Source organism: Callorhinchus milii, unplaced genomic scaffold (genome assembly GCF_018977255.1).
Source record: "Callorhinchus milii isolate IMCB2004 unplaced genomic scaffold, IMCB_Cmil_1.0 Scaffold26, whole genome shotgun sequence".
Taxonomy (NCBI): domain Eukaryota; kingdom Metazoa; phylum Chordata; class Chondrichthyes; order Chimaeriformes; family Callorhinchidae; genus Callorhinchus; species Callorhinchus milii.
The window spans coordinates 3924420-4196176 of record NW_024704767.1 but is presented as its reverse complement, the minus strand read 5'-3'; the positions used below and the strand labels follow the sequence as shown (position 1 = coordinate 4196176).

At 39.0% G+C, this 271757-nt stretch overlaps 5 protein-coding genes across 7 annotated transcripts; 3 read left to right on the top strand and 2 right to left on the bottom strand.

Annotated features, from left to right (window-relative positions):
- Positions 1 to 12881: 12881 nt before the first annotated feature.
- Positions 12882 to 32269, top strand: zgc:162879 (ras and EF-hand domain-containing protein). Its single transcript, XM_007906903.2, has 17 exons — positions 12882 to 13241; positions 18696 to 18845; positions 22384 to 22474; positions 23179 to 23274; positions 23702 to 23779; positions 24149 to 24264; positions 25050 to 25118; positions 25651 to 25732; positions 26283 to 26359; positions 26871 to 27081; positions 27935 to 28030; positions 28671 to 28815; positions 29490 to 29571; positions 30516 to 30630; positions 30975 to 31094; positions 31250 to 31326; positions 31783 to 32269. The coding sequence occupies exons 1-17, from the start codon at positions 12907 to 12909 to the stop codon at positions 31883 to 31885; spliced, it is 2043 nt and encodes a 680-aa protein (XP_007905094.1). The 5' UTR covers positions 12882 to 12906; the 3' UTR covers positions 31886 to 32269.
- Positions 32270 to 34429: 2160 nt separating this feature from the next.
- Positions 34430 to 38513, bottom strand: serf2a (small EDRK-rich factor 2a). Its single transcript, XM_007906930.2, has 3 exons — positions 38338 to 38513; positions 35848 to 35953; positions 34430 to 34996 (listed from the first exon to the last, which is right to left on the bottom strand). Exons 1-3 carry the CDS (start codon positions 38342 to 38344, stop codon positions 34900 to 34902), a joined length of 210 nt encoding a protein of 69 aa, XP_007905121.1. The 5' UTR covers positions 38345 to 38513; the 3' UTR covers positions 34430 to 34899.
- Positions 38514 to 42409: 3896 nt separating this feature from the next.
- On the bottom strand, positions 42410 to 75382 carry fkbp16 (FKBP prolyl isomerase 16). Its single transcript, XM_007909789.2, has 8 exons — positions 75166 to 75382; positions 74016 to 74185; positions 69330 to 69418; positions 51002 to 51219; positions 47814 to 47986; positions 45893 to 45970; positions 43008 to 43145; positions 42410 to 42822 (listed from the first exon to the last, which is right to left on the bottom strand). The coding sequence occupies exons 1-8, from the start codon at positions 75380 to 75382 to the stop codon at positions 42736 to 42738; spliced, it is 1170 nt and encodes a 389-aa protein (XP_007907980.1). The 3' UTR covers positions 42410 to 42735.
- Positions 75383 to 91940: 16558 nt separating this feature from the next.
- On the top strand, positions 91941 to 117102 carry LOC103187401 (RNA polymerase II elongation factor ELL). Its single transcript, XM_042344026.1, has 14 exons — positions 91941 to 92075; positions 96604 to 96651; positions 100106 to 100233; positions 100496 to 100502; positions 100679 to 100832; positions 101551 to 101816; positions 103489 to 103613; positions 105099 to 105231; positions 108855 to 108969; positions 109758 to 110276; positions 111971 to 112034; positions 115270 to 115441; positions 115700 to 115744; positions 116114 to 117102. The coding sequence occupies exons 1-14, from the start codon at positions 91941 to 91943 to the stop codon at positions 116219 to 116221; spliced, it is 2019 nt and encodes a 672-aa protein (XP_042199960.1). The 3' UTR covers positions 116222 to 117102.
- A 12978-nt stretch (positions 117103 to 130080) lies between these two features.
- LOC103187388 (multiple C2 and transmembrane domain-containing protein 2) lies at positions 130081 to 248960 on the top strand. Of its 3 annotated transcripts, XM_042344076.1 has the most exons (24): positions 130081 to 130363; positions 133414 to 133415; positions 139277 to 139737; positions 146243 to 146305; positions 146700 to 146820; positions 167590 to 167732; positions 169439 to 169515; positions 170655 to 170766; positions 172725 to 172763; positions 179638 to 179793; positions 181693 to 181823; positions 185317 to 185503; positions 187379 to 187472; positions 190629 to 190731; positions 191358 to 191460; positions 192076 to 192177; positions 193879 to 193953; positions 194650 to 194769; positions 220414 to 220533; positions 222691 to 222738; positions 234390 to 234499; positions 241368 to 241477; positions 243185 to 243282; positions 245283 to 248960. In XM_042344076.1, the coding sequence occupies exons 3-24, from the start codon at positions 139300 to 139302 to the stop codon at positions 245349 to 245351; spliced, it is 2619 nt and encodes an 872-aa protein (XP_042200010.1). In that variant the 5' UTR covers positions 130081 to 130363; positions 133414 to 133415; positions 139277 to 139299; the 3' UTR covers positions 245352 to 248960. The 3 variants fall into 3 exon arrangements, with proteins under 3 accessions (XP_042200010.1, XP_007905040.1, XP_007905054.1); XM_007906849.2 differs by lacking the exons at positions 130081 to 130363; positions 133414 to 133415 and adding an exon at positions 130608 to 130671; XM_007906863.2 differs by lacking the exons at positions 130081 to 130363; positions 133414 to 133415; positions 139277 to 139737 and adding an exon at positions 145542 to 145639.
- The last annotated feature ends 22797 nt before the right edge of the window (positions 248961 to 271757 follow it).

Sequence of the window (271757 nt, the reverse complement as noted above, 5' to 3'; positions counted from 1 at the left end):
GATACACATCGGTTCATTTTGCCAGAAAGATAAGAATGAATGAAGATAAATACATTTAAGAATCTAACCCCTGTTTTCTATATCAATTCTACAAGTCTACTTTAAATGCCAACATTAAGCAAGCACCTCATGTCTTGGCTGCGATATACAGCTCCAGTCAGCGGGTGTGATTTTTGTACCACAATGACACCAAATCCACAGTAATTACAATACTGCTGATCCTGCAGGAATACAGAAGCTGGTGCCAGCAACACCAAGAAAGGGCACAGCCTGCTTGATTCAACATGACATTTTAACCTTTTTTAAAAAAAAGCATTTCAAAGACAGAAATGACAGTTGATTCATGATGATTGATTTTGAGATGCAGCTTCAGTCTTTAAAGCATATATTTGTAAAGACGACACAACCAGCAAACGGTGCCCTGTTTTCCCTCCATTGAAAATGGTTCTAATATATGTGATCTTTGTAATAAGTTTCACATTTGTATTTGACAGGTGTCAGGCCTTTACAAAGACGATGCTTATCATTACATTGCAAACACAAACGAAGTGTGCCAGCAATGACAACTTTGATGTCTGTGGTGAGTTAATACTGGCTCGTGATCTGGAAACTGAGCACCCGCCAATGGCCTCCATATCATCTCATGTTGCTGGTTTCTGGGGATAAGAAAGCCATCTCTTTGGGCAAGTCTCATCACTTGGGAAGGCAGTAAGGACTCATTCACCTCACATTAAAAGAGGGCAATCCCGTTATAAGTGCATCACAGCTAAACATTGACTGACCAGCAGAATATGTACAAACCTGACAATCACACTCTTTTGAGGAGGAGACGTGAACAGGGATCAGAAATGGGAATATTGTCCGATTGTGTTTTCCTCCTCCCTAGCTCAGTGGTACTAAGATAGATTGTAACACTTCCTACCGCTACATTGACTGAGATCATCTCAGAAAGAACCTGGGATTTTCCAAACCTCTATGGTTCAGATTCACCCTGGGAAGTTCTTAATTGGATTCTCAGGGAAACTCTACTTAAGTGAAATTTAAGGTGGGAAGGGGCAGGAGAAAAAGCAAAGTTAGGCAGTGGCAGTCAGAATAATAATCCTTGCATTTGATATAGCACCTTATCACATCTTCGAGACATCCCAAAGTGCTTCACAGAATATACTGTAAAGTGAATCAACCATATATCTTGTGCAACTGATGAAGAAATCTATTGAATCTGTCTACTGCCTGGCTTGGCAAATTAATCAAAAATGGCAAACACCCATGGGTGTTGTGCTCATCTTTGACAGACGGACACCACCACCCCTTCAGGCAATAGGAGGAGATGAAAGCAGTTTAGCTATTATTGCCCAAACACACTATAATAAGATTCCTCCAGTGCTCACAGGCAAGAGAGAACCGTTCCAAAATGTAATTTTGTTGACTACCCTGAGTGTAGCTGATTGTTTAAGTCGTCTAAGGCATTGTTTGAACATTTATGGCTAAAAAGTGCAACTTTTAAGAACCAATTCAATGTGACATTTACTGAAATGAAATTGATATGACTTGCTTCACCACTAAGGAGTGATAAATCTTATAATTGCATTTGTTAAGGAAGCCTCATTAGCCACACGGGTGCAAATTACATAAATAACATTTATATTGAGGTACTGCTTTCTGAAGCTTCATGTTCAATTGCTGTTGAAACCAAGCTTTTTACAGCATATCACAGAATTTACTGCAAAGTGAAGTTACTGTGTATGTAGCAGCCAACTTATGCACATGAATGTCTCAAAAACAGCCATGAAGTGTGAGAACAATTTTATTTGGGCGATTGTTGCCTGGGAGAAACTCCCTTTTCTTTTCGAAGAGTGCCATGGGATCTTTAACATCTTTAACTTCTTTTCTATTCTAATTATCACATGAAAGAAGTTTCAGCAGAAAGAACACAGTGAATTTTAATCCCATGGATCAACAGCACTTTGCATCAACTATTGAATCAACATGATGAGTAGCACATCCAATCGGTTACAAAATACACCCTTCTTGAATCAGTTTCTAAGCACTCATTTTTGGCCAGATTTTCCTGCATAAAGCACCATCTAAACTGTTTATTCATATTGCGAAACTTTGCCCTGTGCAAAGTCTTTTGCAATCAATTCTACAGTTAGTGTGTAAGTGACTACTGGAAATCTAACTCTTCAACTACAGCAGCCAGGGAAGAAAGACCACCGTCTTATGATGGAGACGTGTTAGAATTCTCTAAACCGATTCAGAATGCACATTGAGAGAAGAAAGATCGAAGGTTGCTCTTTGATGAATGCGTGATTTTATAAGCTAGTAAGAGCAACTCTTTAAAAGGGTAAGTCAATGGCAAGCTGTTCAATCAGGCTTACAGAAACGACTGATAGAAATCCAAAGGTCACGCAGGAATTAGTCCAAATTAATTCCACGTGATTTGAATTATTCAACAGAGTGACAACGACAATATACATGTCCATATGTTAAAATTTGTTACAATATTTCTACTGCAGTGTCACATTGTGCCATTCTATTTTGACAAAGTGAGTTACAGAATTGATAGAATTCAGTCCCAATGTTATAATTATTAAGGAAACCGCAAGGAATACCTTCCGACTCACAAGAAAGTTCCTTTGATGCAATCGGCTTGTGATGGTTATGTAATTTTGGATAGAATCAAGAACCCCCAAAGGAATCCTTATTAAAGATATTCAGTTAGAAATTGCTGTGTATTTGACACCAATGTACCCATCTGATGAGGTATTGACTGACTCTCTATGCAGACTTGCTTAAAAACTGAACAAGTGTGACCTTAGTAAAAAAAAANTCCTAAAGGTGGACACACATTTAAATAAATTAAAGCAAAGCATAACTGAATAAAATTTAAACGTATTCAAACAATTAAAGAATTTGGTTATCAATCACCAGTTCTGGTTGGAAGCAGAATATTCAAATACCTTGTTCATCTGTTCGATCACATCTTATGTTCATTGCTACCTCTCCTATATCAGGCAGTTTGTGGAGGTAATTTGCTTAACAAAACGCAGCCTATCTCACTCGAGGTTCCAGCAGGAAGCTCTGTTTGTTAGGCCTGGAAAGCTGAAATCAGCTTTGTTGTCAGTGTGCTGTGCCAAATTCTATTGCAAATCAAGCTATTATTTCTTCTTGTGCAACCTACCCAAACCTCGGTCTCAATCCTTTGCCAAATATGTGTAATCCAAATGTGGGCTTTAACATGTCATTACTAGCATCTTATCCCAGTCAGAGAAAAACATTGGGTCCTATCCAAATACACCAAAGTAGAGTTTGCTGTTCTAAGGTTATTATCTTTAGTCAGGCATACCTGCTTCCACATAAACACTTGCTGCAATTCAATCAATTGACCAAGGTGATACCATAACAATTCAGATGAAAGTTCAGTTTGCAAACACTATTTTCAGCTTCTCAGCTGCAAGATGCACAATTTAATTCTTACATCAATATCTGGCGAGCTAAAAATGAGGCACAATTGGCTGTCTGTTACCACCTTAATGCCGGCAAAATTCTGCCGTTTCAGAATGGTCCTGCAGAATCTCTACAGGACCTGTATGCCATCTGGTGTCTGCATATGAATATTACAAAAGAACAATAATGGCTTCCACATCAGATTCTCAGTACACATGGGCAACCAACACAAATAGGAGGGAAGATTATGATCATGTTGAATCTGTTACGAAATGTAATGAAATTCTTCACACTTTTGCCAATAAAGTACATTGTCACTACACTTTACAATAAATCCTGTGAAGTATTTTACGACAAAAGGAGAATACCTGGGCTCAATTCCTGGACGGGTCAGGGCAAAACCTAGTAGTAAATAGGAACCTGGTTGTTAGTCAATTAATGGATCAATCGCTTTTTGGGGGTAATAAACCCTCAAACAACAACATAAAAAAAATTATAATTTGGTCGCTCGATCCACGAATGTTTGTGGGACACTGCTGTGTGCAATTGGCTGCCATGTTTCACCCACAAAATACAGTCACCACCACAACTTGCCTTTATATAGTGCCCTTCATGCGGAGTAGCCTCACTATACTTTACAGTTTATTCTGTGAAGAGCTTTGAGATGTTAGGGCTTTGACTTTCAGGATTACACATGAACCAAGTGGGAAGAAACCCTGATCCCAGTGACTGATCTGCTCCTCCGAGAGCTGCCGATAAACTAGGCTAGGCTGGTCTGTTCTTAGCTGTATCCTGGATTACTGCGGATCCACTTAATTTAGGCACTGGCCCGCCAACACAGCAACAGAGAGTTGACTCGATTGTGATATTCTTTCTGGCTCCAGGAATCCTTAAAGGCTTTGTCAGGAGTGTTTTATGGCAAGTGAGGATTAAACAAATTCCATGTCAGGACAGAAAAGCCATCATTTACACAAAGGTGTAAATCGTCTTTCGAAAATGACATTCATATCAAAAGATTTAACTACTATTATAGTCATGCACCTTTTTGGATGCAATATGAAATTTGTGCATTATTCCCACAGAATCTTATTGCAAAGTGGTCAGATTGTAAAGTTCTGTCCCACAATATTAATGTATTTCTTTCTATCTGGACTAACAAGAGCTGCAAGTAATCGAACTGGTAAAACTTCTGGGGCACAAAAGACTGTCACAGGATAGAATTTGAGCATCTGACTCAATTTATAATATAATAATAAATATACTTGGTACAGCACCTTTCACAATGGGAGGACGTCTCAAAGCGTTTCACAGGAATTACTATCAGATGTAATGGCTGTGTTTTGTGTAGGTGAATGCAGCAGCTTATTTCTATACAGAAACATCCCACAATCAGTGATAAGTGAATGACCATTAAAAAGGAGTGAGCTCTACTCAATTCATAGACTTGTATGTTTCATGTGGGTAGGATATTGTAAAGTGGTAATGACTGTGTCATGGTTAAGTGAACGTGGCAGTCACACAGTCATAGGACTGCGGTTTGGACCTATAAAGCTTGACTTAGCATGGTTTAATCCAGGGTTTTGGCAAATTAATGAAATGAGGCGGTTCCCAATAGGGTTCATGGAAACAATCCCAATCTAGGAGACTGCTGTATTGGTGCACCACATCACCTGTCTTACACCAAATGCTGCCAAAACCCTTCTCTGCGCCTTGTTCCCTATACAAATGGAAGTGGTGATATTGGAAGGAGGTGGAGTCCTGTAGCTCAGTGGTTAGAGCACTCGCCTCGCATGCAAGAGACCTGGGTTCTATTCCCGACAGGAAGAAATGTTAGGCAAGTTTCCTTACTCCATATCCCTCTGTAAGTAGGAACCCGGTTGTTAGTCGATTGGTGGATCGCTTTTCTGGGGGTAATAATTCCTTCAAAAATAATAATAATAAATTGGTCACTTCGATCCTCGACTGTTTGTGGGACATGTATAGTCAATTCACCTTACAGTATGTAATGTACAGTACAGTAATGTATAGTCAATTCACTTTACAGTATATTCTGTGAAGCGCTTTGAGACGTCTCGAAGACGTAATAAGGTGCTATATCAAATGAAAGGATTATTATTAATACCTGCTGAATCACATCAGCCAGAAGGAAAAAATAAAATCATATAAATAATATACTATATTATGGGGATATATTATTTGAGCAGTAAAAGGATTACAAGCCAAGTGTATGTCTCTTTGTGTCTGAATGTGTGTGTGTATCTCTCTCTCTCTCTGAGAATGTGTGTCTCTGTGTGTGCATCTCTCTGGGTCTCTGTCTCTGTGTGTGTGTGTAGTGCTGGGCCCTGAGAGACAGGCGGTGCTGAGCTCCTGTAGCACTGCAGTTAGGCCACTGGTCCTGAGTGTCTATTTCTTGGCAGATTTCTGCGTTGGTGACTCCTCTCCACATGGGCGATCCAGTTTTTGTTGAAGAAGAAATTAATAAAAATATTTTACAACAATTTGACATGTGCTATTTGTTTCCTCGGGTTTAGTTTTTATCAATAAAGTTAAAAAAAATGTAGGTTGGCAGTAAAATGTACCTCAATAGCATCAATCCAAACTCTGCAATTTTCCGCACTATTTCGCACTATATTCCGAAATATTTCCGCACTTGTCCATTGGCCCAGATCATAAATGTATTAACTCAAGCCACACCTCTGGGTGGCAGTTGCAATGTCTACTTGCTGCCAGAAGAGGTCAGAAAACAGTTTAGGAGGAAAAGACAAAGAAAGATACAGAAGCACTTTACTGAGCATTTAATAATAATAATCCTTGCTCTTTACGAACTGTGACTGTGTACTTGCACGCAAATGCAGCAGCCAATTTATGGAATATAAACAGTAATGGTAACAGTAATAAAACAATAATTTGTGGAGTCCTGTAGCTCAGTGGTTAGAGCACTCGCCTTGCAAGTGAGAGACCTGAGTTCAATTCCAGACAGGGCGAAACCTTGGGCAACTTTCCTTACTCCACACAGAGCCTAACAATAATCCCTCCAAAACAAAACAATAATAAATTGGTCATTTTCAATCTACGACTGTTTGTGGGACATTGCAGTGCGCAATTGGCTGCCGCGTTCGCCCACAAATATACAGTCAATTCACTTTACAGTGTGTTCTGTGAAGCGCTTTGGGACGTCCTCCCGACGTTGAAAAGCGCTATATCAAATGCAAGGATTATTATTATATTATTATTATAATGGACTAGTTGGGTAGAATAGCTCGTTTCTGTGCTGTAATGTTCTATGTATTTCTATATAAATCTTTTGGACTGAACTTTTTTTTAATCCAACTTGAAGAAGGCATTAATGTCACCAATTTCATGCTCCCCCTCTGTATTGAATTCCTGAAAACTAGCCAATCAGAAAATTCTACAGCTTCAATTTAAAAATCTCCCCTTTAAAAAAGCTTTTTTAAATAATTAAATTCAGGTCTTGTTGTTAACCACTAGAGGGCCCACTTATGATAAACGTTGAGCTACAATGCTGTGAACTTGGACATCAGTCAATGTCTTTTGTGGCTTTGAAATGCTTACAGTTCCAAATCACATACCCCGTATAAACCAATGTTGTCAGTACTTAACACCGATGATTAGAAATGTTTGCATCCGAAAACATAATTAATCTTATCGCACGGCTCTTGACAACAAACTGGAGCCACTGCATGCGATTCTCCAAATATTCTATCACCTTTCAGCTTAGAACAGAACGTGGATACAGAAAGTTACTTTTGCTGAACTGCAGAGGGGTTTAAGCAACATTTTCAAACATATGCGGAGTCTTAGAAAAGAGCAGAAAGTACAGTGCAGTTTGTCCTAGTTCTGCAAGTTTCTATTCGTTTCATCACTTTTTTTTGAGTAGCGGAGAGGGATATTATTTATAATAAGTAAATATTTCCAAGTGCCTCTATTACTATTAAGTTTGTTAGATATAATGCCAGCAGAAATGGATAGATCACCAAAAGTAGCATGCTGTGCACAATCACTCCACTTTATAGTATATTTTGTGAAAGCGCCTTAAGACGTCTCAATGTGATAAAGCCCTATGTCAAATGCAAGGATTATTAATATTAATGCCAATACCAATTCAGAACAATTGCACTGTTTAAGGCATACGAGGCATTTTATTTTATTCTTAACCATTTATTTTTTTAAAAAAGTATCCAGTCTTCTATTTTCCAGTCACATTCTTAAACTTTCTGCATTGGGTCTGCATCAGAAAGCGACACATACTGTTCAATGTTTGTCAAACACCATCTATGTGACTCATTCTAAAAATAGCAATGCAAGGTGGTGCCCAGAACAACTATTCAAACCTCCATTGTATAAAAATAATAAGATTTGTATATGAAATAGCAACTCCCAGAAATGGCAAGAATCGTATCAGTTTCTTGGTGTGTAAACTCTGATAAATCAGTATTGATGAGCTTTTGTACATAGCTATTAAAAATATTATACGGAGCAACCAATACGAGCTGGGCCAATAGAAAAGTGCGGCCGCAATTTTTCCACGGAATCCGCTATAAAAATTTGATATTTCCTAGCAGCTATTCTGCAAGATTGTTCTTAAAAAGTGACTCTGAGCCCCAACCTTTGGATTAAGACTAGTTTGGTGTGAAATTACAATGGTTTACTGCTTTTGGAATGAGGAATAAGACAGAGAAATGAGGAACTAATGCCTTTATGCGCGACTTAGTTGCTATCAAAGCAGTTCCGTTTATGACGGGCAACTAAAGTGACAGGTTGGGGCCAGAGAAAGAGAGGTGGGACATGCAAGTGCAGTGATTATTAAATTGTTGATATGCTGACACTCGTAATCTATAAAGGAAAGTAAATTCCAAAAGTTTTTTTTAATACTGTATCAGTATTTGGTAACTTAGTAACATATTATCATGCTACAAGAGGGTGATCTACTGGGAGACTGCATTCTGTGCATTCATAACATACTTACAGCATAATTTAATTGGTTTCTTTGGAATAAGGAATAAATTTGCATGATTTTTACTGAAACTTTTTGACAAATCCGGTCATCACTACTTCCTCTATTTAGTGTCATCATCAAGTGTGTTTGCCATCAAATACAGTAATGTTTTATGCAATGAATTAATAGTTGACCCTTGTCTTCAAATCCCTCCACTCCTCTGCACCCCCCTACCTCTCTCCTCAAAACAGTGCCTGTTGCCTTCGTACCACCGGGTCTGGTCTCCTCCTTGTTCCCCAAGTCCTCCGCTCCACCCTCGGCAGCTGTGCCTTCAGCCACTATGCCCCGAGGCTCTGGAACTCCCTTCCTCATTCCCTTCGCCTCGCTCCCTTTCTTCCTACTTTCAGGTCTCTGCTGAAGACTTTTTTTTTCGACTGCGTCTTTGGTCACCTTCCTCCCCCTCCCCCTGGCTCAGCCCCAGGATCCGTTACTGTGATGCGCTCTGAGACGCCGTCCGGCGTGGAGGGCGCTATATAAATCCAAGTTGTTGTTGTTGTTATAATAATAATCCTTGCATTTGATATAGCGCTTTTCATGTCTTCTAGACATCCCAAAGTGTTTCACAGAATAGACTGTAAAGTGAATTGACTGTATATTTCTGTGGGTGAAACAAGGCAGCCAATTGCGCACAGCAATGTCCCACAAACAATATTGTTGAACACAATATACAACATTAGAAGATTGAGACGTCTGATAAAGGTGTTTAAGAATATGAAAGGAAACAATGAGGTATATCTTCACTCCATGGCTGTTTGTGGGACATTGCTATGTGCAAACTGGCTAGCATGTTTTGCCCACAAAATACAGTCAATCCATTTTACACTATAGCCTGTGAAACACTTTGAGAGGTGTCGATGATGTGATAATGTGGAACTCACTGACAAAAATTGTGGTTCAAGCAAATAGCATCAATGTATTTAAGAGATAACTTGATGCATACATGAGAAATAAGGGAACAGACATGGAGTACAAACACCAGCACAAGGATATTTCGGCTGAATGGCCTGTTTCCATGCTATATTGCTCTATGTAACTCTATTCAACATGCATTTCTTCTGCTCTCAGCTATCTGTGCAATTTTCATTTCTGTTGCCAATATGTTTGTGCTTCAGTCTGACATTATAAACCAGTTACACTGGAATTTAAAGCAGACACACCTCAACAGCATCTTACTATGTACATACTTAACCATGACTACCACAGGGAGAGGCTACTTACAAGAACAGGAATTCTTAGTTACACCCTATTGATGTGACACGTTCAATGTTAGATTTCCCAAAGAAAGACATGTATGTCTTATCTCATCACAGAGTGTAGATGGGTCATTATTCTTTCATCTCGGTTGTGAGTTCAAGCCCCACTTCAGAACTTTGAACTCGCAGTCCAGGAACTCGCACTCCATTGTCAGAGATGCCATCCTATGGATGAGACATCAAACCAAGATCCCATCTGGTTGTTCAGGTGAACATTAAAGATCCCATAACACTACTTAAAAAGGGAAGCAAGTTCCTTCTGGCCAACAATTCCCAAGATAAAAATTGGTCATTCTCTTCATGGCTGTTCATGGGATATTGATGTGTGCAAATTAGAGCCATAGTGAGTGTCCAGGGTTCAGAGGCAGTGCAGGGCAATGAGGCTGATCTTGAGTGTTAGGTGACACAACAATTGCTGAATGTATTAGGCAAGTCCACATAAAGTGCAATGGTATTATACCACCATTAGAGGGACCCAGGTTAGGCATCACACTGCATGAAACGTAACCATGACTAAGAGTGCCTCAGATTAGCTTCAATTTAATGGTGCAATGTACTGAATAATGCAATGAGTCAATGCCCACTCACCCTGTTCTGTAATGAGGGACAGCAGAGCTGTGCATGCACGTAAATTGTGTACAGCTACTGGAGTGCCTGTGAAACAAAGTTAGCTGGCTATCCTGTCTGTTTTTGCTTTAATTAAAAAGAAGCATTGAAGCAGTCCACTGATTCCCTTTCAACATCAAAGAGTAGCGTTTCACATTTCGGCTTAGTATTGGTTTCGGCCGTATGATGGAAAGCTGACTTGGCAATGGGTACCAGTGTGTTCTCTCGAAGTGGTCTCACGTTGTGAGAAAATACATCGAATTCAGTGAAATTATGCAACACTTTTATTACTGATGAACCACACAAAAACAACTTTGCAGGCTGTTCAATGTAATCCCCCATATTAAGTTGCTGCTTGATTGGTGGCAGTGAGACTGAAAATAATAATAATAATAATTCTTGCATTTGATCTACAACAACAACTTGCATTTATATAGCACCCTTCAAGCAGGGTAGTGACCCGAAACACTCAACAGTCTGACCCACCACATGGAGCGCCTTATCACATCGTTGAGAGATCTCAAAGTTAAAATATTTTCCTGAGACCTTGCATAAAGCACTTCAACCGAAACCATGGAAACTCACAGCAAGAAGATATGAAAAGACCTCCCTGGATTATAGATTCTGGTTTCAAAATTTACCTGGAGTGAAGCTTCAGTTGAATCCTCGAGAGTAAAACTACTGTTAGTCATTCCTAAAGCGACCACCAAGATGATGAGAAAAGTATGACTCCAACTTTAGACAGAAATAGCGTCATAAATCATTGCACTATTTGATTTCCAGGAATATAGTATGCACACCCAATCCTAAAAGACTATTACCTGGTATTCTACTTGACAAGAGGATTGTGATCTCTGAAGAGCCTCATACCTCGCACTTTTGTTGACATTCATTTATGCAAATTTGATGCATAGTTTCTTTGGCAGTGACTACCTATAACTTCTTATCATTTTTTTAAGTTGCATTTCTCTCTCCTCCCCCCNACTCCCACTTCAACTCATTCAACTCACAACTGACAGGGCAATGGAATCTATGAGTCCAATCGGTTCTACAGTGCAAGAAAAAATACTAAATTCAGTGAAATTAAGCAACAGTTTTACTACAAATGCACCACAAGCAGCTCCGCTCGGCGCAAGTTCATATCTTTAGGTGCGGAGAATATGAGAGAGGGAAAACTTGGCCAAAAGGTTGAAATATCATGACTTGCCTCTTTGTGCTTTTAGATCATTTGGCCACCCCCCTCAGCTTCCACTCCCAGCTCAGGTACCCAGCATTGCTTTGAGGCATCCGCCCAATACAAAAGGTGCTATATAAATTTATATTTTAGATTATTGGACGGCAAAAAACAAATAGGAATTTTAAACCTTCCCCCTCCCCCAACGTAAACAGAGTTGAATTATGTCTCTCCCACTGCCTAATAAAGAATGAATTTCCCTTTCAGTTTTGTAGCACAAATTAGTGCAGAATCAGCTGTTAAAATTGCTCCCCCCCACCCCACCTCACCTCCATCCTCTTCCCCAACTATTTAAAAAAAATATTACAGTGTTCTAAAAGTTAACTCTGTACATTTTTTAAAAATATTTTTTTAAACTGCAACAGGGAACGAACATGGCAACAAGTTGTGAATCCCTGTTTTGGGTTGTTTGAAGTCCTGTAGTCTGGAGTCCTGTAGCTCAGTGGTTAAAGCATTCGCTTTACAAGCGAGAGACCTGAGTTCAATTCCCGGCAGGTCAGGGCGAAACCTTGGGCAAGTTTCCTTACTCCACACAGAGCCTAATAATAATCCCTCCAAAACCAAAACCAATAATAAATTGGTCATTTTCAATCTACGACTGTTTGTGGGACATTGCTGTGCGCAATTGGCTGCCGCGTTCGCCCACAAATATACAGTCAATTCACGTTACAGTGTGTTCTGTGAAAAACGCTATATCAAATGCAAGGATTATTATTATTATTATTATTATTAAGTGTTTGAAATGAGACGCACCAGATTTAATTTTGCAACTGCAGGTGAATCAGTCACTCCTCCCAGTGAGACCAGGATATTACTGACTGCTTCTGCTCATCCTGTCTAAAAAAAAAGGATTGACGTCAATAAATCTCTCTCTCTCACACACACACACACACACACACACCAGAAACTCACTTGGGGGAAGTTTTAAAAGGCTCATCCCTAAGTTTCACTCCACTCAACTGTGCAAAGTTACCTGTGTACCTGTTGGGGGAGAACACACACACACACATACACACACCTGCACACACAGCCCTACACACAGCACAGCACAGCACAGCAAACACCTTCCAGCTTTGATCACCTTTGGCTTTGAGCGAAAGGTGCATTTTAAAGGAGGTGTCGGGTGGAAGAAGAAGAAGAAGAAGAAGAAGAAGAAGAAAAAAAGAAAAAAAGGCTATTTTTTTTGGTTTGCTTTTCATTGGGTTGTGGTTTTGCTTCTGTGTTCTTGAATCCGATCAGATTTCTTCTGATATAGATACACACACACACACACTTAGGGTTAATATATATATATATATATATGTGTGTGGTTTTTTTTTGGTGGTGGGTGGGGGGTTAAGTGAAGAGAGATGGAGAGAGGACAAGCCACAGCTCGGCCGGATTTGAGAAGGCTCTTCTCGGCTTGTGATGTGAACCGGTCGGGGCTGATCGAGTTGGAGGACTTCACCAGTCTGTGTCGGGACCTGAACGTCGGTCAGTCCCAGATCCACCCACTGTTCCAGAGGTTGGACGTGGACCGCGACGGCTCCATCAACTTCAGCGACTTCGCCGCCGGCTTCGAGGAGTTCTCGGAGATCTACGACCTCTCCTCTCTGGCAGCCGCGGAGGGTTCGCAGTTTGCGCCGCCGTTCGCTTGCGATGAGTTGGAGGAGCGGTTCGGGAAGGAGGTGCGGTACCTGCGCAGGTACTCTGACTGCCGCCGGGCTTTCATTTCGGATTAACCTCGTTTCTCAGTCGGTTTTCTTTAGGTTACTGTTAAAGCAGAGGTCAGATGACAGTCCACCCCCCCCCCCCCCAACCCCCTAACCCCCCCCCCACCCCGGGGGCAATGGTTCAGAACATGTAAGAGGAAGGGAAGAGCATCTCTGGGGTGTGTGTGTTTGTGTGTATAGATATATATATATGTATATATAAAGCAGTTACAAGTATAATAATAATCCTTGCGTTTGATTTATAGCACCTTATCACTTCTTCGAAACCTCTCGCACCGCTTCAAGGAATGTACTGTAAAGTGAATTTTGTGGGAGCGAAACATATTCTGTGAGGCGGCTCGATGACGTGATGTGGCGCTCTGTCAAATGCAAGGATTATTAGAAGTGCGGCGCGCTTTTTGCAGTGAGAGTCGAGAGCAGCCGATGCCTCGAGACGTCCTCCCGATGTGAACGGCACTGTGCAAATGTGATTTGTTGACGTCGTTGACACCCGGGCAAGACTTCACTGGTCGACATTCTGCGTAAAACTCTTGTTCTTTTGAAGCAAATTCCATACTGGATTTTTCTTCTTTTATTTTGGCAGCACACGTGATCCAAATGTTTTGCAATCTGCCCTGTGCATGTGTAGCAGTGACAACTGGCAATTTCTAAATCAAGTTAAAAGCGTCACAAACGAAACTGAAGGGAATTAGTTCAGCAGAAACTCTGGAGAGTGAGGATTAGCTTGCATGGTTGAGGAAATTCAAATAGTGAAGTTGTTATGGCTTATTCTCATACAAATGACAGAGTCATACATACCTGGGTTGGGTACTAAGGCAAAAATGACAGGACCTAGGTTATTAGGCTACTGTACACGTGTAACTTGTTTTCTCCGCCTGGGCAGTTCAAAGCAGGTCAACCCATGATGTAATCAATCATAATAATAATCCTTGCATTGATATAACTCTTTATTACATCCTCATCTCAAAGCACTTCACAGAATATAATGTAAAGTGAATTGACTGTATATTTTGTGGACAAAAATCATACATCTTTACTCAGTTAAAAATTAGTCGAGTTTGCTTATTGTTATACTCTATGGGGCCGGATAAAATTATAACATTTTACATACTTCAACAATTAGAGAACTTCCTTTATTACCATTTGTAAACACTTCCACACTGTTCCGAAGGCCTTTACAATTTCAAGGAAAAGTGCCTTGGGCTATCCTCCCGACGTGAAAGGCACTATACAATGTAATGTGTTGTTGTTCGGTAACAGCCTCTTCTCAAAGACCATCTGCCTTCCATTAACCTGCCCCGCTCTCCCATTTGACCATCTGTCTGTCTCTTCGTTCTAGATTTCAGGTGCCACAGCGACAGCTATAACACGACACAAACTTATGCAGTTTGAAGTTTCTGACAAGATCCGGTCTCACAATGTTGAGAGCTCTGATTTCAAGTCAGATACACGTGTTGTAAAGTGGAGATAATGATGAAGCAAAGCCTGCTGAACCAAGAATCCTGTATACAATTCTGGGTCTCTGTTATATAAAGGGCATTGCCCAGGATGTGGAGGAAATAAGTGAGTAGAGTAAGAAACCTGATTCCCAGAATAAGGGGTGAGCAATGACAACATGAAAAAGGCATACGCAATCTCCAAAAAAACATATCAAAAATAATCAAAGAATCATAGCATATTACAGCCAGAAGGAAGCCATTCAGCCCATTCTGCCTTTGCCAGCTCTTTGGAAGAGCTATCTATTCAGTCCCACTCCCTCGCTTTCTAATCGCTCTTGAATTTTTCATGGCTCGTATCAGATATCTCAATCAGTGTATGGTATTGCTATGTTCTACCACCAGCTTTTACTTAATTTTTTATATAACCTCTTATCCCGCATGCTCTGAGCTCACTATTGATTGGGTTGACAGAACCTCAGACTCATTTCCTTTAGAGAGCTGAAGCCAAAAGTGCATAACATAACCTGTTTGTAAGGAAAAAAATTATCGAGTAAGTGAACTTGAAATGTAATTTGAAATGCTTTGGGCATTTTGAGTTACTCTCTTACTGACTCCTAAATCCTGTCTCTTTTTGATTGTCACTAACATTGACACCTTGAAATGTTATAGCTTCAGTTTCTTGCTCTGAACAAGTCTGATGACTTGGTGAGATTTAAAGATGAAGTATTTATTGTCCATTGACAAATGACTCAAATTCCTGTATTTCCCCCTGGGGCATTCTTGCTATTACTTTCCATAATGAAATCTAACATACAATGGAACCAAATTTTTATCAAAAATGTAGGTGTGTGTTAAATGGCAGTGATGTGTAAGGGAGTTGTCACATGACAAATTGTGAATGTTTTGGCACTATTCTCAGTACTCTTGCTCCTCACCGAAGTAACAAAAGACAGAATAAAGGCCAATTTAGTGTTTCTAAGGCTTCATTAAATGCAAAAAAATTGCTATCTCTGCAATGTGGAGTCCTGTAGCTCAGTGGTTAGAGCACTCGCTTTGCAAGTGAGAGACCCAAGTTCAATTCTAGGCAGGGCGAAACCTTGGGCAAGTTTCCTTACTCCACACAGAACCTAATAATAATCCCTCCAGAAACCAAAAACAATAATAAATTGGTCATTTTCAATCCACGACTGTTTGTGGGACATTGCTGTGCGCAGTTGGCTGCCGCGTTCGCCCACAAATGTACAGTCAATTCACTTTACAGTGTGTTCTGTGAAGCACTTTGGGACGTCCTCCCGCCGTGAAAAGCGCTATATCAAATGCAAGGATTATTATTATCTTACTAACCCATATGCACTTAGATCAAGGGTGATATTGTTATTCTATCTTTTTGTACCAAGGGCACCCTTTTGTACTAAGCCAGCGCCCTTTCCGTGGGGTAGAGTCCCAGAATGCTTGACAGTGGCAGAGTCTGATACTGAGCCAGGAGGAGAGGTGGGGGGGGGAGACCCTAAGCACAATCAAAAAGGAAGTTCTTTAGGCAGGATTTTAAAGTGGGGAGGGAGTGGTCAAGGCAGAGGGAGTTCCAGAGCATAGTGGCTGAAGGCACGGCTAGTCACGGTGGAGCAGATTGATCAAAGGAACAGAATACAGAAATGTACTGCTGTACCAATTGTTGTATTTGTGTTTCACTCGGTAACTTGTATTTTGTCTTATTCCAAGTCAAAATCAAGTGTGTTATTTTGCATTATTTTCACTTAAACGAGTACTAACAGGAAATTGTGGATGTCAATTTCCTAAGATAGGTGTGGTTACATGAGACTTTCATCACAGTACCTTCAATTGAAATGTAAATACTGCAATCCAGTTTGTTTTCTTATCCCTAACAAAAGAACTCCACATAATTGTTACTACATGCACAAGAACTATTTAAAAATGCTTGATGTAATTTATCATTGCTATACAACAAATAAATACCCCTATGAGTAAACTATCTTTCGCAATACCATTGCTTCGGTCATAAAACAATTGCGCAAGATAAAAAGCACCAGATATTCAGTAATACATTGACTATGTTATTCAACGAATGTTTTGATCATACGGATTTGAGCAGAATGCAGTGGGATCCAATAACATTTAAAATGGGTATCATCAGATGCATCAAAAATATCCCACATTTTTTTCCCCCTGATTTTCACATGCAAATTAACTGAGTGTTGGAATTCACCTGAGTGCAAATGGTTTCATGCACATCCCCAATGATGTCATTATCTAGATACTCTTCCAAAATTTATTTCAACAAAAGACTAGCGCGTTTCTTTTGCTGAGGCTTTAGCTTCAATCAATCTACAAAAACATGTGAACCTCCTTGTGTTATTGTAACTGATTGAATTAGTTTCAGTTCAGCCTTAGTTTCACCCACAAAATATACAGTTAATTCACTTTATACTATATTCAGTAAAAAAGCACTTTGAGACATCTTAGAGTCATGATAAGGTGCTATATCAAATGCAACAATTATTATTATTAGTGCAATAAATTTGACACAACAACAAAAGCTTAAATTTGTGCAGAACTTTTCATTTCAGGAGGACATCCCAAGATGCCCAAGACACAAAATGAGCAAAGGAAACGAAATGAATTACTGAACACCAACACAATTAAAGTGCTGAGAGTGGATACTTAGCATTAACCTCAAATTAAATAACATCTAAATTAATACAGATCAAATTCATTTTCTAAAGGGAAAAAGTATGAACCATTCAGTAATAAACTTATATAACATCCCACATACAATCATTTTTAAAAAGCTTTAGCATCCCATAGTCAATCTCCCCAGAAAGAGATGATGACCTAAACATCTTAACTAGTTATATGGATTTTTAAAAAAAAATTATAGTACATTTGATATATTGTCACCCCTCACCGCTCCCTTCCAATCTTCTCACCTTGTGTGCTGAAGGAACTGCCTGCCATTCGTGAAATGACCATTCAGCCTGTGTGAGCCTGGACACCGGTATAACATTGGCTCCTACAAAGGACCCAATTGTGTCTGATTAGGTGCAGCTGAGGGTAAAGCTCTGTGGTTGGGAATAGAGAGCTTAAAGCCAGGACTGTGAGTGCACAAACGAGATGCTGGTCCTAACTACTTGACCTGTCCTAAATGAGCAATGCTATATCAGAGAGAAAGAGAGAAAAGCCAATTGGAACAGGTGTTAGCTCTGATACTAAAGCAAATCCATTTGAATGCAATTGTTGATCACTCACTGCAGCCACAAAAATCTAGAAGACTTAGGCATTTTTTTAATATTATTTTTTTGTTTAAAAAAAAGCTGAATTTAGGAGAGATGATTTTTACCAAATGGAGCCCAGCCAGACATTGAGTTAGGAAATTAAATCGTTGGATTTGGACACAGAGAACATAATAGCACCAGCAGAAGAGAGTTCCTCGTCCATTTGTACTGTTGTGCCTTTGCAAAAGTGTCCCTGCCATTCGGGGGAAGCTCGGGTTAGTCGTTGTAAAGGCGAATACGAGAATTATTATAAAGAGTTGGTTCAATCCAGGAACTCATCTGCTCGATTGCAACATGTAAAAACCAGCCTCTGGCTCTTGGGATTGGTGGAGTAAGGTATTAGTTATTCATTGAGGCAGAGCCTCTGTCAGTCTGGTCTCAGGGAGTGAGTATAAGAACCTGGTGTACGTCTCACTTTGTAAAACTCTCCAGGTTAGAGATGAGTAATTCTGGAACTTTATTCTAATATATAAGAGGTGGGTTTTAAATGTGGATCTCATATATAAATCCAGAACATTATGGTCAATCAACCCACTTTGCCAAACTTGGTCTTTTAAATGATGTAGCTGAAATGTGCCAAGTTAATCAACCAGTGAGCTTCTGAAATGGTTAGAAACTGGAAATAAGGGTATTTGGAGTTCATTGTTAAAGGGAATAGCTTAGCTTGAACTTTTTTTGTCTTTTTTTTTAAAAACAGCCGGGAGAAGCTAGCTGATTTCTACCAACAAATTCGTCTGCATACTGATCGTGGTATGGTTCAAGAGTGTGATCAATTGGTCATCGCTTTGATAAAAGACAATAAGATCCAGATCACAGAGTCGGAGAAGTTGGAATTGATGCTGAAAAGGTGAGTGGTGGATCATCTTTCCATGTGGTCTTAATAATCCTTGCATTTGGTATATTATCAAAGCGTTGAAACATCTTGAGCGCTTTGCAGAATTTTACTTTGAAGTGTAGTAACTATTTGTAGGCAAACTTAACAGCAAATTTGTGCACAGCAATGTTTGGTATCTTTCTCAAAAAGCTTATACATTTAATTTATTAGAGATTGAGTATACTGCCTAAGAAAACAGTTCTGAATATAGTGTTGCACTGTTTTCTTCACATTGTTGTTTTTGATACTTTTTTGAGAGGCAGAAACCAATTTGGTCATTATTGCATCAAGACAATTTAGTGGGTGTGTGTTGTGGTTGATGCATGTTTTGACACTGTCAACATTGAACATCATATTTGTCTTCAAAGGCTTCTTGTTGTTGTCCTGTTTAATTGCCCCAGTTGGATTACTTCACAAATAGCAGGGGGGAGGAGGCTTTTATAGTAGGGTTTGTAGTAGTCCTTGTCTGTAATAAATTATTGCTGAACGCAATAGTTCTTTCACCCCTGTCTCTGCTAATGATTCTGTATTGCTCAAATCAACCCGAAGCTTCTAGCAGTCAGTAACTCTTGGGTAAATTTAAAATGTAATATTGGTTTTCAGTCTGGTAACTATGCTGTAACAGCGCTTAAAAGTTATTTGTATGTAGTTCGGCTGTAAGAAAATTGCAGCCCAGAAACTGCAACTTTTCCTTTGGATGAGATGTTAAACCGAGGTCCTGTCTGCCTGTTTAGGTGGACGTGAAAGACAAGGGAGTTTCTCCTGGTGTCCTGGCCAACAATCCTTCAAATAAAAATTAGTCACTCACTTCTCGGTTGTTTGTGGGACATTGCTGTTCACAAAACTGGCTAATGCATTTTGTGCACAAAATATACAGTCAATCCATTTTACAGTATGTCCTGTGAAGAGCTTTGAGATATCTCGATGAAGCAATAAGTTGCAATACGAAATGTATTTATTTTAATTCATGAATATGTGCTCCCATTGAACCATCAACCCATTCAGTGCTCTCAATTGGACCATCGTGGTGGATAGCTCAATGTAGTCATTAAGAGATGTGGATTCCGAGCTGGAATTTTCTTACTCATTGTCAAAATGTTCTCTTATATAAAAATGCATTACGTTAAAACAGTAAAGTTCTAAGCTTATTTTATCTTCGCTTGTACTTCACCCTGGATCTCCTAGATCATTTTGTACATCAGAAAGATGGCATCCACTTTGGCTTTTAGTTGAAAACCGGCTCTATAGGTTATAAAACACTGAAGATTCATATGGTTGTTTTGTGGATATACCAGGTCCTTCCTTTATGATGTTTATAAATCAAACATTGCTGCTTCCTGAATAAGTTACATTAATTGTGGCATTAGTGTAGCCTGATCATGCCAAGATGGTTAGTAGTACTTTGTAATAACTAAACATCTAACTAAGCACATGATTGAAAGCTACATACAGTATAGCTTGAGATAATCAAATCCACTTGGAGGATTGTTTCTAATCCTGCTGGGGACCATTGGGGTATGACCTGTGCAATCAAATAACATAGCAGTATCTCTCAGGATATTGGTCAGAGTGAAATGTTAAGAGTTTGGTCTTTTAGAAGGCAACAATGAGGAATAATTAGTTGCACATTTTATCTAGTCTTTTGGAGGGAGCTAATTAGATCAATGGCTTTTATCAATGACACTCCCTAACTTCTATTTTATTGAGTCCTTGAGGGTTAAATCAAAATGCATTCCATTGTGACATTTCAAGACAGAGTAACTTGCAATGGCTTGAGAAGGATAAAACGTAATAAATGGTCGTTTTTGTCACAACGGTTTGTGGTGAAATTATATGGAAATTCCTTGAAGCAGAAGGAGCCTCTAGAGATACAACAACAAGATTACATTTGTATAGTGCCTTTCACGTCGGGAGGACATTCCAAGGCACTAAACAGTGTACAGCATTTCAGACCCGAGCTGAGGTCAGGGAGGAGAAGGGAGGGATGGGGGTGACCAATGGCATGGTTGAAGAGGAGGGTTTTGAGGTGGGACTTGAAGGAGGCTAAGGAGGGGGTAAGGCAGAGTGATTGGGAGATAGAATTCCAGAGGTTGGGGGCAGAGTAGCTGAAGGCTCTCCTGCCAATAGTAGGGTGGGTGGGTTGGGGAACATGGAGCAGGCCGGAGTCGACTGAGCGGAGAGAGCGGATGGGTTGGTAGGGGGTTAGGTGGTCGCAGAGATAGGATGGGGCGAAGCTGTGGAGGGCTTTGTATGTGAGGACCAGGATCTTGAACTGGATCCTCTGAAGGATAGGGAGCCAATGGAGTCGGGCGAGAATGGGAGAGATGAGGTCACAGAACTTGGTGCGGGAGAGGTCACGGGCTGCAGAGTTCTGGATTATCTGCAACCTGTGGAGGGAGGAGTTGGGAAGGCCGACAAGCAGGGCATTTGCATAGTTGAGCCTGGAGGTAATGAAGGCATGAACAAATGTTTCCTGAGGGGTGAGGTAGTGGGGGAGTCGTGCGATGTTACAGAGGTGAGGGAAGGTAGAGCAGGCCGTGGCTTGGATGTGGGAAAGAAGACAGTTGAGGGTCGAACAAGACGCGCTAGGTTCCTGACTGGCTTGGTGAGTTGAAGTGTGCCACCATGGTGGTTGATGCTGCCAGAGTCTGATAATACACAATGCCTGAGTGTTCCACAATTTCCCTTGTAAATGTCAGCGGATGAGCATAGTTTCATGTAGCAAACCATCATAGTTGCCAAAATTGAGTTATTAGAATAAACTGGAATGGTTAATTGCGCACACCTGGCCACTTCATGCTGGGATTGTCCTATAAATGTACAAAATCCATCACAGTACAGACTAATGCAAAACAATTGTGATTTATTTTTGGAGTATCTTATCTTGAACTCGGGACTTGAAAGAAATTGTGTGTTCAGCTCAACAGCCAATTATTCTGCTGGTGAATCTGAGCAATAATTGATTAACTTAATGACAAAAAATGACTCATCTTTACAGAGCATTTATTTAAAGCCTCAAGAATGGAACTGCAAGAATTCACAGACTTGTTATTGTGCTTTCTTCTACAGCAGTGGTGCAGAGAAGTGAGCTTGCTATTAAATTCAAGCGTTGGCCTCCAATGGTATCTTATGAGAGTTTCTGTGCAATCCTGTCATTCTCTTGATCTTTTAACCCTTGGGTAGCTACTGCAATCATGCTACACCATGGGAGGAATATCACTAGCTCTCTGATAAGATTGATAGCCTTAAGCGTGGTCTGGCCACCCTGAAACTTTTCATAGTTTTTAAAGCCTAATTTGGCTTGTATTTGGCAATGACATCAGAGTTGTCTGGCAGCCATTCATGGTGACGATTATGAGAGTCGGTCTTAAAACTGAATGAACACCATTCAGTGCTGCACATAGTAATGCTAATAGTGTAATATAACTATTTAAAATCCTATTTTCCTTGCAGTTTGAATGGCACCTTTGAGCTTCCAGTGTAAAACTATTGACTTCTGATATTGTTGTAGAACGGTGGAAAAGGCCACGGCACAGTTGGTTGAAATGGATGAAGACATGCAATATCAGGCAACCAGACTGGAGGAGAAAATCCGAGCAGAGGTGCGAGTCTAGTAATCCCAGACTTTTGGAATCCTTGTAAATGTATGCATTGTACTAGCTCCCCAAAAAGGCAGTTGGGATTTGTAAATGTGATTACTAAGCAATGATTAATCATTTACTGTTCCTGCATTCTTTTGAAATCTGGAACTAAACTATGCAGGAATGTTATCAGTTTCTGTGTCCTTATGGATGCAGTTTTCCTTTTATAAGCATTGGGATTTAGGGGAACTGATGCAACAAAATATGCTGCAAGTTTACAGGGTGTTATGTTGAAGGTGTTCAATCTCTTAACATTTCTAAACTGAGTTTTGAACCTCGACAGTGAGTGTTATTTCACTCTCAGCTTATGACTTTACCAATGGAGGCATTGCAGGAGTTTGATTCATTTAGGGGTAGACGTAATGCAATCAGAGGCTGAGGTTAAAGTATAACTACTGAACATTTCTGAGGATTTTTGTATTTCATCTGTTATTGAGCAAAAGGACAATTTCTCTTTGTAGGAACATTATATTTGGAGAAGTAAGGTGCAGTGAGATGTATTCTTCAATGAAGTGTGTGAGAGAATATAAGTTGAGGGGTATATTTGCGCACTTGTCAGCAGTGGTTCAGTGTGCTGAGAAACTGTTGCGTCCTTTAGAAATGAGGATTTGCTCCTTCGCCATTTGACAAATCATTACTTGCTACTCGGGTTTGGACTGTTTCAGGAGCAGTCAAAACTGGAGGCAAAAGTGGTAGAGGTGCAGAAACAACATGAAGCTGAAGTGACTGATCTGCAGGCCGTCATTGACCGGATGAAAAAGGTATCTTTTTGGAATGGGTTTCTGATACGTTTGTAGTTTAGACAGAATATTGTTACAAACAGCAAAAATAAATTGAAAGGTGTAATGTATACCTGATAAAATACTAACCTGGGGTGAATCCCTTGTGCAGTTTTAATAGCCGAAAAAGAAACCTGATTGACTGGGTATGTTTCTTTTTTCAAGGAAAAAAACGAAACTGCGAGTTTAAGTTATTCTTCCCTGACTACTTGTAATTTTTTTTTGCTTATGATTTAATTTTGTACTCATTAACAGAACTTGTTTCCTATATTAAATGTAAATACTCAATCCAATAATAAATTAATTGTTCGAGATGTAATATTTAGAGCTAGCTCTGAAATGAGCTAGCCCTGTAACCTGTCTCAGAGCATTGGCGACTTTCCACAGCTAGTCTCTTCTGTTTCTCCAGTTTGAAGACGAGTTCTGGCAATCGAATTCCAGAGGTGACATTACTGTACTGAAGCAACAACTGGATGAATTGAATCAGGTGCGTATCTTTGCCTCAAGGTATCCGCGACTAATAAATGAATGGAATCTTTAAGGATTACCAAGGCCTCTTACAATTCTGTAACTACCCCTTCAGTTGTTAGTATTGGTGCCTGGTCTCTCGCAGGTCCATTGCGTTGCACTCACTCTGCCCACAGTGACGTCAGGAAAAACTGCGCAACAAAAAGCCCCGAGCTAGAAACGTCATTGTTTAGCGGGTTTATATTAGAGAGCGCTGTTTATAGCGGATTCTGAAAACTTTTCTATTAGCCCAGGTGATAAGTGATAAAATGCAATTTAGTGCTGGTATTTTTTAGCTTATTTTTTCCACTTGTCTTTCTTTATGTAACTGAGTGTTTGCTTCTTGCAGGAAAATTCGCATTTAAGAAGCTCCCTTCTTGAGAACCGAACCAATTACTCCATCCTTCAAGTTGAATTGGACAAAGTTAAAAATGATCTTGCAGCTCACCACCTTGATGAGCAACGGTAAATGAGCATTCGTCATTGTAACAAATCGATCGAGTACCGTTTATAATTGAACTGAACAAGATCATAGGGAAAAATACAGTACATTGGATTGATGTAATTGCTCTGCGTAGTGCAGTACAGTATGGAAACGGGTCATTTGGCTCAACTCACTTGTACTAGTGCATCAACTGTATTTAAACCAACAACTAATAATAATAATAATCCTTGCCTTTAATATCACGTCTTTGAGATGTCTCAAAGTGCTTCACAGAATATACTGTAAAGTGAATTGACTGTATAATAGAGATGATCAGCAAGGAAACCCATCCCCTTAAGCCTCAGTTGCTGTTGTCTCACGAGCTAGTACACCTTCCTTGAGACCCTTGTTGCCCTGCCCTGGCATTTTAGACCTGAAGTGAACCTCATTTCATCAACTTTGGCGGGTGGGGTGTGGGGAAAGGAAGATCTCGGTATACCACAGAACGTTTTGGTCTGGTGTTCAGTCTGTCCTTCATATATACATTTCAAGCTTTTATGTAACTCTAAAAATATTGAATGGAAACCTGATTGAAAATGCGCACAATTGTAAGGCATTGTATTTAAATAAGCTTCCTAAAAAATTTAGAGAAGTTTAGTTTATTTAGTACTTTTCCATATGCATTTTATCGTATAATGTGTTAAACGTTTGTAGAGAAAATCTAAGTTCATTCTAATTTGCACCATATTACCAGGTTCAACTATTGCAATGTAAAGGCTGATACTGAGTAAAGTTAACTTTAGTTATATTTTTCTCCTTAAAACAGAACAAAGGAAGTGATGGAGAAACTAACTGAAGAGAACCAGGCATTTTCAAGTCAATTACAGATGCTTCAGTAGGTGCATTTTATATTATATATGAATCAAATTAATTTGCCAGAATTCACCCTAAGGTTATGAGCTACCACTTTTAAGATTACATTTTATATATTTATGTATGCATCCACTGGCCTTATCCTACTACCAGTTGTTGCCAGCATAAAGATACAACTATTTATATAGTGCCCTTCACGCGAGGTAGCATAATGGAGCTCAACAAATCTTATTAGATTTTTTTCAAATCTTATACCTCACTCTGGAGGTGCTGACACAAAACTAGTTCATTAAATATTGTTGGGGGTGAGCCGATAAGCTTCAAGACCTTGACTTTGCATATGGAAAAAAAATCCTGGTGTAATCTCAACACTTCCTAAAATTTAATCTTTACACAGCAACAAAATTACATTTGTAAAGCGCCTTTCACATTGGGAGGACATCCTGACGTGAAAGGCTCTTTACAAATGTGATTTTGTTGTCGTTAGACATTTTTTGCTCATGTGCTGTTAAATAACCTTGCTTTTGTTATCTTCCTGATTTGCTTCCCTTTAGAGAAGCCAATTCAATTCTTTACGATAGCAATGATGGGTTGAGAACTGCGTTGGAGTCTAATCCTGGTCTAAAGAAAAAGAAGGTTGGTACAATTGGATGTCTTTGGGTAGGGGAGACCTTATTAAAGTAATTTACTTCTAAAGATCCTTTTTTAGTTTCTGAATCTGGTTGGTAGTTTGTGTAAATGGCAATTTTAAAACTTTCTAAGCAAGTTCTGTATTTTGTTTTAATACCAGTTGACGACAAAATCAGGTAATCAATTGGAACATTCGTAAAACTATTAATCCTGAAGTAGTGTATTGCAGCTGTCTCATTTATTTGAGGGTGCAGGAAGACATACAGACACAACCCCCAAAGAATAGGAATAAAGAGTAAAAACCTGTGTGAGGCACCTCCTGGTGGACTGTGATATACAAGACAGCGGGTTGCTGACCCATCTTATCTACTTTTTCTCTTTACTGTTCATTTTGGTCTCAGCACAACACAATCACTTCTGGAGAGACCAAAATATTAGGAGAAAAGCAAAATGTAAAAAAAAATAAAAAAAAATTGCAGTGATAATTTCTGGAACATGTTTGAACATCTTGAAACATTGGGTTCTATTGAAGGATTTTTACTTTTTTCTCCTGCAGCATTCCCCAGATGAACCCTTGGTGACAAGGGTGAAGTTGCAACAGGAAAATGGAACGCCAGTCATCAGCTACAGCAGGTATTCCAGTGTGAGCTGTCAGTTCAAGCCTTGTCCAAAATAAGATTTCAGCACTTCAGCCTCTGATCTTGCTTTTAGCACTTTTTTCTGGAGCACTGGGGTATGAGGTATAACTGGAGCCGAGGAATACAAGATGTTGTTCATTCTGAGTGCGTTGAAATGTTGGTGTTTGGATTATGAACTTATACACACAAGCAACCAACCTCCAGTTCAGGTTGGTTACGTATAGGATATGTCCCTCTGCTCTGCCCCCAAAATATGCTTCATCTGTAACTCTTCCATTTCCCCTACAAGTCGACCTTGGTATCTACGGTTTTGTGCTAATATGGGAAGATTTGAGTCATGCCCTTGTAACCAGTCGGAATTTGTAAGCAAAGTGATCTTGTGCAGCTTTGAGGACTTTTCCATTCCTTCGGTCTGAATTAAATTTTAATTCAAGATCAGGAAGTCTGAGGACAGCACATGTATGGCATGAACTGTACTGCTCATCTCAAGTGTCCTTGCTTTTTAGCTACAATGGTGATCAAGAGTCTATGGAGGATGATGAGGAAAAATACAAATTGAGAGACAGAATTTCTGACGTGGAAATCTGGGCCAATTGTCTGGACAGACATGGGTCAAAGTTGGATTCGTATTCAGATGCTGATTATGACAGTGACTGCAGTGATGGGTCTCAGCAGACAATGCAATACAGCTATTCGTGTGTACTATCAGACAGTGAGGTGAGAAATTGCTTAAAAACAACTGACTTTTGCTTAAGTGGAGAATAATGGAAATCAATTTCATTTTAGTAATCGCATCAAGGGCTCATTCGATGATCGCAGGGTATTTGTTTTGCTGGTGAAGTGTGGAGATGAGCAAAATCAGTACGTTTCTTGAAAATGATGAGTTATTTCAAACTAGTTAGCTTACTAGTTAGTTACAAAAATGGCTTTTGTAAGGCAATGCCTCATTTTTCAAAGGGATTTCATCCTTTCAGCACCCTCTACCAATTTTGATTTGAGTTCATTGTGAAATGAGCTAACGTGTGAGACAGTAGAGGAACTGCATTGATGTGGATCACAGAAAAAAGCCATTTTTTTAAAATTGGTCCAGTGCAAGTGTAGACCCTTTGAAAGATTTTGTGGCCTTTTGCATTTGTGGCAAGAGCAGCACAAATGCCTTAACAGAAATATGTACAGATTTCCTAAGCTAGTATCTTAACGGTTTGATACATTAGTTGTTCTGGCTGCATTTGCTAACTGTAGTAACACACACTTTAACTCGGGATCCAAACCAAATGTTCTTGCCTCACAATTCCCATAGGTTTTTGACAATCTTGTGAATTTCTTTAATGTTTGGGCTCACGAATGAGTTCAATGAACAGCTGGCTCCTGTGGAATTGAACCCCAGCATGAGTCAGTGGTACCCACACAATTTAATAATTCTTTCATTGATATGGCATCTTTTCATGTTGTCAATGTCTCGAAGCACTCAAAAGGTATCAACTGCTTTAAGTGGGGAGTAAACCTGGTTTTGGGAAGGAAAATTGAAAACTATAACGGCAGCAGTGTAATACCATGTCTGTATTGTCAGAGATCTGAAACTGATACAGATAGACTGTCTCGCCCGATCAGCCGCTGCAGCTCTACAGCATCTTCCAGAAGACGCCTCCCAGCATTCTCACCACAGGTAATTGAAGGACGCCATCCAATTCATTCTTGAGTACTCACTGACAGGCTATTTGACTTGATTCACAAGAGAATTGGAAGGCACAGTTCTAAAACTTCAAAAGATTTGTGCATGACTAGACTTTTTGTTTAAGAAATGCCCAACCAGATTGGTTGATGCTGTTTAGTTTTCTGATTTATCTGCTTGAGAATATTGGGGGATATGGGAACACTGTGGACAAAAGAACAAAATGACAGTTATGTTGCCAGAGCAGGGAGGAGGGCAAATGACTAAAAAGGCCGATAGATGAACATTCTAATTTGCGTGGTTACTTCAAGGAGCATCTATATACTTTTTTCCCCGTGAGATAGGGGAACGAAGCCCAATTAGTGGTGGATTTTGGCTGTGTACGTAGATGGTTCCTTCCAAGTATGTAGTGTCTGCATATTTATTGAATCTGGGTAAAAGTTGGGGTTTAAAACCCAATTCATTATTGAGCAACTACAAAGCAGTATTGCACCTCAGTGGCAGTCAAGTTGAGGCAACTTGAAATGTAGCTCTACTAAAAAAAAAATTCTGTTCTAATATGTGGGTTACCTTGAACGTTACAATGGTGTATTTTAATTTTTTATTGTGTATTAATGCGTCTCTCCATATTTAGAAAAGGGGAGGTATGGCAGATCATATCCAAACAGATGGTCCACTCTATAGGCTTGTCCTTGCAGGAGATGCTGGTTCAGGGAAGTCTAGCTTTCTACAACGTCTCTGTATGAATGAGTTCAAAGGAGATATTCCTACAACATTGGGTAAGCATTTCCAATTGCACTTTGTCCTTTATTTTCAAAGTGATGTGCATGAGTAGTACGATTGACACATATTTGAATGGTGTGCCCTCCCCTTAACAATTTTACCCATTCTTTTTATTTCCTGGCATCTCACAGCTGAAGCTACAGGAAATGGAGCAATTGGTTCTTAAATTGGAAAATTATTTTCTCCAATGTAGTTTTCACTACTATGCTTTGAAAGAAAGCAGTATAGTAGAATTCTGCTCCACCTTCTATGGTGTGAAATTGACAGTCAAACTAAATTGAAATATTTGAAACTAGACTTGTATAAAACTGATTGTGCCCACATGAATAAATTGAAAACAATGGGTCTTGGAAAATATTATCTACAAGAATTACAGGCCCTATTCCATATAAGCAAACTATGAATAATTGGATATCATGCTAATAATAATCCTTGTGTTTAATATATTGCCTTATCACATCTTTGTGATGTCTAAAAGTGCTATACAGTCAATTCATTTACAGTGTATTCTGTGAAGCGCTTTGAGGCGCCTTGAAGACTTGATAAGGTGCTGTATCAAATGCAAGTATTATTAATTGAAATGGTTAAGTGTTACAGTGATGGGTAGAAGTAGCACAAAGGCATCCTTTCTGTGTTAAAGTTTAACCATTATACAATCTCTCTGGTCTAGGAGTGGATTTTCAAGTCAAAAAACTGTTAGTTGATGGTGAAGTTACCACATTACAGATATGGGACACAGCTGGTCAGGAGAGGTAAGGGTGACTGTTTATGTCCATTTTTGTAAGCACATCCAACCTGTCAAAATGTAGTGTGTGTATATCAAACATTACTTTTTATGTCAATGATTCAAAAGATTTTAATTTTATTTACTAATTTGTGTGAAATTAATGTGCTTCATGGAACAAAGTATAAAATATTCTCAAAGGAATCACAGTAGTTTACGAAAACAGTATACTTGTGGATGTAAAGTTGAAGGCAGTCGAATTTAGGATTTTTTTCGAACACTTATTTTTCTCCTAAACCCTCTGCCCACTGCACAGCTGTAATTATAGATTGCCACTTCCAGTTTAATGCTGCTGTAATGTAATAGAAATCCATTTCTAAAGTAAATCTGTTTTCAGCATTAAATGTACTTTCATTCTCCTAGGTTTTATCCCATGAACAAATTGCACATTAAAATACTCTAAATGGGAAAATTACCATTGAATAATTCCTTAGTTCTGTGTACATAAGAATTGGTGCTTCATTTGGTTTGGTATGGAGTTGAATCCTAATTCTACTTGTGTATTCAAGTATTGCAGTGGAGTCCTGTAGCTCAGTGGTTAGAGCACTCGCCTTGCAAGCGAGAGACCTGGGTTCGATTCCTGGCAAAGCAAAACCTTGGGCAAGTTTCCTTCCTCTGCATGCCTGATGATAATCCCTCAAGGAAATAAATAAAACAATAATTTAATCACTCAATCCACAACCGTTTGTGGAACACTGCAGTGCACAATTGGCTGTTGCGTTTCACCCACATATATACAATTCACTTTACAGTTTTTCTGTGAAGCACTTAAAGACATCTAGAAGACTTGAAAAGCGCTATATCAAATGCAAGGATTATTATTGCATTGTGGGAAGTAGAGTAAGATTGGGATGTCAGGATGAATGCATTTCATATAGACTATTCAGGTTAAATTCAACTTCTTTTCCCCAGGTTTCGCAGCATTGCTAAATCTTATTTCCGAAAAGCTAATGGTGTATTATTACTATATGACGTGACTTCACAGAATAGTTTCCTGAATGTCCGGGAGTGGATTGACGAAGTTAAGGTAAGTTCATCTTGTAACCTAAAAAATTCTCGGCATTGTCAAATGGTTCATGCTTCAAAACAAATACAAACAACTTAAGCTAATTTTTTGACCAACTGCAATGTTTTTAAAATTTTCAATACGCACTTGCCCTTCTATTTTTTTTAAACGTTGGAAGACAAAACAAAATGTGTGCATTAGTATTAAAAATGCCCAAATTGGTCCAAACGTGATCTTTAGTTTCTGGGCATGTTGCTTGATTTTAAGTTTTTACTACGAATAGTTGATAGTCTGTGGTACTAAAATGTGTAAGAATTCCTTATTGATTTCTAATCATTTACTTGAAACTTATGATACATTTTCAGAATGCTACTGATACACCGGTACCAATCATTTTAATTGGGAATAAAACAGACTTGAGAAATGAAATGCCTAAAACAAAGTCCGATAGTGTATTCCCAGCTCATGGAGAAAAGCTCGCTATGGTAAGATTTGTTTTTTTTCTCCAAGGAAACGTTATATTGTAGAGGTCCTATTTAAATTGGTGATATTTTCACAATAGCACTTAAATAAGTGTGTATATATAATATATGGAATCTATAACTTACAAGCCAAATCGACCAATTTCATTTTTCTCTAGGCCTACAATGCATTGTTTTGTGAAACAAGTGCTAAAGATGGGACCAATGTTGTGGAGGCTGTTCTGCATTTGGCCAGGTAAACACTATTAACTATCGCCCATGAGTTTGTTGGGAAAAAGTACTTGACCATTCAAGATAATTATGCAAGTTCTTAGCTAACTATTAATGTTGTTAGGTATTACAATTGCCATGCTCCTTCTCCAAACTTGGCTATATCCAAATGCACTTATCTGGATGCAAATACATTGCATTTCAAATTATATAATGGTTATATTTGAATGGAATCTGAATCTATTTGGAGGCGAGATGTTTTCTAAGATGTAAATCCAGGTCTTAATACCCAAGTGGAATTAACTTATTCTCATTTCAACAGAAATAAAGCTTGGATACCTATAGTTTTAAGTTTCAAAATCTGTTCTGCTTACCATTGCTAGTATTCAATAAAGGCAGAACAATTTTTCAATGCAATTCATTCCAATGAAGAAGTGATAATTTCTAAGCCCTATTTATGCAGCGTTTTTTTTTCTTACAGAGAAGCTAAAAAGAATGCAAAAGATAGAAATGATGCTGAATCTACAACCAAGCTACCACTGAACAAACCTGCAATAGCCTTGAACAATTGTTGCAAAACATAGAACGCTAATGGACTGAGTTCCATTCAAAACAACTTTTCACAAGATTTGTGATTTTTGAAATTAATCACAAATGCCTTTTTTTTTTACAAACTATTGCTCATGTGAGAGCAGCACTTGCATCACTATTTTTATTGCTGATATGTTTGGCAGATGAAACTTTATTTATCTGAGGTACTTTGCTTTAAATGTTTATGTGTATATATTTGAAATAAAACACTGATTTATTTACTTTGTCACTTTATTAAAGGGAACACCTTTCTTTCTTTAAGAAAAACTATGTAAACTAAAACACTATTAAAATGAAGGATTTTCAAGAATTCATGTATCTAACAGTAAGAGGTATTGTAGATTTAATTTGGAATTTAAATAAAGGTTGTGATAAACTATTGGAAGTTGAAATGCTCTTAAAGCATCAGTTAGTATATATCTAAATGCATATTAAAATCACTAATTTCTTGTAAAATGGTTAAAGAATGATTTATTCTTTTGGTTTGCTGATCATCCTGTAGTTTCTAAACAATGCAACTACATTAGAGCAACATAGTTTGGGTACTATACCTTCAAGAAGCAGCTTGGCTCAGCAACACTCTTCTGAGTTGGACGGTGGAGCGGTGAAGTGCTGCATTAAAACATGATCATAGTGCAGTCTGAAATTCCACTACAATATGGAGTTTCATGGTTGTGGCAACAGTGCAATCCAGATTGATACAAACTGATTTGGAAAGTAAAGATTTAAAATATAATCCCTTGTGGGATGTTCTCCTGCAGTTCTGGCCAATAATACTTCCACATAAAACGGTCTTACGTGGGACGTTGCTGTGTACAAATCAGAACTCGCATCTGTCTCTATTAATATAGACACTTAAATATGCAAGATTTGTTAGAAAAAAAGGACATTTGTTATTGGGATGATACTGGGAAATGTGCTCAGGGGAAAAAGGGGGTAGATTAGGAGAGATGGATGAATTTTATTTAGTTATTCAATACTTTACTTTCCTCAGGTGGTAGTAGAATATGGAACATTTTTTCACAACTTTCCTGATAAATGAACGTGTTCTTAAGAGTAGAAAACAGCCTTGCATGTATATAGTATCTACATATAATTCTGCAGAAATGGCTTTCATAGAATATTACAGCACAGAAGGAAGCCATTTGGCCCATTGTGCCTGTGTCAGTCAGCTCTTTGGAAGAGCTACTGACTTAGTCCCACTCCCCTGCTCTTTTCCTCATACCTTTTCCATACTTTACCTTGTATAAATTCTACAAGCCCTAATAGACTTTTAAATAGACAAAAGCATGTTAAAACAGTTATCAGATGTTATTTTGCTGCAACTGATTTTATAGGGCCTACATTTTTATGAATGAAATAATTGCTGGAAAAAGTGTTCAGTATGAATTTGTGGGGAAGGTATCCTTGTGGAAATTCTTATAGGATTCCTTGTAGCACACTTACAATGATTTTCACTCCTATAATGGACTTTCTTGCCACATACATATTGGTTCCCAGTTCCCTTTACTGGACTGGTTGAGGCAGTACATATAATAATCCTTGTATTTGATATATATTATATCTTTAAGATGTCTCAAAGCACTTTACAGAATACACTGTGAATTGACTGAATATTTTGTGGGAGAAACACAGCAGCCAATTGTACAAAGCAGTGTCCCATAAACAGTTGTGGACTGAGTGACCAAATTATTATTTTTAGGCATGACATGTATAACACATTATCTTTAAGACTTTCTCTTCCCAGGACAAAATAAATAGATTGCTTCCTTTTACTTTTCCATTGACAAAAGCCCTGAAATCACTTCTTATTCATTTCACTTTATTAATGCCATGGGATGTGAACGTGACGGAAAGTTTCAAAGCATTTAAAATAGAAATCAAAAATATTGCTAGTTGCAGAAAGAGCAATTGAGGATAGTTTAGGAATAAGAGAATGACAGATTGTGAATAGCAGGCTATCTGCCTGGAGGATATTATGGCCCAGCTAATCCCATCCTTAACTAACAGTCTAATGGATCTGACCAAGAGAACCCTGTGTAATCTTCCCTCCTTAAGGAAGGTGTTTTTTCAAAATTATGAACTGAATCTCTCCTTCAGATGTACGATGAGGCATTGTGAATCCAAGTTACCCTCGAACAAATTCCAAATTGTTACAACAAAGCAGGACAATTGGTATAAATAAACCTACACTAGTTATATGCAATTACCTAAATATGCAAGGGAATGAAGAATACACATATGTACATCAACATTGGTTTCAAAAGACTAATAGCCAATAGGGGCAAATCATAGTGTTATTAAACATCTACTGAAGATAACCTCCTCCACATCAAAGCTTCTTATTCAGTGAGCTGTGTGTATGATGCAAAAAATTGCAACATGCCTTCCCTCCCAATTTCTTTTTTTAAAAAGCCATCATCAATTGGTAGATCTGATTTTTGTTAGAACCTGAACAATGTATATGCATTCATGTCATGCTCAACTCGCCAAACTGGCCTTTGGATACACTAAAACACAAACAAGTGCATAAGAGAAACATTTTAAACTGGTCTATTTATAATTCCAATCACTCTTTACAAGCATCTTAACAAAAAAAGTGACAAATCTATATAGGCATTCACAGAAACACCTACATCAACCAAAAGGCTGTCTTTATTAAATAGAATTGAAAGGATTAGCTTTGATACAAAAATACAAGGCTGGGTCACGTAAAATCCAAAAGAAGCATTTTTGCTTACAATACTTCCAGTGACTTATGCTCATGCAGGAAGTGTACCTTTACAGCAAGATTTAATACTGCATCAGTAAACATTCTGCAAGGCATTGGTTGAGCCTACACACTGTATAATCCCACAGGAAAGATACAAGAATGCAATTTTCTGAAGTATTGAAACCATAGGTTTGAATACGTTCAATAGTTGCAGACAGAAAGCTGAAGTTCGTTACAAGTACTCGTCTTCGTAAAACCTGGGGAGACAGCCAGGTACAAGTAAAGTCTCCAGGGTTACTTTGAAGCCCCCTGACCCCCTTCACCACCTTTTGGAGCAGATTGGCCTTCCTTAGCCGCCGCTTGCTGCTTTTGTTGCATTATTTCAGCATCCCTGCAAAAATACAAACTTCCCATAAGCTTCCCATCACAACTTATTTTTACCGACATTTTATTCATTTTATTCACAACAATCATACAGATAACTTTTTTTTGTAAGAAAGCAAATACTATTTTAAAATGGTGCAAGCAATGTGAAATTGTCCTCAAAGCAGAAAGCTATAAACATACAAAATCATTTTCATGCACAGAGCCTTTGGAATTGACACATTCCTCAGCTCAGTCTCCGGAAAGGTGAGTGGAATTAATTTTATATTAATTTGTATTGAACAAACATTTCAAAGGCTACTGTTAAAAACAATTCAATCCCTGTAACTAAGATAACTGATTATTCATGAATGATTAAGTAGGGGTTAATTGATGAGTAAATTTGGGATTCATTTGGCAGATTTTGTGCCACAGAATTAACAAAGTGAAGCTTTGATCATCTACAATTTTAATAATCCAAGGGGGTTCCCAGCATTTGGCAAACAATTAAGGTTCACGGTGCACAAATTAAATCAAACAGAATATGATATCACATTAGCTTCCTTAACTTAATGATATAAAAACAGTATCTGCTACAAGGACACCAGTGAAACACTCAATTAACTATTTCTACTGCTATAAAATTCCATTTGTTCACAAGGCCAACACTAGTACTTCAGTTGCTCATTTCTGTCAGGCTCTCAAGAAATGCTACAGGCAGAACAATTCTAGGGTTGTAGGTAAAGATGATGAGCACAAAGTGGTACCTCAGGAGAAGTTACATGAGTTCAGCTGCAAACAATTTATTCTTGACTAGTTGCTTTACTTACATGGTTTACCGATTCAGCAGATGCTGTACATACAATTTATGCAGTTTACCTCTGCTTTCTGGCTGCAGCAGACAGACCATCAGTTCTTCTCCCTTTAGTCTGGTCAGTGCTTTTTTTTGCATTTTTCTGACGAGCAAGTTCTCGCTGATTGCCACCTAAAAAAAAGTGACGGTCAGTTTGATAGTTATAAGCAGAGACAAGATGATTCAAAACCAGGCAATTCTATTTTAAAGAAATAAATCCCAAACTGACCATAACGGTTTTACTATGACTCATTCAACACAATCCCTCTGCTAAAAGCACTTCATTTAATAAAAGTTGTTTCCACCGATTCAGTCATATAAACAAGCAAACTGTCCGCTTGTAGTGGACAATCTGGTTTGGAGGCAGGTGTCCTGTTCATTGTAACAATAGTAATCTTTGCATTTGATATAACACCTTATCACGTCTTTGAGACGTTTTCAAAAGTGCTTCACAGAATCTACTGTATATTTTGTGGGTGAAACAGTATCTGGGCACCTGCTTGATTGAGTCAAAACACTGGGAAGAAAACCAAAAATGTGACTTTTGGCACTGACTTATCCAATGTATTTAGCGAGAGGCACAAAATCTGGCCAGGCACAAATGCACTTTTTAAAAAATAATTGCCTTCCTTGTGAAATGAAATTTATACACAATTCCATATCCTGCTACTCAGCAACCAAATGCTGTATGTACCTTAGTTTTATTTCAGTTATCCTGAAATGCAACTTGGGATATGCCTGGCTACTATTTTTATTTTGCACTTGCACAGCTATATATATAGCGCTTTAGATAATCCACAGTGCTTTTAAGCGTAGTAGATTCACGTGGAATACTGAAGCTGTATAATGACTGCCCGCAGTAGTACCACGTGCAGGTTCTCCGCAGAATCTCAATGAAGCACTATCTACCTACCCTGTGTGTAAACAAAATCAAGTGTCAAAGACGGTGGTGGTGGTGGTGTGGTGGGTGGGGGGGGGGGGGAGCCATGAGGTCGTATAAACTTTGCTGGACACCCCAAATACCCTAAGTCTGCTTTGCTGTCATTTGCCAGTAACCTACTAACCAAGGCAAATTCAAACAAAAAAAACCTTTTTTAAAAAAAATCCAAACTGACTTTTTAAATTAAGAAAAACTTTATTGCTGGAACTAAACAGATTTTTTTTTAACGAGTGTGTGTGTGTGTGGGGGGGGGGAAGGGGTGTTCAATCTGAGCTGTGGACGACAGACAATAAATCCATAACCTTAGGTTGAGCCTAATAATAATCCCTCCAAAACCAAAAACAATAATAAATTGGTCATTTTCAATCCATGACTGTTTGTGGGACATTGCTGTGCGCAATTGGCTGCCGCGTTCGCCCACAAATATACAGTCAATTCACTTTACAGTGTGTTCTGTGAAGCGCTTTGGGACGTCCTCCCGACGTGAAAAGCGCTATATCAAATGCAAGGATTATTATTATTATTATTATTATTATTGTTGGTTGCTGTGACGTGTGATGTTGATATTGCACAAGAATGCGGAGGGCGACAGGGACGTTAAAACAAAAGCTGCTGGAGATCAAACCCACCCACAAAAATATACATCATATAATAATTGCATCTAAAAAAAAATCACAGCCTACGCGTCCGGCCCCACTTTCTTCTCCTTTTCCTCCTCGAAAAAAATAAAACGTTTTAATTTTCGTTCACTTGGTATATATTTTTTAAAAAAGTCTTAAAATGCCTTTATATATAAATATATATGTGTGTGTATTTAGTAAAAATTACAATTGTACATACAATGTACATAATTACAAATATGTAAAACAAAATCATGTATAAAATCTACGTAAAACTCCTTATATAAAAGATTTTATTCCCTCCCTCTCTCCCCCACCCCCCACCGATTTGTTTTTTTTTTAAAAATAAACCCCACAAACACACAAAAAATCTGCTTTTTTTTTAAAAATAAAAAGCTCTAAAAAAAAAGCTCTAAATGACAAAGAGGAAAGAAACCGTTCACACACACACACAAAAAAAAAGAGGAGAGAAAAAAAATGACGGGTCCAACGTTTTGGGGATTTTTTTTTTTGCGCGTCGTCGTCGTCGTCGTAATAAAATAAAAAAATAAAAACAACAATAACCATATATATATATAAATAAAAATAAAAAAAACATTATTTTTAAACCCACTCCCCCCCCCCCCAAAAAAAAAATCATGTGTCAGAAAAAATCTTCGGTGACCCGAGTGAGGACCCGAGGCGCCACGTCGGCCTGGAACGGACAGAGAGAGACCCAGACACAGACCCAGACACACACCCACCCACACACCCACCCACACAGAGACACAGACCACCCCCTCCTGCACCCACGCCACAGCCGGAGGGGGGGGGGGGGGGAGGGGCGAGCGAGGCCCTCGGGGAGGCCCGAAGCCATGGCCGCCGCCGCCGCCGCCGCCATCTCTCCCCTCCCCTCCCGTTAGCCAGTGACGACTCCCCCTTCCCCCTCAGTCACAACACAGCGGCCTCCAACTCACGAGTCATCCTCCAGACGTCGCCGCCGTCGCCGCCGCCGCCACCAAGTCGTTAAAACACCGTCCACTCGGCTCCGGCAAACCGCCCCTCGCAGCGACCGACCGACCGATCAACTCACTGACTGACCGACCCACCGACCTACCTCAGCGCAACCTAACTTCCCTCCTCTCCCCCCCCCCCGCCCCTAACCACTAACCTCCAACTCTCATTGGTCCAGCCTCCGGCGCCGGCCTCGCTGTAGGGCCGCGGCGGGTGTCAGTCAAATGACGTCACAATTCCCACCGCCGCCGCTGCCGCCGCCCCTTCCTTCATCCACCTATCACGTTAGGTTGATCGGAAGGCAGTGAGGTGGGGTTGGGGTTGGGTTGGGTTGGGGGGTCTTGTTTGGTAGCCTTTCTGTATTTATGTTGATATGTTTTTTTTCCCCCCCATAAAATATACGGTCAAAATCACTTTACGGTGCATTCTGCGAAGTGCTTTGAGACATCTCGACAATGTGATATCAAATGTATGATTATTATTGTTGTTGTTGTTGTTGTTGTTATTGTTTACTCTCCCTTTGAAGGGATTCAGTCAGGAACACTTTTGGCCTCGAAAAGAGAAGCAACAATTATTATAGGGCCCTCGGTTAACCCTGCGAGATAAACCGTAAACGGGTTTGGATGGTCCAAGCTGGACAATCAGCAGGAAAGCTTGCCGGACAGTGCCCACCATGACAAGCCCCTCTATGCTGTTTTAAGCCGTCTGAGGCGCAAACCTGCGTGGAGGGCGCTAAACAAGTCCCAAGTTGTTTTAGCTGGTTAGACCCCAGCACATACTTTGGGGACCCCAAGCTTTGGCTCTTGCCAACCCGCACTTTATACTTCCTGGAATTAGACAAGCAGGATGTGTCCCTCCGGGGAGAGAGGACACATTCCGTCCCAACACGTTACCCTGGAATTTCCATGTATAGGCGGGATGCATGGAATTCTATTTGGTTTGGTTACTCAAACGTGGTGATGGGTTTCCGCACTGTGTCAGACCAAAAAAAAAAGCAAGATAACGTCTCCGAGTGCTCTGCAAAGATTGATTTTACAGCACTTCATCCAGAACCTGAACCGGTGGGATGTTTGAAGGATGATATTTCCATTGAACAGGAATATCACTGGAATAAAATACTTGGATGTTTGTACCCACGTTTATGATGGTTGTAAACTAAAATAGGTGTAGCCAACTTGCCTTTCTCCATCGGAATTGTTATTTCCTTTGTGACCATAATGATGAGGTGATGATAAGAGTGCATTGGCGTGGGTATACCTTTATCACCTCAAGGCTGGACTATGGGAACTCTCTCCTCGCCGGCCTTCCCGGCACCTCCCTCCACAAGCTGCAGGTCATTCAGAACTCTGCAGCTCGTGTACTGTCCCGCACCAGGCTTCACGACCACATCACTCCCACCCTCGCTCGCCTCCACTGGCTTCCCATCCCCCAGAGGATCGAATTCAAGATCCTCATCCTCACCTCCAAGGCCATTCACGGCCTCGCTCCCTCCTACCTCTCCGACCTACTAACCCCTACTTACCTGCCCGTACCCTCCGTTCCTCTGGCTCCGGTCTGCTCCACATCCCCCGCCCCAACCGCCCTACCATCGGTGGCCGGGCCTTCAGCCTCTCAGCCCCGAGGCTCTGGAACTCCATCCCCCAGTGCCTTCGCCGCTTCCTCCCTTTCCTCCTTCAAGGCCGGTCTCAAGACCTTTCTCTTTGACCGTGCCTTCAGCTCCCCTCTCGACTCTCTACCCCCTCGTCGCTCCCTCCCTTCCCTCCCCTCACCCTGACCATTTCCCCCCTCCTCTCTCCCTCCCTTCCCTCCCCTCACCCTGACCATTTCCCCCCTCCTCTCTCCCTCCCTTCCCTCCCCTCACCCTGACCATTTCCCCCTTGCTCGGGTCCTGACCCAACTGTACAGCGCCTTGGGACATCCTCCCGACCTGAAAGGCGCTCTATAAATGAAATCTTCTTGTTGTTGTTGTAAGGATACTTTCCAGTCGCTCCTAATTTATTGTTGAAGAAAAGCATTAAATGGACATATTTGTTTGCCCGCATAGGAAAAGTTGTTCACTAACATTTATTCATTAAAGCGTTATATCAAGTGCAAGGATGATCAATGAGGAACTTTTTTTTATTATATTGGGTTTAGGTTAACAATTCCAACCGTATCATTTTTATCCTAAATTCTACGAGGAGACACCTACGAGGCTAAGTTGACGGGTTGCCTACTCCCGAATCACCAATAGCCCGTTAGTATTCATGGAGAGAGCAAACGGCTAATTCTCTAAGCGCCGTCTCCTTTTACGTGCGGCAATCCTTCCCGTTCACTTTCACCGCAGTCATCAACACAGTGTTCGGACCAACTGTTGACAATAAAGATTATGTTCCAACAGGCAAGCAACCGCCTGCCGCTTCGGTGAGCACTCGCAGTTCCAAGATTGGAACCATTAGCCGCACCGCCCACCGAGCGCTCGCTTTGCAAGTGAGAGACCCGAGTTCAATTCCCGGCAGGTCAGGGCGAAACCTCGGGCAAGTTTCCTTACTCCACACACCCAATAATAATCCCTCCGAAACCCAAACCGATAATAAATCGGTCATTTTCAATCTACGACTGTTTGTGGGACACTGCTGTGCGCAATTGGCTGCCGCGTTCGTCCACAAATATACAGTCAATTCACTTTGCAGTGTGTTCTGTGAAGCGCTTTGGGACGTCCTCCCGACGTGAAAAGCGCTATATCAAATGCAAGGATTATTATTATTATTATTATTAGCTGTGCTCTTTACTTAAACCAATATCTTACAATTTCCTATCCAACCCTGGTATCAGGTGTTACCGGTGTGCGGAGCTGGGGCTAAATTTTTAAAAAAAGGAGAAAGTGCACTACCAACAGCTAAAACAATAGGTGGATAATCATTCGGGGAGGACCGGTTCGCGAGGGTCCGGGGCTGCACGATTCTGATCGATGCTCGTGTGGTTCCTGGCCCGCGGGCCTCATCCGGGTTTTTTTTTTAAACCCGACGTCACTATGGGCGGGGCGGGGCGGCTCGCGGCGCAGCGCGACGGACCTGCGAGAGACCAGGCCAGGCCGGATAAGGTGGTGACGCGGACCTGGGAGGAACGACGCCCGCCCGACGCCCCGCCCCCCCCCCACCCCACCCCTCCGCCGGCAAAGCGAAAAGCGGACCGGGTAGAAGCAACCGCTGGCCTTTCGAAACGCCGTAGTTTACCGCACGTCACTGTGGGCGGAGCGGCTCCGAGCGCGCATGCGCGCTGCAGGTGGGGATTGGGTTTGGACCCGAGTGTCTCCTCTGTGTGTGTGTGTGGGGGGGGTCTGTGTGTGTGTGGGGGGGGTCTGTGTGTGTGGGGGGGGTCTGTGTGTGGGGGTGTGTGTGTGAGTGAGTCTGTGTGTGTGTAGGGGGGGGTCTGTGTGTGTGTGTGTGAGTGAGTCTGTGTGTGTGGGGGGTCTGTGTGTGTGTGGGGGGGGTCTGTGTGGTGAGTGAGTCTGTGTGTCTGTGTGGGGGGGGGATCTGTGTGTGTGTGTGAGAGGGGGTCTGTGTGTGTGTGTGTGGGGGGGGGGTCTGTGTGTGTGTGGGGGGGGGGGGGGTCTGTGTGTGTGTGTGTGTGTGGGGGGGGGTCTGTGTGTGTGTGTGTGTGGGGGGGGGGGGTCTGTGTGTGTGTGTGGGGGGGGGGGTCTGTGTGTGTGTGTGGGGGGGGGTTCTGTGTGTGTGTGGGGGGGGGGGGTCTGTGTGTGTGTGTGTGTGTGGGGGGGGGTCTGTGTGTGTGTGTGTGGGGGGGGGGGGGGGGGGGGGGGGGGGGGGGGGGTCTGTGTGTGTGTGGGGGGGGGGGTCTGTGTGTGTGTGTGTGGGGGGGGTCTGTGTGTGTGTGTGTGGGGGGGGGGTCTGTGTGTGTGTGTGTGGGGGGGTCTGTGTGTGTGGGGGGGGGTCTGTGTGTGTGTGTGTATGTGAGTGAGTCTGTGTGTGTGTGTGTGGGGGGGGTCTGTGTGTGTGTGGGGGGGGTCTGTGTGTGTGTGTGTGTGAGTGAGTCTGTGTGTGTGTGTGTGTGAGGGGGTCTGTGTGCGGAGTACTTCAAAGTAATTTTGTATAAAAAACAGTCAGGATTGGCCTCTGTGAAATAAAGGAACTGCTCAAAAGCTTCTAATAAATCCCTAATGGAGTCGCTTCTCATTGAGGCTTTAACTTTGTATGTTAAACTTTGATATTTTAAAGTGTGATGTTTCTGAGCCTCTAACTGTAGGACCTTTGCATATCATTTCAACAGTCAAGAGAATATGCACATTAATACTTCCATGACAATACTTTCCAGAATTGGGTACGTTGCTACATTATTGTCTGTGGACCTCGAGGAAACTGAAATTAGTTTCGTGCTGCCATAACAACGGTAGTCACCACACTGCCAACAGCCACCACCGCAGCTCCAAAAAGCCATTTCCATGGAATATCCTGAAAAGACAACATATATGAACATTTTTAACAAATATACCCAATGTTAGATTCCTTTTGGTACTATATAATAATAATAATCCTTGCATTTGACATACGACTTCGAGGTGTCTCGAAGCGCTTCACAGAATCTACTGTAAAGGGAATTGACTTATGTTTTGTACAGAATACAACGACATTCATACCCATCCTGATTTCCGTGGAGAGGAAAGAAATGGTACAAGGTTCTTCCTAAGTGCCTGCCACACTTTGCGTTTGGGTTTAGAGATGTCTAGTTGCCCGGTCTGCTTCCTGACTAGATTGGAGAGTTCCACATGAATGGCCTGGAAATCAGCAAGAAAGCAGACTCCATCAGTAAGGTTTCAAAAATATTTCAGCCACACAACAGCTCGCATTGTAATTGCTCAAACAAAATGACCACTTCTTCAAGATAATTAGAAAAACAGATGCAAAGTAATAATGTTCCTGATATTTCTTGTACTTTGTCTTCTGTTGCTGTTATTTTGCTCTCCTGTTCGTAGAGGCTATTGTGCCACAGTTCATTTCGATCATTTTGCCTTTACTCTTTGTTTCCAAAAAAAAATCTCAAAAGTGAAGCCCCACCATAAAACCAGAGACATTTGCAACACAGAAGAAGACTGTTTGACCCATCAAGTCTGTGTTGGGTCTTTGAATACCATCCTTGGCTTTTTAATAATAATAATAATCCTTGCATTGGATACAGAGCCTTATTGCATCTTTATACATGTCCTTGTGTATAAACTATACTGTAACCTCTACTATTGTACTCTCCTATCACAGAATCTGCCTGTTAAACTCTAGCTCAAAACAAAAGACCTCTCTAACTTGTTGGATAATCATGATTCTCACGGTATTAAACTGCTGCTCCTCAGATTACACCTGACAAAATCTGATTTGCCTTTTTACAGCCTGCTGCATAATAATAATAATCCTTGCATTTGAAATAGCGCTTTTCACGACTTCTAGACGTCTCAAAGCGCTTCACAGAATACACTGTAGAGTGAATTGACTGTACATTTGTGGGTGAAATGCAGCAGCTAATTGCGCACAGCAGTGGATTGAGTGACCAAATGATTAGTTTTTTTTAAGGATTATTATCCCCGCATGACTATTCCATTTAATAATAGCCCTACGGAATGCAGGAAAGACATGCATCATCTTCCTCCCACAGGCCAGACACACGCCCCAACCCATTTGAGCGATGGTGCCACCAATCGGAATTGCAGAGCTTCTGCAGTAATTGCTTAGCTCTCTGCCAAACAGCAGCTCTGCTTCAAACATACTCTGGCAGTGGGGGGGGGGGGGGGGACCTTTAAACTCTGTGGTTACATGTGTAAGGTGAAATGCAAAAACGTCCAGCAGAGGGCAGCCCTGAACCAATAATTGTGGGGTTGGGTGTGTTGTATGATAATTGACCTTGAGTAGCATATAAGAAGGAAAACACTTAACACTCACTAAAATATTTCTTCTAGATTCTAGTAGATCCAAGGTGAATACCTAGACGATGGGCATTTTTGTAAAATATTAAATACCCTCCGGCCGTTGTTTTTTTTTTGTCTCCTGCAGACACCAGCACATCACATATTGAAGGAGAATGAAAGGCAATCTGCTCACAGGCTGCTGCCAATATTGCTGGATGGCTGCCCACTAAAATCTCCACGTCAAAACGGTATAGAATAAGCTCCATTTCAAATCAATGTCGTGTCAACTTAGTTTTTCATCTGTTTCAGTGCAATCCAAGGCCAAGTGACATGGACAGGCTTCATTGAACGTACAGAACTTGGGAAAGATACCTATTGAAGTGCTAATAGTTATGACAAAAAGACATTTACAATTCTGAATGAAACTAAAGGTTAACTAACAAGGAAGGGCAGTATTAGATTAGTAAATTATTAATCTTATTCCAGCCAAGCTTGTGAATCAAGAGAATGATGATACCTGTCAATAACAGGCTGTTGAATACAGAAATATTAAAGAACTCTTGTGGGTATTTTAAATGGTAGTTTACGATATACATTATTTATTTAGCACAATAGATCATAAAGCATTGAATGTGTAGACAGCTCATACGATGACTGGTGGTATATGCTAATTATAATAAATGAATCTGTCAGGAAGGAGACTGTTAAGTCTAAAGTGTAGAAAAGTTTGTAAAACATCAAAGTAAGCATCCAGCATCAAAAAGAATCAATTTGGGTGAGTGTTATCGTGTTTTGGTATATATATATATAACTCCTTCCTGAGTTCAATCTCTGAGGAGCACATCCTGATCACTCCTCACAGGCTCAGTCTCTTATCACCCGAGAGCCAAACTTCTGCTGGAGCGCAAGCAGTCAGTGATCTATGTGTCAGATGTAAACTCCACACAAAGCTATTAGAGGGTGAAAAGCTGAAGGGAAAAGCAAAGTGCTTTTAAACATATGTTTTTAGAAGGACTTTACATTCTGATGATTGCAAACTGGTTAAAATGACAACATGAACATGACAACATGCTGTTTGGATCATGTAGAAATTACCAGGCTTGGGAGGTCTGTAATGTCCTATGTTTATAAGAGGAGAAGATCGAACTCCCCACAATTGTAATGCAGTAAAACAGAGTTTAGAGTTAGAACTTTATGTAAAAAATGTTTTGATTCAACTAATGTCTGTGGTTTGAGGAATTTCTGCTTTTGAAACATATATTTGCAGAAGCTATATGAGCGAGAATGGGGTCACAAGTACGCTCAACCAGCTCATGATTCATTCTGCAATGTTTTTTTTGTTTCACCTGTGAAGAGCAACCAACCATAATAGTCAAATCGCTTCAATATTTATTCAAGATTTCATAGATTCGGTTCAGTGCAGAACAATGAACCATCAGCAATCAGACTAAAAGGAGCCCTGATGTTATTAAAACCTGTTTGTACAAATACATCCTTTCAATACCTGCTCAGTTTTTGTTTGTATTGGAACTGTACCCTGAAATATAATGTGAGTCAGTCTCCTTGAAGCCACACATTGCATTTCCTATACACACAGGTAAAAGTAAAATTGAAGCTATTTTTATTACCTTCATGCTTGGCTCGATCTTCAATGCTTTTTTGAGTGTTTCCATAGCTTCTTCGTAGTTTTCTTTTTCTGATAGCAACTGCAGCAGGATTGAAAACAGAATGAATAACTCTGTAACATATGGGGAGGCCAAAAAAAACAATATTTTCCCTTTTTTGGAAGCGACTGGGAGTATTTGAAGCCACACTTATGCACGACACATGGCTAATTAGAAATTGAGTGAGCTGGGGGCTTTTCCAGCTAGCTTCAGTTTTTACTTGTATCCAGGTGAATGTTTCAGTATCCAGGAGCCAGGTCAAAATGTGAAGGGATTTGCCGAAGCCATTTCCAATTTTATACTGTTATAATACTATAATAATAAACCTTGCATTTGATACAATGCCTTTTACGTCAGGAGCACATTGCAAAACACTTCACAGAATATAATGTGAAGAGTATTTTGTAAGCGAACTAGGCGATCAATTTGTGACAGATGTGATCCGTAAACAACCAATGAAATAAAGGACCAATTTTATGATCGGCTATGGCTTAGAAAGGTGGTTTTGCTACAGGAGACTTCAAGTCACAGTTAGCACCTCACGAAGATACGTATATTCTTGGACGAGTTCACTTTCAAACACTGGCTTCAGGAAGCACTGAAATTGGGTTCTTTCACATCATGAGGACATCGGGTACAAATTATTGCAATTATATTTTCCAACAAGGATGATATCATATCATTTGTTTATCAGTGCTCCAAAGCCCTTTCCAACAGGAGAGGTTAGCCATACTCTTTTTTTTAATCTTAAATAGTTGTAAACGCACATCTGTAAATTATTAAAGGGCCATAAACGGAGTGAGCTTGGAACCATAAGGGCATCTGTTTCTGATTAGCAACAAAGAAAAGTAACTCATCAAAAAACGGGATCAATTTGTCAAATAGTAGCATAAGTCGGAGATAAGGAACCAAAATTAAAGGATAACCAGTTTCATGAACTGTACTTTGCCTCACAAACGTACGCCCTCTTTTACCCCAGTATCCCACCACTGATACGGTCCACATCACTGACAGTCCAGTGCCTTGGGACATCCTCCCGACCTAAATGTCATTTTGTATTGTATTTTAAACTGGTACTGAGATGCTGTTCACAGGCAGCAAATCTAAATGGCAACTGGTGCCCCAGGCAAGAGCCAGTCAGAACAGCTAATATGCAGGCTAATGTGCACTTTAGAGCACAGACCATGACCATCTGTCCTGTCTAATTATTGTGTTGACTCAGCAGTGTCGTGCAGCTTTTGGGAGAATGTATGTTTGAGATGTCAATCAGGATCTAATACCCTTTCATGTTCTTTTGGAGAGAGTTGCCTGGTTTGGAATAAATGTTCAATATTCAGGTGCGCCTTAGTATCTGGTTATTCATTCTGGGAAACGTAATATTTTACAATCTCAGAAACCCTGCAACAAGGTTTTTTTTATTAACTTGCTTTGTGTAAATGTTACCTTATCAGCCCAAACCTTAAGAGAATGATGCTTCAAGAATGTAAATTATGTAACAGGTTGGGAGAAAACAAAGTAAACAAAAAAAGTGTTTTTCAGAGGAAGACAGCCCTTCAGACCGTTTCACCTCGTGTTGCAAGAACAAAAGCTATCCAACCTTCCCATTACAGCACCAAGCTGTTTCCAGAAAAGGGTCCATTTTCCTGATCAATCTGGTAATGATTTGCAGATTTTGCTTATCCTGTGTACGACAAATACTTTGGGTAGGCCGACAAGCTGGGAGTTAGCGGGGTCGAGTCTAGATGTAATAAACGAACTCAAGCATAGCATTTAATGTTGCAACTTTTTAATTAGCATATTAATAACTTAAAGATAAGCACGCTTTCGGAAACATATTTCTTTTAGAGGTTATTGAGACAATTAATCAGGTTATTGATCGCCTCACCTTTCCCTTCCTGAATAAAGCTTTCACATTGTTTGGGTCCAGTGACAGCACAGCGTTACATGAAGTAATGACTTCTTCGTGCATCTCCAACTTCAGCTGCACAGCTGCCAAGTTGTTAAGACATTTCAGTCCATCTTCCCGCAGCTCCTCTGCTTCTTCAGCAGTGGGATTAACTGTAATTTGAAGCCAGCACAGACGTCAGCAAAGAAGCATGCCATTGGACATTTTTTTGCAAAACAACAACTTTCATTTATACAGGTTAACATCCTAGAGCCCTTGACAGTGGTGGAGCATGATCCCAAAGGTGCTGTAAAAGTATCAAAATAGTGAAGCACTGACACTGCCTTAAGATAAGCACTTCCGTACATAATTTTTGTCGTTAGATTCAAATCAAGAGAAAACAAAACTACTAGGGTTTTGACTCTGAAATGGCACATTTAACATTTTGCTCTAACAGATCGATGAATTGATGAATGAATTCACAGTCCAGTGCCAGATATTGGTCTTAGCTCATTTGCATTTACTGCAAATATTAAACAAACGTCCACAATCAGTCCGGAATAAGGCAGACTCCAGAAGAACAGTATAGATGACAGATACAGTACAAATACCTTGTGGAGCTTTTTGGGCTGATTTTGGCCATTGCAGCTGCAAACCCTGATGCTGTAGCTAAACCTGCTTAACTGTAACAATTCCTGAGTACTTGTGTGGTGTGTTCATGTTTGGTCCATAAAAAAATCATTAATAAATAATCCAAGGTTTGATTTTAGTTTACATTTCCAGTGCCAGTGTCATGTTTAATAATCTTGAGATCAATATCAAACATGTTGCACTGTTGCAAAATTATTGGAGCTGACTTGGAGCCAGACTTCTAGCATAATATTCTCTATGCATTTTGCAAAATGGTTTCGTCACTCCTCTTGTGACCAGCAGTTTGGTTTGTTTTCCAAAATGTTCTGCTTTATTTCAGATTTCCAGTAGTGTAAAATTTGCCATTCACTTGTAAGCCAGAAAACAGAGTGCAGGATCTAAGCAACGCATTGTTACCAAGCAAGTGGGCTGCTTTAACACACAATTACATGTCATATCACATCTGTCACTGGCAATGTTGCAACTATTTTACCTTAGGAATTATTGGCCAGGACACTGGGAGAAACTCCAATCTGTTTTTTAATAATGCCATGGGATCCTTTAATGGAACCTTGATTTAACATCTCATCCAAAGGACAGCACCTCCTTGAACCTACATTATTTTTGGATTCTAGCATTAAAAAACCCATGTGAAAATTCTAATTTACAATGTATCACAACTGTAAGTGATTATCTGAACCTGATGAGTTTAGAGTAAAGATCAGTGAAAATGTAGGGTGCAGAGAAGAGAACACTGTAGGTTGCTGTATTTTCCCACATACTTGGATTGTTTTGTAAATTTGTCTTACTTATATGAAGTGCATATCATTTGAAATATCTGTGTAGTCGAGGAATGGTTGTTAGGGACGATGCTGAAACCACATTGAAAGATCACAAAGTTGTTCAGTTTCGATTTTTTGGACGGAAAGGGAAAATACTGAGCATTGAGGAGCAGGACAAAATGGCCCTCTGTACATGTGTGCCTGGTATTCAATACACGTTTGCAAAGTAACATTTGTTTTGCTCATTTGTTGGTGGTGGTTTTCTGACCACAGTTTCCTGTCTATGACTGCAGCTGTGCCACCTGAGATAGGTGTTCTGTTTAAGAACACAGGCTGATTGCTCTTTGATAATGTTCAATTGCTGGAGGTCTGCAGTATGAGCTCACTTTCCCTGGTGGACGAGTAAGGGGAAAAGCATAGATTTTTCCTGATTAAGTTGGCAGAGTGATTTCTCCAGTGGTTCTCAACACTCTGGGCCTAATGATATCTGATCCTCGCCAGTATAAAGACTGATGTATGTTTATGTTTTCCCACAGTATAGGGAGAAGTGAACGACTGAAAAAGCCTCATACACCAAGATGGGGAATGGATCCAATTCGACAGAGCAGATGAATGTCTGAATTTTGTGGATTCCGTGACTGAAATTGAAACATTTAAAGAAAAGCAAACATTCAGCCTTAATTGAGAGCACCACTTAGCCAATTAGTGACGCATTGTGCGTAAATACAAACCTTTTTCTTTATATACTTCGAGAAAAGGATGGTGGACTTTTTAAACTTCAATAAAAGGTGAGAGCTGTGAAAGAGATTTGTGAAATTTAAGCTTTTCAGCCTATAAAGAAGGTGCAGGAATTAAGGGTGAACTTCATTGAGGCAAATAACAAACTTCTTGATACAGACTATTACTTCAAAGTAAATTAAAAAAAGTAAAAGCAGGGAATAGGAAGTGGAATTTGTGTGAAAGAAATTTCAACCCTAATGTCAGGAAAAAAGTGATAAGCAAGGTAGAGAAAAACATTTCGGGTTTATTCAAATACAGTTGGCACAATTGTGGTTAACATATTTTAGCAACAATATTTGCGAAAATCCCTTACGCAGCCCTTTGCATGTTAAGACTTGTCTGAATCTGCTGGGATTCAAAATTAATGCAAATTGTCACCAAACTGAACTCACTCATGAAAAGGTAAATTTTACTATAAAATGTGAAGCATGCAGCAACTATGTCACTATTTTGTAGGTAAACACAGCAGCCAATTTGCACATAGCAATGTCTCCCAAACAGCCATGAACTGAACGGCCAATTTTATTTGGGGGATTGTTGGCCAGGACACCGGGAAAAACTCTTTTCTTTTTAAATCGTGCCATGGGTTTTGAACCTGCACCTGAACAGACAGAAGATACCTTGGTTTAACATTTCATCCAATGTACATCTAACAATGCAACATCCCCAGCACTGCATTCGAGTGTCAGCATAGGCTAAAGGGCATCCTGCTGATACATTAATTCTCACAAGAGAGATACGGTTAAAGAAGGTCCTTTGGCCCAATTGATCTCTAAACTTTTTAGCGTACAGTGGCCGAGGAGCTATCAACAACATAAAGGGCATCCTGTTAGCTGAAGGATAATATGAGAATGGCAGCAGAAAGACGGTAGATGTGAGGATTATGAAGAAAGAATGATAAAATGAGATAGCACGATCATATGTGATAATTGCAGCCACAACAGTTAGTGAGAGGTCTGGTGAAATGTGAAGTTTCACCACCGGTTTATGCCTTACTTTCTGAGGAAATATTGAGGAGCTCCAGTGCCTGGTTGTATAATCTGACAGCATTGTGATAATCTTCTCTTTGGAAGTAATAATTTCCACGTTCCCGTTTCTGCTTGCATCTTCGAATGCGGTCGGGAGCTGAGAGTGTCGTAAGGTCAGGAGCATTTCTGACTTTCAGAAGCTGCACTTCATATACGACTGTGGCATCTGCCCGGATATCAGGAGCCCTAAAAGAGAAAAAATACCAATCCATTTATCAGTCCTGTTTCATGTGATTAGGTCCAACATTATTTGTTAACCTTATCAAATTTGTAGAGTTTGTACAGCCTGCAGATAATTAGACCTGAAACAAAAAAGCTAATGGAAGAGTTAGTCATTTCTCTGGAATACACACTGCATGAACCTTGGCATTTTCTGTTTTCAGATAATGCTTGTTCTGTAACAGCTATTAGCTATAAAAAGGTAATTATCTACTCGAAAAATATTTGTCTCTCTCATCATCTCTGCTTCTTTTGATCTGCTTGCTGTTACTTCTCACTATTTTCTGAGTATATCTACTTTCTTCCCAAATTCTCCATTGATTCTCCTGCTTTGTATTCCTTCGTAACCACTGATTCAAATTATGCTCACTCTATATTTCTTTCCCGCTATGCTTCCTTCCATACTGGATGAATGCATCACCATTATAGTGAACCATACACTATCCCCATTTCTGAAAAAATCAATTAAAATCCCAAACTACGCAGAAATACGCTATTGAATTGTTTTCTGATCTTTCACCATGTTTTGATTTGGATGCTCTATTTAACCTCACTGGAAATACTATGAGCCGAAAAGATTAACTGATAAAACATATTCAAGTTAAAGAAAAAAATCCCTTCACACATTGTTGCCCTCGGAATCTCAGTTTTCTTCTCTAGAAATGCTTCATAAGGATGTAAAGTGTAAATTGCAGGGGTTACAATAGTCTGGTGATCTATCTATTGCTGTCCATTCGCAATTACAATTATTGGAATTCCGTCTCCTCTGTACAATGACCTATTTTAGTAGTGTGTTAAAGGCGGATAAAGCAGCCTTTGTGACAATGCCTGGGTCACAAAATGTTCGGTGCAAATTAACAGTCTTATGTCTGATGCAGTTACTTAACTGCTTCATCAATTATTTTCCGTATTGAAAGGGTATGTTTTGCATTTATAGTTCATTGTTGAATAATAATCAGTCATTTGTCATTTTATCTGCTTCACAGCCCTATAAAGCATAGAATATAATTCATATGATTTTCCTAGGAAAGATTGCCAAAAAGTCTGGAAAAAAGCCGAAAATATTATTCTGAGAACACTGTTCTATTCATTGGACAAAGCACATTTTTCTTCCAATATTCTTCTCTGCTTTCCCAAAGTCACTGGCTCTTGCTCAATGGACACCAGCCATCCTCCATTTTGTCTGTGATCATTTATTATTAATTGAGCTTAGATTTGGGACACTGCTGTGCGCAATTGGCTGCCACGTTTCACCCACAAAACATACAGTCAATTCACTTTACAGTATTTTCCGTGAAGCGCTTTGAGACGTCTCGAAGATGTGAAAAGTTGCTATATCAAATGCAAAGATTATTATTATAGTGAGTATTGACATTCAATTTGATCATGTAGAGCATCATGGTCAAGCCCAGTGCTGACCTCACACAACAGGATTGGAGAAAAGTAAGTAGCAGAATTTTAGCTTTTCCCCTGCTTTCTTAGCCCAGCGATAATGAGGCATGTTGTATTGCCTCACTTGAAATCAACTCAACATAGGCCAAGGAATGAATTCAGGGTGTTCTTTGTCTTCATGGCTACATTGGCCACCATATGGTGCATTTATTTACTGTGAAATACTTGCTGCCACCATCCACTTTATCACACAATAGATGTATTTTTATTTTGCTGTAATGATGCCATGATTATTCAACATCATTTTGTATTGGGGACATGGAGTGCTGCAACAACTGCACTATTCATTATAACAGCTGCTATTAGCATCGAGACTGGCTAGTATCAGAGTAGAATTACCTTATAAATCGGTAGTGTTATGCATTAGTACAAAGGGTGTAAAATGAAGGTTAATTTCAGTGCAAGGTTCAGCTGATGGTTATACTGTAACCCATTCAAGCTTCACTCTAAAGGTTTACATTTATGTTTTGCATTATCCATTTGCCATTGCAACTTGCATTACATTGGCTGCCACGTTTTGCCCATAAAAATACAGTTAATTCACTTTACAGTATATTCTGGTAGCGCTTTGAGACATCTCAAAGCTGTAATGAGGCACTATATCAAATGCAAGGATTATTAGTATTATCCACCTATAATGTGTATTAAAAGGATTTTCACATGAAACTGAGTAAAGTTTGGAACTATTTATAATTGCGCAATCGTAAAGGAACACTTGGCCAGAATTTGCTGCAGTGGGTTAGAGAGAGTTGATAAATCAGAGGTGTCAATGTAGCTCATTCGGTAGTACTCTCAACCTCTGAGTCAGAAGGGCATGGGTCCAAACCTCATACCGGAGACTTTGAGCTGACACTCCAGGGGAGCATTGCATTGCTGGTTTTATAATACATAAAGCGTTATTTCCCAGTAATCCACAACAGATTAAATGTGGGTAATAGCAGTGACTATATCACAGACTTAATCTTTCATTGTTTGTGCTGTTCAGTGACGAATGAATAGTTGGCCATCTTACCTGCTGCAAAATTCTTTCAAATTTCTCAAAACAGATCAAATTTCATTTCTGTTTCCAAAGCGCTTTGTGAGATGTCTTCCCGATATAAAGGGCACTTTATCAAATGAAAAGAGTAATACACCTTCATAGCATGAAAAGTAATAGTGGATGTGAATGAATAGAATAGTGATATCTCAGGATACAAGTAACAATAAACCTTTTGAGGATTTTCATATGAATCCCATTTCCCTGCTGGTCGTTTAGATTAGGAAGATCGGAGACCTTGATAATTTCCTTACACAAAATTGGAAATTTTGAGTTGACCAAACATCTTTGGTCTCTTTGATGGTAATTCACTGCTGGAAAAAGCAGCCTTGGCTTTGCTATCAGTAACCATTACAGCCACATTAAATTCACTCAACAATCAGAAAGTATCCTCACTTAGCAGAGCAAAAATCAAGCCACCAATATTAAGCATAATCTTTTATGCTGAGTAAATGCCCAGTCGTACCATTCATGCAATCTGATGGAAGTTGATCCAAAGCAGCCACAAATTGACAGAGAACAAAACCATGAAAGCTCGCTCACTGTCTGTATCTGTTTTAGATTCTGTTTCAACTTCTGCTTCCTGTTCGATGAATGTTTAATTTGCCGAGTCTCTCAGCAAATGCAAGAGTAATAATGTAATTGTGACCGGGGGCAATCACCGTACTGCCTCTCGTCAGATGCTATCCAATCTAATATAAGTCACAATTCATCATTCTGCGTCTTTTGGAAAATGAGAAGCACTATCCTAGAGTGATCATCTGATGGTCCTCCACTGCATCTCCAAACCAAATAAACCAGTTTTAATGCTAGAAGTGCTAAAATCGCAAGTTCCTTGTTTGCTTTGCCTACAACAGTACACAGTCACTAACTACTGTGAATCCCTTGAAACACTTTTAGACATTTAGACGGCATTTTTCACAGTATCAAATGCATGGATTGCAAAGATTGCAAAGGTAAAATAGCTTATCAACTTGTAGCATTTTATGAAACATTCATATAAACATGCATGTGCTTGTTTCAAAAAGCACTACAAAATAACAAAGAGTTAATGGATAACATTTTGCACCTGTTCAGGACTTCATAATTTGAACTCATGCTAAATAAAGAACATTACAAATGGTTTAGCAGGGCAGTCTTAATGTTCTGGTTGCACAACGGTGATTCATAATAGAAATGTCAGAGTTCTGCAGAATCCACAGTTGTTGTTTGTAGTTATAGCAACAAGGATGCTACATGATGTAGAACTTGTACGCACTGAGATTCTTTTGACCTTCACCCTATTATTAATCTTTTGATAATACTCGAACCTGGAATTCCTTGTAATCCATATTGACCTAGTTTCCCTATACCATCCATTCCAGGCTTCCCTGAGGACTAGGTGGTCATTGAGGACAAGGTTTGTTAGTAGGTCCTCTTTCAGCCTTTTCACTAGGAACTCCAGAATATGCTGTATTTCATCCCGATCAAGGAGTTTATAAGTGCACATCTGTTTGTCCCATAATCAATACTGTTCAAGACACTTGAATAAAATACACACAAAGGAAGTTGGAAGGGTCAATCAGACAAACCAATGCTCCTGTCTGAAATTGTTATTATGCTTTACATTGCATTGATAAACATTCACTTCCTTTTGGGACCAAGAATAAAGCCACTGGAACTACAATATAACTCTGTTATAACACCTTGGTAAAATAGACTCAACTGCTTATGCTATAATATAGTTACATGCATGGAGGGATTGGTTTGCTGGATTAGACTGCAGACTGAGTCTTCTTTTCCCATCCTCCAATAAACATTGTAGGGTTTTCATCACAGAGAGGTAGAAAAGCCCATCAAAAACTATTTAACCTTTTTCAGAAGAAGCTTGTAATCCCCTATAAAATGCTGGTTCTTTTGCTCAGATATTTCGCCTGTGGAACGCAACCCCGTTAGGATTGAATAATGTAGACTGTGGTATGGACTGCTGGAGTTCTGTTTGATTCTCTGAGGGGGTTAGGAGGAGATTTTATTTGGAAGCATTTACCAGTGCTTCTACAGCTCCCTCAAGAGTTAAGTGGGATAGAGCCAGCCCTTATACATCTCCCTCAAGAGATAAGTTGAATAGAGCCTGATTTCTGTCTGGTTTGAATGGAAGCCATACATTCAATTGGCCAGGCAGCCTATTCTCATAGCACATTTTCCTATGAATAGAATTCTCAGAAAGTGGGAAATGAACTTTCCTATTTAGATCTTAAACAAGAATTGATTTAGTTTTAAGTGTGAAAGTAATGGAGCTATAGAGTATCTGGAACATGAGATTACGTTTGGGGAATATAAAGTTGTGCTATCTTCATTACAATCTTATGATCCAACAGGCTTCTTTGGACTACAGTCACAACACAGTCGAGCACTGGGCTACACTGGACCCTATTTACAAACCTTTGTGTACATTTCAGATATCTTTGTTTTTTTGTTCCCATACAAAAATATATCTGCTATATTTTTAGATTTATTTCTAGTTATGCAATGGCATCATTCTGTCAGCTCGTGAAGATAATAAAAATCCACTTAAATTGGGACTTTTTTCATGTAAAAAAGACGACAGCACCCAGGGAGGGATAAGTTTTACAAGCCATGTGTATGATAGGGTAGAGTTTAGTTGCACACAATCGTAAATCAAGCAATAATTCTATAAAATTCTTCTGCCCCACCAATTACCATTATTTCAATCTGGCCTCCATCCCTCTGTAGACAACAATCACTTTCTGTCTACTCCTCATGCCTTAGCAGTAATTAAATCATTTAGATCCCATAAAGATTCTGGAAGCTTTAGATTTATTTTCAGTACTCTTATTCATTTATAAAGTAAGGAATGGACTTGCTGGAGTTTATAATTATCCTTTTATGTAAACTGAACACACAATGTAAAAGCCTGAGACTTGTCATAAGCATAAAATTTGACCGAAAGCAGAATATGATGAGAAATCCAATATATCACATCAGATCATCTTGATTCCCCGCTCAGAACAAGCCAAGAGAGCTCTGTAACCTTAGGCATTGGGTAAGGTTGGAAGATTGATTTAAACCTGCCAAGACATTCTATTAACATTGCCTATTACAGACATGCAGTGTTTTCTGCTCAAAAGATTTTAAACATAATGGGTGAAAGGTCTAAGTGTGTGTGATTAATTTAGAAGACCCATTATTTGGTAAATGTTTGGTATAATTCAATCTTTCCACTGTTGCATTGTACAGGGCAACCAGATATTAGCTATTCACTGGCAAAACCTGTCATTAGCTGAAGCACTTTAGACAAACAATACAACATTATTAGGTCTTAACTTGTATGAAACAAGCCTAAGGTAATAAAGATCAATGCTGGGTTCATCGTTATATGCCGTATTTCGAAACAGCATGACTTTTGGCATTGATGGAATAATCTTTCTTAAACTCATGACAGTGTTTTTCACTTCTTAATTCTTTAAACCATACAATCTGGGAATGATTTGTATGAATGTCTGCACCAGGAAAATTAACCAAGGAATGAAGTACTTGCTTCGCAATATAAGCCGTTATTGTTCTTGTTGAAAGCCACAGTTCCAAAGACTAGGAAAAGCTTGATGAATACTGTCTTAGCCGGAACTAGGCCATTGATTGTTAGGTTTTAGTTTATTTATTATTATTATTGTTCAATTATTTCGGTCAATAATTCTGTCCTTTCCAAGCTGAAGGTCCTTGTTTTGTTATCAAATACCCAGCCTACCTATGAGAGCTACTTCACTCGCTGCTCCCTCTACTCAGCAAACAACAAGAACAACTTTCATGTGTATAGCACCCCTCATGCAAGGTAGGGTCCCAGAGCGGTACCTCTGATAATTCAGCTCTCCCACAGCAATAGACTAGAGTGTCAGCCTTGAAGACTATGAGTTTGAAGTGCCGATGTAGGGATCGAATTTACAACCTTTTGTCTCAGAGGCGAGAATGCTACCATCTGAACTAGGCAGACACCTGAACTGGTTTGCGGAATAACTCAACGTTTTACCCACAAATATACAGTCAATTCACTTTACAGTATATTCTGTGAAGTGCTTTGAGATGTCTAGAAGACTTGATAAGGTACTATATCAAATGCAAGAATTATTATTGTTATATCAATATTAACTCAAGTTTTAAAGTGTCACTAACTGTATTCACAGCACGAGGCTCATTGTAATCACTGGAATACATTCTGTGTGATTTCTCTGTTTTTTTACACTGTTTGAAAAGCTCCGGAAAAGTCAACGTTACTCAAGTAAATCAAACTAAAAAGCTAATTCAACAGAGCAAGTACATTTCTGGTGGAATGGAGGGAAGTCATCTGGCATGGAAGCCTCCTCTACCTGATGGTTTTTTAATAGTCTACAGGTCTATTTTAGGCAACGGTACTCCTTTGAAAGGCGAGTTGCATGTTCTAATCACGCATATGGAAAGAAGTCAGGTGCTGAATACAAACCACATTACTTAAGGGAACCAAGCAAAACGATAAAGCCACCTACATTAATGATGAAGTAGAAACATTTGCGAACTGATGATTGCTCCAGAGACATTATGTGGTGAGCAGGGTGTGTACAAAGCAGCTCAGGTGGTACATCAGCTACACCCAATACTGGGACTGCTGCCTAACAAGGTTTGCCTGAGGCTAATGGATAACAGACAGGGTGGTGCAAGCAGCAATAGTATTTTGTTGATCGCATCTTCTCATGTGCAATTTGCAGCAGATTTATGGAAATAAAACAGAATCATTAGTTCAAATCACATTAACCTTCACAAAGGAATCATAAATGTAAGCCATGATTTGTATCCCTCAACTATGCCAACCTGTTGATCAATGTTGTTAATTGTAGCAATTGGTAAGGTGAAATTAAAAACATTGAATATGAATGTTTGTGAGAAATGGAGCACATTTCTCACTAATTATATTTGCGTTAGAAGATAATTGAATCATGCCAAGATTTAATACATTTTTAAGATGCTCCCATTATTTGGTCTCTTTACAGTGCTATAATCTTCGAAAAATCTTTGGAAACTAAAGTTGTGCCAGAAAACCAAGGGATGGCAAATGTTACAGCCTTGGATTTTTTTAAAAAAGGCAAGAGATTAGTTTTATTTTGATCGTGGGTCAACTTCTAGAAACTATAACCAGGGATAAAGTTTGCAAACCCTTTGAAAGGCAGTGGGGCTGTGGAGCAGGCAGCACAGCACACACTGTTGTAAGTGCAAACACATGTACAAAGCTTTATCAGTCCTCATGAGATCGCATTTTTCTCTTGCACTACAGATGCATAGTGCCATTATAGTACTGGCATGACCAATGTCAAGCAATTGATCTCAAAGTGAAAAGTAATTGTTTTTTATGTAAACACATTGTTATGTAGTTGAATTCATGTGGTTGAATTTCCAATTAGCTACAATCAAAATCTGTAAACTGATACACCAGAACATTACATAAGCACCAAAATTGCTGGATATGTTTGTGAAGTGCTAATATCAGCTTACAATGGATGTGCAATGTTTGCCAAAGTTTTCAGAGAAGAACAAAATAGGCTGCTACAAGTTTCATCCTGTTGTTGAAAGCTGTTAGTCATACGTATAACCTTGGAGTAGGTCAAACAGCAAAGATTCAGTAGTGATGACTTCAGCTCTCCCATGCAACACTATGCTGTCCAATTGTGGTGACAACAACAACAACAAGATTTGTATGGATGACATTCTCACAGAACGATACCTAAAAAAATCTCAAGGCCAGCACAAGCTGTGTTCCAAGCATTCGTGCAGAAATACATATTTTCACTAATTGGGTTCTGACCAATAAAGATTGCTTTGATGACTGTATTTATTGTTGAAATGAAGAGAAATCATTCACAAAAACGAGAACTAATAGATACTTATACGAATGACAGATACAAAGTTCACCAAAGCATCCTGTTATGTCCAATCTGTCTATTGTTCTTTGCAGGGACCTGATCTCTCAGATTATATCCATCAACAACAATAATGCTGTAGCAATTTTTTTAAGCAGCGTCCATGCAAAAGATTTAAATGTACCTAACAGTTCTGGTGTACCATTTCCAAAGGGCTGTGGTGACTTCCAGCAAAGTCCTGAACAATAATCCAGATGTTAAACCAATTGTGCCTGAAGCTAGATGTAAATTTAAATACTATACAGTACTTGCTCTGGAATGATCTAACTTCATTGAGTAAGCTTCAGCTATTACAGCTCATGATTCTGATTTCAATATGATTCCTTATTCAAATTGTCATTTGCCCATAAGTAGTTAGAAATGATAGCCCACCTCCTCCCCCCACCTCCAAAAAATGTACTTCCAAGAATGATTTTACATAACCTTTCATTCCGAGTTCAGAGGAAAATTTCAGGAATGCATCATGTTGATGGGCTACATAAAAAATCATTGCAAAAAGATTGAGGAACACCATTAAATGTAAACTAATAAATCTGAATTTACAACTATAACATTGCCAGAGCCTCAAAACCCCTTGAAGAATTTGGTCTCAGTTCAACATTCAGTAGAATATTTGACTGCATGTTTTATGAAACCACAGTAATGTATGATGCTGGCAAATGTATTTTGAGATTGTACTATTTTTATCTAATCTTTTGAGATAAGACCAAATGCGAGTTTGTTAATCCAGTAGCAAAGACAGATACGCAAAAGCCTTTTCTTAATAAATCGCGTGAACTATTCCCCCTTTCACAGATCCTTTTTTTTGTCTTTGCTAAGGACTGCTGTAAGAACTAATAAGCTTATAAAATCATACCATTGGTATCTCTCATGTTGCAGTAGAGAAGTATCAGTCAGAAGGTCCACTGTCTATCTTGGCCAGAGAACCATCCTGGACTATTGCCAGACACCCCACCTTCCTAACATTGATCGATATTTTATTCAATTTAAATACAATGTTTCTCTTTACTGACTATATCTTTGGTCTGTTGCTATCGTTGTTTGTATATTTGGCTTAAAATCTACCTAAATACTGAGTAGATAAGTGTTGCGAGTGAAACACACATAGACACACATTTTTACAAATGATACAAACATTGATAACAACAGAACCAACTGTATATGTGTTTTAGTTCATTGAATCCAGAAAGAATTAATCCAAATTCATGTATCAGAGTTGACGAGCTAGATTGGAAGTAAATCAATACTTTCTGTTCATGACCTGCTCATACAGCTAGCATTAATATTTGGACAGCATCAGTGCATGTAAGTCCATGATCAATTCGTGCCTTGTAGATAGTTTACCTTCTATAATTGTTGAACAGGATCATAAGACTGGTGGCTGCCAATGTTTTAATCTATTCATCCTGTTTATTTGTTGCAGGGTTGAATCAATGAAAAATCTAACTCCTGTTATGCGGGTCCTCAATCCTTGACTTTCACCAACTTGTGCCTAATACTCTCCACAATTAGGTAAGCAGAGTGCATTCCTCCAAGGAGAGAGTGTGCGTTCCACTCCAGACACAGGGAAATTTGGATATGTAGGCAGAGTGTCAGTGAATCATCAAAAAATGGGCATCTGTGTAGTTTGGGAATCCATCCATCATGGTTAGCAGTAAAGGGTCTCCAAGAGATTTCATGCTGGACATGCATGCATCTTGCAGTTTTCATCCTATTGCAACAATCGGAGTTTTATTAGAGATGTCCTTATTTTCTCTCCAGCATCTACTGCAACTGGTGTTGCCATATTCTCAGTAGAATTTTGCTGTGTGGACAATCAGTGATATGTTTGAGTAGTCATATGGGAAAAGGCACAGTGTACCTGGGTATTGGTCTCCTCCACATTACCCAGGCCACCTTTTAAAAGAGGAGAGGGACCAGGCTTACAGCTGCCGAAACCCACTCCCTACATTTGTCTACAATCTTAAGCCCAGTTTCCAGTGGATCTTAAAACCACTGTTCATAGGATGTGAAAGTGACAGCTGGTTTACATCAGTAAACAGCACGTAGTATAGCATTCACCCAGTTAAAATGGAATTCAATTATTTTATTACATCAGCAATCATCTCAAAATGAAATAAATATGCAACAAAAACCCTTGCAGCTGCATAACACAAGGCTAATTACATCTTTAAAACAAGCTCTGTCCTTAGATGAATGAGGAAAGCACCAGCAAAGTTCACTTATGTGCTTTCAGAGTGAATGGTTTACGACTAGCGTAAATCTCACAGTAGGACAAAGAATTTGCCTCCTTTTAAAAATTCTAAACATTGAAGTAAAATAGCATTATGCAATACAGCGTTACTTATCTGTGTGCCAGAGACTTGAATTATCAATTGCTTAACTATCTTTTTCAACATGGTAAATTGTGATCTCTCAGAATCTCTACATATTAAGATATGAAAAGATAATTATTTTCATATTCCAGTTTACATGGAACATTACATTGAACCTTACAACATATAAATAGGCCAGTTATCCATATAAAATCCAGGATAAAACATTAGCAGTCCATGCTGGTGTTGAATCCCTTCTGCTTTACCCCTTTCTTCTTTTCTTCCTCATGTATGCATCAAGTTTCCGCTTGAATGCTTGGATGCTTTCTGCTTCACCCGCAGCTTCTGTCAATGAGCTCCACATTCTCATTAGCCCTTTGCATAAAGAATTTCCTTCTAAACGTCCCTTTAGATCTGCTATTGACTGCTATCTTATATTTATTTCCCCTTGTCTTGGACTCACCAACAAGTTGAAACAGTCTATTTAATAATACTGTACACTAATCCTTGCATTTGATATAGAGCCTTATCACGTCATTTATACGTCTCAAAATGCTTTACAGAATATATTGAAGGTTGGATTGACTGTGTATTTTGTGGACAATTAACATCCAGCACAATTTTAAACATTTAGTCAGGTCCTTTAATATTGGGTATCCACTCCTCTGCACCAGCATATTTTTATACCGTTGTGAAAATTTGAGTGACCTTTAATTGTGTTCTGCTACCACCTGAGAAGAGATGAGTTTTGCATCAAGTGCACCAGCATTTTCCCCACTTTCTTATGGGAATATACAGTATATAAAAAATAAACTGCTGATGGCCATAGGCCCTATTGGAAATCAATTGTTCCTAGCTGCACTAGTTCTGACATATGTGTGCAAATCTGAGCACACTGAATGACATTCATGCCTGATGAATCAGTGACTCCTATGCTCCCATTTAAATTTACCCCTTTGGAATTTGTGTCAGTTTTAGACAGAGCCCATATCACATTGCCTCGGGACTTTTTCCAGTAACAACAACAATAACAAAAACAAGATTCCATTTATAGAGCGCCTTTCACGTCGGGAGGATGTCCCAAGGCGCTGGACAGTTGGGTCAGGACCCGAGCAGTGGGGAAATGGTCAGGGTGAGGGGAGGGAAGGGAGGGAGCGACGAGGGGGTAGAGAGTCGAGAGGGGAGCTGAAGGCACGGTCAAAGAGAAAGGTCTTGAGACCGGCCTTGAAGGAGGAAAGGAGGAGGCAACGCGAAGGCACTGGGGGATTGAGTTCCAGAGCCTAGGGGCTGAGAGGCTGAAGGCCCGGCCACCGATGTTAGGGCGGTTGGAGTGGGGGATGTGGAGCAGACCGGAGCCAGAGGAACGGAGGGTACCGGCAGGTAGGTAGGGGGTTAGTAGGTCGGAGAGGTAGGAGGGAGAAAGGCCTTGAATGGCCTTGTAGGTGAGGATGAGGATCTTGAATTCGAGGTGAAGTGTAGATTCACTTTTGGGTGAAGTGTAGATTTTGTTTTCAATTTTCAGAATTTAAAGAAAGCACTCTGCTGACATAATTTGCAGACATTTTCAAAGTTGCACAGCCCACCAGGCTCTCAATTGCAAAGTCAATTAAATTGGTAGAATTGAGGGAAATTTGTGCACTTAAATCATTACTCCCAAAATAATAATAATCCTTGCATTTGATACAATGCCTTTCATAACAGGAGGACAACTCACAGGAGATGCTTCACAGGATTTACTTTAGGATTTACAGGATTTTATTTTATTCATTAAGTGAATGTCGCAGCCAATTTCTACACAGCAGTATTTCACAATCAGTCTTGAAGTGAATGACCAGTTTTATCTGGGGGATTATTGTCCAGGATACAGGGAGAAAATACCTTCTCTTTCGAATAGTGCCATGGGATCTTTAACGTCCACCTGATCAAAAATGCTACCAACTGAGCCGGATTGACACTTAAAAGGGTATATGATCCACCTTTCTGTATACTGGAAAACGGTAAGAAAATGGCACCACCAGAAATGAAAATTAGGATGAAAATCTCTTGTGATTTGGAATGATTCCTGAATATGTGCCTTGCAATTTGTATAAGAAAAATTACTTCAACTTAAAGCACTTTCTTTACATTCTGCAGGGTTTATGGCCGCTTCTAGTTTGTTCATGCCATATGTTGTTTTCTCATAAACTGATCTTTGCCACAGTTCGTGTTTTTTGGAAAATGAATCACAGAGTGGGAATTGTGGATAAGCAATAACAGATTTTATCCATAACCACAAAGACAGAGAAATAAGTATTTTAAAGCATCAGATGAAAATGTGCATGAATTTTGCAAAAATGGCTACTTGCAAATAAACAGATTAGAAATTGCAAAATAAACTGTAGTTGGAATTGTCAATTCCAATCACAAGGAACAAACACTTGGGAGAGAAATTCCGCCTGGGTCAAGATTTACTCTACTTACGTAGAATTTTCAAGTGTCCAGAATTTGCCACATTCTTAAATACAGCTTTAAGAACAAACTACAACTTCAACGGTAAGACTCAATCCAACAATTTTCTAAATTCTGGACTAACTAAAAAGGCAGATAAACAGACTAAATTTAGACCCAAGTGGAATTTCTTCCCCGCTCTGCATGATCAAGAATAGCTTTTTAGAGAAATTAGTTAAAATTCAGTTTAAATAATGTACACCATGAAATCTTACTTCCCAGTAAAAGTTTGCAAAGATGAAAATGACCTGCAGCGATAGATGTTCTGATCAATTTTTTTCTGTTTTTTTAAGCCGACCGAGTCAAATAAACATATAGCGAGATTTACTTTTTAATTTCTGTGACATGAATCAACTTTCGACATTAACTGATGTAACCTCACCAAGCTACTAGCTCTCTTCAGCTTGGCTCAGTTAATCAAACAACAAGAACCAACTTGGTTATGATCAAGAAGGCCCTTCCAGAATGAGCCACATTTCTAAAAACAGTGACCGCATTTATCGGTAATTACGTGAGATATTTGAGACTGTTCCTGCGATTAAGTGCAATGCATATGCAAGCTATATCTTCTTTCTATTTTGTTGGGGGGGGGGTTTCAGCCATTCCCAATCTTGTTGTGATATGTAATTCATTAATTAATTCACATTCTCCAGCAAGTATAGTTGGGAGCAGGAACTCTTGAGTGATGTTTTCCACCACTCAGCCAATTTGGTGGTGAGACCCCAAAAATTCAAATTTTACAGTCTCTTATCACGTGGCAACACCTCAAAACATTTCAGAGGCTATTAACCTCAAGTGGCTGTTTTGGTAGGCAAATATGGTGGTCAGCAAAGCCAACAAACAGCAATGAAGTGTATTAATCTGAAGGACTGTTGGCCAGGACACTGGACCCATTGTGGCACCTCCACTGTCGTTGCTGCTGAAATCCATTAATTCAACCCAGACCAGGGATCAAACCTGAACCTTCTAGGTCTGTAGTGGCTCCATGCCACACAACAGGATGTCTGTCTTTATCAACTGAACCATAGGGGAATTCACCCCCCTTTTAAATGTTCTACCAACATGAAAAGTATTTTTTATAAAAACACGACATAATAGCTGGTATATATTTAATGTGGCAGCCAGGAGACGAATACCTGCAGCATTCTATGTCAATGCGCTGCATTATAAATTAAATATGTGCAGAACTTTCATTCGTACAATCCCAGTGAAACAATATTTATCCCAGTAAAAGCACAAAGCTCTTTCAGAGTGTTTATTATGTATGAGAAGAATGATCAAACCCTCATCTAGCCATCTGCTCTTCATCAAAAAATATGTTGTTTTTGGCACTAAGTGTTATTCCCTTTCATCTAGTGCAAAAAAGGCAGTTCAGTGCTCATCCACAGGTCACATTTGACTGATTTAACAAATCTGCTCAAATTTGATTTTATTTACTTCATTTCAGGCAAATAAAAACAAGAGGTGTCTGACTTTCTAGATTAACATTTAGGAGGTAGAGCCATTTAAAATGAAGATACGATCCTTTTTTCTTTTTCAGATTTAAGGGTTGATGACAACAAATCTCTTCCATGTCCTTGGCTGGGAGACGACAGGTAGCATTTCATTTTAATAACTACTGCACTGATAAACTCAGGAGTTTTGATTCCTTATATGCAGGGGGTAGATATTAAGTCATCTGTTAACACTGATTTTGTGACACTATTTTTGTTAAGATTACTTGGGGTGATTCAGTTTCAGAATACTCACAATAACATTCAAAGACTCTCATCATAAAAAAATAGGTTTAAATCATGTTTTTTATTTCACTGTTTTTGCTTTAGTTTTGATGGATTACCAATAAGTAGGGATCATAAAACATTCAATGTCACTCAGTTAAAATTGCTAGGAGGAGTTTGACTGCATGTTCCCAATATTTGTTTTCCCAAACAAATGTCATGTCGACTTATGGATTTCCACTCATCAGAATATCAGAATCGCTCCAGTAAAATTCTATTGTTCTTCTCTCCGTCTTGTTATTAACCAGGTGTTAACTTCTCTACCAAGGAGAAAATTCTCACCATCCACAGAATCAATTTAAACACGGGGCAGGATTGATGGCCAGGTGAAAACTTGATGTATGAAAGTCGAAGAATGCACTAAGTCAACAGTAAATGTTCCCATGAACAAAACACAAAATACTGCAGATGCTGGAAATCTGAAACAAAAACAGAGCTGAGAAAGCTCAGCAGGTCAGGCAGCATCTATGGAGAAAGGAAAGTGAGTCAACGTTTCAGGTCCACCACCCTTCGTCAGAACGGACAAAGGGTTCTGACGAACAAAGGGTTCTGACGAAGGGTCATGGACCCAAAATGTTGATTCACTTTCCTTTCTCCATAGATGCTGCTTGACGTGCTGAATTTTCCCAGCTCTCTCTGTTTTTGTTTCAGTAAATGTTCCCTTTTGAATAGATTGAATAAAGCACTTAACAAAAGTATCACTCAATCCTGTGTAGTAAATATGTCTGCATACGGTTGGCTTATAGTCGAATTGGAGTCAGATGGAACTCACTGAAGATTGTCAGATGTGAATTTTGACAATATGATATTTCATAACATCAAATTTGTTCTGAACTTTAGCATTTTTTGCCACCTACAAGTTATTGTAAGGAAAAAACATAACTGGGGTACATACTTTTAAGAGCTGTATAGCTTTAAACAGTGTTTTAAACCAGATTAATTATTGGTTGTGAAGCCTTTAATAAAGGGCATTGGAACATATCAAGGCTGCTTCAGTGTACCTTTCTAGTAGGTTTACTTTCCCAAGAATTCACACAACATGGTATGTGATTTTCTGAGTGAAGTAATTCTTTGAAACATTTTGCTGTAGTTTTGATCCCCGTTATGACAGTGTAACATTTTATCCCTTGCAATACCAAGGTATCAAGTTAGACACACGCACATATACAAATATGATAAGTAATTCTGTATAACCAGAACATAAAATAGATAAATAATGAAAGGTAAATAGCTTACAGGGGCTAATTTTAGATGAGGAATTTTACTGGAATGTCTTGACTGTACAAACACATAATCTCTGCAAGAAGAAGAAAAATATTGTGACTGGCAATACCGATAATCTCTGACATTTGTGAGCGAAACATGTGAAGCATTTTGTATTGTTGAATGTCCCTCTACCATGCTGCCATCTGCCACATAGTCATGCCTCTTCTATTATTTTAATAGGAAACTGGTTGCTCCACATATCACATCAATATTAGAGATAGAATGCAGGTAAGTCCCTAGATATTAGTTAAAATGTATAGAACTGCCATGACCAATGTAATGTTTCCTGAAGCTGGTCAAATATGATAATTCTTAATTATTACACTTTAGTTATTAGCTAGATGTAAAGTCGTATCCCTGTTATCCTGGTTTATATTCCCGTCCTAATCCAAATTCAAATTAACTGGCTGCTCATTTTATTGTTGCTTAAGGGATGTTGCTGGTGCAGACTAGCTTCCTTGTTGGTCTATTTAACAACCTTCACTTCATTTCTAATCCATTATATTTCATGCAGCATGTTCATATACTTTATGTCCTGGTACAATTTAAACTTACCTTTGGAAAGAATATGCATTAATTGCTAAATCTGTCTATCCTGTTGACTTTATTATTTAGTTAAATATATATTTTTTTACAACTGAGCACCATTTTTTAAATTAAAAGATGGAACTTAACCACACTTCGTCCAACATGAAGTAATAATCGGTAAGTAATGGACATTTAAAAATAAGTCAACAGGGCGAAACTTAGTGCATTTATTTCAAAACATCTGAACTGGCCAATGAGAATATTGACACTGGCAAAATCCAGTGTATATATTTGAACAGAATATTTTAAGGAAGGAAAAAATCTGTTTTGAAATTTAGACTGCAAACTCCTTCGCCTTCCAATCAATACAAATTCCCATCTGGGTGATATTCTGGGAACGAAAATCACATGAAAGTGATAAAGACCTGCACACTCATTATCCGAAGCTCCCAATGCATGTCACCAATCTTTTCATTTTCTCACATTGAAAAGATAATTCAAACATCTCCCTGCAGCAGTTAACAGAGTAGAAGTGCTGAGTCTTTTGGTGAAGACATTTAATATGTTTGAGAATTGCTGTCACCATAATACCAGTCTGTTATCATTGCATGAGGCAACAAATTCCAAATGCCTACTCAAAACCGCAATAAAACAAAATGATTTCAAGGAAGAAACCAGAGATGATAAACTGAAAATTGGTTATTATATAGAAGATGCAAATCAAACTTCTTTCTGTAGAACAACATATTTAATATATTTGACTAATAATTTGGTCCAAATTGCAACAATTTCTAGTGGGTTTTCCTAATAATGACCCAGAGACTGACACAGAATATTTTGGCAACCAGATGCATGTCATCCTAACTTGTGCGACATTTACTGCTCTGAATGCTGATCTGCTCTGACATTTACTGTGTTGGAGATCAAATTACCACCGTCTTCTGGAAAGGAATAATCTGTGTGTTGTTTGGAACACATCTCAAGATTTACCTCTTTGACCATGCTTACAGTCATCTTTTCCCTTCCCACCCACTTCAGCTCCCACCCCCAGCTTGAGAGCTCAGCTAACTGTCAAGCGCTTTGAGATTTCCTCCCAACATGAAAGCCTCTCTATAAATGTAAATCGTAATGGAAAGAACTGATGATTATTATTTTCATGTTCACCCCATTTCTCCACCATCTGTTCTGGGATCTTTTGATATCCCAACATCTTGAAGTACTGTAGTACTTTTACACTACTGTTAGAATACTGGTATAAAAAATATGACCTTACCTCCCAAGATGACCATATGCATATTTTCCATCAGAGATCACAAGAGCGATTTCATTCAATTCCATTGAATACGCACAGAGTTCAAGAGCCTACATGAAACAAAAACACATCCAAGCATTCATTTGCGGAAATTTATACATTTTCAAGGTGTATCATATGGGACAGCTGTATGTATTTTTGTGCAAAAGTATGGATAGAATTACATTAAGCTCATTTGTATGTGTACTTCTGTAGCCCCAGTGCTGCTTAATTTACAGGGCTCTGACACCATTAACACTTAAGAACAACAACAGATGGCATTTGGATAGAACCCTTCTGTTGAACTATATCTTAGAGTGCTTTGTACTGGTGGGGGTTGGACGTTGAGCAAGGGAAAGAGAGAAATGACCCTAGGTGAGGGAGAGGAGGTAGGTTTTAAGGTTGGAACTTGAAGACAGATAGAGAGTGAGTGAGGTGGAGGGATAGAGCCAGGTAGTTCCAGAGATTAGGGGCATAGTGACTGAACATATTAACACATTAGAACCAAACCTTATTATGATCAACTCAGGTTACCAAACTGAATGTGAGATAATTCCAAGATATTTGTTGATTTGCAAATGAAACAAAGCTCAACATATTTACCAGCATTGAAAAATAAAGATTCTTGTTCAGGTAAATTTAAAATAATTTGTATATCATGACACATTTTTATTTCAATTGAGCTGAAAGGAACATGATTTCCAGCAGGTAAAACTAGGAGGTGTGTAAAACCTTCAGTTGCAGTGAAGAGCTTAAACAAGTCTGACGTTGGTGACTAATCCTGTGAAATGACCTTTCATGAAATTGAAATTTTTCAACTGTGGGAATGATTCATTTCAGTTGAGACTAACAGTGAGACCTGAGTGAATTTTTGCTGTTTAATCTAGTAGTTACAGAGTGCTTAAAAAATAGTCTCCTATCCAACCTCTTAGCCAAGATGTGATATGAATCATGCAGGAGAATATAACAGAAGGAAACTAAAATAAATTGGGTTAAATAAAACAGTAAAACATGTTGCACTCCCTGATGGTTCAGAGGATAAATGAATCATCTCATATAGTTCTGAGTCATATGGACCATGACATTTTTAAAAAAAAATAATCTGGACATCCCACACCAAGGCAAAAGGCTACCATAGCATATTGCACCGAGAACTGAATCACAGTTAATTAAACATCTGAGACCAATAATTCTTCCTCGGTCTTTAATTTGTCTTTTTTTTCTTAACATTTCAGAATGTGCAGATTTTGGCAGACTCTTCAATTCAGTCTTGAATTTGGGAAACGTTTTTCTGTAGCTCTTTAAAGAACCAGTGAAAACGTCAAAAAACTGGCTTCAAAAGTAAGGCTGAATTTAAGAATCTTCCAAAACTTGCACATTCCGAAACACTGAGGAAATAGGCTTAAGTCTAGAACCAGGTGTAAAATCTGGCCCCTGTTCATGTGGATGGAAAATTAGTCAATTTCTCTGCCCCCACCCTGAATTAGCTGTACACAAGATGACCACAGATAAACAGTGCTGATGGACATTGTAACCAAAAGGCTAGGAGCAGCCCTTTCAAGTGATAAAATAGGAGCAGCTGTTTCCTGCACTGCACACATATGTATAAATAAAGCATAGACCTTCTCATACCATAAAACAGCCAGGCAGCAGAGATATTTTAGATACCATTTCATTCCCTTTCATAAGTATGTCTTAAAGAAATCTTGCTTATAATGACCATGTTTTCCTTAAAACGTTCAAGAGAAGTTCCAGCTACAATTACCTGAGTGGGGTATTGAGGAGTTTATTTTCTAAAACTAGCTCGTCACAGATGTAATATGAGAAGTGAAGCTGCAGGTCAAATCCATGTGTGAATAATTTTTGGATTGGCTGCAGCAACACTGATCTTATCCTCGATTAGAGTGTACTTAATCATCTAATCCTTCTCCTATTGCATCTCCTCAAATATGAACCATTTGTTTGTTCAACTAAGTGCTCAAGCAGGGAAAATGTGAAATTCCTTTTATAATATCTAGTTTCATATCACGCAGTTGAACGTTGCTTTATTTTAAAATGGTTTCAAGTGCACTGGGGCTTTCATTACTGTAATAAAAAAAACACGAAGTCCACCAACAATTGTGATCACAATACTTACTGACTTTGTCCAGATTATTGATCACAACATAATGTAATGTGTAGAAGTGGGAGAGTCTGTAGACCTTCTACCACGTTACCATGTTGGTTTCCATTCACTTATGAAAGTACTAGAAGCACTGGTAGTAGCACTAGAGAGAGATCTCATTGAAGATAAACTATAATTGTTTTTCTTCTAAATGACATAAAATTACTGGAAGTATTCTGTGTTTCATTTATGGTATAAACAGAACAGGTTCTTGTGGAAATAAAGTAGTTGTGCTCTTCAAGACATACTTTTATTTAGTGAATGACTGATTTTAGCTGCAGATTGTTAGACTGGACACTGCGGTGAAAAAACCCTTCATACAGGTTGGAGTGACACTTGTCTTATATTTATCAATATAACGATTGCTCTGCATTTCCACTGAATTGATGGGACTGGCAGTTTAAATTATGTTTTTGAATTCCATTGCCTCTTATTTAAATAATTATTTTCACAGAGCAGAGCACATGATTGTACTTTATTCTCTCCACCCAAAATTCTCTTATCCCCAAATCTTCTGGTCAGAAAGAGATGTAAACGTCACAAAATGATCCCTTGTGTGTGATATATTGGCCCCAAATGTGTTTTCAAAACTTTTCTGGGAGGAATTAATCCTTGAAAAAAATACAAGTTCATAAAACATCCCACTTTTACTCAGAACAATATGAGTAAATTGAGAGCTGCTCAGCTGAGCTAACCAAATGTGTGTTCCTTTGGATTTCTGTCCTCTATTTCTAGTCATCTCTGTTTACAGGCGACCATTCATTCAAAAATAGATTGCTGTAAACTCAGCCGTCTCTCTATCAGATAACACACATAAACAGCTGGAAAGAATGGTTAGAATACATTTTCATTTAATTACTTTCAAAGGATTTGGCCAAAGGCTATTATTGCCATTGCTCTTGGCTTTTGTTTCAAGGACTCTGAATAACTTCCCGCAGTCTAAACAGCAAGAGAACAAAGAAGCAGTGGGCCTGTTTGGCTGATATCAAATCAAAGCACTTCTTAAATGTAGTCTCAACAAAATGAGATGAAAGGATGAACCTGGTAGTCAGGAATGTGATCAATGTTCTCGCAGTAATCTGTTTTGGGTATAATGTATTGGTACTGTATCTAAATTAGCTTATAATAAGACAGGGGTGGAGCCAAATTAATAATCTCTGATCAGAGGGAGGGTTAATGATGCTGAACTGTTTGATAGTTTATTATTAGTATGATCCAACAGCTTTGATGTACTATCTCTTCTTACTATTGTAGCAGGGTGATTCCTTTTAGAATTAACAAAGATTAGGTTGAGTTCTTTCGACCTAAGTAGCTTTCCCATTTCTTAAGACATATTATCAATTCAAGTGTTTTGTCAGGCATCACTGTAGATTTTTTTCCAATACCAAATCCATCAACAATCTCATTTACTTAAGCAAACCAATGCTATTATCTACGTTAGTCAAACCACAGTGTTTGCTAGTCTGCTTCTTGTTGTGTGCTTCTTTGGCAAAGTCATTCCAAATTGAGAACAAAAGTAGCCATTCAAAAATACTTAGTTCCGCTGACAGTTGAGACTTTTAAAATTAGGTCTAGCATTATATTCATAACAAAAAGATCCATCATAAAATCCAAAGCAAAGTTCCATGAGAGAAACACAATGGCTGGAAAGATAGTGTGAAATTGGGGTGTAATATGCGTTGATTTCAAATAGGATTCCTCAATAAGGAAGTGATATTTCCTTTTCACCAGAACACTTCATTTTGACCCTTATGAGCTGTGCTCCAAAAATACATATTATCAGACCAGAAGTCCCACGAGTCGATATTGAATGTAATTTGTTCTACTGGGGGATGACTTATTTCCAGGTACCCATTGTGAAGCGATTCCTGGTGATAGTGAAAGAGTAGCTGAGAACTGCTAGGAGTATTCAGCAGCTTCTGTAGTTTATTAATAGAATTGGAGACAGTTTTTTGCAAGATGGCAAAGTGAACTTTACGAATGAATAAAGAACAAAATCAATGATAATGGGGGTACTTTTTAAAAAAAAATCATACATGTGAAATGGGGAGGGGTGACAGAGGATTGTTATTCAGCTGGAAATAAAGTCTTTGATATTGAAATAAACCTTGCATTTGATAAAAGTCTTTATCGCGTCATGAAGACATCTCAAAGCACTTCACAGGATTTCACTGTGAAGTGTAGTGACGTGTATTTGCTAGCTACACTGCAGCCAATTTGCAGACAGCAGTGTCCCACAAACAGCCACAAAATGAGTGATTTTTTTTAATTTAGGGGGTTAATTGGCAAGGACACTAAGAGAAACTCCTTTCTCTTTTTGAGGTGTGCCTAGGGATCTATAACAATAGCACTATGTTGAATTGTCAGCCTAGACTGTGCATTCAAAGTCCTAATGTGGGGCTTGAACCCATGACTTTCTGACTCAGAGGAGTGAGTGCTGCCAAATAAGTTCAGGCTGACATCTGGACAGCAGAAAGGCACAGTTTAACAAAAATAGAACCAACCTGAATGACGTCCCCATCTCCAATAACAAACGTAAGCTTTGGATCCCTGTCTACTATGGTTCCGTCCTCCAGCAATCCTTGCAGCTTCATTGTGACCTCTTGACCCATGAAAGGTCTGGAAGCATCTCCGAAGCCTTCCCTCAGTATTTTTTTCTGAATCAACATATCCTCTGAAGATTGGATGATTAAAACAAAATTAAACCATCATTTCCATTCCAAGATAAAAACAGTACAAACAACTTGCATTTATGTAATGACCTTGAAATAGGATAACTTGTTGGAGCGTTGAAATCAACAGTCCCCTGCCTGATTCAGTGATGAACCTCAGCATTTAACCTTGCCTCTGCCAGTAACTCACACATAATAATAATAATCCTTGCATTTGATATAGCGCCTGGTCACGCATTCGAGACATCTCAATGCGCTTGTTAAACATCTCGTGTTCATTCACTAGTAATGTTTCCAATAACTTTTCCTGTAGCGCAGTGGTAGATCCCCATAACTGGCAATCAGAGAAGGAAGAAATATGATAAACCTGATAGTAGCCCTTTTGTCATGTCAGTGGGGGGTATGATGGATATTATTACAACTGATTACACTCTTTCCAAGTATCAACCAATTTATGACAAAGTTAAAGGGTTCTGCTTCTGAAAGGCACAATAAATGAATGGTGCATTCGAATGAATCCAATCAGAACGATCATTTAGAAAGTATTCTTTATGTTGGAAATATCTTTATTAATTTCATTGTTTGCTACCCAGTGCTATAAGTTGTGAGGAAATCTTCAGCTAATAGTTTGCTAAACAGAGTAAAATTGTTAAACCCAATGTATTGTCACTCTTTGAATTCTGCTGAAATTGCGTTTGTTGCACAAAAATATATTTTCAAAGATAGAAATAGGAGCTAAAGGTATGAGACTTTTATCATTTCTACTTTACATTGCTTATTTACAACAGATGATTCTGCATGTTTGGCTTCATGTGAGGTTTCTGAATATCGCTATTTCTGTATTTTAATAATTAAAACCACTGAATAATAGATTTCATGTATGCTTAAGTGTACTTGGGGACAGTTTAATGCTGATGCAGTGTGTTATGCAGCAACTAAAGGTAGTTAAAATGGCTTGAGAGATCAAAGGGTCAGTACTTACCTGTGATGTCAATCCAGGTTTCAGAGGCACAGATATTCTTAAAGTTGCTGACACAGCACTCTCCAATGCTGTCAATTTCAAAAAATGGAACCTGTGAGGCATCTGCATTCGAAGTTGTTATTGTCTCTGGAGGAAGCTGGAACCTTACAGTCTTATTGGAACTGGGAGCTTTTTCCATTTTTGTTCGTTCTGCCTCCTCAGTAATGACAGATGCCATAGCTCACTCTTTTGTGGTTTTAAAAACTGCCCTGCCGATGTCTTCAGACAGATCGTCAACTCTATCCACTTGAAGCTTTAAATGTTGTTTATCTGTTTCTGCAACCAAGGCCTCACCATCTGGACAAGCCTTGGGATGTGTACAGCACTGAATCCTTTCTATATCTACCCAATTAACTGAGCGTTTTTATCCTCTTCCGGTTCTGCCAATGTCTCACCATCTGCACTGACCGATGGCTGGATTCAGTGCAAAGATATTTCTGTATCCGTACGATTTACTGATTCTCCTTTACTTTCTGCAAGTCATTCCCCGATTTGTTGAATCTCTGGAAGAATACTTAGCTGAATCAACTTTTACAGACTGTCAGAGTCCAATGTTTATAAAGTGAAGCCACAAAATAATGAAGAATACTTTTCAATGAACGAGTTCAACGGAAAGACAGTCGAGAATTGCTGAAGTATTCAGTAAAAGAGAAAATCCTGAACATGCTGCGGACGATAGAAATAGAACTGAAATGGTGTTACAGACACCAGATAACGTCAGTAAGAAGTCTGCAAGATAAGCTCCGTAGATTAGAAGCATAAAATCCTATCTAGAAAGTGCCAGTCAAAACCAATTCATTGTCGAGCATTTAAATGACTTCATTCATTTTTAAAAAAACATTTTAAAAAATTCCAAAACAAACAGTAGCAACGGTTCACCAAGTTGACCCTAACTCTCTTGTGTAGTCTTAGAAATGATTGCCTTCATTTCTAGAACTGCACAAATAACCCTGACTTTCCTGTTCCTGTGGCCTCAATCATGTGATGTATCATAAGTATACCCTCTGTGAGGCTGATCTATATTTACCCCAAGCCAGATTACAAATATTACCTGAATATTTGACCAAGTCTCAGGAGTAAATATGGAAGGCATATAAATAGATGGGAAGCACTTTCATATGTTATGCAATGTTTCAGTTCAGTTATCGTCAGTTTACTATTTGTTGCAAGTGGTGGATTAGCATCACTGTTCTCCTTATGTAACTACATCATGTCCATAATTCTTGAAATTGACAATATTTTTTTCAGGTACGAGAGTTAATGTTGTGATTTTTAAAGTATGCAAAAACTACTGTGGATTACCAAATTTATAGCATGGATGTTGAGAATGTAGCATATGTAGCATTAAATATTTTAAAAGGTTATTTTCAATATTTAAACAATGGCAGAAGTAGCAGAAGCTTTTACTTTTTAAATACATAATATGCGAGGCAGATGTCTTGGTAAAACATTTGGAGCAATACACATCATAAATTTAGAAAGATTAGACTACAGACATAACTTAGGTCATTACATAGAATCAATTAACCCAATTCTTCCCCAGTAAGACATATATAGACATATATTAACCTCTCAATTTAATTGTACAGCCACTGCTGTATGCAAAATTTCTGTCAGGTTTTGCATAGATTTTGTGCAAACATCTATATTTCCATATTTATGAAGCACTAAAGTTATTGGACTTGTTAAAGTCTTGTAAAAGGCCATTGAATAAGAATTTATGCCTCATTAATACTGAATATTGTATATAGATCAAACTGAGTATTTGTTGAGAGCAAAGGCAATACGTTGACATTTAGAGGTGAGCAGTGAAGAGGAAAGGACAGCCTGGAAATCCAGTTTAAACAGCTAATAAAAAGATCACTCTGTTTTGCTTCAGTACAAGCTAGATAGCATTGACTGTCGCATACCATAATACTTCCCTCCTTCTCTGCATGTTTGGAGCTCTCCTCCACCACCAAAACTCTCAGCAAAGACTTGCAGGCTCTCATCCGAAAATCATCCAATACAATTGGATTTTGTTGGACCTAAAATTTCACGCTTCACATCTGGATGAATGGACTTTCTACTTTTATTAATAGAAATGGATTGTTGATAATTTACATGATGAAATATTCTTCATTGAAGGTCCTCCCCCCCCCCCCCCCCCCACCCTTTATTGGTTGCAACATCAACTCTAACAAAATTACAATTCCCACACTCCAATGACATGTTGGGCATCATTGCAATTTTACGATCAATAGTAACTAAGATACTATACATGTTGCTGGGGTATTTTGTTCTGGGTTAAAACCTCTTGGTCAAATCTATGACATCCAACTTTTACAGCTCTTGTAAAAGAGGAAACACATTGCTGTGGAATCAAACGTTCTAGCACTATTTACAAATGTAGAACAATAATATTGCTTAAATCTGGAATGCTATTCATTTATACAACTCACTGAGTCTGGTAACATTTTCTTAAAAGTCTTAAACCTTCAAGACAAATAATAAAAATGGCTTACTTCCTCTCGTTCCAGTAATTTGTGTATTAATAGAAATGTATTTTAACCTCAGAAAGAAAATCCAATTAACCTTATGTGATGTTATCTCACCAAAGCCTCAATGCAATTTAAACAACATATGCACTTCACGCTTTTTAACTTCATATACCCTACCTTATTGATTTTTAAATACATTCCAAATTAATTCAGCCATTCCTTAATTCCGTTCTTTCAAAATAAATCTGGCATGTATTATTTTCACTCTTTCCAGTGTTTGTTTGGCATTATTTTGCTTACCTTAAAAGTCTTGCATGTCACTTCCTCTCCTATTTTTATGACTATTTGTTCTGGTTAAATAAAATCTATTGGTAAAAGATGAACTGGCTTTGTGCTGTGAATTCTCAAGCATGAAGATATGCAGCATTAATGAAACGTTATGAATTTACCAGTGACAGGAGAATCACCCCTAAGATAGTTCTGGAATAGAGCTTTCTGCTGCCATGGTTAAATATACTCCATTCCATGTTTTGTGGCAGATCATCAACTGCATGATTATTAAACTTAAAAAAAGTCACAGTGTGAGCAGGAACATGTGGTTGAGAAAGGTAGTGTAAAACTCACTGTACTTTTTAAAGTCAGTTGTTAATTGATATTCGCCGTATATATCTGAATCATTTGGTGGAAGTCAATCAGTATGAGACTGTTCTATCATTCTTATTTGTACACCCACGATATGGCTCGCTTTCCCTCAAAGTGTACTAGGTGGCCTCTGTGTTCAATCCTCACTAATGAGTGCAGGTCCCTATAACTAGGTGTAACCTGACTAATGAATTCTTCCACGACAATAGGTACTACCAATTGCTATTTAAATTAAAGCAAATTGGGAAGCTTCAATCAACCAGAGGTTTATTTTACATCTCGGTGACCTAGGTTGATCCTGTTTGTGTATTCCCTCCTTTGATTTTATACAGAAAGCTCGAATTAAAGCACGGTTAAGTTAGCTCAACAGAATTTTATTGCAGCTTCAATAAAATCCACAACACTCTGCATTAAATCTTAAACAGTATGATAAATATCAACAAATACAACTATAAAATAACAAACATTGATCACACTTAAACTACGCACACTAGCAGCCACTTGTAATGAAGTTATCAACACTGCTCATCAATAGTCAGAGCACGTACATTTGTTGTCATCAGGTAGAAAAATAGCAACCACAAGCACATGGCACTCGTTCTTTTATGGGCATTGAACCCCTCCCCGAATTAGGGTACCCAATGGCAATTGTATAGCACCAATTATTTCATGTAATTGGTGCCTTTTTTATGGTCCAATCAGATCTTCCCCTCAGCTGCCCATTTGGGGACAAGTATACTTCCAATCGTTCATTTGCATATTGGAAAAGTAAGTTACCCGCCAAATTGTTGCAATCGGTGCTAGAGTCAGATTTGATAGCTCCATAAGTGTCAAAAACGTTAAATACATTTTAAAAAATGTACTTAAAGAGTTACTCAATATATTTAAACAAGAGACAAGCATAGAAAACAACAGGGGTGACCATGACAAATAAAACAGGTTTTTCTCTGAAGAACAATAAATTCTCAACTTTCATGAGCTGTAAGTATAACTGGAGTGAGCCTGCAACCCTGACTTCAGTTCCCAGCACTCTTGTCTCTGAGTCAGAAGGTTGTGAACTCAAACAAACCCCATGTTGAATCTCACAAGGTCCTGTCGGTACCTGCTCAGGTGGATGTTACGCATCTCAAGGTACAACTCAAAAAAGAGAAGGGTGTTTCTGTTGGTGTCCTGGACAACAATGCTCCAGATAAAAATGGTCATTCCCTCCATGGTTGTTTGTGGGACATTGCATTTGCCTACAAAATATGCAGTTGTTGCACTTCAAAGCAAAATCTTGTAAAGTTCTTTGATATCCTCCTGATGTGAAAAAATATATCAAATGCAAAGGTTATTATTTTTTTTAACCCTTGTGTGAAATGAGTTCCAAGCAATAAATTATTTTTGCTTCTGTGATTTGTGCTTATTGCACGCAAGCCAGGCTCCTGATTTTCCGAGAGGGCCTCCTGAACGCGTTCACGGGGGTTTTCTAAATCCTGTGACAATTCACAGTGAGGTCTTGTGTGTACTTAAGCCTCTTCGGGATGTGGTCTTGGCACTCAGGTTCGTTACTTGTCATCAGAATGGTTCGCTTTTGTTCGTGGAATCTGAACGTGAAGAATTGACCAGTTTAGTGCAATGTTAGGGCAAGGGGAGGAAGAGAGCCAAAGTTTGGAGCAGAGAAACTCCAAAACAACCACACGTGGAAAGAATTCGCCAGGCAGGAAGGATGATGGGTGAAGCTTCTACTGGTATTCTGTGAAGGCTTTTAGGATTGACAGAAATTTGAGGTGCATACACAGCAGCCCTGTTCTTGTAAAGAGTTGTCTAGAGGACTAGTGACTCTTTTGCTGAAGTCCATTCATCCTTGAGCAGGTCTTCAGATATCAGCAATCCTCGACCACTTAATTAACGTTTGTATCTTTAAAGCTATTGAGGAGAAGCCTGATCCCTGATTTTCCCATTTTCTCTCCTGGCTTCTGTGTTCTATTCAGTAAGATTCTGCAATTGGGAGCAATTGTCAGGGCTGTCCCAGAAAATCAGCTTCCAAGGTACACGCTAAACTGTGTAAACTTTGGACTCAAGTGAGTCCAAGAACAAAAGATACATTTTCTCAGCAGCTTACAAAAATAGGGCTATAATGTTCCATCAATGTCTAGAAATAGGCTTTGGAGAGCAGTACAGTTAATATCAGGGGCAAGTTGGGACAAGCTTTAAGGAGGAATCTTTCACCAGCTTTTTTAGTCACATTTGATGCTTATATACCTACAAACCCAAAGAGCTTAAAATTTGTAACCGAAGAGAACTTGCAACCCTGGCATGAAATCAGATCCAGAAAAAGGACACCTTGGTAATAGCACGTCGTCTTTCAATTAAGACCAACTGTTATCAATGAGGCAAATGAAGGTCAATTCAGCGATACTGGCATTTAGAAATAATCAGTGTGCTGTAGAAAGACTTTGGACCTGTATTGTAAACTCATTTCTTCATCTATTGATATATGTCACAATAAGTGAAACTTAATGTAGATAAAGGTCATGTTGTGTTCGTATGAATTTGCAATGCTACCTTCTTTGAAATTCTTAAATGTTAACTAACAATGCATATCAAGGCTGTGCACAAAAGGTGAACTGTTTAGATTTATGGCGGATAGTGGACACCACAGGAGTCCACCTTCGACAGTGAGTGTGCTTGACCACAAGGCACAAGAGTCATGAAGTGTAAATGTTATACCACAGCAGGATGAACGTGATGTTATATTCGTACAATGGATATTTGGAGAAAACGTGTAAAATCAAGACGTTAAATTGAGGACCTGCCTTCCTTATCTTTATGTGCGGTCATAAGAGTAATACTGTACTGCAGTCACAGTTATCCAGTCAAAAGTCAGAATGTTTTGATGTTGTCTGGGTAATTACAGGGGCTGTTGGGGCAGGTGCCTTAAGCAGCAGGAACGTTAGTTCAACTTTTTGACGCTTCTTGTTGCTGGCCGTCAATTTTAACAATTGTGAAGCCTCAGGAATACGAGGTCTGACCCACGAGATTATGAGTTGTAGGTTTCAGTGAAGGAGGTGAGAAGGTATCTTTATCATCTGTTTTTATGAGCTCAAAGGTATTTTTATGTATACCCATACACTTTTGTTGCAAGTCCTTTATTTTAAGATGTCAGTACTTGTTTGTTCAGTTTATCTGAGACATAATGAGAGAGCAGAAGTGATATCCAAGACCTCAGAGCAATGCATGATCTAGTAAGATGTAGCATCGTATTGCTCCTCAGGCCATTCCATTCTATAACTTCTTTTAAAACAAATGATATAAACTGTATAATGCCACATACAGTTTAAATAGAAGGTACTGTTAATAGCATCAGGTAATACAGACCGTAGTACTAACAATAGTAACATTGACACAGTGCTGAGTAAACAAGAATCATAAGGTTAAAACAAGTATGTGATTTTGTGCAGTTCTAAAACTATGATTTAAAATATTCAACACTTGACATCAATTTCTGCATACAGTGTGACTGAACGTGTCATAGGGAGCAAGGCAGAGAGCTAGCGACCGGAGTTCTGTAATGACTGAACAGTGGGATTATAGTCAAATTTCATATAAAATGCTATGCCCCGTTACTTGAAGGTCAATACTGGCTATTCATTCTTCCTCAGACATCAATTTATATCCACTCCAATGTGTATCAATGTGCCAACAAATGAAAACCTGATATTCTCTAGAGGGCCACTTACTCAAAGTGTGATTAGAAAGCTGCTTGATCTAATCTTAGTTAGTTGATAACTTGTTATCCCAGCATCTGAAGTCAATGAAATGGTACCAATTCCCCATTCAATTGAAAATGCTATATAACGAAACATGCTAAACTCTATTGTTTTAAAGCATTAATTTTTTTATTGGATTTACAAAAATGAATTACATGGACAATAATAATAATAATCCTTGCATTTGATATAGAGCCTTATGACATTGTTGACACGTTTCAAAGCTCTTGCAGAATATATTTTGAAGTGAAGTGGAGTGACTGTGGGCGAAACACGGAAGCCAGTTTCGCACAGCAGTGACCCACAAACAGTCGTGGATTGAGTGAACCCATTTTTTGAGGGATTTTACTCCTACTTTTATACTTATTATATTCGCTACTTTTTAGTATTATTAAAATACTGTAATAATCCAATTCAAAGAACAATCTAAACCACAAGAGCAGAGCTTGCACAGTTGATAGTTCTAATCCAATCTTTGTGACTGTATGATATTATTGCTTTAAATTCACAGGGAGTTAACCAGTTTTATTTATAGTACAATATATTGATATTACATTTTCATAGCTACGTGAATTTTTCCATTGCGATTAAATATGTGCAATGGGAGATAGCTGTACTTCCAGTGCTTCTATTGGCACTCATGTATGTGTCAGACAAACTCCACAGTTTTACAATGCTTTTTTTAACAATTAATTTTCCTGTAGATCGATAGCCTGTACATATTGTTATTAATTATAATAGATTAACAAGCTGCTGAGTAATTGCCACATACAATTTAGACGGCAGGTATGGTTAATAGCATCGGGTAATACAGACCATAGTACTAACAATAGTAACATTGACACAGCGCTGGGAATAACTGCATGCGGGCATCAATGAGGTAAACAAGTTCCATCTGCCCTCTTGAGAGCTTGATCTCCAGGCACACAACCAGAGTTCACTGACAATTGAGAAGAATACTCGAAAGGGCACTCTTGAAAAATGAAGACCAAATAATAAGGGAATTCTGCAAGTTGAAACGTAATGCACTCGCAAGAAGCTACAGCTGGAATTATCTTTTCGATAGTATGGATATGGGTTAAAGAGTATGCTTCCTTTGGCATAAATCCTGCTTTCACCATAATTGTCTGCACTTTCAACACTGAATTAAACCCAGCCATGATGTATCAGTGCACAGTTACTAAAACACCAATTAAATATCTAATTAAGGGGCAAACCTGACTAATTAAGACAAGCTGCCATTTCTGCGTATTGTTTTGAAGTGCTAAACATATGTGTTATAAAGAACTTTTGAAATAGGATTAACATCTTTTGTACTTATTAATCAGCTGCACAATACGCATTATCTTTTACATATATTTTGATGCAAATGAAGCTGCTGTAATTGTTGCAGCACAGGGGTGAAAGGCTTGTATGCCTCCCACAGAGGCAAAGGGCCGAACAAAAGAGCTACTTTGCAGTGTAGCAAAGTCTTTTCAATCTTAATTTAATTACATTTCAACCAATTATCATCCTCAAAATGGACAGAATCCAGGGGAAATTAGGCATAATGTTTTTTTTAAAAAAGAAAGAAAAAGAAACTAATTAGTTACATTAATTAGAAGACAGAAAGAACTTGCATTTTATACCACTTTTTCTTATTAAAATGTCTCAAAGTATTTTCCAAGTAATTAGTACTCAATGTAGTGACTGTTTTTGCAGCAACAAGTGACCACCACCAACAATTAGGTGAATGACTGATTAATATGGAGGATTGCTGACCAGCACATGAGGAGAAATCCCCTTCTGTCTTGAATAGTGTCACTTTTCACATCCATGTGAAAACAAGAGAAAAGGAAAACAGGGTGAGCAAAAATAAAGGACTTTTTAAAAACTTTTTTTTGCAACTAGAATACTGAAACTTTTCCTGACATTTAAGTAGGTTATAGCTTTGATATTAGTGTTTGTTTGAGCATTACATGCTTGAGTTGAAAGCATAACAAAATGGCCAGCTCAGGGAATTTGGAAATTCTCAGGACCTGTGACAGTCTAAGGATTAATTATGTTGATTGTGACTCTAATTCTAGTCAGACATTGTCCATAAATGTCTCATTAAATGACATTTATTCTACATAAGACAAACGTATTTTATCTGGTGTTATTTTTATGATATAAAAGCTGAACCTTATGTTTTCCCTGTTCAATTTATGGACATGCTTTTCTTAGGTTTTTCTGGCGCTGGATGAAGCATGCAACCATCTTAATTATATTTTTGCTGTGAATTTCAACTGCTGAATTAAAAGTATGGAGTCCCAGAGCAATATTCCAAATTTCTCTAGAGTCTGATATGGGTTCCTGTAGTCAAATGCATCAATTTTTAAACATTCTGCTCACCTCAGAAAATTAATTCCGGTCCCCAAGTAAATTTCATTTTACTTGGGCTCTCAATACATTAATAATGCAAAATCACCTTTAAAACCAGCAGTGCATATTTTCCCCTTCTGTTTAATATGCCACATTTTTCCCATAACTATGAATACTTTATTTGCAGTGGAAATCATTTTATATGAATTGTCCAAACTAGTATTTTTTTATATATGAGAAAGTTTATTTCAGAAATAACACTTATCATTTCAATGCAAATATTTTGGGCAAGATATTCTAAAGCATCCATAATTAGTAGTGTTATGGAGTGGTGGAGGGAAAGGCTGTTAATGGTTTACGGAAATAGGATGGGGAAGATGATTTAGGAGAATGTTGATCATGGTAATTCTGATCTTTGAATTGTTGATAGTCTTCATCGGCCTGAAATTGCAACTAGTCTTAGTTTTAAAATTTGAGATTTTATGGAATTGTGGAAAATTATTAGGAGTACTTGACACAAATGAAGGAGACAATTTTATATAAATACAGAAAATAATAATCCTTGCAACTCTGATCTACCGTTTGATAATATATTTCTACGGAATATTTTAGTGGTTTCCAACTATACCTTTGTTGTTTTAGATTTCAATCTTTCAAGACTCAATGCAAGATGTCAAGAGCAAGAGAATTACAAGGTTCCTTGATTATTATCGTGATCAAAAATTCATCAGTACTTCAACTGAGGGAACATACAACAGGCTGCTTTGATTTATGTGAGATGCATAAACCTGAAAAAACAACATCAATTTGTATCCATAATTCAATGTCAGTCAGAAGCGTAGTTTCCCAGCTGTCTTTGTATAAACAGATCCTTATTCAGTTTAATGCCAATTCAGCAAATAATTCTCTACGCCATCGGGAAAAATTGCTGTCCAGTTTAAAAAAGACTCAGCCTTAGTAACCAAAGCTATATAAGTTCTTTAACAGTATTCACTAAAAGGAGCATTTAGCCCTTAGGGTTGATCGCCAACAAAAACAAGCAGAATAAATTTGCTAACAAACTTGCTTGTGGTTAGACACCAAGTGCCAGCTGAACCTGCTTCAGAATAAAATAAGTTAGGGAAAACGATGGTGCAAAGAAAAAAAGATGTCTTGCATGAATAATAGCAAAACTTAAAGAAACCACTTTTCTGAGAATGGAATTAACATTCTGAGAGAGTGGTGGATACAAATGACATTTTGAAATGAGTTTTCCTTGTTTTGCAAGTACATGAGCAGAAAAAATAAAGCTTCCCTTCAGTGTGCACCGAAAACTCCTGCATGTATGAATGAGGATATTGTGTACTTATGAAAACATGTCTCCATCCCAAGGTGCAGCTGTGCAGGGAGTTTTGTGCAAACATTTTCTTTAAGTAAACTATCTTACTAAATATACAATGTTACAGAAAAATAAAAATAGATCAAATATTTAATAAGTAGAATGTAAGAAGAGTATGAATCATGATATTTGCAGCACGAATATTGTACACAAATATTGCTTCAAAGGAAATGTGTCTTGCTCAGGACAACATTGCAGATGCTGCTAGTACCAGAGGCAATGTATTCTCAGGTCTAGTGTTAGTGTCCAGTGTGAAGGATTAACTTTGATTCTTCAAACATGTGTTCACAGATGCTGTTATCTGACCTAGCAATTTCCAAAATATTACCACTAAAATCTAACTTGCCTTTCCTTTGAAATGACACTTTCTGTTTCCAAACCAGGGTGGTGGAGTTTATATTATCTGTGGGTGGATAGAATGAAATACATCTGGAACCAAATTGGTAATGGCCTTGGCTCAGACATGAAGTATGCAAGCACTTCAAAGTCAACAACATTTGCTCTTTGGCTCTAAACAATTTTTTGTCTCTGTGCTATTTTTCGCTACCCCATTTGAAGAAAAGAATTTCAATGATGTTCAATGAATGTTACTTGTATTGCAGATCAGTTTTGGCCCATGGTTTGACACAGAGGAAAGAAAAGATTTTTGGAGAGAACAGCACTAGCACATCTTTAAGTCTAAATTCAAACATAAAATGAACTTAAGTCTAGGAAGTTCTAGTTAACAACAATTTTTAAAAATAACACAAATGGATGGAAAGAGGAAATTAACTGGCAACTTTTTGCAAAAGGGAAAGAGGGAGAATAGTTAAAAAATGATGATAATAACTAGCATTTATGAAGCACCTATGATGTTGAAAAAAATATTGGTTGAAGTGCTTTACAAAATATAATTTCATTATAAAATATATTATAAGATACAGTACAAAGGTTCATCTGATATTCACTTGTTCTGAGGTTATGCACCTGTTGTTGCATTCATTTCATGCACTTAAAATATTTAAATCAACAAGGGACTGCCAATGTCTTGCTAATTGATCCCTAGTGATAACTTATCTTAAGTATAGCATTCTGCAGTATTTTAAGAAAATCTCATGATTACTAAATGGGAGTTGAGGGCAATGCCATTCAAACTACGCAAAGAAATAGATGAGTTGAGTGAGCAGATAATGAGAATGTTTTAATTAAAATAAATAATGGAAGAATGTTCTCACAAGGTGGTGTCATTGTTTTCTAGTCCACTGTTCAATATAAAACATAAAATAATTTAAAAATACACATATATTAAAAGCCAGAAGCGAGGAGTACATTTAATAAAATTACAGCAACTGGATTTCAGTGCCCAGTTGATTTAATATCACAACTGAAAAGAAACCAGAATGAATCATTAAATAGCAACAACACTCAATAGAGTGCCATGAATTCTGAACTGGGATCAAATTGCATTATGGATTCAAATTTGTCACCCTCTTGTCACAGGGTGACCACCATTGTCACCGGTTAATCTACCGTGGCACAGATTTCTTTACTTGATGCTCCAATTCACACTGCTCAGCTAAGTCACCTTGATTAATCTATGACTTGCATTAAGCAGCTGTTGCATGCAAAAATATATTATTTTGTGTATATAAAATTTCCATCTTCTCACTAGTTATACAGTCAAATGCATAATTCTAACACATTGCATGGTGGTAGTGCTTAATGATCAATTGTTATATATTTAGTTCAAATAGATGAAAACAAGATGAAGTGTGCTTCATTGACATCCTCGCCCTCTCCGAAACCTGGGTCACCCCAGGCGACACCACCTTGGTGTTTAGTTGAGGTGTGGCCTCAACTACAACTAACGGTCCATTGGCAGATTTGACTTCACCATATCAAGACCTACCGCTGCGCTCTTGCCTTCGCCAAATCCTCCTTCTACTCCAAGGTTATCTTGGAGGCAAAGGACAACCCCAGGCTTCTCTTTTCCACCACAAACCGTCTCCTCTGTCCACCTTCCCACGCCTCGCCCATCCTCTCCTCAAACTCCAAGTGGACTTCCTCAAATCCAAAATCGAGCGGATATGTTCAGCCACCTCTGCCCCGTCCAACACCACCCCCACATCACCTCTCCCTCATGATCCACTCCCCACCCATCCCCTCTACAGTCCTTCGACCCTATCTCTCCCTCCTCCCTCACTGCCATCGTTCGCAAACTCAAACCCACCACCTAGTCCCTCGATCCCATCCCCGCCTTCTGTCGACCACTCCATCCTCATACACCGCCTCTCCTCTTTACTTAATATTCACAGACCTGCCCTTGCCTGGTTCGATTCCTATCTCTCTCACCGTCTCCACTTTGTTGCCTCTAACGGTTTCTCCTCCAGCCCCCCGTACTGTCACGTCTGGTGTCCCCCAGGCCTCTGTCCTTGGCCCTCTCCCTTTTAATATCTACATGCTCCCCCTTGATGTCATCATCCGCCCATATGGGGTCAACTTCCAGATGTATGCGGATGACACCCAACTCTGCCTCCACCTATAACTCCAGGACCATTGATGTCCACAGACTGCCTGTCAGCCATCAAGTCCTGGATGAGGGCAAATTTCCTACAGTTGTATGTGAACAAGACTGAGGCCCTCCTGATTGGCTCGCGCCAGCGCCTCAGCACCTCAGGCTCTGGCAGCATCAACCTCCATGGTTGCACACTATAACTCAACAAGCCAGTCAGGATCCTAGGTGTCCTGTTCAACCTTCAACTGTCTTTTCTTCCCCACATCCAAGCTACGACCCGCTCTGCCTTTCCTCACCTCCGTAATATTGCCCCTAACTCACCCCTCAGGCCGCTGAAGCTCTTGTTCATGCCTTCATCACCTCCAGGCTCGACTATGCTAACGCCCTGCTTGTCGGCCTTTCCAACTCCTCCCTCCACAGGCTGCAGATAATCCAGAATTCCTCAGTCCGTGTCCTCTCCCGCACCAAACTCCGTGACCCCATCCCTCCATTCTCGCCCGACTCCATTGGCTTCCTATCCTTCAGAGGATCCAGTTCAAGATCCTGGTCTTCACCTACAAAACCCTCCAAGGCCTTGTCTCACCCTAACTCTGCGACTGCCTAACTCCCTACCAACCCGTCTGCTCCCTTCGCTCAGTCATCCCTGGCCTGCTCCATGACCCTCCCCACCTGCCCCACCATTGGTGGTGGAGCCTTCAGCCACTCTGCCCCCAACCTCTGGAATTCCATCCCCGAATCACTCCTCACCCCCTCCTTAGTCTCCTTCAAGCCCCGCCTCAAAACCCTCCTCTTCAACTATGCCACCGGTCACCCCCATTCCCCTCCCCTCCCTTCTTCCCGCCCCCCCCCCACCCCGACCCCAGCTCGGGGCTGAAATGCTGTACACTGTCCAGTGCCTTGGTACGTCCTCCTGATGTGAAAGGCACTATACAAATGTAATCTTGTTGCTTCATTGTACAAAACAAGGCCACATGAAATTAGTCAAGCTTTTTGGAACCTCACAAGAAATTTCACAGCAAGCTGAGGAAGGTTGATTGAGGTCACTGATGTCCTCATTCTAAGCTCATTGAAAGATGAATTACCAGTGTATTAGTACCAGTGAAAAAATGGGAGTTGAACCAGTCCTGCCAATTCCATCTCACTGTTTACAAGACCGAGACAGCAATCGCAAAGCTATATCAGTGAACTTTCATGGTACTGGAGAAAAGCTAGGGACCAATCCACCAAGAAGGAAACTGAGAAATCAGTTACAACAATTGAGATTGCTCCTTTCCTTTATGACACATTCAATCAACCCTCTCAGAATGAATCATCACTGGATTGGAGTTCTTCGAGAGATTAAAGGCTTGATTATTCATTCAGTTTCACCAGGACGTCCTCAAACTTCCTTCCCGGATGTTGATTATGCTTTTAAAGAAATCGTGTATATCTTAAAATTGCCCTTCATAACCCTGTGAACATGTTGTTTTTCTTGTCCTGCTGGATTGGCGTATTCTCTCTGTTTCAGTTAGCATCATCTGTACATCTCTATAAGTATCCCTCTGAGACATTTTATTCTAAGATGAAAAGCCATATCTTAACCAGTCACTCCTCACAGTTCTTTCCAATAACAATTTCTCTTTTAGAAACATAGGAACAGGAGTAAGCCATTCGTCCCATCGAGCCTGTCTCACCAATTTCAAGATTGTGGATGACCTGCAACTCAACTCCACCACCTCGCCCTATGAATCCCTTTGCTCATTAACCCGAATCAGAGTTTATCTGTCTGGAATGTAGTCTGACTTGACATTCTTGTGTTCAAAATGAACCACCTTGCAATTTTCCCCCATTAAACTCCAATTTCGATAGTTCCACCCATTTTCTTAATTTGTCTATATCCCTCTGCAAATTTCCACTGCCAACCTCACAATTTACCACACCTCCCAATTTAGTATCATCTGCTAGAATAGTCAAGAATAGTTTCAAGAATAAACAATTGAATTGCATCTGGAAATATAATACATTATAACAGATATGCACAAACCTTATTTAAAGGCAAACAAATAAAATAATGTAATAATAATGGAAAATTAAAACAAAATACTTTACAACAAGGAAAATGTTCAAAAAAAGTGATTATTGAAAAATTGAACATGCAGAAACAAAACAAATAATTCCACGATTGCACTGTTGGAAAATGCCAAAGACTGGACTGATTACATAGTAAGTGACTCTTCACTTAATTGGTTCCTTAATAATGTTACAAGATGTAGATGAATTTAATTTATGTAAAATTGATTTTTTTAAAAGATAACTTACATTTAACTATCCTTGTTCCTTATATGTTAATACATGTCTGGAGTCATTTTAGATATCTAATTACTCTGCACATGAGCCGGGCATAAATTGTAACCTTTAACACATTGTAAAAAAAAACTCTGCTCTCAACATTTATGAATTCATTAGACAGTTCTAGTATCTCAGTATTGAAAATCTGTGTCTGGCTTCACTGTTTCAATTAGGGTTTAGTGTTATGAGCACACAATGTTATTAATTATAACCAATGTGTGATGTCCAGCACCGGTTCAATATTAATTAGTAGATGTATTATTTGACTCAAGCAATTAAATTGGCATCAGCAGTCATTAATTCCATATAGGTGACTCTATTGTTAAAAAAACTATTTTCAGTGTAGCTGGATGAAATGAGAAATCTATTTAAAATAGATTTATTTACTTTGTTAAACCTAATGTATATTGAAGTGCATACATTTCCAGTCTTGGAGTTGAATTGTTTCTTACTCAACGCAATCAGCATTTCATACATTCTGCTACAGATGTGCACGTTATTCAGAATTTATTTTTTGTAGTGCAGTGATTGCCATCACATATTTTATTGATGTCTCCTGTTTGCTTTAGTTATTTTCTCTGGTTCTTTCAGCTCTCCCCTGCATCCCACAGCAGTCATTGTCTAGTCGATGAGGTCGATAGAGAATTCAATGTAAAGTTTCTGCAAATAACTGATAGGAGTTGACTGCGGATGATTTATCACCTGATTTACTGGGTCAAATTCTCCTGGGTGCATAGTGAATTGCACGGGATGAGTGCTTCACATGGGTGGTGCCATTCTCCTGGATTTAAAAAAAAATATGTGATCACTCAATCCACGACCGGTTTTGGGGCCACCGCTGGGCGCAATTGGCTGCCGCATTTCCCCCGCAAAGCACACAGCTAATTCACTGTACGACACGTGTAGGTATATTCCGTGAAGCGCTGTCCGACGCCTCGAAGACGAGATAAGGCGCCACATGCAACACCAGATTACGTCTTGGCGTAGACGCCTGTCACGTCGGGGAGGACGTCCCGCTGGCTGGACCCCGGCCGGTCGGTGGGGGGGGAATTGGGGTGGAATCAGGGAGGGGGGTGGGGGGGGTTTGGGTCGAAGGCGACGGTCGGAGAGGAGAAGTGTCTCGAAGGGGGCGAAGGGATTGTAAGGACATATCAAATGCAAGGATTATTATTATTATTATTGTTGTTGTTGTTGTATTGGTGTGGGAGAGAGGGTGAGTGGGGGGAGGGAGGGGCGAGGGGCGGGGCCAGTGACGCGGTCAGTGAGTGACGCGCGCGGGGATGACAGCCGCGCTCTGACGTCTCGGCGGCTCAGACAAGATGGCGGCGCTGGGCGAGGAGCGACGCTTTGGGCTCAACTGCGGGGCGTCCGCCGCCGGTCACCGGCTCTCCCGGTACCACGTCAAGCTGACGGAGACGGCGCTCAGAGCGCTCGAGGCCTATCAGAAGCTGACGGTAGGGTCGTGCGGCTCCCCGGTCTCTTTATCTCGTCTCTTGTCTTTGAGAGGGAGGGAGCGAGGAGACCCCGCGGGTGGGGGGGAGCGAGGAGACCCCGCGGGTGGGGGGAGGGAGTGAGGAGACCCCGCGGGTGGGGGGGAGGGAGTGAGGAGACCCCGCGGGTGGGGGGAGGGAGTGAGGAGACCCCGCGGGTGGGGGGGAGTGAGGAGACCCCGCGGGTGGGGGGGGGGAAGGAGTGAGGAGACCCCGCGGGTGGGGGGGGGAAGGAGTGAGGAGACCCCGCGGGTGGGGGGGGGGAAGGAGTGAGGAGACCCCGCGGGTGGGGGGGGAAGGAGTGAGGAGACCCCGCGGGTGGGGGGGGAGGGAGTGAGGAGACCCCGCGGGGGGGGGGGGGGGAAGTGAGGAGACCCCGCGGGTGGGAGGTGGGGGGGAGGGAGTGAGGAGACCCCGCGGGGGGTGGGTGGGAGTGAGGCGACCCCGCGGGGGTGGGAGGAGACCCCTCGGGGGGTGGGTGGGAGTGAGGAGACCCCGCGGGTGGGGGGGAGGGAGTGAGGAGATCCCTCGGGTGGGGGAGGGAGTGGGGAGACCCCGCGGGGTGGTGGGGGGTTGGATTGAGGAGACACTCGGTTGCCAGAGCTCGGACTTCGTAACGGAAACTTCGGGAGGTGAGTGAAGGAGGGAGGGAGGGAGGGGGGGGGGGGGGGGTGAGGAAGGGAGGGTGTTACAGAGGGTCCGGGGGCTCTCGCCTCAGCCTTTACCGGTTGTTTTGAATTTTACACCAACTTTCTCTCCCCGCTGGAGCCCGGGCGGGGGGGAGAGGAGTGTGTCCGACATTGTGATCTGTCGGGTCGGTGTCGGCTATGTTTGTTTTTAAACTTACCGCCGTCCCTCTCTAAGTCTGGGCTCCTGCACAGTCCGCGGTCACACCCGTGCGCGCTGTTTCGGTGATGTGGGTTGTTTGCGGTGACTGGAGGGGAGGAGAGGGTTTAAAAGGGGGTTTGTTTACCTGTGCGGAGACTCCCTCCACCGACCCTCGTCACTCACTGGCTTCCACACACCGAAACCCTCGAATGCCCGTTTTTAAAATCGCAGCCTTCCTCCCCTCTCCCTCCCTCCCCTCTCCCTCCCTCCTGGCTGACAGAGGATTGAAGCAGGTCATTTTGTCTGTCCGTTGCGGCTCCGCACACCCAGCGGTTTGCTCGGGGTGGGAGGGAGGAGGGGGGTGGGGGCGTGCGGCCACCGTGCGCGTTGGCACTGTCCAGCGGACTGGGTGGAGGTGCTGAGCGGCAGCGCTGTCCGCACTTTGACCAGGTCCAGCCGCCTTCGGTGGCTCGCAGTCATGAGTTAAAGAAAGGGCTGGTCAGTTCGTTTTGTCAGTCATTTCGCCCCCAAAAATGCCCTCCATCCGCGACCAGGTCCTAATTGGGTAACCTGAGACGATGATGATGATGGTGATGATCATTATTTACTGAGTTGGTTGCTGTGCAAAGCCTCAGCTTCGGCTGCTCTGGGTCTTATTGAGGAGTCAGTTGTGGATGTGAATCAGAAGCTTTTGAAATGCTTCCCCCGATCTGTTGAAGCTTTGAATGTTTATGTCAAGTGTTTCTCTGGAGTTATGCTTTCGAATAGTTGTTATTCTCCTAAAACTGACGGGTAGAAATATTCAAGTTGCATTAAAAAGTTGAGAATCCGCTTCACAATTGAATATTTAATATAATAATCCTTGCATTTGATATAGCGCTTTTCACGTCGGGAGGACGTCCCAAAGCGCTTCACAGAACACACTGTAAAGTGAATTGACTGTAAATTTGTGGGCGAACGCGGCAGCCAATTGCGCACAGCAATGTCCCACAAACAGTCGTAGATTGAAAACGTCCCAAGGCTGGACAGAGTATAGCATTTCAGACCTGAGCTGGGGTAGGGAAGGGCATTAAGCTCCTTGTGTCTGTGTTGACTTTTTAAAAGAGTCCCAGTTACCTGCCTTTCCCCACACCCCTGCTTATTTACTCTTTTTTAGATAGCTCTCAAAAGGGAACTAGATAGATATTATGGATTCTGCCTGAACCATCACTCCTGGTAGGGCTTTTCATATCCTAACAACTCTTTGGGTAGTTTGTCTGCCTAAAAGAGAAAATGACTTTCATAATGTAAAACTTTACTTGCAAGTTTTAAAGAATGCTATTTTGCCTTTAGTGTGTGAAAGAAAATGCATCCCGTAATATAAATCTTTTGAATAAAAAAGACGGATTACAATTCTCAATGACACATTTGTTTTTTAGTTGGAATAATAAATTAAACATTCAGTAATTAAACATTCGTAAAGTTTGTACTCTAAATACTGTACACATAGAGTCCAGGCTAATTTTAAAAACAAACCATTTATTTCTCAAAGCTGTCTCTTCCAAAAGCTTATGAAAGTACAATCGGTTGCTCTAATTTATAATATATGCAAATTTTGTAAGTATATTTTAGGTATATTTTATTTTTATTTAGTAGACAGATACGCATCACATAATGTTAATTATGACATTTTTTTGGCCAATTTGCAAAACTCAGGAATTTTTTTTAATACTTAGCTTATTGCAATTTTGTTTTAGTGTGGTTTTTGCAATTTTTTGTCAACCTAAATTGTGGCCTTCCCAATGTTTGTTGCATCCTTTTCAGGCCATTTGAACTTAGCATGCACTAATCATATTTACATTATTGATTTTCTTGCAAGTAGTCCTCTGGTCTGATGAGAGTTGGTTTCCTCTGTCTACATTGAAAATTTCTTAGGTCTCTTCACTCATCAGGCTGCAAACATAAAGTCCAAGCTAATTTTTTTAAATGATCTTTATTTCAGTATAACAAGAACTAAGAGCATTTTATATTGATTTTTACAGCACACGGATTGTCCAGTATTATTTTCCATGCATTTCACTGCTTAATAATTGCAAAAATTTAGGTCAGGAGACTCATAAGCTTCTATTTCAACATAGATATTGAACATATGTAGGGGTGGGGGACAAGGGAGAGAAATGGAATAATAGTAATGCTTGTCATAAAAATAGAAGTTGCTGGGAACATTCAGCAGGTCAGGTAGCATATATGGAGAAAGGAAAGAGTTAACAGGTCAAGTCGATGGCCTTTTGTCAGAACTCTTCTGACATTTCATTATGTCCCTAAGGTTTCTTGCAAAATCTCTCTCCTCCAGTTTATACTGTTCAAATGAGGATGACCTTTGAAACCTTAGGGACATAATCAGTGAAAAGTATAGTAAAAGTATTTCTTTTTTAAATGTTTCTGAAATGTGTTAGCAGCTAAAGTACAAGGTATTGGTATTTTTAAAACTATTTTGATGAGTCATTTTTATCAAATGCACATGTAATCTATGTGACCAGCTGTTTCCATTTGTTGAAGTAGAGTATGATTCTGAGGATTTGATGGGTTTGGCTTGGTTGTGTTAAGTGCTAAAGTGGGTGTGGACTTGGGTCGTGCAGTTTAAACCCATCTGTGTACATCTTCACCATGATGACACACAATTGGGTGCATTACTGATATACTATTCATTTTTGAAATACACTCCCAAATTCAAAAGTTTGGTATATGCTAAATATTCAAGCCTTTAGTGTTAATGCTTATCGCTTTTGAGAACATTTTCAAAGCCATTCACTTTAACATAAACTAATAATATTAATAATAATAATGCTAAAATTAAAAAAACACCTTATCACATTATACTGTAGTAGTTCATAAAGCTAATGGTGTATAGTGAATATGAAATAATTTGGGGTGAGCTTATACAACTCAACAGTATGATTTCTGTTTTAAGAAAACAACCTTATGGGATACTGGTTTAATATATTTTACGACTAAGCCAAAAGTCCATTGATGATTTGGAGAACGAATACACCAACCGAGGATCCTTTTGAAATGTGCTGTTTTTATACTAACTGCTAAGAACCATCAGTTTTTCCATGGTTTGAAAGCCGTTTTTTCTGAGTGTGCAGTTTAATATCTAAATTAATATTGACACTTATTTCCATGGATACTTTTTCTGTAGAAATGTTCACCTGAAGCAATGCATGTGCAATTATAAATACAGTAAATTGTGATAACTCGACTCTAGATGAACTTTTCACAACCACTTAAGTCACCATGTGGTTAATAACCCGGCCGCATTTACTTATGTATTTATATATATGCCTAACTTGCCACTCTGGATAACTCAAGACTCAACCCTTTTCCCCTGGATGAGTTATCGTGAGTTTATAATATTTCTTGTGCATATAGTTTTTGTGTCCATGCAAATTCGATATTGTTGGACAAGGCATATGTTTCATTATCTAGTTATTTTCTATTACATCACATAATTATTACAAAATTACAAGTTTAATGTATTTAAAAATCAACTAAGAATTTCTTGACACTGGTGTCTAAATCAGTGCTAAAATCTATTTTACAGCATAATTTTTAAATACAAAAACATTATATTGGGTTTGTGCCTATTGGAATTCTGTATAAATATATTTTTTTCATTTCCTAGAATTCTTTACCAAACCAACCTGTCATCTGCTTCCAGGAAGGCCGAGGAGTAAGTAATTAAATCTTTACATTAAATTGCACTCAAGTTTCCGTTAGCTTCACAGTCTATAATAAGAGCAAACAAATAGATAATCAACTTTCTGTTAACTTTTCCTGTGTTCTGATCTGCACAATATTTTTTCAACGTGCATTTCTGGTTACTGTGAAATAAGGCTGCCATCCAGGCCTTAGAGGCAATGCAATGTCTGTCCTACTGGATTTGCTTTTTTATACGCTTACGTTACTGTTTCGTAGCTATGTATTACTCCATATAGCAATGTAGTAATCTGAGATAATATTGAATCCAAAATGTTTCAATAATTAATATTTTGGATGGGAAGAACGCAGAATCGTAAAAAAATACAAGAATATAATACAGTATTGCACACAATATAATGACAGAATGACTCAAAGTGCTTCATCGGATTTACTGTCAAGTGTAGTGACTGTGTAATTTGTAGGTGAACGCAGCAGTCCATTTGTGCACAACTATGCCCTACAAACTGCCATGAATATAGGCAGTGCTGATACAGCAGTTGTTGAGATGGTGACAGCATAAAAATCCTGGACTGTAAAACTATTTTACTTAGTTTAACCCAACTCAGTGCATCCTGAGCACTGCATTGGAGTGTCAGCCTAGACTTTTTTTTATTATTGTACTATAATGTTCTTATTCAAGTAACCACTTGCTTTGGTCTTTGTTCAAGCTCATAATTGCGTCAACTCAGTAACCACAAGTATTATTACAAGTAAGGAGTACCGAGAATTATATAAAGTTTAGTTCTGGTTAATAAAGAATTATTAGAAAAATAAGGGGTTAATAGAACCACAGATTGCTGTTATTTTATAGGAAGTTGGTTTGGAGATATTTTTAGGTTATATTTTAAATCAAGAAGTTGCTGATCACTGAGATGTGCTTCATAATCAAACTTTGGCATAGGGAGAGCAGGGATATTGAGTTGTGATTCATTCAGCCCGAGGCAACTGAGCTCTTGATTCTTCTTGCTATAAGTGCAATCCTTGGCACCTTATTTATTGTTGAACCTGGTATCTTTGTATTTGTCTACTGTAAAAACAACTTGGTGTTAAATGAAAATAAAAAAATCTTTTTTTTGCACTTGTTGAGTTTGGGTTGTTTATACTCAATTTTGATATTCCCAAGTGTTTTCTGACAGGCACAATGCTTTAAAGTGGAACTGGTACCTGAAGAAACTGCCATACAGTGCAAACAGCACTTAGCCTGACAGTTTCTTTTGGAGAACTATTTTCTAAACTAGTTTTGCAATGTAAATATGCTTTTAGAATTCAAGCATTTCCAAAATATGTTGAATTTAGTACTTGTATCTGATGTCTAATCCTTGATTGTTAATATCCTGTTATCTGACAGAAAACTTCAGGGAAGGTTTAAATAGAACGGGCTTAGTATTATACTGTATCCTGGAATTGATAAATATATGGTCATGCAGATTCCAAAGCATTGGTGTAAATATAAATGTGTTAAATTGAGATTCATAACATTCCCTGTTTACTTGGGTAGATATTAAAGGCCAGTATTGGCAAAAACACATTTTGCTGGCCTGTGAGGGTGGCAAGCTTAGACCGGCTTTCCGACCCTTAGCCAGAAACATGTGGCCAGTGAACCTGGAGACTTTCAGGAAGAACCATTTATTGTGCTTTTCTGGGTAATGTTGCCCTTGGAGGCAGTGTGAAAATTCAACTTGGCATCAGTAACATAGTTGCTGGCCCCAGTAAACCTGGGATACTTTGAAAGTGAGCCATCTGCCTTTCTGTGGGATGTAATATGATCAGGCAACGATGAGGCCCGTTTGTTACAAAGAGATTTGACAGATTTAGCGTACGCATGACCAAAATAACCTTTCACTTTTAATCTGCCCGTTCACCGTACAAATTCAGTTAAAGTTTTTAGAAAGAACCTCGAAAATCTCAGAGGTGCTATGGTAACTGTCGTCCAATGATTGGTGAAACATTTACTTTTTGATTAGGGTAATTTAAAACCCTCTTATGATGGAATCCCTTTTGTATGTTTTGTTTAACAGAAGGCCCTTGGGGGTGCTTTCAGCTGCTATTTAAAGGTCTGACTAGGGAATTGTGCTGATAGCAGCAACTAGTCATGCAGAGTCAGCCACCTGGAAGCATGACAATACCTGACATGCTGAAACAAAATAAAATCTGAACCTGTAACAACAAGAATAAGATGCTTCAAGCTTTTTTAAGTTGCTGTTGTACAATAGCTTTCCATTGCAGCTTTTATGACCATTTTAAAAGTGTCAAAGCTGTCCCAAGTTGGAAGATAGCTATACTTCATTTTTTTCAAAAAGTGTACCTTTTTTCTACACTAGGCCATCTGAAAATCCAGATTTCATCTTTAAGTTCTTTTCATAACTCAAACAATATTTAACAATAGGAGGACAATTTGCATTAGTGGATTTATTTTCCTTTTGTAAGTTCATTGCCCGAAAGTAGAAATCAGCCAGTCAGTCTGTTCCCAAAAAACAGAAATACACTGCACATTGCTTGAAAGTCCTTGGGGATAAACACAAAATTGAGTTTATTGGGATTATTTGTGAATATGTGTCTTATCTGCTTTGGATATACATTTTGTGTACAAAAACAACCATAATACAAAAAAATTTACATCTTTCTCTAAAGTAAATGCCCCATTATTATGGCACAGATTTACGAGTTAATACTTCTCGTGCTCTATGAATGATTATGAACATTCTTGGACAAAAGTGCAGTTTATGGACCTCTGATGACCTCTCATGAGTGAAGGCACATAATATACCCACTCCACAGACCATAATAAATCCAAATGGTTTTGAGGCAACAACAAACAAAGTGAGCTGAAAACTAGAGCTATATTTCCAAGTCGGATAAGTTCAGATTATCCCGCAGTCAGGCTGGTGTGATGGTACTGTTTGTAGTCTGGTTACTAAAGCATAAGGACGCCAGCTGCTCACTCACTGGAGGCAGTACATAGGAGAGCAGAGATTCAGTTCAATTAGGAACATAGGAATTGCTTGGCGAAAAAAAACTATTAGATATACTTTAATTGAATTGACTGTATACTTTGTGGGAGGAACGTGACAGACAATTGCGCATAGCAGTGTCCCATAAAGTCGTGGATTGAGTGACCAATTTATTATTGTTAATTTTTTAAAAAGAATTATTACCCCCAGAAAAGCGATCTGCCAATCGACTAACAATCAGGTTCCTACTTACTGCTAGGTAAACGGAGGCGTGCAGAGTAAGGAACTTGGCCAACGTTTCGCTGGGATTCAAACCCAGATCTCTCACTTGCGAGGTGAACACTCTAACCACTGAGCTACAGGATGTAGTGGTTTGAACCCAGCAAATATAATACTGCATTGTGAAGTACTGAAGCAAAATGTTACGTATTTTGTTTATAAAAGTTTATAATGCATTTTCCACTTTTAAAACAGTACATCAAAATTCCTGCTCCTACACCAGACTGTCGCAATGGTGTGCGACGTTTTTCATTTTACTTGTCGACTGACAGCAAAGACCAGCCTCAGGCAAGCTTTGACTGCATCCATCAGTATACTTCTAGGTAAGAAAGTTACAAAATCACCACTCTGCATCTCTCTCTACGTTTAATGCGTCTGTTGTTTCTCTTCTTTCAACCATACTGTGCATGTGTGTGTCTTTGGGTGTGTATGTGTCTTTGTGTGCTTACTTAGATAGGATCTCTCTATCTTGGGTTGCTCAAGTAAAATCCCAAATAGGCTACAAATGCATGCAAAGTATGTGTACATGAACTAAGCATGTTGTTGACCCACGTGACGACTTCCGAGCATCTGAGCTGTGATCAGAGGTCAGGTAGTTGTGACGATATGAATAAGCGGTGTTTGTACTGTGGGTGTGTGGGTGTACATGTTTGCCTGTGAAACGTGATGGTGTCCTATTTCTATTTGGTGATTAAGCATTAAAAACCTTTTTTTTTTGTTGAAGACTATATTGAATAAAATTTACCTTTTTTTAATCAGTTTTGAAAGAACCAACTTGACTGTCTAGGGAGCATTCCAGAAAAAATTACAGTTTGTGCCACTGATGATTCCTACCAAATGACTAGAGAACGAATGTCACAGGTTGAGAAAGAATCTTGGAGTCGGACAACTATAGAAATTAAACCAGGAGCATCACAGCAAGGTATAACTGGTGTTGGCAGTCGGTGCCTCTGTATTGTGTTAATGCTTTCTCCAGGTATGCGGGGAAGCTGTTATTTTTGTAAGTAGGATACAATGTTTATAAATCAAGATTGGCCTATAGCTGCTGGATAGGATGGAATTCCTTCTCTTGCTTTGGAATGATTATTGTTAAAGCTGGACTCGGAAGAGTGTGTGTGTATGCGTGTCTTATGTGGCTGAATAGGCTTATTTTTGGTGGAAGAGAGACCCTGGATGCTTAATTCTTGTTTGACTGTTGGGACAGTTTGTGATGTTTTAATTCACCACAATCAAACATTTCTCCCCCATAATAATAATAATAATAATAATCCTTGCATTTGATATAGCGCTTTTCACGTCGGGAGGACGTCCCAAAGCGCTTCACAGAACACACTGTAAAGTGAATTGACTGTATATTTGTGGGCGAACGCGGCAGCCAATTGCGCACAGCAATGTCCCACAAACAGTCGTAGATTGAAAATGACCAATTTTTTTTATTATTGTTTTTTGGTTTTTTTGGAGGGATTATTATTATCTTGTTGATACTCGTCAACAAGGTGATGTCTCACCACTGTAATCATAGACATAGAATAATACTTAAAAAATTACAGGCCTCATCTCATTTATAACTTGTGTTTTTGTGTGCCATCCAGTGGCCACTTATATAGGGTGCTCACTACGATTTTTGTTTTGTTTTCTAGGCCTTCGCAAACTTGTCCACAGTCGAAAGCAACCCTCCAGCCCAGCCATTGATGGCATTCCATTTAGAAAACATTCCCCTCCTACAAATCTGTGCTTTGGACTGAAGAAAAGCAATGCCAGTCTTGTTGTCCATAAGCCTCTTAGGGATCGTATCATTCACCTTTTAGCTTTAAAGCCATATAAAAAGCCTGAACTAATTCTTTGGCTAGAAAGAGAGAAAAACGATCCAAAAGATAAGGCTGACCTACCATTTGTATTGGACCAGGTAAGGGAAAATTTGAAGAGAAAATCCACTGAAATAATAGTCAATGGAATAGGACTTCCATAGTAAAAGGATATCCCCTGTTTAACCCTGCAAGCCAAAGCCCTAACAGGTAATCTGGGCCTCACTGGACAAACAGCGAGAAGCTTACCAGACAGGGCTTTGAATGACAAACTGTGTGTTTTTAGCTGGTTAAACTCTAGCAGTGCCTCAGCACAAGTGTGGGGATCTTAAAACTTGGCTCTAGCCACCCTGTGCATAATAGTCATTGAAACTAAGAAAGCAGGACGCATCCCTATGGGGGAAGAGTGTGCATTCCATTCCAAATATAGGAATGTAGGTGACATGCATAGGACTCTGTTTGGATACTCTAAAGCAATGGTGATGGGTGTCTGCAGATATCAGATTCCCAGCTGACCCCAAAAAATCACTTTTTTGTTTTGCATTCTTCACATACTGCTGAAGTTGTGTTGGAATGGGATCCAATCCAGGCACAACTCCAGCAGTGTATGAAGGCATCCAATGCCTTTTGTGATATTTTTGGTTATGTTGTACACATCTGTTTCTAAATTGCTTTGATATACAATCGTTGCAACCTGTTCTGATGTCAATTCTGTTAAAATTCTTAGGTCTTGAAATATTAAGTATTTATAATGGGACAATCCTGTTATTAATTATTTAGTGCCAGGTTCTTGCACTAAAATATAGCTAACTACTATGATGTCAGATTGCCACCAATGGCATTTTCTGCATGTGAATGCTATGCTCAAGAAGTGCCAATGAGGTCAATTTGAAGTACCAATAAGGAAGTGACATCAGGGGAAACCTGATGAGCTGGAAGTTGGTAATTATTTTTGTGCTCTGTTTTAAAACTGAGCTTTTAAGACTTTGGATCCAGAAGACCACATTACACTGGAGTTGCAAGATATCTACAGATATAATGTTCATCACTGGAATGATATTCATGTATTGCCCTCAGTAGAACTTCTAGATTGCTTTACAGTTGGTCTTCTTCATATGATCTCTTGAGAATGTTACAGGTGCCCATGTTAGATTGAGCCAAGAGTTCAGTTACAATCTATTTTCAGAAGATAGACTAGTGAAATGCTATTAAGACACCTAGAGAGAAAAAAACTAAACTGCTAATTGGAAGGTCACATAATTAATGAACACAAATTAGTTTCAAAGGGAATATTACCTGGAGGAAGAAACAGCTTGCAACAAGAACACCCAACACTTCAACGCAGTTTTTGTATGTACAGATTTCTGATAAGGCCATCCAAACACAAGAATTCAAGGTGAATATGCCCTTAATTTAAAGGTATGAGAGCAACTGTGGTCGCATTTTATGAAAAACAATTTAGGAATCAGTATGGTGCTAGATTGAGGTCTTCTATAGGAGTGAGCAATGTACTACACAAAGTATGTCCTGGCCAATCCTAAACCATGGGGGTAAAATTTGCAGTATTCCCTTAATTTGACCTTGTAACGATGAGGCACAATATTTTCACCGCTCACTTAAACAATGCAGAAAATAAGTATTGAAATGAAAAAAATACTTATCTGATTCAAAACAATTTCCTGATTCAAAGTTAATTTTCCAAGTTAGCAACTGTTCAGTTTTTGTTCAGGTTATTCTATTCTGAATTTGAAGAATTTTATTTTCTCATTTTAGGTAGCAAAGTTGAACCAAAAGGACAACAGCTATACCATAAAAGATGAACTCTACAAGGAAGTCCAACAAGACTGGATTGGTTATAGTGAAGAAGAAAAACAATTAATAAGACGGCTCCTAATAAGGTAGATCACTTTAGTACATTGTATGTTTTAATTCAAACAAGTGGATATATGCAAGTTAATGTCACTTTGCTTGGGTTGCTGTATAAATTCACACTGGCTTCATAAATTGTGACGAAATCCATTGATAATTTGAATGAAGCTGGCTAGTTGGAAAGTGGGATAAATCCAGAGTAAATTACTGTTATAATTTAGGAGATAATCAAATTGTGATCAAAACTAGATCTGTGGATGAAGTTTTGAAGATTTTCCAAATCTTTACCCTACTTTTTCTTAGTCAATCAAGTGCGTTGTTAAAATACCATGGCTAATTTGAAGTTCAACACAACTACTTACATTTATATAGAGCCCATCATGTAGGATAATATCCTGGAGTACTTCTTTTGGATGATGAGCAAGGGAGATAGAGGGAGAGGGCTGAATGTGACTAAAAGCATGGTCAAAGAGGTAGTTTTTTTTAAGGTGGGATTTAAAGACTGGAGACAAGAAGAAGGGGTAGAGAGAGAGTTCATGGGTTAGGAGTGTAGTAATTGAAGGTTCAGCTATTGCAGAGAAGTACACACAGCCTAAGTTAACTGGGCGGATGGGTGACCTGAGGAGTGGAGTAGGAGAAGATCAGAAAGATGGGGAAGTGCTAGGGAATGAAGAGATTAATAAGTGAGGATCTTGAAGACGATCTGTTAGGAGATGGGGAACTAATAGAACCTGGAGAAAATTGGGATGCTGGACTGTGAAGTTTGTATGTGAGGATGTAGATGGTGGAGTTTGGGATTTGTTAATTATGAGGTTGTTGCATTAATTAAGATCTTGTATAATTGAGGATGGTGTCCTCTTTAATCCATTGTAATTTTAAAAAAATATTGTTCAATCATACTTATACCATTTGGTACTATTTGTGTAATCTTGTACAATTGCCATGCAATCACCAAATGAATCTGCATACTAGCATACACAATGAAAAAGTACAAAACTATACCATACCGATTGTTGAATGAAATTTTTGCTTGAATTTGTTTATAAATATCATGCGTGTTAGTTTCCAGTATCTGGCTTGTTAGTAGGCTATGTATTGCAACAAGGATAATTCTGCCAGCAACCAAGGTTTATAACAGAAATAACAGACTTCCCACAGTGACTTGTTTTTGTTTGAAAATGTCCGAAAAAGTAATATCACTCAGATGTGGCAATCCAGACACAGGATGTCTTTTCATGGCTGCTTGTCTTGGCGGACTGAAACTTGGCTTGCCAGTATGATTTCGGTTGATGGTGGGATATAGTGAACATACAGTACTATTGACTTGCAACTGTGGCTTAGAAAAAGTACATAAAAGCAACACTTGGAATTTCTTAAGTGGTATAGCTAATCTAGGCCTTCACAAATACAGAGGAATGCCCAAAAGAAATAAAGAAAGAAAACTTGTGTTTTTATAGCCATTGTAACATCAATTTCAATGCAATTATTTTAATGTGTAATTACTCTTTTTGTAGGCATTTTGAGAGTTCCACATATGCATGCCACCTACGTGTAGAAATTGTGCCTTGGATGGAAAGTTCACACGAGTACTTTGGGAGTACTGCAGACCTGCCTGGCTCAGGAACTAGACTACCGAGATCACACAGAGCATTAATTTGATTGTCAACTTAGAATAACTGTTGTGCACAACTGAAGTCCTACAAACAGCAATGTAGTGAATGACTAATTTATCTAAAGTTTTGTTGGCCCGGGCACCTGCAGAAACTCCAACTTTCTGACTGAGGCAAGAATGCTACCCATTTAACATGGCTAGTACATAGATTGATGCAAAAGTAGGGAAAGAGGAACTGAAATCACAAGAATGTTGCATTGAAATAAGGCAAACAATGAAAATTACTCCAATATTCTTTTATTATGCATTTTTCTTATCCACTCTCTTCCATTCTTGCAATCTTTTAATAGTTCAGAGCATGCACTTCTGTTGTTATTGTATCTTTTCATTTTCATGTCCTTGTCATTTCACGGAAAAAGTCATTGTGTGCAGAGATTAACAATCCACCATATGTTTTGTTGAATTAGCAATGACTTAGCCTTGAATTTAATGAGGTGCAGCACTTCATAAATTTGAGGCAACATTTACCAAAATCACAAATTCAGTAAGGAACAGTATATCCTGCTGAAATATTAAATTCACAAAATAGATGTGCTGAGTTTTTCCAACTTAATCTAAACTTTCACCTGCCTTAAAGCAGAATTATGGTGGTGGCTCTTGGTGAATGCGAATTTAATAACTTGCAGAAAGTATTGTTTCTTTTGTATTATATAAACTTTGGAGATGGCTCCAAGGTCGCTTGGTTGGCAATGGAATGTGAGAATTGAGTCACTTTCTGTGGCAGTCTCATCTGTTTTTTGAGCAAGATCGATCTGCAGTATTCAAGGGCATTGCAAATAACTAACCAGCCAGTCTAGATGATCAGCAGAACTTTGAGGTGCAGACCAGCCACAAAGAGCAGGGCTTCTTTCCAGTCAGTTCCGGACCTGGCTGGACCTCCTCAAAATTTACCGCTCCACTCTAGCCTCGGCCAAGTCGTCCTTCTACTCCAGGATAATCCTGGAGGCGAAGAACAACCCCAGGCTACTGTTTTCCACCACATCCCGACTCCTCCGTCCCCCCCGCCACCCCGCGCAGGTCATCTCCTCCAACCTTCACTGCGAGGAGATGCTGGATTTCCTTGAATCCAAGATCAAGGGAATCCGCTCCGCGGTCACTTCCCCTCCAACTTCCACCCACCACCCACCCCTTCCCTCCCACACTCCGACTCCTACCCATCCTCCCCTACACACCTTCGTACCCGTTTCCCCACCCTCTGTCACTGAACTCATCCTATCCCTAAAACCAACCACCTGCTCCCTTGACCCCATCCCCACTCCACTCCTTATCTCCCAGCTCCATTTTCTTGCCCCACACATCACTGACATCATAAACCTGTCCCTCTCCTCTGGCTCTGTCCCCATTCCATTAAAAACTGCCATCATCACGCCCACCCTGAAAAAACCCTCCCTTGATGCGTCGCAGCTATCAAGCTACCGGCCCATCTCCAACCTCCCCTTTCTCTCCAAGGTCTTGGAAAGAGTTGTCGCCTCCCAACTGCGCTCTTTCCTCTCCACCCATTCTCTTTTCGAACCCCTTCAGTCAGGTTTCCGTGCTGCTCATAGCACAGAAACTGCCCTGGTCAAGGTCACCAATGATATCCTGACCATCTGTGACCAGGGCTCCCTCTGTCTCCTCGTCCTCCTCGACCTATCGGCAGCATTCGATACGGTCGACCACGCTATCCTACTCCACCGCTTGTCCTCCCACCTCAACCTTCAAGGCACTGTCCTTGAATGGTTTAGCTCTTACCTTTCCCACCGTCTTCACTTCGTCTCAACGAATGGCTTCTCCTCCACCCCCCGTACTGTCTCATGTGGTGTCCCTCAGGGCTCTGTCCTCGGTCCCCTCCTCTTCACCCTCTATATGCTCCCCCTCGGTGACATCATCCGCAAACATGGGGTTAACTTCCACATGTATGCGGATGACACCCAACTCTACCTTTCCTCCTCTACTCTCAACTCCACGACCACCGATGTCCTGACAGCCTGCCTGTCCGACATCGAGTCCTGGACGAGAGACAACTTTCTTCAGCTCAACGTGCGAAAAACCGAGGCCCTCCTGATTGGCTCACGTCAGCGCCTCCGCACCTCAGGCGCTGACACCATCAGCATCCAAGGCTGCACTCTCCACCTCTCAAAGCCAGTCAGGAACCTCGGCGTTTTGTTCGACCCTGAGCTGTCCTTTCTCCCTCACATCCGCACCACAACTGGCACCGCCTTCCATCACCTCCGGAATATCGCCAGACTACGGCACTACCTCACCCCTCACGCTGCTGAAACCCTGGTTCACGCCTTTGTCACCTCAAGGCTGGACTATGGGAACTCTCTCCTCGCCGGCCTTCCCGGCACCTCCCTCCACAAGCTGCAGGTCATTCAGAACTCTGCAGCTCGTGTACTGTCCCGCACCAGGCTTCGGGACCACATCACTCCTACCCTCGCTCGCCTCCACTGGCTCCCCATCCCCCAGAGGATTGATTTCAAGATCCTCATCCTCACCTACAAGGCCATTCACGGCCTTGCTCCCTCCTACCTCTCCAACCTACTATCCCCCTACCTACCTGCCCGTACCCTCCGTTCCTCTGGCTCCGGTCTGCTCCACGTCCCCCGCCCCAACCGCCCTACTATCGGTGGTCGGGCCTTCAGCCTCTCAGCCCCGAGGCTCTGGAACTCCATCCCCCAGTGCCTTCGCCTTGCTTCCTCCCTTTCCTCCTTCAAGGCCGGTCTCAAAACCTTTCTCTTTGACCGTGCCTTCAGCTCCCCTCTCGACTCTCTTCCTCCTCCTCGCTCCCTCCCTTCCCTCCCCTCACCCTGACCATTTCCCCCCTCCTCTCTCCCTCCCTTCCCTCCCCTCACCCTGACCATTTCCCCCCTGCTCGGGTCATGACCCAACTGTGCAGCGCCTTGGGACGTCCTCCTGACGTGAAAGGCGCTCTATAAATGGAATCTTGTTGTTGTTGTTGTTCCTTTTAACACTACAAGCCAAAGCTTTAATGGGTAGGACAGCCCTAGCTGAACAAGGGACGTAAAGCTTACCAGACATTCTGATAATGACAAGTCTTGTGGTTTTAGCTGGTTAAATTCCAGTCGAACCCCAATGCAATGTAGAGTTCCCAAGCTTTGGTTTTCGCCAACCTGCACACACTAATCTTTGGTATGAGGTAAGCAGGATGTTTACTTCCAGTAAGAGAGCATGCTTTGTATTCCAGACATGGAAATTTCCATGTGTAAATGGCATTAAATATGTGGAACTCTGTCTTGTCTGGATACTCTTAAGCATGGCGATGGGTTTCTGCTTGTGTCAGCCGCTCGACTGACCCAAAAAATTACAATCACAATGTTTGTCAAAATAAATCTAAGTCAACAGTCGAAAGTGTTGTTGACAAAATCTTTTGAATAGGCTTATTATCTGTTTTTAAATTTATTTCTGCATACTTATTTTCTCAGTTCTGCCTGTTATATTGTAAGATTCTCGTTTATTTAGGAGCAGAACCAATAGCGATAGTAGAGTTTTGAATCAGACCTTTTGTGGAGAAATGTGTTGTGTAGATAACGGTTTGACCTTGGATAATAACATTTTACTTTCAGTAATCAATCTCTATCTAATTCCTCTGTTTTAGAAAATTGAAGCCATCAAATTCTATTCAGACCAAGAGTTGTCAACTTGGTTCTCTATTCCAGAAATCCTCAGGGGAAGGTTCACCACAATTGAGCCCTCGCAAAGATCCTTTGTTGGTAAAATGGCAATTTTAATTTCCATATGATTACTGTAGTTTCATTAAATAAGCTGCTGGCCACATCTAAAAATTGTCCTTTGGATTTGGAGGGTTCGTTTGGAACTACATATGAGGAGCTTTCAAGAATTCTTCCCCCTGAACATCTAGAACTCCCTCCGTCTCACCTTTTCTCTGTCTGGCTTTGTTCTGCCTTAAAACCTACCTCTTTGAATGTGCCATGGCCACTTCCCCTTTCCCCCAACCTTTCTCATAACCAGCCCCCATCTTTGTAAAGTGCTCAGATGTTGCCCTATATGAAGGGTGCTATATAAAATACAAGCTGTTATTAATACATAAAACTCTTGAGAATTGAGATCTCTGTATGCAAGAGAGCAACAGTATGGAATTAAGGTTTGTTTTAATGTATAAGATGAAATGGGAGTGTTGCAAATGCATGTGTCAACTGGCATTAATGCAGTGTAGGGTATGCAGGGCATTGGAATTGCAAATATTTAAAGTGGAGAGCTTTGGTCAATCAATGTTAATTCCATTTTTCCTTTAACAATTTTTTTTAAATGTTTGTAAAGACTTTTTCAGGCTCCCATTTAATGAAATTAAATGCAAATTTAAATGATAATGACCCCAAAATGGTTTGGTGAAAACATCAGATTGGAAAGAAGTTTCATTGTTGTAAATTGTTACATAATTACTCAGCATTAATCATAAAATATACGTCCCGCTTGTCATTGAGTAGGTTATAGTAAACAGTTACTATTGCTTTTGACTAAAGAAGTCTCATATTTCCAGAAACGGCCGATGGATTCAGAATCTACAGATTTGCACACAAACAAGAAAAGCAAAGTACCGCAGTCAAAAAGTCATCTTCAACCTGTTTTGAACGGACGTCACCCTTATTCAAAGATGTAACGTTAAGCTTTACTGCCACAACGGATTCCAGTGCAACTGTTAAAACGGAGTTCCAAAAACACACCATTTTACCTGAGAATCAAAACGGGTTTAGTGAACGGTACAGAAAGTACAGCTGCTCAACAGAAACTCACGTGAGCAGGAATAAGCACTTCAAAGACAACAGAGATGTTACCAGAGATCCGAGACGTCATGTGCCAGCTGTAAGAACAATCTTTCAAAGCAACTTAAAAAGAACAGATTATTCCTTTTCACCAGAGACGAAATTCTCTAGTCACAGTAAAAAATCCAAAAAACACAAAGAAAAGGAGAGGGAGCATACAAAACCTGAAGGAAAAGTGTGGCTTGAAGAGAGTACGGTATGCAGGGTTGGGAAGGAACATGGAGAGGATATTAAAGGTAAGAGATATCTGTTTTTATAAAGTGTTCTGATTAGATGTTCCTTTTTGAGCTTAGTTTATTGAGTATTAGATCTATCATGACATTCTGGGTTTGAATCCTTTTAACTGAACACAGCCCTTGATCCTTTTGAGGTTAATAACTGCCACCTATTTCAATAGCATCTTCCTGTGAGGAGGGGTAATTAAGCAGGCCTCCTCATAAAATCAAGTAGGGCATTAAGAATTCAACGCATTTTTTTGCAGTTTATTGGATGATTTGGCTTGCCAATGACAATTGGAGCTCCAATACTTTTCCATTAAATGCTCAAACTGTGAGTTCATTTAGATTACACATAGTTTTGAGGTTTAAGAATTAAATTACCTTTAACTAACCCAATAGTCCTGCAGAAAGTACAGAGGTTAATATAGATAATTCACTGTCATCAGTAGCAAATATTTTTATGCTTTCTTGTTCATCCTGCTTCTAATATCTTTCTGTTTCTGCTTATTCGAGTGAGTTAGATTTGTTCTGGGAGCTCATGGATATCTCTGCTTTGCAATAATGAATTTACTCTAGGGTTTTAGAGCCATTTAATCAATTGTGTGGCATTTGGGTGAATTCTGAAACAAGCAGATGTAAAAAGAGGATGAAAGAGAGGAAGAGCCAAAAAAATGGGTCAAGTGAAGAAGAGTTAGGAAAGGGGGGAGAGAGATTGACATTTCATCAGAATAGTAATTCTGCTTTTGTTTGGTTGATGTCAGAGTTCCATGTTTAGTTCTGTATCACTGTTTTTCTTGTAATTTATTATGGGTTAAGGGAAGGAGGAACTTATAAAGTAATCTTAGGAGAGGGAACTTAAGTTTACTTTTAATAAGTCAATTCAGCTCAGTCTCACACCAAATACTCAATATTTGAGAGCATGACCGCTACTCAAATCTGACTTTTGCCTATGAAATATTTGGCTTGGATATTGTCAGCTGGACGTCTGAATGACACCGCCTTTAAGTGTAAATACCCTGGGTCAAATTGCCTTTGAGTGATGCAAAACAAAGCAAAAATTAGCTACAATTAATTATTTCTGCAGGAAATACAATAATTGTAAATGTATGGGTCAGTGCTTATATTTTAATTGATATGAATTTACTTGCCCCAATATTAAATGCAATACAATTGCCTGCTATTTTGATTTAACTGACTCATAATCTGAATCAGAAGTTTTTTTAAAAATAAAAATTTCTACTTTAACATACTTTCACATGCTTTGTTTTAGCTGTAACAATTACAAAATGTGCTGCTTTTTTGAAGAAAATTATAAGTTTTGGTGGCATTTATACTCTTTTATGTGTACTCTTACGTATGTCAATAAAGAGCTTCCTCTTTATATTTCCAGTCGTGTTAGCTGCTTGCTCAAACATTGTATCCCAGCTTTTTGGAAATGTGGCAGGTGTAGTGAGGGCCATTTGCTTTCAGCTGTGTACACAAGGGTCAAGGAATTTTTCCTTTCATTTTGTTGATCATTGACCTCAAAACAGCAATGAAGATCCATTAACCAAAGTAACAGTTTCAGTGTAAGTCGAAAAATCGATCCTAGGCTGTTACTAATACCTGTTACCAGGAAACCTTCATGTTATTATCATTGCTAATTAGTAAGGTCCGTTGACAGTAAATATTTTAGTTAGTAAATAATCTGTACGATCTTTACTTATCTACAGAGCATGAAACCACAAATGCATCTGCCACCGCTACTTCGACAACTGAAATGCCTGACTATTTATTGTGAGTAGCATTGTAATTCAGTAATTAGTTTGCATCAGGAAATTGCTGCATTTAGTGAAGGCAGTATGTTCTTACCTTACATCTGTAGCCTATGCATCTTAATTCAGTAAGATTTATATTAGCTAATTGTCAAACTACAGAATATGAAGTAAAGACACCTGGAAGAACTGATATTGACTTTGTACCAGCCCTCGGTTGCACCTAGAACGTTGATGCTGATTGGATTGTCATAATGTGAATAGGGAAGTGGAAGGGTTTCCTGATGGCAAAAGGATATCAATATCGATTTCCATTTGGGGAAAAGGAGTTTTGATTGCAGGGCACTTAAGGAAACATCCTTACTCTGGATCAGGTGGGCGTCAATTAGAACTAAGGATCGCTCACAGAAAGAATCATTCATAAATTTATCAGCTAGATTATTTATTGTGCTGTCTTGCGTCCATGAAGTAGACATTGAGATTTTTTTGGTGACTTGGATGTCAAAATGTGTGATCTCTTGGACAGCAATGGATTCATGCCCAGTTTGATACTCAGTGCCTATAGTATACGAGCATTAATGGTGCAATTGGAGGTGTAGCAATGTTGCAAACTAAGCTAGGTGGATCAGAGTTCTGCAGACAGCAAGGCATTAAGGTTACTTCTATAATTAGGAAAAGATTTTCTAGGCATAAAGCTGTTGCATGTTCATTGGGTGATTTCAAGGATATTAGCTCTTTTTGAAGGACTATTAGATGAGCAAATTGAAGCTAGTTTTGGTTACAAGCAGTCCCAGCAAAGTTTATGGTTATTCCAGGCGTGCCTGGGAACACACCGAGGCAACGTTCATCCTTGGTGAATCTGACTAGCAATAATAGCCCTTTCTCGTGGCTTGGTAGATTAAGGGACTAACAAAGGAACTCAAAATGAGCAACAGACTAGGAATTACTTTTTTTGGGGGGGAGGTGGTGGATGGGTCAGCTGGATGTCTTGCATATGCTGAATTCCATCGTCAAGTATCCAAACCAGGGCATCACATATATATTCCACCTACATATAGAAATGTCACTATGCCTGGAATGGAATCCTCCATCTCAACCTGGAGGAACATACCCTGCTAACCACATTCCTCCCCTGCAAAGGAGAATAGTGATTGGTTGGTCAAGTTAAGCTGATCTGTGCTGAATAAAGGTGCTTCAAAAGGCTATTCATTATTTCATTATTATTCAGACTCCCAAAAATGACACCTCACATAAAAATTGCTACTTAGGCAAAATAACATTTGCATGTTTGTTGACTGAAGAATGTTAGATTATTCATTATAGGTGTGGTTTGTCATTTAATGCAGTGCAATCAGCACATCCTTGTGGTAAAACTATTAAGACTAACCCTTATCCTGAATTTCATGTGATATTTCTTGTATTGCAGGCACACGATTAGGGATGTACATTTTATGAATTGTCCATTATTTTAACTTTAATATAATTGTTTTTAATCTATCTATTGTCTTAGTCTTTGGACTACACATTCATATTTTATCGACATACCTTTCCAGAAGCTCTGTCAGGCTAACCAACAACATAATTAATTGTTTATAGTGCTTCAAAGAGGGGTGGGTAGGTGTGTGTGTGTGCTCGCGTGCATTATAATCATTGATAATATTATGTAATTTCCAACTTGGAAGAAAACTGTCCAGAACATCTCAGGACCTTTGTTTGGGCTGGATGCAGGCATCCCTCAAAATGGCTCTAACACCTCCCAGAATTTTTTTGTTTAAAATACCATTTATTTTCCTTAACATTAATGATTTATGTCATTGTTTGGTGCGTAATATCAATCCCCATTTCCTTTGCTAAACGAGGATGAGTTCCAATAAAGCTGGGTGTACAGTTGTGGGGCACGAAGGTCTTAATATTGCATTGAGTTCAAACCATTTGGCTTTTTCTCGCTTTTTTTCTCAGAAATGTTTGTGTGGAATTCTATTGCATTTGAAGAAAGAAAAAGACCAACCACACTTATATAGAGCAATTTAACATATTGTAATTGAATAAATGTTTCAATGTAGTTGCTTTCATTCAACAAAAATGGCGGTTGTGTTCTTTTGCATTCTCCATTTTGCTTAAGATTTTTGTCCAAATGTGTCTTATAAATAAATGATGGAAATATATTTTAAGTACATAATGTGATTTTTCAAAGTAATTTCAATTTTATGTTTTCATAGTTAATGTGGTGAGGTTTAAACAAACTGGTTTCCTGTACAATATGCAATCTGATTTACCATTTAAAGTATTACTAAACGGGTTGTGAATTTGTAAAATTGGATATATATTTAAGAATACATTTCTTGGGACAGTTAGTAGTGATTGAACTGTCACTAATCAAGTGTTTATCAGGGAGCCATCATGACATCTTTCAATTGAACTGACCTGAGCTGTTAGCAACAAGGAAAGATAATTGTTGTTTCAATATGGGTTCCTAAATAGCCTTAAAAAAATGGACATGCTGCTTGAATACTGAAGCATTTTAGGTGAGAATTCTGGCTAAAGATCCCTAAAATTGCTGCCACCTCCTGGCATACATTTTAATTCAATATAATTCAAATTTGTTACCTAACCCTGCTTGTAAATTAATAGTATACAATTGTAAACTATTTACACAGTTGGCATTTCAGATGCATTGTTGAGAAACTTTTTTTTGTAAGCTCCTCTAATTGTTTTCCTTTTTGAATAAACATCTTTGTCGTAAGGTTCAGTTCTCTCATCCCGACGATTACAGGTTTAAGTCTTACTGTTCCATTACTCTGAAATTAGGTAGCACAGTTTTTTCTCATGTTTTTGGCTTTAATATTGGATGATCTGGCAATAACATGATCTACAGTCTTGGAAAGAAAGGCCAGGAAATGTGCTTGCTCTGTTACAGACAAACATCTTATTAATACACCAGAATAGGATTCATGAGAATTGGTGGGAAAGCTATAGCCAGACCAAAATTTGATTATTAGCTAGCAAATAATTGTGAGTGCTCACATGGGTAGCTAGGGCTGCATTTTTAAAATGAAAATCTGTACAACCAATAGGTTGACCTTTTCTCCTGCTTTCAGCCTCCCCCCCTCCCCTCTGATTTTCTTCAGTTGAGAATATTCTTCAATTCTATTTGGTGTAATAATTGATAGGTTTCATACTAAAGTTCGCTTTTTCGCATTATGTAGAAGGCTGCATGGTTTGAAGGCTTTGCTGTAATAGTAAAATTATTTTTGCAGAAAGTACACTACCATTAAATCTTTAGAACGGTGTCGAAGCTATCGGAATGATTTCAATGCAGAATATGATGAATACAGGGACCTTCACGCAAGAATTGGAGGTATAACAGAACAATTTGTACAACTTGGATCAAAAATCAAAACACTTAGCCCAGGAACAAAGGCATACAAGGTAAGAGATGGATTGCAGGTTATTTAATCGACGGAGGCTCACACGTTCAAACTTTGATTTGCAGATTTTGTTGTTGATTGCTTGGTAAAATTGTTATTTGTGGAAAATATATGTTGTTAGCGTAAAAATTGGGGTCTATCCAGGACTGACCCCAATAGCCATGAAGTCGGGTTTCAAAACTTAGGATACAGTATATTTTAAATGAGTTTGGTTTTAAGAGCGAGTTGCCATCATTTTGTTCATGGCATTGTTTTTCAGAGGGTGGAGGACCAAATATTTCAGGAATATAAGAAGTTAAAAAAGGTACACCACTTTATTTATTCGGGGGAAATGTAGTGAAGCAAAGTAATAGCTAACGGTTTTGTTTGATGACATTCTTTAAAAACGTAACTATTTAAATGAATATCAAGGATTTGATATGGTTGTTTAATATACATGTTTGGTTATTATTGTCTAAACTATACATTTTAGAACGACTGATTTTAATGACCTTTCACTTCATTATCCTGCATTGGTATTTTAAATTTTACGTTTCTTTTCTTCCACAATCCAGCAAGTGAATTTTCAACTACAAATAAATGACAATTATATTGACTATATTTATTCAGATTAGAGATTAAATTAGTTTTGGGATTTATTTGTTGAAATAAAATAGCATCGTTTCCTTTTCAGACTTATCCTACTTATCGAGAAGAAAAGGTTCGATGCGAGCATCTGCATCGGAAGTTGGCTCACATTAAACAGTTGATATTGAAGTATGATCGGAACAACATGCCATGATGGGATACACCATCAAGCGCATCTGTTTGTGTGAAGACTGATTTTTAGAAGAACCATTTTTACCTTTTTTTAAAAAGAAAGATTGCTCACTGCAGTTTGAAGAAGTTTGAAGAGAAACACAATAACTTTGTCAATGAAGGACTGAGCATATCAGCAATGTTAACAAGTTTGCATACCAGCAATTTCTCCAATCTGAACTGAGCCACACAGAAAGCTGTTTATACATTAATACAGTACAATGTATATATTGCATCATAAAACAAGAAGAAAATAGTACTGTTGTATAATATTAGAAAATAAATGTTTTTCATCCAAGATGCCTTAATATGAATTTTAAACCGTCTGCCATGCATCTCCAAGGGGCCAACCTTTATATGCAGTAGGATTTTCTATTAATGCTCGCATCCCATATATTAAAAAATCAGGTTTAGGCAATATAATGCTGACATTTAATCAAACTGCCCACATTTCATCAGCAATATTGCCTTAAGGTGCTTTTCCGTCCCTTAATGAAACTGACTATGAGTTGCGTGTGTGTAGTGTATGTGTTTTCTCTAGTGACCTTTCTGTTTTTCCCTCTTTGTGATTTTTAAACCAGCCTGAAGAATTCAATGATGCATCACTGAATTCCAGTGGGTATAACATAGTATCAACTCAGTGACCAACTTCAAAACAAATACTGTACATTTATGCAAGTTAACTTAAAAAAAAATCCTCCACAAATTACCAAATGTGCAAACAATGTTCACACTTTTGCATTGGAAGTGATTTCTTCCTTGCCCTCAAAGCTCTAATTTTCACCATCTTGAGCAAGAAATTTATTGTATTTGAATCAAAATTTAAATAATTTTAGAAGCATTGACTCTTGAAAGAAGATTTTATGCAGAAGTGTTACGGTAAATGTTTTTAAAATCCATAATCAGTAAAAATTTATTTCAATGGATGTCGTAACAATCAAGACAATATAGTAAATGCATATATATCAACCTTGTGGAATTGTGTCTTTACTGTTGCTTTGTGAAAAATATGAAAATTTGCAAGCCACTATGTGTATCCAATCTTTTTTTTAAAAAAACTGTACATCTAATTTATTTCTTTTTCTTTTGCTTTTTTGCACAATTGAAGTGATAGATATTCTGGTGGCTGAGGTGAATATGCAATTTACGAAGGGTGGTCAATATGGCAATGTGTGTACTGCCTACATCATTTAAAGACTGTATGAAGTACAACCCAATACAACTCCTCTTTTCCAGCAATGTGTCATCTTGAAGCCAATTACTGGCTTTTTTTGTGGTGGCAGTATCAAAACCGGCATTGATGTGAGGTAATCTGTGCCTATACCTACTTGAATTATTCCACATTTACCAAGTGCTCCTATTGCTGAACATTTAATTGTTTATGCAAATCATTTGGAACTATTGTGATTTTTTTTGTGGAATAATTTTCATGCTGTGTTGGAAAATCTGAAATGAAACTTTTTTTAATCTTAACTTTAATAATATTAATATCTCAATATTTAACTTTATCTTTATCCTAAGATGTAACGATGATTGTGAGAAGGTATCAGAATGGTGATTTTGTAAGCAGTGCCCCCAAGACTAGCAAAGTTAACTGTGCCAATATCTTTGCCTTAGGTTTACTACAGGCAGGTCTCAGGCTTGTTTTGTGTACTTGATGGTCACTCAATTTCAAAGCCTAACATTCTTTTCATTTTGATGGCACTGCTATCATCAATTTTTAAAAAGTGATTTCTAAAGATTGTTAACCATGTTAACATGCATTGAAGATCATAAAACGACAGTCTGAGCTATTATTGCAAGTAATTTTGAAGCAGGCTGTATTGACACACAATGAGGCTTCAGTGACAATAGATCCCATGTTGCTTGGACATGCTGTGGAGAAATATCCATACTAAAAATGTCCGTGTGCACATACACCACTTCACATTAGACCACTTGTACCATTTTCATTGATAGTACAATCATCTTGAAAAGCAGGTGTGAGATCTGAAATGTTATCACTGGAAGCTTGTTTTACCTAAAGTTTGACTTTTTTTACTTCTTTCATCTTTTTGTCTGTTCTCATTTTAATTTACATGTCACCTTAACACTTGTGCTTAAGTAAACTCCTATGTGTACATGTGACATGGCTATTCACGTGCCTAAAAAATAGGACAATAAAAATATTGAAAAATGTGTTTAAAAAAATAATGAATACCTGGCCAGAATTAATAATTAATAAGGAAATAGCTGCAAGCCACACTAAAATGATTTGGAAGTATTTTATCCAGTGCCCTTTATTTCAACAGAAACACACATTCCAGCCTGTACTTCAAACGTATTTCAATGTTACAGAGGCAGAAATTGAATATTTTATGTTACACTGAAGAATTTAATGGTATAATTGCAATGTGATGGCTGTTGGGATTTTAAGTTTTTTATTTTTAACATAGCATTTTCTTTTCCAGCATTGACTTAGATAACAAGTTTACTGCTCAAAGACTAAATTTCTAGTTAAGACAACGTTTGCTTTCACCATGTCTTAGATCAAGATCACGTGGTTAGCATTAACCTTTTAAAATTTTAGTACGTGACGACTTCTGTGTGTTGAGTAAGGTCTATGATCTGGTTATTTAGGGTGGTTGAACTTCTAACCCTCTTGAAGACTTGAGAATATTCCTAAAAATATAATTTGGACAGTATTAAGACCACATATTGCTAATTTATAGCTTTAAATAATGTTTAAATCCTTTGTTTAAGTAGAAATAACATTATCATTCAACATGACCAGGAGAAAATGGGTGTCAACACAATCTAATTTAGTTTAACTGCTCTGATGCTATTTATTTCAAATATAGATTGGGTATGCAGTGCTAAATACAGCAGCTTGTGATCTCTGGCTTGTCAATTTTGAAACAATTTTTCTTCGAAGTGTAACCTGGTGAGTAGCAAAAAAACAAAAGCTGCAAAATTCAGAAAGAATCCTGGCCTGAAATTCTACCCAGTTTTAGTTTGCAAAACCAATTTGGAACCTGTTTCCACAGTATAAAGAGCCAGCTTTCCAACTAAGACTATTAAGAATTTCAGGTTTCCAGCTGCTGTGCCCTGAAATGCGGTTGATATTCTCAAGTACTAGATACTTTCTCTCTTCCTCTTAAACTTCAGTTATCGTGACCTTTCTCATCCTTCAATTAAGGGCAGCAGACTGATTCCTTTTGCCAGGCCATTTTAACCTTGTTCTGCAATCCTGCTCTGTGCCCAGCCAAGGGTACCAGTTGCAATGGTGGAGGGAATCAGTGGGAATTAAATCAGCCAGGATTTACTCCTCATTCTTATCCAGTGCCTTCTGTCTGGAAGATGCAGTTGTGTGGAGGTTGAGTAAGATTAGTGTCATGTTGTGAGGCCATCTCCAATCGAATAGCTGACACTGCCTAAGTTTGCACATCAAGTATGCCCACGTGAATTGAAGTACCAGGGAGCAATGGCATCTGTGCTTCAGCAGCCCAGTGAGGAAACGAGAAAATGAGCCCAAATTGTAGACGACTGGGCAGCTCTTATTTTCAATTCATCTTTTCTATATTGGTAGTCACATTCACAATTAATCAGAACACCTTGTAACTTCAGCAACAATTTGTTCAAAACATTTTTGTCTTGTCATTTTACAATCTGTTGAAGGTGCTGTCCTGATTTACATTGAGCTTCTGCTCTCCTTCAATATTACCCAAGACAGTATTCAGTGGTTTAACTGATACATGAATGTTAAGATGCCAGCACTAATGGGACCAAATTAACACATTTGACACAAATTGACAATCAATTACACTACAATAATCAGATGTTTAATTTGAGTTATTCCGAAAAACGACTGACCTCTCAAAATAGCGACTGACCTCTCAAAATAGCCAGATCACAATCCTTTGTATAATTGTGAATACAGAATGATTTTATCTTGTAGCTATATGCTTTGCTGTGCATTGCTTATAAACATATGCTGGATTTGTCAATTCTCTAGTTGTAAACATGTGATTGTATTACTGCAAATGTGTCTACATTTTCAAAATAGACAACATTTTAAAAATGTGTCTTTCCAACTGCAATTTGTAACGTCTTAATAAAGCACTCTTGATTTTAAAAATGCACCCCTTTTTATTTGTGACTCCTTCCCCTCTACACCGAGCTTTCATCTGCCATACCCTTCATCTTAGGAATTCCTTCCCTCTACCTTCTTTAAATCTCACCTTAAAACCTACCTCTTCACTGTGCCTATGGTCACTTTCCCCTCTCCCTTGCTAGAGGTCCAATCCAGTCACTAAAGTGCTCAGAAATTATCTGACATGAAGGTTGTTGTGTGAATATTAAAGTTAATTTTAGTAGTAAGTATTTCCAGGTTGTCACTGAATTGATTCTCTGCTGGCAGCTAATTTTTTCAGTTCTTCTCCCTAAAAATCAAATTCAAAATTGAAACAATCAATGTATTTCTCCACCATGAGATGAGAGTGATGAGTTTGATCAAAAAATATTCTGTCAAATTGAAGCTCTGATTTGGTTCAAGTTGGCACTTTTCACTTGACAGTCAGCAAGTGTTTGATCCTCAAGTTGAGATGTACATTTGAAATGTGTGAAGCTTGCCTCCAGAGAGGTTGTTAATCTGCCAATGGAATTTAAGATGCCTACCAATCTTCTGGAAAAGTGAAAGACTATCACATAAAATAAATGACATAGACACCTCAGTTGTAAGACCAAAGTAAAATAACTCATAATACATTATAGGCAGAGGAGAAATATCTGAGTTATTCCTGCTGAACAAGATAGTTTTTGATGTATTAACTGCACTTGAATTGAGTCTCAAAAAGAAGCAAAGCAGTCCTGGTGGGAACAGACCCAGATACAATTTATGATGTAGCCACCTTGCAGCTTTTCATTTCGTCCACAAACACACAATCACTCTTTACAGTAAATTCAATGCTTTGAGATGTCGTCTCGATGTGAAAAGCACTATGTTAGTATTATTTCTTTTGAATTCTCTCACTTTTCCAGAATTTTTTATTGCGCATCTTGGAAATTCCAGTGCCAAGAATTACAGATGCAGGTACAATTTCAATGAATATTGATGCTGGTAATATATTACTCCAAAAGCACTGATCAGAAATACTTTTGATTTCTTGTTAATTTCAACTTCAATATTTCCTTAGTGCAGATTTAATATCTCCGCAAGTAAAATTTGCCTATGAGTAATGGAAACGTGATTACAATTCATTAAAAATTTTTTGAAGCACTTGTGCAGTTCCAAGCGCTGAGATGCAGAATAGAAAATTATTCCCTGTGCCTGAATAAATTATGCTAATACACTTAAATACCAAAAGTATATTAATGATCTCATACACAAATGATACAAACTACATTCCCCATCAATGTATGATGCCGTAAACATTGCTGAATAAGTAACTGAATCTATTTGCTGCTCTGTAAAATTTTGCAGGGATTTGAGTTTTCCATCTATGTTACTAGTGTTTGAGATCAAGTCCCAGATGATATTTGCAAAATTTGCCTTCTGAGACTCGTTTGTTCAATCAAGTTTAATTCTTTTTACGGTTCTAATTTACTAACTATTACAACTTTCTCCTTTGATATTTTCAATGCAGGGTAATTTAGGCCTGAACCTTGAATTGTTCATCAAAGTAGACTTGAATTAGAACTACATTTCAGAATATTAAAAGTACATCTAATCCTATGGCAATAATGAAGCTGATGTGTTTTTATCTGAGTTTTTGCACACTGGGGAGTATTTTAACTCCGAGTATTGCTTTGTGCCAAAAGCATCCCTAGTGTGCCAAACCCCTATAATAAATGCACATCATATTCATTATTGCCCAAGTAATTGTAATAATTGTTCATTCTAACTACAAGCATTGAAAACCATATAATGCTGCCCTCTAGTGCACGTATGCAGCTTTACCAACGTGGATGGAGTAACCTGTATTTTTAAAGTTCATTTACAATTACTGTATGTATTCTTATTTCTACGTTGAATACACACATGATCAATTTAATTATTGGTCATTTGAATGAACTCCTTCAGTTCTGGTTGCGAATTGTAGAAATTTAGATAGTGTTTTTTCATTGCAATCAGCTAATGTTACCCATTGAAGATCAACAAGGAGATGCTTTCTATTGTGTACATAGTGCAGTTACTTTACAGCGACAACAATTTACATTTATATAAATCACATCACGTCTCAAAGAAGTCCAAGTGAAGCTCATCATAACATTGAATGCATGTTATAGGTGACTTTCATGCCACGTAGTTCAGAGTGAAATGTAATACTGTATTTCCTTAGGTGTGTGCGATCCTCATATTTTCATACAACCTTGGTTTTAGCATTCATTCTTCTGTTGCTATTTACGCCAGGGGACATCCAGCAGATCATGTTGATATAGAGTATATTATTTGCTTTCAAACTATGCAGATTGGTCCTGTTGGTCAAGGTTATCCGAAGGCACTATTATGTTGGCCAGCCTTTCTAGTTCATTGAAGCTAGAGGCTCCACAACACTTTTTGCCAATGGGGCAGGGTGGTGTGGGGGAGGGTGGTCTGCAATGAGCAGGTAGTAATACTGAGCAATTAGTCTGGTGGTTGAGCTTGATTTGTAGTTGATTTTCCAAGTTCATAGCAGTTCTTGGTTAATTGGTCACAGTGGAAATGTGAATTCCTGGTAGCCCTTTTAACTAGCATTTGGCAACCCTCGCAAGACTTCTCCTTGTTTAAAGATCGGTTGTAGAGGATGAAACCAACATCATCCAATGATGTTGAAGCACCATCTTGGGCAGGTGTTCGGCTCACTTTGAAAAATATTTTCTTTTAATTTTCAATATTTCAAAAAGCCACAAGGGAAATGATTGAGTTACAGCATATCTCTGATCCCCAGAGTATGAAGTACTATTATTACTACTAGTACTCCCATTCTCTGGCCAAATGGCTGGGTGGTTCAATAACCTGTTTACAGGCCTCTGCTGCAATCCAACATTACTGCAAGTCAATGCAGGAGGGTGGGCAGGCGAAGAACTATAACATATTAATTCCTATAAAAATTATGTGTTTAATAGATCTTTGCCTAGCTCAATTGCTAGCACTCTCACCTCTGAGTCTGAGTTTAAGCCTCATGTTAGGAGTTGAACCCACAAGCTAGGCTGACCTCCGCTCCACAGTACAGTAGTGGGGGAGTGCTGCATTGCTGAAGGTGCTGTTGGCTTATTTGACATTAAGGATCTTATGGCACTATTTAAAAAGAGACATTTTCTTAATTCTTAAAATTGTTGCATTTGATATAGCATCTTTCACTTTGGAATAATGTCTCAAAGCCCTTCACGGGATTTACTTTAAAGTATAGTGACTGTGTGCTTTGTAAATTAATGCGGCAGCCTAATTGCCAGGTTATTGAGGGGATATTCCTCCTGGATTGACTGTTTAGTATTTTGAGCGCCCAGAATTGGACAAATTGTTCAATCCAATCTCAACTTTGAAACTTCAAAATTAAAGCTGCGTTGAAGAATTTGCCTAATTCTGACACTCTTCAGGTGCATAAATAGTTAATCTTGACTCTGGTGTAATGTTTACTCAAATATCTTTTCTAATGTGGCCTCTGATCTGGATTATCTATTGCTGTAAATCTATATAATTACTAAATGAGTTATTTTCCAGATACCAGAAAATATCTGAATTAAATTTTGAATGGTAATTTGTGTTGCAGCTGAATTTCCCATTTATTTAGGTGCAATTCTTTCCACAAGTTGTCAATGTGGAATTACTACTACTACTATTTACAATTAGTGGGGATGGATCTTCAATCAACTGTGACATTTAGACCCAATTATAATAGATTTAAGAGCCAATCTCTGCCTTACCTTTGCATCAACTTGTTCTCTTAGGAACAGGCCTAATAATAATAATAATCCTTGCATTTGATATAGTGACTTTTCATGTCTTCTAGACGTCTCAAAACGCTTCACAAAATATACTGTAAAGTGAATTGACTGTATATTTGTGGGCGAAAAGCAGCAGCCACTTGCGCACAGCAGCGTCCCACAAACAGTCGTGGATTGAAGTGACCAATATATTATTGTTTTTTTTTCTTGCGAGATTATTATCAGGTGTGTGGAGTCAGGAAACCTGCCTAAGGTTTCGCCCTTCCGGGAATCGAACCCAAGTCTCTCGCTTGCGAGGCGAGTGCTCTAACCACTGAGCTACAGGACTCCAATAAGAGATCAGACAGAAGAGTTACGTAGCATCCCTGTAAATTTTTCACCTGGGTAAGGATGGGTTGTGTTGCGAAGTGATGATTGAAAGTCATAGAATAATGAGTGGATTGTTTCAGATTTGTCTACTGTTTTAGTCAATACCACTAACCACAACTGCAGCTGCCAGAGAAAGCCAGCCTATTTCCAGATTTGTGCACAGCAAGTTACAGTATGTCGTACCTGACTGAGTCTTGGTGTTCGGTGACTGAAAGTTTGGGTCATGATTGGCAATTCAGCAGAAAAGGATGGGCAACTTTTTTTAAAAACAAGTATGCACTTACACCCTATTGACAGCTTGCTAAGGACTGGAAAATTCTGTAAATGTGCAGAGGATTATGAATTTTAGTTTGATGCATTGAGCACAGGATAAGGGAAATCTCTGACCCAGTTGTTTACCACGAAGCCTTCTGTGGCATCTTCCTGATCTGAAAGATGCTTTCGCAATTGCAATGATTATAATTGCATGGTGTGCACTACTTTACATTCATAAACATTCCTCAAATCCAAATGTATATTAATACAGTACACATGAACTTCTTTTATGGTGGAAAAAAAAGTGACTATTCTGTGCACCCAACCATCCTGTGTTCTACTTTGGAAAATTCAGGTGTAATATTGTGTCATGTGGGTGTGTAATTTATATCTTTTTTAAAAATGTGATAGAAAAACATTTTCATATAAATGTTCAATGGTCAGACTCACTCACTATATCTCAAATGATACATTGAGTGAGTCTGACCATTGGATGATTCCAATAAGCAGCTGTTCATAAAGCTACGCCTTGAGTGTCTCTTAGCTAAATGTTAAACTCAGTGCAAAGTCTTTCTGTAACCCTGCCTTATTCAAATAATATGTGCACTTGTCGTGCACTGTTTATTAGACATTTCCAAATCACCAGTACTCACTTCAAAACATCCTCCTGAGAGCTCCTATATAAATGTAAATTGTGTTTTATTTTCACATTATTGTTTGGCACAAGCAAGTGCTTTGTATACATCTATATTTTGTTTTAAAGGGTGTTCCACTGTAAGTATATTCTTCTGGTGTTTTTTATAGTTCTGCTATTATTATTATGTTGTTATTGTTATGGAGAGGTGATATCCATTTGTAAGTTAGTGGGGGTGACTGGCAACAACCTCAACAGATCACCTCAAGCAATATTGTGCAAAGTTTCTGAATGTTTTTGCAAAAACAAAATTTATGTTGCTCAGCTTCAAGAAAAGCAATCTATGATCACAGCTTGATCTGCTCGAAGTGGAAACACTTGAGGAATGATCAAAGTCCTGGGGGGCATAAGGACTCATCCTGAAAGTTACATAAGGAATTGCGTTTGATATTTATGTTTGTTTTCTATTTCTTTTGTTTAAAACCCTAACCCATAAAAAAAACTAACCCTAAACCATAACTCTAACCCAGCCAACAACAACAAATTACACTTGTATAGCGCCAATCACATCAGAAAGACGTCCCAGGGCTCGGGACAATCAGGTTTGGACCCGAGCTGGAAGTTGGGGTCAGAAGGGGAGTAGGGCAGGGGGCTGGGGGTGGGAGGGTGGCAGAAGGCATGATTGAAGAAGATGGTATTCAGACGGGACTTTAAGGAGGCAAGAGACGGGGTGAGGCGGAGGGATTGCGGAATTACAGAGTGTGGGGGCAGAGATGCTGATGCCCAGCCGCCAATGGTGGGGCGGGAAGTGCGGGGGACCTGAAGTGGGCTGGTGAGACATTTGTTGTTGGAGACATGGCAAAGCCCTGGAAGGGTGGACGGCGGAGTTGGTTTATGTAGAAAAGAGGAGTCTGGGGTTGTCCTTAGCTTCCAAGATGATTTTGGAATTAAAGGATGACTTAACCGAGGCAAGGGCAGAGTGGCAGGTCTTGGTGCAGTCCTGCCAGATTTGACGATGAACCGTTAATTTGGATTTGCGGCGGAGCACACCTGAGATTTGAGGGAGCGGAGGTGACTGTTGTACCAGTGGGATTTGTGGGAGGAGGAGGCGGTGCGGGTGATGATGGGGGCAAGCATGTCAAGGACGACTGAGAAGGAGTTGTTTAGGAGGGTGACCAAGGAGGGTAGGTCATTGCAGGAGGAGGGCTAAAGGGGTAGGCGTTCAGATGCCTCCAGGGCAGCGGAGAGGGCATGGAGGGGAATTTTTCTCTAGGGGTGATAGGAGATGAATGTGGGGAGAGTGGCAGGGAAGGGGATGGAGGAGTTAAGGGAGATGAAATAGTGATCTGAAATGTCTTTGTCAGTGATGGTGACATCAGAGACGGTAAGGTCCCAGGTGATCACCAGGTCTAGCAGGTGGCCATGGATGTGAATGGCGGCGTTGATATGGAGGGAGAGGTTGTAAGAGGAGGGAGGAGAAGTCAGCAGAAAGGGTGAAGTAGAGGTTAAAGTCGCCCAAGATGATGCCATCTATTATCAAAGCAAGAACTTATAAATCCTGTGCCTTTCCTAAACCTTTTCATCTAATAGGCCTAAGTTGTACAACCAGATTTCCAATCTTGCCTCTATTGTACACGGACAATAGTAAATGATAAGGAATAATTACATAGCTCAGTGTTTCCTCATTCTTCAAATTGTCAAACTTCAAATTCCTGGACTCAGCTGCTCAAACTTGCTCAAAGTTTGTAGGTATAGATCAAAGCTGGAATTTTTATTATCTTGTGCCATGATTGTTCTCGAATGAAAGTAAACAAAAGCAGCTGAAAGTTGTGTTGCACATATTCTACACAATGGGACTGAAATCTTCAGGTGGGCATTGAACAACAACAACAAAATTACATTTGTATAGCTCCTTTCACGTCGAGAGGACGTCCCAAGGCGCTGGACAGACAGAGTTACGGACCTGAACTGGAGGTCGGGGTGGGGGATACTGGAGGGCAGGGGGAAGCAGAGAAATCGAAAGCACGGTCGAAGAGGAAAATCCCTTTGAAAAGAAGAGGGGATGTTTTCCGGTGTCCTGGTTAACATTCTTCACATAAAATTGATCATTCACTTGATGGCTGTTTGTGTGGCATTGCTATGTGCAAATTGGCTGCTGTGTTCGCCTTCCAATACACACGCTACAATACATCCTGTGAAGCACTTTGAGACACCTTTGTGACATAAAAGACACTATATCAAATGCATGGATTATTAAATCAGGGGGTGAAATCCCACATGTTCTTTAACTGTCATAATTCATCGCAGGTAGCTCAGTGGTTAGAGCACTCACCTCACAAGCGAGAAACCTGGGTTCAATTCCTGGCAGGGCAAAACGTTGGCAAGTTTCCTTACTCCACACAACTCTGTTTACCTCGTAGTAAGTAGGAACCTGGTTGTTAGTCAATTGGCGAATTGCTTTTCCAGGGGTAATAATTCCTTCCAAAAAAAATTGGTCACTTCAATCCACGGCTGTTTGTGGGACACTACTGTGTGCAATTGGCTGCCGTGTTTCGTCCACAAAATATACCATCAATTCACTTTACAGTATATTCTGTGAAGCACTTTGAGACGTCTCAAAGACATGATAATGTCTATATCAAAATGCAAGGATTATTATTATTATTAACTCTGTACTTATTTTAAGATGCCGTTAAATCCAATAGAGCAGACACAGGCACAATGGGCTGAATGATCTCCATCTGTGCTGTACGATTCTATGACACACCATGAAGGAGGCGAGAAGATAAGCCCATACGTAACCAAGGAGAAATTGGTCTCCCAATATTCAGGCCCACATGAGTCTACTTCTTGCCTATTTACAGTACTCAGTCACGAATGCAATAGGAATGAAAGGAATTGGTAATGAATAAAATTGATTTATTTTGTGCTTTTGGCAGGCAGAGTTGTGCATTGCATTAACAAATGGAATTTAGCCTTGCATCCTACTTAATCTGTCACTTAGGATAAGTGCATTTTGTTTAAATAAGACCTAACCCATGCATTCGCGGGCAATCCATTTCAGATTTTGACAACGCATAAAGTTGAAGGCTGCTCTTTATAATTAACAATGATGGTTATTACCTTTACTCCAGTGTTATAGCATGGATTCAAAAAAGTTAAAGAGTTATGATGCGTTGAAGGTGACCAGTTTGCTTATTTTGTCCAGACTTTGTATTCAACTGAGCTGTCAGACACATGTCTTGCTTACAAATATGATCATAGTACTTGTTCCTACTCAAAAAAAANTGTGGAACCCTATCACCATGCTCAAGAACATCCAATTGGATTTTGCTTGATAGTATTGTTCTCAGTGCGGATTTCGTTTGACATCTTTGGAAGAAATGGGAGGATTAAAAACCTAGTGGGACGTGTCTTGCAGAATAATTCTTCAAAAAGATTCTATCGCTTTTTATCAAATCATTTAAACCAAAATTGAATCTATACACCATGTCTACCTCCTGGAAGGTTGACTTCAGCATTCCTCTTGGACAAGAGGTAAGACAGGTCTCGTCACATCTATATAGCGCCTTTCATGCATGTCGCATTTGCCCACCTGCTTGATGTATAATTTTTTTTNAAAACACTCTCTTCCCCCTCCCCCAGAAGTTTTTAAAAACTCCACGGACTAATCAATACAGGGAAGAGCCTCCCGATGAAAGCAGGGTAAGGCAAATTTGTTTAAATAGAGGAATAGTCACTTCAAGAGTGGAATTTACTGGGTTGAGTTTAAACTGTTTGGGTACTCTTAAGGTGCTGATGGGTTTCGGCATGTTTCAAACACAAAATGTATTTGGGTCAGACACCTGTGGAACCCTATCACCATGCTCAAGAGCATCCAATTGGGACTTCCACATATGTATGCCACCAACAGGTGGAAATATTCCTGTGACTGGAATGGAAAGCCCACTCTCTCCCTGGAGGGATTCAGCAGCTAAAACCACATAGCTTTCCACTGAGAGCACAGTCTGGTAAGCCTTCTGCTGCTTGTCTACCTGCAACCCCCCCATGTAGTGAGGGCACTGGGTTGCAAGGTCAACAGGAGCTGAGTGGGAAGAACCCCTGCTGTACCTAGTGACCACGTTCATATATACCTAAACCTTGGGCAAGTTTCCTTACTCCACACAGAGCCTAATAATAATCCCTCCAAAACCAAAAACAATAATAAATTGGTCATTTTCAATCCATGACTGTTTGTGGGACATTGCTGTGCGCAATTGGCCGCCGCGTTCGCCCACAAATATACAGTCAATTCACTTTACAGTGTGTTCTGTGAAGCGCTTTGGGACGTCCTCCCGACGTGAAAAGCGCTATATTAAATGCAAGGATTATTATTATTATTATTATTATAATATCATCTCAAACAGACAGTTTTGTTTGGATATATATATATTAAAAAAATCCCCGGTAAAGATGATTTCACTGAGAAACCAGGTGGGGGTTAGTGTGGTTTCGATGGATCGCTCATTTAAGGCTATGGAGCAGTTTCAATCGACCACCTGGGAGTGTGCAATGGACCAAAGAGGGAGGTGTGTGTGTGTGTGTGTGTGTATCAGCCTCAATCATATGAGTTTTATTCTCCTCCCCAAAAGCCTCCTACAGGTGCAAAGGTGCAAAAGGCTCAAAGCAGCCCCTTTTTTTTTTAGCATTGGCTCCGCACTGCTGTCAGACGTTGAGGTTTCTTTTCCTGCAGATGCTTTCCTTCGTCTCGACGCTCGTGTCTGTGCGTGAATTGGAGAAGAGAAGCCACAGCAGAGCAACGACCCAAAGGTCGAGACTTCAGCCACACTTTCTTTTGGCTGCAGAGCAACGAATTGGAGAGACAGCCCCACACACACACACTGCCGACTTCAAACATCAATCACTTGCTGCATTTTACCGTCGAGGCCGAAAGAAGGCGTTTGAAGGCAAAAGGGAGAGTGAGTGAGTGAGTGAGTGAGTGAGCGAGTGAGTGAGTGAGAGAGAAAGAGAGAGAGAGAGAGAGAAAAAATGCTGCATTTATTGTCGGAAGTGAAAGTGATGTGATGAGAAGACAGCATTGCATCCGACCTCCCACTTAAGGTCTGTCTCACACACTCATTGACTGGGACTGATCAGGAAGTCTTGTTCTTGCATCAAACCTGTGGGGTCTCCACAAAAAAAAAAGCCATCAGTTCAATGTGCAGCTCAGCCCCTCAATAAGAGGTAAAACTCTCCCACTCTTCCTCCTCCTCCTCCTCCTCCATCAGCAGGTAGGGAGATGATTTTTTTTTGTTCTAAGCGACTCTCTTTCCTCCCCTCCCCTCTGTGTTCGCTTTAATCCTAAGATCGCGATTGCCTTTGTTTTGCTTTGCCTTTGGCTTTGCCTTTTTGGGGGTCTTTCTCATTCTCGTTCCCCATCTCTGCGCCTTCTGCCCTCTCTCTCTCCCCCTCTCTCTCTCTCTCTCTGTCTGTCTGTCTGTACCTGTTGCAGAGCTCAGGGTTGTGAACCATCATCTGCGAAAAAAAAAAGACACTTAACAATAAAGGGGGTTCGGTGGGGTGGAGGGGTGCAATGTGTGAGGGAGAGGAGAGGAGAGACTGTGAGTGGCTTTTGTTGGTGGTGGTGATGTCCCTCTTAACTCGCCTTTAACCAGGCTCTGACCTGTCTAAACGTGGATCTCCATGCACTTTGGATGGCAGTGATGATGACTGTGAAAGTTTTTTTTGGATGTGTTGGGGTGGGGGGAGGGGAAGGGGGAAAAAGGAGAGAGTGGTGTTCAGATCCCTGTCTGGTTTGCTGTTGAAGCATTTGTTTTTGCTTTTATAATCCGCTGTTGGATTCAATTGTGAAATGAATCCACTTTGATCCACGGCTCGCTGTTTGTATGACACAGAACAGAGTAGAATAGACCCAGACCTAGAATAGACCCAGACCTAGAATAGACCCAGACTTAGAATAGACCCAGACCTAGAATGAAAAGCACACAGACAAGGCAGTCAGGAAATACACTCATCTCCAAGATCTAAGTAACACGCCGAGTAACGTTTCTTCCCCACTATTTTATAAAAGGATTACACATATTCCCCCCAAATGCCCCAAATTTATTTTTTTTACATTATATTTTTCATGTACAATAAAAACGTAATGATCAGTCAGAGGTGGCTGACAGATCTTAGTGACACACTGCCTCAATCTTTCTGCCTTGCCCCTCCTTTCGCAACTTCAGGTCGCGCCTGAAGACCTTCCTCCTCGACTGTGCTTATGGTCACTTACGGTCACTAGTCCTCCGTACTTTGGGATGTTACCCTGCAATGAGGGGCGTTCTTTGTGTTTGTGCGATAATTATTCAAAGGTGGCTTAAGGTAACTCTTTCCAAGGTGATGTGGTCAGTAATGGAATATCAAAATCAAGACATCACCAAGACTCTGATTGCCAGAAACTAAAGTCATGAACAGTCCGCTTGTATAGTGCATTGCGTGTTGTACTATTGCTGTTGTAATATCCACTGAGCAGGGTAAATAGGAATTGAGTCATGACACCAGGAGTTTAGGATATAGCAATGCTGCTTCTGGTTGAAATACAATCTTGTAGAATTGGGATCATTTTTGGAATAGGGGACAGGAGAAGGCCATTCAGACCATTGAACCTGTTCCACCAGTTTTAGATCTTGGCAGATCTTTTAATCCCAACGCTTCGCCTTTCATCAGTATAAGACAGAAATATTTTTTTATGAACTGATGCTATTTCCACTTGAAATACAGTTCCTCATTTGTAGAGAGTATTGCAAGTATATAGTGTTGTAACATGACCTTTCCTTTAAACATCTTGCATGTTTAAAGGAAACCGGACATGAGGAAATATATCTTATGGTCAATGACGTGCAAAAGAGGGTAGGTATCACCTGGTGCACAAACTCAATGTCAAAACAAGACTTTTGATACCTTTGTTATTTACCCATTGTACCGACTATTTGTAGATATTTTTGATTCCTTCTCTTACTGAGAAAGCCATCACAATAATCATTCCAACAAACTGGTGTCTATTGCAAATTTGGATTGATGGGGACTGGAATAAAGTGACAGGATCAAATTATAAGTGGATCTTTGTTTGCAGGGCAACATGCATATTAAAATATTAAAACATAGTTGTGGGTTACTCTTGTGATTGTGGCTGAAGAATATTATTGGCAGAGGTCTGAGAGAAGACTATCTGCTCACCGTCTCAGAGGATATGTGACCTGGTCAACTGAGTGCGCCCTAAGGAAAGAATAGAAACTCATGGAGAGCAAAAGTCTCGAGGCATAAAAGAGGTTGATGTTCTTTCAGTTTGCTTTGTTACCCTGCTTCGTGCTGGCTTCACTCTGCGTCAAATTTAGTTACTGATGACTAATGTAAAGGCATAAATAAGATTGATTGCCAAATTAGTTTATACACTGGTGCTAAAAGCTTTTATTTGCTTCCCAGAGTTCAGTTGTAATTTTAACGTACAATCCACTTGTCAGAGATTTGCCCAGTGGACGTTTTCCTGGATGGCAAATTGGGGATCTGTCACCTGAGACGCCCAAGCAGTTGAGTGTTTTTCCTACTTTTTCCCACATGTGATATGATTCTTCCTAAACAACAAAGAATTTACATTTGTATATAGCGCCTTTCACATCCAAGGTGCTGGACAATCAGTCTTTCGGACATAAGCTGGGGGTCAGGTTTGGGAAGGATGGAGGGCAGGGAGGGAAGAAGGGTCAAAGAGTACGGTCTGGATAAGGGTTCTAAACTATATGGTTTATATAAGGGTCTAACCATGATATGGTTCCGGATTCCTGCTTAGTAATGGGCAGCAATCTGTTTGTGTATAATGAGGCCTGGTGCAGTGAGACTGGCTGTTATGTTTGACCAGGTGAGACAAAGAACATCTTAAGTGGGAGAAGAATAGAGTATAAACATTCGCATGTTTTCATGACATGTCATTAATAATAATCTTTGCATTTGATATTTGTGCTTTTCACATTTTCTAGATGTCTCAAAGAGCTTCACAGAATGTATTGTAAAGTGAACTGACTGTATATTGTGGGCGAAATGTGGAAACAAATTGCGCACAGCAGTGTCCCACAAACAGTCATGGATTTAACATAAGTAGTTATTAATTTCAAGTGGTAAGGGCTGGGAAGCAATGATGTACAATATATGCAAGGAGACAGCAGTCTGGGACTGTTTTCAGATACGATTTCACAATCATCCTGAAAATTCATAGGCACAATCTGAGCTGTCAAGGCGTACAATTTGGGGCACCACAATTACTTTTCTGATTGCTAGGAGTGGTGTGGCTTAAAAACAAACCATTTAAATGTGTACAGATATGCTTTAATTAGAATTGACATTCATCAAAAGAGATCATATTTGAAATTTTAAAAAAAAGGATCATCTTCGCAGTTCAGCTTTTGAGACTCAGTCTCTGCAACTCAAAAGGTGTGCTCTTTCTTTATCCAGAGGATAATTAACAATGTGAATAGGTTATCAGGAAGGGTGGCTGAGACCAGGAAGCTAAACCCATTTTAAAAAAAGCAGCTTAATGCTGTGACGGGGCTAGAAGAGGAGAAAGAATGGGACCACTGATAGTAAGGTGGGTAATATGGAAGGGTGAGTTAAATGGGCTGACGAGCAGTCATCCAAACCTTTCCTGTGAACTTATGATCATAGGTTTAAAAAATGTCAGATAATGAATGGTTACTTGGACTGCAGGAACTACCGTCATGTGGTCTGCTGGCATTAAAACCTGTGTTCCTTTTGTTTCGTTTCTTTGCCTGCATCCCACAACTTTGTTTGAGATAGAGATCACCCACCATTTTTAACTTCATCAGCTTGATATGTTTAAAGTGCTGCCTTTGCTAAAGTGTGTGTGTGTATATATAATATACATAATATATCTATGTGTGTGTATATATATATAATATGTCAAAAAAAACAAGCATGCACAACAAAAGGTAATTTCATGCATTTCCAGTTACTGCTGGCTTTTCTTTGTAATTTAAATGTGGTTTGGCAGTGAGTGGGTGAGCAATGTGAAAAACAGCAGAAGAAGGGAGTTGAGCTTTGTGTGAGTGTTCCTTGAAACGAGAGGTTTTATTACATCTAAGTACAACGTGTGGAACTGTCAGTTTGGTTTACACAGGCAAGCAGCACTGCACCAAATTTCATGGTGGTTTTTATACCTTTTGAAATGGCAATGCCCCAGATTTTCTTCTCTTTGGTTTGTAATCCTCTGCATGAAACCTTTTATTTTTTTAATGACTGACTCATGTCGTGGGAATTCTGTCGGGTATACTCTTACTCTTGATGGGAATTGTTGAATTTCATTAGAAAGTTCTTGCCCACTGTTACTGTTATGCAGGCCTCCTCTTTGCACTGTATGAAACGTAGATTAAAATCAAATGCTCTGTTGCTATTATGTTGGCGATTCATACTCAACCTTCAGAACTGGCTTCACTTTACGTCTATGTTAAAATATACTGAATCAATGCATTTGGCACATGCCCTAGTGCAGATGTTTAATGACTCTTTTGGTTATGGATTAATTGGTAACTTTCCTTCTCATTAATTCTATTTGCCAGCACTCTAAACCTCTATAACTTTCACCCTTTAGTGGTGTTACACAGTACCAGTTTACTGTTCCATATTTGTAACTGAAGTTGCACACTTGTGCCTTACTGAACATCAAAGGCAATCAGTATTTAGCATGCATGTATATTCTTGAAACTTGGCTAATGGTAATGTTGGCACAAATCTAAGCATGGATTACTCTTAGGCAAATGCTCGACTTGCCACAACCCTATTTGCTTTTTGAACACATTTCCAGAGCAGCATTTGTCTACAAAATATAGTCATTACAGTAAAAGCACTTTAAAATGTTCTCTTGGTGTGAAAGGTGCTGTGTCAAATGCAAGAATTACTATTTCGAGGACAGTGATTGTGGAGAATTAAAAATGGAGCTAAATTTATTCTTGTATACTCTCCCTTTTTGAAGAGTTGAATTAAAAACAGGACATAGCTTGTGGCAGGCCAGTGTGAGTAGTTGGTATGCTGGTTTCTTGCTACGTTGCATGTGTCTGCTATGCCACTCCCTTTACTGCTACCTGTTACACAGCTATCAAGGTGTGCTCATCAAAGTTACAGATGGTTAAAGTTTCTATCAAACACTAAAATCAACAGCAACATTTACTAAAGGGAGAATTGTAACAAATGTACATCGATTATGCTTGCTTTAAAAGAAAAATTGCCACACAGTGAAAATGAACTTTAATGTTTATTGCTTTTGTGTGTTCCGCCCAAGTCTTACTGAGCATCTGAGACGAGTAATTCTGAAGTGTTTGTCAGCAGGATAAAATGGAGAATTGTAGCTAATGAAGAATGTTGGTCCGTGTAATCAGACTGCCAGTCATTTTCTGCTCAATTATCAATCAGCAGCAAATTGCACTTTAGACAATAAGGATACTTGTCGGTGTGTTAACTTGTAGGCGAATATGAGGCCTTAACAAAGCATCAAATGCTTACCACCAGTCAGCTACAAGTGTCCAATTTATTAAGGGGCGATCCAATTAACTTAAATAAGTTAGCCATATTCATTCCAATGTTTTAAATTACTTACCATATCATCGCTTTAAATCAAATTTGAATTTGGTTTTATTACCATTGACAAGCAATAAGTTAATACATGGCTGAGTTTGCAAAATAAATTGAATGCTTATATCTTCCTGGTACCATTATGAATCATCTTGAAGCAATGAAAAGGATTTTATTTAGCTTAGCTGCTAAGTTCAGAAAATATATTGAGTCCATTAGCGTGATATTGAATTACTAGAGTGTTGGGAAAAGTTTGCAAGTGGCCAAATGTAAACTTGCTTTGCCAGGTTCACTGATTTATAAACTATTATCCAGAGGTTGTGGTGTGAAGGATACTAACAACTAAAAAAGCACAGGGCATGGATCTGACTTCAATGGACGAAATAGTTAGTGAGACTATTTCGTATTAACTGAATGTGGTTAATGATTTTATGACCATCTGAATACAGATAAGCAAAGTGCAATTATCATTATTTTACCAAGAATTTTTGTCTAAATACAGTGAACTCCTGATGACCCTGGCTTAACTTGTCACTACCACCTAAATCATCATGCAGTCAATATCCTGGCTGCATTTATTTAGGCATTTATACATATGCCTAAATCGCTCCTCCTGATAACTTATCAGTGAGATCTTTTCTCTAGGTGTGACGAGTTTCCAGGAATTTTCTGTATTGTACAATTTACTTAAGACACCAAGATATATAGGCGAGTAAATATAAGGATAATCACCGTTCATAGAGATTTAGCCTACTTCACTGATGAGATATGGAATATTAGGTGTGTTTTAATCTAAATGTAGATGCATATTGAAAAAACACTTACAAAATGAAGGAATATCCATTAGTAGAGATGTAAAGGGATTTGGCTGATTCACTGAAGATTTCCAGTCAATGAAAAGCTGTTGCAGCCAAGCTTAATTCATCAGTGGATTGGTTTTTGAGGGTATCTGACTAAAAGTTGAAAGAAGTTATTTCAGCCTGCGGTAGATTAGCGATGATCCAAAGAGTGCGTATTTTAGCACATGAACATCAAAAAGACAATGAAGCATTAGAGAGAAAGGAAGACCAACAAAAACAATTTGGGTCATTTTATGAAAGGCTTCTGGTGTCAAACATTCTCATCAGGAAACAAAATGATGGAAATGCAATCTAGTTGTTTAACATGATGAAAGCCCAAATGATTTTTGAAACGGGTTATTTGAATTGGACTGTGGGTGCATTACCAGAATGCATGAGTCTCAAATGAAAATGCATCAGGGTTAAACAGTCCGATCAAACTGCCCGTTGCCACTGAAAGTAGAGTATATTTTATGGTATCTCCACTGATGGGGAAACAAGCGGATAGGTGGATCTATGTGGACCCATGAAAAGGCCAAAGTTTGTCTTTGAACCTGGTACACATTGATTCCATCCTCGAATTAATGACCGAATGCTACTACTAAAATATTTTAAATAAATAGCTTACTTTTGGGACTGTTGATGTTAAGCCTTTCGTGTTTGCTCACGACAGAACCCAGTGCATTTCTCAGAAAGTGGAGGAGGGAGGATTGCTTTTAGAAGTATGAATGATGCGAATGAGTCATAGTGCTGGCTCAGTCTCTTGGTTTTAACATGTTTGATGGCTCACTGTTCTCTCTGCTTTCAGTGGCTGATCAGTGAAGTAGCATCAGAAATTCACAATGTGGTGCCCAGTGGCGCAGGAGCAGATTATGAGGGGACAGGGCATGGCTAAAGTTCAAACATTTAATAATAAATATCACCAAATCCCATTTGACCAGTCCTCAATATTTCTTGGCAGTGATCTTGTCAACTGTACAAGGAGGAAGGATTTCTCTTCTATCATGGTTCACTGTGACATTTTCTGTTTGTAGAAAATTGGATGCAAATTCTTACCAATAATAAGCAAGCGATTGCATGAATTCATCAAATATTTTAATAAAATGAATGCAAAGAGACAAACTCTACTAGGCTGATGGAGCCTTTGAATGTGCAATTGTAGATAAAAGAGTAGTTTTAATACCTGTAATAATCCTTTTATTTGATAACGCCTTTCACATCCAGAGGACATCTCAAAACACTGTACAGGATATATTTTAAAGTGTAGTAGCTATGTTTTTTGTAGGTGAACACAACAGCTAATTTGCATACCACAATCTTCCACAAATGGCCGTGGAATAAATGACAAATTGATTTACTCAGTCTTATTAAAAAATATATGATTTGAGGCAAATTACAGTAAATTGTAGAAGTGTTCGAAAAAGCTGTTGAAGCACAAAATTTGTGTCTGAGTGAGGCCCAATGTGGTTAGATGCTTATCAGCAAACTGTCAAGTCAACATAAATGAGTTTTCACCAAGCTGTTATTCAGAATTTCGACAAGTGAGCTTTTTAATGACTCCTAAAATATTTTTGAAGGGTAACAATCCTATAATGTAGATGTGAATTTGCTGCCTGTAGTTTTATACAGATTCCATGTTAACATTGCGCTCCCTTTCAGAATTGGTGAGGCACTACAGATTTACCTACCTATCCATTCTTCTGCTTACAGTGAGTTTCAAGACAAAGATAAAAATACTGTAGTTAAATCCTTGTGGTTGGGTGCATTGTGGAAATGTATTTTTTTTTCTATATGGTATAGTGTCGTGAATTACCATTTAGTGTCACTCCAGCGTAGAAGTAGTAGAACAGCAAGTTAGGAAGGTCGAGGAATGCTCCAGTGGTTGGGTTTGAAGTGCGAGGACAAGGCTTTTCTCTTGGTGAAGCTCCAGCTGCCACATTGCACTGCTCTGGACCTCTCGAATCAGACCTTTTCTTAGTTGGGTCTTGTTGACCTGGATATGCATTCAGAAATGAAAAGTATGCATTGTTTGTCGTGGCAAAAGTCCCATTTGCTAAAGGATGTGGGCATTGATGATTAAATGTGGCAACTGAATGTCAATTGCAGTAAATTTATGAGACTTGTGCTGGGGCCAAGTCCTATAAGGACAAAGATGGATCTAGCTTGTGGTGATTGGTAGTAAGAAGAGGATACCTTCAACTCAGTGTTGTGTGAATTCAGATCCCAGAAGTCAAAAGATTCTTTTTTTATGCTTCATTATGTTTTATCCTTGTATCTTAATATTAAAAAAAAGGTCTGTTCATGAAAAGATGAGCAAAAAGATATTATCTGAAGAGAAACCATATGTTGAATGAATTTGTGAAACTGCTGTGTGGTTGATGGCTCTGTAAGTGACCAGGACCTGTCTCTCAATATGTTACAGAACCAGAGGGCAAAGGTTGATTGATGGAGCCACAAAAGGGAATTACAGCGTGGCAGTCCTTCCGAGAGAAAACCAGACCTTTTCTGCCAAATTTGAGGAAACGGAAAGATGGAAAAAAACAACTCTTGGACCAGCGGCTGAGTTTTTCAGAGCCGGACATGGTGCAAGTGGGCACTGCCAATGCTGAAGATAGCTCCAATTCTGCTGTGTCAAGCTCCAATGTTACTTACTTCAGCAGCCCATCTACTCCGTTGAAGAAACCCATTGACAACAATGAGCAAACAGAGCCTAAGGAAACTGCCAACATTGCGTCAGAGGCATCTTTTCATACAGAAATGTGCTGCAGTGAAAAATTCCAAAGTACTGAGTTACCAGTGGTTGTCAAGGAATCCAGTAAAACGTGTGCTGAGGGCACTTTGTGCAATGACTTGTGTGGTGGGACAATGGGAGAGAAATATGAGGTATGTAACTTATACAAACACATTCAATGAGTAGTATTGAAAAGACTTCTTTGCTTGGATTAATGTGCATGTTTTGAGTTTGTTCTATTCCTATGCCTTTAAATTCACCAAGACAGCAAAGCATGAGGGTGCAGTTTCATTATTGTGATAGATAATTTTAAGATGCACATCAGCAAGTGCTTGTTTACACGCTGGGTAATTGACAGCTAGATCGAGTTATCGGGAAGGATGGTTGACTTCAGAATGCTGAATTCTTAAGTGATCTTAACCAACTGTAGGTTGATCTCAAGATTATCAAGGACTTGAGGTTAAATGGAACAATCATACCCATAGTGTGCTTAGCATCATTCCTGATGATTGCAAAAGGTTAATCTTTATGATTGGGATTGGAAAGAAAAAGGGGACCGATTACCCAGCAATACATAGAATCGAATCGTTCATTTCAGTCAAAGCCAACCTCAAATGACATTACAGATGTCCTTACTTCTGGAATTAACAACCAGTTGCAAGCGATCCTTTAATCATTACCTGTCAGTTACAAAATTAAGAGCACCTAGAATTTCATCTCTCACATATGCCTTTACATTTTGTGATTGGATTTCCGATGTTTGCAAATGTAGTGGGGAAACCCTAATTTGCAGCTTCTCTTGCCTATTTAGCGATATTTGCAAAACAAATGATTATAACAACAACAACTTGGATTTATATAGCTCCCTCCACGCCGGACGGTGTCTCAGAGCGCTTTACAGTAGCAGATCCCGGGACCGAGCCGGGGGAAGGTGACCAAAGGCGCGGTCGAAAAGAAAAGAAATTATAATTTCTGATAGCTTTGAAGTGCAAAAAGGGACTGAGATTGATGCTGGGCATTGGAGTTTTTGCTCTTCAGCCTTTTGTCAGATTGTGGAGGTGCAAAGACATGAATGAGGACCTTCTAGCATGGCTTGTGAGTTTAATAAAAAAGTGGCTTCGCATTGGTGATCACTGTAAGCAAGAGGAAAGTGAGATCAGTATCGATGCAGAGCTCGAGAGTCGCCTGAAACGTATCCAAGATTCACCGTTTTGGGAACTGTTTTAGGACTGACACAATTTGGAATCTGACATACAAATCTACATTTTGTCTTAAATATTGCCAGACAATAGGGGAACACCTCCAGTTATTTGTATGCGTTTCCCTGGAATATACCTTTAACATTTCCATGATAATGACACCTTATCATTTCAACGCTCTATTGAATTTCTGTTCCTAAGCAGCCATACTTCTTAGTCATTTACAGACTGACAGAAATAATCATTGCGCACACTATATATTTCTGGTAAAATGAGTTCCCAGAGGGTGTGGTCCATTTATGTGCTGATGAGCTCTAATTACTTTTAAGGAAGTTGTGCCAACAGAAGCAAAACTTCCAAGTTACCTAAGCGGATAATTTTAAACTGGATTGCTCTTCTGATCAGTCCTCCTCTGTACCTTTAGTAGAATGTCATACTATAGAAACCTGTTCCCTTAGTTCCTCATTAGGATTAGTAGTTCTTTGAATGATGGTGTACTGTATCTAATTTGTCATGGCTGCTTCATTTATTCAGCTGAGCGATCTGACCGGTGCCGCAAATGCCATCCACTTAGATCCAAGGATATTCTTTCATTTGAACTGAGTGCAATGATTCACAGGTGCTTCAAATGTTCATGAGATCCAGTAAAATATGTGATCAGGTCATTTCCTTGCATTTGATATAGCACCTCACATCAATGTCTGAAAGTGTTTCATAGTTTTCTGTTACATACAGTGACTGTATTTGTAGGCAAGTACAGCTGCCAATTTGTAAACAGCAATACCCTCCAAACTTCAGTCAGGATAGGGAAATGAGTGATCAATTGTTTTTGTATGTGAAAGATTGCTGGGCAGGACACTGGGATGAACTCCCTACTTTTCGAACAATGTCATGGGAGTTTTAACGTTCACCTGAATAGACTTAATTCCCCCTTCCCCCCACTTAAGTAATTGTCTATTGCAAATAAATTCAGCTATTTCATTCCAGAGGATGTTCTGTAGGACAGGAAGAATAGGCATTATGTCTCCTTAGGGCACGAAAATGCCATGAGTACTGTACTGCTTACCTCCCCTCCACCCAAAAGAATAGAGCATACTATATTTACTCCAATACTTGCACTTTTCTGATATATACTTTTAAAAGCCCTCCTAAACTGACACAGAGATGCATCTTATCCCTTATCTGACATTAGAAGAATTTATTGATATCCAAACAATGCAGTCAAATCCTCATGAGGCCTGCTGAGGCCAGCTTAATAAAACTTTGAAGCTCATTTACACTATCAGGTTATATCTATGCAAACATAATCATGCACAAAGTAGGAACAATTGTGCAGTCAAGCCAATAGTTGGCAGATGGATTTAATATAGATAAATGCAATGTTATCCATGTTGGAATAAGAAATGGCAAATATGTACACAAGAAAGAGATGCTCATTTGCAGAGATGGAAAAGGATTTGGGTGTGATTATTAATCGAACACTGGCTTGTAAAGTCCATAATTAAGCTGCTGTTAACAAAGCTTATCAAACACAAGGTTGTATTGCAAGAACATTTAACTTTTGAGGAAAATTAAGTTATTCTGAATGACCAGGTCACAAATGGAATATGCTGTGAGGTTTAAAAAGTGCTTTTGAGTTGCCAATGACGCATTTGTTTCAAATTGTCTGTCGTATCAAATTATGGAAAGGTGAGCAGTTTATATCAATGTATATAGAGTCAGAATCCAGCATGTGGTATTTTCACATGGACCAAAAATGTGGTTAAAAGCAGTGAAGGATTTAATGTTATCCTCGGGATGAAATCGATCCTCTTCCCCCCCGCCCCACCCACCACCTTAGCCAGTATAAGGCTAATTAATTTTAAAATTTAAAATTCATTTAATTTTAACCTTAGTTTTGGTCACTGGTCCCATAAAAATGGTACAACACAGTCAACTGTTCATTCATGTCTGCTTTTATCCATGTGAGACAATCTCATCCCATTCTCCTTATTTGCTCCACACACCTTTAATACTTTTCCTCCTTGAGCACCTCTCAATCGGCTAGCAAATAATATATGGACCCTGCTTCAATTACAGTGTGTCGGAGAGAATTCCACGTTCCATCCATCCTGTGTAAAGTTTTTTTTGACCTAACTGAATGTATGCTGATGTCACTGATAACTATTCCCAAATATTCCTTCCGTGATCCCATCCGTATTCATAGTTTTTTCTTTGTGGTTGTGCAGGTAGCTACCAGTCTTTTCCAGCTAAAATGTTTCTGTGAAAGAAACCAAATCGCCTCGTTTTGCAATGTTTCCACACGTTCTATGATGAACGATTTACCTTAGGAGCAACAATTATATTAAAAAGAAACAACTTGAAGTCTTAAAAGAACTCTTGGCCAATAAATCTTATACTAATCACTAATGCCGTAGTAATTTACAGTTCTGTTTCACAATGAGGAATTGTAATTTTTACATTATTCTTTAATAATCTCTCTATTTTGGCATTTACCATGAAGATTGGTGCTTTTTTGGTATTATAAGGGATGTCAAAGTATTTTGAATCCTGTTCAGAGCAAGTTGTAGACTAAGGAATTGCTCTTATGAGGAACTGATGAGAGCACTTGATCACCAGTTTGCCATTCATACTTTATTCATTAAAAATACTATATAATCCTCCAAGATGTTTGTGTAGAAGTGCATTCACCATCAAACTGGGGAAGTCATCAATATCCAGTATGTTACTATATTTAACCGGTTTGACATCAGTGCATTAATCTGCCAAAAAGGTGTGTAACTAAGGTTAGGTAACTGTTTGAATAAAACCTATCAAGCCAGAATAACTGCATATTATATTTTTCCTGCTCAAGCTAATGAGATGCTTGTGCTATTTTTTGCCCCCTCTGTCTTGCTCTCTCTTGCTCTCTGACTTTCAGATCCAGTTTCTGGTAGATACGATGTGGAAAACAAGTTCCCAAAATTTGGTACAACTTGACACTGAATCAGTTTTTTAAAATGTGAGCATATTGCCTATTGTATGTTGAGGGATACTTGTTAAATTTGTAACTTGAATTATGTGACCAAAGCACAGTGTTAGAGACAATATCTTTCTCCTTTTGGAATACCGCATTGTCATATCTACATATGTGATAGACTAATTTCTTTGAAAGACCTTTCATCTACATAATACATTTGCTGGTGCACCCTTGCCCAATAACTGCTGTCTGTAGTTATCACTTAATGTACTAAGTCTAACTCTTCCTTCTTCTCTTCTCTCCCACACCCTCATCCCACTGACATGAATTGTGATACTCCCACTTTGGCTTTACACTCTTAAACTAAACAAAATGTCAACTTGGGTTTATCCGGCAGAAAATTGTAATAATTATCCTCCCACACATTAGCTAAATTGGTGCAGTTCAATCTTAAATTTTACCCTGTTCAATTTTTACTGCAATGCTTTCCCCTTCCGTTTCTCTGTTTATGCTGTTATAGCTCTCCCACCTCTCTCCCTTCCCTCACCTCTGTCCACCCCTCCCCCGTGCTCGGGTCCCGACTCCTGACTGTCCAGGCTTTGGGACGTCCTCCCGACGTGAAAGGCGCTCTATAAATGTAATTTTGTTGTTGTTGGTTGCTGGTGGTCATGTGGTGTAGCGTGCAGAGGCTTTTTCACTTGGTTCCGTCAATAGACAATATTCCCTCTCCTCCCCTTCCCAAAAAGAGAAACTATCTCCTCTGCCTTCAATCTTCCTTTTCCCTCTTGGTTAATGCAGACAGTGATTTCTCTTTCCTCTTTCTCCAGAGATCATAATAATAATCCATGCACTTGCCTTATGTTAAAATGTCTCAGAAGTGCACCACTGTAATTACTGTTAGGTGTGGTGGCTGTTTATTTATAGATGATCACCATAGCCAGTTTGCACAGAGCAATTTCCCACTAACAGCCAGTGATGAATGAACAATTAACTGGAGGATTGTTGACCAGGACACTCATATTCCACTGACTGTTTTAAGGAACAGAATTAGAAACAAGTCTAGCATTGATTGTGTTATGAAATGTTGCTTCTTTCACCCCAAAATTCACAAATGTAATTTTTATTTTATCATTGTTTGAAATGGAAGCACACTTAATACACGACTGTCATTACCATCTGGGTTATGATATGCCAACTAGATGCTTGGAAAGTGTGCAGGTGGTGAAGGTGATGTAGCTAAGAGCTTTGTGTCGTAATGTTGAGACACAAGTGAATAATGACCCTAATGATGGTGATTATCACAAGGAATATGTCGATAAAATGCCACACATTTCACCCCAATTTCTAACTAAAAGCAATTTTCCACCTGAATCAAGAAATAGTGGGAATGGGCTATACTGTTGAATAGTTATAATAGACATTGCTCTAGTAAATATTATAATACCTAATCTTTGCATCTGCTGGTGAGTAATCGCTTTTGAAAGCTTCAGGCAGTGAATAGATTAAATTGGAGTTGGCTAGGTGTTGAAAGTTGATCCTATGTCACTAGACCAGGAATAAACCAGAAAACCTTATGTGTTTTCTGAAAGCAAACATGTATTTACTGCCATTGTCTCCCAACTGTGTTAGGAATTGAAATTTAGAGTTGTTGTGTAGAGCCAACGTCAGGGTGTTGGACAAATTTAAGGTACTTGCCCCTTTAATGGGAGGATAGTAGAGTGTGTGTGCCGGAAAGATTAAATGAAATGAGCTGAAGGGACTTGTTTATCTTAACCTCTCTTGTGACATTAGCTGCCAGATACGGCCACAAGACTGTTGGGATGAGCCGATTCTCGTGCCTGCTGTGAATGTTAGACGGAGAAGATGTTTGAAAATCCCACGCCAAATCCCTTCAAAGTATAGTAATAAGGAATCTGTTGTGCAGGAAATGAAACCGGTGGAAGGGAAAACATGCCCATCAAATTAAAAAAAAGAAAAAAACTTTTTGTTGTATTTTTTTAAAGTTAAAAGCATTTTTTTTATATTATAAGTTTGGTTTTGGACATGTTTCTGGACCCCATTGATCTGACTGCAAATGCAGCTCAGCAGAAATTCTGCACTTTTATAGTAATTCTTACATTTGGTACACCACCTTTCATGTCAGGAGACCGCTTCAAAGTACTTCACAAGATATACTGTAAACCGTATACATTTTGTGGGTGAACACGGCAGCTAATTTGCACACAGCAATGTTCCACAAACAGCCATGAAGTGAATGACCTATTTTATCTGGGGTTTGTTGGTCAGGTCACTGTGAGAATCTCCTCTTTTTGGATTCTGAGGAGAAAGTACTACCAATTGAGCAGGCTATAGCGCTGTGTGAGAACCTCCAACATTATACTGTATTAACTTTGTGAAAACATTGGTGATTTGTGTTTACTTTCTCAGACATTTGTGTTAGCAAGCTGTTGTGGTTACCATTTTTGCTAGTTTTACTAAAGTCAATCCGTTATTTTTCAGGAGGATCTCAGTGAAAGCACTGACCTGGAGTCTTCTCAGAGTTCACAAATCTTCGAAGAACAGGTAGGATTTAAATTGTGATGAAAATGACACACTCTTCTGATAACCTTTAATGACTGGGTCGCACAAGAGGCTTGGTTGAAGGAAGCCCTTCGAGACCCTTTGATCTCATCTTTCTGGAGTACCCACCCTGCTTTTGTCGAATACAGCCTCAAGCTGTTTTTCAAACTCTATCTGGCAACTTATTCCTGCCTTTAATTTGCCTCTGTGTAAAGAAATTATTCCTGGTGTCTGCCCTGAAATTGCTCCTCACAACACTGAACCTGTGCTATCTTATTGTGCTGCCTTGGCTTACTTGCATCCAAAGAACAGTGTTGTGAAATATACTGGCATGACCTTGTGTATAACTGTATCATTTCAGATGCGCGCATTTGTCATGCATTTAATTTCCTTACAGACATGTGGACAAAATGAAGGGAAAAGCAGTGATTCATCATCAAGATTAATTCATAGCCCCTCATACCTTTTGACCATTAATCTGATAGAAGGACGGAACCTGGTAATCCGCGATCGTTGTGGTAAGTCATTCTGAGACGACTCTCTCCAGGATTTATTGTAGTCCACAGTGACTTACTTAAAGTGACAATGTTGATTTTCAATAATGCAGCAACTTATAAAAAGATTTCTGAGATACTCAAACGATACTGTGACCATGTGGACATTCCTTGCTGTCGTTATTTGGGTTAGTAATGCAAGCAAGGGTGTGGAACTTTTCTGTGTGCTGTCAGCGAATGTGTGGAGTCATTACACTTGATAGCAATTTCCTGTGGCAGACTGAGACTTGAGGTACAAGGTACTATTTCAATCCGCAAAAATAGTTGTTGAAACCTGAGAATTGGTAAAAATAGAAGTCGTGTTGGGTACCCTTTTAATTCAGGCGGTGTTGAAGGGACTTCTTCATATAAACTAGGGTAATTATATCTCCCCAAGTCCCTCGATGAGATATTGTGTCCTTTGTTGAATTTGGCCTGTGTTGAGTTCAGCAACAAACTGAGTAAGAACACTAAAAATCTAAAACTGATCAGAGAAAAATGCCATTCATCCAACAAACTGCTCCAATACTAGCGTCAAGAATTGAGGTTTAAATTTTTTTTATTTTATGTGTGTCCCAGTATTCGGTTTTCAAATTATGGTCATGCACTGTCTTGTATAGTGTATGTAATTCCTAAAGGCAGAACTCCAGATAGATCGAGGTTTGCTGTTCTGTGAGATTCGTCTTTCGCTTCTTATATCTTGACTTTCCTTCCACTTCATATGTCTGATAAAGAAGCTCTACTTGTGGTCAGGACATTTTGAAATTTTAAAAAAAATTAACCAAGTTGGGGTATTGGTGAGTGCAGGTACAATGGGGCGAATGACCTCTGTGTTGCAAACTTTTTATGATTCTTTAATTGAAGCAATAACGACTCAAGATGAATTGAAACATTTTCCGTTCAATTAGTTGGAACTGGAAAGCAATAGTTCAACACGGGCCTTTACCTTTTGTTTAAACTCTGTCCCTTTCCGTCATCATTCAGCAATAGTAAGACTGAACCCACGATTTTTTAATTTTTTATTTGGTGCAGATTTTTAGGAGTAACCCTCCATTGGAATCTTGGAAATAATTCATGCTGATCTGTTGATACAGGCGTTGTTTAGTTACCAAGTAATACTCACCACTGTGGATGCCAAGTAAACTATTGTACCGTCCGGGTTCTGTTGGGGTATTTACCAAATGTTTCTCAATGTTTTCGCCATGCTTATACAGCTGGGAGTGAAACAGTTTCGTTTCTGGTAGTTAAGTGAGCTGCTGCCGGAAATAAAATTTTCTCTCTTCAGGCAGCATGAATTAGCCACTATTTCTGCGGATTTCGGCCTGCTTTGGCTAACATTTTAATGTTTGTGCTTGCTGAGGTCATTAGGAAAGATTCCTATTAGCTTAGCTTGTCTTAAGCTTGGATTCTATATCTGATTTTCATTGTGAAGTGTTACGGTTGGTGATGATGCCAAGCCCCCAAGTCTGAGTTCTGTCTGACATACATTGGGCATTCTCAGAGCTGCCACCTTTTGTTAGCATCATGTACTGCCAGATTATGATTGGGCCTCGCTGGTTCAGTGTGCGGTAGGTAATATGTGACGTTTAAATTTCCTGAAGCCCTCACCGTTTTCCTTTGAGGGAGATGGTCTTTCTTGAGCTGCAAACCCACGTCTAAAAGGGGCTCTATCAGAATATCCAAACACATTTCACGTGTGCTGAAAGTGAGCGAAAAAGAGTTGAAAAGAATATCTCCCAATCTGCTCTGTTGCCTTACATTTGTAATTGAAAATTATGCTATTTTCACAGTTTTTTTTGACTAGGATGACACATTTTTGCATTATAGTGTGTGTGTCTCTCTATATATATATTATATAGTTACTGTAATTATACAAGTATTGGTTGATTTTCTGATGAAATCTAATCAATGCTGCCAAATGTGCAGTTGTTATTCCACAATTGCTGACTCATTGTTTGAATGGTAGCCAGCGGCGAGTGAAAAATAATTGAAAGTTGAAATGTGATCCCAGCAATGCTTCGCTCTGCATTTAACAACAACAACAAAATTACATTTGCTTAGCACCTTTCACACACCAGAGACTCGTAGTCATTTCTGAACATTCATCTTATCTTGAGTTTTTCACATCTCTGGCATTTTCTCATTGTTCTTAAGGTGCTCAAAATAAAATGAGAAGAGTTAATGAACTGCTGGGGCTTTGGCTGAAGCATGAATCTAGCTCGGTCAGACCTAGTGAAGCACACTGGCAAAGTAGTGCCGTGTTTGGGATAAAAAATGCATCAGTGAATTTACATGCTGTTAATAGGTTATCAATTTGTTGGTTCTGTATCGCCAACTTATCGAAGCTTATCTCTGCTGCTTTTAAATAAATATTTGAATAATAATATCCTGCAGAGTTTGAATGAAATCTCCGATGTGTGTTTGAAAAGTCGATAAAAGGATGTAAATGCAATCTGGTTGATTTCCCCCCCCCCCCCCCCACTCCCTCCTGTTTCCAAAGTGCAGTGTGAGAACTAAGCCCATGTATTTGGCTTAGTTAAGAGCGTTTGTAGCCTGATCCCTTTTCTCTGCTTGTGTTATAAAGAGACAAGCATGACAGCCTCACTAATGTGCCAGAGGTTGAGAGGATTATCTATTTGTGAAAGTACTGAACAGGATGAGAGCCGCACACTGGCTGATGTGGGTTTGCTCCTCTCCCTAACACAAAAACGGTTGTGATTGCCTGTTTGTAGATTCTGAACCCTCCCAAACCCCATATGAGCAAACCTGGCAGGGATCATTAACATCCACCTTAACAGGTGACCACAACCTCCTGTAATGCAGGGTACCCCCAGCACTTTTTGGAGTGACAGCCTAGACCCTTGGGGCTTTGAACCCACAGCCTTCTGACTCTGAGAGTGTGAGAGTGCTACCAGCTGAACTAAGCTGATACTTTTAAGGTTCGTTGCATTTTTTGTGAACCCCATAACAGGCTACTTTGTCCTCAGCTAGGGTTATGAAGGGTTGCAGATCCAAGTGTGGTGTGGCTCATGGAGTTTAAAACATCTGCAAGTGACAGGCTGCTCACAGCTGAGTCAATTATACTACAATTCAAATACTTCTCCCTCTTTTTCATGACAATACTCTTAACACTCCAATATACTGCTCACTATTTGTTTAATCTACATTCTAGAGGAAAAGGTAGGGGAAAAAATGAACTACACTCTAGGATAATGAATAGCATTGAGCAATATTCAAAATAAGATCAGAAGCTGTTTTCAAGTGTGTGCCGTTTGCATGGCAACAAGATTAAATTCCCATTTTTAAAAAAAAATCCTATCTGAAGCTCCCTTAATAAACAAATTTCATCCGAGTGTGGGTTAAATATAACTACTTTATTATTAATTGGTCTTGTTACTGATTATCTCGCTTAACTATGGAATAACATTTTGATGGTTCAGTACAAGGAATGGCTTATAAAAGTGTGTCTGGCTAGTTGCAAATACCTCAATCGAAAACTGATGAGAAAATAAAATATTTATCTATGCAGGTTCTTATGAAGCAGACTCATGCCTCATTAAAAACAATGCATGTAGGAAGATGCTTACTCAAGCACACTTTGAGTTAAGTGTCCTTAGATTAAAATTTACTCTGTGCAAAGCAATATAGAGTAGTTAACCCTCAGAAGGCTGAGTGGATTCCCATTACTCGGAGATTCTTGTGCCATGCTTTGTGGCAATTCATCTGGAAAAATATTGATTCATTCATATGGGGGAGATCTCTGCCCCCCACGCCACACCCCTTGCCTCCATGTACACCATCTCAAATATGAATTGCAGTTTTATTCGAAGCTTTTTGGATATGGGGAATATATTGCTGCCACATAATAATAATAATAATAATCCTTGAATTTGATATAGCACTTTTCACGTCGGGAGGATGTCCCAAAGCGCTTCACAGAATACACTGTAAAGTGAATTGACTGTACATTTGTGGGCGAACACGGCAGCCAATTGCGCACAGCAATGTCCCACAAACAGTCGTAGATTGAAAATGACCAATTTATTATTGTTTTTGGAGGGATTATTATTAGGCGTGTGGAGTAAGGAAACTTGCCCAAGGTTTCGCCCTGCCTGGAATTGAACTCGGGTCTCTTGCATGCAAAGCGAGTGCTCTAACCACTGAGCTACAGGACTCCACTATATTTGGTGTTTATATAACTGCCGTCTTTGTAGCCCTGTCACCTGCCCTTTTTACTGTACCGCTAAATGCATTAGTGTAATAGACTTGTGGATGATTCTCTGAAGGTTAGTCATTTTTCATCATGAAATTATTGACGTTTCAACTTTACTAACCACCTTTGAATAATATGTGCTCAGCCACCTTGGCTGGCAAAAACATTGACAGCCAAAGAATAGCCCTTTGTGCCCTGTAAGGAATAACAAGAGACTGGTAATGATTACAAAGCAATAATTTGTTCATGTTGTAAAAAACATTTCAACTTTCTCCTGTGGTTTGACATTGTGAATTTGTGCCTGCTATCTCCCTGCCAGGGAGGCCACCACTATCTTATCCTAAATCTCTAACCATGATCTATGCTCCATCAGTGTGGTTCAGTCGCACCCAGTTTAAAGCGAGAGCACCATTGCTGGATATATGGAAATTGCAAGTGAGACAAAAGCTGCAAAATTGATTCACTGCGGATGAACTTAAATTCAGTACTTTTTAAAATTATCTCTTCTACATATTATGTTCCAGTTTCTTTTGATAAAGTCGCCATCTTGTGGATTATTTGTGAATTCCATTCTTTCAGAAACTCAGTTAATCAGCAGGCATGAAAGTCGCCATACAAAATGACAAATGCAAGATATTCCTTAGTTTTAGACTTGCTCACCTTTTTAGCTGTATCTGCTAGGTGTATTCTTTTAAGGGCATATTTTTTAAAATATTACAAAAGCTCAATGCAGCCTTTACATGAATTCAATTTAAACAGTCCAGGTGGATTTTACAATCTTTATACAATATTTTCTGTTCGGTTGTATTTTTATTAATAGCCGACATTCATGTTTGCCAGTATAAGTATCATGAAAAGAAATCCATGACAGATTTGCAACCTTAAATCTCTGGCTTTGTGGGCCACACAGAATATCATTGTTTTAAGGTTTGGCAACATGTGTTGAAGATCCAGACAGAGGGTCTTCATACAAATACTTCCATATGCGCACTACAGCATGACGAAACTGAATTGTTTCCAAACCCAGAAAAGCAAAGGCGATGGTCCTTGCATCCACAGAAACTCAAACCCCAAAGGAGACCCCATTTATCGGCTCCTCCCACAAGGAGGACAGTATTCAGACATGGTGAAGAAGCAAAGCTGAGAATGTAATGCAAAAACTTAACTGGTATATCAAGTACAGAGGACATTATTTAAATCTGGGGTTGCACCCAACTTCCTGCTTCCTCTTGGCTTGTCTCTGCTCAGCCAATACAGTTGTTTGTGATTCTTTTCTTTCGTGTCTCTTGGGTTTGTTTCTCTCTCACACCTCTCTCTTGTTCCTCTCCTGACCCGACCTCCAGATTAACATCATGAGCCACAAAACCCAATAAGATATTTATAGACCAAACATGTAATGTTGCGTGTTTGTACTGGATATTGGCACTGCAAATTCTCCAGATCAAGGAATCTGAAGTATTCCAGCCCTTTATCTGTATTTCCACCAGAAATTCATAAGAATTCATAAGAATTTCTGCAAGGGAACTGTACTGGGCTTATCTCCTACCTCTGCTGCTGACTGTGTATCTGCTCATTGATGCTGGATGGCAAAAGTGTTTTAAAGAATAGTTTGGTGAATATCAATAATATTTTGTATTATCCAATCCATTTTCTTTGTGTACAGGTATAATGCTGGTTTTAATCCTTTTATAATTATCCTTGTATTTGATATCAGTGGTTAGAGTACTTGCTTTGCAAGCGAGAAACCTGGGTTCGATTCCCGGCAGGGTGAAACCTTGGGCAAGTTTCCTTACTCCATATGCCTAATAATAATCCCTCAAAAAAAACAATAATAAATTGGTCATTTCAATCCTTGACTGTTTGTGGGACACTGCTGTACGCAATTGGCTGCCGCATTTTGCCCACAAATATACAGTCAGTTCACTTTACAGTATATTCTGTGAAGCGCTTTGAGATGTCTAGAAGATGTGAAAAGTGCTATGTCAAATGCAAGGATTATTATTACATCACTTTGTCGAAATGTCTCAAAGTCCTTCACAGGATACATTTTGTGCACAGCTGTGAAGTGAATGACTTTTTTTTGTAAGGGAGAAACTTGCTTCTCATTTTGAATCGTGCCAAGGGATCTTTTAATATCCACCTGAACAGGCAAAGGTTTATTGTCTAATCCAAAGGTGTTGTACGGTCTATGAATATCCAGCTTGCATTTGTAAAGGTATGCCAGTTTGTCAAAATAAATCGGGCATCTAATGTTCACAAGAACATAACAGCATGGAAAAGTCTATTACAGGCCATCTGGTCTCCAATTGAAATAAAATTATACACACCTCTATGCCCATTACCCCTCAGTTGATTTATTTGCTAAATAGCTATTTAATCCTCTTATGACAGAGTAGCCTGAGTAGCCCTGAGTAGCCCAAGCTACATAGTTCTGTGTACTTTACTTGTAAAATAATGAAACACTAAATTCTGTTCACCTTTCTTCTGAGCTCACATCCATAGTCTCGATATAGAATTCTGTTTTTGAGTTGATCCGGAACATTAATGCAATTGGACAATTGGTAAAATTAAGGGTAGTTTGGTGGAGAAGCAACCTTATGTAGGAATGAACAGCCTAGCTTTCAACTCTCATTAGCAGCACGAAATGTGGAAGTATTCAGTCATTTGAAACTTTGCTGCCAATCTGAACAAAAACTGGTTGAAAGTTGTTCGCCAATGCCTGGTCATGTGCAGTATATCATAATTCTTTTAGAGGATGAGGAGGTGAGTTAAAGCCATTGAAATTGGGTCAAAGTTTGAGTTCTTTCCAAAACTGTATGGCTGCGGATTTTGGGGTGTGTTTGGATTTGATCTTTAACGTTGGGGCAGCTGAAAGAGATGAATGGATAACTATTAGTTAAATATTCGGCCGATCAATCATTGCATCTCAGTGACATTGATGTACATGTGGAAGTAATTTAACCCAAACTATTGTACAATTGAAAGTGTTGCCGTGAAAGGAGCTATAGAATCGTGCAGCACTTTTTATATAAAAAANGATTTAAAACAAATATAATAAGCTAGTGGCAGTTTCTTAGTGTGCATTTAATTTAAAACAATCCACTGGTTCAGGTACTTTGAAGTCGAGTTAATGCACAGTGCGGTTTTATTGAGGTGACCTGCAACCTTAAGAGTCCACCTTGCCCAGAATACAAAACACAGAAAACCTGTCCATCTCCTTAGCTGTCAGGAAAAGCCCAGTGCAGTCCATATGCCAGCTATTTGTGAAACATCCAGTGGTCTTGAGGGATGTTGAAGGCTGCTCTCATTCTCACTGTTTGCAGCCTTTGAAATTAAAAGTGGCAGTTCTGCTAAGCTCTCATCCCTCTTATGGGTAGTTTTCTGGTAGCAAATATAAATCAAGCTGTCAGATGTAATGCAAGCCATTTGATCCAACGACCTGCAGTCTGGGGGCAGAGCCAAGATTCTGGAAATGGTGATGGTGGCAAAAGTTTACTTTATTCAGGCTGGTAAACCAATATATATTTATATTTCATGTTCAGGGCTCCAAACGGGAGATTGAGGTTTATTGCATGGCAATCGCTAACACTATTTTCTTTTCCCCCTGCTGTGTGTTTATAATGGGCTTTCTCATCTTAAGGGTGAAATGAATGATCTCAAGAGCTTGCTGGTCACACTTTATCCCCCCTCCTCCATTTACTATATTAATTTACTAAATTAAATTTGCATTTATATTTGGCATTTTTAAACCAAGTATATCTAGGGCCAACCATAACCAGCACAAATGTGCTGAGGATTGACCCTTATGGTTGCTGGGAGGAAAGGACTATTTGGAGAACTTTAACTGGCCTAACCACATTCACACCAACCTTACACGTTGCTTTAACAGGTACTGGTTAACTCTTGCTTAAAAGGGTGGATGTGGGAGAGTTTGGAGTGAAAGAGCTCCACAGGCAAGAGAAGTGTGAGAATTTTTTTGGGATTGATGCAGAGTGTTGAATGGTAGTTCCAGAAACTTCTGGCTTACAAATGTAAAGACAAAGGTCTTTTGGTAGATGATGGATCTGCCAATTTGGCTCATCAGCAGGACTTGGAGTGGTAGACCAGTCACTGAGGGGCAGGCATTTTTCCCTTCTGGCGCCTGTTAACCTGGCAAGCCAAAATCCTTATGGACAGGGTGTGGTGCTAAATGGACAGGGTGGTCCTTGATGGACAAAACAGTGGGAAGCTTGCCAGACAGTGTTCTTAATGGCAAGCAATGTGGTTTTAGCTAGTTAAATTTCACTAGTACTCGAATGCACACTCTGGGCTCCCCAAACTCGTCAGTTTGTGCCTAATACACTCGGGAAGTATGATGTTCAGCACTCAGCACTTTGAGACGTCTTCCTAATGTGAAAGGCACTCTATAAATGTAATTTTGTTGTTGTTGATGTGTGCATTCTATTCAAGACCCAGGGTAATGTATGGACTAGGCCCCTCTCATCAAATCCTCTGAACGGTAATTCAGATGATACTTGAAAGCTAACATTGGGACTTATGATTTTTCTCTCTCCTCCCTAAAGCTCCATTCCTAGTCGCTATTAAGGAGTTTCCAAAAAAACAGAATTTGATGGTGATCAACAACAATAACTTGGATTTATATAGCGCCCTCCACGCTGGAAGGCATCTCAGAGCGCTTCACAGTAACGGATCCCGGGGCCGAGCCAGGGGGATGGGGAGGAAGGTGACCAAAGGCGCAGTTGAAAAGAGACCTGAAAATAGGAAGAGAGGGAGCGAGGCGAAGGGAATGAGGAAGGGAGTTCCAGAGCCTCGGGGCGTAGTAGCTGAAGGCACAGCCGCCGAGGGTGGAGCGGAGGACTCGGGGGACAAGGAGGAGGCCAGACCCGGTGGAACGAAGGCAATGGGCACTGTTTTGTGGAGAGAGGAGATCAGAGAGGTAGGGGGGATTTGAAGACAAGGGTGAGGATCTTGAAGTCGAGATTACAAATACTTTTATTCCATTCTCTTTCCTTTGTCTTTTTTTCTACCCATCTTCACTTTCCTACTAACTATTCAAAAGTTTTAAAATTGATTTGCAAATGAAAGCATCAATGTTATTGTGGTAATGCAATGAACCACTGATACTGACTGTAGTGGAATAATAATCAATCTTACTTGGAAGGGAAAAGCTCAACAAGCACATAAATAAACCCCATTAAACAATTTTGGACATTTTAAAGCTTTAGAATAGGGGCACATGCACTGCACGTTTGGAAACTAGATTAAAAGAAAAAGGTATTGCACTAGAAATGCAGTTTTTTTTAAAAAAGTGTGTGGAATCACAAGAGAATTGTACTACTAAAAAATATGTTGTCTGAAATCAAAGCCTCTTATGCTTCATCATGCACCATGTCTGGCAACGCTAGCTGATGGCAGGAAAGAGAATTGACGTTTCTTGAGCTTGACTCAGGGGTCGCTACATTCCTTTTGTTGTTCTTCAAACTGCATCTGCTTTGTGCCACTTTTCCTTTCAATGCAGCTGTTTTCTTGCTAAATTTACCACCTCAGCAGTCTTAGATTTCTCTCCTGACAAGTCTCTGTGGAGCTTGACACAGATGATTGTGAATGTATGCAAAAGGTGGAAGCAAGAAAGCAAATCCTCCACATCTGCAAACAGGCAATTCATTCTTCCGATATTTATAGGTTGCTCAGTAGATTGTGTTCATGTTTTCTGTAGCTTTGTGACCAAGGATTAATACCTGGCTTGCAAACAGCACAGGACAAATGCGTAGCAATTAATCTAAAGTCATGAGTCTCCAACACACACCACATGTTAAATTAAAAATGTATTTAGTGCCTTGTGTTTGTTTGCAAAAGGTGAAATGGTTATGTCGGAAATATTTGTACTGTTTGAATTGATTTTTTAAAAAAGGAAAAAATCAAGTTTGTAACCCGAATGTAACATGAATTCCCGACCATGAACCAAAATTCTTTCTGTAAAACAGCTTATTTTCATTAAAGTTGTGAAAGTTGGTACCCCACCAAAAAAATCAGGCAAAATTTTATGTTTCAGAATCGCAACATAACTATAGGGAGCTTCTGGCACAGTCTTATTAAACATTTCCAACTAAATTCTGTCGCCCTTTGCTGTTTCTCCCCCCGCCACCACTTCCCAATGGTGTGAATGATGTGTTTGTTTTGGGAAAAATAAATCGTAGTGGGAAAAATGACTGGCCTTTTTTTTGATGAATTTTAATGGAATTTCTGAGAGTTCAGGCTATACATTAAAAAGGATGTTGTGCAAGGTTTTAGCTGTTTTTTGATGGATAGTGAACACTTTTTCTTTGGAGATCGAGTGCAGTGTGGGTCACTTGCAATACTGGGCTCCCCACAACTGCACTGACCATATGACCCCAAAACCAGTTCTCAGAAGAGCCTACTTTGTTTTTTTTTATCAAGTTCTATCAATTCTCTAGGCTGGTAGCCCAAACTCCTTGGAGTAGTTGATGCAATGCAGTGAGATTTTTCTGGTGTGTGTAAGCTTTTAGGAAACTAGCTGTGAAACTCATTATACTTGTGACACTTCAAACTGCAAGACCTGAACTAATGACACATGGTGTGGTTTTAAAATCCAACATGAGCAATCATGCCTTTCCCACGATTTAATATTCATATAACTACCTTGGAACAGGTTTTACACACGTACTTTATTTCCAGTTCTACCCGATCACAGTATGAAGAATGACTTGTAGTTTGTAAACACGCTGCAAGTTCTGAATTATATTGATCTTCAATTTTAGCCAGGCTCAGTGGTAGCATTCTTACCTGTGGGTCAGAAAGTTGTGGGTTTAAGCCCCATACCAGAACTCACATAATCCAATGCAGTGCTGAGGTGTGTTCCCTTGTCAGAGATGCTGTACTTTGGATTAGATTGTTAAACTGAGGTCCCATCTTCCTGTCCAGGTGAATGTTAAAGATCCCATGGCCCTGTTTGAAAAGAGCAGGGAGTTTTTCTGGTGTCTGGCCAACAATAACCCCATATAAAATTGGTCGTTCATTTCATGGCTGTTTGTTGGACATTGCTGTATGCAATTGGACAGCTGCGTGCACCTACAAATAGTCACTCCACTTCACAGTAAGTCCTGCGAAGCACTTTGGGACATCCTCCCCACGGGAAAGGGACTATACCAAACAGAAGGATTATTACCATTGTAACTTTTTCCTTATCAGTTGGGATGACAAAGCAATGGTTCAGAAAAGTATTCACTAATGGTCACCGACAGAGAATCGTGCTATTAATAACTTGTAAGGTTTCTGGTCTGAATTATATTGAGTTCTCATGAGTCATTTTTGACATTTGCCGGTTGATGGCAGGATAGAGAACTAGAGAGTTTACCCTGGTGTTTTGGCTGACAATCTCTCAGATAAAATTGATCATTCATAGATGTCTGTGGGATGCTGCTGTGTTCAAATTAGCTTCAAGTTCACCTACAAATACAGTCGCAACATTTCACAGCAATTCCTCGTGAAGCGCTTGAGACGTTTTGATGTTATATGTGTAATAACCAATGCAAGGATGATTATTATTGAGTTGCTGTTGGTGAATCCCACTGCAATGCCAGATTTTTTTGGCACCAGCATCAACCATGCTAAAAAGGTCTCCCTGATGACTTTATTGCTAAACCCATTACTTGATATAAAATTCCCTACATTTAATCCTATTTAGGGATAAGACTATTGATTCTAGCCAGGGGCTGGCGGGGGGGNAGACGAGATAGAGATGCAACTGGCCTCAATAACCCCTCGCCTAAAAAAAAGGTAAAATCATCCTGTATTCCAGCTTCAGATCTGGTTGGTGACTCTGTTGTTGTTTCTGTGAGAACACTAAGTGAGAGGAAGAATGAGTTCAACTTGGATGCCCCCTGCAGGTCAATACCCTTTGACGCTCAGTATCCATGCTCACGCAACAATTGTGACCCAGCATAATTAACTTCTGTCAGAAAAGGAGGGGGAGAAATCTGCAGAGGTGTAAAACAAGCCCAAAAAAATGCTAAATACAGACATTTTAGTTAACTAAGTGTGATGATAAAAAAAACCTTGTAAACATTGCTTTTGAAGATCAACCCCAGTGCACCGCATAAATCAAGTTTGAACAAAGTAACTGCAGATAAGATTGAGTTGTGCTTCTGATTATAATTTTCCAGTTCTTCACATAACTTGTTGCACCGAAATGCACGTCAATCCAGTTTAACATATTCAGGCGAAATTGCATCAATGTCAGTGATTAACAGGAAAAAAGAGCATTTGTTTATAACTTCACAATAACCAGAACTTTGATCTGTATCAGGAGTCTCTGTAGAAGGCAAACAATAAGTGAATGATGTGAGGGATTGCAAGCGAAAACTTTAACTACCTCTAAGAGACTGTGTCCTTGTTCCTTTGAAGGGTTTTCCTTGTAACCATTTCAGAGTGAAAAGCAGCATCATTCTTGATCTACAATGCATGCTGGTTGCACTTTGTGCAAGAAAAGAGTTTTGTTCTCTGGTGCTGATATTACCAGATCAACACAATGCCTTTTTTTTGTTAGGTGGAACAGCATAAGGTTCCCATCCCTGAATGTTACAATGCGCAGTAAAGGAAAACACATTTTATAGCTGAAATATTGCAAGTTGGTGTCCATTCTTGTCTATGGCATTATTGCACTAAAACATTTATTGTGGTGTGTTGATTTAAACTCTCTACCATTGCCAATGTTTTTCAAAATTTTGGAAAATAATATGCTTTTAAATAAAGAATTGAGTCTCTAATGTCACTGTATTTGACACGAGTACTTTGAGCTGTAAAGATGACGTATTTGATTACTAAGAAGTATACAGTTTCTTTTCTTTCTAGATTTTTAAACACATGCTCGATAGACCTTCAGGGTCAAATATTTCCAATTGTTTTTTTGTATCTTAATATCTTAAAATTGTCCAACTTCCTTGACATCTGCTTTCAGTAAACTTCAAACAATCGCTTTTCAGAAATTCAACCCGTTTCATTTTCTAATTTGTTATAAGAAGTGATATGTGGGAACAAGCTGGGAAACATGCAGAGAGATCTGAGAAAGTCTTAATTGGGCTTGTATTGGAGCCAATGCGCGTATTCAGGTCAGGCAGAGCGAGAGAGAGAAAGAGAGAGAGAGGAAAAAGAAGTGGTGCATTTAGATGTTGTCAGGAATTGACTGAAACCATTTAGTGGTACAGTTGCAGTTTTCTGTATTCGGATCATTTACAGACACTACTTTGAGGTGATATCAGTAAGGCAGGTCTTGCCAACCCAATTTTTCTCAACCTGCCTGGAGTGTTTTGCCTTGAAGGTGTTGCTGACATAAACCTATTAATTTTGTGTCAAAAAACATTCCTCTCCCTGAGCATTTATAAGCTACATGCTGTTGTCATACCTGCAAACTCAGTCTAGCCATCTTCACGTTGATTAGATACAGTGGGCACACATAGTGTGGCTCACAGCTTAACAAACACAAAGTGCTCCTGAATGCGATGGGCTGCAGACTGTAACTCGCTCTGACAAGGCCAAAGGTTTTAATGACTTCTAAAGTTCAATTCACAAGAAGGCTTATTTTTCATCAAACAACTGCAACTAACTTCTGCGTCTGATTTATTTCTCACTCACTGCTTTGTTATATTATCTTTTATCTTTCGAGTCGCAATTGTCTGAAACATAAAGCTTTTATAGGCATATTTGCGCTGAGCAAAGTTTTTTTTAACCGAAGTCAGAGGTAGGAGGTTGAAGAGGAAAGGGGAGAGGAGCAGTTTAATGTGCATTCATTAGTTCAAAAGTTGCCTGCGCGTGAAGGGTTTGATGAACACTTGGAAATACTGATAGAATTGAGAATTAATATAATTTTATAAAATTGGGCACCTCGTGGATTTTTGAACAGCAACTTGGGATGTGATTGTGGCTTGCCTGTGTGTGGGTCAGGGAAATTTTCCACAATTTTGCACAATCTTGAATTTTTAAGGCAAAAGGGTTTTACACACTAAGACAAGGTGGATTTTAATGCTCTGAGCCCATTCCAGCTCTCTGCTTCCAAATCGTCTCTTAGGCCGTGTTGCAATGTTAATCATTGAACATTTCTCAGGCAAGCCTTCAAAAGGGGTTTTATGGGTTTGTTCAAGCTATAAGGAAAGGGTTAAACACAACCATAGTAAAAGTCTATAAGGTATTTATTTAAGCCTCAGGGGTTGACAGCCAAAAAGGGCTTACGGCCACTATAGGAGTCCTCACATTCTTACTATGAGCAGACTATTATGTGAAAGATAAGCAAAGAGATTGAATGATGATCGCCTTGCAGAAATGCTATTATTAAGGATAGGACATTTATTCCAGTGACAGAACTGCTGTGCTCTTAATAGTATGAATGGCTGGAGACTAGATGAGTTCAAAAAGGAGATCTTCAGATGATGCTGTCTCTTGGGAGTAGTTGTTAACCACTGCGTATTAATCCCTTCATAATGCATTCAGAAGTGTAGAACTTTTAAATGTCTGTATGTTTTCCAACACAAGCTAGTCACTGACTAAAGCTAGGCCTTCTCCTCCTTTTTCCCCAGTTATGCCTGTCGCGTTGCAGGGGAAGAGACCTCGATGGCCAAACAATTAAAAATGTATAAAAGAGAGGCGAAAACTGCAACATTGCACAAATCAAACACAAAGAATTCACCACATTTCTAAAATGTTTAAGCCTCGCTAAGTTTTAAGTGGTTTGAAATCTAGAATGTTGTCGATGCTCCTTTTAATCTATCTTTGCTGCTTTTTTTTCCCTGGAGGTATAGGTCATCATTCCCCTTCCTGAGCATTACATAATATTGCAACAGGGAAGATGGTTCATGTAAGGGATAGTCAATCAGATTGTTTGGCAGATTATTTTTATTGGTTGCATTTGAAAAAAAATTGTGATTTCCTTCCAGCATTGACCAGTGTTTAGACCTGTGGAAGAAAAAGCATTCTCATAGCTGCTTTGTGCAGTCAGCCCAAGAAAAAGTGGTGGAGTGATTAATAAAATTTATTGCTCTCCAATAATTTCATATTTTTACACTACTATCTTATTATTAAGCAGTTGCTACAGATTTTCTCTACGTTCCCAGCCCTCATTTGTATCCTACCTATTTATCCATGGAATATCGTGATTTTTGACAGTTTGCACCTTACTGCCATCATAAAGCAAATTCCAAAAGCCTGCCCAATGTAACAGCAGTAATCCCATTGGAATACATTATTTATGCCAGCAGCAGACACAGAGCAAGTTTCAGAAATGCGGTTGCTTGACATAACGCACTAATTTCACATTGTCTCATTATTAACTGAATAATTTGAAAACCATTGCGCTCCAAGTACCTGCCATAGCTGAAGGATGCTTTTTAATTGATGCACTTTAAAGAACGCAGCTTTACCGCAGGGTTTTATATGAATGGCTACCCGCTAGATTTTATTTTTATTATTTGTAAAAAGCATTGTATAACATATTGGCATAATCTCAAAGTTCTTCTGTCATTTTGGACCAGTATTATGTTTTAAAATCAATGTTCACTCTCTCTTCACTCACTCACTCTTTTTTTTTCTCTCTCTCTCTCGTTCGAAGGCTGGCTAGTTGAGATGTTACTTGCTTGACAAGAGGCACGTAGCTTCTGTATACAATTACCACACTTTTCTTTCCCAATTATTTTACGAACAGTCAAGGTCCACCAATTTGACACGTTTCTTGACCGGCTTTGTGATGCGTAATCCTCCTCCATTAATGCTGAGTTTAATATCATCATTCACACCAGCGTTTATTATTCAGCCGTGGAATAGTTGTAACATTATGCGGCTGTCAAATGTTGTGTTGCACCTGTCTGGGGATTACCCATTATCCTTTGCATGTGAGAAAGTGACACTGATGACTGAAGTTTTGAGATATTCATTTAGTGTTTAATCTGACAGCCATGACAGCTGATCCCGGAGCTAGTCACTGACGAAAGCTAGGCCTCTGCCTGAAATCTTTCTCCTTTTCCCCCATTATGCCTCCGAATACAAAGTGGTTGCTATGAGTTCAAGTGAACGGGCTATAGCAGCAAGTGAAGGGTACTCCAGGTAGATTTGCATAAGATCTATGTAAAGAAGCTATCAGGCTATAGCAGTATTTAGACAGCTTGTTTTATTAAGCAGGTTGTATGGTTCAAGCTGTAATGTAATTTAAGTAAAAGAAAAAGACTTTTTAAAAAAAATCAATAAAGACTGAGTTGCATTTTAGACTTCCACCCATTTAGAGAATCCATTCATCCAGTTAATTAACTTAGATCTGCCGCTCAGAACTCCACACAAGCCTTTAGATGTGAAAGTTATGGGGACAGTTTTCCTCTTTAAATAGCACTGATGCCACTTATCGCAGAAATAGAATACAAATGCTTTGTGCATTTACAAACGGGAGAAGGCAGTGAGGAAACGCTGTTCTCCCAGGCTGGCATCTATTTTTATTTAGGAGGTGTAGAGGAATACAGCTTCAGCTTGACTTTGGCTGTCACACGCCAGCAATGGGGATAATGGACACAAAGCAGCACCAGGGTAACTGCACTGTAACTTCTACTTATTGCTATGCTGAGCTCCCAATCTTTAGGTATTGAAAATATCTTCCTGGACTCTGATGGGGAAAGGATGGGAAGAATCCCTAATACAGTTTCTGTATAACCCTCTTATTTGGCTGGAAACTTTCAGTCCTTCTGAATGGATTAGAAAAATCTCAATTCTTCTTGCGCAGGAGCTCCAAGGGCCTATTGTGTATTTGTTCCTCCAACAAGAAACAGCCAGTTACTGCAGCAAAATGGGTTTATCTTGACGCTATGAAAAGGCAGTTTCAGTTATGTAATGTCCGTCGGCTGGGAATTGGCTCGTCCCATGGGGGAAGATGGGGGCAGGGGATTGGCGGTCTGTTAACTCTGAAATAACGTTTACGAGAATGTATTTAATATCCTGTGTTTTATCTGGTGAACCTGTGCAGTGGTTTCAGTACAACACCTGCTGGGCACTATAGTCTACCTGGAAAAGCAAACCTTTGGGCTGAGATCCAAAAATTTAGAACCATAGAAATTTATAGCACAGAAAAATCATGTCACAGCCATCATGTTTGTGATGACTTTTAAAAAGCCTTCCTTTCAGCCCCGTTACCCTGCCCTTTCCTCATACCTCTGTCATTTACTATCTTTTAAATTTTTATTTAATTTCTGGAGTTTTACAGGTCGATCTTCAGGTTGTCTAGATTTGAATATGTCACAATAGTTTTTTGAAATTCCGTAAGATTACACATTAGGATTGAAACCAGAATAGATGATTTCAGATGCAAGGAAATTTCCATATGTAAGTAGTATACATATGTGGAACTCTTAGTCTGATTCGGATCCTTTTAAGCTTGGCGATGGGCTTCCGCTTGTGTCAAACAGTGTCCATAACCTGCCTCAGCATGGAATCGAGCTGGGAAAGTACAAGCTCTTTGTATACTTTACCGCTTAAAATTACAAAAAGTTTTCAAACAATGTACACTCTGGTAAACTGGATTTGTTTTCATGTTTGGTATCTTACTTTCTACTGGTGGGGGGAGTAAAAACCACAAGGGCTAATACTCAATTGGCTTTACAAAACTGAAAGCTGCTTAAAATCTAAAAAATTCAAATAACAATGGTAAATAAGCAAATTCTGCAGTTTCAGACTCCCTTAAAATTTAGTATCAGTTTAAACTCCATCTCGAGCTCATTGCTGGGGATAGCATTTGCATTGACAACTTCCGGGATGGTGGTCAGAGTAGACTTGTGTTCCAAGTAGCTTTGTTTGAGCTTTTGTGCAGAGGATTGTAGGTCACATGGGAAAATGAGAACCATGGCAGATCTGGGCTTTTGGCCAAAACCACGTTACTTTGTTTTTGTGTAAGAACCACAATATGTTTTGCTCAAAGCCATCAAGAATTTAGCTGATGGTTTGAGCAGTATATCTGAGATCTGACATGAAGCAATCATTCAGATAATGGGAGAAATATGAAGTCGACAATAAGACTGGGTAGAAATTAGAAATGCCCATCGTTAAAATTAATTGTCATAAGGATGTAGGTGTTTACGAAATAGTCTGTACTACACTTTACTGTAAATCCTGTGAAGTGCTTTGAGATGTCTTCCTGTCTTGAAAGGCGATATGTCAAATGAAGGATTTTTTTTATTATGTGTCAAAACTTACTAAACAATTAAGGTTGGAAATTTGACTTAAAAAGGAAGCCTCATCATTCCTTTCAATCTGTAGGCTGACAGGATATTGATGGGAGGGAAATTCCACAATCCCTAGCCTTGACTTTCTTTTCAAAAGTATTCAACTTGTATCCTGTGACACGGAAACAGACATTAATATTATAATAACAAAGTTGCTCAATGTCAGGAGTAACTATTACCGTAATAGCAATCTTGTGCAATTTAGAAACATTTTAATAATTATTATAGCATACTTTTACTTTAACTCTATTCATTATTCATTATTTTTTAAAAAAAGTTTGAAATTGTATGAATCCATCTTTGTTTCTATACTTTCTTTGTCCCATCATTTATTTTGAAGGTGGAATAACATCCACATAAATTGGCTGAGATCATCCCCAAAGTCTATTCGCTTTAGGCAACCAAGTGCCGTAAATGTAAAGATTGACCCGATCACATCAGCTCACCAGATATGCCAAAAGGGACCCATGTTTCAATGCCTCCGTACTATTTTAAAGGGTCTACAGTGTGCATTGCTGCTCACTGATCTGAGTACTCATTGGCTTCAAGAAAATCATTCCATTTCTGGACCATCAAGTCTTGATGGATTTTCCCTGAAGTCAAATTCACAACCTGTACACCAGGTTTCTCAAATAGAGATGTTGCAGTAGTTTCTCATTGACACTGATTTTCATGAGCGTTGACACAGTTGGCAGAGTGATACAGGAATGGAGCTATTTGGGCCCTCTGTGATTGTTTTTTGGATAGGTGTGATGTTTCCTGCTTCCCATTTCGCTACTGCCAGTAGACAGAAAGAGTTGAAATAAGATGCGGCAAGGGAGTAAGGAGTTCATCAAATAGGGCTTTGATTGCCCAAGTATCTCTTTTATAACTTTCTGTGCTGAAGTAATACAGTACAACACGCTCAATCGGTTATCTGAACTTTCTATTTATCTCAATGGGGATGCCTCCCGACTTATTTGGGTAAACAGCATTATTTCTTTGAGGTGTGTGTGTGTGTGACAGAGAGAGAAATTCTGTTCCATGCATTTCTTGAGAATTATCGACGTGAGCTAAAAAGTGTTGTACTCCATTTGGTACGTTTAATGACCATGTCTCTATGAGATTAGGAACAAAGTTAATAGAAATTACAAATAGCGTCATATTGGAAATGCCAATCTTACTAAATGGTGCAGATTAGTACATAGCGAATCAACGTATACCTTACTCCCCCCACCACTCCCAGCAGTTTGTTTTATTAATAGATTCCTACAGTTTAGTGAATTTCAACTGAAGTGCTTGAAGGTGTTTGAGCCAAACCGTATGCCATCTGTCATCATTGTCAATTTTGTTTGTTGACTGGCTTAGTTTTGTTATCTTCAGTGGTTTAATAATAGCAGCTCGATAAAACTCCTCTGTTTGTGGTTTGGCAATCCCTCCTACAAGCAAATTCAGCGGTGTTTGCAGTTTAAAGAGTTTCCGTTAGAAGACAACAGCGCACGTTGAGAGTTTGCTTGTGGTCTCCTCATCCCAGCAGCTCAAACCACTGTAAATTTGACTCTAACCAGTTTGATGTTCTATTTCCTAAACTGTGGGGTGGACCGATGTGCTGGTAATGGAGGTCAGAGCTGTTGTTAAGTAGAAACACATTGAAATGGAAACATGACTGAGTGGAAGGGATTAACATCTGGATGCAGAGCGTAATTAAGTACAAATTACACAGATTACACTTATATTGTGCCAATACATTCACTTTTTGATACCTTGCCATAGCATTGTACTGGGATACCTTCCAATTTCATTAGTGAAGGATTCCCTAAATGCATTTCTGAGATTAGAAAAGTATATATTTAAGATTTTGCCGACAATTTGTATCAATAAAGTTTTCCCAACTCCCTCCCCCAACATCTCTGAAGCATTTCAAATTACTTAAACATATTTTTGTCTACAAGATATAAATATACAATGAATGGTCACTCAATCCACGACTGTTGTGCGCAATTGGCTGCTGTGTTTCGCCCACAAAATATACAGTAAATTCACTTTGCAATATATTACATTACAGTATAATAATCCTTATATTTGATATAACATATTTCATGCCAGGAGGGTATATCAAAGCCCTTACAAGATTTACTGCAAAGTGTTGTGACTACTACATGAAAGGCGCTATATTGAATGCAAGGATTATTATTTATTTTATTATTTGTCACTGAGTGTGGTAACATCCAAAGAAGGTCATTTGATCTCAATAATAGAACGGAGGTCCTCTTTTCAGTTGCATGCTTTGTTTTACAGGAACAAGTGATCCTTATGTCAAGTTCAAACTGGCTGGGAAAACATTGTTCAAGAGTAGGATCATATACAAAAACCTGAACCCTCGATGGGATGAGACTTTCACAGTTCCAGTAAGGAACTTGAATCAAAAGCTTTACATCAAGGTAAGACACTCTGCATCAAAATGTACAGCGATTGACTAGGAAAGCTGTGACGTAATGATATCTGTCTGATACGCAACTCCTCTTAAGATTACATTTTAACACAACAAACATTTTTCTCCCAAAGTGGTTTAGTTTTCATTTTGGTAAATTTTTCAGCGACTTTTGTTTGCAGCTGATAGAAGCGTCAGGGCACTCACAATAGTGGTTAGCTCTTACCTCGGCACTTCAGGTTTGAATTCAGTTGAAATGGCAGGGATGAAGCTCTGTTACTCACAGTGATGGACTGCGAGCACAATGAATGCAGGCAGGCTGAATTGAGCTCCCAGTGGACAAAGGTCCACAGTGTTTAACTGGCTGAAGTTGGCACTAATTGACACTGATTTCAGCAGCCTTGCTTTGAGAGGTCAGGAGAGCAGGAATATGGGGAGTGGAAATACCAACCGACTGCAGTATCTGGTTCTCTTCTGGGGTTGCAGGTGCCCTGTAAGGGCAATTTAGAGGAAGCCCTGACCTGCATGCAAACTATACCATAACTGACCTTGTGAATGCTTGATTGAAACATAGGATCTGGACTGTGCACAGAATCATAGCTCGCTTTCTGAAGGAAGAAAGACAGGCTAACTAAACATCGATCCATTAATTGCTGATTGGTAGATTAACCTATCTAGGGTGACAATAGAGGTTATGCACAATCAAAAGTGAGTTGTCGCTTACTCTTTCTGTCTGCCTGACTTTGGCTGACAGCGTAATAGTTGAATGAGCACATAAATTCATTTTTAAAAAAAATGAAGTGTAGCTTCAGGTAGATGACATCTAGTGTGTCATTGACCTTCAGGTCAGCCTTGCATGATTGGGGAGTGATAGCCTGCTGCCCACCCCCCCACCCACCATGTGACAAAATATTTAAATGAAAAAGTTGGAACCAATGTGAAGGCCAAGATAGAATGTAAATGGTCTTGGAATGTAAACGTATTTAGTTAAACAGAACATAGTTCACAGTGAAACTAATTGGAGAAAATTCAGGATTTGGTGCTGTAACATGGGAAGTGCTGTGCTCAGTTTGTGGAATTTTTTTTTCTCCTCCAATCCTCTTCCCTTTCTCCCACCAATAAGTTTAAATTCATACAATTTCCATTGTTGCATGCAGAATGATCAGCCAGTAGACATCTCCAAGGACTTGCATTGCCATCTATTCTCTATCCCAAAGTCCCTCTACCTGGCCTCCTCCCTTGCCTCCTTCAAGATCCTTCTCAAGAGCCCCCTCTTCGACTGTGCCTTCGGTCACCATCCTACCCTGACCTTCACCGCCCTCCACCCCTCCTGATCCCAACTACCAGCTTGGGTGCGGATCCCTGACTGTCCAGTGCCTTGGGACGTCCTCCTGACATGAAAGGAGATATACCAATGTAATTTGTTGTTGTTTTTCACCCTCTCCCTTCCTCAGTTCAGGAACCTGTGAAAGCAGAACCTCAGAACAGGAATGGCTCACATTGAAAATGAAATGTCCCCATTATAGGAATGCAAGACTGCTTTTGGTTGGATTAAGATCAACTTTATGTCATTGGGTGGATGAGAAATTGAATGTTATGTGCTTTTTAAGCAGATAATATAATAACAGTCCAAATTATAATAAAAGGGGTTAATCTTTGTTCTCTTGTTTTTATATCTATGCACCATATTAAAACATATATTCTCTCCGCAAACAGGTATATGACCGTGACTTGACCTCGGATGATTTCATGGGTTCTGCATATCTTAGTCTGAGTGATCTTGAAGTAAACAGGTTTGTAATAATATTAGCTGTAAGGATCTCTGTTTCCTTTTTTTAACTGGCGCTGTAGATACCAGACGCAACTGTTTGATTTGATACTGTAAATGACTGAATGATGCTGCTTAATAGAACTAGGTTAAGCTCTGCAAACCTAAAGGAGCCAGTTAGATTTATGTAAAGCAAATAAAAAATACAAAGTACTCAGACGCTATCATCTGAAACTAAGTGCTATTAAAAGCACAGCAATTGTTGAATAGCCTTGAGGGACTAAGCTTATAAATTATAAATTAATGGAGACTGGATTTATGATAGTGTTGCCATACGTAACATAGCTTCAGTCATGGATTGAAATGACTAGTAGGACTATGCAGAAATTGTGATCAAATTTTAAAATGCCCCGGCAGTATATTGATATATTGACTAAGCATCTGATAATATATTAAAAGCTTTGATAAGTGCCTTTGATTAAAATTCTGCATACTCCTCTTGCCTTTCCTCTTCCTAATTTCACTCACACACTGTAACTGAGAGGAGACGACATTGAGCATGATCCTTGAACAAGAAGCAGGGAAAGGATTTGAAGCTGTTAGAGGAAGGGATGGTCGAAGAGATATGTTCGTAGGTGTTTTTTTAAAATGGTGAGAGACACAATAAGGGAAAGTGGTTTTAAAAGAGACTCCCAGACGGCAGAGGCATTGTGGTTGATGGCTTGCTTATGAACTTTAGAACAAACGGAGTTGGGATCACGCAACATAGCAGTCAGAGAACTGGAAGGTGTAGAGAAGATTGAATAGAAGATTGGAGAAAGATCGTAGAGGGATAAGGAGAAGGACCTTTGAGGTACTGGTAACCAAATGGATTTGGCGAGGCTGAGTGTGTGGTACCGAGCTGTGCCTGTAGCGTTGTGGATCAGTTGTAGCTTCTGAAAAGTAAAACTCAAGAGGCTGTCAAGGAGAGCAAGGGAAACATCTGTTCATGATGTGGCTGACCTTGAGGGTTTCAGAGGTAGTGGTGGTGAAGTAAGGATGTAGGCGGGCAATGTTCCTGAGATGCTATCTTGGCGTTGTGACAGATGTGGGGTTTGAAGCTCATCTCCACATCCAGTCATTTAAATAAGGAATTGTAAATTAAAACTGCTTTCCTTCCTTTAGATTTCTACAAAAGGAGTTGCAGCTGGATGACCCAAACAGCCTGGAAGACTACATGGGCGTGATTGTCTTACAGATAACTCTTTCCCCAAAGCCAAGTGAAAGCAGCACAAATGTAAGTTGTTGTATTTGACGTTGATGATGTTGGATGTTCTTGTTGGAACTTGACCTCCGAAAATCAGATTTTCACTCCAGCTCTCATGATAAATAAACTCATAGCAGAGCCTGATCATGTTCTCACCTGGCTCCTACACTTCCAACGCACAATTGGACAGTGATCAGGAAAGCGAATCTAAATGAACTTGAATGTAAACACCTATAGAGTAGGGTTCCTTATAGAGAATGTCTCAAATTTGAAAATTTTATAACTACGGAATTTGGTTGCAGTAGTCTGTGAGAACAGACCTCCCTGTTATGAATTGTACTTGCGTGGAGTGTTTTTGTAATTTTAGCTTGTTTTACACTGGCTGTAAATAGTTATTCAGGTTTATCCTGTTGCTTTGTCTGCAAAGTATTAAGAAAAGCACAGGGAGAGCAAGGTTTAGCCACCCTGACCTCTTAATCCTCTTCTATTAAAAAAAAGGGCCAAATAGATCATTACACTCCTGGTCCATGTGCCTGCTTTGGAGCTGGTCCTAATTCAGAAAAAAAATGAATAAATGCTGCCAGAACCTACCAGAGACCTCTGAAGCAGCAATAATAGCTGCTTTTTTTCCTTCCCTTATAATGGAACCGTGGAAATTCATAGCACAGAAGGTGGCCATTCAGCCCATAATGCTAGTGCTGGATCTTTGAAGGAGTGATCTATTCAATCCCATTTACCAGCCTTTCCCCCCATGCCCTTGCAAATCACTCCATTTTAGATATATATCTAATTCTCCCTTGAAAGCTAATATGGGTTCTGCCTTGACCACCGAACCCAGCAAAGTATTCCACATCCTAACTACTCTGTATTTTTTTTAAAAAAACTCCTAATTTCCTTTGCAAATTTGTAAATTGATGCCCTCTAATCACTGGCTCAACAACCTGTGGAAATAGACTACTTTTTAAAAGTTATCAAAACCCTTCATTATTTTAATGACCTCTCTCAAACTTTTTTGTTCCAATGGGTTCCTCGAGTCTCTGCTCATGGGAAAAGCAGCTCATCTCTGGCATGAATCCTCATAAATATATTCTTGTTAGTGTTGGAGACACTTACCTGGAATCTCTGCTGGACAGTAACAACAAATCACACTTGTATAGCCTTTCACTTTGGTAGGATGATGTCCCAATGCGCGCCAGTCAGGGATTTAGACTCGAGCTGGATGACTATGAACTTTGTCCTGTTTCTATCCAAGGCATTCTGTGTTGCACCATATTTTCCCAATAGCACTTCGCACAAACGAAAGCATAGGTGGATTGTTTAGAGAAGCTCTGAATTGAAATTGAATTTAAGATTGGTTGCATAACGGTATTAGCTGCCCAACTGAATAAAATCAAGCTGCTAAATACAAGCAGACGCGGTGTGGAAGATAATTAGAAAGACTTTGCTGGAATAGTTACCTTTTGTAAACCCACACCAATTCAAGTAGTACTACAACTGACTGCTTTAAGAGATGATGGATATAGACCAGATTTGTTTTTCAGGGTAAGCGTAAAATATTTGCCAAAATCTTTCAGTTTCATTGTGCCATATGTAAATTTCAAATTCAGGGATAAATAAATAAATACTTTTTGTGAAAAAAAGTTATGGGGGAAAGTATATTTAGACTGGAAGTTGTTAACTAATTCGCTTTGGTCCAGGAGATTTTGACTTGGGCTAATGTGGTGCTGCTCATAAGAGTCATATCTGAACCTTGTTTAGGGTTGTTCAATACAATGTAAATGCATTTACATAGCGGCCTTCATGTCCGGAACATGTCTCAAAGAGCTTTACATTGGTGGGTACCCGAGCTGTTTAACAATCATTTAAGTTGATTCTGGAATGGCTCCAGAAAATAGTGTTTTTTTATGCATGAATGGCCCTTTCAGAAATACTTACTTGTGAACAACTTGCATTCAATCCCATTATCCCATCTCCTCTCTGTCTACCAGGCGAGTTTGGTCAGGAAGAAGCAACTCACCGGCACAAAGGTAACAGCTTTACTCTTTCTTTTGGCCTAAAAGCCCTTTTTCAGTCCAAAATTCTGAAAGAAAACATATACAGTATTAGCTTTGTGTTATGACAAAACAACTTTGATGTACTTTGGCCTGATGCTTCTTTGACTGCTACATGGCTCACCCCTGACTAATGGTTTTCAGCTTGGCTCAGTCGATTGCTCACTCTCGCACCTCTGAGTCAGAAGGTCGTGGGTTCAAAGCCGACGTCGGGACTTTGAGCTCACAGTTTAGGGTGATGCTACAGTGGATTACTGGGGGGGGAGCACTCACTTCACTGTCAGATGTGCGGTCCTTTGGATGGGTCATTAAACCCACGTCCACTTTGGGGGTTAAAGGTCCCATGTTACTATTTGAAACTAGAAAGGAGTCTCCTGTTCTCCTGGGATCCTGGCCAACAATCTTCCAGAAAAATTGATCATTCACTCATGCTGTCTGTGTGACAAATTGACTGCCAATATTCGCCGATAAATAGTCACTACACCTTACAGAAATTATTTGTGAGGTGGTTAGCCATTTATTGATGACAGTTATTGTAATAATTTGCCAAAAACTCAACCTAAAGAGGAAAGACCTCTTGGGACAGTAATGTTCCAGGAGCCACTAGGAGTAGCCAACTCTGCTGATAATTTGGAAGAGATCAGACCAGGAGTCCTGTAGCTCAGTGGTTACAACACTCGCCTCGCAAGCGAGAGACCTGGGTTTAATTCCTGGCAGGGCGAAACCTTGGGCAAGTTTCCTTACACACACTTGATAAAAATCCCTCAAGAAAAAANCGCAATAGCATGGTTGATCATTTCAATCCACAACTGTTTGTGAGACACTGCTGTGCCCATTTAGCTGCTGTGTTTCGCCCAGAAATATACAGTCAATTCACTTTACAGTTTATTCTATGAAGCACTTTGAGACGTCTAGAATACGTGAAAAGCGCTATATCAAATGCAAGGATTATTATTATTTTGTGACTGGAAGTGTGGTGTGTGTAGATCACATTTTCAATTTTATTTCTGATGTGGTTTTAATTTATTGCATCATCCGTTACATTACAAAAAAAATAATAAATTGGACACTCAATCCATTACTGTTTGTGGGACAATTATCTGCCGTGTTTTCACCACAAAATATAGTCACACTTTACAGTATGTTCTCCTATTTTGCCGTACATCTCGGGAGCTATGGCAAGACCCAAGGTTTAGATTGACTTCACTGGAAGGTTAAAGTCAGCAGCTCCAGTCAACTGTACTGAACTGTTTATCGCTTCAGCCTGGCTCTCCATTTCAAAAGGTGCTGCCTGTATGGCATTTATTTTTCCGTGTTATTGCATCAATGGAGAAACCTTCTTCTTGTCTCCGCTACCATTACTTCAGTAGCGCCCATTGGGGAAAATAAACTTTCTGAGGCGGTTGTGTGTACGTGCATGATGGGTCAGAGGAGGTTATCGTGCCATTCACTTGCAGTAGTGCGCAGGCCGAGATAAAGCAGAGCTGGAAATGCCATGCTGACTTGGAAGGAGGACATTTAAGATAAAATCAGCATAAAGAGTCCGTAGCTGCCAATTGTCTGTTTCTTCAATTAACACTCCCTGCATTGATTTCTAAATATTTCCTCAATCGAGGGGGTAAAAAAAACCTCAAGGCATTAATAATTGAATTCGCTGCAGGAATGGTGGGTCATCCAACATTCCACGTCTCACGGTTGAAGTATAATCAGGATCAGTGGGACAAGCGGAGCCAACCTCTCTCCAGCACGTTATTGGAAGGCCAGAGTTATTGTTCTGGGATCTGTGCATTCCCTGGATTCGTGCTAGTGTAGAGCTATTGAAGATGAATTGTGTGAGTTTTCCTAATTCTGCTGCTGCAATTGCTACACTCACCTGAGGGATAACTCCGAGGTCAGGGGCATATCCCACCGGATGACCTGACCCTTCTTGTTGCTTATTGAGTTTGAAGGATTGTGAGGTTTTTTTGCAATGCACGATAGTTGCGTGTCTGGTGTTTATCCCCAATGCATTTACGTTTCTTTTAAAAAAAAGTCATTTTAAAGTTTTCGACGATTGTGTATGAAAATATCCATGTCAAAGTAGATTAAGCATGAACTCTAATTTGAACATGCATTGAGAGAAGACCCTGCAATTGAACTGCAATTCAATAACAACTACAATTTGCACTTTACAAAGCTTATTTTCCATAAGGTGGAACATCTCCAAGTGTTTAATGTGGGAGATAATGTAGGCTGCGGATTTCTGGAGCCCGTGGAGCTGGGGCAAATTGACTGGAGGTGACAAAGCCATGGATGATAATAATAATAATAATCCTTGCATTTGATATAGTGCTTTTCACGTCGGGGGGACGTCCCAAAGCGCTTCACAGAACACACTGTAAAGTGAATTGACTGTATATTTGTGGGCGATCGCGGCAGCCAATTGCGCACAGCAATGCCCCACAAACAGTCGTAGATTGAAAATGACCAATTTATTATTGTTTTTGGTTTTGGAGGGATTATTATTAGGCGTGTGGAGTAAGGAAACTTGCCCAAGGTTTCGCCCTGCCTGGAATTGAACTCAGGTCTCTCACTTGCAAAGCGAGTGCTCTAACCACTGAGCTACAGGACTCCACAAGATGAGAGTTTCGGCTGCATTAGGGATGAGGTGGTGGTGGAAGTAGAGGATATTATGGCGGTGGAAGAAGGTGGATGTGGTTGGAGTCAAATTAAAGGAGAGTTGAGGATTGAAGAAAACACTGAATAAGATTACAATCCACGCTATTGTTCAAAGAGAGTAGTTTTAGGCAGCTTGACAACTCTTGAATCAGTGTGCCTCAATCTCATTCTGTTTTGATTTGGAGATGCTGCCTTATTTCTATTAGGTTTAACAAGTTGACGTGTACAATATTTGCAGTTGAAGAGTTTAATAGTCTATGCACTGTTAGTAGGTAATGCATGAGCCTCAGGCCTGATTCCGTGTGGCCTTTCCAACTTAGTCTGTGCCAGCATACAACCACTAGGGGACAGTATTGAACCACTATTCAGTGACCTCGAGCACATGTTACTTAAATTATTTTTGCAGCCAACAAGCATTAACAATCATTTTGGCTGAAATCCATATTGGATAAAATCCAGTTTAGTTTCATTTTTTGTGCCAATTTTAGCTCCTTTCTTTCATAATGCTGTGTTTTATGACGTTCTACGAATGACAAATGTATGATTATTTTAAGGCTAGCATTTTCAGAGACGTAAAAAGACCCCCATAGTGAAGTATCAACTACTTTACTTTCCCTATCTTTTGATCTTGTATTCCAGATACACATATAATTTTTAAAATGCAATAAATCCAAATATTATATTTTATATTCTACATACACTATATGGTTTGGAATATTAAAAAAAAGCAAAATATTCCACATCTTGTTCTGTTATAGAAATGTATATGATACTTTTTACAACATTAGTCTTCATGTTAAGCACATTAATGTGTTTTATGCGGGGCATTGTGTACTGCGATTCCACCTTGGTTTCCATACTTACTAGCATTGTAAGCTCAAGAAGAGTGCACACAAAATACAAAGTGTTACAAGTGTGCGTTATTTTGAATTCAATAGCATGCCAGTTTGGAACACCTTGTCAAGTTTTTCGTGCAATATTTAAATGGTTTAGACACAAGTAGATAACTGAATGCTGAAAAGACTGGCATTAGCGATGCTGGGAAATGGGGCAGGGGGTGATGTGCAAAATTGAACACTCAAAAGAAAATGACTCTACACTTAACAGAATAGCCTCCCATAGAAATGAATAGAGGAAAATGTTGGCTTTTCAGCAAGAATACACTTAAAGGGATCTACACTTATGTACACACTTCAGTGGAGTGCACTAACTTTAAAATCACAGTTTAGAGGTACAATAGCACCTGACAAGGCTTACAATTTTTCACTTTACTTTCAGAGCGCTTATAACTCTTGAGTTTAGAACTGGTACTGGCATGCCCATGAAAAAGTAGAGTTCAGCGTGGATCGCTTACAAAGCAGCTGATTTGGGTTAACTGGTATGGTGGCTATTCAGTACCCAAAGGGTGCATGCATTTTTAATTTAACAAGGCTAAATAAATATTCTGGTCTCTAGAATTCCAACGGGGCTTGAGTAAAGTTTTACAATGTAGATAAATAAACATCTCGCTTCTTCTAATGGTTTAAACATGTATAAATAACGTGGCTCTAAACATTTCTGCTGTTTATATTTCTGTGAGCAGAGTTAAGTTTAGGTGTAGGAATTACAACCATTCTACTTTTAAGATGGTCCTTTTTAAGTATTTTGTTTCCCCAGCATTTGGTGCACATTTCAATTTCGGTTTCAATTATGAACTGCACAAATAGGAACAATTGTGACAAGAAACAAAAATGATGCCTGATATTAAATTGATTAGGTATGGGAAAGTAGAGTCTATGTAAAGCAACTTGTGGTCTCTTTGAACCTGAACTTTAGCATATTTCGTGCAATAGTGTTAAAAAAATCATGCAACAGTAAATCCCAACATTCCCTTTTCATCAAGTTGCTAAGATCTCATGCAGAAGAAGAAATTTAGCAATGGCGTTCTTACACATTGCCTTTTAATGATCTGTTTGTTTAAACCCTGAATTTTGAAATCGTAATAAAGATCATTTGAAGTCTTGGTGGAAGAGGTCATTGTCATTTATAATGCCACCTGTGTCTTCTCAAGTGTAAAGCATGCCTGGGCGTCTTTTCTGGATGTGATGTGGTCGGAATATCAAAGAAACTGGGGAGTATAATTCATTGGACAAATATTGCCTTTTTTTTGAATGTGGCGTCTCGATGGCTTTCTGGTGTTTTTCAGATTTTCGAGCATGCGTTTCAGCTTTGAGAAATGAGAATATTCCTGGAATCTTCAAAGTGTTTGGGGGATGAGGGACGATGGGGGCATGGTTGTCTTCTTCAGTGATGAGAGCAAGTCGACATTTCCCAGAATAGGCAGCAATAAACAAGATGTGAGAGTGTTATAACAAGGCTGTCAATGGATATAACTGGTGTACTGGCCAACTGGGTCTGCCTTTGCCCACATTCCCCACTCATGCTGTTCTGCCATATGGAAGCAATCTTCCCCCCCACTTTAATAGCTAGCTTTGGAATCCATTTTCACAGGCTTCATACAGCTGAGAGGAGCAGTTTCATGAATCGACCAGATAGAAGTCACTTCCAAGATAAACATTCAATTTAAAAATTAGACATACCAGGCAGCAGATTTCTTTAGACATATTTCAAAGAAGTGCGGCTATTCATCTTAAGCGAATGCCAGGCATCAGCGAGCTCTTTGATCCTTTCAGAAAGTTACTCCCCCTCACTAAAATATAAATCCACAACTGCTATACTACACTGGAGGGAACAGCTCCCAGCACTTTGAAGTTTGACCCTGGGAATAGCCCACAGCTTAGCTCTGAACATACTTTTCCCCGGGTTTTGGCTGGTGGTGGATGGGGAGCCCCTCTGCATATGGAGTGGTTGCCTTCCTAATAAAGATAAAGTTAACATTTGTTCTGCACTAGCTAGGTGGTTGTCTCAGCAGGAGTTATTGTTAATTTTACAATAGGTAGTTCATAGGTTTGTAAAAACTGGTTTGCGGAACGAGAGCGCGGCTTTCTTTGTTCAACAGCTGCTCTTTAAACAACGTGAAGATTAATTTGAGCTGAACACCTCTTTCTGTTTTATGCAAAATGTGTGAAAGTCAGTGGGGGAAATGAGAGCCTTGTATATTGTAGCAGAATCAGCAGTAGGTAGAGATCAATGAATTGAAACAAGCTCCTTCGGGGAGATGATAAACAGCGCTCAGTTCTGTACAGTTTGGCCCATAAGAGCACCACAGCTGGGGAGACTAAATCCCATTATTCCTTATGATTTCCTCCGACAGCTCAGCTCTTCTTTATACTTTGTCTTCACTCCCTATGATTCATTTCCGACATTTGCTTAATTATCCCAAAAGAGTTTCTGTGAATTGTTGGCTATTGATCCTTTAGTACTATCATAAATGTAGTGTAAGCATAATATATATTTTTACATGTGTGTGTATAGAGTTACAGAATGGTTTATGTGCTGAATGTAGGAACAAACTCTTTGGACCTGGGGCCCTCTTTCAAGAATATCAAGAATTTCAAGATTATATGACTATGATTTGCATTTACTTTTCTTATCCAATTTGCCATTACTGCACTCATGTTATTAAAACGAGGATTTAAAAAATAAAATCTGGCTTCCGACATTTGCGGTGGGATTGATAAACATTTGCGGTGGGATTGCTAAACTTTCCTTTCTCTTGTTTAAAGTGAACTGCAGTGTTCTGAAACTCTCAGATGAATGATTTTAAAGAGAGGGGTGAAGCAGGTATAGATGTGGTCTTGTAATAGGTTTGCAGTGTCATTGCCAAGACAACAAAAGACAATCTGACAGTGTTTTGAGTCTGAACGTTTCTCAGTTGCCTCACTGAAGGTGGTCAAAATCTACCAGAGGCAGAGGCCTCTGAATAGCATGTAGATCATAAAAGAAAGATTTGTGACATGGGAAATATTTCAAGAAACAAGTATGGGTGCAGGATGAGACTGTTAGTAGTGTTTGAGTAGTAGGAAATGCATAGTAGCAAATATAACTTTTTTTTAAAATCTCACAATGTTAGAACTAAACAATCAATTTATTTCTCATCTGTTTCCAGTGAACATGCAAAGAGTCTTGAATTAAGAAAATGTATTGAAATATTTGTCAAGTTGCATTTATTGCATTGTTTTTTTTGTGTGATCACGTCACTGACATCTTTCTTTTCTCCTGTTCGTGCTGTTTGCTCGATTGGTGGAGAAAGTCAAGCTTCGTCCGGTTGTCGGAATCCTTTCGGAAGAGTCAGTGGTGCTCCGAGGTTGTCACCATCTCCCTGCTTGCTGGGAAAGTGATCAAAGAGGAAGGAGTGGAAAAACTGTACGTCAAGTTCAAGCTGGGGGAAGAAAGATACAAAAGCAAGGTACAGAGGCACTGAGTGTCACTAAAATATTCTGAACACTGGGATCCCAGCTCCTAGGTGTAGTAGCATGTGAGGACACACACAATACAAATCTACCTTTGTATAGCACCTTTCATGTCGTCGCAATCCTCATAGGGGAGTGGGCATGAAGATGTGTGCCAACATGCAGTGGCACATTAGATTGAGCTTCCCACTGTGGAAGTGCAGTGTTTACATGCCTCCTGCTTAGCTGCAAAACATTAGGTCGAGTAGGCCATTCAGTCCCTCGAGCCTGCCCCACCGTTCAATAAGATCATGGCTGATTTTCTGACCTAACTCTAATTACTTACCCCATATCCCCTAATCTCTCTATTTTTTAAAAATCTAAAAGATCATCAGAAACTCATCTTTATTATTGTGTTGTCAAGAAAACTTTTTGAGTAGGATATTCTGATCCTTTCAGCCTTTTCGTCCTGAGTGTTTGATTTGGTTTGGAATGCAGATCTGCTCACATTGTGATACCACTGACTGAGGAAGGAGTTATAGATCCAGTAAAACCAGTTAATGTGAAATGGACCTTTTCTGTATCTGTGCGGTTGTTATATGAGTATAGATAGAGCTTGCATGTCAAGCATACCACTACAGGAGAAAGGTTTAGATAGTAAAGCCTGCACTAAACCCCTGAATTCCAGAGCTAGCATGTATGTACTTATATATCTCAATAACAGGCTTACCACTATAAACACTGGACATTGTTTAATAATCTTGGTTAGAATCACACTGGCAGCACTCGCTGTAAATCGAAATTGTTCAAACGCAGAAATAAAAACAATTGAATTTCAATGATTGTATCTATCTAATGGGTGCTGTATGTCAGAATAGTATAGTAAAACTTGTTAACTTTATAGAGATCTCCAGGTTTTTNATACTATAAACTCCTTTTACAGAATTACTATTTAATGTGTTAATCTAATTGTTTATTTTCCTCCAGGGTTGTAGAATTCTGTGGCTATGTTTTATACAATATGTATCTACATATCATAAACTTCACATGGAATTTGTTTTGAAATATCACACTTCTGTATATTGTGGGCATTAATAGACTCTAGATTATTGTGGAATGAGCTGAAGATGAGCTTTGTAGAAGTTCGTAGTAGGTGCACATCATCCAGTTCATTCCATGCACGTGTAGAACTCTCAGACTGGTTTGGATACTCCTAAGCATGGTGATGGTTTTTTGCAATGTGTCAGACACCCGGCTGACTAGCAAAAAATCAGTTCACTGAGGACACTTGATTTGACGTACTTTTTTTTTATATTTTCAATATTTTTGAAACATATCCTGTTTGCTGTTTGTGGTTCTTTGTTCCAGGGTTTACCTCTTAGAAGTTTCTGTCTTGCACCATCGTGCTTCTTGGCTTGAGAAGTGTATTTCTTTCTCGAATTTGTCTTCCTATTAAGCACAGTGACCTTGACAATGGAGGAAGCCCATAAGCCACATAAGCAGTTGCTACATTTAGGGGCAAGCCAAATTTTATCCCCCCACCCCAGTGATGTTTAGTTAATTGTGGTCTGTGTGATCAACAACACTTTTGCTGAGCTGAGGACAGTGTGGTAATGTGCATATAAACTTTTATTACAAGTCCTTCCAATTCAGTATTTGGAATTAATGTGGGTTCGTTACAAAGATGTGAATTGTGTGTGATGGGTTACTATAGAGAACAGCTGAGGAGTCAGCTCTTTACAACGGTCCTCAACCCAGATAAGAGGTACACATGTGCTGCAGTGTTGGGATTTAACTAACTGGTATTTATATTCCTTGCATTTGTATTTGATTTATACGCGATTATAACCTTATAGTCATCAAAAATCCAAATTACATTTCACCCTCAAGTTGCTTTCCCCCCACCCCCCATATAGATGGTTTACAGGAGCACTAATCCTCAGTGGAGAGAGAGATTTGATTTTCATCTGTTCAACGAAAAGAAAAATGTGTTAGAAGCTGAGGTCTGTGGGACCGACAGCAAGAACTGGGAAGAATGCATTGGAACGTAAGAGCACAACTTTTTCATGTCTTTTTCTGATCGTTTATAAAAGTTATTGAAGATAATTGTTAACTATGGCAAATCAAACCAGATAACTGATTTTATCTGAACACAGTGCAGATCAGGTGCTCCACCTAGTTATATGGAGCCCTTTTGTACATCAGTGTATCCTGTGATGTGCCACAGTACATGCTTGGATACCATTCACTACAACTCTGTACTGCAACTTGACCCAGTTTGAAAGTTAGCACTGAAGTGTAAAATGCACTCTTCGGGTTTAGATTTGAGATTGGCAATCGGTTGACTGCAGGATCTCGCAATCCGGTTTAGAAATATCCGACTAACACAACGCATCTGGTTTACGAAAATCCTGATGTTGGTTCTTGGTACAAGTTCGACTTCCTGTCCCTTGAATACAATGCACGGTTCACTCGTGCTGTCAGTGGGAAGGAGTTTTTTTTAGATTGGACTGTGGCAGATGTAGTGCTAATGGAAAAAAAATCATTAAATCTTTCCTTCAGTGTTTGCAGATGAGGCTGACATAACACAGCACCAGTTCCTGGAGCCCTGATTGGATTGAACTGTCATTGAGAAATCAATGCTCACATAGCCTATAAATATTGTGTCACAGGGACATTTCTGCTTTATATTTTAAACGTGTTTCGCTCTGGATGCACATTTTGGCAAGTCAAATGTTTTCGTAACAACATTGTGAGGCTGAGTATTTTGGACATCAACATGGAGTGCTTGCATATTTTATATATTAATTCATAATGTGCCTGAATTATGAAATTTTAACAAACAGAATTAAATATGAATGACCTTTCCAAGGAGGGGGTATTATAAAGGTCAAGCAGAGTAGGTTAGGTTGGGTTAAATTGACTTCTGTATTTGATCAGGTTTTAATTCATGTGTTGAGGTCTGAAGAGCGGACTGGTTTTACATCATGATTGAATTGACAAAAAGTCCTCTGCATGAACTTGATCCTGGATTGCATCACAAACCCTCAGATATTTAGTTCATACAGTGCTAGCGCACAGTGACTTCAGCTGAGATGTGATGAGTTCAGTGTTTCTAAGCAGAAAGGCTTTGATTGCTTTTGACATAAATGTGCAAGCAATAGCCAGGCGAGGTTCAAAGTCACAGTAACAGACATTTCAAACATTAACGTTTGATAGAATTAGCCAGTGTGACACGCAATCTAAATTTTAAATAATACTAATCCTCGTATTTATTGTAATGCCTTATCACATTGCTGAGACATCTCAAACAGATTCATAGGATTTTACTGCGAACTATCGTGACTATATTTGGCTGTAAACACGGAAGCCAATTTGCCTATAGCAATGTCTCACAAATGGCTGTGAAGTGTGTGATCAATTTTTTTTACGTCTGCATGGAAAAGCAAATTATTGTCGTGAAGTGGACTAACTCAAATTATTCTGTTTTGCAACACAAGATATTGATTAAGACTAACCGGCTACTTGTGCAGGAGAGAAATTGCAGTCAGTCGTTTGCTGAGTGTGAAGATGAGATTTCAGTGCATATGAAAACAGGACAGTGATTCAATACACTGGTGTAATATTCAGGCAGGGGAAAGACTAAATACAATTTTACACATACAGTTGTGTTCTATTTTCTGTCATTTCATACATTTCAAATCATTGGGACCTAAAAGGTGGAGATGTCCAATGGGATTTCTGAATAAACGTACTGAGTCGAAAATGTGAATTCCTTCCAGTAACTGGGCACAGAGCAGTGGGAACAAGACTTCCAGTTAGCGGAAAGAATTCTTGTTGAGAAATCACGCTTGAAATTTTCCATGTTATGAAAGTCTACAATTTGAGGTTTGGACTCTGAGCGCTGTCATTTTCCCTTTTATTTTCTGGGCCCAGCACAGACTGACAGGACAAGCCTTCGAATTTTGATCAGTATGAGTATCCAAAGTAAAAAAAGTTTGGGCAGACTTTCAATTTCCTTTGGGTACAATCCTGCAGCACAGCATGCACATAAATCAGCACTAATTGTCCCTAAATTGCTTGTCTCACTCAGAGAGGCCAAAAGGATGGCTGGTGTGGGAAATGGAGATATCACTCTGTTACAGTATGAGGTGCTCTTTAGAGACTGGGCTATTGACATATTATCGGGGGCAGTGCATAGGGAACACTGCATTGGGTCTAACTGAGTGCTCGCTGCTGACACAAGTTGTAGGGAGAAAAAAAATCCTTTATTCTCCTGAATGGGTATTACTCGCCTTGACGAGTGAATAACATTCTCATATAACTGCACTACAGGTCATGTCAGATAGTTGTGTTTTAGCATGAGACTGTGATCCTATTTCTGTGCCAGCTTAACCCACTTGTGCCAAATCAAATTTAACGAGGGCCTCAGGATTTTGGGGAATGCACAAGACAATGTCTGGCACTCGCCTTGATTCGATAGCCAGGGTCGGGGCAAAAACTTTTGATCAAAATTGATTGTTTGGGAACAACAATAACAACAAAATTATATTTGTAAAGCGCCTTTCATGTCGGGAGGACGTCCCAAGGTGCTGAACAGTCAGGGATCAGGACCCGAGCATGGGGGGCTGAAGGCACGGTCAAAAATAATAATAATAATCCTTGCATTTGATATAGCGCTTTTCACGTCTTCCAGACGTCTCAAAGTGCTTCACAGAATATGTTATAAAGTGAATTGACTGTATATTTGTGGGCAAAGCGCGGCAGCCAATTGCGCACATCAGTGTCCCACAAACAGTCGTGGATTGAAAATGACCAATTTATTATTGTTTTGTTTTGGAGGGATTATTATTAGGCGTGTGGAGTAAGGAAACTTGCCCAAGGTTTCGCCCTGCCTGGAATTGAGCTCAGGTGTCTCGCTTGCAAGGCGAGTGCTCTAACCACTGAGCTACAGGACTCCACTAGGAAGGACTCCAAAAGGAGGGTCTTGAGTCGTGCCTTGAAGGAGGCAAGAGAGGGAGCAATATAAGGGATTGTGGGATGGAGTGCCAAAGAGTGGAGACAGAGAGGCTGAAAGCCCGGCTGCTGATGCTAGGGTGGGTCGGGCGGGGGGCCTGGAGCAGCCTGCTGAGCGGAGGGATACAACACAAATAACACAAACATGTGATTGGCCTTTTATGATGTGTAATGAATTGGGGCACCACTTAAATGAAACGGCCAATGTGTATCATGGTTCAATAAGTGATGACAAAACAATTTTTTAATAATAATACTAATCCTTGCATTTGATCACATCATTGAGCCATCTCAACGCGCTTCACAGAATATACGGTAAAAGTGATTTGACTGTGTATTTTGTGGGTGAAATTGCTAAGTTTCATAAAATTGCTCCCTCCCAAAACAAAAATTGCAGATTTCTGAAGCTGATTTTATTTTTCTTTGTCCCTTTTTCCCTTTTAATTGTGTTTTATTTCTGAGTGTAAAATGTGTCCAAATCCTGTCATTCAAGTATTGTCACTTTCTTGTTTTAAATCCCACAGGTGCAAGGTTGACCTTGTGATGCTACCTAAAGGTCAAATAAATCACTTGGAGCTGCCTCTGGAGAACGAACAGGGCTCTCTGCTTTTGCTGGTCACGCTCAAAGTCTTCACAGGAATTGCCATCTCTGATCTCTGTGCCAGTCCACTGGATGATGTAAATGAGAGAAAACAGATCATTCAGAGTTACGTAAGTTCTCTGTTAAATTAGTTCAGCGTCATATCACATTGTGCGGTCATTTGAGCGAGTTTATGGGACAATACCCTTATTTTTTAAAAAATGCTATTTTACCATTTCTGAGTAATGCCATAGACAGAGAGAATAGTGAAGAACCAGAAATTTAAAACAAATGACAAAGATGCCGATTCTGATCACTTACAGCAGGAAATAATAACAGAAATAATCCCTACATTTGATATAGCGCCGTGATAAGACGCTATATCAAATGCAGGGATTATTTAATATATACTGTAAAGTGAATTGATTGTAAAGTGAATCGACTGTATATTTTGTGGGCGAAATAGCAGTCAAATAGAGGACGATTGGGAGGCAGCAACAGGAAGACTATGATCGGGGAAGAAATTTTAAAGAGGGAGATGTACCGTTCCACTAATTCAGAAAACTAAATATTTGGTGTGAACAGATGGGGTAGTTTTGAGATGTGGAGCATACAGAAGACTAAATGATCCATCTACACACACATACACACACACAGACACACTCTCTCTCATTCACTCCAGTCTCCAAGCAGTCCCATCGTGGAATGTCCTAAGGACTACTAAGGATTTTTCACAATCAGCCACAATTTATTCTTGGTATGAATGGAAGAGCAGATCGCAGGCCTTAATAAAATGCTTGTTCTTCCACAAAAAGATATCTTTTGCAGATATTACTTTAAAAAGGTTAGTTCTTTCTAAAGACCAAGTAGATTTTATCAGGAAGAAGGCCAATCAGACTGTAGCTGGCTGTGTGTCCCATGCCCTGTGAAATATCCACTACAGGAGCCTAAGATGTGTTATACTATTTTGGGACCCTTTTAAAACTCAGTAGAAAAACTATTCAATTTTCATATCTGCACTCTTATAAGTAAATACAATAGAATGCAAAATTACATCTGTATCATGCCTTTCACGTCGGGAGGACATCCCAAGGCCCTGGGAATAGGTGGGAATGAGCAAAAAGACCCAGAGAGTTCCCATTGCCTTGTCCTTTGTCAAATATATAAAAGGCACCAGCTTTTTCTCCTTCACAGATAACAACTTGCTGACCGAATTTCGACTTTGTGCATGATACACATGCATACATTTTGGATTACAGTGTCTTTGGATTAGTGTGGAGTAGCAAAGATGAGACACTGAAAGGTTTGCACTTGCTTTGAACTGAATTGAAGAAATTATAAAACTCATTGAAAAAAACAACTGAAGAATACCATGGTTCTTTGAACTTCATTTCAACTCCTCCAAAGCTTTTGTACTTCTGGTGGTTGTTGAAGTAACCCTAACCCTAAGTTGTTCTGTAGCATGTGTAGGTGCTTTCATATCTCAGTGTAGATACTCACTTAAAGACTGCATGATTTTAAGGTCCTTTAACTCTCCTCTTTGGTCACTTCCTTGTTTTACTGGATGCGTACTAAATTGGCAGTACATGTGCAGAGCAGCTGTTAGCTTTCTGTGGAAGCTGAATCAAATATTTTGCCCAAAAGTATACAGTCAATTCACTTTACAGTATATTCCGTGAATCGCTTTGAGACGTCTCGAAGACGTGATAAGGCATTATATCAAAAGCAAGGATTATTGTTATTATAATAAATATTGTCCAAACTTCATTGTATGCTTGAAATCAGATGGGAGTAAAGTTTATTTGAGGGCAGAGTTAATAAAGTTCAATTCTTTATACTGAAATCTGCTTATTTCCATTAAACTAAAGTAGAAGGAGAAAGTTGGGCATTGCTTTGATACGTAGAATACTTTTATTTATGGTTTGGAACTCTGAGATAGAGTTTGAGATCAGTGTGCTTCATTTATTCTTCGCAAAATTCAGTCAGTATTTTTTTCTTCATCTTAGAGCCTGAGAAGAACATTTGAGGATCTAAATGACATTGGCTTTCTACAAGTACAAGTGATTAAGGCTTGTAACCTGCTGGCAGCAGATTTTGCGGGTAAGCGAATTGTTTGCTCTGTATCTTGTCCTTGGTGCTGATATTACAATTGGCTTTATTGTTGTTAAACTAGGCAGATGGGGGATAATAGCCAGGATTCTTGTTTATGATCACTGAACAGTAATGCTGCAGAAATGTATGTGGATGGATCTAGTGCTTCACTGTGATATTCCCCATTATCAAATGGTCTGCCAATACTCACTGATTAAACTTACAAGCGCAAGATCTGAGGTAAGGGAGGTCTGCTGATGATTGTCAAACTACCTCAGTGGGAAGTCCTGTCATTAAGAGAGGAAGGTGTAGAAATAACATTTCTAATTTACTTTGTTTCCTCTCTTTACTGTCCCTCTCCTTTTTATATGCTCTTAATCTGCTGCCTCCTTGCAATAGTGAATGTGTGCAGTTCAGAGTTTGAAAAGAACCAAATTAAAATGGCTAACTGAGACTCCATGAGGTAGAAATGCAGAGAGTCTTGTCAGTCATTTTCAAGCCATTGACAAATATACCAGATAAATAGGATTTGTCTTTGTTTCTATGAGCCAGGAAACACAAGTGTTTCCATCAAGTAGAAGGATCCCTATAGACAAGGAAGTGCTTGTGTGTCTGTAGATGATGCCTTTATGGAAGATCCATTGCAAATCTGTAAATTCAATATCCTTTCATTCAATAAATCTGATAAGGGAAAAGACCCACTGAATAAAAATTAAATGGCTAATGGTACTTCAGGAAACTATCTGTGAAGCTTTGCTTTGCATGAGATGTGCGCCATATTAATGATTTAATGCTATTCTAAACAAGGATATGAAACTCTGTGACATTTACTGTAATATATTGCAGCATTAATTGCCTGCATTTTGAACATTGCAAGTAGGTCAACTTTATTCATCTGCCCTTCTGCGGTCATAATAGATTCCTTCCTATTTAGAGGGTTGATTTGGTAGCGTATGGTGTCTAGAGTGACCTCAATGCATGTGGTGTATTCATCGAACATGTTAAAATCTGTCCTGTCTGTTACTGTAGCCAAATCGTATCTGGATAGTCAGCCCAATATATTGGGGCTGTAAGAACCACACTATTCTGCTGCGCGCATATTTAGAAACTAAGCAGATCTTCACCTTAAACCGTAGTAGAGCCAATTCTGTGAAGCGCTTTGAGACATCTCAAAGATGTTATAAGGCGCTATATCAAACGATTATTATTATTATTAATTCCTACAGATGCAAATTAAATTGGGATAATAAATAAGTTTTAAATAAGTTAAATTGCGGTAAAGTAACTTGAAGGAACAACTTAGAATGATGCCTATTATCAAAATAATTTTCTCAGTTAAACAAGTAGTTTAAGCTCAGACTCCGTTAAAATACAGTTCAAGATGGTTTGGTGGGTAATCAGATTTGGCCTGGGCTGACTAATCACGGCCAGAACTACGGTTAAGGCAGTATAATTGGCATATATAAACCTATTTAGGTGTATTTCTTCTCCTCTTTTAATATCTTGCACTTATGGTGTCCTCACAAAACTCCCGGGGAAAGGGGTGGTTGCAGACCATCTCTGGAGCAAGTGACTTGCCACTTATTTCCACCGTTCTGCCTGTCACAGACTAGAGCCTTGGAGACGACCACATTTGTAGTTTAAACATACCCCTGTTAATTACAGGCTTAAACTTGTAGATGTGTTGGTAACTTGTGCTGTGGTCCATTTTTCATTGTGTGCAGAAATCCTGAGGGAAGGCTCTCTCTCTCTTGCCCTCTTCGATGCAGAACACTCCAATAATTCTAATGACAGCCCTGGTTGACTGATTTGACTTTGAGTCTCATTCTTGAATTCACTTGCTTTAGTCTGAACATCACACAGGCAGGGTTAATATTATTGACTGCATTTTATATATTAAAAAAAAGATGATGACATTGCAGAGCTAAGTGGAGCTTTGTACTGGTGGAATTGCAGCAGATCTTGTGTGCAGGGCTGTCTGAAAAAATGAACTGAATGCTTGAAAATGTTGTGTAGCCCTTATGTAATAAATTGTGAAACAGAAGCTGTTTGCACCTGTAAGCTATCCTCGTTGCTAAACCACGAGCCGCGTAATTAGCTCTAATTTGTTATCCATACCTTTGTCTCTCTAATAAATAATACACCTTTCAACCAGAACAAACAATACAGGGTGCTGAAGTAAATGTTATTGTTAGTGCTCCTTCATAGCACATGATCCCCATTAGTTAGTACTTAAACATTGGTATAGAAGAATTCTTTTGGCTCTAGCTCTCTGAGCTGTAATATAAATCATGACACTTTAGTAATAACGCTGGCAGTGCCTGCTAATGGAGCTTGTGCACCCACTCATAAACAAAGAACAATAACACTGCTGCATGATTCATTACCTCATAAGGTGGTTCTGCCGGAATGTGGTGTCTTCATGGTTTACAGTATGACGGGATTCACAAGGGATTCGAGGGAATGACATATAACCTTGACTGGTAACTCGGTCAGTAATGCTCTGATGGAAAAGTAAAGGGGATTAACTCTATGTAATGCTGTTACATGAAATTGTTGTCTACATTTGGTGCTACCGTATTTGATTCTAGCCTTGCAGAAGTCTATCCATTTGACTCGTTCGCTAACATATGAGTAGCTTTCCGATCCTAAATGATTGCATTTGTTCATTTTGATCCTTTTTTTTAAAAAAAAGTTTATTCATCCGGTTACATAAAATAATGTCCTATCATTTAGGAAAGAGACGTTTCTGAGCAAGGCAGTGTGTGGAGGGATTCAGTAGCCATTATTATATTGGTAAACTAAAGTTACATTGAAATTCTTTCACATTGCTCTAGATTAAAATAATAATAATCCTTACATCTGATATACCTCTTATGTTGGGAAGATGTCTCGAAGCGCTTAATGGTAGATAGCTTCTCGGGTGCAAACTTTGCTCCCACCTTTCAAAATAAAAGAGAAATTTATAACGGGTAATATTTTGTTACAATTAACAGCAGAAACATTTCCAAACCTTTTAAATTACAGTATATCGGTCTTCCTTCTGTAATTTGACTAATCCTGTTAAAATCTTTCTGTTACAGATGATCACTGAGACCAACGATTTGACTGAAGGATATATCCCGACTGACACTTTATTCCCAAATATCTTTTCTTGCTTTACAGGAAAGAGTGATCCGTTCTGTGTTCTGGAACTGGGGAAGCATAGGCAACAGACCCACACAGTGTATAAAAACCTTAATCCTGAATGGAATAAAATCTTCACATTGTAAGTTGCAGATAAATTAACTAGAAAGTTGTACCCTTTGTATAATAATAATCCTTAAATTTGATATAGCGCTGTATCAAGTCTTCAAGCCGTCTCAAAGTGCTTCACATAATATACTGTAAAGTGAATTGACTGTATATGTATGAACATATCCTGGATATTTTTCAATTATATTAGATTGGGGTCATTAATGCGACTATGGTAACTGTAAAATCATTGAATGTTTAATTCTTTCCTCATTTCAATTTGAATGCAAACTCCCCGCTGAGCAACTTTAACTTAGTTTCACTCAATTCATTTTGTAACAAAGAATTTATAATGACAATAATAATCCTTATATTTGGTTAAGTGCCTTTCACGGCAGGACGACCTTTCAAAGCGCTCCACAGCATTTACCGTGAAGTGTAGTTACTGTGAATTTGTAGGCAAATCAGCCAATGAAATGAAACCATAACAATGCATAATCAACAGACAAAATTGAGAGCAAATTTCAATGCCCCCAAGACGTTGTAATTTTTTACAGTATCAGACCAGACCAGAGTAGACCAGGTGTGGGAAACGGTCAAGTGGTTTTGAATACACTATTCCCATATGAGCATGTTTACCAATTTGTCTCCATTTTCTAGTAATATTGGGGACATTCATGACATACTGGAAGTAACAATCTTTGATGAAGATGGGGACAAGCCACCAGACTTCCTTGGCAAGGTTGCGATCCCTTTGCTTTCTGTAAGTTTAAATACTCTCTCTTTAAAATGTTATCAGTTTTATTTTATTTACGAGTATTTTTGTTGCAGATATTTGTGGTCTTTGAGTTTTGCAGCATTGAACCTATTATCATCTGTGAGTTATCAAAGAACCCTTTACGTAAGTCATGTGGATGAGAATGCTACTACCCACATAATTATCTTGAGACTTCTGCCAAAGAAGAGCTGCCAATGTACACGTAAATTTTAAAAAGGCTACTGCTTTACAAGTTTCCTATGTATAAATTGTAGCTGTTTTACTAGCTTTTCTAATGAGTCCATGGTTGCTAAAATCTCAGTTACACCATTTAGTGCATTTCTCTTCCCATTGAGTCTTTTAACTTGAATTTAACTATGGCATCCTGTAGCTACCATTGAAGAACCTCACTCGCATGATAACTATGTGAACTGCTCTTGAATCTTCCAGAGAAACAACAGCTTCTCTGAGTCGTTGCACATGGTCAAGGTCACTTGGGCAGCCATGTGACTTGATGCGCATGGGTTACGTACTTAGCTTGATGTTTGTTGGATCCCTATAATTTGATCTTATTGCTAATTAAAGCCTACTTTCATGATGTGTTTTGTGCTGTGACTATAGATCAGAAATGGTCAGCAGATCGCATGTGTCCTGAAGAACAGAAAGTTGGGACAACGCATGAAAGGAGTTATTTACTTGAAGTTGGATCTAGTCTATAACTTGGTGAGCGAGAATGAAATAATTGCATGACACACGGCATTTTTTTATCTGTTGGATCAAACTGTGGTGATCTTTCATTATATCCTAGTTTGCTTTATCAGACACCATTGCAAAGAATTTTACTGAGATGATAATGATCAAGAATATGCACTTGATGCATTGGATTACAAATGCATCCCATTCAGTCAACTTATGGGTAAATGCATAATTTCTTTTTGTGGCCTCTATTGTGACAACCGAGACAAAGTGATCTGTTGCTCTTTTATTTTTGGAGTGATATACTACCTACTGAGCTTCGTATAAGGAGAACGTGTTATTTTACTTTGTCCATCCAGTGCTATAAATTTTCAGAACCTGCTGGGAAAGTACATTTTGGAGACAACACACCTCAACAAGCTGTAACCATTTATATTGCAGAAATGCATTGTATTATTTTCATTTGAAAAAGCATTTTATCATCCTATCCCAGAGACTGACTCTCTGTGCACATTCTGCAGACATGTAAGTGTGCATAGGCTGCCAGGGACCTTTGCTGGTATTGTAGACCAAATCCACTGGAGCTGGTACTTTGTCGATAAGAAGCAGCTCCACTGATAGTGTATAGCAAAGCTTGAATATTTTCGAAACTCAATGCGATGTCCCAAGTTATCCGTTGTTATTCGATAGGTCACTTGTGTTGCTAAGTTCCGTCTATGAATATGTTTTGACAGTTATATTTATGGTGTATTGGAATAAAAAAAAGTTAAGTGGACAAAACATTTTTATTGTTTACTCTGGATGCTTCCTGAACAGTATTGAACTCTGATAATCTGATGTTTTTTTGTTTTGCATTTCAGTGGCACCGACAGTGTAAGAGTGCTTAATATAAATTTGTTGCAAACACAATGGGGATTTGGGTGTTTTGGTAACTGCTGTTTGCTTTCTTGTGTAAGAGATGGCAGGTAAAATTTAACCTGGGTCTAAATTTACCCTTATTATTGTAACATTTAGAGCATCCAGAATTTGTCAAATTGTTGAACTTGCGTTTCGCCCACAAATATACAGTCAATTCACTTTACAGTATATTCTGTGAAGCGCTTTGAGATGTCTAGAAGACGTGAAAAGCGTCATATCAAATGTAAGGATTATTATTATTATAAACTCTGAAGCCAGTTTTCTGGCGGTCTTAAAAGAATGTACAGAGAAACAACTCCAAATTGATATCCGTAATTAATAAGTTAATAATAATAATAATCCTTGCATTTGATATAGCGCTTTTCACGTCGGGAGGACGTCCCAAAGCGCTTCACAGAGTACACTATAAAGTGAATTGACTGTATATTTGTGGGCAAACGCGGCAGCCAATTGCGCACAGCAATGTCCCACAAACAGTCGTAGATTGAAAATGACCAATTTATTATTGTTTTGGGTTTTTGGAGGGATTATTATTAGGCTCTGTGTGGAGTAAGGAAACTTGCCCAAGGTTTCGCCCTCTGCCTGGAATTGAACTCAGGTCTCTCACTTGCAAAGCGAGTGCTCTAACCACTGAGCCACAGGACTCCAAATTATGGGCACTCTGAAATGTTATGTTAACAATAAATGTATACCTAGGGGATATTTTACCCATGTACCTTCTTGGTAATCTGAGGTAGTCTTCAGGAACAAAATGAATTGTTTCCATGGTTCGAAAGTAAATATTCTTGGATTTTTTTTAAAATTTCTTAGATGAAAGCAAGCCTCAAAACCTTCAAACCAAAAGAGCATAAGATCCAAGAAGAAAACCTCAAATTTTCAAAAAAGGTATTTCACCAATTTATGTTGTCAACTCTAATTTGTCAGTTGGCATTCCAGAGGTAAGAAAATTTTATCACTGAACCACCAATGCCTCTTCCAAAAAGAGAGTCCTGTTCTATCGTTCCAAAAACAAATAGGTGTTTTAATGCCTTCTCCAAAATATTGCCTGGGTGCTTTCCCTGGTTATAAATATAAGAAAGATATTTGGAATAAATAAATGACGTGGGAGCAGTTTTGAGCTCTGTTGGCTCTGTTCACTGTTGACTCTTGTTCCTGGCAAGAGATAGACATTAAGACACTACAGTGCAGGATGAGCTATCCTGGAGTGCGTTTCATACCTAAATATAGCGACGTGGGTTTTATTGGTGTTATGTTAACAAGAAGCGGGCATACAATAATGCTCTGAATAATTTTATAAGTAATCTTGCAGATATTGGGCATTAGGGGGCTGATCTAGGTGCTGTTTCCAATAAACAATCTGATACAACTATAATGGAGCAAAAATCTGCTTTGTGACAAACGCAAGCAACGCTGATACGGGAGAAACCAGTGGAATCAGGCTTATTGTTGTTAAATCACAGGAGCATTATTGATCTGCTGTCATATATCAAATGCAAGGATTATTATTATTCTATTGGCTTCAAGCCTTTGCAAAAGCTTTGTATTTATTTTCTTTTGTAAAATTTCCTTTTTCTCACACAGATGTTAATGAGGAATGTTAGGCGTGTTCGGAACCTCACTATGGCAGTATGGAACACTGTACAATATATCAACAGCTGCTTTGAGTGGGAATCTGTACAAAGGAGTGTGATAGCCTTTCTGGTAGGTAATGCTATTGGAATCTTAAAATGCATTTAATTGTATGAGGTAGCCAAGGTTTTCTTTTGTTCGGCAATAGAGTGCATATGGAGTACAAGAGCAGTTTTGAGATCTTGCCATTGTACTTTGGTTGTAGACTCCTTATTTGTCTGATGTACATGGTCTCTTGATATAATGCACATTGTCTGTGGCTTGGAATCAATGAAGAAAACACACCGAGCTACTACTATGGTATATAATCTAGTTTTCAGATCTATCCCAAAGGAACTGTAATAGTGTGTTGCACTGGGAATTAACACAGGTTACCCTAGATACAGCAGCATTTTTCCTGGAACCTCACAAGTTTTTACAGACTTCCACTGCAAAACAGGTCACCAGTCTGAATTTCTGCCTTGATATTATGAGTGTCAGGTTTTTCGCCTTTGTTGTTATGCTCCCAGAATAATGTATTTGCAAAGCACCTGCCCTGAAGGAATAAAGGTCTTCTTTAATTTAGAGTTCAGGTGTTAAAAAAAAGCGATGTTTTGATGTTTTTTTAATGTTTTGGCTGTGGTGCTATGGCATGAGTGTGAATACAATACCCATTGTATGGCTCTGGACTGCATGATCTGTGCACTATAGACTTGCACACGTGTGCTCATTGTAAGCCTTGGGCTCAAACAAAGGGAGCCCGTTATTCCAGTTGAGTGTAAATGTTGAATCTTGTATCTTTTTTTCAAAGCTGAGTCAAGCCGTTATCATTCATTATATCAATATAATACTATCAATTCCTTGTCCAATACAGTGAAGCGCTTTGAGACGTCTCAACAATGTGATAAGGGGCAATATCAAATGCAAGGATTATTACTATTATGTTTGTAATTTTTAATGTGACCATTGGTGATGTCAATAGAGACACTTAAAGTATTGCATTATAAAGTAAATAATTGAAAAACTGTGTTTTCAGAACTCAGAAAAAAAAAATAGTAATAAGCTATATTCATATGAACAGCTTATGCCAACATTAAAGAGATCATTTTTTCCATGGCTAATACATCAACAGCATTTAGAATCCAAATTGGATCTTAATGTTTGTCACCAATTTACAGGTTATATTTTCCTTCTATTTTGGTACATTCCTGTAGTTGCTATTCCAGAATGAACAACCTAGTAGTCACCTATAATATATAATTATAAAAGTCTGCATTTGATATAGCGCCTTATCGCATCTTCGAGATGTCTCAAAGCGCTTCATAGAATATACTGTAAAGTGAATTGATTATATATTTTGTGAGCAAAACAAGACCTACCTCCTGGTACTTATCTGTGCTGCCCTTGAGACAGTTGGAAGATGCACTGGCAAGACTGATGATTCTTTCCTTCCTGAGAAAGCATTTCATCTCTGCTGCCAACTTCCTTCAAACAACCAACCTATGAAGGGCTTGGAGTGGAGGGTATCGCATTGATGAATTGGCAGCATACAACTGCATGACAGAACAGAGCTATTAGACCAAAATCAGAGCCAGTCTTCATTGTTAGAGAGCCAGCCAAATACCAAAAGGAGTATTCATATTCGTGCTGAAGAACTGTAGCAAGTTTCTAAGCTGAAGTTGCCAACTTGTGAAATTTTTCTTCTTTAGATTCTGATGATTTAAAAAGAAAATGATGTGTGATTGTACATACCAATAATGAATTAATGAGCAATGGAGCAGTGATGTTCAGTAATGCATTTGCAATAATAGATGGGGGACTGTCATTGTATCCGCTCAGCGGGCTCCGGCCTGCTTCATGACCTCCACCTTGCTTGCCCCACCATCGGCGGGTGGGCCTTCTGCCACTCTGCCTCCATCCTCTGGAACTCCATCCCGTAGTCCCTACATCTCGCCCCCTCCCTTGTCGCCTTCAAGACCCATCTCAAGACCCTCCTGTTTTCGATCTTCCTGCTTCCACCTTTGCCCACCACCCTCTCCTATCGCCAGTTTGGTTCCGTAACTCTGTCTTCCAACGCCTTGGGACGTCCTCCCGAAGTGAAATGCATTTTACAAATGTAATTTTGTTCTTGTCCTGTAGGGAGTCCTGTAGCTCAGTGGTTAGAGCACTCGCTTTGCAAGCGAGAGACCTGAGTTCAATTCCAGGCAGGGCGAAACCTTGGGCAAGTTTCCTTACTCCACACGCCTAATAATAATCCCTTCAAAAACCAAAAACAATAATTAATTGGTCATTTTCAATCTACGACTGTTTGTGGGACATTGCTGTGCGCAATTGGCTGCCGCGTTCGCCCACAAATATACAGTCAATTCACTTTGCAGTATGTTCTGTGAAGCGCTTTGGGACGTCCTCCCGACGTGAAAAGCGCTATATTAAATGCAAGGATTATTATTATTATTATTGTTGTTCAGTTGATTTTTTTTTACAGTCTTTAAATGCTACAGACCACTTGTTTCAGCGTGCGACAGTGGGCGATTATTCCACAAAGTGCTGTCTCATGGGTTGAACAGAGTGCTCCATAGTGCAACAGTGGTTATGTGTCTTTTGTAGAAAAAGGAAACAATTTAACGCCCTGTGAAAAGATTGCTGAAGGCAGATTGGATATAAACTTACAGAATGCCTTCAGTCAGACAAAATAGCGTCTAGAAAGTTGGTATGAAATAAGCCATACATTTTAGGGCATCATAAGCAACCTTTTTGGTCCAATTTGTTCTGTTTAGGCAAAGAGAGGGAAGACATTAAGGGCGCAAAGATCCACCAAGGCTGCATTATGTTTCATGCAATTGACCATTTTTGTCTTGTAGATTAACACCTGTATGTATCGTGATTCACAGCCACGCAGTTCTGTTGTATGTCTTCACAATGTAGCATTGTGTAGCATTTTCATCCAGTAACAATTGTGCAGCACTCAACTTTCTAACAATATCCATCCAATTCACAGCCTTCCCCGACACGACTGACCCCTCTCTCTGCATGCCCCAGTGCACTATTTATCCAGCTTTTAAAAGAGAGAGGGGAAAAAAATCAGCGTTTTTGTGAGGTAACCTGTGGGGTGGGCAGTAGATCAGAAAATGAAGTGTACTAACATTGATGTTAATTGAGCATTGCAGCATTAAGTTACGGTGTCAGAAGACTGATATCTTGTGTGAACCATAGCTCCCTCCAAAGAACTCACCTTACACCCAGATTTCCAGGTAATTTGATGTTGTCGGCATGGTGCCCAAGGTTTGATTGTCGTTTAGCTCTGAAGCTGTCATTTTTATTAGTCGTGCACACAAATCTTTTAGAGACGCTCGTCAGGTGGCTTGTGTTTTGTATTGTCTAGTTGGCTCCTGGTGAAAGCTCCCTCTTTTCATGCATTTGGATGTGGGCGTGTGTGATGTGGGTAGGATGTAATTATACTCACTGCAGGTGACAGTTACAAGAAAAGCTTTAGCAATAATTTAACCGAGTGATGGAAAACTTCGAACAAAAACACACCTTGTGGTCTCAAAAAAAAATGCTTTTCTTCAATTCATGGTTTGGTATAATGTGATTTTAATGCCTCTTTCTCAATTGACCTGTTTTGCATTTTTTAATATAAAATGAGTTATACACTGTGCATTCTGTGGGTTCCTCTGCAGATTGTAATCTTCTATCTCTATATACAAAATGGTGTAATACATTTTCTTCAGCGAGTAGTTTTACACACTCAAAAGCCATCATTTGGGCACAAATCCCGCTCCACCCACAGTGCCCAGCGCTTCCACTTGCACTTGGGTGATCCCAACAGGATTATTCGTTTTGATTTAATCCACTTGGAGGAAAATGTTCATTGCTATTTCAGCTTGGTTCAGTTGGGCTCAGGTACGTTTAATACATTGGTGTCTGATGCATTTATGGTAGCCACGGCTCGGATTGCCACAAATATTAAAATGCAGTGATTTTTACTGTGCAATGCAAAATATCGTGTCATTGTAGTGCAGTTGAGTAATGTACAATTTGTTTTGCGGTGTTTGCTGCTTGTACACAATGAGAAAATAGCTTACTATTGGAATGTTTTTTATTATTCATCAATAATATTATTCATCTGGAAGTATACAGCAGGGGCCACATAGACGTAATCTTCAGATGTAACCTTGAAAATGCGATATTTTAAGACTTGAGTTGGAGATTTTTAGAGTGTACTCAGTTGTGGTTATCGTATGTACCATTCATGTTAATTTAATTTTCACTAAAAAAATAATGTGCGCAATTGGCTGCCGTGTTTTACGCACAAATATACAGGCAATTCACTTTACAGTATATTCTGTGAAGTGCTTGGAGATGTCTAGAAGATGTGAAGAGTGCTATATCAAATGCAAGAATTATTACTATTATCAAAACGCAATCAATTAAGCAGTCTTGTACAGTCCTAATCATATCAGGCAAAATACTTTACAATTGGCATTTAGAATTTTCCACAAAAACAAAATCCTGTTTGCAGGAATTCTGTAATAATGTATTGTGTGCTTTTGATAGCGAGTGGCAAATATTCAGTGCAGAGAGCTGAGGGTGGGGAAGGGAACTGTATTTAATTAAAGCTGCACATAATGCAAGACTATTGCAAAAATGTAAGCATTTTTGTAAAAGTTAGTTTCACTTAATTTGGAAAAGATTGGATTTCTAAAGTGCTTGAAGTGAAATTATGCAACAGATTGACAACGTAGATTCTGCAGAACAAGTCTGTTCTACAGTCAAAGTAAATAAAGAATTAAGTGGGTTGTTTTACATGTAGTGTACGGATATACCAAACAAGAATCTAATTTTACTTGTAAATCTGGCGTTTGACACCCTTTGTTTTATGACTGCGCAACTCTTAATTTGTTGTTTGACAGTTGATCAAACCTAAATGGGTTTGGAGAATTGTTAGCCAAAGCCAGAAAACCACAATCCCCTCTCAGATGTCCCAACTTCGTCCGTGTACAGTTACTGCGAGCACATGTGCGACCATATGCTGCTGTTTTTCCCTCACCGCATTGAATTGGAGGAAATGAATGATCTGCCCTTTCGCTTGTTTGCAAAGTCTCTTGAACATAAAATGTAGCTTTCCACAGGCGGTGGGGTTTCAAGGCACTTCTGTTAAACGTTTTGTCAAGCCATGACTGCCAATTGGTAAGACCATCCCTAAAGCATAACCAAAAAGCCTTTTTTATAACTATCTATTGTGTGAGGTGGAATAACTCTAAATATTTATCTGCTGGATATGAAGTTAATAATGTGTCATGTGAAGTTAGGACAGATTGTATTATCAAAGGCTGTATTCCTTCCCCCTTCCCACAGTAAAGATTTCCTATTGAGCTGTACAATCCGTGGAGAAGCTGGTTTCATATTCTGAAGCAGATAATGTATGCAGCAGAATTATTGAAGCATAGTTGAGCAGTATGAGTTTTGCTGGTAAGTTCTGAAGACTGCAATTGCTGTTTTGTTTCCCCCCAAACAGTAAAAGTTGTTTGATCGCCTGGTTCATTTCCCTAGCTTTAAACACCCACACTAAGAAACAAACAAGTCAGTGGTAACACTGTGGTGAGCAAAGTACTCTTGCATCAGAAAAGCTGAGCTCTGAATCTCCAGTCAAAGCAAATAGTTTTATCAGGTTAAAGAGAAACTGATGGGGAAGGTTCAAAAGCTCTGATATTGTGATTGGGTGGTAGTTCTGATATTTACAATAACTAGTGCATGAAATATTCAATACTCCAGGGCAGCTAACCTGGATCGAGACAGAACTTTGAGGGGCAGATCAGTCCCGGAACCATTTGGTTTCTGTTAACCCTGCATGCCAAGGTATTAGTGGGTGGGGTAGCCCTAGGTGGACAGGCAGAGGGAAGCTTGCCAAACAGTGTTCGCAATGGCAAGCAATGCAGTTTCAGCTGGTTAAATTCCAGCAGTTCCCCATTGCGACCTCTGGAACCTCCACTCCTTGGCTACTGCCCACTTTCCTATTACTTTCTAGAATTAGGTAAGCACACAATGTAACAGTGAGAGACTGCACATTCCATTCCAGAGGTGGGAAATCTTAATGGGCGGATGGCGTGCAAAATGTGAAACTCTGGTTTGGATCTTGTTAAGCATAGCTCTGGGTTTCAGTTTGTGTCAGACTCAGATGATTAAAAAATAAATAGATGAAAGGTCATGCTTGGAGCTCGAGAAGAGGGGCATTGTGTACCACTCTCACATCAAGATCCATTGATGGATTAAATGTTGCAGGACTAGACATTTGCTTCCAGGAAATGGCTGGGAAATATTATAGGGCTTCTGTATGTGTAAGTGTGGGTGGGTGTGTGTGGGTGGGTGGGGGGGGGGCAGAGAAAGGCACCTGTGAATCTATCCAATCAGTAAATTGTTGCTTTTTTTGAAGAAAAGCTTTTAAAAAGTCAAATAGCCCGCTGGAGGCATTTTTTCCTGTACATTAAGAGATTTTTTTCCCCCCATCTCTTCAATCATTCCTGACAAAGTTGCTGACTTCCATACAATAGGCCCTTATTTTTTTCAGTAGCCGTGAGAAAGAGGGGATTTTCAGATCAATGTGCAGTTTCATTAATTTTTAGAACCCAGAAAGGAGGGAATGGGGGTGGGGGGGAGGTGGCAATAGTTCAGAATAAGAGTAAATCAAAATGAGGAGCTTCATGGTTCAATTTATTCAGGGTGGGCATTGTTTGGATAATGGGCTCTGCAACCTTTCTCTGTTGTTGGGCCTACTCCAGCTCTCTTAAACAGTAGGTGCTCAATTCCTTCTCCTCTCCAACAAACACATGCACATAAAAGGGCAAATCCTGAGCAGTGGATGGAAAGCAGGCACCAACTACTTTTGTGATACCCCTAAAGGGCTAAGAGAATGGGAAGGGAAGTGCGGAGAATTTAATGGAGACGATCTTCAAGAGATTTGTTTTATTTATTTAGTGTTAATTAACTTTTATTTTATCCGTCGCGGGGAAATCGTATCCAAGGAACATTTGCAACCGTTTCTAATTTACCACAGCGGAAAAAAGTTGTTCTGTTGGCAATAAAGTAGAGAACATGTCCTTCAAGAACACGTAATTGACATTTGGAAGCAAGGTGTTTTAATGTGATTCCTAACTTCGTTGTTCCAAATTCGGGAGGGGACAGATTTTCCATTGTTCGTCTACCTCCTTCCCTCAAGCATCGTAGGGGCTCTCTTTGTAAAGTCTTCCTGAGTGAAATTTTGAAGGAACAAGATGTTCCAACTCTTAACATTCATTACCAAGATCTTACCAGCATCCCCTGAGCTGGATTCTGTTGAAATGGGCTGAAATGCTTTGGCGCTCCCTTTGAATCCTGAGCAAGTTATTAAATAAGTGTTATTTTTCAGACCCATCAAGCATCCATGTGACATGCCCCTATCAGTATAGTACTTATCACAGTATTTTATAATTCATCCACAAATGCGCAGTCACTTCACAGTAAATCCTGTGAAGCACTTTGGTACACGTCCTCCCAACGTGAAAAGTGCTATACCAAATGCAAGTATTATTATTACTATTAGCAGCAGCTGTAACAAGAACTTGAATTTCTATAGTGCCCTTCACAAGGATTAGTATCTCGGAGGTCTTAATGGGGCAAGGTGGAGGGATTGAGGCAGAGTTCCAGAGTCTCGGGATGCACGACAGCTGATCGTTGAGTGGAGGGGACGAGGGATGTGCAGGAGGCCAGAGTCAGCTGAGCGAAGGGTGCAGGCAGAAGAGTGGGGTGTTAGGCAGTTTCAAGAGGTAGGATGTCAAATTATCCGAGGTAGAGGTAGACTTATCAGAAGTCTGTGTGAGGACTGGCCTTGCATGGGATTTAACTCTCCCATGTTGCAGTCATTAAGTGATATATCAAAAACTTAGATGTTCCATAACTCATTTATCTATTTCATTTTTTAGCTTGAAGTCCTATTAAACAGGGATAGATCTGTTCAGTATCAGAGCTGGCTTCAACCACAATTGTGGAATTATACTTGTTCGAAACACCCCACCCACCCCCAAAATGTACATGATCCAATTTCTGTTGTGGACAGCAATGCCTCAATGTCACAGCATTGAACTCTGGAACGCTGAACAATATGTGCTGCGGGTTTATGCAGTGGACCAGAACCCTACCTACAGCAAAGGACTAGCTTCTTTGTTTGTTACCAGCATTACCAGCATTGTTGGTTGCCAACTGTTGAAAGATCAGCTGGGATTCAATTCTGATGCTGGGATTCAACGGGGCTGCAGCCTTGAAAGATGCTTAGGCATTTGAGCATTTATGTTTCTTGGAAGGAAATTGGGAGATACTATTTTTAGTTTTTCTGATAGTTCGACAGAGGTGTATAAAATGCCAATGTTCAGAATCCACATGTGTGTCTTTCACAGTGGTAATAAATGCAGCTCTGCATTGTCCATCTTGGTATATTATGTATGGTCTATCTTGGCTAGACCACTTAGAACAGATGTTGAGGCATTGTAAAGTATTTCCTGGAAATGTGGGGTGGGATGGACAGAGTGAAATATATGCGGGGAAAGAGAAGTCTTCATATGAATTGATCCTTCTCTCTGTTTACAGACACATTATGAGTTATGCACTGGAACGCTGGAGAAAACTGATAAGTAGGAGACGATAAGTTCATAATGTTGCTGATCTTATGAGAAACAAAGAACCCGCCCTTGCCCCGATGGTTCTTATATTTTTACCGTATCTAACTGACCCTGATTTTAGCTTCTGTGTATAGGGATTACAACTGATTCCTATAGTTGAGTGACCAGATGTGAGTTAATTGTTCAACCTTTAGACACAATGCAACTTTGCAGAGTGCACTATATGTCATACACAGAGATGCATTTGGGCTACTGGATTTGGAAGGTTGGAGTGCAATAAGGTTTAATTCTGAAGGGAAAGCCCAAATTGGGTTTCCAATGCTGCTTTTAACAGGCTATTTAAAGTGGTATCATTTATGTCCTGTAGGTGGCAGTGTAGTCACATGGAACAACATGTAATTCAATTCTTTTGAGGATCAGCATGTGCTAAATCCTGAGTGTGGTTTCTGGCAGCTTGGGAGGTATACAATGCAGATATTTCATGACAACTTGATATAGTTGGCTAACTGTAATAGACAAGAAGCTGGTTATCTAAATGAATGTTTTGTTGCGTTTCAGTAATGCCTGGCTGATTAAGCCCTCGTGTAAGCTTATTCCCAAATTTGCAAACCTTTAGAAAGACTGCTTGAGATTGCTTGAGAGTCTATCCTTGCTATTGATTAGAAATTGTGCTGTCACTTTCAGCTAAGATGTGTCTTATTTCGCTCGAGGATTACAAATTTAATTTAAAAATGGGAAGTCTTTTTTTATTTCTTTGGTATTTTCAAAGTAACAAGAGGTTTTGAAATAGTGGCATAAACAAGATAGCATGAGAGAGAAGGGAAAAAAATTCCCTGGGAGCTGCTAAGTGCTTAAGAGCAAAGTAGAAATGTGTATCATTGCTTCAAAATAGCCAGTGTAAGTGATGAGATAAACAGTGCATCACTTCAAGATTTGTAACCACATCATTCACAAAGCTGAAATACTGTCCTTCCTTCAGAAATGTGAATGAGTTTTATTACAAAAGCAGCCAAAGGCACTTTTTCCTGCATTTCCCCTGGATTATATCACAGGATAGGCATGCGGATTTATGAAATGATAGCCCCCCAAAAAAAGAAATGCCAAGACGTGCTCATCAGTGGAGATTGTTCCAGCTGGCTCTGGGCTCTGCCAGACCCATGAAGCTTGAGTTCTAAGGCACACTATCAATTGGGAATATATAGCCAAATCAATCAGTGCACTTCAAGGGGTGAGGGTATGACACTTTGCCCGTCATTCCTTTGTATCAGGCTTACCTCTCGTCAGCTAAGTAGGGAAGTGGCCTTGGCGTCAGGTGCTGTGAGAGTCTGTGAGCTGTTTGATCAGCTGCGTGAGGGTGTGTGGAGGTCAATGGCCATACTGGAAGCGAGAGAGAGAGAAAAAGCAGAGGAAAAACAAGTTGGAGCCTCAGAAACCAAAATTACATTAGACTTTCGCTGATAGCATGTGGAATCAAACAAAAGTAGCAAGGAATGTTTGGCAATAGGGAAAATCTACAATAAAATTATAAGGATTTATGGATCTCGGTTGAATCTTTGCTTCATGCTGGAGTTTTGCCGTTCCTGTGGATTTGGGGTAAGCAAGTAATGGCTTAGCAGCATCTTTTCATGATTATGTGTCATTATTAGCTATCAGATAATACCAAGAAAGAATGATGGATCCTTGGAACAGCCTGGCCTTAGAGCATATTCTTGTATTGACATTCTAGCTAATGCCTGATGCATCATAAATAATACCTTTTAATTCCCCTGAAATTCATTCAAATATTTTCATTGCCGTTGGGTTGTCTTGACTCTACCTTTCTTGAACTAATGAGATATAGGGATGAAAATGTGATAATTATTACTGGTGCTAATTAACAATTATTAGTTATTGACCAGCTTGGAATCTAATACCTTTTGCCTTGTCCCCCTCCAACCCCCCCCACCCCCCACCCCTACTCAGCTATCAAAAGCAAAAGGTAGTCTTTCCATTGCATATTAACCTTTTAACCAACTATTAGTTTGTATAATATGTACCATCTTTCCATTTAGCCTTTACTCTTCCACTATCCCGCCTAAGTTACTTCTGTTCGACTTCCTACTGTTCCAGGGTTCAGGTTCTTAAATAATGCATAAAGCTCTAAACTGAATTTCATATTTCTCTTGAGAGGTTTTCATGGGTCATGGAGGTACTCAGACAATTCTCAATTTTTTTGACTTAGAAAGTTTGAGCTTCAGTTACAATCAATGACTTGGGCAATTTGACTGGAATAGATTTCTGTCCACAATATTTGATGTTTGGCCTAATTGAAACATTATTTAGGCCACATATTATGAACCATGGTATAGCACTTGTTTATTCACACCACCATTCTAGTTTTAGATGGTCAGACCTTTACCAATAGGAGACTGGAGCTTGCGACATTGTTGGAACTCTCATCACCTTCACCACAGGATTAGGATTTCCTTAAAATATTTCCCAGTCTATTCCAAATGTACAGGAATGAAGACTGGCTTTGGGGCCTTAGATCAGTCTGTGCATCCTTGACCAACCTAGCTGGTTGGGAATATGGCCATATTCCAGCCATTTCCACAAATCCAGCCATTTGTCTCCCACCAGGATTTTAGCTATCGTTCGTACTGTGTGGTCAATAATCCTCAAGTCATCAGTAGGCTCCAGGGATTTTACTCCTTCAAATATCTCACTTTCCCTATTTATGTGAAGTACTTGTGTGGCAACTAATTTTCTATCAACTAGTTTATCGACCAGTTGCCTTGTTTTTTAATGTTTAATTCACTGGGTAATGTCATGCAGTGACACCAGGGGATTTATTTGCTGTTTTAGTCATCAGTTCAGGTAGTTTGTTGGCAAAATTCTGAGAAGTATTCTAGAAAAACTGCCTTTTTAGCTTCAGTTAAACAGAAGAGTTGCTGGTATTCCTGTGAATTCCTGTGGCACTAAGAATTCATGGAAACCACTTACTGAATGAATTGTCAAATTTTAATTGTAGAAACCATGAAGAATAAACTTACAGAAATAACCTTAAATATACCCCTTTTGTGGTGTCCTCATCTCAAGCATTGGCTCAGACACAGGAAAAAAAATTATTTTCTGGTTCATAAATTGGATTACAACACTTACATTGCAGTTCTTTGTTAACTGCCGAGGGTTGGATAATTCAGTGCTGAAGTGGGATGATGGCACTACAAAGCGAGTTTCCTATGTCATGAAGAAGACACAACTAGAGAGTGAGGAAATCACATGCCACTCTTTTAAACCTGCTAGTAGATGCTAGTAATGCTTGATAGAGCATTACTTGAAGAGTATGGTGGTGGGTTGTTCGTTTGGTCTATCCCGACCAGAACTCCATAAGGTGCAGAATTCTACCATGTCTTAACCTATAAAGATCATTTTGTCTTAAAATTTAACATTTTGCAAAATCGTGTGAAAAATTCCAAAATTCAGTGTCAATTTGCAAGCTGTTTTTCTGTAAACGAACTAGCTTCCAAACTAAGACTGAATTGAAGAATTTTCTAAAAATGTTGCGATGGTTTATACAATCTTCTCCAGGCTAAGCCTCAGGTGAAATTTCAAGCCTTTGGTGAATTATCAGTGTCTGACGAGTGGGCTTTATAACATCAGAGAGTGTGATATGAAGCAGAAATCCTTCAGAACTGCCCGAGATCCATTATATCTCGGGCAGGACCACCCCTGTATTGACAGAATTGTCCAGCGCCTTGGGATGTCCTCCTCATGTGAAAGACGCTATACAAATGTAATGTTGTTGTTGTGTATATCAGAAAACTTTGTGCATCAAAAAATTGGAACCAGTTTGGTTACTTGCTGAATCCTACAGGAAGCTTTTTCTTTATACCATTTAGTGATGGCTCAATTGAGTCTCATTTATTATCAGAAAATTTGGCAAATGCACAGGAGGCCATTTCACATCTGAAAGAGAGATGGGGGTGAGAGGGGTGGGGGGATATAATGGTTATGAGCCCTCATCAGAATCCATTGAGTTATGATGAAAGGGTCACACCCAGGAACTTAACCTCCCATTCTCTTTCTGATTGACCCTCTGAGCAGCGTTTTCTGCCTTCACTTCACATTTCCAGCATTCACTTCTTTTAATCTCCATTTATTTTCCTTTCTCTCTCTCCTTACTAAACTCTCAATTCTTTTTAATGGATTCTCGCACATTCTCCTATTGATTTGGACCCTTTCTTCACAAAATTGCCATGCAGATGTGCGCTCTCTCCTCTGTATTGTCATTTTTCCGTCATGGCACACAGATTAAAGTATTCGCAGGTGCCTGTAAATGAGGGATGTAATCAAGATCTTCACAGGAACTGCAGGTTTAGTCACTGCTGGAGCAATGAGTCTATTTCAGAACAATTTGATTGCAAATTGGTTTATCTAGTTTTTTTTTGAGGTATGACATCCTGTTGAAGTGAATTCTTGTTACAGCCATAATCTTGCAGAGGATCAAAGTCATTAAGATTCGAGGGAGGGAGGGCACTATACATAGAGCGTATGTACACATATTGCGTGGAGTGAAAGCCTTCTCGTGATTTGGGGCCACAAAGGGCAGGTTGGAACACTGGTGAAAACTGTGATGATTCTTAACAGATTGAATTTGACCTCGATCGCGTAAAATTTAACCAGTATCCCCACGAAGCTACATTGAAATGTGACTTTCTGCAGTTGACAGCATTGCCTGGCTCCTTACAGCAACACAAGTTGTCAAGGCTATACACCGGGCATAGCATCACGCAGCCAGCTTAACCTGAGACAAACGCACACTTCTCTCCACTCCAGCAACAACCATAAATTGGACAGTTATAAACTGTTAGTATTTTGCCATGCTTTATTAAATATACCCAATGTGTTTCCCAGCTGGCCACTCCAGTGAAGCGGTCAATTGAAACACTAGATTTGTAAAAGATTTGTTTGGTTATAAATGTCAATTTCACTATTTGTAACCAGATTTGAAGCACTGACATGAAGGCTGCAGGTTACATGGCAACTAAGTTCAACTCGAGTTCAGAGGTCTATATTAAAACACAAGACTAAAAGCTGCTCACGAACTGAAGAGATCATTTTCAGTATAGTACTTGTGCTGTATTCACACAATACAGCTATTCTTAGATCTCTGAATAGTGTGGAGAAACTGATCTAATTATCAGTGATGGTTGAAGTGTACTCTTTAATTGGGGGAAATCTCCAGATATACCATCAGAATTCATTATTAGCATAAAAATGTCTTAATAGTTTCAATAAGAAATCTTAGGGCTTGGAACAGTGTTGCATTATTTAGTGACAACCTCGCAGAGTTCTGCACATGATTAGACTCCATGTCCATTCACTTCAGTGGGAAATCGGTCTTCTTAAATGCTTCTTGTACATTTATTGTGTAGCTTGTTCTATTTTTAAGGGGCGATTCCATTTTATTTGTGAATTCCAGAGAGTGTTTACCAAGAATTAAATAATTTGTGGTGTCTGAGGACTAATCAATTCTTGGTGTTTGGATTTCAAGTTTTCCAGATTTAGGTACCCCAGAACATAATGGGCCAGATAAACACATGCACAGATAAATGCATTTACACACATGTGCAGCAAATGCATGGTTTAACGTCTCATTCATTGCACTAGCACTGCATTGGTGGGTCAGCCTAAAGTGGATATGTTCAAAATCCAATTGTGTGGCTCAACAGTACAACCTCTGACTCAGAGACGAGAGAGATACCAACTGAGCCAGACTGACAAACATATGGATACGTGCACCAGTTTACTCCTAAAGGGCAAAACAAAATAAAATCAGGATCATTCCCTTACGTCTCCAGTCATTACACACCAATCTCCCACCACCTCTGCCAAGTTGATCCGCAGCTAGTTTCAAGTTGAAGAAATACAAGCATCTAATAGGAAGCAGCAAATTATTATTGAATTAGGTGACCTTTACAGCTTAGTGCATGTTTGTTTGTTTGCTGTGGTTTGGTGCACCACATTGTATAATCTAGCAGTGATATCCTGATGGTTTGTGCATGGAACCTCTTGTATTTTTTTGTGTTTTAGTTCTGCTAAATATACCTTCTGAATTATCTTTGGCACTTTTGAATTTGCTAATATTTTTGGTTTGGTGCTCCTCTCTCTCTCTCTGAACCCCTCCCAGCTCGACTGCTCAGTAATTTGTGTTAAGTCCTTTGACCCAACCTCGGGATGGTATGAATTGTTAATGCCTCAGTACTATAGGATTTGTTAAAATGTATGATTTTTTGGGGCTGTCATTAGATTTGTTAATATTTTCCTGTACCTATTTATCATTGTGTTTTAGATGTTTGCACTCTGTATCAAAGTACATTTTCCCATTTCAGAAGGTGCTTTTTACTTGTGTTTCCTCACCCATGTAGGAAAAGGGAATTGCAACTCATTTCTAGGTCACACACATTCTGCAGTGATATACTATTGAGTTACAGGCAGTTCCGTCTTGTAGAGAAAATCTTTCACTCTGCTACAAGTAACAATAACGACTATAAAAGATTGTATTTAATTCCAAAAGTAAAACAAAGTTTACTTATTCCAAGTCAGGCATTACCTTTCAGTGGAGTCACTGTGCGTTACAGAGAATGACAGCTAGATTCAGCTAAACACTCCTGCTTGAAAGCCTAGGGGGAGCATTACATATCCAGTCATCTGATCTATCATCGGGGAGGTCGACTGGTGTTAATGCACCCAACGCAGATTACAGACCTCTTCTAGATGTGTTAATACAAGATGCACTTTGTGAAGCATTTAAAAGGAAACTGAAGGTGACGGTTCATGTCAATGCAGTCTTTTGAAAGGGCGAGGGTGGATCTCGTTCCTTATAAACATAAAGACCCTGTAACCCAACCACTGATAAAACACTAAAGTGTGGTTTATGCTGTATGTGCAATTCTAACATCTTGTTTATCTCACCTTTACCTGTCTTGTAAACCATAACCTGAAGCTGCATCATGACAGATGACATTTGAATAGAAAACACATTCTGACAGCAACGTTTAAGCCTTGCCATGTCATGTCAAAAAAAATACTGCTTATTAATGGATGAAAAGGATTAACGCTGACTAGAGCTGCTAAGAATGCAAAGCTCTTACCTTCCCTAACCCTTCAACTCTTGAACTAAATTTTCAGCTTCCCACACTTGCATACCTTTGCGTTCGCTATTTTATTGCTTTCTCACCTTCTTTGAAGCCATGGCTTTTATTGGAGCATGTTTCCAAGGTAGTTAGCAGCCACTTGCAGCTCACCACAATCACCATTACTCAAGCAGCTGCCTAGAGAACAAGTGATGGGAGCCTCTTCGACTATACGGAGCATCAGAGCTGCGCTTGGATTTGTTCTCACCCAATGTGTATGTAAGATGTTTCCAGAGAGGCTACTGGATGGAAATCAGGACTGGAAACCTTGGTGCACTTTCCCCATTCCTAGTCAAGGGCACCAAATCCAATTGCAATACCCCAACTTCCATTCCACCTGATCAACCATTTTAGATTAGAAATCAAACCAGGGACCTTCCAGTCTAACGGTTGGGGGCTGTTGTATCATTATGGTGCTTTAGTAATGTTCTAATACTCAAATCATATAATAAAAGTAAATCATGCAACAAAAGAAACTTAACAAAAAGTTTTGCAATGATGCAATTGCGATCTTCATGGCGATTCAAATAATTCATTCAGAAACCAGTATTTTTCATTTTAATATTTCTCTTGATAAAACAATTGCTGTTCCAGTCAAATGTTAGGCAAAATGTAATGAGGGCCACACAAAAAATGTCAAGTACGCCTCTAATCGTTGTTAGTTTTCCAGGCTTTGCTTCAATGCTATCTTAAAAAAGTGAGCTTCATTCATCAAGACATATCTAATTCGAATTGGGCCTCTAGTTATAGTTGACTCAATAGAAATTCTGTGTATTAATAAATTAGTTCTGTCATTAAATATTTAGATTGAGGTGCGGAAGTTGGGGAGAACACTGCTTTTATTACAATGTCAGTGTGTATTTTTCCAACAATATATTCCCAGTGCGCAGTGGAATGTTTGATGTTTTCTTGTCCGACTGATGCTAAAATTGCCTCTGGATAAGCCAATGAATCGTTCCAGGGCAATACTGTGTCTGTTTAGCCCTTGTAATTTTGTGAATGGTTATTTTTAGAAAGAAGGAGAGTGCAACATTTACCAATCCTATACCATTTCATGGAACCGTTGATTGCTTTGCATACCTTTTTAGTCGAGGTCCTGTGTTATTTTACCACAGGCACTTACTTGCTTGCACTGGTGGGGTCAGGCCATAGATGGCTCATTACTGTTCTGCAGTTATCTGCTGTAACCCTGCTTGAAGTGGGATGAAAGAGACACTCTTCTATTTTGCTTCCTCCACCACCCTTCAAATGACTGCTTTGTTATCGTAAGGTGCTCTCATCCAATAGCCTGGCCAAAACTGAAAAAAACTCATCTTAATTGACTCTGACAGTTACTGGAGTCGGGCACAACTGAAATGGGAACCTACATCCTGCGCATTTTAGTGATTTAGGTATGTATATTAACATTGATATGCTAACGTGTGCTATTTTTATTCAATTATTTCTGTCCATGTGTAACTCCCATTGAATATTACATGGCTGGGTTTCCAAAATTCAGGATGAACTTTTCAGAATTTAATTTTAAGTTTCTTACATGCCATAATGCACTTTTAATTGAAAAATTGGGTTGACGTTTTATCTTTTGAAACCTCAATCGTGTTGGTATTCAGTGGATGTCAGAAAGTGGACAGATAATTAATAAAAGTTGCACACATCAGTCGATGAAGCTCATATTTTATTTATTAGTTTTGTTTCTGCAGTTAAATCTGCAGTCAGATTCTATTATTATCAGCTGGAGGGATTGGTAAATCAGACAATGTTACCAGGGTGTTGCATTATTTTAAGTTCTTTGCTTGACCTTCAGTCAGGACCAGATAATAAATAGATTAGAATAAGGCAGGATTGGATTCAAAAGGTTGGTTGTGAAGTACTTTGGCATGGACTAGTTGGCCCAAATAGCCCATTTCTGCACTGCACAGTCTACATAATTATTTGCAAAATGGGCCCTGAAAGTGAACTGGCTCTTTGACTCCTAAATTGTTCTCTTCAATGTAACTTTAAGCGTTCCACTATTTAGTTTTGCCCAGTGCCAGAAATTAAAATGGAGATACCAGTGATTCTCAGTTGAGCTGTGTTTAATCATTGGCCTCAGTTATTTGTCTTTCTCATTGTCATCTCTCCTCCACTTTGTGGTCATGTGGCACTGTTGGAATTTAGCCATGAGCAATAGAATGATTGGTATAATGCAATCTTTGCTTTGTGATCATCGGTGGAGATTATGAATCAGCAGAAACAAGAAAGGCAAGATTGCTTCTCCAACATAATGTCACGTCTGTTATTGTGAAGTTGATGTATTTTCACTTAATCTGATAATGATCGTATTCCTCAGCAATTCATTCCTCTTGATTATCCAGTTACTGGAGTCTGTACTTCTTGCCCTTTATACAGTTAACTCTACGAGAACTCGGGTTTTACATGTAAGATGCATCTGGTTTTTAACAAAGGTTCTGTGGTAACATTTTTCCTTGTGTTTGGAATGTTTTCTCTTTGTTTTTTAAAACCCCTGAAGGCAGCTTTATAAGTTCAATCATGCATGTTTCTTTTCCCTTTTGTAAATCTGTGGAGCTTGCGCTGATAGTTTAAACACATTCTCTGCCACCCAGAAGGCGATTTTTAAAATATATATATATTATACACACACATATATATATATAGCTATTAGGCTGTATGAATGCCTGTTATAAAGCAATCTGACACTTGCACTTCAGGTTGCGAAACAGTCCAGGCAATCAACCTGAACTCTCAAGATGGGTCTGTATCGATTTGAATTACAGCAGGTAACCGTTTCAAGCTTGATGAGTGCCTGACTGACTTGCACTGAAAAGGGATGACAATATTTTAGGCTAGGTTGTTGACCTCAAACCATTGTTAATCATACCTGCACCATTCCGGATCTAGATTTTTCTCACGTAACACTATAAGTAGGTCCTGATGAACTTAAAAAAAAGCACTCTGGAGCTGACCATTTCATGGGAAATGCAGGAGGACTGGTTGCACTATTACGCTACCTTTTTAAAAAATTAACCAATTCACAAAGATTTACTGGGATCTTGGAACTCCAGTAGAACGATTTCTTAAATTTAAAAATGGAATCTTTTCTTATTCATCATATAGAATGTTTCATACTTGAAGACAATTTAGCTGTTGACTAGTAACATAAAAACATGGACTGGATACCATATATTGCCCACTTGTTCAGGTTGTGAGTCAGATAATGACAGTCACTGCAAGTTTTCATTGCAAAATAGACACCACAGCATTTAACTTTTCCTGTAGCTGAACTGGAATGAACATTTTTTTCAGGCTAGATTTTACTAAAATAGCAGATGGAGATTAAATGCTTTATGACTGGTTTCATTGATCTAGGAGGCTAATTGAACTCGTCCCTAAGGTCTGGACAATGAAAGATTAGTGATTAGATTACCTCTATAAACGTGTTGTAATTTCATTACAATAGGATTGTTGTTTCAAACAAATTATATGGTTGCTGAATTGGGACATTCAATTGTTTTAAATGTGAGAACTGGGTTTCTTCATATGCTGAGTATATTTAGATCAGGTTTCATTTTCAAATGTTCGGGTGAGATTTGACCATGTGTTTTGGAGTAAGGTTTGACTGTAAAATGTCTTTTGGTGGTAATAATAATAATAAACATTGCATTTGATATAACACATTTCATGTCAGGAGAATGTCTCAAAGCACTTCATGGTATGTACTGTAAAGTGTACTGACTGTTCCTTTAAACATTGATCATTCTGTATGTTCTGTGTTCAATAGACAACAGGTGCTTTCTGCGACAACAAACTTGGCAGTTAAAATGCAATATTTCATAACTGCTTCAATGTGATAATTACCATATCGAATCCAATATGAAATCTGTATTTTTCACCCTTTTATGTGAAAATGGAAGCTTAGTTTAGGGAGGAGGTTGATAGAGCAGGTCTGAAGTCAAACCTGAGAGAAGAGCAATACATAATGTTGACATGAACTTGGTACTGGTAGTCTGTAGTTTATTGGACAGATTATTTTTAAGATGAAGATGATTTAAACCTGCTGCCTTCTCCTTCAACACCAAATATTTCCTAAAAACATCAAAGGGAGATAGCAAGGAGGAAGACATATTCAGTAACGTTTAAAAAAAAGCCTACATTTGTTCTTTATATGAAAAATAATGAGTTCATATGTACAATAATAATGAAATGTACGATTAGGTTAAACTAGTGGAAAGACAGGCATCATTACTGGTATAGAAATCCAGCGGATTTGGCAGATACCATTGTAAAGCCCCTTATAGGAGAGTGTAAAGTTCCAATATCAATTAGTTTAAATAAACTGCATTCTACAGGCAATGGATATAGAATGCTATAAATGTTACATTAAAATTACTGTGCAAATTCATAAATAATATTCCTTTCTTGTTCATTTCCAAGTTCTTTCCTTCCCATGGCATATATCATGCCTAGCTAAAAAGGCTAGTGTTGACATTGGACTGGTAAATAGCTTGACACTCTCTTTGATTTTGTTTTAATCCTCCTAAGAGAAACGATTCTGCCAGTTCCTGAAATCAGGAACTCGCCATGTGGCAAATTGCAGGGGTCAACCCAGATCCTGCTGTTCTTTGGTAAAATGCCTTCATGAGCTGATGTGCTAGGGCCACCCATGAATATTACTGTGTATGCAACAGCTATAAAATGTAAAATGAGATGAGATTTGAGGTAGCAAAGCTAATACCTCTAGGGATCTTTCACAGGAACAATGCATTTCCAGCAATGTAGGGTGAGTGGTTGAATTCTTGTCTTATGTATGTACAACCTGGGATTCCAGTAATGTTGCCTTTATGAATCCAAAGTGCTTTCTATAGCAACCACTTTCATGGAAATTAGGAAAATCCTCATGTCTGCTGCTCTGTCTGCTTTTCCTATGCAAATACATTATTTTCTGATGTATATTCATCCTGGGGATTGCGACTTTTCTCAAAACAACTAAATGATGAGGATATCTAAATCACTGTTGGCTGACACAGACAGTAACCGTTTAGTTCTTTTACCCGAAAAGTTTCACAAATTAATCCGTTAAAGTTCGGATTTTGCCACAGCAATTTTCCTTAAATGTCAATCAAGGATTAGCTTTTAAAAAATATAAAACACTTTCACTTAAATGAGAACATAGTTTTTCCTGTTGCTGATTCCCTCCCCTTGTTACTTCATTGGCAAGCTGGAGGAGAGGCTGGTCTTCAGCTTTCTGTGTGTCTGCTGTCGTTCTTGCTCTGTGATTGACAGGAGATGCACTTCGGCAGTTCAGGACAAGTCCTGCTAGTTCTTCTTTCTGACGTGGAGTACTTCAAATCCACTCACTGAAGGTTTTGAGATTAAATATCTGTCAGAGTCGAGAATTGTTGCATGGTAAGACGCGCCTTACTTACACAGCTATTAGCCGACCTCCCGAATTATCCAAGTGGAGGGACACTAATAGGAGCAGCTGAAGAAGCAGTGCCCCTATGCCACGGTTAATGCCCCTTCACTCAGAATCCCAGATTTACTTCCCCTGTACTATGTGTCTCTTTGAACCTCTCTGCTTTTAACTAGTGCGGTAGATTCGTCCACAAAATACAGAATCAGTTCATTTTACAGTATATCCTGTGAAGCGCTTTGAGATGCATCAATAACATGATAAGGCGCGATATCAAAATTCAAGGATTATTTTGATAAAAAGAGGAGAATTTATAGTGTGTTAAGATATTTTGTTCCCTGAGGAAATAATAGATTCAGTAGGTGGAAGACTATCTTTTCACCTCTAAGTTAAATTTGTAATCTGGAACCTGGAAAGCTAAGCAGGAAAATGCTCAAATAATTTTTGTTTGGTTAAGGATTTAATATTAAACGTTTTGGGACTTCCTCCCAACATGAAAGTGCTATGTAAGTGTGAATTTGTATTATAGTGTAACTCAGTATACAGCAAGTCATGGTACCTAAACCCTGTGATATTGTTGCTGGATGAATCAACATCATGGAAATTGGTGGTCTGGGAAAGTGCAAGTGGTCATGAATTGTGTCTATCCAGCTTGATCCGCAATAGCATCTTGGATATCAAACAAGACCATCACATCTCAAATCTGACAATGAATTTGGGGTCAGAGAAGCTTGCATGTCTTTCTTGGCACAGCTTCCCAAGGGTACATTGGCAGAGTATCGGATTGACAGGGTGCACAAAGAGAGGTGGCTGCTCCTCTGGTTTCCATGGAGTGCATCCAACCGAGTCAAGCTGTCAGTAATGGTCATCTCTATCTAATCTGATAGCAGCAGAGGCAAAGCTGTTCAATCAGTATTTAAGATTCTGTTGTAAGATTCAAACTTTTGAAACTAGTGGAGTGGGGCAGAACTCTTTGATTTTGCTTAATGTTGAGGTCCAGTAAAATGGGGCTTGGTTTCTGTATATTCTGAGGATTTAATCTGAATGAGGAACCTACATCTGTTTAAATAATTTTTAGTTGATACCATTCATGAGCTAAAATACGTGAGGCCATTTTAATGTTCTTTACTGCTGTACCGAATTGCTTCGCATGACTTTCGAGCTGTTTCCTTCTGTCAGTCTGGTATGCATCAATCACATTGAGAGCTGGGTCATCTCATCATTTCTCAGGCTCACTGCTGCAGATCTGTTGAAGGATTCACTCAGATATGTTCTGTTTGAATATCAGTGTTTAGTTTTCACCTGAGACCCAGTCTGGAATGTAAGTGTACTCAGTGTCCGGTATTTTTTTTCTTCAACTCAAATGCTTTTTCCAGGGTTGAATGTTTCTTCATATTCACTAAGATAATTTGATGATTCATTAAATTCTTTAATGGCTGCTTTGGGAACATTGCTGTTTTTAAAATTGGCTACCGCATTTGTCTACTAAACACACAATAATTACACTTTACAGTAAGTCCACTGAAGGGTCCTTTGAGATGTCCTCTTTGGGTCAACAAATCAACTTCAAGCAACTATTTGCTAAAAGCGTGGGTAAAACTGATGGAAACATAATTCAGATATTCAGTGACGAATTGACAAAAGCAAACTACAATATTACAGTAAAACAATAATCCTTTTATTTGATATAGAGCTTTATCACACCTTCAAGATGTCTCAAAGCACTTCATGGATTGTATTCAAAAGTGAACTGACTTTATATTTTGTGCGTGAGAAATGGCAGCCAATTGCACACAGCAGTGCCCCACAAATAGTGGTGGATTGAGTGAACAAATTATTTTTATTATTTTTTTAAGAGATTATTACAAGCGATCTGCCAATCGACTACTTATGTCTTGAGAACATGCCATTAGCCTCCCTTACAAATGATTAGCGGCCAACGGTGAGAGCAGCAGCAATAAGCCTTTTCTCACACATTTCAAAGAGCTTAAATGGTGTTTAAAAATCTTGCTGTGGTCTAATACAACTGCGGAGTGCAGATTATCTGAGACTAAATGTTGCATTAAGAGCAAAGACAGATTTGCCACAGGATGGTGGCGCCGCAGGTACCTATAATAACAATAAATATTAATAGTAATAAATAATAAACGTTGAGAAAAGAGCCGTTCACAATGGGAAGTCATCTCAAAGCTCTCACAGAATTTCCTGTAAAGTGCAATGACTTTATTTTGTAGGCCAAACGCGACAGCCAATTTGTGCGCAACAATGTCCCACAAACAGCTATGAAGTGAATGACCAATGTTATCTGGAAGATTGTTGGCCAGGACACTGGGGAGAAACTCCCTTCTTTTTCCAAGTAGTTCGATGGGTCCTGTAATACCTACATGAATAGGCAGATTGGGTCTTGATGTAGCGTCTCATCTGAAGGATGGCACCTCCAGTAGATCCCCCCCAACACTGCACTAAAGTATCAACCTAGACTAATTGAGTTCAAAATCCCAAAGTGGGGCTTGAACCTATATCAGAGGCAAGAGGGCTACTGACTAAACCAGACTGAAGTCTTGTGCATATGATGTGGATCTTATCCCCTCTACTCTTTACCTTGCATTCCAAAGATAATTCCATCATAAATCTTGAGAAGAGTAAAACACAGAGGGAGGGGAAATGTCTACGGGAAGTTCTGTTCTGTGGAGGGGCAATGCTGATGGGGTTGGTTTGTGTTGAATTTTGGGGAGCCTGACAGAGTCCAAGAGGTTGGAGCTGGATCATGAGGTAGCGGAAAGCACGTCCTCTCTTGTGGAATGCGGAACTTATTGACAAGCTGCTTCAAGGTCAAGATCTAATCTTTTAATGCAGTCTCTAAGCTGCGAATGCCTCCCAGTGATTCACACCTCAACCTTTTGTCTTCTGACCACATTTTTCAGGAATTTACTTGTCACTGGTCATTGCGAGACTTCACCTGCTCTTCTCTGCAAAAGTGTTATCAGGATACCTTCTTTATTTCAAGGGGGATGCACTGCTAATATTAGGGGAGAGAAGAGCTAAGAAGTGTGTTTGGTTTGGCCTCGGCCCAGATTTATACTGTGCTTTTGTCACCAAATCACTGTCTGAATTGCAGCAATTTGTTGGCAAACATGAAATGTGAATGCAGCTTTAGTCCCTTAAAATATAGCCCATGGTTAGTTAATGTGATTCGTTGTATACAGCATCTGCCCCCAGTTTTACCTATTTTGTTTTAAATTAGTTAGTTTTTCTAGCTTTTTATCTGCAGGTATTCTCTGTCATTCAGAAACCATTTGGATTTTATTCGGTCAGTACTGTTCTGTTAAATTATTCCCCGGGTAGAAAGTTATTGGAGTTTTTTTTACACTTGATTTTAAGGTGAATTTTTTTGTATGAGTTTAGAGTAAGATTGTTACATTTAATAACTTTTTTTATTACTGAGCCTTTAGCTAGAATATATGGTTCGTGTACTACTCTAAACAAGGTATTACTTACATCTTCTCTTAGCTTCATGCATGACCCTTGGAAGAGTTCATAAAATAATTACTGATATGTGTTTCGAGGCTGTGGTCCTCACGAGAAGGCGAGTTTGAAAATGGAGGAATAATACTATTACCAGATGTGTGTTTAAGTCTGTTAGTATTTCATTTTTGTTGGAAAATGAAATGTGATACCTCATTTTACAGTCCTGGTCCTGCTGTGACGTAGAGCACGTATGGTTGATGCAGGGCGAGGGGAAGGAAAGGGTGGGGGGGGGGAGGAAAAGAGTGGCATCGGTGTGGCCGCGTGCTTCTATCCGTTTTGTTCTTGCAAGCTTAGGGAGAAAGTCAGATTTTTGTTTAATTCTGTGTCACCTTGAGGTCGGTAATGAAGGTTGTCGTATTTCAACAGTGTAAAATGTACTGAAAAGCACCGTCACTTTTCATTAATGCAGCCACAGAAAGGCTGAAATAATCTTTTGCATGCATTACAGCAATGAATTGTATTTCGATTACCTCCTGCCTAACCCTTCTTCAAACACTGCCCCCTCTTTTAGGATGGGGCATTTGTTTTGGAAACTCACCTTTAATAATTCAGTCTTGTTTACACTATAGTAGCTCATTGAGGAGAGCTGTGTGGTCTCAGTTTGCATCACTAATCCACATTGATTGAATAACTGTGTTGTTAGCTGGTTAAACTCTAGTGGTACCTAAACCACACTCTGTGGTCCACTACTGCCCAACCTGTGCCTTATACTTTTCTGGAATTAGATAAGTAAGGTGTATCCCTCCAGGGAGAGAGTGAGCATTCCATTCCAAACATGGGAATTTCCATGTGTAGGTGGCATTCATGGAACGCTCTCTGGTTTCGAGACTCTTCTGCATGATGATGGCTTTCTGTATGACCAAAGCAAAATTCTTATTCCTTCCAGATGTTCAGAAAAGCATTTTCTTTTATTTTTCTTCAGATATTCTTTCAGGAGTATAACAGTTTCTCTCTCCCTCTCTCTATGCAGTTGTATATGACTATCGTCTGGATCTTAGAGTGCTACATGGTGCCATTTGCACTCTTGATGCTTTTTGCCTGGAACTACATTCAGCTAGCCAGAGGGAAGATTGTCAGCAATCAGTACTTGGTGAGTTTGTGCTAAGAACATCTAATACTGTGGGTGGAATGTGTATTTTCATTTTAGGAGTATTCTTCCTGCTTAATATGCTGGTCTTTCGAAGAAAGGGAGGATAGAAAGGTGTCAGCCTTGCTTAGTTGGTCATAGACTTGCCTCTAGGTAACAACAACAACAAATCACATTTATACAATGCCTTGGCTTCAAACCCCACTTCCAGACTTTGAACTCACAGTCCTGGCTGGTACTCCAGTACAGTGCTAGGAGAGTGCTGCAATGCTCAGATGAGACATTACACCAACATCCTGTTAACTTTCTTTCCACGAAGCATTAGACCTCTACAAGATCACTTCATCGCTTGAATGCAACATCAATGGAGCAAAAGTTACTCTGTTCCTTTGTCTTTAATTATAATTATTAATAATCCTTGCATTTGACATAGGGTGTTTCATATCAGGAGGATGTTCATCAGAACAGGCTTTGTGGAAAACCATTGATTCAGTGGGCTGCACTGTTCAAAACACATTGAGCAATAAATTTATCAAAATACTTTTTCATTATGAGTGACCCTTTCAAGTTTTATTACTGCTTTCTGTAGCATGGCTTGTGAAATCTCATCTTCCTCCACTTAATAGTTTCATTTCTTACAGAGAATAAAGTCATGGCCCTGCAGTGAAGAGCGGAGATCAACAATGTGCAAAAGTTCTCCTCTTTAGCCATGGGCTTCATTACAGAGTCGAACTCTAATGTTAACTCTTTCCAAGTACCAGCCTGGATTGAAGTCATCACTCATCTTTTAGCTGTACTTTATCTCAGGTTAACAGAAGATAAACAGTGCGGTGATGCACTGGCAACACAATGCACTGTCCATCCTGTATGCCTCGGAGGCTGGATTCTATAGCTCCACATGTGCAGCAGTACGAACAGTGTAGACTTTAGCCCTTCATCTCATCGGTATCAGTAGCGATCCATAACTGGATATCTTCAGAGATGCAAGTTTTTACAGAGCTTTGAAATTTAGTTGTTGATCAGATAAATAATTCCAATGATGAAATTAATAAATTTAATTCCTTGATTCAGTTGAAATAATTGGTATATCTGCATTCAGAGTTAAGAACACAGGCATGCAAATGCTGTCACAACTCTGGTTAAGAATTAATTAAATGGTGCTCTTCCTCACCATAATTAATATATTGTAGGTTAAGAAATAAGGAAGATATAGGATTTCTCATTATACTCACTCCCTAAGTAGTGCGATACGTTCATTCACAATAACTCTGTGTACATTGAACATAATGTGGTTGGAGAAATCCTTCTGAACATAAAACAGCTTGGCATTGATCATTGATTTGCAAAAAAAAATTCTCCACTCATTTTCCTTGTTTTATCCACCTCCCCACTCCTTACTTGGGAAGGTTGGGAAACCATTCTTTGGGAACTCACAAACCAGAAGTCACAATTAATTTAACACATCTACTTTTTCTAAAAATTGCATTTTACTCCACAATAAGCATTCTCCAATTCCTTTTCAGCACCTCAAACTGACTGGCATTAGTACAATAAAACAATTTATATCTGGACATGCACATGCATACACCAACTGTATTTATTACCTTACACACCTTCAAATTCCATGCAAGAAAAATGTGTAACTGGACCAGCAAATAAACTATTGTAAAATTCTAATGTAAACATACTGTTAAAAATAACTTTCAAAGCATTTTAATTTTTTTTCTATGGCCAGTACACATTTGACTAAGATGGTCATAGCATACCTTGTGTTCTAACCTCTCTCTCTCTGCAGCTCAATCCTGGAGTCCATTCGTTTTGCCCCTTCTTCATAGCTTTCAAAGTCTGCCTCAATACTTGCTTTTTTGACCACTGTTTCAGACATCTTTCTTTCCTCCACACTTGGTGGTGAATAAATATGAATTGTACTGCATAATTGTTGGGAGAAAAAAAATCCATATGATAGGATGTATTGTATGTTTTAGTGCCACATACTGACAGTGATAAGTTGCTTTATTGCCAAGCACTGTAATTCTCGTTTCAGTTCTATGAAAAGCAAATTACAAAATATTCCAGTCACAGTACAGAAAGAATGAGGGGGAGGGAAAAGAGAGAAACCTGACGCTGACCTGATTCTTTTCTTTCTGTTGGATTTGTCAGGAGGATGAAGAATCTGATATTGACGATGATGAAGATGAAGATGAAAAGGTAATGGGTGACAAATCACATTATTTCTGGAGACAAAATGCACCTTTCATTTGCGATAAAACGTTTCAAGAATCAATTTTTCTTTTCTTGCCTTAGATGAAATGAAGCTTTCACAATGCCTTTCCCTGTGATCCTCTCAATTCTCTTTGTCCTTTACACTTTTTCAAAACATTGTAGCATTGAAGATATCGGCAGCTTATAACCTTGGCTCAAGTATATTGAAATAAAGTTGACTGATACATTCATAGAATCTTTCTGTGCTGCTGATTATTAAATGTCATACCTGAACCAAATCTGCATTGTAAAGTCATTCCAAATTAAATTGTTTTTTGGGGCAAATATCTGAAAATTTATACTACAGTCTGAAGATGCTGACAATGCCCTTGAATATACTGTGCCATCCATCCACTGGAGCTCTGTGTTGTGAGCTCTGGTAAAGGGGCTGCCTCTTGTGCTGCATATCAAGTCCTTCATAAAATGTTCATTGCATGGTTTTCAAACCTGTGCTCACTATGTTGGCTTGTTGCTTGTCCATTCACTTGTTTAAAAGAAAATACCAATTCCAAATAATGGAATTCATGCCATTACGCCTACTTGATGCTGGCTTCATAACTCCCTTTTCTTATTTTGCCAATTCCTGGTTCAGAAGTTCCTCTGTCCAATCAAGCTGCAAAACCCTCTCCTTAATTACAAGATCACAAGATTGGTTTGAATGAAGAAGGCTGTATGGCTCATTGGATCTCACCCCTCGAGAATACCTGCCCACCATCTTCCCATAGTCATCTCTCAGATGGCACCATTTCTTAGTTCAAGAGCAAGACAAGTAGTCAAGAAGTAGAAAATGGGATTCAAAGATCTCGTACAGAAATGAGTTATTCTGCACGATCAAAAATTCCTGCTCTTTACAGTTGAGAATGTTTCTGTGAGAGTAGGCATCCACAACATAGATAAAGAATTTTGTCAGCAAGGAGATAGGTTGATGGCCAGACAACTTGCAAGTGGCTTTAATCCATAAGAAATGTCACTTGAACATGCCAATTGTCTCACAGAACATTTGAAACCACGTTTCATTAAACTATTAATTTTACGTGGGTGTCGGAAGATCTTTATGGAAATTACCGCAATTGGTTTAACAATGAGGATTAATGAATAAGTGACAGCTGATAAATCAAAAGCCAAAATGACTCAATAATTAGAATAAGCAATTACAGTACTTTGAATATAAGTTTCAAACTGCAGCTGCCGTAGTATAGCTAATACTGTGTTTGAAATGGGTGGTTTCACCAAAGAGGTTATTAGTTTATTAGTTTGTGAGGTGGATCAGGAGTCAAGTACAGTATTGCCAAAGTCAATAAAAACTCAAAGCACACTACATGGAATGATGTCACGTTTGAATACAAATCAAAACTTTATGTCTGAATGAAGAATACTTAGTGAGCGATTCAAAATATGTTTGCATTGTACTCTCTGACACAGCACAGGAGGTTAACAACCCTTTTGTTTTTCCCAGTAGAAGAATTGTGTTACACTCAATGTAAAGATAGAGTCCTTCTGGCATACGTTGTGCATAGCAGATGTCATTTCTGGCTTTTTAATCAGTCCTTGGGGGGAAGAACTGTTTACAATTTATAAACACACTTGTTTAATACAAAAAACAAAAAGGTCAGTACAAATCCCATTTGCCAAAACTGGGCATCTAAAATGACACACAATGTTTAACTACCAAAATTCCAAAACACTGCCTCCGCGGACTGCAAAAGATAAAAACGCATTTATTCCCACTGGCAACCTTGTCGATACATATTTTTCTCATAGAATTTCTTTACATTTTGTTTAAAGAAAGTCGGGCTGCAGTCATGGAGCTGCTTTCTGTCAGCTTTGAACTGTCAGGGCTAGCATTTCTGTTGAATTAGATCACCGAGGCATCGCGAGCCCAGAAAGACTGAAATAACCAAATTCTCTTGTAACTTTGCCAAACCAATTCTACGCAACCTTTTCACTCCTTTAAAGCAGCACGTTCAGAAATCTTCCCAGCCGTGTGCAAACAGAAATAGGAACTAGGGGCTGAAGGAACACTTAATGCGTAGAGAGCCAACTTACTTATCAAAGCTAGTCTACCAAACTAGGTAGCAAAACATTTGGAATCCCTAATGCAATCATTGAGAATGTAGTGATTGCGGCAGTTTAGCTAATGTGTTCAACTCCTCATCTGCTGTGTATGCTCATTCCCTCTGGGTTTGTGTTCCACAGCCAACATTAACTCTGGACTAAATCTAGATGGCGAGGAGTCAGAAGGTGATTGTTATGTAGAGTTGCATAGGACAATCAGAAGGAGGACTGAAGTGAGACACAAGTGTTCTGTGCGTTCAAGTGGCATTGTAGCTTGGCTTTGGGTGCCCTCTTATAATTTGCTACATGATTTCCGCATGGATTGCCTTGGCTTAGAGCTGCAACTGAACCTCTGCTATATTTCACTGGCCTCTGCTATATTTCACTGAAAATATTGCCTATCTTGCAAGGGCTTTCTAAAAGTAATAAATTCAGAAATATTTGTGCTTGAATATGCAATTTTGTTTTATAGGGTTCTGTTTTCCAGAGTAATTATCTTTGTATGATATTCAATAACTACTCTGCCATAGTTCATATAAATCGTGAAACCTTATTTGTCTCTACTCTGTTTCCATCCACCTTGCCCAGCATCGAGGGTTTTGCTTCCTTTTATAACCTGCGCAGTCTGTTCTCTGTGCTTATTGCCTGGAGTACATGGCCACCAATGTCTTTTCCCTCCAGTGAGAGAAGGCATGAGAATGCTATTAGGAGGCAGCACTTTGCATCTTCCATAGCATAAATGAAAGCTTCTCTACTGGCTCTAAAGCTAATAGGGGCTTTTCACTCATGGAATGGAGCATAGATCCGCAGAGAGTTTGCGTCGCCTCTGCTAAAGGCACAGGGGTCTACAGTTTGGCTCTTGCTAAAAATAGTGATCTTTTCATTACTTTTTCCGTAAACAGCTTAGGAAAAGATCACAATTTTTTTGCAGTCTCCACATGATAGACCCCCCCCCTGGGTACTCTAAAGAAAGTATGACACTGCTAGTACCTGTGATATTGCTATGGACGACATGCATCACTGCACTGGAACAGAAGTACAGTTCCTTTTAACGTCAATGATGCTCATAGCACTTGAAAGGAAATCTGAATCTGCAGAGTATCTGTGACAATTGACACCTATACCATGCTGCAGTGCGGTGTACAAAGGGAAGAGTTCTGCATTGCATCTTTGAAATTGACTTACACGTTGTAAAATGCTGTAATCTGAAGGAAATAATAGCTCAGAACAGTTTCCGTGAGACTGATGTGAAAATTCCTCAGGACATTTTAAAGATTTTTTTTTACAGAGTAAATAAAACCATCTGCAGGGTTAAATATTTGTTTTGTATACAAAATTCAAATGTGGAAAAATGCAATGCTTAGGAAACGTGGGTTTGATTCCTGACTCTAACCCATGAATAATGCTGCTTGCTCTGAGAATCAGGGGACTTGTTTGGTTACTTACAACTTCACTTTCATTACAACATGTTACATTTTTCTAAATTTTGTACAGTGTTTTTAATGAGGCTATAGTGTATTGCTTAATGTTCCTGAGGAGAGAAGGGATGTGTATAAAGTAGTGCTAACAACCAATTTAAAAAATCCGATCCTGATTGTAGCTATTAACTCTGACCTAATTCATGCTGATTTTCTTTATTAAAGTAGAATTAAGAGCTGATTCACAAAGGAAAATCATCACATCAAGCCTGGCTTTCATTTTGTGTTCCTCCATTCACACAAATTAACCCCTGTCCTGGATCATGCTTCTCTTTGGACTCATCCTAAAACATACACATGTGTGTGTGTTGGGGGGTGGGGGGAAGTTACTTTCTGCTTGTCCTTTTATAAGCCCATGCCACAAAGGTCACAGCATGTACAGAAGATCGGAGAATCGGCCCATGAGGTGGAGATGCTTTAAGTGCCCCCACGATACTTTTAGATCACGGTAGGAAAGAATGTAATTTTCAAAGTGTGTACCCGAGACTTTGTTCTCAGGGTCTTGGGAGACTGTTTTATTACATAGGAAGATAGAACATAGGAATGTACAGACAAACAAGAAAAAAATTCCAACGTCCGTCTAACTGGCCCCGAAGATTTTTATTTTAAAAAAAACTTTAAAATGAATAACATACGTTAATGATCTTACACAACTGGACCTCTACTGCTTCTCAATGGAATTCTTCATTAAATAAACTGTCTAATTCTCTCTCTTGAATTTGTTTTATGCAGTCTACGTTGGGTAGTCTATTTCACATAGTCACCACTCTCTGTATAAAGTATTAAAATCCGCAGTCTGTCACTGTCTTGGTCTACAAGTCTATTTCCTCTTGCTCTATTTGCAGCAAAACCTTTCATGACAAGAACTCCCTTCTTAGAGAACAGAATCTGTTTCGGACAGGAATAAATGACGCTAAACCGAGGAAAGTAGAAACGCATTTTTGTGTGATGACAATATCAAAATAAATCTAAAGTATTTTGCAGTATCCGTACTTTATTTGACACACAAAGGTGGTATGATGGTGCATCACTGTATGCAAGAATTATTTAAGAGGAAACTTGATGCGTACATGATAGAAAGGAATATAGAAGAGTGGATTAGGATGGGTGGAGACTCGTGTGGAGTATAAAAAATTGTACAGACTAGTTGGGCCTAATAATAATAATCCTTGCATTTGATATAGTGCCTTATCACATCTTCAAGATGTCTCAAAACTCTTCACAGAATATACTGGTCTGTTTCTGTGCTGTAACATTCTTTGTAAGATAAATGGCCATAATAAATCTAGTCAGAATTTACCTACATTGTGGTAATTTGATATTAACTGGTTTTATAAACTTGTCCAAAATCATATGAAAGGGGAATGAACAAAACCAATGCAAATAATTTATACAGTTTCTGAAGGTTGGAGGAAGAAGAAAAAAAATGTATAAAATAAATCCTAGAACATGAAAAGTTTGGTAATTTGATATTAACTGGTTTTATAAACTTGTCCAAAATCATATGAAAGGGGAATGAACAAAACCAATGCAAATAATTTATACAGTTTCTGAAAGTTGGAGGAAGAAGAAAAAAAGTGTATAAAATAAATCCTAGAACATGAAAAGGTAAACCACCATCAAATGTTTTTCTGCAATGTTAAGATGTTATAGCTGAAATTTCAAATGTTAAATAAGCCATAAATGCATCTTAACCTGATGTAAGTACCTACTGGGTGAGTGAGTAGATTCTCCCGCTAAGCAATAAATTCACTTGAAGGAACCATGTTTTCATTCTGGTTAAACACAACAAGCATTTTTTATTAAAGGATGACTATTCTTTGAGCCTCTCTGCATGGCAACTTTATCAAAGTATTGAATTTTTAAACGAATCACTTTGATCTCACCGTGGCATTTCTTATTTCCTCCCTTTTAGTCCTGGATAATGTCTTTGTTTAGTTATATTTCCTTTCGTTTCCCCCCACCCCCCACCCCCCACCATCACCTCCCCTGTTATTACAGCAGCTATTCCTTAGGTACATTTCAATCTTTCCATCTGCAAGTTTTGTTTCCATTACAACAATTTTTTTCTGCCTTTCGGAGCACAGGTTAATATCTGCATGTATTAATGTTATCGCTTTTTCTCTGGGCAGTCTCCTTTTTCTTTTAAGTCTGCCTCATTACTTTTGCCTTCTCACAAAGCTTCCAATAGTAATTATCTTTTTTTTTGCACAGTTTCCCCTTTTCCGCAATATTTCTGACATTGCTCTCCAGGTGACTTTAGTGAAATCTTAAACTTACTTTATAATTGTAATAATAATTAATACTGAACCTTGCATTTGGTCTAACACCTTTCATGTCAGGAGGGTGTCTGAAAGTGCTTCAAATGATTTTACACAATGTTAAGTGCAGTGACTGCATTTAGCTGCATTTGTAGACCAGCCCATTTGTGCACAGCAAAAACCCACAAGCAGACACAAAGTTATTGATCAATTTTATCTGGGGAATTGTTAGCCAGCTATGCGCAATTGGCTGCTACATTTTGCCCACACATTATGCAGTCAATCCACGACAGTATATTCTGTGAAGCGCTTTGAGGCGCCTCAAAGGTGTGAAAAGGCGCTATATCAAATGCAAGAATTATAATTATTATTAAATTTAACTCCAGTAGTGAACAATTTATTACCTACAACTCTGCTCATTGTTATAGGACATCCATAGGCAAATAAAATGGCTGCTTCAGAGATTACTTGTTGCTTTTATTGTCTTGCATTAAGTGTTAACCGCCAAGGTTACAGGAGTAAATTAGGAGAGTTCACTGTGAAACATTACCTTCGTAAACTTTATAAAGCTTCTTCACAATAAATCATGTTTGATATTTTGAAAGTTTTTCTATCTGCACCATGTTAAACGTTTATGGGAGCAAACCACTTGAGCAGAGGAGCATATTTTCCCTGGATTTTAAATGCTCATGGCTTGAAGTATTCCCTAGCCACCCGAGGACAGTGTCTTTTTGCTAGCCTTGAGTTTACCTCTAACCCATTTTCCACTTGAGTTCCTTAATAAAACTTAGAATGGTACATATAGTGGAGGAGCACAGCTTGTTAAATACAAGGTGGCATTTAGCAAAAGCTTCAGAATGTCTCCACGGCCCTCAAATGTTAAAAGCTCAGTGTTGTCCTGGTTTGTTATAATATGTGGTCTAATTTGTTGTGAGGTGACTCATGATCACTTAGGGCTAAGAGGCCTGTGCCTTGATGTGTTTTCCCATGGGGTTAAAGGTAGAAGATGATGTCTGCAGAAAGTGTTTCTTTAGACTCTATTACAGAGTGTTATTATTCCCATGCTTCCAGCACAAATTTAAAAATGACGCTCAATAGTCTTTGCGAGAGTTAAGATTTATCTTTTGCGGAATTTACTTTTAACGAAGTACTGTGATTTTTAGAAAACTCTGTGAAAATCCAGCCATCTACAGATCAATGATATGAAGTCTTAGTGCAAAACAGCACAGATGCCGAAAAGTAATATTGAACTGGACATGAGTGAACCAGGTTAAGTTCAATGGAAATTGGCTCACTTCAGCCTGATTTGAAATGGTCTAATGTCAGCAAAATTCCAACTATGAACTGGGTTTTATGCTACTACCATGCAAAAATGACAGATATTTTAGATTCATTCCAAAAAAACACAAAGTAAGATGAGGAATTGCATTTGAGCTTCAGACCCTCAAAAGGCTCGCCCGCTTAAAAAGATTGGCAGCTTTTTATATACGTCCTAGGGTAGTCTGATGATAACTTCTTGCTGTCAGTTCTCCTTTTGACTGATTCCAACTTTAAGGTTCAGTTGATGATTCTTCCAGGCCTTTGTTGGCAGATGGACTAGATATGTTTGCCTGACAGGCACACTTGACTTTCTGTCACCAATTTCCAGCCTTTAACCAATGTGATTTTGGGCTCCTACCCAACCGCCAAAATCTGTTGCCATGCACTCCAGTTGTGCTTTGTTTTGATCAGTTGTCATTGTAATTATGCAGAATAAGAGAAAGTCTTGCTACGTCTCTAGGATGCTTTAATCATCCTTTAGTTTCGAGAATGGTGTGTGCTTGGACCAATGTGTTTAAAATTATAAAAGGATTCAATAATGTTAACATAGATACATTTCCATTGGTTGGGGTGTCCATAAACAAGAGAAATAAATATAAGATAGTGAGGATTATCCCCTGTGATAATTATCGCATTATTGATAAATACAAGGTTACTGAATACCTCATCTGGTTGTGGGTATGACATCTCTTTTCACCCCCTCCCCCAATCCAATTGAAAGGGCTACATTCAGTGATATGCTTCTGGCGTATGGAACGTGACATTAATCTTGAGTGGTGATGCTCATCTAGTTGTATCATGTAATTATTGCCTGATGTATTGAAGAACATATTTTCCTTTGATTTGCCACTGTTCTGTGAGCTTGCTTTATATGGAGGGCATTGTCTTGTGTACAGAATGACGTTTGATCTGATTTCATCTGATTCACTTGATCCGATTTTGGCGATTTTGTGTTGCTCATGCTGAGGCTAGTTTGTGTTTCATTAGGCGGGTGCTGGGATCTAATTTGCGAGTTCTGTAAACCATGTGTAAACGTGTGTGTAGGGAGGGGGATTACGGGTTACCCTTAATTATGCAATTAGCGCCCAATGAAAAGGATTAACGATTGTTAATATAGCTAAGGGAGCCTGTAATCCTTCTCGTGCTTAAACATGCTTAACACAACCCGCAAATTAGATCAGAGTTTGTGAGGATTTCATCGAGAGAAAAAAATCATTACCACAAGACAAACCTCAGTCCAGGAATCGTCCATTAAAATCACAAGAAAGAATGTTTTTGCACCCACTGTGCCAGAATTTCATTCAAGAAACAGATCACTCTTGAAATGACACAAGTATTTGGGTTCCATTTCAACAGAGAAGACATATAACAAGTTTGCTCTTCTCCCCGAATCTACGGGATAAATTTGACTTAAGGTCTAAAGGAAAATTGGATTCAAGGTTTAAAAAAAATGTAGAGAAGCACAGGCATAGAGCTGAGATTAGGGTAGACAGCTTCAACATAGGTTCGATAGGTTCCTAAAGATCTCCTTTGCTAAAATTTCTGTGATTCTATGATTCATAACCTACGGGTTCTTTTCTACCCCAACAATTAACATCTGGTTGAAGAGATTTAAATTATGCTTCAGAAGGAAAGGATGAGATACCACTTCCCTGCAGCGGTGATATTGTTGCAAGCAGCATGTGTGTTGTGGCTTTGGTATCTTCAAAAGGATTCAAGATGATTGAGGAAACAACATTACCTCGTTTTTAACACTAACCTGTGTCTGCTGATTAGAATTGCTGGTCAGCTGAAAACTGGGAATATTGATTCATTTAGCTTGCAGGATACTAAACAACTAGGTATTTGTCCCATTTATTCTCCTGGGGCAGAATTCAAAGCAGAAGTGGCGACATCTGTGTCCAATCCCTTCCAAAATCTTGGTGATTTGCCACAGAAACAAACAATATAAATACACCCAAATAAGTTGCCTGCAGCAAATGGTGATTCACCCATTTGTATATTTTTTGTGTATATATGATCTTGTCTCCTGAACTGTATTTTCACTGGGCAATGGAAATATTATTCAGTCTGTCGAATTTCTTAAATGCCATCTGCAGGGCAAGGTTCATTCAGAGTAACTCTTTCAGATGGATGCACTTTAATGCTTTGTAGCACCAAAGTGTTAAGTGCTGAAGTGTTCACCTCTTGCTGCTTTGAGCTACTCATCGCTAATCTGCCATTGACATGCATACGTGTTTGTACGACTGACATGAGTCTTTTGGTAAAGAAACCTTAAATATCGTGGTCTGCAGGAGCATTGTGCTTTCAACCTCTGAGATGTAGGTTCACATCCAGCCCAGGTTAATGGTGTTTTGAAATGACCCACAACACACAACCTTATACACTAGGTTGGAGTGGAAATGGTAGCAACAGTATGTTAAAGCTAAATGAACACAATTATTTTCCATATGTGAAGGTTTTAGTCTCTTCCCACTCTTTTTAAATCTTTTTTCGTGCCCTTTTTCAAGTCTCCGTGCACAGCATCATTCCCTGTTGGACAAGGCGAACAAGCAGGCCTGCTCTTGAGATGGTCGCTGGGAAGTGCATGAGCAGAGTGTGATATGACTGTTCCTTCATCTCTGTGGGAAAGCACTTAGCCTCCTTTTTGGCAGCTCCCCGAAGGTACAACAGAGTTTGGGAGCTTGGCAAATGGGGATTTTCTTTCTGGCACTTGTGACTTGCAAGTGTATAGTATGTCAAAGCAGATTTAAGATTAAAAGCCAAGGGAAAAATTACATAGGAGGGTGAGAATGTGGAACTCGCTGCTGAATGCTGTGGTTGAAGCAGAAAGTAAATAAACAAATCAGTCACTCAATCCACGCCTATTTGTGGGACGCTGCTGTGTGCAATTGGCTGCTGCATTTCGCCCACAAAATATACAGTCAGTTCACTTTACAGTATATTCTGTGAAGCGCTTTGAGAGGCGTCGAAGACATCAAATGCAAAAATTATTATTATAAATATAAACTATCAATGTATTTAAGAAGAAACTTGATGCATGCAAGATAGGGGATTAGGAGGGATGGAGCCTAACTTTCTATGGAGTGTATATACTAGCATGGACTTGTTGGGCCAAATAGTCTGTTTCCATCTGCAACTGTCTAGGTAACTGTATGTAATCCTCTGCCTAAAGGTGATAAAACATTGTTTAGAGATGGGAGAACATTGATTCAGAATGGAGGTTGTAAACTAGTCTGGAAAACAGTGTGTTTTGCTTTTATTTTGACACAAGCTACAATGAAGTGTTGTTTCACACTGGAGTCGGTACAAAATCTTTCTTCTGTGGGCAGTAATGCATTCTGTTGTAAAGTAGTGTTTTCATCTTGTTGTGTTGTTCGATCAGAAAGTGAGAAGAAACCCAGCATGAGGCAGGCTTCTGCTGTCAGTTGTACTTTGCACATAAAGCTACAAGTGTAAACTTGTCCTGGATATTCGTAGGGAATCTTTACTCAACTCCACAGCATTAACAGCACGCTGCCCATTCTCACTCTCAGCAAACGGCAGACAGTGTTTCATGCATGGTTGCCACTGATGCCCAGCTGTTATTCATGGTTGGGCTGAGGAAACAAACTGTATTTACATTACTGAACTGCATCAAAGCAAACACCAGTTTCCAAACTGGGGTAGATTCTGTGGAAGTGAATACGATTAGTTATTTTTCAGTTGTCATTTGTGTGATTAACAGCCCTATTGCACTGCCAGCCAAATCCTTCCACAGAATTGAGAAATGACATTAGATCTGATGTTTTCTCGAGAAATTTATACTATATACATCGAGTGATTTATGCTTTACTCTCAATTTGGACTGTACGTCCATATTTAGCGCTGGATGAATTTGATGGAAACTGTTTTTCACCCATTAAAACATTACCACTGCTATTGAAGATTTTCATTCAGCATTTGAAAGGTTACCCATAAATATAGGATATAGGATAGTAACAAGAAGAGCAAAAGGCTAGGTTAGGAGATTTTCTTTTCATGTTGCAAAGAGGTAGTTGATGTGTAGTTCAAAAAATAATAATCCTTACATTTGTTAAAATCCCTTTATTATCAGAAGGATGTCCCAAAGTACTTCACAGGATATATTGCAAGGTGGATGAATGGGTGTTTTGTGAGCAAACCCAGCAGCCAATATACATACGTCACTGGCTCATAGACAGCCATGAAGTGAATAACCATGGAATGACAAATATGAGGTTGAAAATTGTGACATCCAATGTGATAATTATCCCCGATGGTAATTTGGTGATAATTATCACATCATCGGAGTCCTGGACATCAGAACATTAGACATCCTTGAACCTCAACAGCTTCATCACTTGCCATTGAAGTTGTATCCAGGACTGTGTTAATGTTCTAGTCATGTTCCAAAAGCGCCTTTTTCTTTTTTTTAAAAAAAACTTTCAATTTATTTAACAAATTTGCTTGTTTTGTGTTTCAGGACTTGGAGAAGAAGGGATTAATAGATAAAATTCACATGGTTCAAGATATTGTCATCTCAGGACAAAACATTCTAGATACAATAGCATCATTTGGAGAGAGAATCAAAAAGTAAGTATCGTGGCTGTTTTTAAACTATGTAACATGATTTTACATACAGTTCTTCATTGTAACATGATTTTAATTTGGTTGATGCTCAATTTCAATGTAAGTGCAGAGTACAAGAATATGCTTTATAATTGTCAGTGAGTAGTTAAGTGTAGCCAATATAAATATATTGTCTTATCAAAGCCATGCTTAGCCCCTTTGTGAGATAATTTTTTGATCTTGTTAAAGTTACAATTTTATATACATTAATGATTGTCTCAATATCACTGTATTCCCTGAAAGTTTGTAAGGTATTATTTGCACTGTCTTCTGCATTCCTGAAATGGCAGGTAGGCTGACATGCCACTACCAATTTTCCTCTCTAACTGCCCATTGAGAGGTGCGTATAGGTAGCCTTCCCTTAGCCCCTTGCCCAATTTATCAATTTGACTGAGCAGGGGAATCGATAGTTTATCATACAATGATCTTGTTAACGTACTGATCTTTTTGTAACTTGTTTATAATGAATTGTTGCTTCTTTTGAGTGATCCATGCATGACAGCTCCTTTTATATAGCCAACTTTGCGGGGTAATTCTGTTGGCCTGGTAAACACTAAATCTATCTTGTACTCTGTTTCACATGTTGTGTCAAGAAGCAGTCACTGATTACATCAATACGATTTCTTGTATATTCACCCTGCCCTTCTGAGTGCCCCTGATCTGACCACTTTAGTTAAGTAAAGAATCCAATAAAACACAGTACAGTAACTTTCAAAATGTTGCAGCAAAATCCATTAGACAGCGGTTCAATATCTCGCTCAGATGATCAGAGCTACATTGCCAGCAAAGCGTGTGCGTTGAAGACAATTCTTCCAATACTAGAAATGGCTTGTCTACAGTAGGAATTGAATACTCTTGAACTGGATTAGATGGGGGCAAGAAAATACAAACTCTATAAACTTTGTTCTTTCCAGATTTACCTTTAAGTGGATAAGTTGCCTTTGGCTTTGCATTGTTTGCTGGTTGTAAATGATGTTTAAGAAGGAAAGATTTTAACTAGTTAAGCTTCAGCAATACCCCAGTGTATGCTTTGGGCGTTCCCAAGCCTTGGCTCTTGCCAACCTGAACCTAACACTCTCTGGAATTAGGTGAGTGGGGTGCATCCCTCCCGGGAGAGAGTGCACATTCCATTCCAGACGCAGGGATTTGCATGACAAACATGGTTTGGGTACTCTTAAGCATGGTGATGGGTTTCGCATGTCAGACACTCGGATGACCAAAAACGGAGAGGAAGTATTTTTTCTCTTATGTTCACTAGGTTTCTTGAAAGTGAGAATAAGCCTTCAGTAAAATATTCTCAATGTGTAGTCCTTTAAAATCACCATTCACATCATACACTGAATGTCTGGGCACACAATAAAACTGTCAGTGATCATATATTGTTCTGATTTAATCAACAAATAAATAGTTTTTGGTCATTGATTTTGTTCATAATCATGTCTGTTGGTCTTTGTGTTTTCCAATACCTTTTTGCAATTTAATGACACTGTAAAAGCCTGTAGCAAAGACTGGAGACATACCTCAATTAACAAATTTATTCTGTAGGATACGCTAAAGTGTGGTTATTAAATTTGACTGCATGTATATGAATATTCATTGAACCAGCCTCCATCACATGATTAAACATTCATTAGACAATCAATCAGCCTTGTCATAAATTCTGACAATTTATAATTCGTTTGTCGTTCTCAAAAAGTGAATTAAGAGAAGGAATTTTAATTCTCTCTAAACTCATTAGCTTACTTTATGTCAATCCCACAGTGCATTTATAAGTTAACAATGTACCTAACAGTTTGAATAACCATAAATTTACCTTGCCTTAGTGGATCTATAAATCGAGTGTGGATAATACTGTTTACTATCTATGTTAAATTCATTTATTTGTGTTTACTTGTGCTTTGAGTGTAGTTTCTTGTAGCAACAGCTTTGCTTGACATTTTATTCTATACCATGGCAACTCTCTGGGAGAGGAAGTTCTTCCAAACTTTTACACCTAGCCACAACCTTGAAGCCATGTTCTCTTGTTCTCGAGTTCTTTTCCAGCGGAACGAGTGCTTTACAATTAATTTTCTCAAACCCTTTCATTATCTTAAACACCTCTATCATATCACCCCTCAACCATTGTTGCTCCTACGAGAAGAAGCCTAACCACTCTTGCTCTCCTCGTAGCTATATCCTTTCATATCATCCTTGTGAACCTCCACTATCATCCTCTCCATGCTTCTTATTTAATTTCTGTAATGCGCACCCAAAAGTGCATACAATATTCTAGCTGTGGCCAAACCAGTGTCTTACACTGATTCATCATTATTTCTTTTCATTTTCAATAATGAATGACTGAAATCCAAGGCAATGAAATTTTACTATTCTGGATATTCCTGCAATATAGGGAGTGGTATGTAGCTCAATGCCTGGATATGTTAAAAATTATTTTGTATGAGCAATCCCATGCAGCAATGAGACTATATCTTGGATCATACTACATTAGTTTAAGAAACTATCGACTTATAGGCTATAGATCACATCACAACACATAAAGAGTTTCAGAGGTAGAGTGTCATTAAGTGTTATTCTAAGTTGATTGTGTCCTTGAGTTTGCAGACTATTAGTGAGCGACATGAAACAGGAGTGCAAGCACTGGGTTTCACTTTGTGCTTACACCAATGCAGTAATTAATTATTGCTTAGTTTATTGACAAACAGACAGCTGTCTGCATCCTCGCAGTTATAATGTATTTAGGACGTTCTCTTTAACTCTGTCCCAGGTGCATTGAAGTAGACCTCGAAAGGGTGATAATGAGGCTGTGAGCATGTTATCCGATGTATTTCCCTGGGGTAACTGGGATTTCAAACAGAAGAAATTAGTATTATGATTCTACCATTGGCAAATGCATATATTAATGTAAAATGATTAAAGTTTGATTATGCCATGTCACTCTGGATTTTTAATTAATAAGTTAGTTTTATGTGAAATAGGTGCCTTTTTGAGGCTTTTTCCATCCTGTTCTTTGTACCAAAGAGGATTAATTCACCATCAATGCAAGACCTACGTTTAGAATAGGAGTTCCAGGTTTGCTTTTATAAAATCAGCTCGGTTTCAAACAAAGAGCTTTAATGTGAAAGACTGATGGGGAGAGAAGACTTTCAACAACAACAACGACAACTTGGACTTATATAGCGCCTTCCACGCCGGACGGCGTCTCAGAGCGCTTTACAGTAACGGATCCCGGGGCCGAGCCAGGGGAGGAAGGTGACCAAAGGCACGGTCGAAAAGAAAGGGCTTCAGCAGAGACCTAAAAAATGGGAAGGGAATATGCAGTAGGGTTCACAGTTGAAGACAAGTGATGATAACTGGGACAAAAAGAGATCTTTCAGTCATCTGCACCGATAATGAAATAGACTATGTCCCTTTAGTAACCGCAGCCACAATGCTGGAGTTGAATCTTTGTTGTAGAAGGTTATTTTGAGCTTTGCAGGGTTACCCATTGCTGGCGGATGTAGGGAGTGCCAGGATTTGTGATACCTGTCCGGGAGCAGTATAATAATAATCCTGCGATTTGATAAAGCACCTTATCATGTTGTCAAAACCTCTCAAAGTGCTTCAAAGGATTTGCTCCACAGTGCATTTTGCCTACAAAATACATAGTCACTACACTTCCCAGCATATCTTGTGAAGCAATTTGAGACATTTAATGATAATAATAAAATGCTCTACTATCAAACGTAAGGATTATTTTATTTTCAGTGACATATTTGTAGGCGATCACAGCAGCCAATTTGTGCATGGCAGTGTCCCACAAATGGCTGTGATGTGAAAGAGCAATTTTTATCTGGGGGATTGTTGTCCAGGACACCAAGAGAAATTACCTTTTTCGAATCGTGCCATGGGATCTTTAACATCCATTTGAATAGGCATACACAGGACCTGGGTTTAACATCTCATCCAAAAGACGCACCTCCGATAATTCATTGCTCTCCCTTTTCATTCTAAGTTTCACTTTGTCACTCTTGCCTGAGATTTTGAGAGTTATCACGAGGATTTCAGAGGGAAAAGTGGGTGAACAGGGTCACTGACCTCACAGCACTTTAGTACCAGTTTTGCCAGAGAAAAGGATCAATAAAATCTTGTATTATCTCTGGCAAATTCAATTTGATTTATTTTAAATGGAGAAATCATTTACTCCAAAGCTAAATCTTGTGGAAATGTGATCAATTTTTTGTTTCCACGGGTTCTCAATTCGCCTGTTGTACTGTAGATATATAATATATATATATTTTTAAAAAAATACAAAATCTACCCTCAGGGCAATTTTATTAATTTCCCACCCACTTCAATACACGCCTGCCAACCTCACAATAGCCGAACAGTGGACAAACCCCCTGGAAGTGGTTTTAAATGGGATGCACATCATGTTGACAATACAATGTCTGTTCCGATTTACATTGAGCAAGAGGGAGAATTTATATCCAATAGATTTTACCTCTGCGGCCTCGCCTCACAGTGCAAATGTAACTGCAGTAAATCATTAGATGTGTTGATGTTTTTTAAAAAAAAGTTTCACTGAAACTACCCCAGTCGATTCAAGAAACGTAATAAGATTATATTTGGTCCAACTGATTCCTTCTGTAAAGAAATTAGATTTTTGTTTGCTCAGTCTGGTGTCTTGACGCTCCATGGAAACCCATCATCATGCTTAAGAGTATCCAATCTGAACTGAGTGCCATGCATTCCACCTACACCTGGAAATTCCAGTGAATTTGAACGGAATCTGCATACTCTCCCTGGAATTGATTCCCTTCTATAAAGAAATTGAATCCAAAGTACAAAAATCCAGTGTGCAAAATTCCTGAAGCAAGTTGGTCATTGAAAATAAACCTTCTGGATCCAAGAATAAAATATATCCACATTCTTATTTTGAGAGCAAAATAATTCATTATACCGAGTGAAAGGTGAAATTAGGACTGCAGGGCTTCTCACAATTCACCACTTACGTAATTAACCATTACACATAAGAAAAATCCCTTACGTTTAGACATCTGCCTTTCCAGGCAGGCACTTAGATCTGTCTGGTTAACACAACTCAACTCTGATACTCCAATATAGTCAAATATCAGAGAATTGCACATCTCCCTCCCTCCACTATAAATTTAATTATAAGAGCTGAACAAAAAGTTTATTAATGCTATCAAATCGTAACCCAGATGATATCTTAATGATATCGTAATGATTTGCTGCTGTATCCATGTACCTTTGCTCTTCCCCTTCTGGGCTGGGTTTTCTGCATTGTACAGTATTTTGTTTTATCGCTGCACAACATTGATATGATTTTCAATTCCATTTAATTGTTTAATAATGTTTGCAAGAACTGCGATACCAGTTGAATCAATGTAATTGTTTCTAAGATTAGTAACCTGGTGAGTTTTTCAGTCAAATTTAGCAGCTTTTGTATCAAATTTAGCAACCCATGTGCCCAATATAAACAGGAAGTTAATGCTAGTCAAGTATTATCTCTCTCCCTCCCTCCCCCCGAAGGTGTTAAGTCACACTGGGATATGTTTCCACAGGAACTGACTGCCCTCTGGTACATTGCCCAAAGTACCATTCTTCAACTGTGAGATGAGATAGATAGATTTGGCAGGCGATTCGACCATGGGGGATGTCACAGCTGAGCCGCTCCTTTCCTCACCTGATGTCCAGTCACACACACTTCCTCCCTCTCTTTCTCTAGTCTTTCTTTTGGATCATTGGATTCTTCCACCAACCCACTTTTTGGCGTTAACCATTTTCCTTAATTCGTCTTGTATAATTCCCATTGCTAGCACTGACTGTTCTCGTAGACACAGGTGCAAAACTGAAAGCCAAAAGAATACATATTAGGTAATACTTTTAAATATAATAAATGCATTAAAGAGCTTTATGAAATAAGGTTGGTTAGAAATGAAAGTGAATGCTGTTACATAGGCAAATGTTGCAGCTAATCTTGTGTTAGCGACATTCCACGAATAACAAGGGCATGAGCAGATGGCTTGAGTTTGGGGGTATATTTGGGTGAGGAGGGAAATATGAGTCAGGATTTCTGGGAGAAAGACACTGTGTTTCTTTGAAGTAGAGACACAAGGGTGGGCCTTTTACACCTGGTATCTGTATCACAAGGCAGTCGGAACCTAAATTAATAATGCAATAAAATAAAGGGATGCTGATTTGGAAATAAATAATAAACTTGTATTTCATGTTGAATGTTATGGTAAGTAAAGACACCAGCAGTGTCCCAGAAGAAACAAAGGGTAACATAATTTTTTTTGTAAGTCAGGTATTTTAAAGAATGCCCAAATTAAATTTGATATAAATTAACAAGGGCATTCAAAAATTGAAGAAGGCAAAAAAAAAGAAAAATGAATAACGAGTACAATTTTAGCAGGACATACTCTAATGGTTAGTTTCTGAGCTATATTTTTTACATGCTGTTCCTTGGAGTGTTCCTTTTACTGGGACAATACTTAATCTATGTCATAATAATACTTACAAATCAATAATTATGTAAAGTGAGTTCATTTGGGAAAACTGCAGAATGAATCCAGTGCTCCTAGGGTTTATGGAAACTACTTTTGTCCGCGAGCTGAGATTCGATTCTGTTCTCGTTTCCAACAAAGGCAATAAACGAGTGAGTTTTCTTAAAGAAATATCCAGTTTTATAATTGTGTGTCTTTCCATGCTCAAATCAAAGGAATATAATCCGGATAGGAAATAACATGTATTATGAATGAACTGCACAAAGATTACATGAATGTTAGTTGCAAAATTAATTTTGATTTTCTCTTTTTTTAATTTATAGTGTCTTTATCTGGTCAGTACCTTTCCTGTCCAAGCTCGCCTGTTTTGTGCTCGCTATTTGCACAATTGTATTGTATTTTGTTCCGGTGAGGTACCTCCTGTTGATCTGGGGTAAGAATGTGTTTGAATTAGTCATAATTGAACAATAATAACAATTTTATGCTTTGCGCAGGGCAATAAATAGCTTGCAAGTGAGTTAACTGCTGGGGCCACAAACTGAGAAGTTTATATGAAGTATATTAATCATTTACGCTGCATACGCTTTGCACAAACAATCACCTTGCTCTCCCTCCGAAGCTCTTTTGCTGAGTTAATACTGGATCTAACTCATGGCGATTTCTAGCAGGATTTGTTAATGACGAGGGATTCCAAACAAGAAAATACATTGCGTCGACCCACGCAAACTTTACTCCAAAAATAGATTGTGCCGAAGCAGAGTTGCTGTGATCTGAAATGAAGTACATTTGGTTTCTTTAAGAAATCCTATTCGAAATCGTCACATGTTCGACCTCATTGTAATAGTTTTTATATATTGTTCAGAAGCTATGCCTATGTGATACAGCCAATACTAAAACTTTTGAAGCTTTATTCAGATTGCTACACGAGCCATAATTCTATGAAAGGTGATCTTTCATTTCGCCGTCAGTAATGTAACACTTTGCTAAATGTCGTCCACGCAGGGGAAGTGATTCAGTTGATATCAGTAGATACTTCATTCTCACACGTATAGACGCAGATGGGCAGGGTCGCGATTGTGGTGAATCCTTTCATAGCTTACAAAAGAACACTGTCACATTAGAAGTCTGAATGTTTGTGCAGACTTGATTTCAAACCATTCAGACAGATGGTTTTTTAATCCTTGAGCAGATTAATGAAGCAATGTGACTAGGAGCAGCAATTGTTAAAACCATGGCACCTGAATTCATTGCTGCACATTTATATATAGTTGAAAATGAAAGCTTATCCCGGAAAGTCCTTAATATCCTCCAACCATGCCTGAAATAAACCCACGGCCCATTAACGATCAGGGTTATTGAGGTACTCGGAAAAGCAAAAAGCAAATAGCTTGGTTCTGTTCCTCCACATATGCATTATAGGTATATTGGTGGAACTCCAAAAACAATTAAACACATTGCATACATAGATATTATATATATATATGTAGCTATATATTACATTGTAAATTAGTGTGATGTCTCTCTCACCTTCCACAATGTTACGTAGTTGTATTCTGCTAGGTGACACCTCGTGTTGTCTGTCACTTATTTCTTATTTGGACAAAACACTTTTCCAATATTGGAAGTGCCTCCAGCTTGTCAAGACTTGTTTAGATTGTAAAATATTAATATTTAAGAAGATCAACAGATGTTTTCTTCTTTTTTTTAATATTTAAAAACAACACACACCCTCTTACGCTGTTTAAGTGTGAAGACAGCAGGACCAAACATGTTGAGGTCAGGAGCTGACTAAAATCCACTGGAGTATTGTATAGTGGTTAAGAGCGTGGAGTGGAAATGTGTTGCTAATAAACTTCGATTTGAAATGCGGAAGCCAAACACTAATCTTATCTTTTGGGAGTGGTGAGGGCTCTCCTGCTGCTGCTTTTGTAATGGATTTCGCAATTGAAGAAAATGAGATTTTATAAAGGGGGTATTTGTTAATGAACCCAGATGACAGAATAGAGAGTGGTAATAAGGTTGAGACTTGAAGGCTGGCATACACGTGTGACTGCAGCTTTGTAATTGTTTTCTCACTAATTTTCACTTGCAAAACTGTTCCTTCTGTCCCAGTGAATGTTAAAAAAAATTCTGTTGACAGGCATGCACAAATTCACTAAGAAGCTAAGAAATCCCTACACCATCGATAATAATGAGTTGCTTGACTTCATCTCCAGAGTTCCATCAGACATCCAAAAGGTGAGTGTGATAGAAATATGTAGCGTGCTAAGTTTTTTTAAATTTTGAAAACATTTGAAGTGGATGCAGATGTATGGTATATTGTCTGCCCCCCCCACTTGCTTCTAAAGCATACATGCAGTTTGGTAATCACTGTATAAATGGTCACTGCTGAATAACCTTACTGCTCTAATACAGCAGGTACAGCTGGCACTTTAAGACACATTCCATTTAAAAAATGCGATCTCGGGGCTTTTGAGGTGCTTTATGTGACATTACTGGAGTGGTCAATATGCTCTGCTCAGTCATGTTTTCAGGAAGCTTTAGTAATGGGGGACAGCAGTGATCCTGATCCTTAACCTCCCACCAGCTTAATGCCTCTGTTCAGCAGTGTTGCCACTTCTCCCATTCACCAGTCATGGAATGTTATTAAGAGACAACACTATTCCATCCATGAGTCAAATCAATTTATAATCTGCAATGGAAGATCCTAAGGAGGGCATGTTACCTCTGTCTTCTGAGAGGATCTTTACTGAGGGAACAAAACAACAGGATAGACATGGAGCAAGGTAACAGAGTGATAGGGAGACCTGGAAAGAAGAGAAGAAGAACTGATGATGCTGTGGTTGTATTTTTGGATTGAAAATTCACCACCCTTAATGTTTAACCTAAAGGTTGGTTGCTTTAAAACCCACTGATAATGATTCCACAAGACACATTAATGCACTATCCTGCAGCTGAAAACTGGGGAAGTATACAATGTTTTGTAAACATTGACAAAAATGAATGCCAGTTGTTTATAACACGAGGCAATAACAATTGAATAAACTGGCTAAAGGCTTTTCATGAGAATTTTCTGATTTTTTCAGTTGTTGGTAACTCTATTTGTAGCAAAGAGACACTTCATTACGCTGTGTGAGTATGGAAGCAAACATAATTTTATCCCCGGTGATAGACAGAATTATTTAAATTATATTTAAATTGTGGAAATGAGCTGAGACAGTGGAATTCCAGTGCTATTATACAGTGTGTGATTTCTCTTACACTTTCTTTCATTCCTGTTTGGTTGTAAAACACAATTGCATTGTTTTGTGTGTTGTTTCCATTGTGTAAAAACACATTTTTTTTTAACAAATCACAGGATGAAAATTGAGACCTGTGATGTGTTTAACCCATTGTTGAAAAATGTGATCAGTTGATGTCTTTATTGGCGACTGGTCTACATTGGATCGCCAAACTGTGGTGTATTTATTCAGCAGTGATTGAAATTCTGGTTCACAGAAGTAGAGTGGCAGCTACCAGTTTACTTTTTATTGAAGCATTGCCATTTTGGATTGGCTGGGGCTAACCCTGCATCCAGAGGGAAAGGCAGCCAATTTTCATATGATTTGATATGTAACCTAACATTAGTCAGTAGTTTTGAGCATCAGTTTTCATCATGACCCCAATATCCGTAGAGTATTATGGCTGAGTTTCATATGATTGCGTTTCTGCGCAGTTCGCTGTATCAAAGGATTGTTGAATACTTTTTTTCAGTGGACCTAATTTGATGACTTGCATTATTTGCATGGCCAGAATGATAAGTCAACACATTTTGAAGGGATGTGAAAAAACTTGAATCAGAACAAATTAGGGGAATACAGATTGATAAACTGTAGAAGGGAATACAGATCGATAAAGAGTAAAGGAGGAATTGATGCCATTTTTCTTTATTATTTAACTTACTCAATCACCAATGCAGCTTATTCATGAGTTATAGATTTCTTTAACTATTATGGACATGTCAAATATAAGTAGGAGGTATAACAGCCCATCCAAGTTAGATCTGTTTCTATAATCCAGCTAAATATAGGTTCAATGTCTTCCTTTTCGCAATTAATAGCCTGTGTTTCTCTGTCCTAAAACTGATTCATTACCTTTGAACCTTCCTGAGTTTTCTTTTCTGTTCTCCTCTGGGAACCATTAGCATGTACAGTACTGGGGATACCTAACTGGAACATTATGTCTGTTTGTTTTAACAGGTGCAATACACTGAACTGAGACCGAGTAATGGGATCAGCCCTCTTAGGAAGAAGAAAAGCAATTCATAGCTCGCTTGCCAGATGAATCGCTGTTGCTTCCAGTGGTCTGGGGAAGATACCACTTCAAAGAGTACCCATCTACAATTTCCCAGTTTAGAAAGTACCATCTATCGTGGCACCATCTTAATCAGCCAGGTTTAAAAGTGACTCTATACCAGCGGAAAGATGTGCAATACTCTACGTTGAACATGCACAATCTGCACACAAGTTGAATGTAACATTTTCAAGATATTAAGATCCTTTAGCACTATAATGTATATATTGTATTTTATAAGAATTTTTCTCCTATGTCATCTTTTCTTTTTCCATTCGCACTTTTACATCATGAAATTAGTTCTGTTTCATTTAAAAATACAAGTGAACTTCTTTTCTTTTTTCATTTACTGAGTACATTGTTGCCTTCATACTTATCAATCTCTCACATCCCGTTCAAGACGTTACAGACAGTTTTTGTTGCAATTCTTAAAGAGTTACATAGTTTATTTACTATCCTGATGGTGAATACTGTGCGATTATGTTAAATTGTGATCATTTAGAAACAATTAAATGGACAATATATTCTGACACCTTAATGATTAACTTCATGTTGAGAAGTTACAGAGAGGATCAATGCTGAGGTTAGGGGCAAATATGGAAATGAATATGATACAAAAAGTTGTAAAATTGCAATGCATTGTTAAAGAGGTAGAAAAATGCTATAGAAAGTTAGGTTTCATTTGTATTTTTGAATTAATTTGCTATCGAGCTTTCTTAGTGCTGCTCTTTCTCAGAGTCTTAAAAAAAAACTAAATTTGGTTGATTACCAATACTCTCATTTTAATGTCAGTAATTTTTGAGATATTGTAACCTTTTGTATCAACGTCTCATAATGCCTTTGCTGTTAAACATTTTATCAATGTTGTCAATCATAGTGACATCGATCTGTAGTTAACGCCTCTGTTTCACATTGAATCAGATACGGATTAAAGTGCCAAACGGCCGTGATTTTTTATTTGCTGTTCGTTTGCATTATAACCATTTTTGATGTTTGCTCTCAAGGTCTCAGGTGCTAGGAGAAAGTTTGGTTTGTATGTTATCACAAGTGAGGTTTTCTAAGAAAACTGTGATATCTTTGAGGGTTCCTGATCCTAAATGTAAAATGTCAGCTGCTGTGATAGGAATATAGCAGGATGATGTGCCTGAGTGTGTGTGTGTGTGTGTATCTCCAATCCCTGACTAGAATCTTTGGATTACACCCCTCCAGTCCTATTCTAACTCAGCATAAACCTTTATTTCAAAATGTTTCCCTGAACCAACTTAATAAATTTCAGGTTTAATCCTGTTTTGGGGGGAAAAAAAGCTTTAGAACTAGGTGCAGGTTTGGACTTGCTGCAAATATATTTAATAAAATGGCAATGTTTCTGTTTTATGCAATCTGTGCTTGAACAGCAAAGCTGTTTCTTGCAGCTTCCTGGCCTGCTTTCAGCTCCACACCTTGTCAGGAGAAGCAGGAGAATTCCACTTCAGCACTTCCAGGAGGGATTAGCCCATTGTTGGGCAGCTTGGCAAATTCGAGAGTCTTCTCCCTTCCCTATTTGGTGGGACTCGACTTGGTGACTCGAGGTATTTATCAAAATGGATTAACTCTCGCTACTTTGGCTGTGCAAGGTGTGCTCTTTGTTCCCAAGCAAAGCATGTGGAATAACTGCTGAGCAGTAGCAAGGCATGTCTCTTGAGGGACAGAGTGCAAACCAGAGATTGAGGGTCCCTGAACCTCCAAGTGGCCCTGGTCAAGTGCAGCACTGGTTAGCAGCCTGATCTTTTCCTTGTAGCCCTTTAGTGAACTGAATGGTGCATACCATGGCGGGGGGAAACTAGAGAGGGAGAGAGAAAACTTAGTTTCAAATTATAGAAAACAGCAGGTTGTTAATACTACTCTACATGTTGTTGTTGGAGGTATTTCATCTCAGTCTTAAGAGCTTTGCAGTATTTTCTGAAGAGCAGGGTTTGCCACGCTTTTTCTGTTCTTCCTTATGTGCCACACAAAAACAGCTGACTGAGACATTGTTAGCATAGTCCATAGGAAACAAAAACGATGTATTCTGCCTATGAAGGAAATTCACTTATATTTGACAAAATGACTTTATTCCGGTGTGTATCTATATTATTAAAGTCATTCGATCATAAATATATTTTAGATCACAGCTGTGTTTGTTTCTGTCCTATTTTATTTGATCATTCCCCTTGCACAAGTGCAGTAAGTACGGTTGTTTATCACAGCCAGGAGTCTGAGAATTGCAAGGCTGGCAGAGACCGTCTTCAGAGAGACTGGAAAAGTAATTCCATTCAATCTGGCTGCTGTATGATTTGGGTGGCGATGGTCAATTGACCTTTGATATAAGGAACTAGAAGTAGTATAACCTCTGGCTTCATCTTTGATCAATATGCAAATGTTGGTTTGGTGCTTTTATTGATTTTCATCTGTCTTTTAACTATGGTCTCACTGATCTGATTGCTGGTAGTTTGTAAACTGCAAAGGATCTGTGAAAACAATGCAAATTTAAAGGCTTCCTTGTATTGTAATTTCGATTTTGTTTGCTGGATTCAGTGCAAAGGTCTGTCCAAAAATGGGTTTCAGTTCTAACACCAGAAGAAAACACATCCCTGCCCATTCCACCAGCATTCCATTGAATACACCAGCAATCCTTTCTGTTTGTGGTTTTGCTGCTAGATTAAGGCTAGCTTTATGTTTATTCATAACCACTAAGAATTATATTAAGATTGCTCAATTCATTTTACATACAGCCACCAGTATGGTAAAATGCATTTAGATATATTTTTGTGCTGTAGATTGATGATAGTATTAAAAAATATGTCTCCACGTCGAAATTGATACAACACATCCCTTTAAATAAGGTACATGAATGTAACCTATTCAGCCATTAAAGTAATTAAACATCTATTTTGCCATTATATTAAAGAAACCAAATGCTTAGAAACTAACTCCTTTCTTTTCTTGAAATCATGGACACAATTTTCCAGCTGGTGATATTGAGATTGGTAAATTCACTTTCCATTCAAGTCAGTTTATCTTTTACCATTGATTGTAAATTTCCCTTCTGTTGGGTCAATGAATCGTTTGGGAATATGGGGCCATTGCTGAAACAGGGTGTTACACAGTAAACAGGAGACAAGATAGAAAGGCCATAGCCATTAATTACAGCCTGGAATCAGGTCCTCCATTGAACTTGATTTCAGTCATTCGTAGCATGTATAATTTGGGTTTTCATACCAAAACATTGGTTTCCTTTTTTTAAAAAAACAGCCCATCAGCAAATGTCTTATGATTCTTCCATTGGTTTTCTCCTGCTGGCAATGGAAGAAAACAGGCAGCAAGTCCACTTGGGCAGAGATTGATCTGTTTAGTCTTTAATTCACAATTGTAGTTTTGGGTGGCACCATGTGCAAAAGTAACAGCCGCATGGTTGTCCACAAAGAGGCAAAACTAAAATGCTTTGTCTTGACTTTAAGAATAATTTCTGCTCTCTGATCTTTAAGAAGACTAGAACATATCTGAAATAAATATTCCACAATAAATGCATCTGAAACTTTTATAAATTATGCAACATTTGTATTGACTGGCACAGAATAAAATTGAATTTTATTTTTAGCATCTTGTCTCTCATTTTCTAATTAAAATTGTTTTTATTCTGTTTCCTCCTTTCCTTCCTTCCCCTCCCCCTCTCCATCGAATAGTTTCTGTTCCCTTCGACATGATATCTTCCTATCTAGGAGGCCAGATGAACAAATCACCGAATACTCCACAGCCTCAGTCTTTTGAGACAGATTCCTTTGTTCTTAACCTTTTTAAAGGTTTCTAAGTCCGGAATCCGATCTTTGCAGTATTCAGAAAAAAAACAGTTGCAATAAGCAATCCCTCCAAAGAGTGAAGGGGAGGATGTGTGGTTGTCTGGCCGGTATTATTCCTTCAGCGTGTTAGTTTTCCCAAAGGTGAGAAGCTTTGAGTCACAAACCTAGTCACACACCTAGTGACCTGACTGACAGAGGATAAAGCTCAGTGCTCGTGGGAGGGGGTTAGCCAGCTTTGGGTCCAGGGAGTCAGCAACCTCAAGTGTCAAGTTCTTGGTAAGGCTTGAACCCACAGCCTTGTGGACATGAACAAATTCTACCATAGCTCCAGCATAACTTCCACAACATAGCACTGTACAATGTGTTGATTCGAATGCTTCCAAGCTGCAGCTACTGGAAAGCGTATTTTCCACTTAACATTTCTAATTGAAAAGCTTAATTAAAATCTGCCAACAGATGTTCTGTGACTGAAAGAAATGAGAGAAAAGCAGCACTGGGAGGGTTAATGTTTAAGTGAGATTGCCAACAGATGTTGGCTATGTGCCAGAATGCTTCCTTTACCTACCCCACTCTCACAACTCCACTGTTTACATATTCTAAAAGCATGTGTCAGTTTGCACAATTTTTCTATGGTTCACTCATTTTTACTATCATGGGAAAGTTGGTTGTGAAAGTAACTGGAAAAAACTAGGTGAGTGAATCTGATAGCAGAATGGTTGCAAGCACTACATGAGGCGCTATGAGCCACTCTTTTGGAATAAATTTCTCTTTAATAAATTATTGCAGCGTATTGATAACTTGACTGCAGCAGATGTTTGCACATTAATCCTATTGAGATGAATTGCATGTTTTCTTGATGTTTATCTCCAAGTTAACAAGAAAAGCAGCGTAAATGAAGTAAGCAGAGGGTAAGTCATAAGAGGCTGAAATCAAAAGGTGTTGAGGGGTGCCTTCTAGGCTTTGTTCCGCGATCCTTCTCACACTCATTTTACATAGGTGACCTGGATTCACCGACTCAGTCAAGGCAGTTAAATGTGTAGATCACACCAAGCTGGGGGAATCAGTATAGACTGCTACTGTTGTCCAAATTGACCTCAGCTGGGTAATAATTATTATTATTATTACCTGGAATAAGCCGTACACCTCTGGTCACCATAGGGTAAAAGGCCATCCTAGCCCAAGAGACTTATCCCGACTGTTCGAGCAATGAGCTGTATTCCTATAGTCTGTGTTAGCAATATTTCAGCAAATGTTGGTATTGGTTAGGAAGGAGAAAAGCTGAATTTTTAAAATAACAAGCAGATCAAGTGTGTGTGTGTTGTGTGTGAGGGAGAGAGAGAGAGAAGGGAGTGGTGGCGGGCAGGGGAAGATTGCCTCTTTTATTGTTTCCTGCTTTTTTTCACCACTTTTTGAAAGAATGCGTGTGTTCCTGGATCTGTGCACAAGAGTTCATTCTTCCGTATGCTGGTTCTAATCACACAGGTGATCTCCGAATGTTGCATTTCTTTATTGACAAGTTCATTTTAACTGAACGGCTTTGTCAAAGTGGCAGCAAGATGTAAACCATAGAATTGCATCGTTTAAACAAAGAGGTGGGGTGCAGTGGGGGGAGAGGGGAGAAGAGAGGAGGAGGATGAAAATAGCCATTCAAAGATTAATCTTGAGTCATGTCATCTGGACAGTATAATAATTCGCTCAAATGTAAATACAGGTCTGCGCTCGTGAAAGGGTTAAAGGGTGCTCACTGAAAGCTGTCTAATGTCTATGCCTCTGTAATGCAGCAGTTATGATGAAAGTTCAGGCATTCACTTTAATGGATAGGGTCATGGCATTTTTAAAGCCCTTTAACCCTGCTCCAAACAGTGCATTTGAAGCGAGCATGCTGTACCTACTATACCCAAGGGGAAATCTTCAGTCTGCGAGGCATACTGTGGACCTTGCTTGAGATGCGCACGTTGGAGTTTTGAGGGGGGCGATAAAGATTTTAGAAGCCGCACATAGTATGATTTGGTAAAGCTTTTTAAAAAGCTGCTGTTCAAACCAACCATCACATCAATGTGCATCACATTGGTTCTCAGAATAGACCCCAAACACCCACACAAGAAACTTTCCTCCAACTCATTTTTACCATCTTTTGAAGTACTTTATAAGTGACTGAATTATGATAAACCAGCTAGGCTGGATGTACGAGAGAAGAAAATGTAAAGCGACATCACATGCTCCATCTCTTGTCTCCCCTTCCATCCCCCTTCCAACCCCCCCCCCCCCCAACCACCATGTCTGTCCTATAGCGCATTAAAGTAGCAATGAATTATCAAGTCATTACTAGGTGACAGTGAAGCGATCACAATAGAATTTTAGTAAGAGCTTCTCAGTATTCAGTGCTGATACTGACACTTCAGAGAAGTACTATGAGGATTGTCGGTTTGACTGCATCTCAATAGTATCTCTCATTTTCTGTTGTTATCTTCCCTGGGACTTTTTCTATGTTCACACTGAAAATAATTTTAATGATGTCCTAAGGTAACTTGACTGCCACGTGATAACAGGGATTTAATTGTGGTAGGAGGACTACTAAGGTCTTTGCTTTAGGTATTTTATCAAGATTTAGTCTTTTTTTGGTCAATAAACGCATTACTTTTTTTCTGATAGTTCTTTGTTGTTAAACCATCTTTTAAAAAAAAATGAATGCTCTTCTCTATATTTGTCATGAATTCAACTTACAAGTTAGCTTTACTTATCCTAAATTTCAAAACAAATTTACTTGCATGTAACCCTTGCATGCAAATTTACTTGCATGTAAAGTATTCAACGTCTATACTATGATATTTGTGCAATTTTTTCGTTAGAAAGTAGTAATAAAAAAATCGTGGGAGATGTAGAATAAGTGTCTGCTGTCCCTGCTTTGATCTTCTAAAGAAGTTGTCTATAACTGCTGCGATAAATCGTGTGGGTCTTGAGATTCTGGACCTTATCAATGTTTGACAGAACTCTTTGTAGTGAAAGTAATAGCTTATGAGATATATGAATACCAAATGCTTTTCTTCACTATTTCACTCTCCATCCGCGATAGCTCTTCTGAAAGCAACGAGAGAGGTAATAATAATCATAATCCTTGCATTTGATATAGCACCTTTCATGTAGGGAGGACATCTTAAAGAGCTTTATAGGATATACTGTAAAGTGTAGTGACAGTATTTTGTAGGCGAACGTAATGATAACACATAGGCGTGAAGTGGAAAGGGTATGGTTTTACTTCATCCTTCCAGTCTGGGTGCATTGCAACATTTCCCATTATGACAAATGCAATCTTTAATGAATTTTCCTACTACAATTTCTTCCTCATTATGTTGAAACCAAATGCCTAAATGTTTGTTGAATGAAACGCATATGTTTTCTTTTGACTCGAGATGTAGCTGGGCCGTTGTATTGTAGGCTAACAAAACAAAAATGTTGACTAAATCAATAATGATAATAATCCTTGCATTTGATATTATCACATGTTCAAGACATCTCAAAGCGCTTCACCGAATATACTGTAGAGTGAATTGACTGCATTTCGTAGGCGAAAAGCGGCAGCCAATTGCACACAACAGTGTCTGACAAACAGTCATGGATTGAGTGACCAAATTATTATATTTTTAATTTTTTTTAGAAAGGATTACTACCCCCAGAAAAGTGATCCACCAACTGACTAACAACTACGTTCCTATTTACTGCTAGGTAAACCGATAACTACAAAGTGCATAAACTAGGGATATTTAGTAACGCCGGAGAAACTTTAAAGAGAGTGTATTTGAAATCTGTTCCCGATTATTTATTACAATAAGTTTAATTAATCACTTATTACAATAAGTTTAATGGCATTTTACTATGTAAATGTACTTTAACTTTTATCGGTGCATCAACAGATATGATTGGAGGAAACAAACATTCTAAAAATGTTCCTTCAACTTAAAAGGAATTTTACCAAGCAGTTTGATTTAGGTCACCAGGAGACTGTTTCAATAAAGAGCAATTGCTATTTCTTGAGTAAAAAGGCTATCCTGAAACTCCAGTTACTCAGATTCCTCCGTTGATGGCAATGCCCAATCATCACGTTCTTCAAAGTGAATCTATTAGAATAATGGCTACCATTTTTAAAGCAATTTCAGGTTACAGTGTGTGAGGGAATCATCCTGTCAGCCGCTGTAGGTCAGGTCCAATCCCCAGCATCCAAACTGACTCGGTTGTCCATCCTTTGAGATGGCTGTGATGTCTTCATCAGACTGTCAAAGGCAGGGCCTGAAGCAAGTGGCAGGTCCCCTGGAGCCTGTCAAGCTTGGTTTCCATGGTACCCCTTCAGGCAGCACTGTAGGCTCACAGTGCTAAAGGACCCCTGCAACCTGTTCCAGCAATCTCTGTAATGTTAAGCCCCGAGGCAGGCTTCAAACCGGCATTGATGAGCACAAAACCTTTACCTTGTCCCAGGTACACAGCTTGTCACTCCCATAAGCAGTGTGACATTTCTTAATAGGCCAAATGTTATTTAAGCAGTTTTTTTTTTGTTAAAGGAGACCTTTTGCTTATGACAAATGCGCACGAGGGATTGAACAGAAGCTTTCAAATGCATTTTAAGAAGTTATTCGACTTTGATGATTTTGTTTATTGATTGCCAGGTTCAGATGCATCAATCATTTGAAGATTATATATCCAACCATTATGTTTGGACGAGCAGCAACTCGATATAACTCTAATGGTTAGTAGAAGGTAAACCCCCAAAGTTACGTTCCTCTAAAAATAACCATTCTGGATTTGTCCAAATCACCTTTCACTGTGATTTTATTACAAAAACAGATCCCTCTTTTTAATCTGTTGTTCCAGATGCTATTTTTCTCGCTGCATCAGGAACTGATCAAAAAGCTTGAATATTTGTTGAAAATATTCAATTCTCGTGTAAGGCAAACATTAAGTCCTGCGAAAGTTAGAGCTGATATCAGCGAGAAAAATAGCGGTAGCTGACCTCACTGGCACCTGACTTGTTCTGAGCTGATGAAAGAACTCTCTGAAAATTGCAATGCTTTCCCATTGCCAATTGTGATCTTTTAATAATCAAACTAATGCTCTGGACTCTAAACGCAAGCCCACAAAGTGGTTTATTCCTTTTAATTTTCAGTAAAACAAAGTTTCTAATAAAAAAAATCTTTAATGGCTTCATGAGACAATTCTAGGTATATTCCTTTCTCAACTAAGTGTATTCCTGAAAATTGGATAACAAGTTAAATATTCATTCATAATCACTGATTTAGGTTTAATAGTTTCACAGAATAATAAACAAAATTCTCCTCGCCTCATAAACAATAAACTGTGCTTCATGAAAAAGATTTTAGTCCAAATAAAGTGATCGTATATTGGAAGTGTGAAATCATAGCTCAGTACAGTGAAAGGCAATTGGGAGCTTAGATCTTTCTCTAATTTCCAGTCTATTTCTCATTTGACCAGCGCTGAATCTCCCATTTTCTCTTACATGAAACGTAACTTATAGAGCAACGTTTTTGTCCATTCTGTACATGTTGTGCAATCATATAAGCTAAGTTTCCTTTGTAAGTGATTCCTTTACATCATAGTTGTGTTTGCAACCACTAACATGGTGGCAGACTCTAAAGCACTGGAAGAGGACAATATTTTGCGAGATTATTTTCATAATACAGTATAATTTTGAAAGCTGCAAAGGACATTAAGTTTTTAAAAGGATTTAAATGAAATGCTCCAATTTTTTCCCTCGGTATATAAAGGGGATTATCAGCTCGGTGACTTGCCTAACTATATCTTATTAGGATAGAAAGCATGAAAAATAATTGGCATTTTCCCTCTTTGAAACTCTTAAAACGTAAAGGACAAATCTATTGCAAAATGATTTCAAATGTTTAATTGGGTTCCACCTAATCTCCTTATGCCATTTCAATGTGATTCCTATGTTATACATCACGTGCCCCAGCAATTCAGGGTTATTACTAAGCTTATTTATATAAATATATATGTATAATATACATTGAGTAAGAACGATAATGAAGATTAATGTATGGATTCTGTTTAAGTGGAAGCTGAGATCAGTTATATTTTGATGAGGTTATTTGACACTATGGGATGGGGGCAGATAAATGTCCGTTATCCTCTCCTGCGAGGCAAATAGCCAATGCTGGTTTCTAACAGAGTAAAGATAGTAATGTCAAATGTAAACTAGGAACAATTTTCCCAAACCCCTCTCTCACATGATTCCATTTGCAAAAAAAAAAGCCCACATACACACAAAAAAAGTAATTTAAATGAAGTTCTTTATCAGGATTAATAGAAGCTAAAGGTAATTTGCACACTGAGTGACTCCATCTATTTCACAATAGTAACTAGTACTGTTATATGAATTCTTCAGGACAGATCACATGAATGTTTCACATGTTGGCTAAAACCCTCCACAAAAATGTAGTGTGGCTACTGTTGTAATGCTGTATTAATGCTGCCTGTTCTGCATGGTTGCTAGAACTTGAACCTTTCCTTGTGCAGTTGCTGTTAGACTAATGTGTTTTCCTGACTGGATGATGTCGCTTGCCATGCTACGTTTCACTTGTTTAAAGTATTTACTGGGCACTCTAGCCAGGGTTTGCTTACAATTAGTCTTACCATAACAGACTTTTATGGGAATAAAAGGACATCTAAAAAAAAGGTCCTTCCTTTTGTTTCTTGTGTTTGGATTGGCCCTGATTTGCCAATGCTAGTACCTTGTGTCTCAACCTGTAATAGCTTCTAGGTCAAAATATTCATATATATTATATATAATATATATATGCTACTGATTCACATTCTGTTTGAATACTGTGTGATATATGCTTTCTCAATCTATCACATCCTGGAGCCCTCTATTGGATACTGGTGGTGTAACTGACATACATTGTAAGATAGGGAATAAGCCAAGAATCTCCTGCCCCCCCAAAAAAAACAGTCACGTTCTTCTGCTATCTATACCTTCAATGAAATTGCTGTCATATACTTTACGTCACAAATTACCTTTAGCTTCTGTTAACCGTGAATCACTGACATCAATTTCACAGGACAACGGCTGAGAGAAAGTTTTTGCATCAAGTTGTCATCAGTCATTTCTATATTGAAAGAACGAAAGTTGAAACTACTGTATTATGTTGAATATAATTGTATAACAGTGAAAAAGGCATGAAAGGTAGTAATGCAGTATGTGAGTTCACTCCCACAGCACATGAATCCTGATGCTGTAGATTTGTTATAATCTTGTCTTTGGGAGCTATACAAAAAAGCTAATTAAAAAGGGGTTTGTATATGGGTTCTCTATTAGTGAGGGAGTCGTAAACAATCTGTGTTATATCCAATGTTGCAGTACATTAGAAAATGTTAGAAAGGAGTTCTACTGTATACCTTATGAGTTCATTACCCATTAAACAGCTGGAAGAACAAGCTTGAAACACTTAAGTACCTGTCAGTGATGCTGTAATCCTTCAGGTCAAACATCATAATTAGGTGTAATGTCTTTTATGCTACATCAGTTAGCATGATTTTCGTATTTGGGACAGTAATAAAATCTGCCTATCAAAAAAAAACTGATTGCTAAAGTACAGCAACATATTTACAAGTTAGTTTTATTTCAGCAGTAACAGCAAGATATCTCCAGAACATATTTTATCATGGTTATGAAATCACAAAATCTCACCATCACACTTCACCAGCCACACTCTGATATCACTGTAGCACTTTCCCCTACAAGCCTAACGGACAAGAGGTAACTTTTATGCGTAAGGAATATGTAATGTTTACGTTGTAATCTTAGCATTTGACCGAGTGTCTTTCACATCGGGAGGATACCTCAAAGCATATCATAGGATTTAATGTGAAGGGTAGTGTTGGTGACTGTATCCTGCATTTGGGACATCCGCCCTACGTGAAAGGCGCTCTCTAGATGTAATTTTGCTAAATTTTGTTGTTTACAGCAGTGTCCTAAAACAATCATGAAGTGAATGAATGTCCAATCTTATTTGGGAGAACGTTGGCAGGATATCAGGTGAAACTCCCTTCTCTTTTCAAGTAGTACCATTGGATCTTTAAGGTTCACCTGAACAGGCAGCTGGGACCTTATTATTATAATAATAATAATCCTTGCATTTGATATAGCGCCTTATCACGTCTTCAAGATGTCGCAGAGCACTTCACAGAATATACTGTAAAGTGGGCTGACTGTATATTTTGACGTCGAAACCACCTTGGTTTAATGTCTCATCCGAAGGAAGGCACCTACAACAATACTGTACACCCCCAGCATTGAAGTGTCAGCCTAGAGAGTTGTGAGTTCAAAGTCTCGACTTGGGGCTTGAACCCACAACCTTTTGATTCAGAGACGAGAGCACTGCCAACCGAACCGGTTTGGCACCTAATTACCCAAAATAACATCTGCTCAATTCAAAGAGACATTTCCAATTGTACCACCATACATGGAAGAATTTATACCAATTGTAAGTATTATTATTATTAACTTGTCCAGTTCTTGGCTGGCATTCAGTGTAGATGCTCCCCATGCTGTACTGCACAGTCTTAAGATTTGACAGGTTGGCAGATTGACCGGCTTGTTATGCATTTCTCATCACTTGATTCCAAGCAGGAACTACAAGCATTCAAAGTCTATAGCTAGCCCTAGTTTCTGTCTCAGAGTAGATAGCATAGAGTTGTGAAGGCAGCAAAATGACTTCAGGAGAAGGTGGGTGGGGGGAGATTTCACATTTTTTTATTAAATTGCACGATTTTGCGAGATTTTGAAATCCTCTGTGCTCCTCATCAATCTTTTTATGGAGTCAATGTACCATTGACACATTCACCTGTTGGATTCCATTAATTCCCACAGAATTTTAAGAGAAACCATAAAAACCTGCAGTAGCTTTTGAAACCAAATTACGTGGGGGCCAGTGACAATATTTTTGATAAGAGTTGCACAATCGTTAACACCGGATCCAGTGAAAATAAATAAATAATTTGTCTGTGAGATCAGAGCTTGTGAGCAGGAATGTGAAGGAGCTTGGAATTTTGGTATAAAATACAAGTTCAGCCAACAAGAAAGGATGCCTGTGCTTTAATTTTAATGATTTTCAGGCATCGATCAGTCACATTTGAGGACACTGACTACATTTCTTTCTGTAACGCAGGTGTTCATTAAAGATTTCCGAACCTCTTAGGCATGCCCGGTGCTGGTACTGCAATCAGAGCCACGATCTATTAACAGTCCATACTAATTACTGCCTTCAAACAATTCCTGCAGTTCTATGACACAATATCCTTTAATTTCTGATAAAAAAAAGTCTTGTGATACTGCAATGTTGAAGGTAATTAAGGAGCCCTTTACAGTCCACCATGTTGTGATCATGGCTCTGGAAGTACAGTTGTACAGACGATTCATCGTGTTTGTTTTAATTATGTTCTGCGATGTTGCCCACAAGAGTCCAATTAACGGGCGACAAATGCCTGCCTCATTTTCATGTTACTTTCACTAAGAGAAAGTAACCTATCTCATAGTCCCTGGCCTCCAGTCATCCAGAGTACTGCCGGCTTTTTTTTTTCCGTGTTTCATTTTTTTTCTCCAATTATAGCTTTGTCTTGGATGACATCAGTATGCCATTGAGGTAGCCTCTCTAGATTCTTTGCCAGAGGCAAGTGAATACAGTATTCAGTGATGATGTGCAGACCATCCGGATCTGTTACTCTGGGACTATTTGGATTCTGTGCCTGTACTGGGATGAAAGGGAGCTTAGGGCTGATTTTCAGTTGTACTGACACATGGGATAGCCTATTGAGACAAATGCATTAGGGCCCTAGCATGTGTAGCACAAAAATGAGCTACTTCATGCAAAGGGATGCGTATGTGAACTAAGTGAAAATGTTACTGTACAATGTGATTCTGAATCAGTTATTAATGTTCAAGTATAATTGTCAGCAGCCTTGATTCGGCTAAGGTGCTTCATTATATTGCCACCCTCATTAACTCCTAAGTATTTATGCTTAAAATTTCCAGTGATTTTAATAGACTCCCGCATTAGGCTCCAGGAGCCTATCACACCCATTCTTGCCCGGCTCCACTGGTTTGCCCGACCCCGAAGTATCAAATTCAGGATCCTAGTCCTCACTTTAAATCCCTCCATAGACTTGTTCCACCCGACCTCTGTGACATTCTAAAACCCTTCCAAATCACCCATTCCTTCTACTTGGCAGGCACTGGCCTTCTTCATGTCCCCCGCTCTGCCTGCCCCACCATTGGCGGTTGGTCCTTCAACCTTTTTGCCCCCATCCTGGAGTCCCTTTCTCCTCACCCCTTCTCTCACTTTCTTCAAGGTCCATCTCAAGGTGTCCTCTTTGACCATATCGTTGGTCATCTCCCACCCCACCAATCTAACACCTAACTTGGTGCAAGCCGTCAAAGGTCCAATACAACAGGACATCCTCCTGATGTGGAAGGCACTATATAAGTGCAATTTGTTGTTTTTGTGATGGCTTACTTTCACACAGAAGCATTGTTCTCTATTTCATAATATACCCTTTTATCCATTCGTGCAGTATATACTACCTTACAGTGCTCAAGTGCTCCACTTTATTCAACATTACACAGAGCTAATTTTGCCTTGCTAATAAATCCCATTACCTTTTTTGATTAAAGCTTATTTCAGAACTGTGCCATCCAGTCACTGTATTTTTCTGTTGGTGCAAGATGGTAGCTTCCTTAATTTCATCCTGATTTATCGGTTCCCAATGTTTAGTCTCGTAGAATTGAGTTTCCAGATGAGTGAAGTAGAGTTTTCAGTGCCTTGGGACATCCTCCCGACGTGAAAGGCGCTCTATAAATGTAATGTTGTTGTTTATTCATTTATCTTCAGTATTATTTGAGAAGAAAAATTGTTTGTTGTGCACTGCTCAACTGATCAAGCTGCATTGCAGTTTGGAGATATTTCTCCTTTATCATTTTGTTTCTAACTTTAGGGTAAAAGTATAAATGCACAAAGCTTTAAATGCTAGGGTGACCGAGCAGCCAGCAATTACAGAATGGGCTTTCCACCCAGATGGTTATGTAGTGGGGCCCCAGGCTTGCTTGTCACTAAAATCTGCTTGTCGTAGCTGGAATATGTTTCCTCAGGTCTTGGCTGTTCTACTAGGTAGAGAGCATCCCACAAGCAACTTGTTCTATCTAGCAGAAAGATCCAGCTGACTCATTTCATGACTGACAGACCTCTCAATGGGACTGGAGGAAGCAACGTCCCACTCCCAGCCGCCTCATATCCGCACACATACACGGTAAGTCTCATTCTCCACCCTCCCAGAGACCTAGATATGAGACATTATATTGCAATGCTTTACCAGGCCTTCAAAATGGAATCCTCCAGTGCTGGCATCACTAGCATCATTTGTTTGTGACAAACATCCCACAGAGACTAACCAGCCTCCTGGCTCATTGAAGTCATGCAGTGCAGTGAAGTCTCGTGTTGAGAAAGCAATACAATTTTAAAGTGGACAAAATCTCAAAGGATATCTTGTTATTTTAAACTTGGAGTGAGACACAAGCTTGACAACGTTGATTCTGCAGAAGGCACAGTAGCCCTGTTGAAACTTCAGGAAAAAAAGTTATTTTCAGTTTTATGACCGTAGGACTTTAATAATGAATAATAGCAAATTACCATTTTAATTAGTGATCCATAAAATACTAGAACATTGTTTTATTAGGCAACAAATCATGTACTTTCATAAAACCACATGCTGGTCACATACTTATCTATACTTTATCTGATATAATGTGCATTCCTGTGCTTTTCACTGCCAAACAGCAAATATATTCAATCTAATTTATATTCTTTACCCTTTGCCAAAAAACAGCTCTTATTTGTCAGCCTGACTCAGTCATTGGTACTCTCACTTCTGAATCAGTAGGCTGTTTGTTTGAACCTCATGTTGAGGACTTTGATCTGACAGTCTAGGTTGGCACTCTGGCACTGTTCTGGTGAGGGGAAGACGGCATTGTTGGAGGTGCCGTCCTTCTAATGAGATGTTTAAACCAAGGGCTTGTCTGCCTGTTCAGGTAAATGTTAAAGATCCCCTGGCACGACTCAAAAATAGAGGGAATTTCACCCAGTATTCTGGACAAGAAACTCTCAGATAAAATTGATCATTCACTTCAAGGCTGTTTGTGAGACATTGCTATGTGCAAATTAATTGTTGTGTTCACCTGCAAAATACACAATCACTACACTTCACAGTAAATCCTGTGAAGAGCTGTCAGACATCCTCCTAACACGATGAGGCGTGATATCAAACGCAAGAATTATTGTTAATCGTCAAAATATTTCATTTCAGCAACTCGTAAGTTATATAAAGCAAAATTTTAGCCGGCTGTAATCAATTGATCTGTCCATTACAGAATAACTCTCTATTTCTATGTGAGGCAGAAGCTACACATTTCATCAGAATATCATAACAAAAATTGGAAAAAAAAGAAAAACTATGCACTGAATATTTATCAGTCTTGTCTCCCTGAATTTTTTTTTAGAAATATGCTAACCTTGCCAAACTTGTCAAATGTAGTGACCCACTAGTATGACAGACCTCAAAGGACTCTGCATTTAAGCACATTGGGATTTTAATGCAAAGGAGTGTATGCAAAGTTGTCTTTATGAATATTTAGAAACTGAGGGATGAAGGCAAGGACACCTTGAAATGATACTTCACGAGCGCAGTGTTTAAAGAAAGCTCAAAAGTTCTCACTATGTGGAACACTATTTAATGTGTCCCTGTGTACATTTTCCAAAAGAATGTAAGATATAGGACACTTCAGGTTGGCAGTAAGGCAGATCCATCTCTTGGAGAATTTAATAGGACTGGAGATAGTGAGAAAAATGTCATGGGCAAGATCATAATTTCACAAATAATTATTGATTCTCACAAATTATCCGATCCAATTTTAATAGCACCACCCTTTATTCAAACAGTGAGTCTTCAAACAGATGACTGAAAAGGGCTATCCCAGAATGAAGTTTTGCAATTTGACTTTAGCCTTGCAAACTATTTCTAAGTACGGTGGACAGATATTGACCAGTCCATATGACTGCTGGATGTGATTTCTGACTGTTATGGACTGCTAATGACAAAGCCTCACATAAATGATGCAAGTCTGCAGAATCTATTTATTTCAATGCTGAAACTAGTAGACAGAACAGGGCAGGACACTAATTGGAAAAAAACAGAAAAAAATAATCGATTAATCTGTTAAGAACACTGCCAATTGGTTTGCCAACTGGTCAATGTCGAGTTGCTGCAGCTACTGTCAAACTACGCACGCACAGGGGAAACAAGCTAGTTTGCAAGATGTTTTTGAGGTTGAGGTTGATTGACAGGTGAGTGACCCTTTAATAAATATATGGGTGCAGAATTCTGGAGTTTGCTTGGCAGATGCAGAATTAATAATTAACAAGCACATATCTGTAGTCTTAATTTTTTTAGCTGTACATGTTTGCTCAGCAAGAGCAGCTCGCTCATTGATGATATTTTGATTAATCTTTCCTTTTTGTCTGTGACGGAAAAGCCCTCCGATAGTTATAAATATTAATATATGGTAAGAATAAAGGAAATACATGAATCTTTCAATATCTTATGCACTGGACCTCCACTAAATCCTTAAGGAACTTGGTTGTATTTTTGCACTTTGCCAAATCATGACACAATTACAGTTTTCATTTTATGCAAATAATACAATTACTAAGAAAATATTTGAAGTGTTTGTCATACTATAACAAAGTCCCCCATATTGAGACTCCATGTAAAATACTGTGTCTAAAAGCTGCAGTCTTTTCATGTCATTTCTCTATTAATGAGAAAACTCCAATGTACATTTATATTAGATGTCACATTACGTCCCACGGTGGTATTATGAAGGGCTATTCTATATTGATTTATAAACACACACACATTTTTAAAGCAGGAAGATGCTTTGCGGTGCAATACATCAAATAGTTTGGGAGATATTATAAACCGAACCAAGTTGAAGTGGTTTATCAATATTATCTGAACTTTGAAACCATTTCTGTCTTTTATTTAAACACAGGAATTTAAAACATTTACAATGCAATAGGAAGAAATGTATAGGTATTAATGGGGCTCAACAGTAACAGAAAATGGAACCTTGTGAGTCAGTAAAAGTGATGTGATAAAAGATCATATTGCTCACAGTGAATGAATACCTCATCATGTGACTCTCACTGAACTAATGGACCAACCCAAGTATCGTGAAGATTTATTTGACTTATTACTGACAAATACAAAACTCTGTACGTGTTATAAAAATTCATGGCAACATTTGATGCATCCCAATTGCCACCATGTCTATATTTAAAAGGGAATTCAGCTATACAAGTATTCTAGAATGTATAGAAGAGCTGCAGACTAACAGGAGCTACGCACACAACAATTAGAGAGTTAAACTGTAGGGATTCAAACAATTTCAAGTATATGTGTAAATCAGGACTTTGTTATAGATTTCTGTTATAGATCCCTACTTTATGGCTATTTGACATTGCTGTTCGTAAATTGTCTGCTGAGTTTACCTACAAAATACACATTTGTTACACTTTACAGAAAATTGTGTCTAAAGCGCTGTATGAAATGCAAGGATTATTATGGGGCTATTATTTATTTTTATCTTAGTAGGAAAGGCCTACAATGTATATCTGTATGTTAGACTGAATGGGTGTTTCCAAATGCAAGTGTGTGTCCACGTGTGACTGCATACATATATCTGTGTAGTTATGAACGGTTAGATGTAGTTTATGTTTAGGCATCTATTCACCAGTTACCTCATCTCACATTACAAAGTCACATGATTCACAATATTCTGGACCGGTGATTAAATGGGGGGTGTGGGGTGGGTACGTGGGAGAGAGAAGTAAGAGGTACATTCAAATGCTAGTATTAGTTGTGAAAACAGCATAGTGCGAAAGTTCACCTTAGAAATTAAACTTTAATAGTCCAAAGTTACACATGCCTAATAGGGACACACCCAAGCATAATTATTATAAATAATTATAAATCCTGTATGTTTTTTTTCTTCCTGTACCCTTTACCTAGAAGCTCCTTTGATTTGGGCATTCTATTTCCATCAGGAAATTAAATATGATAAACCACAGATGCAGAGAGAACCACCCAAGTTCTATTGCTACAAGTTATAGGCTATCATTTCCCTGCGCTTAATATCACTCGGGACTATTGACATACACAGCTACTTGGAAGTTAGCATTCACCATCTGTCTATCCTTAGAATTTCTTATTGCTTCTTATAATCTTACTCCGAAAAGTCCAATAGCCCATTCTTCTTCATTTTAAAAGGTACCATTGCACTTTACATTCTATTACGTGTAGAATATTATATTATGTTATTCTCCGTGTTAAAAAAAATGTCTTGCTGATGCAGAGCCTAATTTTTTTTCCCCTTTTCTCCGTTTCTTAGATTTTCTTTGCACTCTTTTCCTCGGAGAATTTTCGGTCTAACACCAGCTGTCTTGTATTTTAACATGTGTTTTCAAGGCAGCACTCCATTCCGAAAGGGAAAGATACGCTAACGTGCCGAGCGTGACCTTTCATCGAGACTCAGCATTCTGATGAAGGTTCATAACCAAATGTTAACCTACTTTTCCCCTTTCAGCTGCTGATTGACCTGCCGGCCGTGGACTTGCAGCGCTTGTCTGTTTCTTTTTCATTTCAGATTTCTAGCATTCCAGCCAGGATGTTTCCTAATGTGGCAGCATTCCAAAAACATGGAACCATTGTCCTCGGCCCCAGTGAAAATCTTCGGCATAGGATTGTAGAAACGATTGGGAGATTTTAATGGAACTTAAGACTAACAAATATTTTCTGGCCTTTTCTTTTCTTGAGAAGCAAAGACAATTATTTAGTTTGTTCGGTCTCGAGCATGTCAATAACACACCTGCAAGTAAGTCTCCCAACCTGATGCGATGAGAAGATAAGTGCAAGGGGTCAACTTTATTGCAAAATGTATAATAATGTTCTATTGTTTTAGCTGTTTAGTATTCTGGTAACAAGTTCAATCCCTCACTTTTTTTTCCCCCCCGATTTAATCACCGGCCCAGAATATTTTGCGTTACTTTCTTTGTTTAAACAAATTCATCTAACAATGGCTTTCAATTTTACTTAGCTGTTCAATTTGTTAGGGGAGGGTGGGGGGGATTGGGGGTGGGTGATGGATTCAAAAGACATTTGTACCCTGCAGTATTCCCTCTCCTGATCTGGTGGCCCCCTTTCATCCCTCCCTATGATAACCGCTCGCCTTTGCAGATTCTCTAGAGACCTTCGGGGCAACAAAGAAGGCAACGCACGCCTCCACAACTAGAGTATTGTGAAGCTGCTCTGAAGGTGCACAGACACAGCGAGTGACGGGCAAGAGCACCGTGCTGCAAATCCAACCAGCTATCATTACTGAAACAATAACACAAGCAAGCCCTTGCCGGTCCACGACATGTTCCACCCCGTGGGACTTAAAAGTTACCACCTTAAAAGTTCACAGAGAGCAGCGTGACTGGAATACTGCTTGTCCTATCTTGTTGTGGCCCTCGAAATAGTTCCATGTCTGAGCGATTAAAATCTCCCCCGTTTTTGGCACCTGTCATTCAACAATCCTGTAATCAGTTACATCTGCCACCTTCTACTAAGGAACAGAACTATGTGTAAACAGTCGAAAGACTCATATTCAAAGGTTGCACCATTTCCTGAATTCTTTCCTTACACAGCAATTTCCCCTTTCCATGCTAACCCAGTAAGTATAGGTACAGCAGTGTTGCAGCACTTCTGGTTTGTGCCCTTAGTCTTATTCAACTGCATTCCAACCTTTTCTAAAGTAAGATGGAATTCAGCCTTTAATTCAATCAACATTGTTGTGTTCTTTAATACTCTTCCTCTGTATGCTCTCTCCTTACAAATTTTGCCCAAGGCTGCAGCAATAGGCCTGTCGAAATGTAGTCAGAAGGGTGAAGACTTCACACTGTTTTGGCTCAACATTGTTTGACAGATTCCATTGTCTCCTTTAAGACATGTCAGGGAGACTGTGTCTGTCATAAACAAAACAGACCAAATTATCCACATTCCTTTCATCTCAGCAAAATGAATGCAGGTAAAAGCGTTGTACAAAACTTTTTGTTGGCTCATATGATAAAAAAAAGGATTGGTTATCTTTAAACTTCAGTGGTATTCTTACCCTTTCATTGATAATGGGGTTTCCAACTGCTTACTAAGTGCAGATGGTTCCTATTCAGACCGACCTACTGATGGGAGCTGTCATTCACTCTCCTCATTCTCTTACTCAATTACCCACCAGTTAGTGCATGATAGCCACAACTTAAAAACATTTTTTAACTTTTTGTTTCTTTATGTTTTGCCAGGCTGAAGAAAAACCATAGCAGGCAACCAACTGAATGCTCTGAAGCTTAGATAATGTTTAGAAAGTGTCCACGGGTGGTGTGTGTGGGTGGGTGGGTGGGTGAGGAGGGGGGGAAGAGTGTTGAAGAGAATTTTTATTTGGAGAATTTCCTTGTCGTTTAAAAATCTACAAGCAAGAGTTTATTTTCGGTAAGTGAAATGTCAAAGCAAGCTTTCCGTGCTCGCTTCAAAACTAAGGTAGGTTATATTTCCCATGGCAAGAGACTTATTAGTACTAATATAATTATTAGCAAGTCACTTTCTGTTAGGATGAACATTTAGCATAAATAAAACTGAAAAGCAGCATAAAGTTTTACCCAAAGTAAGTTTTAGACACTTTCCTATTTTCCTAAATAATATATATACTTAAAAATCATTTCACAAAATAGTATTGGAGTGTATGTTATCTAAGACCTTAATTGCTTTTTTTTTTACGATTGATGGGTAATAATTAATCTGTACCAGTACACACATATTTTAGTAGCTGCGTGGTTTTGTTTTTATTGACTGCTACTGTTGAGCAGAACAATCACCAGACTGGAATTTAAAGATTTAGAGTTTATACATGCAAGAATATTAACAGTAGAGAATTGTTAACGTAGGCTGAGAGCTGATTTTTCTCCAATTAGAGCGTGATTACAATTAGTTTGGGTTTTAAATACAAAGCGTAAAGGAATCATTGGAAAGCCAACGTTTGTGACAACAAAAATATGTTGCATACTCGTAGCTGTAGATGGCACTACCAAGCCATGGAAGGCTGAATCAGCTACTGGCATTATAACTGTTCAACTTGCTATTATTGCAAAGGGCATTTTCCAAAATCCTGTACTTGATGCTGTTATTTAGCCTACACAGGATCGACTTGAAAGATATGATAAATCGAGCATCGTGGTACTGATTTACTTACACTGGCCACTCATCAAAATAATTTTGTTTATTTATAAGATGCAACTTTTTGTTGTTGTTCATTTTTGATGTGATGTGAAGAGAGAGAGAGAGAGAGAGAGAGAGAAAAAAAAAGGTTTTAAAGTTTGGAGCCACCTTGTGAAATGCAAACATGAAACAGCCCACAACATTTAATTTTTCCTGGTTAAAATGGGGCTGGCATTTAGAAAGCAGGAGTGAAGTTTGATTTGATAGAAGTCTTATTTTTTTTTGTAATCAAGACCAGATGCTGCTCAGGCACTTCTGAGGTGTACAAATTAAGGCACTGCATTTGTTTCAGTGATTCACAAAGACATGGAAAAGGGGTGAAAAATAAGCAAATGGATAGCTCTAGAGATCTCCCTTACATCATGCTTATTAGCTGTAATATTTAGGGAGCTCAGCCTGCGTTAGGGCAATGAAAATACACCACAGTATTAGAGACTGCATATTTTAAACTCACTCGATCAAAAGGGTTAAAAGGGCAATAATGAAAATTTAATCAGACGAGCACAACGTTGGCTCGTCAGCCTGGTGTGGTTTTTTTTTTAGAAATTCTGTTTTATTTGTAAAACGTGTATGCATTGCTAAAGCTCTTTGTACTGCATTAGCGTAATTAGATCAATATACACATATATGTATTTATATTTCAAAAAAAAACCCAACAACTGATGTTTCACGCTGTTTGCAATGCCTTGCAATGGATTTGTGCTGCTGAGATCATTTTGTAAGCTTAACACGGTGCCTGTGTGCCTTCATACCCCAACCCACACCCCCATCACCCACCCACCCAACCCCAACCCCAGAGAAGTAAGTGTGGTCCGTTTGAGAAGCTGATCACTGGCCCCAAAGTACCAGGGTCCGATCCAGGGTCGAACACATCGGTTTGTGCCACATTTGCCTGTCTGGTAGGAAGAGATGAAAAGGGATCACATTTGAAAAGAATTCTGCTAATCCTCTGGCTAATGAATTTTGAGTGCTCGGTGCAACACATGAGCATTTCATCGAACATATAGTTTTTTTTAAAAAAAAACTAGGATTTTGCATATTTTATTATTATTATTTTTTTTTTGGTGGGGGGTGGGGGGGGGGGGCATGTTGGGTGAGGCACTGGATTTCCAAGATTTCCAAGTGTTGGGGAGAAGGTGGGAGGAGGGGGAAGGGAGGGGGGGGGGGGGGTGGGTGGAGAGACAAAAAAATCTTATATTTGGCTTTTTGTTTGATCCCAGAATGTACTTTTCTTGTGGCTCCAATGATGCATTTTAGAATAAAAAGTGGGGGAGAGAAAGAGGGGGGGAATCACTGGCGATTGTATCCATTTTAATTTCCACCGCTGTCTCAATTGTCTGCTGTTCTTCACTACAAAGCATCTGTGCTGCAAACCGCAGTGGATGATGAGAGATGGTGGTGGTGTATGTTGTGTGTGTGTGTGTGTGTGATGGATGGGGTGGAGGATGGAGAGAGGAAAGGAGAAGGACCTTGTCTGTGGGCTACAAACAGCAGGTGATCCAGACTGCAGATGAAGCAGGAGGTTGGTGCAGGGGGATACCCTACAATCAGCCTTGACACAGCTATGGTGTGGGGGTCCCCCAGAATTACTGGTCAGGGTTCATATCACCACAGTGAATATCGTGGCATTCCTGCTTAGGGGCCACTATTTAGTTAATGCAAGTCGGATTTATTGGAGGCAGATCATTCAGGGGGAAATTTCCCCCCACCACCCCACACCCTTGCAATGGTTTATACAAAGGGAAATAAATTACTCTTGTGCTAAGGTAGACATTGCTGATATTATGTGCCAGAATTAGGACTTAAATCTTAGCATAAGGGCTGTGTTTTTTTTTGTCACACACTGCTCTTAGCCTGCAGTTTGCTCAGGTGTAAAATACCATATGATGAGTCAGTCAGTTTAATGTCAATATATAATTTTGGTAGTGGAGCTTGGAGTTCTGCAAAGGATAACCAGGAAATCTTCAGAAAAAAAGTTTTGTGGTACAGATTAATCAGTTTTCATTTCAAAGTGTTTTATTTTTTCCAACTCCCTACATAAATGCAAGTAATAATAATAGAAGCATTCTTATTATTTATTGTAAGTTGTTGTTGATCACTGATTCTGATTTTCAACAACAAACAAATAAACTTGACGAAAACACAATCCTGACAAATTGAGTGCTGCACCAACCATAATGTATCCTTCTCTTCCTTTCCCCTTATTATAGCCTTAGTCACATTAAACATTTAACAACAATAGGATCTGTAGGTGAATAGCAACCTTATTGTACATGAACTTGGTGACATATGTTTTCTAAGGGGAAAATCCTATTATAAGAGTATGTTACCAATGCCAGTAAATTTCCCAACGGAAGAAAAATTTACCCCACTGGCTCCTGTCTTGCTTTTTTAAAAAAAAGTTTAATTAATTTAAATTAAAAAAAATGAAACAAAACAGCATCTGTACTTTTGCGCTGCATAAGGATTTCAGTAAAATAAGAGCTGTGCAATGATGAGTCCTCCCCGGTGCCCACACAAAGCATGTGCTCCATTTCACCTAAGGGACAACATTTGTACATTGAAGGGAAATATCTTCTTCCTGTTACTTTAAATGTGGTTTCTGTCTCAGCTGTTTCCTATGAAAATTAAACGAAGCAAAAAATGGACAATTCATATCAATACATTTTCTGTTAGCAGGGAAAATATTACGCATTATATTTTGGGCTACTGAAGAGTTTCAGCGTCAAAATACAGTCACTACACTTTACAATATATTCTGTGAAGCACTTTGAGACATCTCAATGACGTGATAAGGCGCTATATCAAATGCAAGAATTACTATTTTTATTGTTGTTTTCTACTATTGATGAAAATTTATTTGCCGGCCATCATAGAATTCTTTCTTCCCGTCGAACAGATGCAAGGATTTACAGAAGAGTACAAAGAAATAAATCAGGGATACCAGCTTTTTCTTTTGAGGGGTGGGGGAAATGGCCGAGTATTTTGAAATGGATATCATTTTGCCCTTAAAATCATTATTTCCACTGACGGTGAAAGTAAAAAGGGATAAGAAGAAATTAAGCATTTTCCAAAAATATGATGTCTGATTTGAGGGCAAATAACCATCTCAAGTCAACTGGGACAAATCTTCTGTTGGCTCCTGACAATCCTTCATCTCTTTCCCCCCCACCCCCACTTCTCTGTCTAAAATGAAGCATTAAGATATCGTGGCATGACTGAGGATACATGACATCCTGTTAACATGGAAATGTGGGTGTACAAGACCAGACGAGAGCACTGTTGGACCACCTTACAAAGTACAAGGAATTCCCCTCTCATTTTTCATAGCCTCCCCTCCATAGATTTCTTCACCAAATGGCCATCTAATTTGTTCTTGAATTTTCTGACCCAATCCACCTCCCTGGGTAGTCTATTACACATATTCACCCTGAATTTACTTACTGGAATATTTATTAAACCCTGCGGGCACCCAGTGGAGAATAGCATGAAGGTAGTGGCATGCTATTACCTTGTGCAAATGGAGCAGTAAGCTCATCACTGGTACCAGCAGATAAGGCCCTGAACGATACTACAGTATTAGGTGAATATTTTATACTTTATCCTAACTCTCGATACGCTATATTTTCCCTTAGCACAACCGCAACTGCGGAGATTTACAAATGGAACGATTGCATTGCTTGGCATTGCAGCTACAAACTTCTAATGTCTCCCCCCTCCTGAGTCTCACCACCACTCACCAGAAACATTGAATGGTTTCTGTCCTTACCAGGATCTGCCAACATTTCATCAAATCTCACGTTTCCTGAAATCTGTACTCTAACCTTACCATTTCAGGGAAAGACTGGTCACCCTGCAAAGTGAAATGTCATTTGTCTGTGGGCAGAAGTCTGCCACAGTCTATTGAAAGGTATTTGTTAACAATTATATGTCTATTAAGCAGCACTTGATCAGTCAATGTGCAAATAGCTGGCTCTCTAGGGTTTAGCTATTGACAGCTGCCTGCCAATAACCAATCCAATATGCTTCAGGAAAGAATGCGCACAAGGAGAAATTAGGTGGACTGAATAATCATTAGTTTAAAGCCTCCAAGGCCCTACTTTATTTTTTAACTTGCATCATAAAACA

Bases quoted from the DNA above. Each gene is read 5' to 3' on its own strand.
- serf2a (XM_007906930.2), bottom strand. The intron at 34,997-35,847 runs GTAAACTGCATA...GTATTTTTGCAG, and splicing joins GCTGCAGCCAGAAAGCAGAG to GGATGCTGAAATAATGCAAC.
- fkbp16 (XM_007909789.2), bottom strand. From the start codon at position 75,382: ATGGCATCTGTCATTACTGAGGAGGCAGAACGAACAAAAATGGAAAAA. The intron at 47,987-51,001 runs GTAAGGCATAAA...TTCAAATTACAG, and splicing joins CCTCAATATTTCCTCAGAAA to TTAATCCCACTGCTGAAGAA. The intron at 43,146-45,892 runs GTAATAAAAATA...GCTGATTTCCAG, and splicing joins AGATCGAGCCAAGCATGAAG to GCCATTCATGTGGAACTCTC.
- LOC103187388 (XM_042344076.1), top strand. From the start codon at position 139,300: ATGGAGCCACAAAAGGGAATTACAGCGTGGCAGTCCTTCCGAGAGAAA. The intron at 220,534-222,690 runs GTGAGTTTGTGC...TGGATTTGTCAG, and splicing joins TTGTCAGCAATCAGTACTTG to GAGGATGAAGAATCTGATAT. The intron at 222,739-234,389 runs GTAATGGGTGAC...TTTGTGTTTCAG, and splicing joins ATGAAGATGAAGATGAAAAG to GACTTGGAGAAGAAGGGATT.
- zgc:162879 (XM_007906903.2), top strand. From the start codon at position 12,907: ATGGAGAGAGGACAAGCCACAGCTCGGCCGGATTTGAGAAGGCTCTTC. The intron at 26,360-26,870 runs GTATTCCAGTGT...CTTGCTTTTTAG, and splicing joins CCAGTCATCAGCTACAGCAG to CTACAATGGTGATCAAGAGT. The intron at 31,327-31,782 runs GTAAACACTATT...TTTTTCTTACAG, and splicing joins GCTGTTCTGCATTTGGCCAG to AGAAGCTAAAAAGAATGCAA.
- LOC103187401 (XM_042344026.1), top strand. From the start codon at position 91,941: ATGGCGGCGCTGGGCGAGGAGCGACGCTTTGGGCTCAACTGCGGGGCG. The intron at 96,652-100,105 runs GTAAGTAATTAA...CTTTTAAAACAG, and splicing joins GCTTCCAGGAAGGCCGAGGA to TACATCAAAATTCCTGCTCC. The intron at 100,833-101,550 runs GTATAACTGGTG...TTTGTTTTCTAG, and splicing joins ACCAGGAGCATCACAGCAAG to GCCTTCGCAAACTTGTCCAC.